Source organism: Nerophis ophidion, linkage group LG08 (genome assembly GCF_033978795.1).
Source record: "Nerophis ophidion isolate RoL-2023_Sa linkage group LG08, RoL_Noph_v1.0, whole genome shotgun sequence".
NCBI lineage: Eukaryota > Metazoa > Chordata > Actinopteri > Syngnathiformes > Syngnathidae > Nerophis > Nerophis ophidion.
This window is the reverse complement of record NC_084618.1, coordinates 35997187-36285544: the sequence shown is the minus strand read 5'-3', so window position 1 is coordinate 36285544 and position 288358 is coordinate 35997187. Positions and strand designations below refer to the sequence as shown.

Genomic DNA, 288358 nt, shown 5'->3' with positions numbered 1-288358 from the left:
CTCCAGCTGCTCTACTGTCCTTTGGCGCTTCCGGACATCTTCACTAGGGATGTGCCGATCAATCAGTATCGACCGATTGCCATAAAAAAGTAAGTGGTCGCCATTGCCGATAAATGTCTTTTAATGCCAATCCCCTCTGACTGACAGAGTGTTTATTTTTAGTCCCCTGGCTGACAAGATAGCAATTAATCATGTATCTCCATACAAAGTGCGGAGCCGCTCACCTAAGATAATATTAATCACCGCCATTACGGAAAATAAACTACATTTCTTAGTATCTTAAGTGTCATTACTGTCATTACTACTATTATCACTGGAGGACCAGACTGACATGTTACACACCGAGAGCATGCTAATAGCTAATCTTATCAATCAATCAATCAATCAATCAATCAATCAATGTTTATTTATGTAGCCCTAAATCACAAGTGTCTCAAAGGGCTGAACACGCCACAACGACATCCATGGTATGGAACCCTCATAAGGGCAAAGAAAAACTCATCCCAGTGGGACGTCGATGTGAATAACTATGAGAAACCTTGGAGAGGACCGCATATGTGGGCAACCCCCCCCCCATAGGGGAGACCGAAAGCAATAGACGTCGTGTGGGTCTAACATGATATTGTGAAAGTCCAGTCCATAGTGGATCTAGCATAATAGTGAGATTCCAGTCCATAGTGGGGCCAGCACCTAACCGCTAAGGTAGCTTTAAACAAAACCAACAAATAAGTACTTATTAGAGTTATTAACTAAAAAATGTTGGATCTAGAGCAGAGTTGTCAAACTGGTTTTCATTGAGGGCCACATGGTAGTTATGGCTATTTGCTCAATAGCTTCAGTTTCTTATTCAATTTCGTTTTCGCTATCTGCCTCCATACTCCAACCATCCGTTTCAATACATGCGTAATCTGTTGAATCGCTTAAGCCGCTGAAATCCGAGTCTGAATCCGAGGTAATGTCGCTATATCTTGCTGTGCTATCCACCATGTTGTTTGTATTGGCATCACTGGATGACGTCACATGATGACGTCACAGGAAAATGGACGGTGGCTTCACAGATAGCGAAAATCAGGCACTTTAAAGCCTTTTTTCGGGATATTCCATGATGGGTAAAATTTTGAAAAAAACTTCGAAAAATAAAATAAGCCACTGGGAACTGATTTTTATTGGTTTTAACCCTTCTGAAATTGTGATAATGTTCCCCTTTAAGCAGTTTCCACTGTCTTCAACTTTTTAACGCTCCAGTCTTCACCGACCTTGTGCAGCGACGTTCTCTCCACCAGTTGGAAAGGGGAGGGGTCAACTCGGATGTCATCGATCTCCCCCGGCTGACAAGATAGCAGTTAATCATGTATCTCCATACAAAGTGCGGAGCCGCTCACCTAAGATAATAATAATAATCACCCCCATTACGGAAAATAAACTACATTTCTTAGTAGCTTAAGTGTCATTACTGTCATTACTACTATTATCACTGGAGGACCAGACTGACATGTTACACACCGAAAGCAAACAGGAGCAGGCTTGCTAATAGCTAAGCTTATCAATCAATCAATCAATCAATGTTTATTTATGTAGCCCTAAATCACAAGTGTCTCAACGGGCTGCACACGCCACAACGACATCCATGGTATGGAGCCCTCATAAGGGCGAAGAAAAACTCATCCCAGTGGGACGGCGATGTGAATAACTATGAGAAAACTTGGAGAGGACCGCATTTGTGGGCAACCCCCCCACGAGATACGTATAAAAAAAAACGTTTTTCCCCATGTCCCTTTAGGGGCTCCATATTTTCCATACATGTTTTCGTCTCAATAAAAATACTTAACTTTACAGCAAACTACCCATCTAATTGATACTATCTATTGATACTTGAAACTATCTCGAGCGCATGAGAAACTTGTGCGTGAGAACGAGATAGTTTCTCGTGCGCACGAGATACATATCTAAAATATGATTTCCCCCCCCTGTCCCTTTAGGGCAGGGGTCTCAAACATGAGGCCCGCGGGCCAATTGCGACCCACGAGACGTTATTATGCCGTATAAACAACTTTAACATTGTTACAAATATGTGCCACACTGTCAACCCACACCAAACAAGAATGACAAACACATTTCGGGAGAACATCCGCATCGTAACACAACATAAACACAACAGACAATTACCCAGAATCCCATGCAGCCCTGATTATTCCGGACTACAATATACACACCCCCGTTACCACCAACCCTCCACCTCCCCGCCCTCCCTACTTGCGTCGGTGGAGGTGTTGTATATTGTAGCCCGGGAGAGTCAGGGCTGCAAGGTGTTTTGGGTATTTGTTCTCTTGTGTTTAAGTTAAGGGAGCGGTATAGCTCGGTTGGTAGAGTGGCTGTGCCAGCAACTTGAGGGTTGCAGGTTCGATTCCCGCTTCCGCCATCCTAGTCACTGCCGTTGTGTCCTTGGGCAAGACACTTTACCCACCTGCTCCCAGTGCCACCCACACTGGTTTAAATGTAACTTAGATATTGGGTTTCACTATGTAAAGCGCTTTGAGTCACTAGAGAAAAGCGCTATATAAATATAATTCACTTCACTTAAGTTAGTGTGCGGAAATTCTCCCAAAAAGGGTGTGTCATTCTTGTTTGGTGTCAGTTCACAGTGTGGCGCATATTTGTAACAGTGTTAAAGTTGTTTATACGGCCACCCTCAGTGTGACCCGTAAGGCTGTTGACCAAGTACGTTTTGCAGCCACTGACGTAGTTCTGCACAAGTCTCATACAACATGTTACAGAGCCGGCACATTGTTTGTGTGATGTAGAAGCGTGCGCGATGACATGTAGTAGAGCAGTAGTCCTCGTATAGGGGATGCGCAAACTCCTGGAGGAACTTGAAGGTATGCCAAGGGCCAGGTAAGATTTATGATAAAATTATTATCAAAAATAGCAGCAATTCATAAATTCTTTATAAATATATTATTGAATAATACTCCAATTAAATATGAATGTAAGTTCATAAACTGTGAAAAAATAACACAACAATCCAACATTCAGTGTTGACAGCTAGACTTTTTGTGGACATGTTCCATAAATATTGATGTTAAAGATTTATTTTTTTGTGAAGAAATGTTTAGAATTAAGTTCATGAATCCAGATGGATCTCTATTACAATCCCCAAAGAGGGCACTTTAAGTTGATGATTACTTCTATGTGTAGAAATCTTAATTTAAAATTGAATCACTTCATCTTTTTCCAAATAGTTCAAGAAAGACCACTACAAATTAGCAAAATCTTGCACTTTTATACTATTTAATAAATCAGAAACTGATGACATAGTGCTGTATTTTACTTCTTTATCTCTATTTTCAACAAAAAATGCTTTGATCTGATTAGGGGGTACTTGAATTAAAAAAATGTTCACAGGGGTTACATCACCGAAAAAAGGTTGAGAACCACTGTTGTAGAGGACGTTACAGGCAGTGCAGTCACAGCAACCCTTAATAATGTCGGCCGGGTGAAAATTGGGACAAATTCGGGAGAATGGTTGCACCGGTAGATTGTCGGAATGTGCACTGAAATTCAGGAGTCTCCCGGAAAAATCGTGAGGATTGGCAAGTATGTTGCTAGGGCGGGAAATCCATTCATAGAAGGTGAATTCATCAAAAAGTGCACGTTAGATTTTTTAAGAAATCTTTTCTTGCGGCCCAGCCTCACCCAGTTTCTGCATTCAGTGACCCCCAAGGTAAATTGAGTTTGAGACCCCTGCTTTAGGGGCTCCGTAGGAAAGTATGATAATGTACTGTATTATTTGTTGCAATATTGGATGCTATTAAAGTTTAAAAGGTATGCAATTTCAAGCAGTACATATATTTTTTATGTCAAAATAAAAAAAAACAACATTATATTTGGTGAGAAAATATTAAGTACATTATTGAAACAGGCTTCACGGTGGAAGAGGGGTTAGTGCGTCTGCCTCACAATACGAAGTTCCTGCAGTCCTGGGTTCAAATCCAGGCTCGGGATCTTTCTGTGTGGAGTTTGCATGTTCTCCCCGTGAATGCGTGGGTTCCCTCCGGGTACTCCGGCTTCCTCCCACCTCCAAAGACACGCACCTGGGGATAGGTTGATTGGCAACACTAAATGGTCCCTAGTGTGTGAATGTGAGTGTGAATGTTGTCTGTCTATCTGTGTTGGCCTTGCGATGAAGTGGCGACTTGTCCAGGGTGTACCCCGCCTTCCGCCCGATTGTAGCTGAGATAGGCGCCAGCGCCCCCCGCGACCCCTAAAAAGGGAATAAGCGGTAGAAAATGGATGGATGGATGGATTATTGAAACATATCATTTCCAGGTGTTTGTGGGCCAGATAAAATGATGTCTCCGGCCAGATCTGGCCACAAGGCCTTGAGTTTGACCCCCGTGGTCTAGACCAGAGGTTCTCAACTTTTTTTCAGTAATGTACCCTCTGTGAACATTTTTTTAATTCAGTACCCCCTATTCAGAGCAAAGCATTTTTGGTTGAAAAAAATGAATAAAGAAGTACAAACCCCGTTTCCATATGAGTTGGGAAATTGTGTTAGAAGTAAGTATATACGGAATACAATGATTTGCAAATCATTTTCAACCCATATTCAGTTGAATGCACTACGAAGATATTTGATGTTCAAACTCATAAACTTTATTTTTTTTTTGCAAATAATAATTAACTTAGAATTTCATGACTGCAACACGTGGCAAAGTTGTTGGGGAAGGGCATGTTCACCACTGTGTTACATCACTTTTTCTTTTAACAACACTCAATAAATGTTGGGGAACTGAGGAAACTAATTGTTGAAGCTTTGAAAGTGGAATTATTTCCCATTCTTGTTTTATGTAGATCTTTAGTCATTCAACAGTCCGGGGTCTACGCTGTCGTATTTTACGCTTCATAATGCGCCACACATTTTCGATGGGAGACAGGTCTGGACTGCAGGCGAGCCAGGAAAGTACCCGCACTCTTTTACTACGAAGCCACGCTGTTGTAATACGTGGCTTGGTATTGTCTTGCTGAAAAAAAACAGGGGCGCCATGATAACGTTGCTTGGATGACAACATATGTTGCTCCAAAGCCTGTATGGACCATTCAGCATTAATGGTGCCTTCACAGATGTGTAAGTTACCCATGCCTTGGGCACTAATACACCCCCATACCATCACAGATGCTGGCTTTCGAACTTTGCGCCTATAACAATCCGGATGGTTATTTTCCTCTTTGTTCCAGGGGACACCACGTCCACAGTTTCCAAATATAATTTGAAATGTTGACTCGTCAGACCACAGAACACCTTTCCATTTGCACTACTGCATCTTAGGTAAGCTCGGGCCCAACCAAGCCGGCGGCGTTTCAGGATATTGTGGATAAATGGGTTTGGCTTTGCATAGTAGAGTTTTAACTTGCACTTACAGATGTAGCGACCAACTGTAGCTACCAACGGTGGTTTTATGAAGTCTTCCTGAGCCCATGTGGTGATATCCTTTACACACTGATGTCGGTTTTTGATGCAGTACCGCCTGAGGGATCAAAGGTCCATAATATCATCGCTTACGTGCAGTGATTTCTCCAGATTCTCTGAACCTTTTGATGATTTTGCAATAGCTTGTTGAGAAATGTTGTTCTAAAACTGTTTGACAATTTGCTTACAAAGTGGTGACCCTCGCTCCATCCTTGTTTGTGAATTACTTAGCATTTCTTGGAAGCTGCTTTTATACCCAACTGTGGCACCCACCTGTTCCCAATTAGCCTGCACACCTGTGGGATGTTCCAAATAAGTGTTTGATGAGCATTTCTCAACGTTATCAGTATTTATTGCCACCTTTCCCAACTTCTTTGTCACGTGTTGCTTGCATTAAATTCTAAAGTTAATGATTATTTGCAAAAAAAAAATGTTTATCAGTTTGAACATCAAATATGTTGTCTTTGTAGCATATTCAACTGAATATGGGTTGAAAATGATTTGCAAATCATTGTATTCCGTTTATATTTACATCTAACACAATTACCCAACTCATACGGAAACAGGGTTTGTAAAATACAGCACTATGTCATCAGTTTCTGCAGATGTATGAAATTGTTTAACAGTGCTCATTTGTAGCGGTCTTTCTTGAACTATTTGGAAAAAAGCTATAAAAATAACTAAAAACCTCTTGAAAAATAAACAAGTGATTCAATTATAATTAAATATTTCTACACATCAACTTTCAAAGTGCCCTCTTTGGGGATTGTAACAGAGATCAATCTGGATTCATTAACTTAATTCTAAACATTTCTTCACAAAAAAATAAATCTTTAACATTAATATTTATGGAACATGTCCACAAAAAATCTAGCTGTCAACACTGAATATTGCATTGTTGCATTTCTTTTCACAGTTTATGAACTTACATTCACATTTTGTTGAAGTATTATTCAATAAATATATTCAAAAATGATTTTTGATTTGTTGCTATTTTTATAATATTTAAAAAAAATCTCACGTACCCCTTGGCATGCCTTCAAGTACCCCCAGGGGTACGCGTACCCCCATTTGAGAACCACTGGTCTAGACAGAGGATAATATAACAACTGGGGAGGGTGGATTGATCCATAAATTGGTGGTATGAGTATATAATCGATGTTATAGTGATTAGATTGATATTTTTATTTTCTCAAAATCATTGTTTATTGTGCAGGGAATAAATCCCTGGACTTTGAACTTTAAAGGCAAAAATTGGTTTTTTTGCATGTGTTTAGTTATTGTGTGCTATTGACTTTGTTTAGCTCTAACAATTGTATGTAAAAAAAAAAAGATAATAAGTAACTAGTTAAAATAATGATGTTGATATTAAAAAACTGTCAATAGCACACACCTTAAATAAATATATTTTTTTACAGTTAATACATATGATCGGTATTGGTGTCCGCGGATTTCACTGATGGATGATCGGTATCAGAATTGGCATCATATAACACTGATTGGAACGCTGTTTCTGCACTTTTGCCAACCTTGTCGCCCTCCTGTTCCCCGCTGAGTGTGGGCGATGGAATATCCTTCCTCTGGTCGGGACCCTGAATACAACACAGCTGGTCACAAAGGGTTGTAATTGGGGATTAAATAACCAAAGTGATTCCCGGGCGTGGCCACCGCTGCTGCTCACTGCTCCCCTCCCCTCCCCTCTCAGGGAGTGAACAAGGGGATGGGTCAAATGCAGAAGACAAATTTCACCACACCTACTGTGTGTGTGAAAATCATTGGTACTTTAAAGGCCTACTGAAATGAGATTTTCTTATTCAAACGGGGATAGCAGGTCCATTCTATGTGTCATACTTGATCATTTCGCGATATTGCCATATTTTTGCTGAAAGGATTTAGTAAAGAACACCCACAAAAATGTTCGCAACTTTCGGTGTTAAGAGAAAAGCCCTGCTTCTACCGGAAGTCGCAGACGATGACGTCACACGTGTGGGGGCTCCTCACATATTCACATTGATTTTAATGGAAGCCTCCAACAAAAAGTGCTATTCGGACCGAGAAAACGACAATTTCCCCATTAATTTGAGCGAGGATGAAAGATTTGTGTTTGAGGATATTGATAGCAACAGACTAGAAAAAAAAAAAAACATGATTGCATTGGGACAGATTCTAATGTTTTTAGACACATTTCCCAGGATAATTCTGGGAAATCCCTTATCTTTCTATTGTGTTGCTAGTGTTTTAGTGAGTTTAATAGTACCTGATAGTTGGAGGTGTTTGTCCACGGGTGTCTTGACGCGCAGTGTCTCAGGGGAGTCGACGGCAGTTATGGACGGCACAAGCTCAGCTTTTCTCCGGTAAGAAGCGACTTTTTAACCACAATTTTCTCACCGAAACCTGCCGGTTGACAAATGATCGGGATCCATGTTCGCTTGACCGCGCTGTTATCCATCGTAAAGTTTCACCTCCAGGAATTTTAAACAAGGAATAACCGTGTGTTTGTGTGGCTAAAGGCTAGAGCTTCCCAACTCCATCGTTCTACTTTGACTTCTCCAATATTAATTGAACAAATTGCAAAAGATTCAGCAACACAGATGTCCAAAATACTGTGTAATTATGCCGTTAAAGCAGACGACTTTTAGCTGTGTGTGTGCGCAGCGCTCATACTTCCTAAAAACCTGTGACGTCTTGCGTACACGTCATCATTACACAACGTTTTCAAGACGAAACTCCCGGGAAATTTAAAATTGTAATTTAGTAAACTAAAAAGGCCGTATTGGCATGTGTTGCAATGTTAATATTTCATCATTGATATATAAACTATCAGACTGCGTGGTGGGTAGTAGTGGGTTTCAGTAGGCCTTTAACTTTAAACTAGCTCTTTGGGTACAGGACGAAACCTGCTGATCACCTGCACTAGGTGGCGTCTCTCGGGCGACAACCACCAATCGCAGAGCGCCAGCAGCTCCACGCGGTCGATGCTTCCCAGCAGGATCATAGAGTCTGTGCCCAGGGGTGATAACGCTCAGTCAGCGGACACTTCATTAGGTACCTTACCGCAGAGAGCTAATCATCGAGCAACTTTTGACCTTTGGAGGCAACCAGAGGGATGGTTTCCAGCGAGGACGAGTCGAGCAAGAGTTGGACTTCCCTGTAGGTGGACTGGTAGGAGATGGACTTCACCTCCCTCACCATGATGTCCTCCACAAAGATTTTGTACAGGCTGTGCAACACATAACACTCCTGTCCTCATGACTGATTTTCAGTCTTCTACTATATACACACCTGACGTGACGGAAGCCGAGCTCGGGCAGGTATGGCAGCTTCTTGACCTGAATGATGGAGTCGTAGAGCGAGGGCTGCAGGCCCTGAGCCACCATGTTGGCCAGGATCACCGCCACCATCATGGGCAGCACGTGGGAGATCTGACCCGTCAGCTCGAAGCAGATCACAGCCGTGGACACCGTGTGGGTCACTGCCCCGCTCAAAGCCGCCGCCCCTGCCAGGGTGAATGGGCGGGGTTACAGGAGTGAAGGAGGTGCGGTGGGCGACAGCGAGAGAGTTTCTGGGTCAGTGACTCAGGTGAGGCCGCCATGTGCTGTCGGAGACAGCTCAGGGAAAGGAGGTGTTGACAAGTGAAGGGAGAAAAAAGACCATTGAGAGGTGGAGGACACAGGAAATGGACAGCTGAGGAGGATGTGGTGGAAGGGGGGGGGGGAAGGGGGAAATGGTACAGACTGACCAATGACAGCGTAACCTCCAGGGATGATGCGGTAAAGGATGCCGTCAAAGACGATGCCTTGAGGAAAGATGGCGGCCATGACCTCCCCCACCAGGCGGCCAAAGGCGGCCCCTGCGGAGAAAGAGAAAGTGATTAAGCCCCGCCCATCGGAAGTTGCGCAGTGAGCGCTCACCCAGGATGAAGACGGGCATGAAGGCTCCGGACGGGACGGGCATGGCCGTCGCCACCGCCGACATCCAAAACTGCAGTAGCAGAACATATTTATTGACAAAAAAAAGGAAATTTGTGAAGATACAGACACAGAAAATATGGAACCGTGGGAATATGTGGATATTAATGGAATCTTAGAAATACCGTATTTCCTTGAATAGCCGCCGGGGCACTAATTAACTTAAGACCTCTTCTCACTCCTGCGCTTGTTCAAGGCATGCGGTAAAAGTAAGCAGGCGCTAATAATTTAAAAACCTCTTCTCACCCCTGCTTACATGCAGTTAAAAATTGAATGTGATGAAAAAAAATAAAAAATTTAAAAATTCTTCTGCGGCCCGGTGGTTGGGGACCAATGCTCTACAACATGTCATTGGGCCCACTTTTGCACCATGCTATCTATGTGCCGGTAGGACTCATGCATTTCACTGTTTCTCATACTAGATTGCAATGCATACTTGGTCATAAACAACTTAAGCTGTACATCAAGCAAGAATGGGAAATAATTCCGCCTGATAAACTTCAAAAATTGATCTCCTCAGTTCCCAAACGTTTACTGAGTATTGTTAAAAGGAAAGGCCATGTAACACAGTGTTAAAAATGCCCGTTACAAATTTTTTTCAATTTGTTGCTGCCATTAAATTTTAAGTTACTGATTATTTGCACACAAAAAAATACGTTTCTCAGTTTGAACATGAAATATCTTGTCTTTGCAGTCCATTCAATTGAATACAAGTTGAAAAGGATTAGCCAATCATCTTATTCTGTTTTTATTTACGAATTACGCAACGTGCCAACTTCACTGGTTTTGTGTTTTGTAGTTGAGCGTCCAAAAATAGGGCAGAATAAGGATAATGATGAATGTGGCTTATAATTCATTTTCATGCTGCAGGTTACACCCCCCTGACCCACCCCCTGCCTCCATAGTAAACAGATCTCATCTAAGATGGTGAGTTGCTAAGCAACAGTGGAGACCTTAAGGCTCTTTTCACCAATCATTGTCTCACAAACTGAGGTGTCTGTGCGTGTGTGTGTGTGTGTGTGCGTGTGTGTGTGTGTGTGTGTGTGTGTGTGTGTGTGTGTGTGTGTGTGTGTGTGTGTGTGTGTGTGTGTGTGTGTGTGCGCATGTGTGTGTGTGAAGAAAAGAAGAAGAAGAATGACCACATGGTGTCACGCACCTTCATGAGGAAGAAGAGCAGCAAGACGACGAAGACGCTGACGTCGGGGTGAAGCCACGCCCTGGACAGGCCAACGCCGGCTGGTGGGGACGTGGAGATCTTAGTCCAAGTGAAGTTGTCAAATAGAGAGTTGATGCAATCCCTGGGCATCAGCTGGGAGGAGAGGGCCACGGAGAGGGGCATTGAGGATGGATTTGAACTTTGACCTTCAGCACACAAAGTATCATCATTCAGTCGACATGTGAACTTGGACGAGACGAATGAAGAGGAAGATGACCCCCATCATTAATTCACCAATCAATAGTCCATCCATCCATCCATCCATTTTCTACTGCTTGTCCCGTTCGGGGTTGCTGGCTCCACTTTGAATGGGACTCTCGCTACTATTTGGATCCACTTTGGACTTGATTCTCACGGTTACGTTAGATCCACTATGGATTGGACTTTCACAATATCATGTTAGATCTGCTCGACATCCATTACTTTCGGTTCCCCTGGGGGTGTTGGTTGCCCACATATGTGGTCCTCTCCAAAGTTTCTCATAGTCATCATGGTCGACGTCCATGATGACTATGTGAGTTTTTCCTTGCCCTTATGTGAGCCCGACCGAGGATGTTGTTGTGGTTTGTGCAGCCCTTTGAGGCACTTGTGATTTAGGGCTTATATAGATACACATTGATTGATTGATTGATTAATTGATTAATTGATTGATTGATTGATTGATTGATTGGTTAATTGATTGATTGATTGATTGATTGATTGATTGATTGATTGATTGATTGATTGATTGATTGATTGATTGATTGATTGATTGATTGATTGATTGATTGATTGATTGATTGATTGATTAAATTGTATAACAGTGCAAAATATTGCTCATTTGTAGTGGTCTTTCTTGAACTATTTGGAAAAAAATATATATAAATAACTAAAAACTTGTTGAGTAATAAGCAAGTGATTCAATCATATATAAAGATTTCTATACTATATTGGATCCACTTTGGACTTGATTCTCACGGTTACGTTAGATCCACTATGGATTGGACTTTCACAATATCATGTTAGATCCGCTCGACATTCATTGCTTTCGGTCCCCTAGGGTGGGTTGCCCACATATGTGGTCCTCTCCAAGGTTTCTCATAGTCATCATGGTCGACGTCCCACTGGGGTGAGTTTTTCCTTGCCCTTACGTGGGCCCTACCGAGGATGTTGATGTGGTTTGTGCAGCCCTTTGAGGCACTTGTGATTTAGGGCTATATAGATAAACATTGATTGATTGATTGATTGGTTGATTTATTGATTAAATTGTATAACAGTGCAAAATGTTGCTCATTTGTAGTGGTCTCTCTTGAACTATTTGGAAAAAAAGATATACAAATAACTAGAAACTTGTTGAGTAATAAACAAGTGATTCAATTATATATAAATATTTCTATACTATGTTGGATCCACTTTGGACTTGATTCTCACGGTTACGTTAGATCCACTATGGATTGGACTTTCACAATATCATGTTAGATCCGCTCGACATTCATTGCTTTCGGTCCCCTAGGGCGGGTTGCCCACATATGTGGTCCTCTCCAAGGTTTCTCGTAGTCATCATGGTCGACGTCCCACTGGGGTGAGTTTTTCTTTGCCCTTATGTGGGCCCTACCGAGGATGTCGTTGTGGTTTGTGCAGCCCTTTGAGGCACTTGTGATTTAGGGCTATATAAATAAACAGTGATTGATTGATACACCCTGGACAAGTCGCCACCTCATCGCAGGGCCAACACAGATAGACAGACAACATTCACACTCCTAGAACCGTTACTGTTGATGCACACTTGCTGGGAATGACGAACACCTTTCTTACTTGTTTCCTTTTCTTTGCTTCACTACTTTCCATCCGCCATTTTTGAGGCTATTCCTCTTTCGTAATTAACTTTTGTAATGCACAAGTGCGTTAATACTTTTCCCTGGATTGCCTCATTGCTCCGCTTACATGTTCCTAAATTGATTAATAGCTGCGTTTTTGTGTATTTCGTGCTATATCGCAATAAAACAAATATGTCTCCACTACTCTCGTTTCTGCATGTCGGTACCCTAAAGCAGTAGTTCTCAACCCTTTTTCAGTGATATACCCACTGTGAGCATTTTTTAAATTCAAGTACCCCTTAATCAGAGCAAAGCATTTTTGGTTGTAAAAAAGAGATAAATAAGTAAAATACAGCACTATGTCATCAGTTTCTGATTTATTAAATTGTATAACAGTGCCAAATATTGCTCATTAGTAGTGGTATTTCTTGAACTTATTTGGAAAAAAAGATTAAAAAATATCTAAAAACTTGTTGAAAAATAAACAAGTGATTCAATTAGATATAAAGATTTCTACACATCATTAACTTAAAGCGCCCTTTTTGGGGATTGTAATAGAGATCCATCTGGATTCAAGAACTTAATTCTAAATATTTCTTTACAAAAAAAGAAATCTTTTGCATCAATATTTATGGAACATGTCCACAAAAAATCTGGCTGTCAACAATGAATATTGCATTGTTGCATTTCTTTTCACAGTTTGTGAACTTACATTCATATTTTGTTGAAGTATTATTCAATAAATATATTTATTAAGGATTTTTGAATTGTTGCTATTTTTAGAATATTTTTGAAAAAATCTCACGTACCCCTTGGCATACCTTCAAGTACCCTCATTTGAGAACCACTGCAATAAGGTAAACGTCCGTCACACAATCCGGCTCTAAATCGTGTCAGTGAGTTTTGCAGCGTCGTAAAGGTACAGTATGGCCTCTGACCTCTCCGGCCATGAACTGTCCGAACCCGGCGGGAAAAGTCAGCGTGGCGATCAGCAGGGTGACCCCGGCAGGAAAGACCAGACGGCTAGGAGGGAGACAGAGAGCAGGACCAGGAGTGACGCCGTCGCACACTCACGCACACACTCACTGTTTGCTGAGGAAACGTGTGGCGGTGTTTTGCCGTCTCATCAGCTGCACCACCTGTCTGTTGAGGTAGACGAAGAACGCTCCCAGGAACCCGCAGGTGATGCTGCACAAACGAGGTCACAGACGGGGCAGGGTTAATGGCGGCGCCAGATGCGACTGATACTGCTGGCACTTCTCTCACCCAATGACGGCAAAAGCAGGAAGCTCCTGGAGGTCAAAGGGGAAATCCAGTCTGAAGTTTGTCCTGAAGAGAGCAGTGATGGTGCCTGGAAGGCAAAAAGTGCGAGAGAACCTGAAGACAACCATCTTTAAAAAACTTTTGAGGAAGACTGCAGATGATGGTCGAAACATGCCAAGGTTAACATTGCATGGAATACACTTCACAAACTTGCACAAATATAGGAAACACTGTTTTGTTTTTGCCGAGTTTATTTCAAGCACTCAGTCATTTTAACTTGTTACCAACATTTTACATTTCGGATAAGTTTATGCTTTTAAAGTTGTTTGGTCAGAAATAACATGTTTTTAAGTCATAAGCTCTTGCTTCAAGCAAGAAAGAAACAGTAATAACCGGCTGCAAATCCGATTGTAGCTAGTGGCCTAGTGGTTAAAGTGTCCGCCCTGAGAACGGTAGGTTGTGAGTTCAAATCCCGGCCGAGTCATACCAAAGACTATAAAAATGGGACCCGTTACCGCCCTGCTTGGCACTCAGCATTAAGGGTTGAAATTGGGGGTTAAATCACCATAAATGATTCTGCTGCTGCGCACTGCTCCCCTCACCTCCCAGGGGATGATCAAGGGTAATGGGTCAAATAATTTTGCCACATCTAGTATGTGTGGGACAATCATTGGTACTTTAACTTTACCTTTTTTAAGATAGGCTCAAGCACCCCCGCGACCTCGAAAGGGATAAGCAGTAGAAAATGGATGGATGGATGTAACGCTAACTTCACCCGTTGAGGAGCGGTATAATGCAATGAGCTGCCCTGCTGTGCACATCTAGTTAAGCTGCTTCTACACAAAGGCCATGTCTACACTAAGTCGTTTAACCCCTTAAAGGCCTACTGAAACCCACTACTACCCACCACACAGTCTGATAGTTTATATATCAATGATGAAATATTAAAATCCACTCCACTCGGATTTTATGGATTTTTTTTTTTCTTTTTTTTTTTACTGTTAAGAGTGGATCGTGAGATCTACAGGCGGATCGGTGCGGCGTCCTCAGTAATGCGGACGTTGTACCGATCCGTTGTGGTGAAGAAGGAGCTGAGCCGGAAGGCAAAGCTCTCAAATTACCGGTCGATCTACGTTCCCATCCTCACTTATGGTCATGAGCTTTGGGTCATGACCGAAAGGATAAGATCACGGGTACAAGCGGCCGAAATGAGTTTCCTCCGCCGTTTGGCGGGGCTCTCCCTTAGAGATAGGGTGAGAAGCTCTGCCATCCGGGAGGAGCTCAAAGTAAAGCCGCTGCTCCTTCACATCGAGAGGAGCCAGATGAGGTGGTTCGGGCATCTGGTCAGGATGCCACCCGAACGCCTCCCTAGGGAGGTGTTTAGGGCACGTCCAACCGGTAGGAGGCCACGGGGAAGACCCAGGACACGTTGGGAAGACTGTGTCTATCGGCTGGCCTGGGAACGCCTCGGGATCCCCCGGGAAGAGCTAGACGAAGTGGCTGGGGAAAGGGAAGTCTGGGTTTCCCTGCTTAGGCTGTCGCCCCCGCAACCCGACCTCGGATAAGCGGAAGAAGATGGATGGATGGATGGATGGATGGAAATATTAAAATTGCAACACATGCCAATACAGCCTTTTTAGTTTACTAAATTGCAATTTTAATTTTCCCGGGAGTTTTTTCTTGAAAACGTCACATGATTATGACGTGTACGCTTGACGTCAGGGGCTGTTATGAAATATGAGCGCTGCGCACACACACAGCTAAAAGTCGTCTGCTTTAACCGCATAATTACACAGTATTTTGGAGATCTGTGTTGCTGAATCCTTCGCAAACTTGAGAAGTCAAAGTAGAAAGATGGAGCTGGGAAATTTTAGCCTTTAGCCACACAAACACACAGTGATTCCTTGTTCAAAATTCACGGAGGTGAAACTTTACTATGGATCACAGCGAACATGGATCCCAACCAAATGTCATTCAAATGTGGTAAAAAGTCTCTTCTTACCGGAGATCAGCTGAGCTTGTGCCACCCATAAAGCTGCCGTCGACTTCCCTGAGACACTGCGCGTCAAGACACCCGTGGACACACACCTCCGACTATCAGGTACTGTTAAACTCACTAAAACACTAGCAACACAATAGAAAGATAAGGGATTTCCCATAATTATCCTAGTAAATGTGTCTAAAAACATCCCAATGCAATCGCGTTTTTTTTTAACTTTTTTTTTTTTTTTGTAGTCTGTCGCTATCAATATCCTCAAACACGAATCTTTCATCCTCGCTCAAATTAATGGGGAAATTGTCGTTTCTCGGTCCGAGTAGTTGTTTTTGTTGGAGGCTCCCATTAAAAACAACGTGAAGATGTGAGGAGCCATCAACATGTGACGTCATCGTCTGCGACTTCCGGTAAAGGCAGGGCTTTTCTCTTAGCACCAAAAGTTGCGAACTTTATGCTGGATGTTTTCTACTAAATCCTTTCAGCAAAAATATGGCAATATCGCGAAATGATCAAGTATGACACATATAATGGACCTACTATCCCCGTTTGAATAACAAAATCTCTTTTCAGTAGGCCTTTAAATGAATAATTATTTAGTCTAAGCCCCGTTTCAGCCACACTAAACTATTGTTTAAGGTCCCCCTCCTCGGAATATTTTTTGCATGGGTAAGTGCGCCGTGTATTTCTTGAATCTCCGGCTCGTAGCTTTTGATGGACTCATTGATCGTTTACAAACTTAATTTCTTAGAGGAAGTGACTCCAGAAAGACCGCGCACCACACAGGAAGTGATACCAGAAAGAACGCGCCACAGCCAGCTTCATAATGAAGCGGTTTGGTAACTCGGAGCTAACCACTGGAAATATGGAGGTGAGTCATCCAGACATGTTGTGTTTCTCCTTCTTCTACATAGATAGATAGATAGATAGTACTTTATTTATTCCGTCAGGATAGTTCCTTCAGGAAAATTACAATTTTCAGCACAATCCCATTCAAGATCAGACAAAGATTACATTACATCTGTACATTACATGTACAGATACTTGTGGAAATCACACATGACGCTTACATAGGTCTGGTGATAATGTTCCCCTTTAAGAGAAAGCGATTGCAGCTATTTGCGATACAACACTTCTCAGGCGGCAAGAAAACTTTCCAATGTCAGCTGTGATTCTACTTTGTCCATTTGTCGAAGGAGAGTCAACGAGAATTCCTCCCAAAACAAAACCTGGGTTTCTTGAATTATTTTAATGATAACTTTCATGGAGCTGGTGAGTCAACGACTGACCTGTCAATGAGAATTGTAATTGGGAGGATAGCGGGAGGTGTTGCTGTGCTCTGGCACAAAAAGCATGATGCAGTTATTAGTGTTATTAGGCTCGAAGTTGATTGGTGTATTGCTGTTCAGTATGAGTCCAACAATAGGGAATTTATTGTTCTTAATGTGTACACTCCGTATGAATGGAAAGATAATGAGGATGACTACATGTTTAAAATTGCTTTTATTAATTATTTTTATACAGGATAATCACTGCACGTGTATTTATGTGGTCGGTTACTGGAATGCTGACATTTCCGATGTTAGCTCTTTATTTGCAAGACACCTTATACAGTTTTGTGATGAAAATGCACTAACCTTATCTAGTCAATGGTTGTTGCCCGCTGATAGCTATTCCTATATTAGTGCAGCCTGGCAGAGGTGGGTAGATTACCCAGAAACTGTACTCAAGTAAGAGTACTGTTACTTTATAGATGTATTACTCAAGTAAAAGTAAGGAGTAGTCACCCAAATATTTACTTGAGTAAAAGTAAAAAGTATGTTGTGAAAAAACTACTCGAGTACTGAGTAACTGATGAATAACCGGTTCGTTTAATGATGATGGCAACAAGTAATGCACAAAAAATAGAAATAGCAATGAACAAATTCAGAGCCAGGAATATCTCTTAAGCATCTAAAACAATAATGTATATTAAATAATATTATTTCGGTTTTACATTAAATTGAAAAAAAAATTGAAAATGGATTTTACCTTTGCAACCTCATTATACTATTGGCTAAGTTTTATATTCATAAATGTAAGTTTGTCAATACCCGACCGTGTTTTTGTGCCTTTAAAAAATATTTAGAACTCTACATTAAACCACTCTCTACCTCTAACAACCAAAAAGCTGTGAAAACGATGATGCTGTGTTCCAAATTTAAGTTATATACTGAGATTGAGTGAGCCTATGGCTTTGCATTTTGTTTATTTTGTATATATATATATTTTGCATTCTATTTTAGTTACCATTATTTTCAACTGTTTGTAAATGTTGAAATTTATAAAAAAAAGGTTTATTTAAAAAAAAAGTGTGCAGTTAATCATGTGGCCGCTTGGCTCTGTTTGATTGGTGAAACGGAGTCAAACGTCACCAGTGACTCCATTTGATTGGTGAAACAGAGTCAAACGTCACCAGTGACTGCATTTGATTGGTGAAACGCAGGCATGTGATAGATCCTACTTTGAAGGTATGTCTGACAAAACAAAACAAACAGCGTGCATTAACAGATCGATAAAAATCAGTAGCGAGCTGAATGTAGATAAATGGAGCGGAGTAATAGTGTTTCTTCTCTATAAATATATTCAAGTAAAAGTAAAAGTATGTTGCATTAAAATTTACTCAAGTAGATGTAAAGGAGTATACGTAACGCGTTACTACCCACCTCTGAAGCCTGGCATACAACATCATGGCTTGACCACGGTGTCAGTACGGCTAACGCACACGCCACTATACGTTTTATGGAGATTGTGTTTGAGGTCTCTATGAGCGACAATATTCCATTTATATTAGATATTAAGTTGGACAGTCTCCCTGAGTTGACCCAGGAGGTTAATAGCCTAAGCTCCAAACTAGATTGGTCTAAACTCACAGATGAGGAAGTGCTGTTTTACTATTATTATTATCATTATTATAATAATAATGGTAACCGCAGGATTAGGTCTCTGCTTTTTGCAGATGATGTGGTCCTGATGGCTTCATCTGACCGGGATCTTCAGCTCTCGCTGGATCGGTTCGCAGCCGAGTGTGAAGCGACCGGAATGAGAATCAGCACCTCCAAGTCCGAGTTCATGGTTCTCGCCCGGAAAAGGGTGGCGTGCCATCTCCGGGTTGGGGAGGAGACCCTGCCCCAAGTGAAGGAGTTCAAGTACCTAGGAGTCTTGTTCACGAGTGAGGGAAGAGCGGATCGTGAGATCGACAGGCGGATCGGTGCGGCTTCTTCAGTAATGCGGACGTTGTACCGATCCGTTGTGGTGAAGAAGGAGCTGAGCCGGAAGGCAAAGCTCTCAATTTACCGGTCGATCTACGTTCCCATCCTCACCTATGGTCATGAGCTTTGGGTCATGACCGAAAGGATAAGATCACGGGTACAATCGGCCGAAATGAGTTTCCTCCGCCGTGTGGCGGGGCTCTCCCTTAGAGATAGGGTGAGAAGCTCTGCCATCCGGGAGGAGCTCAAAGTAAAGCCGCTGCTCCTTCACATCGAGAGGAGCCAGATGAGGTGGTTCGGGCATCTGGTCAGGATGCCACCCGAACGCCTCCCTAGGGAGGTGTTTAGGGCACGTCCAACCGGTAGGAGGCCACGGGGAAGACCCAGGACACGTTGGGAAGACTATGTCTCCCGGCTGGCCTGGGAGCGCCTCGGGATCCCCCGGGAAGAGCTAGACGAAGTGGCTGGGGAGAGGGAAGTCTGGGTTTCCCTGCTTAGGCTGTTTCCCCCGCGACCCGACCTCGGATAAGCGGAAGATGATGGATGGATGGAATTATTATTAGTATTATTATTATTATCATTATTATTATTATCATTATTATATGGACAACACCTCCCACCGACTACACTCGGACCTTGCAGAGAGAATGAGCACGTTCAGTGGATGGCTCAGACTCCCAAAATGTAACACGGAACAACACAGGAGATCCTTCATACCCACAGCCATCAGACTGTATAATGCCTATGTTCCTTGACTGCACTTAAATGTAGAATATATGTAGCATATATTTATATTATTCATATATTATATATATAATGTATTATATATAATATATTATTTATTATTATCATTGTTTATTGTGAGCGAACTGTGGTGCTGAATTTCCCCCAGGGATCAATAAAGTACTTTCTATTCTATTGTTTTACAGGAGAACTGATGCTCTTTTAAATAATATGTCTCTTCCACTTGATGCAATTTTTTGTACTAATCTTAACTGTAATGATATTAATCATAGGAAATCCCTTTGTGCTATGTATCAATTAATCAATCAATCAATCAATGTTTACTTATATAGCCCTAAATCACTAGTGTCTCAAAGGGCTGCACAAACCACAACACAAACCACTACGACATCCTCAGTAGGCCCACATAAGGGCAAGGAAAACTCACACCCAGTGAGACGTCGGTGACAATGAGGACTATGAGAACCTTGTAGAGGACGAAAGTAATGGATGTCGATATGACTATACTGTCAAAATCCTGTGTGAAGCTAGCAGTTCTTATGTTACATGCACCAACAGGAAATCCAGTGGGAAGCCAGGCTGGTACAAACATGTTCGAGTGCATTACACTGCGGCTGAGGAAGCTTTCAGTGAATGGGTTCTGGCTGGAAGACCTAGACTAGGTCCGGTACTAAATCGTAAGAAGCTAACACATTCGAGGTACAAATCTGCCATTTGATTTGTCATTCGAAATGAGCACGCTATGAGAGCTGACTCATTAGCTGAGAAACCCCTTAATCGCAATATCATTGGATTCTGGAAAGAAGTGAAAACTTTGAACTGAAGCGGGATGCCGCTGCCATGCACAATTGAGGGTGTAGCAGGAGCTGATAACATAGCTGAGAAATGGAGGCAGCACTATTCTGCACTTTTTAATTGTGTTAAAAGTGAGCCCTTTGATATAGGCAGCATCCACAACTGTGAGGCTGTTGGAGTCACTGTAAGTGAGGAGCTGCAAGCAATATCCCAGCTAGCTGATTATAAAGCCAGTGGACCTGATAATATAACTGCAGAACACCTGAAATGTGTGAGCCCCAGAGTAGCAGTCCTGCTTTCCATCTGTCTCACGGGCTGCTGCCTGACTCCATGATGGCTGTCACTCTGGTGCCGGTCATCAAGGACAAGACAGGTAAGGTGGGAAGCATGAAAATTAACAGGCTTATTGCACTTGCAAGCGTACTTTCTTAAGTTATAGAGATAATTTTATTAGACCGTTTAACCGTTTTTCTTACCACTGCTGACAATCAGTTTGGTTTTAAAACCAAGCATGGTACTGACCTTTGTATCTATGCATTGAAAGAAGTGATTGATATGCATAAAGGTAAGAACTCCTCAGTTTTAGTTGGCTACATTGACGCGTCGAATGCCTTTGATAGCGTCAACCATCAGAAACTGTTTTTGAAACTAAAAGAGAGGGGCGTGCCTGATAGTATCATCAGAATTCTGTCATATTGGTATGCTAATCAGAGCATGCAGATCAGATGGGGTGATAAATGCTCAGCAACATTTAAGGTTGGGAACGGGGTACGCCAGGGGGGAATTCTCTCCCCTGCCCTCTTCAATCTGTATATGAAGGACCTATCTGTCCAGCTCAATACCTGTAGAACAGGATGTGTACTCGGTAATACTGTGGTTAATCATCTGATGTATGCGGATGATTGCCATCCTGTCTCCTAGCATTGCTGGCTTTCAACAGCTGCTGAATATATGTACAGATTATGGTTTAAAATATGATGAGAAATATAATGCAAAAAAGAGTGTCATCATGATATGTAGAACAAGAGAAGACAAGGATCTCTCTTTTCCTTCATTCTATCTGTCAGGACAGGTGCTGAGTGTGTGTCATAAAAGTAAGTATCTGGGGCACATCATTACTGATCTATTGGGTGATGATGATGACCTATACCAGTGGTCGGCAACCTGTACCACTCAAAGAGCCATTTCGACCCGTTTCACAAAATAAAGAAAATAATGGGAGCCACAAGACTCTTGAAATTTATAATGAAATAACACTGTATACAGAGGTTTTTTTTTTGCTTTGTGCTATGAATAAACCAGGGGTCTCAGACATGCGGCCCGCAATTAAATATGAAGATTTTATGTTAATGCGGCCAGGGACTTTTTTATGAATGTCCCTTATTAGCATCAGGCATACAATTCCTCCCGATTGGTCCGGGAGACTTGCGGGTTACAGAGTGACTATTCCCTCGGACGTCTGCTAAGTAACACCCAATCAACAAAAATAAGGGCGCGCTACGATGGCACTGTCTTTAGTGCCCTCCACGAATTGTACAAACAGCTTACCAGTCAGGTCACGTGTTGTATGTGGCGTCTACAGACGCACATATGCGATTGCAAGGCATTCTTGTTCAACAGCCATACAGGTCATACTGAGGGTGCCAGTTTAAACAACTTTAACACTGTTACAAATATGCGCCTCCCTAGGGAGGTGTTTAGGGCACGTCCAACCGGTAGGAGGCCACGGGGAAGACCCAGGACACGTTGGGAAGACTATGTCTCCCGGCTGGCCTGGGAACGCCTCGGGATCCCCCGGGAAGAGCTAGACGAAGTGGCTGGGGAGAGGGAAGTCTGGGTTTCCCTGCTTAGGCTGTTGCCCCCGCGACCCGACCTCGGATAAGCGGAAGATGATGGATGGATGGATGGACAAATATGCGCCACACTGTTAACCCACACCAAACAAGGATGACAAACACATTTTGGGAAAACATCCGCACTGTAACACAACATAAACACAACATAACAATTACCCAGAATCCCATGCAACCCTAACTCTTCCAGGCTAAATTATACACTCCGCTACCACCAACACCCCCGCACCTCCTGCGTCGGATGAGATGGGTGGGGTTGGGGGGTTGGGGTTTGGTGCTAGCGGGGTGTATAATGTCCATTAAAGATTAATTTATGATGGCTCAGGTGTGATTCACTACAATAGGGCCACACAGCACACTGAATTCCAGTTAATTAAAATACCAAAACACTGGATATTGTTCAGATAAGTTACATTTAAGAACTTGCACACAAAGCTACACTGGAGGTGACTATGACGTGCGCATTTTACGCGCATGCGTATTAGGTCGCGTTGTGCCGGCTGACAGAGGGGGGTGGGGTCTTAAACACCATTGTGTGTGTGTGGACAAAGATAAGGTTAGGCGGGATTTACCCTGGACAACCTTAGCTGGTTAGTGTAGAAGGGGCCTAAGCCGGGATATACAGAGTATATCCCAACTAACCTTATCCACACACACACACACACACACACACACACACGCACACGCACACGCACGCGCGCACACGCACGCACACACACACACACACACACACACAATGCCATCGTTTAAGACCCCCTCAACCCTACCTGCACTGGCGCAATGCGAACTAGTACGTGTGTGTGGAAAATGTCAGTCGCACATTTATATTACGTCATATTACCTATGACCTGGAAGTGTGTCCTTACCCTGTGTTTCAATGTAGCCTATTGCCACATTTCTCTTAACAGTAAACCTTGCTTGCCTCACTATCAGCAGCTGTTAGACTGGCCCTGTTGTAGTAAATCATACCTAAGCCATCATACATGAATCATATCTTTAATAGACGTGTGTGAAAGTAAACAATGGGATAAAGAACATTTTACAACAATAATCGAGGGATGTAGATATCTGATCAGGAAACTCCTCACTCTTTTGCCTTCACCTTCATTGTCCCTTCTTGCAATCCTGTCTGTGCTTGTAGGGTTAAATTGACGGTCGTACTTAACGGCCACAACTACTTTATGGCATCACATTAATAATGGAGTACAAAACTAGACGTTGAGTAATCGCTCAACATACATCACGGACAAAAACTGATTTGCCGGTTCAAATGCATTCACTGTTTTCCGTAGTCTTGCCTCGTCCACGGCAGCCCGCATTCTCGTTGGCACCCCTTCAACAAATGGACAAAGTTTTTCGCTAAGTAGAATCACAGCTGACATGGACATTAGGTTAAAGTTATAATTACTTAAGTTAAAATACCAATGATTGTCACACTTCATTTCACCACACTAGGTGTGGTGAAATATGTCCTCTGCATTTGACCCATCCCCTTGGTTACCCCCCTGGGAGGTGAGGGGAGCAGTGGGCAGCAGCGGTGCCACGCCCGGGAATCATTTTTGGTGATTCAACCCCCAATTCCAACTCTTGATGCTGAGTGCCAAGCAGGGAGGTAATGGGTCCCATTTTTATAGTCTTTGGTACGACTCGCCAGGGGTTTGAACTCTCGACCTACCGATCTCAGGGCGGAGACTCTAACCACTAGGCCACAAAAATGCTCTTGCCGGTTCTCTGGCACAACACACATTGACAAACACATCCCACCAGGCCGGCGTTCTTCCAGGGCTTATCCAAAGCCGTCGCTCAAAATTGCCATGTTGCAGTCTGACATGTGTTGTATCCGATATAGCTGCAATCGCGCGTTTCCTTCTCCTGAGGTATTAATGTGGGATTTCCACAAGCACCTGTACATGTAGAAGAAGGAGAAACACGGTCATGTCTGGATGACTCGCCTCCATCTTCCCATTGGTTACCTCTGAGTTACGAAACTGCTTGTTATGAAGCTGGCTGTGGGTCGTTCTTTCTTACGTCACTTCCTGTGTGGAGCGCGGTCTTTCTGATGTCACTTCCTCTCCGAACTCAGTTTGTAAACAATCAATGAGTCCGCACAAAGCTAAGAGCTGGAGATTCAAGAAATACACGGCACACTTACCCGTGTAAAAAATTATCCAAGGAGGGGAATCTTAAACAATGTTTAATTGGGCTGACACAGGGCTTAGGCTCAATAATTATTTGTTTAAGGAGTTATCAGGCTTAATGTAGACTGGCCCGAGAAAAAAGTGAACTTATTTTTCCACTCTACTGGTACTTTAAGCGCCTGGAATGAAAAAGTTTAATATTACATAGAGGCAGTCAGTGCTTGACTGCTTGTTTCCCACAGGACACAACGTCGAGCGCAACAAAGGTATCCAAAGCTTGCTGTTGAAGAACAGACTGGAGAGGCAGCTGATGGTGACCTTCAATCGCTCGACTGTCGAGAGCCTGCTGACGTACTGCATAACAGTGTGGTACGCCAGCTGCACTGAAGCAGACAAAAAGGCGATTCAGGGGGTCATAAAGTCTGCACAAAAAAATATTCGGCTACTCCCTCCCCTCCCTGAAGGATTTACAAAACTCCCGCTGCCTCAACAGAGCAAAAAGGATCACCAAGAACAGCACACACCCTGGCTTCCACCTGTTCGACATGCTACCATCGGGTAGTCGCTACAGGTGCATCAGAACCAGAACAAACAGGCTCAGAAACAGCTTCTTTCCCAGAGCTGTCACCATCTTGAACTCTAACTTATAATAAATAATTCACCCCGATACAATATCCTACCCTAATACCCTACTGTGCAACATTACCCTTCGAGTGCAATACATCCGACACTGATTGTTATTTATTACTCCAGTACTCTTGTCTTGTTCTGTATATTGTACAGCATTTTGTATCGTATTTTGTATATTGTACAGGATTGCTTGTTATTTTTAATGGATAGTAGTCTGTTTATTTCAATTCTTAGTTTTATGTTTATTACATCTTGTGTAATTTATTTTTATCCCATATTTGTTCCCACAACCGCACCTGATGTTGGAGTCCTTAATCTCGTTATATGCAAATATAATGACAATAAAGTCCACTCTATTCATTCTATTCTACTCAAAAACGGTACTGTTTGAGTTGAACCAGGATTACCAGCAAACTTTGGTTGGAGTCTATAAAATTACTGAATTCAGTACCCATCATAATCAAAACACAAGATAAAGTCGCTAGATATGTGGGTAATTGCTGTTTTTTTAAAAGGAGAATTTGGAGGGATCCAAAAACCTGCTGGTTACTGATTCGTCCTGCTCTGTTTTCTTATTCTCTGGCAGAACAGGTGCGTATTTGTAAAGGGGCACACGGTTCTTAACTTAATGTATTGGACATGATTTTTGTAACAGTCAAGTTTGTTTATGATAACTACATGTTTGTTTTGGATGTTGAACAATTCTGGACACAACTAAATCTGCATTAGAAACTACTGTAGATGTTGACTGACCAGAATCTTTGTTGAAGACAGATAAAACTCTGAATATGAAGGCACTGAATGTGGCGGCAAAATATCCCCTCCAATAGTTTCTGACGGCAAAGTAGGTGGATGTGACCTCGATGCTGAAGAGCACACCTGCCAGTGGAAAAACAAAAGAAGCGTTAGTTTATAGCAACGAGACAAAAATGGACACAAGCAATGGTCCAGGAGACGGAGAAAGAGGACACCTCCAAGCGGCGTTCCGAAACAGCAGCCCACTCCTACAGCGCAGCCCACTGTCAAGATGTCGGCGTAACAGTTCGGGTTCTATTGATGCGAAAGGAGGAGTAGGTGAAGAGCACGAGGAGGTGCATGAGAGGAGGAGAAGGAGCTCACCTGGTAGATGTCAGAAAAGAAGGACATGAACCTGCAGAGCACGGCGGCACAGATACTGGCGATGTGCACAAACGGACCCTCTTTGCCAACCGGCATGCCGCTGCCCAGCGTGGCCGTCAGACCAATCACCTTAGCCATGAAGGCCCTTAGGGTCAGATACTCCTTCAGGACCACACCTCTCAAGATGGTCTTCAGCTCTGGGATGCCTGAACCTGAAGGCGAGCTTTCAATAACGGCTAAGCTCTTCCAGAAGATCCATTCAGGCTAGTGAAATGAAGAGGTACGCACCGACAGCTTGAGGAGCGATTAGCTGACAGAAGACGGAGGAGAAGAGGATGAGGACCATCGGGTAGGATACCCAGGCCACAAACTGCATGGGAACGTTGTCGCTCAGCTGGTTGTGGATCCACTTGTAGACTGAGGGAGCAAACAGGAACAACTACAGAGCACAGAGTCAAGTTGATAGCACGTTTAGCTTCAGCTAGCTGTTTGTGTGGTCTTACCTTGCAGACTCTTGGCGCTGGTGTAGTCCATGGTCCAGCTCACTAGTGCCATGGTGGTGCCGAGAAGGATCAAGAAGATCCAGTCTTCTCCAACCCGGTTCACCAGGAATTTCTGCACATTCACGACGCAATCTAGCGACATCACGAGAGAGAAACCGACATTTAAGTGGCAAAGTCTCCGTGGATGCTTTCTTCTTAAGGCTTACCTCTACACTTGGAGTAGGTGCGTCTGTTCTTTACTGAGGAACGTAGTTTAGACTCGGAACTGGGACCCTCGGCAGCGTCCGCCAGCACGCCGGACTGCTGCCGCTTCTTCTGCCAATTCTGCTGGAAGCTGCGTCGGTGGCCCTGGAAGCCATTTTGACTCCCGCTGCTATACCCCTCCAGATGGGCCCTAGGGTGGTGGCCATGCTTTTTGATATGTTGCTCCGTCAGCAGCCGCCTGAACTCCCGCTCGTCGGGACCTCTTTGTTGCTCCTGGTACTCGCCATAGAGCTGACAAGCAGCAAAGCAAGACAACGACTCAGTCCACAAACTGGCAGAGACCGGCTGCTTTTAAAGTAGACATGACCACGTGACCACTCTACATTTATCAGCACTTGACATCTGGGGAAGACATACAACTCCAACATTGAGATGTCTGGCCATATTTTGTGGTAAGTGCAAGGAAATGTAACTTAAGACAGAAGTGTATTTGCTGATTGTCCCATGTTTCCATCCATCCATTTTCTATCGCTTATTCCCTTTTTGGGTTCTCGGAGGGCGCTGGTGCCTATCTCAGCTACAATCGAGCGTAAGGCGACGTACACCCTGGACAAGTTGCCACCTCATCACAGGGCCAACACAGACAGACGGACAACATTCACACTCACATTCACACACTAGGGCCAATTTAGCGTTGCCAATCAACCTATCCCCAGGTGCATGTCTTTGGAAGTGGGAGGAAGCCGGAGTACCCGGAGGGAACCCACACAGTCACGAGGAGGACATGCAAACTCCACACTAAAAGTTCCCGAGTCCGGGATTGAACCCAGGACTACTCAGGATCTTCGTATTGTGAGGCAGACGCACTAACCTCTCTTCCACCGTGCTGCCCTTTCCTAATTTTACACCTTACAAATAAACAAACAGTGCAGAACTTTATGGTAGGCTTATTGCAACGGAGAAAGACACAATGCATATAGTAGGAAGGGGATTCATATGGCCCAATTTATCGCAGTTTACCTGAGACATAAATCGTGACATATTGAGGAATCACTATCCACTTTCGCTGCTAGGTGGCATTAGAGTGTTGAATATTTTAAAATGTGTTTTGTGGCAATTCCAACTTTCAATGCTGCGCCAGTTGCTATGTAAAGTAGCGCTTTCCATCATTTTCAGCAGAATGCATTACAAAATGATTAACCTCCCTCTTCCTCTCACGGAAAATCCACCCAGCAATGGAGCCATATGATTTCCTTCCCTGCTGTACGTAGATGATCGATCTCAAAGATGCTTACAAACTGGATGTGTAACTTTTGTTAAAAGAAAGCTGCGCTTTTTTCGTAATTTCACCCATTAGCCACAATCCGTATTTGACACAAGAGCACATATATTTTCCTTGTTTGTGCATTCAAAATGGTCCAAAACTGCTACTCAGAGGCGGCTAACAATACTGGGTATTCTGCCTATAAGGCACTCTAAAAACATCCCAAATGGTTGTGTGAAGAGTTCATGCTGCAAGTATATAAGCGATGTAGTAAGATGCACATTCATAATAACATCTCATATTTATAGTATTATGTATTTGTGTTTACAGTATTCCCCTTGAGCTGGTAAATTCCGAATAATCCTCACTCCTCAAATTTTGTTGGATGTTGTTAGATCTTATACTGTATTCCATTAGTTGAGACCCATCTAGTATGAAGTTGTTACGGTTTGGCTTTGGTACCACAGCTCTCTACAATACATGATTTACAACCTAGCATGAACTTTTCTTGACTCAAAGGAGCAGCTCAAGCGTTGTTTTCTTTATTTTACAAATCCTGTTTCCATATGAGTTGGGAAATTGTGTTAGATGGAAAATATAAACGGAATACAATGATTTGCAAATCCTTTTTACCCCATATTCAATTGAATGCAGTACAAAGACAAGATATTTGATGTTCAAACTCATAGACTTTATTTTTTTTCGGCCAATAATAACTAACTCAGAATGTCATGGCTGCAACACGTGCCAAAGTAGTTGGGTAAGGGCATGTTCACCACTGTGTTTTTACGAAGTCACGCTGTTGTAACACATGCTGAATGTGGCTTGGCATTGTCTTGCTGAAATAAGCAGGCACTTAGATGGCAGCATATGTTGTTCCAAAACCTGTACGTACCTTTCAGCATTAATGGTGCCTTCACAGATGTGTAAGTTACCCATGCCTTGGGCACTAATGCACCCCCGTACCATCACAGATGCTGGCTTTTGAACTTTGCGTCAATAACAGTCTGGATGGTTCGCTTCCCCTTTGGTCCTTATGACACAATGTCGAATATTTCCAAAAACAATTTCGGATGTGGACTCAATTGCTCTTTGAGAAACGTTGTTCCTAAACTGTATGACTATTTGCTCCCGCAGTTTTGGACAAAGGGGTGTACTTCGCCCCATCCTTTCTTGTGAAAGACTGAGCATTTTTTGGGAAGCTGTATTTATACCCAATCATGGCACCCACCTGTTCCCAATTAGCCTGCACACATGTGGGATGTTCCAAAGAAGTGTTTGATGAGCATTCCTCAACATTATTTTTTTCTATCAACATTTTTCTCTCTGGCACTCGCCGAGGGTGAACGCTCCCCTTTCCTCTCCCTTATCTCTCCTGCTTGCTTCTTTGTTTTGTCTTGTCCTAACTTTCTTGTTGCCTCTTTTTGCACTGCATTCCAAATCTAAACATTGGAACTATTTAACTGGCCTCAATTGACAAGATCTTGGGTTTGGGGGAACCTGCTGTCGTGACGAAGCGGTTGTTGCTGGACACACGACGGACTCTTGGGAGAAGAAGGAGGGCCGCTTGCCTGGCGACCCTTTTCTGTGGAGGACGTGAAGATATCCACCTATTCGGAATTATGACAACAGTACATCTGCTGATTGGAGTAAGCGTTGCTCTGGTTTGTCGACAAATTGGAAGTTGCTGGCAGTCTTCAAAGTACCCCAAAGCTGCCACAAATGATTGGAGGATGCGGGAAGAACTGTGGATTACATCAGACTGTCTACCCCGCAGTTTTTGAGGACCAGCCATAGACAATTTAGAGTGAAAAGCAAATTTTATTTTCACTCACATACAAAATCCTTCTAACTGGGATTGTTTCCCTGGCTTCGAGACTCTCCCGAAGGACAGCGCAGCGACACAACAAACTCCCTTCTTGTCTCTCATGGACACACACCTGTTGTTGTTGACTTTGGACGAGACGGAGCGCCCTTGACGCAAATCCCGTAGGGGTGATGAATGGATGGTCAGCGCCTGAGAGCTGCGGCCTACCACCATGACCTTGAACTACCTTCCCGCTGTTGCTAGATATCTCGAGATGTATGTTGTAATATGTGTATGTGCTTTGCTATGGAGGTTTTTTCCCACTCCGAACTGGGCCCCCTTAGGAGCCCAGTCTGGATTGCATTTTTTTACTCATCCATCCCCAGCGTTGACCTTTTTCCCATCTTTTACGGGGCGCCTTATGGCGACCCATCAGCGTTCTTGTTCTGTAACCCTGTACACTGTTTGTTTGTCTAATCTTGAACAGCTTTGTGCTGAAAACAAAGTTTTGTTGTACTTGTTGCAATGACAATAAAGACCTATCATATCCTATCCTATTATCAGTATTTATTGCCACCTTTATCGACTTCTTTGTCACGTGTTGTTGGCATCAAATTCTAAAGTTAATGATTATTTGCATCAAATATGTTGTCTTTGTAGCATATTCAACTGAATATGGGTTACAAATTATTTGCAAATCATTGTATTCCGTTTATATTTACATCTAACACAATTTCCCAACTCATATGGAAACGGGGTTTGTATTTCGTGGTGGGTTGCAACCAATGTTATTAGCAGTTTAAGCCAGCTAGTAACTGACTACTTGCTAGGAGTTGGAAGCGCGGTGTGAACAAGTCAAGTTAACAATGTCGCTTTAGCTTGGCTGATATTCATGTCACAGCATGGAAATGGATCGACCTCAAGATGCAGCAGACAAGAGACAGATAGTGAGTAAAAATAATATTCTTTAATATAACCAAAGAAAGCGCACTTACGAGGGAAAAAAAATCTAAATTCTTTGTGGTCGCTGAGCGGGGACGGGAGTCACTGCGAGGTCACCACAAGGTTGGATTGTGCTGTCACGATGTGGAAGCAGCTTCAGCAAAGTGACCGCATAAGGATTGTTAGGGAGAATTCCCCTACAAAGCCCAGTTTTTCCTTATGTCATATCATTGTATGGATAAAAAAACTATTTACCTCTTGAAAGACTAAAGAGCTGTCGAAGACCCCAGTGAAACAATTGTAGACACAAGAATGGAATGGACTGTAATGGCTGGCGTGGCTCGTTTGGTACAGTGACTATGCCAGCAACTTGAGAGTTAGCGGTTCGATCCCCGCTTCCGCCATCCTAGTTACTGCCGTTGTGTCCTTGGGCAAGACAACCTTTACCCACCTGCTCCCAGTATCCACCCACACTGGTTTAAATGTAACTTAGATAATGGGTTTCACTATGTAAAGCGCCTTGAATCACTAGAGAAAAGCGCTTTATAAATATAATTAATTCACTTCACACACAATCCGTTCGAATATCAGTGACATCCCATTCGTGCAATAACTTGTAATGAAATGTAAGAAGCACAAGATAACAGTCGATCGTCCTCGCTATAGAGCTCCAAGGGAGGAATTTAAAGGCCTACTGAAACCCTCTACTACCGACCACGCAGTCTGATAGTTTATATATCAATGATGAAATATTAACATTGCAACACATGCCAATATGGCCGGTTTAGTTTACTAAATTGCAATGTTAAATTTCCCGCAAAGTTTCTTGTTAAAAACGTCGCGGAATGATGATGCGTGCGCTTGACTTCACAGACTGTAGAGTACATATTAGCGCAGCACCATTTGCGGCTAAAAGTCGTCTCTTTTCATTGCGCAAGTTAACAGTATTGTGGACATCTGTGTTGCTGAATCTTTTGCAATTTGTTCAATTAATAATGGAAAAGTCAAAGTAGAAAGATGGAGGTGGGAAGCTTTAGCCTTTGGCCACACAAACACATGGTGATTCCTTGTTTAAAATTCCCGGAGGTGAAGCTTTACTATGGATCAGAGCGGTCAAGCCAACATGGTTCCCGACCAGTTGTCAACCGGCAGGTTTTGGTGAGAAAATTGTGGTAAAAAGTCGCCTCTTACCGGAGATCAGCTGAGCTTGCGCCGTCCATGCACCTGCCGTCTAATTCCCTCAGAGACTGGCCTCAAGACACCCGTGGACACACCCCTCCGACTGTAAGGTACTATTTAATCTCATTAAAACACTAGCAACACAATAGAAAGATAAGGGATTTCCCAGAATGATCCTAGTAAATGTGTCTAAAAACATCTGAATACGTCCCAATGCAATCGCCTTTATTTTTTATTTTTATTTATTTTTCTAGTCCTTCGCTATCAATATCATCATCCACAAATCTTTCATCCTCGCTCAAATTAATGGGGAAATTGTCATTTTCTTGATCCGAATAGCTCTTGCTGCTGGAGGCTCCCACTATAAACAATGTGAGGACGTGAGGAGCCCTCACCCTTGTGACGTCATCGTCTGCGACTTCGGGTAAAGGCAAGGCTTTTTTTATCAGCACCAAAAGTTGCGAACTTTATCGTCGATGCTCTCTACTAAATCCTTTTAGCAAAAATATGGCAATATCGCGAAATGATCAAGTATGACACACAGAATGGACCTGCTATCCCCGTTAAAATAAGAAAATCTCATTTCAGTAGGCCTTTAATGATGGTCAATGATGTGATTGGAGCACAGTCAGCAAGAACAGCATTAGTTATTAGTTTATAGTTATACTTTGTAGTTATATCGTTATATCTAGTCTGAAAGAAATACACATATTATGTGCACCTCCTCCCCCTGCAGCATATTGATCGTGATCCAGCCAACGTCTTCCTCGTCTTTCCTTCCTCGACTTGATGAAAGTGAAGCGGGGGCTAAATTTAGTCGGGGTGTGATCCAATATTGCTGGCGAACCTTTACCGGCCTCATCGTGTTTCATCTTCTCCCCCGTCCACTACTGCCGTGCGGCTTGCAAATTGACCTCAGGACAGCTGCGCGGTCATGGAGTGCCACGACTTGGCTTTAGATGATGTCTCAATGGTGACCCATCTACATGTGTCTGCTAATCCAGATGTTGTCAGAGACCTGACATAGCATCTTACTCACATGACTATGTGAGGGCCATTAGGACATGACCCACAATTCATTGCAGCAAGTCTGAAGAGGAAACAAGGTGCAGCTGGAGGAGGCCACAGAAGGAAACAACTAGACTGTGTGTGCGTGTGTCATGTGGATATGTAAGACCTTAAGATGGGCCGGAGTACACACACACACACACGCACGCACGCACGCACGCACGCACGCACACACACACACACACACACACACACACACACACACACACACACACACACACATTAAATATGACGTGATCCTCAGAATCATTTGAAAAGGTTTCCCTTTAGGGGACCTTTTTTTTTGTCCCCATACCATCAGAGGTCCCCTAAAGGTGAATGTGTAAACAGAGCGATGTCCCCATTAAGTAGGCATTGCCCGAACACACACACACACACACACACACACACACACGCACGCACGCACGCACGCACACACACACACACACACACATATTCTGGTAATCATTTGGAAATGGGACCAAGATTTTTGATCATCAGTTGTGGGGACCACCCTTTCTGCAGGTTGTGGAGGCATAACAAAACAAGGTAAAATGGCCACTGCCCAGTTAGCTCATAGAGGTCTTTAAATCTCCGGATTGATGAAGTAATGTGCTGATCATTCTTACTGGGGACCCTGGGGAAAAATAATGAATATGGTTCATGGGGACCAAATTTAAATACTTTTTCATAATTCACACAAATTTGTACATGACTACTGAGGACCATTAAAAAAAAAAAAGTTCACATTAAATATGACATGATCCTCAGAATCATTTAAAAAGGTTTCCCTTTAGGGCAGTGGTTCTCAAATGGGGGTACGCGTACCCCTGGGGGTACTTGAAGGTATGCCAAGGGGTACGTGAGTTTTTTTTTTGAATAGTCTAAAAATTGCAACAATTCAAAAATCCTTTATAAATATATTTATTGAGCAATACTTCAACAAAATATGAATGTAAGTTCATAAACTGTGGAAAGAAATGCAACAATGCAATATTCAGTGTTGACAGCTAGATTTTTTGTGGACATGTTCCATAAATATTGATGTTACAGATTTATTTTTTTGTGAAGAAATATTTAGAATTAAGTTGATGAATCCAGATGGATCTCTATTACAATCCCCAAAGAGGGCAATTTAAGTTGATGATTACTTCTATGTGTAGAAATATTTATTTATAATTGAATCATTTGTTTATTTTTCAAGAAGTTTTTACTTATTTTTATATCTTATTTTCCAAATACTTCAAGAAAGACCACTACAAATGAACAATATTTTGCACTGTTATACAATTTAATAAATCAAAAACTGATGACATAGTGCTGTATTTTACTTCTTTATCTCTTTTTTTCAACCAAAAATGCTTTGCTCTGATTAGGGGGTACTTGAATTAAGAAAATGTTCACAGGGGGTACATCACTGAAAAAAGGTTGCGAACCACTGCTTTAGACGACCTGTTTTTTTTTTTTTGTCCCCATACCGTCAGAGGTCCCCTAAAGGTGACTGTGTAAACAGAGCGATGTCCCGATTAAGTAGGCATTGCCAGAACACACACTCACACACACACACACACACACACACACACACACACGCACACACACACACACACATGCACAGAGCAACAAGTCAAACAGGCTCAATATTTTTGCAAGCGCAGGAGTGCCGTGCAAGTGTGACATGCAGCTTTTGCTCAACTATATACAAAGGATGGTTTCCAACATGGCGCCACATCTTGGCAACAATGGCAAGAACAACAACACTGACCAGCGTTGGTTTGTATCTCAGACCCTTCCAGTCGGATGCATCTGCAGCCATTGAAACGCCGTCACTGAGTCTAAAATAAACCTCAGCACTGACCGCCTCAATGTGACCGGACACACGCACGCACACACACTGAGTGGGTAATACATCTGAATGCTGTCATCTTGTTCCAGTAGTTGATCGTGGCTCCGCCCACTGTCACAATATTAGCTGGACATTTTTTTTCTTTTTTTTCCGGCTTCTAAACAGAACTGTCACCCATACTGCCTTGCTCAAGAGAGCCGTCACCTTTTTGGCTGACTCACCGGACTTCACTCAATCAATCCCAGCATGTGGTGGAACCGGCCTGAGGTGATACTGCTGCCTCGGGTGTGTCGTGACTCAAAAGGTCACATGACCACGCGGCCAAACAATCAGCAGTCGACTCGGTCTTCAGCTGATGAGGGGGGGTGTGGCCAAGCACAGTGACAATACATGCCGGTGTGAGGACAGACAACGATGTTTGACACCTGAGTGGGCGCACAGGTAAGATGGCGAGCTCTTGTTCACCCCTATTAATGTGTCATTATTATGTCTTCTTCCACACTCTACCTCACCTGATGATTAAGCACAGCAAGGTCATGTTTTCCCGGATAACTGATGGACTAGGATGGACTGAGACAATTCAAGTTATTTGCTTCAGATATTGGTCATTATGTTTTTTTTTCTGCCCTAAAATGGCACCCGGGCCTCACTTTGGACACCCTCGTTTGAGCAACATCGCGGGACGAGGGACATAATGCTTGACTTTGTTGTGTCTCGCTGCTTTCAACGAGGGGTTTAGTTTCGTCGTGCGTGTGCTTTCATGTGTGTCGCACGCCTCGACTCTTGTTGTGTAAGCTCATACACTCATGAATGTGAGAGAAGGCGGCAGGCAAACTGGTTCCGTCACATCCATTGAGGAAACTAGTAAGGAAGAAATGTGTCAGTATTTATGTCAACATAAATGCATCGTGGTAAATACAGTGGGGCAAAAGAGTATTTAGTCAGCCACCGATTGTGCAAGTTCTCCCACTTAAAATAATGACAGAGGTCTGTAATTTTCATCATAGGTACACTTCAACTGTGAGAGACAGAATGTGAAAAAAAAATCCAGGAATTCACATTGTAGGAATTTTAAAGAATTTATTGGTAAATTGTGGTGGAAAATAAGTATTTGGTCAACCAAATACTTGGAAGGAGCTTTTGACTTAAAATCTCACGATACATGGCCCCATTCATTCTTTCCTTAACACGGATCAATAGTCCTGTCCCCCTTAGCAGAAAAACAGCCCCAAAGCATGATGTTTCCGCCCCCATGCTTCACAGTAGGTATGGTGTTCTCAGGATGCAACTCAGTATTCTTCTTCCTCCAAACACGACGACTTGAGTTTATACCAAAATGGATACATGGATGATACAACAGAGGATTGGGAGAATGTCATGTGGTCAGATGAAACCAACATAGAACTTTTTGGTATAAACTCAACTCGTCGTATTTGGAGGAAGAAGAATACTGAGTTGCATCCCAAGAACACCATATCTACTGTGAAGCATGGAGGTGGAAACATCATGCTTTGGGGCTGTTTTTCTGCTAAGGGGACAGGACGATTGATCCGTGTTAAGGAAAGAATGAATGGGGCCGTGTATTGTGAGATTTTGAGCCCAAACCTCCTTCCATCAGTGAGAGCTTTGAATGGTTGACCAAATACTTATTTTCCACCATCATTTACAAATGAATTATTTAGAATTCCTACAATGTGAATTCCTGGATTTTTTTCACATTCTGTCTCTCACAGTTGAAGTGTACCTATGATGAAAATTACAGACCTCTGTCATCATTTTAAGTGGGAGAACTTGTACAATTGGTGGCTGACTAAATGCTTTTTTGCCCCACTTTACATTGCAGGAGGCAAGGCTAAAGGTTTAACAAATGCCTGTAAAAGATTACATTAACAAACTTTCTTGTGTCGTAATGTTAGAGTGAGGCATGTTGTGTTGTCCCAGGGCACTGATTAGGGTTAGAAAGGAACCATTGAACATTTCCTTTTTGCGATGATTCTCCACTTTTCTATCCTTTGCAGACTCCCCTGTTACGCTCGGCTTTTGAACTAGTATGAGACATGAAGAATATTTTAATTTGTATTCATTTTTGAGTCCTGTACCTTTTTTTTATTTTTGTACACGTCTTCCCTTTAAATTGAAAACGTTTGTTGTAGGCACGCACAACACTAAAAACCTTTAGCACACCTGTATGTGCAATTAAAATATGGGACACAATGAAGTCAGTAAATCAAACAATGTACTATTACGAGACCATTCAAAAATGGTACAAGCGTATGATAAAATAATGCTGAACGTCAGTGCTTATTTATAACACGTAACATATTCTATATTTATCTTATCAATAGACCAGGGGTCTCAAACTCAATTTACCTGGGGGCCACTGGATGCAGAGTCTGGATGAGGCTGGGCCGCAAGAAAAGATTTCTTAAAAAATGTTTTGCATACTCCTCAGCATTAATGTTATTTACGCAATGTGTGTCGTTCAGCTTTTCCTCACTACAGCAACACGGCGGTCGGCGGATAATATTTTGAGTGCAAAAAAGTGACGGCCCCGGGAGTGCTTTCCGGCATCATATAGAAATATATGTAGTGTTCATCGTGTGAGGCAATGCAAATTATACAATAAAGAAATCAAATAATGGTTTGAATTGGTCCAGGTTATCGAGGATTGTTATTACTGACGGACAGGTGTCGCGGTGTGACTGTAGCTAGGCACGTAAAAAAAAACCTTCCTCTCCATGGCAACGTCTCTGTTACTTTCATTCATTTGCTGCTTTTCCACTAATGCAGGGGTAGGCAACCCAGAACGATGAAAGAGCCATTTTCGACCTAAATAACACAACGCTGTCAAGCGCCATTCATATAAAATTGCAGGCCGCACTAACATTAAACTTTCATATTAAGGTGGGGGCTGCAACATAACGTCTCGTGGGCCGCGTGTTTAAAACCCTTGCAATAGACAATATTTATTAGTTTTACTCCGGTCTTTGCTAATTACTTTTTAAGATAGTACTATCATATATTTTATACCCCTATTACCAGACATTTTTTTTGTCTAATTTATTCCTTATTCATTTAATAATTAATTAATTAGTTCTTATTTACTGAGGAAGCTATCCACAAACTATATCAGGGATTCTCAAACTGTGGTACGGGGTCTCCATCTGGTATGCCAAAGGCTCATTTGATCAAAGTACAGTGTTTAATTAATATATTCAAACACAATGTTACTGTTCAATCTGAGTGTAATGTTGTAGTGGCCAAAAATTTTAAATATAATTGTTAATTGAAACATCTGCTTTGTTTTAATGAATACTTACTGTAAGCCTACTATGCTACTGTATTTAATGGTTGTACTAGGAGAGCCAAGTTTTTTAACAAGTACTAAAACTAGTTTGAAACAGGAAGTGAACAAACTATACAAAAAAACTATGGTAAAAACAATCAGTAATCAGTAATCAGTGTAAAAAGCAAATAAGAAAATGTAAATAATACAATGTAAATAATCTTTATTCTTACAGAAAAATTCTGGTGAATGAGCTGACAGTTTTTTCAACTGTGAAAGTGCATTACTGTAAATAGAAAAACAAATTTTCACAGAAAAATTGCAGCAGCTGGGCTGCCAGTTATTTTATTGATTTATTTTTTTCACGATAAAATGTATTGACGTTTTAAGCGCATTATTGTAAATGCCAAAATAATACCACTTTTATTTTACAGCAGCCTCAAATTCTGGCACTTAAGATCCCAGTTTTGTACTGTAAAATGTATGGTGTTTTTTTTTTTTTTACAATGCATTACTGTAAATTGAAAAATGGTACTAGTTTTTTTTTACAGTAAAATGCTGGCAACTCGACTGTCATTTTTTTGTCTCCATAAAATCTACAGACTTTGCTTTGACATTGCATTAATGTAAAAGGAGAAATTGTACTACTTTTATTTTTATGGTAAAATTCTGGCGACTGAGCTGCCAGTATTTTTCCGTGGAATCTACTGACTTTTTTTTTTTTACAGTACATGGAAAACGGCTAGTATTAGGATTAAATCAGACTTGCTTCTTACTATTCCATTTCAGACGTGTTGAACAGTGTAGCTGTCAACACGATGTACTTGAATGTGACCTTGTTATGCATGTTCCAAAAAAATCTTACCATTTATTATCTTTTGACTTTTTTTTTACTCCTTTTGTTCAGCACTTTTGTCATTAGCTGCTGTTTTAAATACTTTTACTACTGCTTTTTGCTGTTTAGTCTTGTTTAGTAATCTAAGTCACTGACATTGTTAATGTTATTTATTTATCTCGCACATTCAACAATAACCCCAGTTGTCCAAAGTGCTGTACAAACATTAAAAAAATGTGTAGTGTAGAAGGGTAGAACAGGGTCCCGGAAAAATTAATTGTAACTTAAAACAAATTATGAAAACAATACCATATGAAATTTATAAAATGAAAAGTATAAATACAGCCTTCAAACATATTAAAAATATATCCTGCTGAACTTGATGTTAAGGCCATGGGATTTTATTTTTTGACAATTGTTAACATGTCTTGTCGTCCACTCCAGCATGGCCAACAACTCAACAAATTCCAGTGACACATGTGCAACTGGCGACAACCTGTGCAGTAAGACCCCCTCTTCATCATCATCATCTGCTTTGCCTTTCTCTGTGTAATGAGCGCCACGTGCACCAGTATGTTGTATGCACCAGTATGCCACTCAGCGGCGCCTTAAAGGGGAACTGCACACCAGTATGCCACTCAGCGGCGCCTTAAAGGGGAACTGCAAATTAAAATCAAAATAAAAATTGTTGCCAATCACTCACAATCATTATGAGAGACCAGATAATGTATGTATTTTTTGGAAAAAATTCTAAATCGTAAATAAATGTAAATAAAAGTGTTGCGATCCGTTACTAGGATCTTCACATGTTATTGTTTATTTTTCCATCTGTGTTTTCATTCTCCGTCCGACCCATTTATTTCCCGTTTAGTCCATCACCATGGTTACCTATTAGTTTCAGCTGCTACTCCCGGTCCCTGCACACCTGTCTCTGTTAATCACCTTCCCTTTATAAGCCAGCCTTTTCTGTTTATTCTTTCTGGGACTCTAGCTTGCTTTCACGCAACGTTACGACTGTATGTACTTTCTCGCTAGCTCATATGCTAAGCCACCTGCTATTCTTAGCTCTCATGCTAATTCTATTTGTTTTACATTTTGTGCCTTCGCGCCAAGTGTTAGTCTGTTTGTACTTAATAGCTCACACGCTAGCATCTTTTGTTTGCCTTTTGCGTAGCTTCAGTGTTTTTTTTGTTTCATAGCTCCTTTTGTTATTCAAATAAATAGTTAAACCTTACCTTTGCTGTGATATCGTTCGACGCATCCGCGAGGGAATCAACCCGGCAGCATCATGCCACAGAGGCGTAACAAAAAGTCTGCCTACACCAGAGTCAATGGGAAGTCCTTTTTTCCTCCCATAAAAATAACCACCCAAAAAGCGCCAACAATACTCCATTTACATTTCGTGACTTGAATATTAACCAAGTATTGGTGATATTGTTATTATAAGCCCTAACACAGACAAACTATCCATAGTGGCGCCGTGATCAAAGACAATTTTAACTAGTTATTTCTAGTTATTTCATGAATAATGTCTAGTAGAAGGATGAGGACATAATCTGACAAGTATGTCGACTTTGACATCCAAGACCCAGAAATGGCGAGAAAGACTTTTTTCACTGCTTGGTTTCACCCCACCCCAATTTTTTTTTTAATTCATTCTTCATCTAAATAGGAATATATCAACATTATAGCAGTCGGCATCACAATGAATTATACAGTAAGTGACACTTGCTGGCTCTCAAAAAGTCTTCAGTGAGTAAAAATCAGTGAGGTTGTAGGAAAAAGCTAATTTTTTGATGCATTTTTGAAATCAATGTGCTGTGTATGCTTAAAATTAGCAAAATACATAAATATTAAATGTTATTATGAAATGTAACCGTTACTACATTACATATATGTAAATAAAACCTCGATGGAAGTGTTTGGATGTTTCTTTGAGCGCTTTGTATGCAAAATATAGCAACTTCTATACGCTCTATTGTAAGCATATTTTAAATTAAAATTTTTATTATTTAGAATGCATTAAAAAAAAGTAAAAACATATATTTTCTTGTCTAGGATTGTGAATTACAAAAAACGTGCAGTTTCCCTTTAAGAGCCGCGCTGAACTATGAGTTGACAGCATTTTAGCTCATTGCCTAACACTCCTCGACCTAACTCTCAATCAGAGTTGTATATGTGGTCGCTTTCATCCTGGGTAGTGCTATATCAGGCCTTGGCAATTATTTTGTCTCGGGGGCCACATTCAGAGAAAAAAAATGTGTCTGGGGGGACAGTATATTTATTTCTAGGAACACTAATACAAAACCTTGCAATAATGTCTGTTTGAATGCTAAAACGTTATGACAGACCGCCTTGAAAAAACGTAATGGAATTTTACATTTTTCTATGAATGATAAAACACTGAATATTGACAAAATATGAATGTCACACCCCCTTTCGATCGACACATTTTACAATCAAGTGAAACGCAACAAAAATGCAACAAACATTGAAATATGAACGCGACGCATACTTGCCAACCCTCCGGGATTTTCCGGGAGACTCCCAAAATTCAGGGCCTCTCCCGAAATTCAGGCGGAGCTGGAGGCCACGCCCCTTCCAGCTCCATGCGGACCTGAGCGAGGACAGTATGTTTTCACGTCCACTTTCCCACAATATAAACAGCGTGTCTGCCCAATGACGTTATAACTGTAGAATGATCGAGGGCGATTTCTTGGTTTCTTATGTGGGCTTATTGTTAGGCAGTTTAATTAACAACCTCCCAGCACGGTAACAACACACAACAACAGCAGTCAATGTTTTCGTCTACCGTAAAGCAGTTTGTCTGCCGTAAAGAGCAATGTTGTGACACCCTTAAACAGGACAATACTGCCATCTACTGTACATGCATATGGTTAGAAAAATAGTGACAAAGAATAGAACAAGGAAGGACGATTCAACCCTTAACTCAACAATGAGTAGATGAGTGTTATGTGTGTGTATATGTGTAAATAAGTGAACACTGAAATTCAAGTATTTATTTTATTCCTACAGTGTATATATATATATATATATATATATATATATATATATATATATATATATATATACACAGTGACAGAGAATAGAACAAGGATGGACAATTCAACCCTTAACTCAACAATGAGTAGATGAGTGTTATATGTGTAAATAAGTGAACACTGAAATTCCAGTATTTATTTTATTCATACAGTATATGTATGTGTATATATATATATATATATATATATATATATATATATATATATATATATATATATATATATATATATAAATATATATATATATATGAAATACTTGACTTGGTGGATTGTAGCTGTAAATATACTCCTCCCCTCTTAACGTATTCAAGAAAATACGGTATATCACGTTGTCCCAACGATTTTGCCATTTTTTTCCCCTCGTGCACTAATTGACTGAAAGGGCGTGTACGTGATGACATCGATTGGAAAATGCATTTTTAGACAATATGATTTTCCTGCGCGGCTAGGAGACCCTGAGAGTAAGAAGTGGTAGAAAATGGATTGATGGATGGGCTAGAAAGGACAGATTAAAAATAATATTAATGATAAAAAAATAATAATAAATGAAACTTTTTTATTTTTTTAATCAGGCGTACCCGCGGGCCGGATTTTGGATGCTGGCGGGCCGTATCTGGCCCCCAGGCCGTAGTTTGGGAACCCCTGACGTAGAGTTTCAAAAACGCATATCCTATGTTAAAACCATCTCCATCCACACAAGTGTGGTTTCGAAACTGTCTCTGTCACACAAAGGCAGACACCTGCTGTCATGCACATTTTGTACAATCAGAAGCCTGACTTTGAGGCATAACTACATTAATATAAAGTTTATTTTGATATACTAAACGTACAATGACATGTACGTTATCTTTAAAACCAGCCTGCATGTACACAAGAGCCCTGCGAACATTATCTATGTTTTTGTTTCGAGTGTGTAAAGCAGGGGTCACCAACCATTTTGAAACCAAGACCTACTTCTTGGGTAGTGATTAATGCGAAGGGCTACCAGTTTGATACACACTTAAATAAATTGCCAGAAATGGCCAATTTGCTCAATTTACCTTTAATAAATACATGTATATATATATTAAAAAAAATGGGTATTTCTGTCTGTCATTCTGTCATACATTTTTTTTCCTTTTACGGAAGGTTTTTTGTAGAGAATAAATGATGAAAAAAACACTTAATTGAACGGTTTAACAGAGGAGAAAACACGAAAAAAATGAAAATCAAATTTTGAAACATAGTTTATCTTCAATTTCGACTCTTTAAAATTCAAAATTCATCTGAAAAAAATGAAGAGAAAAACTAGCTAATTTGAATCTTTTTTAAAAAATGTAAAAAAGAATTTATGGAAAATCATTTGTCATTTTTCCTGATTAGGATTAATTTTTGAATTTTGATGACATGTTTTAAATAGGTTAAAATCCAATCTGCTCTTTAGTTATAACATAAAACAAATTGGACCAAGCTATATTTCTAACAAAGACAAATCATTATTTTGTCTAGATTTTCCAGAACCAAAAATTTTAAAAGACATTCTACAGATTTTCTAGATTTGCCAAAATCATTTTTTTTTTAATTTTAATCATAATAAGTTTGAAGAAATATTTCACAAATATTCTTTGTCAAAAAAACATCAGCTAAAATGAAGAATTAAATTAAAATGTATTTATTATTCTTTACAATAAAAAAAAAAAAACTTGAATATTGATTTAAATTGTCAGGAAAGAAGAGGAAGGAATTTAATAGGTAAAAAGGTACAGTATATGTGTTTGAAAATCCTAAAATAATTTTTAAGGTTGTATTTTTTCTCAAAAATGTTCTTTCTGAAAGTTATAAGAAGCAAAGTAAAAAAAAAGGAAATCATTTAAACAAGTGAAGACCAAGTTTTTAAAACTTTTTATTGGATTTTCAAATTCTATTTGAGTTTGGTCTCTCTTAGAATTAAAAATGTCGAGCAAAGCGAGACCAGCTTGCTAGTAAATAAATACAATTTAAAAAATAGAGGCAGCTCACTGGTAAGTGCTGCTATTTAAGCTATTTTAGAACAGACCAGCGGGTTACTTATCTGGTCCTTACGGGCTACCTGGTGCCCGCGGGCACCACGTTGGTGACCCCTGCTTTAAAGCTTGCATGCACGCCTGTGCTGCTGAAACCCAAAACTCAAAGAAATATTCTGTAACATGGTGAGATATTACATGTGCAATGAAGTGTACATTATTTCTAAGATCAGCACACACTTTGATTGATTGATTGATTGAGCATTTATTGACATCTTAAAGAATTGAATCCATGTAATGCTTTAAAAAGGTGAAAGGATGGCAAAAAAAAAAAAAAAAAAGCCAAAAGGCTTGTTTCCATTGTGGTCCATTAAATATTCATCACATTTGATACATTCAATAATAAAAGATGTATCACATGTAACATGTATATAAAAAATACATTAAAAATGGATAAATACATGTCAGGTGATTTGAAAAACAAAATATACAAAAAATGGGGGTGTGGGGGTATATACACTATGTACACTAAGGAAACCCTTTTGCATGTTTAAGTGCCTCTATAATGAACGCGGTCATGCATGTGCCGCTGCAAAACTGTTGTGAAATTATAAAGCTTTAATAATCGATACAGTTATATATTACAGTTGCTCGGTTGCATTTTACGTGCCCGGCTCCATCTACGCAAATGGAACCAAGACACACAAGTTAACTTAATGACCTGTCGTAGATAATGTTGCACCTTTCTTGTGACACACACCAAAAAAACTTGCTTGTCAAAGTTGTCTCATCAGGTGGAGGTTCGTATACAAAACTGCTGAATGTCACGATAGTGCTGGCATAGTGATGTAAAGCCCATTTTGATGTGTCTTTTTTATTATTGTTGAGTGAAAATAGCAGCATATTTACGTTCAAACATTTAGTAAGTCCTTATATATGGTGTATAGTTTGGGTGTCAAACTCTGGCCTGCGGGCCAAATTTGGCCCACCATATAATTTATTTTGGCCCTTGAGACAATATTAAATTAACATTAGAGCTGGCCCGCCGGTATTGTACAGCGGCGGTGCATTCACCGCTAATTCTAATACTTGCCAACCCTCGCAATTTTCCCAGGAGACTCCCGAATATCTCCCAATTTCCACTCAGACAACAATATCGGCGGCGTGCTTTAAAGGTCCTGCTTTTAGCGTCCTCTACAACCTGTTATCATGTCCGCTTTTCCGCCATACAATCAGCGTGCCGGCCCAGTCACGTAATATATGCGGATTCTACACACACACACACAAGTGAATGCAAGCCATACTTGGTCAACAGTCATACAGGTAACACTGAGGGTGGCCTTATAAACAACGTTAACACGGTTACAAATATGCACCACACTGTGAACCCACACCAAACAAGAATGACAAACACATTTCGGGAGAACATCCGCACTGTAACACAACATCAACACAACAGAACAAATACCCAGAAACCCTTGCAGCACTAACTCTTCTGGGACACTACAATATACACCCCCGCTACCAACAAACCTCGATTTCACATGTCACTATATGTTCAATTTTCAATGCAGAACTTGTTTGGGTCCCTATTAAAAGGTTAAGTTGTTCAACTTTGGCCCGCGGCTTTGTTCAGTTTAGAATTTTGGCCCACTCTTTATTTGAGTTTGACACCCCTGGTGTATAGTAAGCAGGGCAGTGTTGTTTAGCTTTAGAGATGACAGGGCACAACAGTGACGTCATCACAAGTCTCTTTGTGCCGTGCACACACATACGCTAAACCAGGGTCGGCAATCCAAAACGTTGAAAAAGCCATATCGGACTAAAAATACAAAAAACAAATCTGTCTGGACCCGCAAAAAATAAAAAGCTGTGTATAAGTCTTAAAATGAAGGCAATGCATGACGTAAGTGTCTATATTAGCTATAATAGCCTACTCTCAAAATGACTATGTGTCGCAGGCTGAAGCAAATCTTCGTTGACAGAAATTTTGAAATGTAATATTCATTCTACACATTTTTACATTAGAAACCATTAGTAAATCAGACTACTAAGAAGGTGAGATAACTCCTGGAAATTACTGGCTTTTAATGGCCAAAGGTATAGATGTGTGTGTCCAAGTTAAAGGAATTGACAGGCTGTCTTCTTTAAATAGATTTATTACCATCTTTGGCAAACTGAGTAATGTTTGCTGTGGTCTGGAACAACATGGCACACAAACAACTATCTGAAATGCAGTCAATATTACACACGGATAATATGTCATGAGACATGCAAAACTAAATTATATACAAAGATGACAAAAGTAAAGGATATTAAATGAGCTCAAAAAACATCTACACATGAGGCATAATGATGCAATATGTACATACAGCTAACCTAAATAGCATGTTAGCATTGATTAGCTTGCATTCATGCACTGACCAAATATGCCTTATTAGCACTCCAACAAGTCAATAACAACAACAAAATGCACCTTTGTGTGTTCATGCACAGCAAAAAATATTTGGTGGACAAAATGAGACAAGGAAGGAGTGAAAGATTTTATATGTAAACAAACTGTTGCGTCACATTCCACACTATGGAAAGTTCAAGAACCGCCGAAATGAGTAGGACAAAACGATGTTCAACAAATACTCTCATCAGTGAAGCATACACACAATCATAATAAACAGTGGGCTTTCTAACAATTGGGAATGTTTGGGTCATGTTTGTCCTGAAACAAAAAACATACCAAAACAAAAAATATATATATTTTTCCATTTTCAATCCGTTTTAAAAAATGTTCCTGGGAGCCACCAGGGCTGCAATAAATTTTAATTTTCATGAAGGAACTCTCCTGACGGAATAAATAAAGTACTATCTAATCTAATAAAGAGTCGCGCTAAGTGGAGAGTTTTGGAAATCTCCACTTTGGCCAGAGTTTGCAAAAGTATGCATTTTTAAGGACATAAGTATGCGTTTTCATGTGGACAAGAGGCCTGAACGCAAAGATAAGTATGCGTTTATTAAGTATCTGTGATTGAGTGGACGTGGCCATAGTTCCAACAAGCTGCGTCAACACTACCGTCCACCCCTCCCTTGTGTTGGTAACCCTGCTGGTGTTGTGTCGATGTCTGCAAACCAGCGATAGCTGCGACCCACCGCCTCAAACGCAAATATTTCACCTATTTTCCTTAAACAAAATACCCATCGAAACCAACAGCTCCCTAATGTAGACGTTGTTCCTCCACAAGTAGTCATTTTAAATGATATTACATTGAAATATCTTTTACATTTACCTTTTTTTGTTTTAATCACCGTTCAAACAGGAATATACATTTTGTAGCAATTACAACGTGATGTGGTTAACATTGTATATTAACAGACAGTTAACTGTTGAGTCCTAGAATCCATCCATCCATCCATCCATTTTCTACCGCTTATTCCCTTTCGGGGTCACGGGGGGCGCTGGCGCCTATCCCAGCTACAATCGGGCGGAAGGCAGGGTACACCCTGGACAAGTCGCCACCTCATCGCAGGGCCAACACAGATAGACAGACAACATTCACACTCACATTCACACATTAGGGCCAATTTAATGTTGCCAATCAACCTATCCCCAGGTGCATGTCTTTGGAAGTGGGAGGAAGCCGGAGTACCCGGAGGGAACCCACGCATTCACGGGGAGAACATGCAAACTCCACACAGAAAGATCCCGAGCCTGGATTTGAACCCAGGACTACAGGAACTTCGTATTGTGAGGCAGATGCACTAATCCCTCTGCCACCGTGAAGCCCGTCCTAGAATCCCTCCACACATAATACAACTTTGCTGTTTTTGCTCCGTCCTCTGCTGATTTTGTTTGGGTTTTTTAAAGGCGCAAAAGAGCGTGCTGACACACCTGCGCTATTGACACCAAGCTCTCCGACCAGCTCCACCTGGTTGACTCCCACCAGCTGGGCAGCGTGTTCTTGCCGCTGCACAACCTTAATAAAGCTCCCTTGATTTAATTTTGTCCTATGTTCAATCTATCCAATATCCGGTGAGGTGTCGGGGCGTTATTTGGTGGTTAAATATGCCTGTCAACATGTGCTTTTTCTAGACAATTAACTACTAAACTAGAAAAACACTCATAGAGTGCGAACCTGCGCCAAGACATCTCTGATGAACAGCATATACCATAAGCCAACAGAGGTCAGCAGAAGACCACAGATCAGATCATCTGTTTCCTCTGCAAAATAAGAATAAATAACACTTTTATTGTGGTCATTTTTAGCATTATTTTACATTGAAGAAAACAAACCAAAACAAAATCGTTATAAACCTTGATTAACCTAAAATGCATGGACGGTTGTTTGTCCAAGCCAGGCCTGGACAAATGATTTGATTTTGTCCTATGTTCAATCTATCCAATATCCGGTGAGGTGTTGGGGCTTTATGTGGTGGTTAAATATGCCTGTCAACATGTGCTTTTTCTACACCATTAATTACTAAATTACAAAAACACTCAGAGAGTGCAAACCTGCGCCAAGGCATCCCTGATAAACAGCATATACCATCAGCCAACAGAGGTCAGCAGAAGACCACAAATCAGATCATCTGTTTCCTCTGCACAATAAGAATAAATGACACTTTTATTGTGGTCATTTTTAGCATTATTTTACATTGAAGAAAACAAACCAAAACAAAATCGTTATAAACCTTGATTAACCTAAAATGCATACATGGTTGTTTGTCCAAGCCAGGCCTGGGCAATTATTTTGACTCAGGGGCCCAAATTTTGAGAAAATAATGTGTCCGGGGGCCGGTATATCTATTTTTAGGACACAACCTCACAATAATGTCTGATTGAGTGCTAAAAACAATATTGACGGAATGGAATTTGAAATATTTTTACTGATTGAGACACCCAGAATGTACATGAAAATAAAAAATGTGGGATTACGGTAACTATGCACGATAAAAGACCGACTATTGACAACATATGAACGTCACACCCCCTCTCGGTCGACATATTTTACAATCAAGCAAAACGCAACAAAAATGAAACAAACTAAGCGAAATAGGAACGCTAAGGGTAAAAAATATACCCACCTCCGCTCTGATATATCTGATGTATCACTAAACTTTAGAACTTTGTTGTAAAGATCTCCTTCCGTGTCTGTCCATGACACACGGTGGCAAAAATTACCTCCAACAATAAGTGCTTTGACAAGCTCATTTAGGAATAATAAAAACTACAAAAGCACTTGTTCCAGGACCTATTTCAGACATTTTCTGAAAATGTGATCAAAGAAATGCACCTGGGGAAAGGTTGATTAGCAACACTAAATGGTCCTTAGTGTGTGAATGTGAGTGTGAATGTTGTCTGTCTATCTGTGTTGGCCCTGTGATGACGTGGCAACTTCTCCAGGGTGTACCCTGCCTTCCGCCCGAATGCAGCTGACATAGGTGCCAGCATCCCCCACAACCCCAAAAGGGACAAGCGGTAGAAAATGCATGGATGATCAAAATGTGTTCCTACTATGCTGCTAAGTAACATACACACCCTGGCATTTTGGGAGGAAAAAACAGCAATTCAACAATGGCAGCGTTATTTGATATCCAAGGTGGCATTTAGAAAGGTATTTATGTTGCTAACTCACAGACAAACAAAGTAAACAAATACATAACCTCATTTAAGAAGGTATAATTGAACTTCTAGAAAAACTTGTTCTATGCCACTCCTTCTTTGTCTCATTTTGTCCACCAAACTTTTTATGCTGTGCGTGGATACACAAAGTGCTAATCCGGCATATTTTGTCACTGCATGACTGCAAGGTAATCGATGCTAACATGCTATTTTGGCTATCTGTATGTACATATTGCATCATAATGTCTCGTTTGTAGGTATATTTAAGATGATTTTATGTATTTAATTTACATTTGCATGTTTCATTACATATTTTCTGTAAGTAATATTGACTGCATTTCTGATAGTTGTTTGAGTCCCGTTATAATCCACAGCAAACGTTACCCAGATTGTAAAAAAATCCATCACAAGAAGACAGCCTGCCGTTTCCTTTAACTTGGACAAATACATCTTTACCATGCTAAGACAGCAATTTCCAGGAGTTATCTCAGCCTCTGAGGAGCCTCGTTTTTACTAATGTTTTCCAATGTTGTAGAAAATATGTAATATAAATATTGAAATAGTCAACGCAGATTGGTGTCAGCCTGAGTCATTTTGATAGTAGGCTAATATAGACACTTACATCATGTGTTGCCTTCTTTATAACGCTTATATGAGGCTTTTATTTTTTTGCGGCTCCAGACACTTTTAACATTTTGGGTTCCGGACCCCTGGTTTAGTTAGTTGTTTAGAGTTCAGGGCTGTGTTTCGATCAGTACACTTCCACACTGACACCTGGCTTTCTGAGTGTGTAAGTGCATTCACATTGGCAAGTACAGCAAAATGCAGTACCTGGATTATGTTGTACTCAAGAGAGGAACTAACTGGAGGGTTTGCAAACCACACTTATAAAGGAGAGAAGGAAAATAAGTGTGCAATGGCATATTGGATTTAGGACAGCACCATGCTGTTATGTTTGTTGCTGTCTGGAACTAAGTATGGACAGCACGGTGATACAGGGGTTAGTGCATGTGCCTCATTTACAAATGTCCTGAGTTCAATCCCAGGTGTGCAAAGTGAAACACAGCATTGACCACTAGGGGGCGTGTAAACCCTCCAAACTGAAAACTTGCTCTCCTCTTGCAGTCGTCCGGACTGAACAGCAGGCGGTGATTATTGTACCGACGTTGCTTCTCTTGTTCACGCTGATCACAGTGCTGTTCATGATTGTGCACTCCTACCTCTCCCGTAACCGGACCAGAACCACAGTCCCGGCCCGCTACAGCAGCTCGGTGCGCAGACCAGAACGCCGCCTGCAGGGCATTGATGGTGAGTCTAACAACAGGCCTGCTTCTTCCTCACTTACACACCTTTAAGTGCTTAAGTGCAGTGTACAGCAAAATGTGTGTATAATGCAGCCCGGAAGAGTTAGGGCTGCATGGGATTCTGGGTATTTGTTCTGCTGTGTTTATGTTGTGTTACAGTTCGGATGTTCTCCCTAAATGTGTTTGTCATTCTTGTTTGGTGTGGATTCACATTGTGGCGCATATTAGTAAGAGTGTTAAAGTTGTTTCTATCACAACCCTCAGTGTAACCTGTATGGCTGTTGAACAAGTATGCCTTGTTGTCGCTTGAGCATTGAGTCAGCAGCCGCACACTAGATGTGGCCGGCTGGCACTCAGATTGCATAGTATTAACGCGGACGCGACGACATGGTCAAGAGGACGTTTAAGGCATTGCCATCACGGCACGTCCTCAATATTGTTGTCCGGGTGAAAATCTGAGAATTTTATCCTGGAGATATTTCTGTGAGAGGCACTGAAATCCGGAAAAATGGGGGGGTCGGCAATTATGCAGCTGAGCCACATCAGAGTGATCCAAGAGCCGCATGCGGCTCCGGAGCCGTGGGTTGCCGACCCCTGCACTAGACAGATGAGCAGTAGTAAATTGCAAAGGAATTTTTCCTACACTATGTGATGTCAACGTGGCATTATGCCGAACTTTGATCTGATGGTTCGCCACACATTTTCAACATTTGTAATTTGGCTCCTCAAATTCAGATCTCGAGAGCATTTTGTTCAAATGATGATTAGGACACCTTGAAGTTCCAGACGGGTCAGTACCTATCCGTGGTTGGGTAAAGCCTGGCTAAAGACAACTGCTCCTGACTATCAGCTATCAAGGGGATGGCGTGGCGCGGTTGGGAGAGTGGCCAAGCCAGCAACTTGAGTTTCCCTGGTTCGATCCCCACCTCCTACCAACTTTGTCACGTCCATTGTGTCCTTGAGCAAGACACTTCACCCTTGCTCCTGATGGGTCGTGTTTAGGGCCTTGCATGGCAGCTCCCGCCATCAGTGTGTGAATGGGTGGATGTGGAAATAGTGTCAAAGCGCTTTGAGTACCTTGAAGGTAGAAAAGCGCTATACAAGTACAACCCATTTACCATTTATCAAACTGTCATTACTTGACGTTACATGATCGGCTCCTTCCAAACTGATATGGGACTTTTCGGTCGGGAACAGATTCATGACAAGACATCAATATTGACACCAATATCATCACCTTGTGGAAGAAATTAATAACAGTCGCAACTTCTTTCCACATGCTTCAATCTTCTTGAATTTTTTGATGGTGGGTCTTGGCATTGAGAACTTGCTGGACAAGAATGCGAGGATCCATTCAATGCTGCTTACAGCTTTAACTCCATTTGAGACTCTTTTCGTGACTCGTGGTCATAACCATTCTCTCTCTCTCTCTAGCGCCCCCTGGTATTGATCCACTGGAGCATGAGGAGCTTCCCATGGCAGTCCATAAAGCCCAGCAGCGCTCCCGTAAAGCAGTACCACAGGTGACCACAGGGGGGCGTATTGGTTCCTTCCAGCAGGTCACCGTGCTGCCCCAGACGCTGTACATCAAAACCAATGAGATGGTGGGTATCTACAAGGCCCGCATGGACAACAGGAACGTGGTGCTGAGGGCGCTCAAAGGTGGGTTTCAACGGAACGTTCTAGTACGAACACAAAGCCTGACATTCCAAGCCTGGCCTCTTTCGCAGACACGGCAAACAGCGACGAGAGGCAACGCTTTCTGGATTTTGCCTCCTTTGTGTCAGGGCTCGGGCGTCACCCCTTCATCCCCGCTCTTTTGGGGGTCATTACCGCCTCTTCGCCCCCTGTGATGGTGATGGAGGAACTGCGCCACCGAGACCTGCTGGGCTTCCTGTGGAGATGCAGACGGGTCAACTATACACTCATGACAGTGTCAACACTGGCCACTTCATTAGGTACACCGTCGAATGAGATCAATGTGTTTATAATTGTACGCTACGTTTTAAAGCTTATTAGAAAGAGCTCTTGTTGCCTTTTTTTCATATTGGATCTCATGAGATTTTTCAGGTGTACCCAATTTTGTGTCCAGTGATCAGACAAAGTATTCCTACAATGAAACGTGCACTAACAGAAAAATGTGTTTTCCCTCTCAAAGGGTGAGTCGGCATGTGACATGACGGAGAGGACAGTCTTCACCATGGCAACACAAGTGGCTTCTGCTCTGGTTGGTTCACATATTTGATTTACTAACAAGCAGTGGTGGGCCGTCAGGGCCAGCTAGGCCTTCTCTGCCGGCCTAACATAACCAGAAATCATGATCATAATCAAACATAAAATTATTTTTTAATTTACTTTCCCTAAATATCTACAACGTTTGTAAACATATTCATATTCTCTTCATGCCATAATATGCTCCTTCAAATACTGTTGTTTTTAGGTTACAGTTTGTATCCAATTAGAATTCAGCTAGCTTGTTTTCAGGTTCAAACACTGATGACATCTATTAAACAGACAAGAAGCAAGGAATCATGCAGAGACAGTTACATTTGGCTCAATGAGGAGAGACGTATTGGGCTGTACACTTTGTTACAGTTCCAACCTATGCTCTAAGGCACAACCCACGTGCTCCACAATTAATTTGGGCGGTCCCTGGTTACATCACTGAAGCTGCTTTTGAAGGAAGGGGGGGTAATTTCAGCAGCCCCAGTTAGACACAATATATGATTATTCAGAAATGGAAATGTGCTGACACTCGTGATATCGCCCTGCCTCTGCTCTGTCTGCGTCACGGTACTCGATGTTCTGGACACAAACACTGATACGTGACGCCTCGCAATCCAAGATTGGAAGTTATCCCTTTGCACATATAGAAAAGTACAACTTAAGCACAATTGATAATAACTATATCAACAGCCTTTATGCATAAAACTCACCAGTAAAATAACCACAAAGATATAGTGTTTGTCTTACACCTAGTAATTCGCTGTGGACAGACAAGCAATGCAGGTTTAGCGAGTGGCGTGCGCTCCCGCGAAGGAAATACATTTTTGGCAGGCAATCACATTTTGGTAGAATGGTTTGCTCGCCACTTTCACATGAATCAAACGACATTGATGGTACCACTGGCGTATGTCAGATGGGTCCTACAAATTGTAAGTTCAAATATTTTATTTCCTTTTTTTTCGTGTTTCATTTGCTTAATGCAATTCTTCTCATTTTGACTGTACCACGTAAGATATGTTTTAATTGCTGATGCAAATTTCCATCCATCCATCCATCCATCCATCCATCCGCTTATTCCCTTTGGGGTCGCGGGGGGGGCGATGGTGCCTATCTCAGCTACACACGCACACACACACACACACACACATATATATATATATATATATGTGTGTACACACACACACATTTAAATCTGTCCTGTCCAGACACTAAGGCAAATCATATTGTTAATGTAGATGCCCATATCTGCTGTACTGATTTACGTTACAAAAAAGAAGTGTGGGATACTTCTCGTGTTGCCTTATTTGTATTCGACTTCATTAAAATTTGGGGTCTAATTTTATTGAACAAGACCAGTTTTATTTCAAGTCATATAGAAAGTTATCAGGGCTGTTTATATATTTTATGGAGTTAGTTAATTATAGAACGTCATTTAAAAATAATTGATTTTTGAATTGATAAACGTTTTGAATCGAGAATTGATTCGTGATCGAGTCATTACCCCACAAGAATCGAATCAAACTGAATCGTCTGGTGCCCAAAGATTCACAGCCCGGTAGTCTATCCAGCGAGATAGCAGTAAATCCTAATTTGACAGACGTCATCAAAGCTCATATTTAAACATTCATCCAGAGCGCCAGCATTTACATCAAGGATGCAGTGGTGGCATACAGGTAAAAATAGAGGGAATCTATATGTGGCAGCATAGGAGAAAGTTATGTACTAGTTACTTTTGCATCTCATTGCCCTAAACTGTGGTGCATTCAAGGACCCTTAATTAAAGTTAGAAACATCTCCAGGTTTGAAAGAAATAGGGAGATGTAATTCCCACGAGGGGCAGAACGGTGGTACAGGGTTTAGTGCATGTGCCTCACAATACGAAGGTCCTGAGTAGTCCTGGGTTCAATCCCGGCCTCGGGATCTTTCTGTGTGGAGTTTGCATGTTCTCCCCGTGACTGCGTGGGTTCCCCCTGGGTACTCCGGCTTCCTCCTACCTCCAAAGACATGCACCTGGGGATAGGTTGATTGGCAACACTAAATGGTCCCTAGTGTGTGAATGTGAGTGTGAATGTTTTCTGTCTAACTGTGTTGGCCCTGCGATGAGGTGGCGGAAGGGACAAGCGGTAGAAAATAGATGGATGGAATTCCCACAAGATGTACTAATAATAATGACAATAATATAACAATATTAATAACGATGTATTATTGTGGTTTGTGTTATTATGTTACTAATCTCTACTTTATACTCAGAAGTAGAGAATAAATGTATAGTTGTATTGCAGTAAATAATGACAGGTTATCTGATTATCTAAATTCCTATTATGGTACATTTAAATTGAATTGATTGGCACCTTTTTGAAAAAAACAAAAAAAAAAACACTTTTTTTCTCTTTTCTTTTAAAACAAAACCAAATTATTTAGGGGGGTTTGTGTAGATATGCTCCAGATATGTTAATCACATTTTTAAAAAGTCAAAAACTTAATTAGAGTTTTTACACGTCTTTTAAAAGTCGGATTTCAACCAAATCCATGCATTAATTTGTATTAGTGCATGCAGAGGGGTTAGTGTGTCTGACTCACAATACGAAGGTCCTGAGTAGTCCTGGGTTCAACCCCAGGCTCGGGATCTTTCTGTGTGGAGTTTGCATGTTCTCCCCGTGAATGTGTGGTTTCCCTCTGGTTACTCCGGCTTCCTCCCATTTCCAAAGACATGCACCTGGGGATAGGTTGATTGGCAACACTAAGTGGTCCCTAGTGTGTGAATGTGAGTGTGAATGTTGTCTGTCTATCTGTGTTGGCCCTGGGATGAGGTAGCGACTTGTCCAGGGTGTACCCCGCCTTCCGCACGATTGTAGCTGAGATAGGCACCAGCGCCCCCCACGACCCCAAAGGGAATAAGCGTTAGAAAATGGATGGATGGATGGCATGTAAACATAACAAGTGTGTGTGTTTGGGGGGGTGGCGACGTTGAGATGGGGAGAAGTCTTGTGTAAGGGGGGCCTTATTTATTTTAAAGATTCACATCCTTAATATTTTTTTTGTTTTTTGGTAAACATGCTACTCATCCATCTAACACTAATTTAGGAGTATCTGCACGGTCAGCGATGCGTTCATGGCAACGTGGCAGCGCGAAGCGTGCTGGTGGGCGGCGACCTGACGGCCAAGCTGTGGGGTTTAGGCTCCGCCTACCACCGGCAAGCCCAGGTTAATGTGGGCGGGGCCACGGAGCTGATGAAGTGGCAGTCGCCGGAAGTGTTGACGCGTAGAGCGTTCATTGCCAGCAGCGACGTGTGAGTGACTTTACTCGTCCTTATAAAGTGCAACATAGACATGTGTTGATGTTGAAACTTTGTCTTTTAGGTGGTCCTTTGGGACGCTGCTCTATGAAATGGTCACGTTAGGTAAGAGACACCTACTGTTTGAGCATGTTCACCATATCATTTGTTGGAACTCAACATAGATTTACGTTTATATTTTTTCAACTCTAATATACATATTGAACCACTCAAAATGTGTCTTACCCATCTCAACATGATTTAATTTTTCCTACAAGATTCCTAAACCAAAGATTAACAATAGGACTGAAAGTAGCCGGAGGGAGTTCTTAGCATAAAACTAGCAAATACATGAATTATAGCAAATGGCATATATGCTAACACAGGGGTCACTAACGCGATACCCGCGGGCACCAGATGAGTAGCCCGCTGGCCTGTTCTAAAAATAGCTCAAATAGCAGCACTTACCAGTGAGCTGCCTCTATTTTCTAAAATTGTATTTATTTACTAGCAAGCTGGTTTCACTTTGCTCGACGTTTTTAATTTTAAGAGAGACCAAACTCAAATAGAATTTGAAAATCCAGGATAATATTTTAAAGACTTGGTCTTCACTTGTTTGAATAAATTCATGTATTTTTTTTAGTTTTCTTCTTATAACTTTCAGAAAGACAATTTTAGAGAAAAAATACAACCTTAAAAATGATTTTAAGATTTTAAAACACACATACCTGTTTACCTTTTAAATTCCTTCCTTTTCTTTCCTCACAATTTAAATCAATTTTCAAGTAAATGTATTATTTTTTATTGTAAAGAATAATACAATTTTAATTTAATTATTAATTTTAGCTTCTGTTTTTTTGCCGAAGAATATTTGTGAAATATTATTATGATTAAAATTAAAAAAAAAATATTCTGGCAAATCTAGAAAATCTGTAGAATCAAATTTAAATCTTATTTCAAAGTCTTTTGAATTGCTTTTAAAATGTTTGTTCTGGAAATCTGAAAAAATAATGATTTGTCTTTGATAGAAATATAGATTAGTCCAATTTTTTTATATATTCTAACAAAGTGCAGATTGGATTTTCCATCTATCCATCCATCCATTTTCTACCGCTTATTTCCTTTTGGGGGTCGCGGGGGGGCGCTGGCGCCTTATCTCGGCTACAATCGGGCGGAAGGCTGGGTTACACCCTGGACAAGTCACCACCTCATCACAGGGCCAACACAAATAGACAACATTCACACTCACATTCACACACTAGGGCCAATTTAGTGTTGCCAATCAACCTATCCTCAGGTGCATGTCTTTTGGAAGTGGGGAGGAAGCCGGAGTACCCGGAGGGAACCCCGCGCATTCACGGGGAGAACATGCAAACTCCACACGGAAAGATCCCGAGGCTGGGATTGAACCCAGGACTGCAGGACCTTCGTATTGTGAGGCAGACGCACTAACCCCTCTTCTTCCCCCGTGAAGCCTGGATTGGGATTTTAACCTATTTAAAAACATGTCATCAAAATTTTAAAATTAATCTTAATCAGGAAAAATTACTAATGATGTTCTATCTATTCTTTTTTGATTTTTTTTCAAAAAGATTCAAATTAGATAGTTCTTCTCTTCTTTTTTTTTTGGTTGAATTTTGAATTTTAAAGAGTCGAAATTGAAGATAAACTATGTTTCAAAATTAAATTTTCATTTTTTTCCCCTGTTTTCTCCTCTTTTAAAATTAAGTGTTTTTTTCATAATTTATTCTCTACAAAAAACCTTCCGTAAAAGGAAAAAACAAATGTACGACGGGAATGACAGATAGAAATACCCATTTTTTTTTATATATATAGATTTATTATTAAAGGTAAATTGAGCAAATTGGCTATTTCTGGTAATTTATTTAAGTGTGTATCAAACTGGTAGCCCTTCGCATTAATCAGTACCCAAGAAGTAGCTCTTGGTTTCAAAAAGGTTGGTGACCCCTGTGCTAACACAAAGCACACTGAATAAACAAATTAAATTAAAATAACATTTTGGTAACAGGACTGGGCTTAAAGACTTTTGAACCCCGCAGTCAAAGGTACAGTACGGGTAGGGCTGGGCGATATGGCCTTTTTTTAATATCTTGATGTTTTTAGGCCATATCGCGATACACGACATATATCTCGATATTTTGCCTTGGCCTTGAATGAACACTTGATACATATAATCACAGCAGTATGATGATTCTATGTGTCTACATTAAAACATTCTTGTTCATACTACATTAATATATGCTCATTTTAAACTTTCATGCAGAGAAGGAAATCACAACTAAGTCAATTGACCAAAACTGTATTTATTAAACAGTTATTAAGCAATGGCACAAACATTCATATTCATTTCCAAAACAGAAAGTGCAAGATTGTCAGAGACATTTTAAGTGTCAAAAAAATGAGCTGCATAATAGGAAATCAAATAGTGTCAGTCCTTCGCTATGTGGTAGGTTACTACGGACCTTATTAAATTCTGTTGTTGACTATTTTTTTCATACGGTGTTGATCTGGAAATGATTGCCTCTGCGTTTTGATGGTGTGGGCATGTGACAACGAACAGAAGTGTTTGACATGCAGAGTAAGCACTCTTCATTCTCTAGCAGGTGACTTTTCAAATGATGCTACATATTAGCAGTAATGCTATTTTTTGTACCAACGCTTTTGGCCAACAATTGACAAATTACGGTTGTCTGTTCGACATATTCCCACTTGAAGCCAAACCACCGCGCTGCTGTTTTTCTTGGGAATTAATTCTTCCTTCATTCGCACATTCTTTCTCTCGTATTCCCACTCGCACGGCTCTGCTAGCATCACAGCTAACGTCACCCATGCTGCTACCTCTCCGATCCGCGAGGGCATATACATATGTGACGTATGACTTGACAGTATGTGACGTGTGTATGAAGGTGCGCTTGTCTGTGAGAAGGAGACACAAGAAAGAGCGAGAAGAGCCTGTAATGTAATGCCAGCAGCTAAAGGCAACTGCGTGAGAATCTATACTCGAATATCATGATATAGTCATTTTCTATATCGCACTGAGACAAACCGGCGATATATCGTGTATATCGATATATCGCCCAGCCCTATGTACTGGTAAATTGTTTGATAGAAATACGTATAGGTACCTTTTCCATTTGCACCAAATTGGTATCAATTACCAGTACTTTGGAATTGATACTGATACTCTGTTAACGGTTAATTGTTTAATAACGAAATCCCAATTGTATTGTAGCATTTTAAAATGGTTGACTGTGATAGGTGTGCTGTCCAGTTGTTTTATCTTGTTTTCTTATTACATTTCTGAGTCTCATTTGCAAGTATTATATGCATACAGTTGCAATTCCAAGACATTAGATGGCAGTAGTGTATAGACTCATTGCGTAGCTAAAAAGTAGCATTTGCCATTTAGCTGATTGTGCAAGTCTTGTCTTTAGTTGAGTCCTATGAAGTTTTTATACTGTAAGTATTATACTTATTACACACTTGATGTTTGATTGTAAGGTACATCTTGGTTGTTGTTTTCATTACCGAAAGAGGTGTTTAAATCGCCATGTTTAAATTGCTAATGCTAATGAGTAGCATGTATATGGAAAAGCTAACATAAATTAGCATTAAGCCAGCGCATTTTGGAAGGTAGTGCTTAACTGCAATTTTGAGAATTTTCGAACGTGCGTATTCGCATTGTCGGCATTGAAAATTGCAAGATTGACTAAAAGCAGTTTGGCTGAGTCTCCTCTGAGTGCTGATTGAGTGCTTGTTTCCCTGCCAAGTGTTTGAGTGTTTAGTCTGCAACCGGACATGACATCATGAGCAACAAAGGTATTGAAATATAGCACCGTTTGATTTTCTGTCAATTGATAACTGGTAGAAGCAACATAATTTGATCGATGCCGATAAAAGTACCAATACCTATCCTGATATAGAATGTACAGAACAGTGTGAAATTACTTTTGTCCTGGCCATGACTTCCAAAGCATTTAAAGATGCAACTTCCTGTCCAACATGTGACTTGTGGAGTATCCCACACTATTCAGAGAATCTATTACAGTAACCTGACCGAGTAGAAACCCCAGGGACACGACTTAAGTATGAATTTTGACTAAGTTGTTTTTTTAAAGAAAATATATACGGACTAGAGATGAATATTTCTGATTTAAATCAGGGGTGTCAAACACATTTTCATTGAGGGCTCCATCGCAGTAGTGGCTGCACTCAGATGGCCAATTGTAACAGTGGATATATATATGAATGATCCATCCATCCATTTTCAACCGCTTGTCCCTTTTGGGGTGGCGGGGGGTCGCTGGAGCCTATCTCAGATGCATTCGGGCGGAAGGCGGGATACACCCTGGACAAGTCGTCACCTCATCGCAGGACAATGATATTACCCAATTGCCTATCCATTTCATTGTGTTTTCTACAAACCCCGTTTCCATATGAGTTGGGAAATTGTGTTAGATGTAAATATAAACAAAAAACAATGATTTGCAAATAATTTTCAACCCATATTCAGTTGAATATGCTACAAAGACAACATATTTGATGTTCAAACTCATAAACATTTTTTTGCAAATAATCATTAACTTTAGAATTTGATGCCAGCAACAAATGACAAAGAAGTTGGGAAATGTGGCAATAAATACTGATAAAGTTGAGGAATGCTCATCAACCACTTATTTGGAAAATCCCACAGGTGTGCAGGCTAATTGGGAACAGGTGGGTGCCATGATTGGGTATAAAAGCAGCTTCCATGAAATGCTAAGTAATTCACAAACAAGGATGGGGTGAGGGTCACCAATTTGTAAACAAATCGTCAAACAGTTTTAGAACATCATTTCTCAACAAGCTATTGCAAGGAATTTAGGGATTTTACCATCTACGGTCTGTAAAATCATCAAAAAGTTCAGAGAATCTGGGGAATTCACTGCACGTAAGCGATGATATTACGGACTTTTGATCCCTCAGGCGGTATTGCATCAAAAACCGACATCAGGAACACTTCATAAAACCTCTGTCAGTAACCATCTGTAAGTGCAAGTTAAACCTCTACTAAGCAAAGCCAAACCAATTTATCATCAACAACAAGGAACGCCGCTGGCTTCGCTGGGCCTGAGTTCACCTAAGATGGACTGATACAAAGTGGAAAGGTGTTCTGTGGTCTGACGAGTCCACATTTCAAATTATATTTGGAAACAGAGGACATGGTGTCCTCCAGAACAAAGAGGAGCAAAGTTCAAAAGGCAGCATCTGTGATGGTATGGGGGTGTATTAGTACCAAAGACCTGGGTAACTTACACATCTGTGAAGGCACCATTAATGCTGAAAGGTCCATACAGGTTTTGGAGCAACATATGTTGTCATCCAAGCAACGTTATCATGGACGCCCTTGCTTATTTTAGCAATACAATGCCAAGCCAGGGGCGTCGCCAGACATATTTCACTGGGGCACGTGCCCCACTGTTGATCTGCAGTGCCCCAGTAAAAATTTCACCAATAAAAAAAAAATCGCTTCAGAGTTTTAAGTCTACATAATATAGACAGCAGTGCACATACTACTTAGTATGGTAATTGATTGCTACTGTATTCACTCCACGAAACAGTGAGCACATGGCTACTTAATATGGTAATTTATTCACGTATGGATCGAGACTTTGGTTGAGAGAGAGAGAGGGAGAGGATACGAATCACTGCTGAGGTAGGTAACGTTAGCCAACAACAATTTGTTAATAACATTATTTTGATTTTGATTTGACTCAAACTGTAACTCCTAGATGGATATCAGAATGTTGTTCGCCCCGCAGCAGAGAAGAAGCGAGGAATGAGAGATGTAACTGAAGTCCTAGCTAGCTAGGCAACATCATTGTCTTAAGTTGATGCTAAGTTAGCTAACGTTCTTCCTTGTATCAAGACAAACATATTCATTTGCTGTACGAACTGTCGGGGGAATTTCCAATGAACATGAAACATAATGTTGGTTATTGTCTGCTGGTTCTGCATCAATGATGATTTGGAGTAAGCATGTGTGAGTTGAGTGCTTCTCAAATGCTTTATCTTCAGGAAGAAAAACATTTTTCCATATCATCAAGCCGTGAGCCAAATTTTTAAATCATTCAATCAATCAATCAATGTTTATTTATATAGCCCTAAATCACAAATGTCTCAAAGGACTGTACAAACCATTACGACTACGACATCCTCGGAAGAACCCACAAAAGGGCAAGGAAAACTCACACCCAGTGTTTATTTCACAGAAAAATAGCACAATAGACTTATCTTGTTAATCGATGTGACATCGACTAAAATAATCTTGTTTTGTCACTAGAAAAATGGCTACAGCTAAAGCATCTGGTTTTGTTTCCAGAAAAAATAGTAACATTTCTATATTTGTTTTCAGAAAAATGGCTGAAAATATCGTGTTTTGTTGCCCCATTTAGATTTTTAAAAAATACATTTCCATGTCTGTCCTGAGTCCTCCTCCAACTTGTTAGTCAGTTTGCCTTTTGCTAAAATCCTCACTAATAGTGACTAGAAAAATGGCTAAAAATATCTGGTTTTGTTGCCACAATTTTATTTTTTTCTCCCTAAACTTTTTTTTTTCATGCACACATCTGACCGCGACTCACTGAAAATGACACACAATCCACTTTTATGTCACGACCCAGCAGTTGGGAACCACTGGTCAACTGTATAACAGTTACTGTAATATTTCCATGTCTGTCCAGAGTGATTGACCACTTTGCAAAAATGAAAACGAGACGTCACAGTTTACTTCTCAGAAAATGATTCCCTGAACAGACACACAACAGTTGTTCATTTATTATACTACTGTGGCTTTATTGTTTTGTGTATATTTTATAGTTTTGTGTATGTGAATGTGAGTGTGAATGTTCTCTGTCTATCTGTGTTGGCCCTGCGATGAGGTGGCGACTTGTCCAGGGTGTACCCCGCCTTCCGCCCGATTGTAGCTGAGATAGGCGCCAGCGCCCCCCGCGACCCCGAAAGGGAATAAGCGGTAGAAAATGGATGGATGGATGTATCTGAAATAGTATTAGCCACATTGCCATAAATGGAAATTAAATAATGTAAAACAACCCAGAGATGTAGGGGTGCTTTATTTTTTGTTTTACTTTTGTAGATGTTAATTTTGCAGATGATTACTGCAATAAATATTTCAAAAAGATTCATTGCTCTTCCTTTTTGCTTTTACCAGTAGCAGTTTAGAAGTCTGGAGTGCACAAGTAGGTCAAATGCATTAGTTAATTTCAGGTGGTTAATCAAAGATCCATACAACATAATCTGATATGATTTCATAGTTTAAAGCACTATTTATGTATTTTTTATGATAAATAAGTGCTAAAAATGTTGTTGCTTGCGCGCTTTGCACGCTGACATGAATTATTTGGGCCCCAGGTGTGCCCCAGTACAGTATTAGGTCTAGTGACGCCGCTGTGCCAAGCCACGTGTTACAACAGCGTGGCTTCGGTAAAAAAAGTGTGCGGGTACTTTCCTGGCCCGCCTGCAGTCCAGACATGTCTCCCATCGAAAATGTATGGCGCATTATGAAGCCTAAAATACGACAGCTCGCCCCATCCTTGTTTGTGAATTACTTAGCATTTCATGGAAGCTGCTTTTTATACCCAATCATGGCACCCCACCTGTTCCCAATTAGCCTGCACACCTGTGGTAATGTTCCATAATAAGTGTTTGATGAGAATTTCTCAACTTATCAGTATTTATTGCCACCTTTTCCCAACTTCTTTGTCACGTGTTGCTGGCATCAAATTCTAAAGTTAATGATTATTTGCAAAAAAAAAATGTTTATCAGTTTGAACATCAAATATGTTGTCTTTGTAGCATATCCATCTGAATATGGGTTGAAAATTATTTGCAAATCATTGTTTTTTGTTTATATTTACATCTAACACAATTTCCCAACTCATATAGAAACGGGGTTTGTACGTACAAATTGATGAATAACTTGCTTTAAAATAATGAGTCAGGGCGACAAGAAGATATTTAAGTATTTGAATACATGTGTGCTGCATGATTAGATAATATTAAAGTTAAAAGACATTCAATTGCATGCATTACAAGCAATTTTTGAATATGAATATAAGTAAGAAAGATAACTTAGACTTAGACTTAGACATAGACTTGAAAAATATGTATTGTCCCTGAGGCGCCAATTATGCAGCAATAGTAATACAAAACAAGGTACAAATACATAAAATACATATACAACATACAAACCGTCATGAAAGCATTGAGCTAAAAACTGAGCTTGTTTAAGAAGCTCATTTATAAAGTCAACAGCTGAGGGAACAAAGGATCTTGTGTATCTGTTGTTTTTGGCCTTCCCATTACTAGGGGTGTATCTGCACCCCGAGGGCAAGAGTCTAAACTCTGAGAAGAGAGGGTGCTGATGGTTGACCAGAATGACCTTTGCCTTCTGAATGACTCTGGCCTGATAAATCTGGTTCAGGAGGTTCAAGGTAGTGCCTATATGGTATTTTGGCACACCCTTGGTTTTACCAACTACATAGTCTGTTTTTATTGTTCACACTGAGGTTACCAAACAGGAAGTGATAAAATAAGTTAAAATAGACTTGATACAAGATGAATAGAACATCCTCATCTGTGTCCCATCAGCCAGAAAGCCCCTCAGTTTCTTCAAGAAAAACAGCCTGTGATTGACCTTCTTGCAAATACGGTCAGTGTTGGTGTCAAAAGTTAATTTATTGTCCAAAATTGTACCTAGATACCACCTAGATGAAGTGCTTAATTGACACACATTATTCCCAGGTTTTTGCGGGCTACATAAAACAATGTGGCGGTCTAGATCTGGCGCCTGGGCCTTGAATTTTACCCCTGTGATTTAAATGATTAGAGTTAATAGTAGTCTTTCTTTAGACAGAGGGGGACAGGCAAGAAGTGTGCAAGGTGGTTTAAATTCCTATTTTAAATTATAATCATTAAATATGCAATTAGGTCATTGTGGCTCTTCTGGACTTTTTACAATTTGTTGGACTGTGTCTATTCATGGGGTCAAAGGTCACTGATGTTGGACCCGCTCTAACTCCTCAAAGCAAGCTTTTGTGCAAAGTGCTCCACAAATTAGACAACTGAAGAAGACAGAAAAATTCAGGGACAATTAAGGATTTAAAGGCCTACTGAAAACCCTACTACTACCCACCACGCAGTCTGATAGTTTATATATCAATGATGAAGAATTAAACATTGCAAACACATGGCAATACGGCCGTTTAGTTTACTAAATTGCAATTTTAAATTTCCCGGGAGTTTCTTCTTGAAAACGTCGCGTGATGATGAAATGTACGCGTGACGTCACGGGCTGTTATGAAATATGAGCGCTGCGCACACACACAGCTAAAAGTCGTCTGCTTTAACGGCATAATTACACAGTATTTTTGGAGATCTGTGTTGCTGAATCTTTTGCGATTTGTTCAATTAATAATGGAGAAGTCAAAGTAAAAAGATGGAGTTGGGAAGCTTTAGCCTTTAGCCACACAAACACACAGTGATTAATTGTTTAAAATTCTCGGAGGTGAAGCTTTACTATGGATCAGAGCGGTCAAGCGAACATGGATCCCGACCACTTGTCAACCGGCAGGTTTCGGTGAGAAAATTGCGTTAAAAAGTCGCCTCTTACCGGAGATCTGTGGAGTTTGTATCTGCTGTCAACTTCCCTCAGACACTGGCCTCAAGACACCCGTGGACACCACCCCTCCGACTATCAGGTACTATTTAATCTCACTAAAACACTAGCAACATAATAGAAAGATAAACGATTTCCCAGAATTATCCTAGTAAATGTGTCTAAAAACATCTGAATCCGTTCCAATGCAATCGCCTTTTTTATTTTTAAACTTTTTTTTTTTTTTTAATTTTTCTAGTCCCTCGCTATCAATATCATTATCCACAAATCTTTCATCCTTGCTCAAATTAATGCTGCTGGAGGCTCCCATTAAAAACAATGTGAGGACTTGAAGAGCCCTCACCCTTGCGACTTCCTGTACAGGCAAGGCTTTTTTATCAGCACCAAAAGTTGCAAACTTTATCGTGGGTGTTCTCTACTAAATCCTTTCAGCAAAAATATGGCAATATCACGAAATGATCAAGTATGACACATAGAATGGACCTGCTATCCCCGTTTAAATAAGAAAATCTCATTTCAGTAGGCCTTTAAGTCTCACCTCACATTCATTTCAATTCAAATGCTGTGCTGTGGCTCCACCTAGCGGTGGCCTGATGGCAGCATTTCCCGGTAAAGCGCTTCTCCAAGTAAAACATGAAGTGGTTCTGGTTCTGAGCTGAAGTAAACAAAAGTTTATGCCTTCAGGTGATCCACCGTTTGCCGAGCTGCCGACTACAGAGCTCCTGCAGCAGCTCCAGAGAGGGAGACGCCTCAAACGTCCGCCCAGCTGCTCCGGCTCGCTGTAAGTATCCGCAACACGCTGACAACATGGCCGCAGGACAGCATAACGAGTGGACGCGCTCGGCCCACAGCTTCGCCATCATCACGTCGTGCTGCCATTGGAGCCCCCAGCGGCGCGTCTCCGTGGCGACACTCGTCGAGAAGCTCCAGGCGGGGCAGAGGTCGGCCAACGGGAGGACGGTCATCCGAGTGTCCGAGCCCCTGGACACGGGGAAGTACCTGCGGGAGGCCGGATACGGCGAGGCCTACAACTACGCTGTGCTGTGATCGTCTGACAGTTTTAGACACTTTTATACTTGTACATAGTGTGGATAGAAGAGGAAGATCTCATAGCAGACTTTGACTGTATATGAAATCCTAAATATATTTATTTATCATTAACTGTAGAAAATGGCAAAATGTCACGGGAGGTCGAGGAGCTTCGGGAATGAAAGCGTCACACTTTTTGTTTAGGTTCTTTTTTTAGCCCTACGCACCCTCCGCCCCCTGCTACCTCGCCCCCGTACACATTCCTCACATTCCCCCCGCCACTTTGGGGAGAATGCTTCCAGGCTGACGTATCCGGTCTGTGGGTGGCTGAGGAAGTGATGAAACCGCTTGTAGACAGAAGCCCCGCCCCTATTTGTGGCCTTCAGAAACGTTTGCTATCAGCACGCAGCACCTCTGCAGTCGGATGGGCTTAACGGCCGCATAATTCTCCAGAAGCCGGAAACCAGAATGCTTCTCGAGAAACGCCGAACTGTCATTTTTTTTGGCACTTTGACTCATGTGGCCGAGGGACCTGGGACAATGACGCACTCTTAATGACAAAAGCACACCTCCGCCAAGGCAGCACATTGATTACCTCGCTCATAAACACTTTATAACGGGACTGTCTGTGTAAGGAGATTTTCTGTACAATAGATTGGATTGTCTGCCAGAGAATAAAAAGACATAGCATGTGATAATGTAAAACATTTAACTTGTTTTTAAACATATTTGTTTTGCTTTTTATGTTTTTTGCTCCCACCGTGTCCATAAAAAGTACATGCACACGCGTCACGGACAATTATGCAAACTAGACGATGACGCTATCTAACGCACTGCCGTAAATACTGTGGGAATCACAGGTGTTCCGGTCCACTTGCGTTGTGGTGGAACATGTCATATTTATGGGTTTTTTTTTTTTGGTTCCTGCTGACCATTGGGGATGTTGTCCCTCCATAGGAGAAATACAGAGTATGACAAAGTAAGGGAAAACCAAAACTTGCTGAGCTGTCGGCGACTTCCTGCATGACAAAGACGTCCGACGTTACGTCGTCCAGAAATTCCGCGAGTGCGTCCACTCTGGAGACGTCAAAGGAAGTGACATTTCCTCCCCTCCCTCCTTTTTGTCTTTGTGTCCCTTCACCGCTCGCCGCGCAGGCTGGCGAGTCAAGAAATTTCCACTTTCTTCCTAGGTTGCATCATATGGAAGCCGGGGGGCACAAGGCCATGACATCACCCCGGGGGTGGCGGCGGGGAGATTATTCACTGTATTTTCTGCTTCACTCAACTTTACTTTTATTTGGGATTTACTGGATCTAAAAACTAAGAATGTCGATTTTTTTTTTTGTCAGACAAGGGGAGGGTCATGAGGGTGTCTGTGTGAGTGTGTGTGTGTGTGTGTTGGGGGCTGGGCGTAGAGCTTGAATGGCGACGGTGGCTGATGACTCAGGTGATGTGTCATAGTCTAACGCTATAAAGGGGAACTTTCACTCAAACACTCAAACACACACTTACTGTACACACACCACACACACACTGGACCACACATTGGAGCTGGACACCTTTGTTTACCACAACATGAGACGTAAGTTTATGCTTTTATTGCGATGGATTCCTTCAGCGGCTGTGCGTGTGTGTAATAGGATGTTAGAATGAATGAAAAGATGGAAGGGGGCGGGGGGGTCTGGGTTGGGGATGGGTGGGGGGGGCGTTGATGATGTGATGTTACAGCAGACACACACCCTTGTTGTGTCACACTGCCTGACTATGTTTTTAGCAATGTTAGCATGTAAGATTCTAACTTTACAATACCGAAGTTGTGCCGTCGGGGGTCAGAGGTCATGGGTTAAAACCCGCGACTCAGGTGGGAACCCCGTACTCTTTCATTGTCGTCAGTACTCAACAGGTTCTTCGGCGTCGCTCCGCTATGCATTCGGAGAATGGGAGTTGTGTTTGCAGGGACTGCTGACCCACACCTCTGAAGGCCCAGGACTCAAGAGTCACATGGGGGTGTAGGCGGGGCTTAGAGGAGGTAGACATACTAACAACATGTGTGGGCGGGTTCTGTCAGAAGAGGGCCAACATGATTCACGCTTTGGCCCGCTACCTTTTCTTCCTGGCGCCTGACAGCAACACACCCCTTTTTGACGTGAATGTGACAGTGTGTGTGTGTGTGCGTGTGTTACTAGCAGACAGTGATGTCATCACGTCACATCATCAGTAATGGACTCTGAGCACACTCATGAATACATTAATTAGTAGGTCACCGAGTGTAAGCCTTTCCAAGGTCTAGACAAGAGATCTTTGTGATGTCATCCAAGATCTTAAAGTGTTGTAACGCGTCCAGTAACCTATGAAGTACACGTTATAGTACATGTACAGTGTGTTCTACTGTACGCGTGTATCTCGTCTTCAAACAGGAAGTAGTGTTTTTTTTTAAAGGCCTACTGAAATGAGATTTTCTTATTTAAAGAGGGATAGCAGGTCCATTCTATGTGTCATACTTGATCATTTTGCGATATTGCCATATTTTTGCTGAAAGGGTTTAGTAGAGAACATCCACGATAAAGTTCGCAACTTTCGGTGCTAAGAGAAAAGCCCTGACTTTACCAGAAGTCGCAGACGATGACGTCACATGTTTGATGGCTCCTCACATATTCACATTGTTTTTAATGGGAGCCTCCAACAAAAAGTGCTATTCGGACCGAGAAAACAACAATTTCCCCATTAATTTGAGCGAGGATATTGATAGCGACGGACTACAAAAAAAAAAAAAAAACGCGATTACATTGGGACGAATTCCGATGTTTTTAGACACATTGTCTAGGTTAATTCTGGGAAATCCCTTATCTTCCTATTGTGTTGCTAGTGTTTTAGTGAGTTTAACATTACCTGATAGTCGGAAGGGTGTCTCCACGAGTGTCTTGACGCCAATGTCAAGACGAAATTCCCGGGAAATTTAGAATTGTAATTTAGTAAACTAAAAAGGCCGTATTGGCATGTGTTGCAATGTTAATATTTCATCATTGATAGATAAACTATCAGACTGCGTGGTGGGTAGTAGTGGGTTTCAGTAGGACTTTAAATGTGTATTTATAAATTTAAACAATTATAAACAGTAAGTCAAACAACAATATAAAACATTATCAAACATTATGAAAACAGTACAAAACAGCGCCAGGGGGCTGTGAATTCCAAATAACAAAAATAGAATACAAACAAATATATATATATATATATATAATAAACAAAGTGCAAAGCCATATAGGCTCATTCAGATTCATTAAATAAATTACATTTGGAACACAGCATCATCGTTTTCACAGTTTTTTTTGTTGTTAGAGGTAGAGAGCGTTTTAATGTAAAGTTCAAAGTCTTTTTTAAAGGCACAAAAGATAGGACGGGTATTGAGAAACTTCCATCCATCCATCCATCTTCTTCCGCTTATCCGAGGTCGGGTCACGGGGGCAGCAGCCTAAGCAGGGAAGCCCAGACTTCCCTCTCCCCAGCCACTTCGTCTAGCTCTTCCCGGGGGTCCCGAGGCGTTCCCAGGCCAGCCGGGAGACATGGTCTTCCCAACGTGTCCTGGGTCTTCCCCGTGGCCTCCTACCGGTTGGACGTGCCCTAAACACCTCCCTCGGGAGGCGTTCGGGTGGCATCCTGACCAGATGCCCGAACCACCTCATCTGGCTCCTCTCGAAACTTACATTTATGAATATAAAATTTAGCCAATAGAATAATGAGGTTGCAAAGGTAGAATTCCTTTTCAAATTTTGGTTCATACAGTGTAAACCCAAAAATCACATCTTCGTAACAAAGCACAAATTTGTCATGAATGTTGTCCAGGATGAAGCGACAGAAGCCCTGCCATAGTGATCGAATGTTTGAAGTAGTGTGTTGTTGTTAGTAGTCACACTTTCGTTGTGACGTAATCAAGTTGTTGTTGTTTTTTAAGACTACTAGCAAACTTGCGTGCACTTTTACTAATTGTCTGAACCGCGCCGCTATTGGGCAAGAGGCGGGGCTTCGCTAGACTTCCGAGCAGTTGATTGGTCGATGTCAGGTCAGGAAGTGTTCGGTTGCAGCGCAGACTATCCGAAGTCAAATGAAAACAAAATAATTCGAAATTATACGTGTGTCGGTCCAGTGTTCTCAAAGCAGGTTGTCGCACTCGTTAAGGTTTTACAGTTCAGCCCTGGTTAAGTTCTAGTTTATTTTGACTCAGCTTGGCACTGAAAGCTAAACCCACATGTTTGAACTTCAGGACCACTTCCTGTGTTGGCTGCCCATCAGGTAAAAATCCAGCAGCAGAAATGTGGAAAGTCCAATGTTTGTGTGCAGCGCTGACTCAGCAAAGACGAGCCGTTTGTGTGTGCGTGCGTGGGCGTGTGTGTGTGTGCGCGCGTGTGTGTGTGTGTGACCTGTTTCAGGCATCAGTCACTTTGCTTTTTGAGACTTTTTTTTCATTTAGGTTACCGTATTTCCTTGATTTGCCACCGGGGCGCTAATTAATTTAAAACCTCACTCCTGCGCTTACCAAAGGCATGCGGTAAAAGTAAGCATGCGCCAATTGTTTTAAAACCTCTTCTAACTCGAGTGTGATGTAAGCTTGGACCTTAAATCCTACTGAACAGCTCTTAATCTTCTTCCCTTTATGCAAATTCAAATTACCGGTATTGACCCCGCCTTCCACCAGATTGTAGCTGAAATAGGCGCAAGAACCCCCCGCGACCCCAAAAGGGAATAAGCGGTAGGTAATGGATAGATGGATGGAAATCAGCCTCGTCCATTTTGAAAATGATGACAGGGGAAGTGTCACTCGTGACGTCACGAGTTTGACCAGGCGGTAATATTAAGCATGCGCTAATTATTTTGGGAAGCGAGTTGGACCCGGCAGTAATTCAAAGCAGGCGCATACTATATGTCCTGCGACAATTCAAGGAAATACAGTAATTACTATTGATTTACAGGGCCCCCCAGGCTATGTTGGTTTCAGATCAAGGGGTGTCATTGTGGTTTGTGAAGCCATTTGAGGCACTTGTGAGTAAGGGCTGTAAAATTTTAACTGATTCACAATTTTGAACAAGATTAAAACGTCGATACTACTCTCTTCGTGGCACAGTGGGAGGGTGGCCATGCGCAACCCGAGGGTCCCTGGTTCAATCCCCACCTAGTACCAACCTCGTCACGTCCGTTGTGTCCATGGGCAAGACACTTCACCCTTGCTCCTGATGGGTGCTGGTTAGCGCCTTGCATGGCAGCTCCCTCCATCAGTGTGTGAATGTGTGTGTGAATGGGTAAATGTGGAAGCAGTGTCAAAGCGCTTTGAGTACCTTGAAGGTAGAAAAGCGCTATACAAGTACAACCCATTTATCATTTATTTATCTCTTTCAAGATGAACACTAACACTTTGCGGCTACAGGGGCAGGCAACCCAAAACGTTGAATGAGCCAAAAATCCAAAAAAAACACCTGTCTGAAGCCGCAAAAGAATGAAAAGCCGTACCTAAGTGTTATAATGAAGGCAACACATGACATAAATGTCTATATTAGCTATAATAGCCTACTATCAAAATGACTGTGTCACAGGCACATGTCGCAAATCTTGGTTGACAGATATGTTGAAATGTAATATTTATTCTACACATTTTCACAACATTAGAAACCATAGGTAAAGCAAAGGCTACTCAGAAGGTGAGATAAGTCCTGGAAATTACTGGCTTTTAATGGCCAAAGGTATCGATGTGTGTGTCCAAGTTAAAGGAAATGATAGGCTGTCTTCTTGTAATAGATTTATTACAATCTATGGCAATCTGGGTAATGTTTGCTGTGGTCTGGAACGACATGGCACACAAACATGGATCCTGTTCTGTCTCCCTGTAACGTTTGTCTGATCTTGAATGGCATTGGGCTGAAAATTTTAAATTTCCTGAAGGAATAAATAAAGTACTATCTAATCTAATCAAATCCAAACAACTATCTGAAATGCAGATAATGTGTCATGACACATGCAAAACTAAATTGGATACAAAGAGAATAAAAGTAAAGGATATTAAATGAGCTCAAGGATACTTAAAAATAAGGTGTAAAACTCCAAAGACATGCACCTGGGGATAGGTTGATTGGCAACACTAAATGGTCCCTAGTGTGTGAATGTGAATGTTGTCTGTCTATCTGTGTTGGCCCTGCGATGAGGTGGCGACTTGTCCAGAGTGTAAACCACCTTCTGCCCGAATGCAGCTGAGATAGGCTCCCGCGACCCCGAAAGGGACAAGCGGTAGAAAATGGATGGATGGATGTACGTACAGCTAGCCTACTTAGCATGTTAACATATATTGGCTTACAGTCATGCACTGACCAAATATGCCTGATTAGCACTCCAACAAGTCAATAATATCAACAAAGCTCACATTTGTGCATTCACGCACAGCGTGAAACTTTTGGTGAGACAAACAATCCTTTTTTAAAAATGCTCCAGGGAGCCACTAAAGAGGCACTAAATAGCTGCATGCTGTTCGAGAGTTGCTGACCCCCGGCCTTTGGGAATATTCGGAGGAATTTGTTAATATAGTTAATTTCCATTTTTTATGATATGTCATCTTTTCAGAATTATGTTTACATTTTCAATTATTTGTATCGATTGCATGTCTCACAATACGAAGGTAGTCCTGAGTTCAATCCCGGGCTCGGGATCTTTCTGTGTGGAGTTTGCATGTTCTACCTGTGACTGCGTGGGTTCCCTCCGGGTACTCCGGCTTCCTCCCATTTCCAAAGACATGCACCTGGGGATAGGTTGATTGGCAACACTAAATTGACCCTCGTGTGTGAATGTGAGTGTGAATGTTGTCTGTCTATCTGTGTTGGCCCTGTGATAAGGTGGCGACTTGTCCAGGGTGTACCCCGCCTTCCGCTCGAATGCAGCTGAAATAGGCTCCAGCACCTCTGCGACCCCAAATGAGACAAGTGGTTGAAAATGGATGGATTTATTTAGTATTCCTTAATACTTAAAGTATCCAAAGTGGGTCTTGAACATGACATCGCATGTTCAAGACGGCCACGCCCCCTCTTGTGACCAGCCTCTGTCTTTTGTTGACTTTGATGAACATCCACAAAGCCACGTCTTATCGTCACGTTTCATTTTTGAACCACAATCATCTGCCGAGATGCTGAAAGCGACTTCTTTTTCGCTCTCCTCCTCAGCGACCCGTGACTCCGCCTACAATCTTCTGTCCTTGCTGCTTCTGGTAGGGCTGCTGCGGCCTTCGTGGTGTCGGCCCGCCCACAACGTCGTCCTGTGCAACGTGCTCAGGTCCGCCGTTCCTCATTTGGACCAGCTGGTGAAGTCATCCGGTCACTTCCACGACCTGGTGAGCCCCGTCATCGCCACACATTTTTCTCCATGAGAGACGCGTAAAAGCTAATTTTTATTGCTTTGTCTCCATAGTCAGGCGAATTTTTGGTGGACTTGCTGGAGGACAGACTGGAAAGTCTTCCCGTCATTCAAACCACTGCTGCTCAGCTGCACCTACTGAAGGTAACGTCTCAGCAGTTCTGACCATAAACGTCAAGAATCGCCTCTCAGTGTGCCCGCCGTCTGTGCCCGCAGGTCAACGAGTCTCTCTCCCTGCTCTACGTGCACACCCTGACCTTTAAAGCGCACGTAGACTGGCTGAAGAAGTTTCAAGAAGATGTCAGTTTGCCCACCGAGGCTGCGGGAGGCGCCAGCGCTCAGCTGCTGCAGCTGGCCAACCTCATCAAGGTGTCCCTGCACCAGGTGAGACCATGATTGTAGCTCGACATATTTAGACTTAGACTTCCTTTATTGTCATTCAAATTTGAACTTTACAGTACATACAGGAAGAACATTTTGTTGCATTAGCTTGTGTTCGTGGAGGATAAAAGACCAATAAGGTGCAGATAAAAATAAATAGATTTACTGTACAGATAAATATGTTGCACTTTTGCATGCGCATCCATGTTTACGGATGTATGTTATATTGTTTTTATATTCCATCAAGTTAATCCGTTTTTGGGGGGAATTAAAGGCCTACTGAAATGAGATTGTCTTATTTAAAGGGGGATAGCAGGTCCATTCTATGTGTCATACTTGATCATTTCGCGATATTGCCATATTTTTGCTGAAAGGATTTAGTAGAGAACATCCACGATAAAGTTCGCAACTTTCGATGCTAAGATAAATCCCCTGCCTTTACCGGAAGTCGCAGACGATGACGTCACATGTTTGATGGCTCCTCACATATTCACATTGTTTTTAATGGGAGCCTCCAACAAAAAGTGTTATTCAGACCGAGAAAACTTCAATTTCCCCATTCATTTGAGCGAGGATGAAAGATTCGTGTTTGAGGATATTGATAACGATGGACTAGGAAAAAAAACAAAAAAACGCGATTGCATTGGGACGGATTCCGATGTTTTTAGACACATTTACTCGGTTAATTCTAGGAAATCCCTTATCTTTCTATTGTGTTGCTAGTGTTTTAGTGAGTTAAATATTACCTGATCGTCGGAAGGTGTCTTGACGCGCAGTGTCTCAGGGGAGTCGACGGCAGCTCTGGACGGCACAAGCTCAGATTTTCTCTGGTAAGAACTGACTTTTTAACCACAATTTTCTCACCGAAACCTGCTGGTTGACATGTGGTCGGAATCCATGTTGGCTTGACCGCGCTCTGATCCATAGGAAAGTTTCACCTCCAGGAATTTTAAACAAGGAATCACCGTGTGTTTGTGTGGCTAAAGGCTAAAGCTTCCCAACTCCATCTTTCTACTGTGACTTCTCCAATAGTAATTGAACAAATTGCAAAAGATTCAGCAACACAGATGTCCAAAAAACTGTGTAATTATGCCGTTAAAGCAGACGACATTTAGCTGTGTGTGTGCGCAGCGCTCATACTTCCTAAAAACCCGTGACGTCTTGCGTACACGTCATCATTACACAACGTTTGGAAGACGAAACTCCCGGGAAATTTAAAATTGTAATTTAGTAAACTAAACCGGCCGTATTGGCATGTGTTGCAATGTTAATATTTCATCATTGATATATAAACTATCAGACTGCGTGGTGGGTAGTAGTGGGTTTCAGTAGGCCTTTAAAGGGATAATTATGATGCGTTCAAGAGTCTTATGGCCTGAGGAAAGAAGCTGTTACAGTACCTGGAGGTTCTGCTACGGAGGTTGCGTAACCTCTTTCCAGAGTCCAGCCATGAAAACAGTCTTTGATGGGGGTAGGGGTAGTCTCTAGAGATTTTCTGAGCCCTGGTCAGGCGGCGGCTTTTTGCGATGTATGACAAATTGAAATGGAATAAGAGATATTTAAAGAAACATGAACACTGTCTTCAGGTGAAAGAGCCCGTTCCTCAGCCAATGCGTCCCCCTTCCTTCCCGGCCGTCTCCGCGGCATTCGAGGCGCTCCGATACTCAGTGGAGGTGTCTCAGAACTTGAAGGTCTTCTGCAGCTGGTCAAAACGAGTCGTTCGCCATGTCCAGAAAGTATCTCGCTGTCCTCGAAGATGAGCCGTCTGGGCGACGGTCGAGCACGGAAGCTTCACGCCGGAAACCACTGCTTGCACGTGTGACCTCAAAGTCCCGGCATCTCAACTTTCACTTTTGGACACAGCCCCTGTGAGGACACGTGCACTGTCTTCTCCTATTATCACTCATTTTTATCAATTCACACTCAGCGTCAACACAACCGAGAAAAGAAAGTGTACTTGAACTCACTCCCAGAAAAGCAGTTAGAGAAACAAGGGCTGTTTTCTAAATAGCGCACTTAGACTTACTGTGTACTTCATTCCTAAGGGCTTGATTTTCGGCGGTGTAGGGCTGTCTCCATCCGTCGTGCACTTATCTGAAATGACCATCGCAATATTTACACACTTACTCCCTGGCCTTTTGAGTGCAACATTCAGGTACTGGCAGTGTACTGCATTTGGTCGCACTTGTGCCCTCCAAATGCTGGAATAATAGAGAGCAACTTCCTGGTTTACACTGAAGTCCCTCACCTCAGACAACCAACAGAATGTATGTTTTAATAAGGAAACTATGTTATTTGTATACAGTCGTTACGCAAAGTTGTTTGCAATGACGGTGCCTGGAACAATTGTGATATTTTTATACTGAAGTTTATTTATGGCGACGCAGAGATGCCGGCATCTCACGTCTGATATTTAATAATTTTATACTATGTATTATTTATGTTTTTTTCATGGATTTAATAAATTTGTTACATATTTATTTGTTTGTTTAATTTTACATGTTAATAAAGGACTGAGATTTCAAACTTTTTCCGACAATCATTGAACGCACCACAGTTTTATTGATCATTCTTGCAAGACACAACTTTACCTTACCTAAACAAAATAGTACTAAAAATTGTGTATCTTTTCACAGGACAACTAAAGGAATTACAGGGCCAACACAGATAGACAGACAACATTCACACCCACATTCACACACTAGGGGCCATTTAGTGTTGCCAAGCAACCTATCCCCAGGTGCATGTCTTTGGAGGGGGGAGGAAGTTTTAAGATAGTAATTTCCAGGAGTTATATAACCTTTTGAGACTCTTACTTAATGTGTTGCTTTCATTTTAACACATAAGGCTTTTAACTTTTTGCGGCTCAAGACAGATTTGCTTTTTGTATTTTTGGTCCAATATGGGTCTTTCAACATGTTGGGTTGCCGACCGCTGCCCTAAAGGAATATCTCTACCCCCTGACCTGTGCTATTGAAATCATTTTTTAAAAAAGTTGCAAGGGAATTAGGTTGTAGTAACAAAAAATGATGGACAGGTGGCAGTAGCAGTTCACCAGCACTGCGGTAGAACACCGTCCCCTTTTGACCACTGCCCCAATCATAAATGTGTCTCCGAATAACAGTTGAACATAATCTAGCATTAAAATGTTTGTCTTTATTTAGTCCAAATATTTTGAAGATGCAATCGAGCCGTCGTTGGAAGGATCCATGAAGCGTAGCAGGAGCGCGAGCGTGTATTAAGAGCTAAAGTGTCCCCTCTTATATGAGCTTGCATGATGTCAACATGTTGGCATGCGGCCTCTGACCCGACACGTCACGCCCTAACACACTCGCCGTCCCTGAAAAGCCCGCCGGCCCCCCTGGGAGTCTTGGAGTGAAGTTTGCACTCTCGCAGCAGCTGACCGAGGAACGAGCGGCGACAAAACGGCACAAGATACCTTGTTGACAGAGGAGAGCCACACTTATTTCATGCACATTCACACACCATTAGGAATTCAGCATTCTCTGTAAGGGACAAGCAGTTTGCAGCCTTAGTTCTCATTAAGCATAATAACTGTTGTGCTGTGGACAGAATATGCTAGAGCTCCTGGAAAGCTGTGATTTGTTGGGGTTTGTCCAAATAAATAAGTTCAGTCTTCTCAATTGTGGTTCATTCGGTGTTCATGCTCATCTTCTTATGTTTCATGGGCACAACAGAAGTAGGCCACTGTGGTTTTTAAAGGGGAACATTATCACCAGACCTATGTAAGCGTCAATATATACCTTGATGTTGCAGAAAAAAGACCATATGTTTTTTTAACCGATTTCCGAACTCTAAAAGGGTGAATTCGGCGATTTAAACGCCTTTCAATTGTTCGCTGTCGGAGTGATGACCTTTCACCCGTGACGTTACAATGGTAAGCAATCCACCATTTTCTCAAACACATTACACACACAAGTCAAATTAGCTCTGTTATTTTCCGTTTTTTCGACTGTTTTCCATACCTTGGAGACATCATGCCTCGTCGGTGTGTTGTCGGAGGGTGTAACAACACGATCAGGGACGGATTCTACTTGTCTTACGTGGAGTGTGCATCGATTAACACGGCATGCTAATCGATGCTAACATGGCAGAAATGGCAAGAATGTGTGGATATCCTGCGACACTTAAAGCAGATGCATTTCCAACAATAAAGTCAACGAAATCACAAATGTGAGTTTTGTTGATGTTATTGACTTATGTGCTAATCAGACATATTTGGTCATGGCATGACTGCCAGCTAATCGATGCTTACATGCTATTTAGGCTAGCTGTATGTACTATATTTGCATCCAGCCTTTCCCTCCACCCACATTTAATGCCAAACAAAGACTTACCAATCGACGGATTTAATTTTCTCCAGTGATCAAAAGATGCAATCTTTGCTTAGAAGGAGATCGCCGAATAGCTTCAATAGCTATTCGCTCAATAGCTTCAGTTTCTTCTTCATTTTCGTTTTCGCTATCTGCCTCCACACTCCAACCATCCGTTTCAACACATGCGTAATCTGTTGAATCGCTTAAGCCGCTGAAATCCGTGTCTGAATCCGAGCTAATGTTGCTATATCTTGCTGTTCTATCCGCCATGTTGTTTGTATTGGTGTCACTATGTGACATCACAGGAAAATGGACGGGTGGATTTACAGATAGCGAAAATCAGGAACTTTAATGCCTTTTTTCGGGATATTCCAGGATGGGTAAAATTCTGAAAAAAACTTCAAAAAATAAAATAAGCCACTGGGAACTTATTTTTATTGGTTTTAACCCTTCTGAAATTGTGATAATGTTCCCCTTTAAAGAGAAGAACCTATTGAACTTGTTGTGTTCTCACCTTGCGGATGGACAGGAAGCCGCAGGTAAGATGAGTCTTTATTCCAGTTCATCCATCCATCCATTTCCTACCTCTTGTCCCTTTTGGGGTCTATCTCAGCTGCATTCGGACGGAAGGTGGGTTACACCTTGGACAAGTCGCCACTTCATCACACGGCCAACACAGACAACATTCACACTCACATTCACACACTAGGGCCCTTATAGTGTTGCCAATCAACCTATCCCCAGATGCATGTCTTTGGAGGTGCTGCAAGCCCAGCCGTCACGTCCGCTAGAAGAGCGCCGGGACACGCCCCTGCTCGCTCTTTCTGCATCGCGGCCACACGTCTGCACGCCTGCAGGCGTTCACCAATCAGAGCACCTGGGACTGATGAGGGCAGACACCATAAAGACCAGCGGACCCGAATATCCAGTGCCGGAACGTAATTCACTCTTCGTAGTAAGCATCCCGTCTCTGGCTTCCCTCTGCGTACTTGCTCTCTCTGTGCTTTCCCTGTGCCCGTGTCTTATGTCCTCTGTGCTCCCCATAGTGTTCCCTCTATTGCCCGTAATCGAGCCGTGTGCCTCGACTTCCCACCGGATTTTGGACTGCTTTTTTCGATTCTCGACCCCCACTTGGACCTGGACCTCGTCGCCTTTCTCCAGCCCCCACCTCTCGCTTGCCCACGGACTGCCTTCTCGCCTTACCCCTTCGGTCTGACGACAGATTCATCCAACACGCGCATACAACAAACTCTGGTAACATTTACATTGTCATTCTACACATGGTCTTGCACCATTCACATAGAGTAGCATACACACCCCAACTATTCATCAATATCAATAAACCTATTGAACTTATCCCTGCTGTGGTGTCGTCTCCTTCCCCCGCCGTACGCAACCGTATTTCGGAGTTTGAAAAAACGTTTGGAGCTGTTGACTTAAGGCTTTGGCTGCAAGTTTAGCCTACAAAATGAAAATAGGACATTTGTAATAACAGGAAACACACAAACATAAGTTGTCAATATGTCACAATTCTACATTTGCCATAAAATGTCCTATAGTTTACATTAGGGAGACAGGATGATGGCTCGGAATCGGTACTTCATAGGCGGCGACCGGATTCTGTCGCTATTATTAGGTATCAATTCACGTAAAATCAAAACAGTGCCTTATTTTAACACCTATTATTGTTTGTGACGTCACGTCCAGAAAGACCCGCACAAACATTTGGCAAGGAAACAATCACTCAAGCAGCACTCACAGTGGACTCAGCCAAACTGCCTCAAGGTAATGTTGCAATTTTCATTCACAACAGAGCAAGTATCCCCGATCGAAAACGCTCGAACATGCAGCAAGGCTCCACTTTTCCAAAATGTTCTAGCTTAATGCTCATTTCTATGGATTTAAGGCATGCTACTGATTCATTTTAATTTTAAAATATTACAAGGCGATTTCCACACCTTCAAATTTTGTGATCGTAAGATGTACGTTACGATCAAACAGCTGGTGTGTAACGAGTAGAATGCTTACAGTATAAACACATTGCGGGGCTCAACATGAGACTAGACAGGCACATTCAACAAGACTACTTGCCAACACTTTGTAGTGAGGTAAATTATTATATACAATTTTCTTATATGAATGGGAAGTATCATGTATTTGTGTTTAGTCACAGAATCATATAGAGCAGGGGTTCTTTACCTGGGTTCAATCGAACCCTAGAGATTCGATGAGTTGGCTTGAGGGGTTCAGCGGAGCCTCCGTCGCGGAGGTCAAGACACACCCAACTCATTGTGTAAATAAAAACTTCTCCCTATCGGCGTATTATGGATACCCTCAAACAATGTTTCCTCTAATTTTCCATATGGGTGAGCAAACGCAAAAACTCCTTGAGCATTCAGTGGAGCACATGTGAGCACACCTGTCCCAAACCTGACTAATTAACAAATTAAATGTTTTATTACAAAACTCAAATGCCACCTGTCATTTCCATAAGATTATTTTCTGATATAAGTGTTTTGGCCCACTTGCAATGACAATAACAAAAAATATAGTTTTTCATGAGCTGTGTACTGGTATTGTATGTCCGGGTGAAAAACAAAGAAAAGGAACAGACTTTGCTGTGATATAAATAAATTATTTTATTTGATCATTTAATATTTAAAATGATATGAGAGTGGCACTTGCACTTGCACAGCAGAAGTCACACTGATTTGCAGGTGTGTGATTTTTTGTGAGTTCATGCACTGTGTTTTGTTCTTGGTTTTGTTCTTTGTTTTGTTCGTGCACGGTTAATTTTGTGCTCCAGTAAAAAAAACATATAACTTTGCCTTGAATTTGAAATTTTGTATTTTTATTTTTTCACTAAAGAAGGATTGGTGAAAGTGCATATGAAACTGGTGGGGTTCTGTACCTCCAACAGGGTTAAGAAACTACTGCTTTAGAGGATTATTCTACTAAGGTCAAATGTGCACATGTCCAGCACGAGCGTTCCAGAGAGTGGGCTTTTGCCCCCAGGACATTGAGGAACTTCAAGGATAGCAGTAGTTGGATTTTAGGTGCGATAATGAAAACTTTGGCAACATCTGGTAAGAAACCCCCACATGTAGAAGTAGAGGATAGATGTCATAGGTCACCCGACTAAAACTGATCAGAGGAATAATGTCAAGGAAAGCTTGAACCGGCCAGACTGGCCGTCTAAAAGGCTAGAGTTACAAAGAGTGGGAGTTTTCGGCAAGGGGTATTTAGTCACTGTGGTCCGAGAGGACATCAGAAGAGATTGGGCCCATTCTTTCTCCTGGAAACTGCAGTTCCTATCTATGGCTCGCTGAATCAAATAAAGCTTTTTGTTCGACGTTTTTTTTTGGCGTTTTCTTGGCCAATCACCCATCACACGACTCATTTGTATACTCTAGCCTTTAAATAGACTCCCTTTTTAGAACAGTTGATCTGCCGTTTCTTTTCTTTTTCTCCTATATCCCACTCTCCCTTGTCGAGGGGGTCCGGTCCGATCTGTTGGCCATGTACTGCTTGCCTGTGTATCGGCTGGGGACATCTCTGCGCTGCTGATCCGCCTCCGCATGGGATGGTTTCCTGCTGGCTCCGCTGTGAACGGGACTCTCGCTGCTGTGTTGGATACGCTTTGGATCCATTATGGATTGAACTTTCACAGTATCATGCTAGACCCGCTCGACATCCTTTGCTTTCGTCCTCTCCAAGGGTCTCATAGTCATCATTGTCACCGATGTCCCACTGGGTGTGAGTTTTCCTTGCCCTTATGTGGGTCTACCGAGGATGTCGTAGTGGTTTGTGTTGTGGTTTGTGCAGCCCTTTGAGACACTAGTGATTTAGGGCTATATAAGTAAACATTGATTGATGAAATATACCTATGCATTACTGCCATTTAACATCTGAGAATGGCAATTGCAAGCAAAGTCTACCATTTAATATTTGCAAATGGACTTATAAGTATAATAAACAACTGGACCACACAGTTATTATAATCAGCTCATTTTTATATGTTAAATTAAAAAATGACATTTTATCATCAAACAATTAAGATTTATTAACAATGGCACCAAAAATTGTACCGGGAAAAGCATATCGGTTTAAATGTGAAAAGGTACCAACCCCCAGTGATGGCACACACGGATTTACATCCACATAAGGATGGTTAACAGGGGGTGAAAGAGAGTGTGTTCAGTGTGTGTGTGTGTGTGTGTGTGTGTGTGGGGGTGAGGAGAGATCATGTTGGCTAAAGTTGCAGCCTCCATCCTGCCGCTCACACACATTTTGCTCTTTGGCTGCAGAGAAGCTGGACTGACTGCCTGACTTTTGTGGTTCTGCTTTGAATAGTTCTTGTGATTTGTTTTCCTTAGTGGTTTTTGTGGTTCTGCTATCCAGCACGCCTGCAGGTGCTGAAGAGAAGACGCATTTTGGGAGGTTTTCTGACTAAAGAAAGTCGACAACGCGAGATGACGGTAAGAAGACTCAGAATTTTACCACAGAGACGCTTTTAGTTTTAGAAGCCTTTTTGTTAACAATTCTCAGCTTTTTGATGGTATGGATCTGACAATGTCAATGAATCAAGGTGAAAAAGTTCAATAGAAACTAATTGATACGCAACAAGGCTTTTTTACTTTGTGAGCGTGCTAAAAATACACTTTGTTGATTGTGCATGCTAATCCAATCCAATTTATTTGTGTAGCACATTTAAACAACAGAAATGTTTCCAAAGTGCTGCACAACGATATTAAAAACAATATTCAAATATTAACCTTAGCTCCACCAATGACTGAAAAAAACACAAATAAATAAATATAAAACCAATATAAAACCAATATGAAAGTAAATACGATTAAAAACGATTTGAAAGGGTGACAATGACTTGTGCGCTTAAAAACGTGACACGTTGACACACACTAAATATGTTGGACATTCTGATGGTTCTTCCTTTCCTCGTTAACGTCGCCAGCTCGGAGCGCGAGCTTTCACTCTCCGCAAATACCATCTGGACGTTTATGATGTGCCAATGAATGTTGTTACATCACCTTACGTAAGAAGTGTCCATAATAAACACACTCTAGGAGGGAGACATTTTTAAAGTTTGTTTCCTGGATTAGAGCCAGGCCCAACACAAACACACACATACACAGACAAACACAGACACACAGACACACACACACACACATTTATGTAACCTGAGCTTCTCGCAGATAGAACATACACAACTTGATGCTATCAATAAAACCTGAATAAGTTCACAAAGTCAGTAACCTCATTTCTGTTTTTTCACCACTAATATCAACAGCGAGGTCAAAGGTCATGGGTTATTTGTCCAAGGTCAAAGGTGACACATGGTTTGTTTGTGTGGGTCACCGTTCAACTTCCCCGTGTGCATGAAAGTGTGAACTAATGGTGGACATGAGGAACCCTTTTTGGATGACGGCAGTCACTTTGATGACTCATCAAAATCCACATTTATTGCATCACTTGTGTACTCACACTTTTTTGAGTGAGCTAACGCGGAGTATGTTGCTTGCAAAACAGTCAAAAGGGTGAGTGCGCAGTGACGGACACTTGTCATTCTCAGTAGTCGTCATCTTGGCTCTGTAGTAGAAGGGGGAAGGATTTAACCCGAGTGGTTGCAGTTCACAATTAAAAAGGAGAGAAGAAGTGGACGTCGTTTCTGTTAAGTGTGGAACGCAAGTACACTATCAGGTTTGGGACAGCAGTGCACTACACGGTCAGATTTTGCACACTTAGCAAGTGCATATAATTCATAAGTAAGATAATCGTTTATTTTTTGAGCATTTTCTACAAAATTTTTGCCCTAAATTAAGCATTTTCAAGCATAAAATAGCTAAATGAACAAAAAATATCAATAATAGTATGATATTGACCACTAGATCAGTGGTTCTCAAATGGGGGTACGTGTACCCCTGGGGGTACTTGAAGGTATGCCAAGGGGTACGTGAGATTTTTTTAAAATATTGTAAAAATAGCAACAATTCAAAAATCCTTTGTAAATATATTTATTGAATAGTACTTTAACAAAATATGAATGTAAGTTCATAAACTGTGAAAAAAAAGGCAAAAATGCAATATTCAGTGTTGACAGCTAGATTTGTTGTACACATGTTCCATGAATATTGATGTTAAAGATTTCTTTTTTTGTAAAGAAATATTTAGAATTAAGTTCATGAATCCAGATGGATCTCTATTACAATCCCCACAGAGGGCACTTTAAGTTGATGATTACTTCTATGTGTAGAAATCTTTATTTATAATTGAATCACTTGTTTATTTTTCAACAAGTTTTTAGTTATTTTTGTATCCTTTTTTCCAAACAGTTGAAGAAAGACCACTACAAATGAGCAATATTTTGCACTGTTATACAATTTAATAAATCAGAAACTGATGACATAGTGCTGTATTTTACTTCTATATCTCTTTTTTTCAACCAAAAATGCTTTGCTCTGATTAGGGGGTACTTGAATTAAAAAACTGTTCACAGGGGGTACATCACTGAAAAAAGGTTGAGAACCACTGCACTAGATAACCAATCAGATCACATGGTTCATTATTGTGGCCATTGATTGGCTAAGCCTCGGTCAGCATTACTTTTGTTACATTCGTGTCACATTGCTGCGATGGTGGTGATGTCCTTAGGATGCGGAGAAGGACAGGAAACACCAGCGTGCAGGTAATATTAGTTTGGGCGGTATAGCTCGGTTGGTAGAGCGGCCGTGTCAGCAACTTGAGAGTTCCAGGTTCAATCCCCGCTTCCGCCATCCTAGTCATTGCCGTTGTGTCCTTGGGCAAGACACTTTACCCACCTGCTCCCAGTGCCATCCACACTGGTTTAAACGTAACTTAGATATTGGGTTTCACTATGTAAAGAGCTTTGAGTCACTAGAGAAAAGCGCTATATAAATATACTACACATTCACATTATTCTATAAAAAGGCAAAAACATTTTTTTTTAAATGTGTCGGTCTGGGAGTTTAGTAAGCCACAAAGAAAAAACTTAGCTTAAAGGGGAAGTGCACTATTTGGGGAATTTTGCCTATCGTTCACAAGTATTACGAAAGACATGATGACAGATGGATTTTTTTAATGCACTGTAAATATTAAATAAATGTAAATAAAAGTCTGCTTACAGTGCCACTATTCCACTCATAAAATCCAATAAATAACCATTCTGAAAGCATCAGCGATACTCAATTTACATTTTGTGACTTGAATATTACCCAAGTAGGAGTAATACTGTTATTATAAACGCTAACGCAGACGAACTATCTATAGCGGCGGTGTTTGTCCCTATATTTTCTTAGGGACACATTGGTCTCCTTGAACCTGGTAGGTTTATTGCAGATCATAAATCATGCATCTCACCTGAAAAATAGATCATTGAGAATATAATCCGACAAGTTGGGACACTCCGACAGCCGTTTCAGACCCGGACGACACAAAAAGCGCTTGTCCTAATGACACTGATCACTCAACGGAAAACAGGTGAGATCATTTAGTGTCTACGGCCACGAAAAGTAAACAAAAGGAAAAAGGGTAGGCAACAGAAACAGACTTAAACGTAGGAAAACAGCTCCGGAACATAAATCAAGACCTGACTCGGCAACAGATCATGACAACTATATGGTATTAAAAGAGTGTAAAGTTGACTGAAGGGTGACATCTTATGTGTACAAGTCTCTCATATTTAGAAGGCCGTAAACATGTTTTGCTCCAGCTTTGAAAATATTTGATTTATAAATACTAATTCCTACTTTGCTGAAATTAATTTACGGGTCCAGAGCCAATTAACAGCGATAAACAAGGGTTTTCTCTAATGCAGGGGTCCCCAAACTACGGCCTGCCAGTGTCCAAAATCCGGCCTGCAGGAAGACCCAAGTAAATTAATTCATTTTATTTATTTATTTTTATTATTATTTTTTTTTAAATCTGTCCTTTGTAATCCATTTTCTACCGCTTGTTACTCTTGGTGTCTCCGAACCGCTCAGGCAAATCATATTGTCTAAAAATGCTTTTCCCCATCGATAACGCAAGTGCACGCTCTTTAAGACAATTAGTGCGCAGGAATATACAGTGGGGCAAAAAAGTATTTAGTCAGCCACCGATTGTGCAAGTTCTCCCACTTAAAATAATGACAGAGGTCTGTAATTTTCATCATAGGTACACTTCAACTGTGAGAGACAGAATGTGAAAAAAAATCCAGGAATTCACATGGTAGGAATTTTAAAGAATTTATGTGTAAATTATGGTGGAAAATACGTTTTTGGTCAACCATTCAAAGCTCTCACTGATGGAAGGAGGTTTTGGCTCAAAATCTCACGATACATGGCCCCATTCATTCTTTCCTTGACACGGATCAATCGTCCTGTCCCCTTAGCACAAAAAACAGCCCCAAAGCATGATGTTTCCACCCCCATGCTTCACAGTAGGTGTGGTGTTCTTGGGGTGCAACTCAGTATTCTTCTTCCTCCAAACACGACGAGTTGAGTTTGAACCAAAATGGATACATGGATGATACAGCAGAGGATTGGGACAATGTCATGTGGTCAGATGAAACCAAAATAGAACTTTTTGGTATAAACTCAACTCGTCGTGTTTGGAGGAAGAAGAATACTGAGTTGCATCACAAGAACACCATACCTACTGTGAAGTATGGGGGTGGAAACATCATGCTTTGGGGCTGTTTTTCTGCTAAGGGGACAGGACGATTTATCCGTGTTAAGGAAAGAATGAATGGGGCCATGTATCCTGAGATTTTGAGCCAAAACCTCCTTCCATCAGTGAGAGCTTTGAATGGTTGACCAAATACTTATTTTCCACCATAATTTACAAATAAATTCTTTAAAATTCCTACAATGTGAATTCCTGGATTTTTTGTTCACATTCTGTCTCTCACAGTTGAAGTGTACCTATGATGAAACTTACAGACCTCTGTCATTTTTTTAAGTGGGAGAACTTGCACAATCGGTGGCTGACTAAATACTTTTTTGCCCAACTGTACATGTATACATACATCCATCCATCCATTTTTCTACCGCTTGTCCATTACGCTGCCCCGGAATATATACACAGCCTGGCCCCCGGCCAATTTGTTTTAACCCAATTATGGCCCCTGAGTCAAAAAGTTTGGGGAACCCTGCTCTAATGAGTTGGGCACAGCAGTGCACTACACTGTCAAAGATTGTACACTTAGCGGTATAGCTCGGTTGGTAGAGCGGCCGTGTCAGCAACTTGAGGGTTGCAGGTTCGATCCCCGCTTCCGCCATCCTAGTCACTGCCGTTGTGTCCTTGGGCAAGACACTTTACCCACCTGCTCCCAGTGCCACCCACACTGGTTTAAATGTAACTTAGATATTGGGTTTCACTATGTAAAGCGCTTTGAGTTATTAGAGAATAAGCGCTATATAAATATAATCCACTTCACTTCTAAGTACTACTTCTTGAAGTGTACTAACAAAAATACTCTGATTGAGCCACAGCAATTGTTGTGTTGTTATTGTGGTTATTGTGGTTACCATGGTTACCAGACAAACATGAGTATATTATTTGATCTGGATTGCCTTATCTGTGTGTGTGTGTGTGTGTGTGTGTGTGTGTGTGTGTGTGTGTGTGTGTGTGTGTGTGTGTGTGTGTGTGTGTGTGTGTGTGTGTGCGCGCGTGTGTGTGTGTGTGTGTAGGCAGCCAACAGGCTCCTGGAGGACATGTGTCACCTGAGCGCTCAGTCTCTAAACAGACTAGACACGGCGAAGCACTTCAAGGTGGTCAAGCTTCTAGGTCAAGGGTCGTACGGGAAAGTCATGCTGGCCGTGCACAACAAAAGCGGTGAGTGACCTTGTCCCCCCCCATTCCTCAGTCGTGGTACCAACACATCCACCTCCTTGTGTCCCCCCTCAGGTACTCCCATGGCTCTGAAGTTCTTCCCTCGCAAGTCCACCCCCCTGCCGTCCTTCCTGAGGGAGTACAACCTCTCCTTGTGCTTCTGCACGCACCCGTCTCTGAGCCGCGCCGTGGGCATCGCCTACTTCACGCCCTCGCACTACGTCTTCGCCCAGCAGGCCAGCCTCTTTGGCGACCTCTTTGACATAATCGTGCCCGAGGTATAGGAATGCAGCCGCTTGCCTTTTTCTGCTCCAGTCCAAAAGTACACTGCTGCTAGAATTTTAATTTTCCTGAAGGAATCAATAAAGTACTATCTATCTATCTATCTATCTATCTATCTATCTATCTATCTATCTATCTATCTATCTATCTATCTATCTATCTATCTATCTATCTATCTGTCTATCTAAAGCGCTGCCGCCATGTTGTGTCCTCCAGGTGGGGCTGGAGGAGGACTGCACCCAGCGGGTGGTGTCGCAGCTGTGTGGCGCCCTGTCCCACCTGCACTCGTTGGGTTTTGTCCACAGAGACGTCAAACCTGAAAACGTCTTCCTGTGTGACTCCGCCTGTCGATGGGTCAAGCTGGGCGACTTCGGGATGGTGTGTTCACTGCTTAGCGTGCGGTGATTGTTTTTGGCATCCACCTAATCTATGATCTCCGCAGGTGAAGTCCAAAGGCAGCAAGGTACCAGAGGTGTGGTATTGCTCCCCATACTGCACCCCTGAAGCTGAGGTGGCCCGCGGAAACGTGGACAGCTGGAACGACCGAAAGCCAGACAACAGAGTCCAGGTGAAGACAGACGAGGAGAAGAACCGGCGCCCACGGGTTTTGTCTTCAGTGGAGCCCAGCACGGACACCTGGGCCTTGGGCATCCTGACCTACGCTGTGCTGACCGGCACCCACCCTTGGGCTCAGACCTGCAGCGACTGCAGCTCCTACCTCAAATACCTCCAGTGGTTCAATGCTGCCAAGAGCCCTAAAGACGACCTGGACGTGTGGACGGAGCCACCGCACCCGGACGCGGATTCACCGAAGGCGGACACCGGTGGGGAAGATAGTCCCCTCTTGGCGCCCCAGTTTGCTTGCTTCACCCCTTTGGCCCATGCTTTCTTCCATTTGCTCCTCGACCCCAGCCCAGAGACTCGCGGGCGACCCGAGGACGCGCTGGCGTACCTGGGAGGGGCGTGGTTACGGGAGGGGGAGCGCACTCGGCTGGACGAGGAGAGGAGGAAGAGCAGAGGGAAAGGAGCCATGAAGAACGTGAAGGAGACGGAGGGGAGAGGACAGAGATGAAGTCACTGGTTACTTGCTCAGAGGTGCTAATGCTAATTAACCTGTAGACTGTAGCAAAGCTTTGCATTGAACACTGCAGCAACGATACCTCCGCCAAAGTTTCGACGTGTGAAATGATGAGGATGAAAATGGATTAGATCTGGATCCATTCTTGAAATCCCGACCTAGGTTGCTGACGGCTGCCAGCTAACCGTCCATGCATTGGCGCCGATCCTGTAAGTGCTTCGGGGCCCCAGCACCCACGGACATTGCCGAGCAACCAAGTGGGATTGATGGCAAATTCTTTCTCCCCACATGCTCAGAAAAATAGATTTACCGCCCGTCCGAGCACCAAGTGGCAGAAATGTAGATCGGCGCCTATGCGTCCATGTTGTTGATTAGAAAAGTGTTGACGGGAAGTCCCACGGCCTCCTTGCACACATGATGCAACAGGTGAGGTTCTGTAGAGTTGTGCTGCTGGAAGGCCACCACGTCCTTGTCTGTGTCTATATTTGGATGTTTTAGGGCTGCTGGCAACTTTTCCTGGCCAGCGTATTCAGCCGAACACACGTCTGACTTCCCTGACCTCCTCACCTTTGGCAGCTGGCTAGTTAGCATTCAGCTTGAGCGGCACTTTAGCACTGACACTTAAAATAGGAAAAACGTTCTTAAAGAGTTTTTTTTAAATCTTCTAGATCTGTAGTCCTCAAACTTTTTCACCAATACTTGGCTCTCTAAGTACCACCATCAAAATACATTAGCGCAGTAGGCCTAAATATTCATTAAAAACATGGCAGAAGTATATTTAATATTTTGGCCACTGTAAAGTTACACACAGTTTGATAGTAAGAGTGTGTTTTAATTATGTGATTCTTTATATTTTGGTAAAACACACACACACACACTTGGGTATTTCACAGGATTCCTTAATATTTTTATTGGATAGTAGTCTGTTTATTTCAATTGTTAGTTTTTTTCCTTTATTACCTCTTGTGTTATTTATTTTACCCCATATTTGTTCCCACTACCGCACTTTAAGTTGGAGTCTTTAATCTCATTATATGCAAATATAATGAAAATAAAGTCCATTCTAATCTATTCTATTCTATACTTAAACCATTGTGGGTGGCCCTGGGGGCAGTTGGGTGAAGTGTCTTGCCCAAGTACACAACAGCATTGACGGAAATGGCGGAAGCCGGGATTGAACCTAGAACCCTCAAGTTGCTGGCACAGCTGCTCTACAAAGCAAGCCACACCGTCTCAAAAATAAATGCACAGTTGTTTAGTTCAGTCTTTATTTGAAGGGACAATGCACAGAAACATAAAGCTCAAAGACAGATATGTTCTATACCAGATTATAGCTAAATAGCTCATTTCCATTTGCAGTCCCTGACTACCTAAAGTAAAGGGATACAAAAATCATGCAATAAAAGTATAAGAATAAAATCATATTATAGCATGTAATCAAATTAAGAAAAGCCATAAAATGCCCTTTCATTGACACATACTTAATATACAATACAACCACACCTCATTTACATCCTCACACAAAGACAATACATGCTCTTGTTCACATCTTTCATCATTTGTAAAAACAACCATGATTTTAACAGACGCACCTCAAAGTTTACAACAAAATGCTCCCATGGATAAATATAACTTGTTGTAAGCTCGATATGACATCTTTCAGCAGAGGCTCGCAGGTTTGAACCCTCTGCGTATCCTGACCCACTTGACCAAATTCTAGTGTGGACTACCTCCAAACTCAATGGAGTTTGACCTTTGTTTTGTGCTCCTATCGTAACCATAACCTGCCAAACCGTGACTTTTATTTTGGAAGGAGTTCTTCAGGAAGTGCTGTTGTTTTGTGGGACGTACTCACTAAAATGCAAATAAAAACCAATAAAAATGACGCTAACAAGTATTGCAAACTATATTGTCTTCCTCACCTCTTCATCAAAGGTTTTCTACAGAATGTTGGAGGCCTTCTCTCAGCTTGCTTTGAACATCAGCTCCCTGCCATGTTGCAAGTGGAAGAACGTGGTCATGAATTAGCAGGCTGGTTAATGGCTGACACTTCAAAGCTCAGCAGGAAAGCTGATCCCATTCCACGGCCGGCACGTTAGTCGTCTCCTGACGTCTCGGCTGAGAAGTTGCATGGAGGAGACACTTATGGGAGTCATACCAAGCATTCAGCATTTGGACTTCTTCTCGGGGCTAAAACCACTCAGCATGAGCTGTGCACAGGTGACAATGTGAACTTCCTGACCTAAAAATATTTCAATACATCAAGCAATAATTGACAGCATCTATTGAGCAAAGGATTCTAATTTGGTTGTTATCAAAAGATTAAAAAAACCCTGTGATGGTTTTAATGTTTTAATAGGAACAAATTATTATCACATTTAGGGCAGAAATAAAGCCTACAGAAATGTAAATATGTGTTTTCTTTTCTAATCTTAGGATAGGATAGGATAGGATAGGATAGATATTTATTGTCATTGCACAAGTACAACAAAATTTCATTTTCGGCACAGTCCCGCTAAGAGCAGACAAACGTTACAGGGGGGGACAAGACGAGACCGCCAACGGATCAGCCACTTACGGCGCTCCTTAAAAAGGTGAGAAAAGGGTGACATTGGGAGAGGGGTGTCATGCCTGTGAATCTGGTTTTATGTTTGATCATGTTTTGTTTTGTTTTGTTTTCGGGACTCATGTTACGTTTTGTACTTCCTGGTTTGCTTTTGTTACCATGTCAACCCATTAGTTTCCACCTGGTCCCTCTAGTCACGCCCCGATCCTCAGCCTCTCACACCTGTTACTAATTACCACAGCCAGTATTTAAGGATTTTACTTTCTGTCCATCAGTCTGGGAACTTTGCTTGCCTTCATGCATTCATGCACACACGCTACCCTTGCTGCATCTCCTTTATGCCCTCGTCCATAGATCTATGTCATGTAAGTTGTTGTATATAGTTCATAGTTTAATGCTTTTGTGCTAAGTCCTTTTGTTTATGTCCATAGTTCATTCATGCCATCGTGCAAGTGTTTTTGTTTTTCTGTTTGTATTTTCGTAGCCAAGTTTTGTACCTCCTTGTGAGCGCCCTTAGTTTGTTTATTTTTTATTATAGTGTTTAAATAAACAAATATGTACTTACACTCTCGTCTGGCTCGTGCCAATCATCCTTTACGTGGAAGAAGCAAAAAAAAACCAAGTCCTTGTGTGACAAGGGTGGGGAGCAAAAAAATATCAGTCTAAGGCTAGACCCTCAGGAGGGGTCCAGACTGAGTCCAAGGAAAAAAACCTCCATAGCAAAGCACATATACATATTACAACATACATCTGGAGATATTTAGCAACAGAGGGAAGGTAGTTCAAGGTCATGGTGGTAAGCTGCGGCTCTCAGGCGCTGACCATCCATTCATCACCCCTATGGGATTTGCGTCGAGGGCGTTGGGTTGGGGGGGAATATTTTTTTGTGGATGTGTGTGTGTGTAAGCCCGCAGTGTGTCTCTGTTCCGCTGCCTTGATGTATTGTGCAGTCGCTAGTCCAAAGTCAACAACAACAGGTGTGTGTCCATGAAAGATAAAAAGGGAGTTTGTTGTGTCTTCGCTGCGCTGTCCTTCGGGAGAGTCTCGAAGCCAGGGAAACAATCCAAGTAAGAATTATTTTGACTGGTCCTCAAAACTGCGGGGTAAACAGTCTGATGTAATCCACAGTTCTTCCCACATCCTCCAATTATTTGTGGCAGCTTTGGGGTACTTTGAAGACTGCCAGCAACTTTCAATTTGTCGACAAACCAGTGCAACGCTTACGCCAATCAGCAGATGTCCTGTTGTCATAATTCCGAATAGGTGGATATCTTCACGTCCTCGACACAAAAGGGTCGCCAGGCAGGCGGCACTCCTTCTTCTCCCAAGAGTCCGTCGTGTGTCCAGCAACAACCGCTTCGTCACGACAGCAGGTTCCCCCAAACCCAAGATCTTGTCAATTTTGTTCCTGACCTAAAAATGTATCAATAAATCAAGTAATAATTGACAGCATCTATTGAGCAAAGGATTCCAATTTGGTTGTCATCAAAAGATTTAAAAAACCCTGTGATGGTTTTAATGTTTTAATAGGAACAAACTATTATCACATTTAGGGCAGAAATAAAGCATACAGAAATGTAAATATGTGTTTTCTTTTATAATCTTGAAGTAATTCACAAAACTATATTCCACTGACACATGCAAGTTAATGCAAGCATTTTAACAACAATGCAAGACCTCATTGGAGAACTTGCAGTAGACGTATGTGTCACAGCTAGAAGCTGATTGCATTTAGTTGAGTGTACTTTTGCTAAAAAGAAAAAATAAGATATATATTAAAAAAGATACATAAAAAACAACTTTCTACAAAGCTTAATGTGCACATTGTACCACTCGGCAGCCATGTTGTTATATGTTCCAAAGCATGGTAGTGGCACACACTAATTTAATCCTCTGGTTTCTTTTTTTTCATAGTACTTAACTTTATTTGTGTGTGTGTGTGTGTGTGTGTGTGTTTGGGTGTGTGTATTTATACATTTATATTCTTTTCTTTTTTCCCTTTTAATTATTGATATTAACCTTATTGAAATGTGTCTTGCGGGGTCGGGTGGGCCTGCGGCAGGTTCCCTGGTTACGGCCTGGCGGGCTGATCCTTGGGTGGTCTAGCGGTCGGGGGTGATTGGGGGTGCCTGGGTGGGGATTTGGGGTGGGGTTGGGGCTGCGGGCGGCTGCCTTGGGTCGGGTGGGGGGCTGTCCTTCTCGTAGGTCTTTGGGCTGGGGCCGGCCCATGCCGTTCTGGCCTCGGTTCTCCTTGGGCTTCCTCTTTCCCCTGGGGGGCAGGGAGGGGTCTGTCCTGGGTCGCCTTGCGCTGGGTGTGCGGGCCCGCCTGGTGCCGGGTTGGGGGGGCTGCTTTACCCCCTTGTTGGCGCCCCGGCAGTACTGCCCAACTGCCCTGCGAAAGTCCCTCTCCTTTGTATTTCTCTGCCCTTGTTTTTTTATATATTTTTTTTATTTCTAATCATCTATTTTACTTATTTATTTACTCTGTTAAATTCTAAGTGTGTATATATGGGTGTGCATGTATAAATATATACATATATATATATATATATATATATATATATATATATATATATATATATATATATATATATATATATATATATATATGGTAAAATCTGTGTGTATGTACATATGTACGTATATAGGTGTCGCTGCCCCAGTGTGCATTACTGATCGCAGCCCTGGATCTGCTGAGGTGCCATGGCATGCCGGCGGTGGGCCCGTGGCTGGGCCCTTATGGCCTTTAGCTGGATGGGATGCCTGGTGGGTTTTGAGCGGGGGGGGGGGTCCTGGACGTGCGGGATTGGTTGCGGCGTTTGGTGGCGCTGGGCACTGTTAGTGAGCAGGCCTCTTGTTTGTTTCTTTTTCTTTTTTTCTTTTTTTTTTTATTAGTTGCAGGTCGTTTCCTCCCCTAACCGGGGCGACTGCGTACTGTTCGCCTCTCAGTGGCGTTCCTCAGCGCTGTCTGCGGCTCTATGGAGCTGTGGCGCTGGGTGTTGTTGGCAGAGCGTTGGAGTGTTTGGTTGTGGCCGGAGTAGATGTCTGATGGCTCGATTGGCTGGGCTGTGAATGAGCTGGGGTTGGTGGGTTGGCGGTCTCGGTGGTAGCTGGGTGTGTGCGTTGTTGTGGTTTGTGGGGGTCAGTCGCTCTTTTGTTTCGGATTCGGCGGCCACGGATGTTTGTACTGCGAAGGGGCTGTCGTGCTACCGGCGATTAGCATTGCTGTGTTGGGTTAGAGTGGTCGGGGGACTGTGATTGGTGTCTGTGCGCTTGTGGAGTTGTGGGGACTGGATGGCGTTGGCTTGCTGGCTGGTTTGGGTACTAACATGTAGACGGGATGCGTTGACTTATACCCCCGCAGGGGGGCTTCGTTCCCTGGCCGAAACTCGTATGGGCACATTGCTGTGTGGATGGCCGGAAGGCGGTGTTCACGCTGGGCATGGGGGCTGTGCAGTTTTTCTGCGCTCGGTTGATGGTATGGACTCTGCAGAGTTGAGTTGGGGCAGGTGCTGGCTTTGTTTGGCAGGGGGTGGGCATCATGTTAAAGTGGTCTGATGCGCTGGCGGGGTCTGTGGCAAGGGGCGGCCTCCTGACCGTAGTTCCTGGTTGTCGCCTGCGTGGACTGGGTTGGGGGTTGATATATCCTACTTTTAGCACACACACACACACACACACACACACACGCACACACACACACACACACACACACACACACACACACACACACACACACACACACACACACACACATAAAACTTTGAGGGATTGTCCTGCTGGGAGACATGGCGGGGGATGAGGATGCCTCCTATGGAGCTCCAGTCCTCCTGTTTTCTCCCCTGCTCGTCCATCCCTCAATCTTAGCTGCATATTAGACACTTAAGGTTTGGGGGCCTTGGCAAGGTTGGAACCCACCATGACCTTGATGCCCCCCAATTTTAATTGCATTATTAGTTTCCACAAGCATACATATCTCACTCATGTACACACACATCAATAGGGACTGGAAGTCGGCTGTAACGGCTGACCTCCTTATTTTAACAACACAGTAGACACTCTGTGGGCCTTGTACACATGCATGTGGGGGTTGGGGTTCAGGAGTACGGCCCGGGTTTTCGGGACTGCGGTCTGGTGGCCTGCCATTCCCAGGCAGAGACCTCGCTGAGGGTGCAAGGCTTTTATTAATTTATTATTTTTTATTTGTATTTGTGTTTATTTATTATGTCCTCATATTTGTTTATTTTTGAGTGGTGTCGCGCAGGTTTCGCTTCCTGTTGGGTGGGGTCCATGGCTGTGTGGTCCAACCTCATTGGTGACTTGACACAGTGGCAACGCGGCCCCTTTGTCTGGTGTGGGTGCTGTGTCTCGGGTGTTTGGGCGGTGGTGTGTTTGTGCGGGTTAGGGTTGGGGGGGCGGAGTCTTTTGGCCGAGGAGGTGTTGATGTCTCTTGTTTGCATGTTGGCGTTTGGGCTGACTGGCGAGCTGGTGCTGACTGGTCTCCATGTTCTTGTTGGCGTGTGGTTACCGGTCTTGGTTTTTCGATCGCTTTGATTTGATCGAGTGCTGCTGACTGCACGGGAGTATTGCAGCTGCCGTTTGTTTGTGGTGTGGGCGCCCGTGGCTGCTGGGACCGATGCGGGGGGCAGTGGTTGATGATGTGATTAGTGGCAATGCGTGCGTGTGGTGGTTGTCGGGGCTGGCGACATTCTCGTTAATTGTCGTGTTGGTTGGCTTGTCAGGTGTGGGCCCGGGCCTGCCCTTGCGTTCTGCCACGCCGCCCTTCACGCCTGGTGTCGTGCTCTCGTCTGGGGCGGGCTTGTTGGGGGTTGTCCCTGAAAGGCGGGGATGCGCGAGGCTTGAGGGTAGTGATTGGCTGGTACTCAGTGGGCAGTTGGTGCCGGGGCTTGATCGCTGTCCCGCCAGCCTGTGTATGGATTTGTTGGAGTGTATAAATGTGTATGTGTGTGGGTGTGGATGGATGGATGTAGGTATGTAAATGTGTGTATGTATGTATGTAGGTATGTGAGTGCATGTATGGGTATATGTATGTATATATACAGTCATGGTCAAAAGTTTACATACACTTGTAAAGAACATAATTTCATGACTGTCTTGAGTTTCCAATAATTTCTACAACTCTGATTTTTTTCCTGATAGAGTAATTGGAGCACATACTTGTTTGTCACAAAAAATATTCATGAAGTTTGGGTCTTTTATGAATTTATAATGAATCTACTGGAAATATGACCAAATCTGCTGGGTCAAAAGTAAACATACAGCAATTTTAGTATTTGGTTACATGTCCCTTGGCAAGTTTCACTGCAATAAGGTGCTTCTGGTAGCCATCCACAAGCTTCTGGCTAGCTTCTAGTTGAATATTTGACCACTCTTCCTGACAAAATCGGTGCAGTTCAGCTAAATTTGTTGGTTTTCTGACATGGACTTGTTTCTTCAGCATTGTCCACATGTTCTCAATGGTGATTTAAGTCAGGATTTTGGGAAGGCCATTATAAAGCCTTAATTCTAGCCTGATTTAGCCATTCCTTTACCTCTTTTGACGTGTGTTAGGGGTCATTGTCCTGTTGGAACACCCAACTGCACCCAAGACCCAACCTCTGGGCTGATGATTTCAGGTTGTCATCAAGAATTTGGAGGTAACCTTCCTTTTTCATTGTCCCATTTACTCTCTGTAAAGCACCATTTTCATTGGGGGCAAAACAGGCCCAGACCATAATATATAACCACCACCATGCTTGATGGTAGGCATGGTGTTCCAGAGATTAAAGGCCTCACCTTTTCTCCTCCAAACATATTGCTGGGTAACGTGGCCAGCTACATTTTTGTTTCATCTGACTACAGAACTTTCCTCCAGAAGGTCCTATCTTTCCATGTGATCAGCAGCAAACTTTAGACAAGCCTTAAGGTGTCGCTTGCTCGCTTAAGGTGTCGCTTCTGGAGCCAGGGTTTCGTTCTTGCATGGTAGCCTCTCAGTCTATGGCGATGCAAAACACGCTTGATTGTGGACACTGACATCTGTGTTCCAGCAGCTTGTAATTCATTGCAGACCTGCTTTTTGGAAGTCCTCAGTTGACTTATGATCATCATGACCAATTTTATATCAGCAACAGGTGATAGCATGTGTTTTTTTTCTGATCGTGGCAATGACAAAACTGTGCCATGCACTTTATACTTACAAACAATTGTCTGCACAGTTGCTCTTGGGACTTTAAGCTGCTTTGAAATGGCTCCAAGTGACTGTCCTGACTAGTTCAAGTCAATGATTATTTTTTTCAGGTCTGTGCTGAGTTCCTTTGACTTTCCCATTGTCGCGTTTGTAACCAAGTCTAATGACTTCATCACATGAGCCCTATTTAAATGGGCTCAGAGAAGTCAACAAGGGTCGTCAATCATAATCACTCACATGAAGTTAAGAGGCCAATTCATGAAACTGATTTGATTTGATTGTAACTTTTATAGATCACCAAAATTGATAATATATGTTGCTGTATGTATACTTTTGACCCAGCAGATTTGGTCACATTTTCAGTAGACCCATAATAAATTCATAAAAGAACCACATTTCATGAATGTTTTTTGTAACAAACAAGTATTTGCTCCAATCACTCGATCATAAAAAAGTAAGAGTTTTGGGAAACTGATTGATTGATTGATTGATTGATTGATTGATTGATTGATTGATTTAAACTTTTATTACTAGATTGTTCAGTTCAGTACATATTCCGTACAATAGACCACTAAATGGTAACACCCGAATAAGTTTTTCAACTTGTCCACGTTAATCAATTCATGGTACAAATATATACTATCAGCATAATACAGTCATCACAAAAGTTAATCATCATAGTATATACATTGAATTATTTACATTATTTACAATTTGGGGTGTGGGATGAGGAGCTTTGGTTGATATCAGTACTTCAGTCATCAACAATTGCATCAACAGAGAAATGGACATTGAAACAGTGTAGGTCTTACTTAGTAGGATATGTACAGCAAGCAGAGAACATAGTGAGTTTAGATAGCATAAGAACAAGTATACATTAGAAATACATTTGATTATTTACATTAGGTTATTTACAATCCGGGGAAATGGGATGTGAATGGAGGAGGGTATTAGTAAAGGGTAGAAGACAGCCATGGCATTATGTTTGTCACAGCGTGGATTCGAACCCGTTTTCCTCCTGCATCTGTTTGTCACAGTTCCTCCTCTGGCTGCTCGCTCACACACGCCCCCGCCCACGCTGAGCGCAGCATACCCACGCAGCAACAAGCCTGCACCCACTCACCAATCTGCTAGCCTGGAATTGATGAGGGTGGGCTAGATAAAGGTCCAGTGGACCCAAGGATTGACGCGGGAACTTAGTTACCTCTCTGTGTACCGTAGGCCTGATGTTTGCTCACCTTTGTTGTGTTTCCCTCCGTGATTTTGACATCCGTGTTGCTCTCTCGCAGAGTATTCTCCTCTCGAGATCGTCTTTTCTTCCCCCCTGTGTTTTTGGACTGCCTTCCTCGATTCCTGACCCTCGCCTGATCACCGATCTAACCTCTTCTCTCCTGCCCTGGATGTTCATCTCTGCCTGCCTCTCGGACTGCCTTGTTCCTTCACTCTCTACAACACTTTGTAACAAACTTCAGTTAATCTACACACATAGTAACACACTTATGCACTTGGGTTTGACACACTCCATTTCCTTGGGTTATCTTATTAGTTTATTATTGTTTATTATATATATATATATATATATATATATATATATATATATATATATATATATATATATATAATAAATTATTGAACATTACTGCCACCTGGTGTCAGTATGCCGTCATCTCCCCTTTAGTAAACATAACAATGTTCTTTACAAGTGTATATAAACTTTTGACCACGACTGTATATATGTATGTATGTAAATATATATATATATATATATATATATATATATATATATATATATATATATATATCCATTTTCTACTGCTTATTCCCTTTTGGGGTCGCGGGGGGCGCTGGCCCCTATCTCAGCTACAGTCGGGCGGAAGGAGGGGTATATATTTTAGGGGTGTTGGAAAAAATTGATTCTAATTTGAATCGCGATTCTCACGTTGTGCGTTTGAGAATTTATTCTTTTTTTTTTTTATTGATTTTCCAAAAAAACATTTTTTTATCAATCCAACAAAACAATACACAGCAAAACCATAACAATGCAATCCAATTCCAAAACCAAACCTGACCCTGCAACACTAAGAACTGCAATAAACAGAGCAATTGAGAGGAGACACAAACACGATACAGAACAAACCAAAAGTAGTGAAACAAAAATGAATATTATCAACAACAGTATCAATATTAGTTATAATTTCAGCATAGCAGTGATTAAAAATCCCTCATTGACATTATCGCTAGATATTTATAAACATAAAAAAAAAAACTATAGTGTCACAGTGGCTTGCACTTGCATCGCATCTCGTAAGCTTGACAACACACTGTGTCCAATGTTTTCACGAAGATAAAATAGGTCATATTTTTGGTTCGTTTAATAGTTATTTCAATCAGTTGATAAAACATTGTCCTTTACAATTATAAAAGCTTTAAAAAAAACAAATCTACTACTCTGCTTGCATGTAAGCAGACTGGGGTAGATCCTGCTGAAATCCTATATATTGAATGAATAAAGAATCGTTTTGAATCGAAAAAATATCGTTTTTGAATCGAGAATCGCGTTGAATCGAAAAAATAGATTCATAATCGAGTCGCGATTATAGGGGAACCAAAAGCAATGGATGTCGAACGGGTCTAACATGATACTGTGAAAGTTCAATCCACAGTGAATCCAACACAACCATGAGAGTCCAGTCCAAAGTGGATCCAACAGAGCAGAGAGAGTCCCGTCCATAGTGGAGCCAGCAAGAAACCATCCCAAGCGGAGGCGGATCAGCAGCGCAGAGATGTCCCAGCCGATACACAGGCGAGCGGTCCATCCTGGGTCCCGACTCAGGACAGCCAGCACCTCATCCATGGCCACCGGACCGGACCCCCTCCAGTGGGACAGAGGAGAAAAAGAAAAGAAACGGCAGATCAACTGGTCTATACAAATAAGGCAACACGAAAAGTATCCCACACTTCTCTTTTTTTTAAATAAATTTGTACAGACGATAAGGGCATTTACATTAACAATATGATTTGCCTGAGAAGCTGGACAGGACAAACAAACAAACAACAACAAAAAAGAAATGTTTCTTGTTTTTTGTTGTTGTTGTTGCCGTCGCCCCCCCCCCCTCCCTCCTGTTTTGTGTGATGTTTTGTGGGCCTTTGCATTGCCAATAGTTCAATGTATACTAAAAATTAAAAACCCTGAATAAATCGTATATTAAAAAAAATATTGTGAAGTAAATGACGCTGCAGAAAGTGGGGGCGTGAGCTCACCAAAAACCGGAAACGGAAGCTTTCGTGAGCGCGTCGTCACCTCGAAGATCTCTGCCTGGTTTCAGGGTTAGTAGCATCATTTTGCTTATATTGTGCACGCTTTCGTTAGTTTCATACGCGCCAGATGAGCAAGACTAGACGACTTTTATTAAAATCTAGCTGTCGTCTCGTGTCCCAAATGGAGCATTAAGACGAATGTCGCGGGTTGACAGCGACGCTTCTGCGCCGCCATGTTGGCTCCTCTCTACCGCTCTCCGAGGTTCTGAAAGACGGCGACAAACATTGTAGATTTTTTCTTTGTGAGAATTTAAGTCCTGCATTAATGTCTTTCTCACCGTGGAAATGATTTAGTCTGTGGTGGCTTACTCGACTAGCAGTTAGCTTAGCGTCGGAGGCTACCCGAAGCTAGTTACGATTGTACAACCAAGGTTTACTTTAGGGGTCTCAGACACGCGGACCGTGGGCCAATTGCGGCCCGCGAGATGTTAATTTGCGGCCCCCACCCATACTTGCCAACCCTCCCGGATATTCCGGGAGACTCCCGAACTTCAGTGCCTCTCCCGAAAACCACCCGGGACAAATTTTCTCCCGAAAATCTCCCGAAATTCAGAGAGAGCTGAAGGCCACGCCCACTCCAGCTCCATGAGAACCTTACTCAATGTTGTGACCCTCTTAAACAGGACAATACTGCCATCTACTGTACATAGAATAGATTGTCTGTTCTGGAGCCCACAGTAAAGAGACGTAACTTCACGTTGCCTGGTTATTGACTCCAACCCAATATATTACACCTTCGACGAGCAAAATGAAGAAATACGCTTGCAAGTTCCAGAACGATTGGAAACAAGGATTTCAGTTTATCCAGGAGAGTTCGAAGGGGAAGAAGTATGTTGCCTGTACATTTTGTAGAACAGACTTCTCCATTGAACACAGCAAATGGATATACTCAGCCATGAACGGTCAGCGAAGCACAAAGCGTCCGCAGCGCAGCATCGTTCACAACCCAGTATTATTGCCCATCTTGCAAAATGGAGACCCGGTGGTGTATCTTATGCTGAGACAAAGATGGCTATGCTGATAGCTGGAAGCAACATCCCAGTCTCATTTGCGGATGTCTACAACAAATCCGTGAAGGATGTTCCCGGATTCGGAAATTGCTCGCCAATACGCAAATGGCAGAACAAAGGTTATTCAAATAGTGAAAGGTAAGTGTTGTTGATGTTTTTTAGTAACAAGCAAGCACAGTACAATTAGTAGAACAACTGTGTTTTTATTACTGTGTATTTGATAGGTGCAATCTGAAATTCAGGTATTTCTTTTATTTATATATATCATTAAATAAATATATATATCTAGAATTCACCTAAAGTCAAGTATTTCATATATATATGTATATATATATATATATATATATATATATGTATATATATATATATATATATATATATATATATATATATACATATTATGGAATATGTCTATGAAATACTCGAGTTGATGAATTATACGCCACCCCCCACCACCTCCCGAAATCGGAGATCTCAAGGTTGGCAAGTATGACCCCACCTTAATATGAAAGTTTAATGTTAGTGTGGCCCGCAAGTATTATATGAATGGCGCTTGACAGCGTTGCGTTATTTGGGTCCAAAATGGCTCTTTCAACATTCTGGGTTGCCTACCCCTGCGTTAGTGGAAAAACGGCAAATGAGTGAAAGCAACAGATAAGTTGCAATGGAGATGAGGGGTTTTTTTTACTTGCCTGGCTGCAGTCACACCTCGACACCTGTCCGTCAGTAATAACAGTCCCCGAGAACCTGGACAGATTCAAATCGTTATGTTGTTTTTTTATTGTGTAATTTGCATTGCCTCACACGATAAACACCCATCCATTTTCTGTCACGGGGGGCACTGGTGCCTATCTCAGCTACAATCGGGCACTTCATATATTTTTATATGACGCTGTAGGGAGGAAAAGCGGAACGACACACATTGCGGAATTAACATTATTCTCCTTGCGTCGGCTAAATACTAATATATTTACTTATTTGCCCAGAGAAAGTTGCGGTGCATAAGGGATACAATTTGAAACGTCATTATACAACTACACATGCCTAAGAGTATGCAAAGATTTTTATTTAAGAAATAATTTCTTGCGGCCCAGCCTCACCCGGACTCTGCATCCAGTGGCCCCCAGGTAAATTGAGTTTGAGACCCCTGGTTTACTGGAATGTTCTAGAATATTTCCCAGCCACTGTCACTGATTCTACTGTTTGTGTTGACTCCTTGCAGCCTTCAGGAGGAGGGCAGAGCAGCGCCATGAGCCATTAGCTGCTCTCACTCGTGCCTCATAGATTTAGGTATGTGTTGTGGCTACACCACGTATGCCTACATACTGTACGTATACTAACAGTGTATGTGTGCTAACGCCGCCTACTCAGACTGTGGACTCCTGGTTCTCCATCAGCAGACATCATGACATCCTCAATGCTTCGCAGACAACTGAAGAACCTGGTCCAGAACTATTCTGAGGCAGAGGTTAAGGTAGAACAGCCTCCTCTGGTATATTTCCTCAGCGGAAAACCTTGTTTTATGTGATACAGTAAATGTTCCGTTGCAGGTTCGAGAAGCCACCTCCAACGACCCTTGGGGGCCTTCCAGCTCGCAGATGGCCGACATCTCTGACCTGACCTACAATGTGGTGGCCTGCAATGAGATCATGACCATGCTGTGGAAACGTTTGAAGGACGACAAGAACTGGAGGCACATCCACAAGGTAATATGAGACTAATTGTCACAACATTTATGTTTTCTAGCACTTTCTCTACTTTGTCAATTCCAGTCGCTGACCCTGCTGGAGTACTTGCTGAAGACTGGAGACGACCGCGTGCTCCTGAAAATGAAGGACAACGTCTACATCGTCAAAGCCCTTACAGAGTATCGCTTTGTGGAGAAAGATGGCAAAGATCAGGTAGATGCAACTTCCTTTTTATGGATGGGGCTTTGTGGGTTCCATATAGGGCTGGGCAATATTGTTTTTTATCAATATCGCGATATTTTTATGCCATATTGCGATATACGATATATATTACGATATTTTGCCTTGGCTTTGAATGAACACTTGATGCATTTAATCACAGCGGTATGATGATTCTATGTGTCTACATTAAAACATTCTTCTTCATACTGCATTAATATATGCTACTTTTAAACGTTCATGCAGAGAGGGAAATCACAACTAAGTCAATTGACCAAAACTGTATTTATTAAATACTCTTCAATCTCTCACAGGTGACTTTTTAAATGAAAGAACAAATTAATAGTGCTGCTACTTTTTTGTAGTAACACTTCTGCTGCATACTTTGCATATTGCTGTTGTCTGCTGAATATCTTCCCACTTGAAGCCAAACCACCACCAGATGATGGATCCCTTGCTCTTTATTTTGGGCATTAATTGTTCTTCCTCCATTTGTGATCAGTTTCGCACCTTCTCTCTCTTGTATTGTCACAAGCTCCGCTCCGCTCTGCTTGCACGACCTGCCTCAGCTAACGTTAGCCATGCTGCTACTTCTTTGCTCGGCGAGAGCATATGACGCTAGACGCGCGACAGTATGTGACGCAGGGGCGGTTTTAGGCGTGCTTATATGAGGGGGCAGTCAGAAATGTGAAGGGGGCATCATGTATACACATCATGCTCCAGCACTTTTTTTCCTGTGCTTATAGTAACGATGCTTTCTTCATTGAAATGGGTCTTTAGCTATGTGTCCAACCCCAACCTGGAGTAGTGGATTGCACTTTGTTAGCCCTCTACCTTCAGACCTGTCCAACTTGGGTGTCCCACCTGAAGACCAAGCTCCTGCTGGTATAGCTCTTACAGTCACTGAGGCACGCAAACCCCCTGACCACAATAAGGTGGCAATCCCTCAGGGGGGGAAACATTAACAGCGCTGCCATATTTTCGACAGGGGAAACAGAAGCAGGTGTCTCGCACCACAGAATACTCTAGCCATGGTCGTGTGCGGTACCAGGCAGGATTGAATGATCTTAATGTTGTACCAAATGCACGCTTTGGGTAGCCACCCAGTATTGGCTGAGGTGGTGCGTTGCCATTTAAGTCACTGGGTAGCTGAGCAGGCTGCTTTGGGGGAGCGCTTGTTGGGGGGACGGAGGGAGCTGGTCAGGAGAAACAGTGCTTGCTGGTGCTAAAGGTGCAGTATTGCTAGCTGCTGTCCCTGATGTACCAGCAGTAGCATCATTGCTACTACTACTACATGCAGGAGCAGGAATAGTCTTTTTAAATGCTCTGAAAAATGGATGCATTACAGAGCATTAACTTTCTCTTTGTGAGCTGCTGGAAGCTGGAGCAGAAAATAAGTAAGCTTGAACAACAACAGAAAAAACCTGCTGTGATTACATGAAGAAAAACAACAACAGTACAGGACTACAGCCTGGGGCGGGGCTTTACGTAGGGGTCTGTCAGACAGAGGTCACTTGTCTTCAGTTTGTCACATGCAGTGGACGTGGGCCAGGGGCGTCGCCAGACAGATTTCACTGGGGCAAGTGCCCCACTGTTGATCTGCAGTACCCCAGTAAAAAATTCACCAATAAAAAACAACGCTCCAGAGTTTTAAGTCTACATAACATAGACAACAGCGCACATACTACTTAGTATGGTAATTGATTGCTACTGTATTCACTCCACGAAACAATGAGCACATGGCTAATTAATATGGTAATTTATTCACGTGTGGATGAGACTTCGGTTGAGAGAGAGAGGGGGGGGGAGGGATGAGAATCACTGCTGAGGTAGGTAACGTTAGCCAACAACAATTTGTTAATTACCTTATTTTGATTTTGATTTGACTCAAACTGTAACTCCTAGATGGATTTAAGAAAGTTATTCGCCCGCAGCAGAGAAGAAGCGGCAGGAATGAGAGATGTAAGTGAAGTCCAAGCTAGCTAGGCAACATCATTGTCTTAAGTTGATGCTAAGTTAGCTAACGTTATTCTTTGTATCAAGACAACATATTAATTTGCTGTACGAGCTGTCGGGGGAATTTCCAATGAACATGAAACATAATGTTGGTTATTGTCTGCTGCTTCTGCATCAATAATGATTTGGAGTAAGCATGTGTGAGTTGAGTGCTTCTCAAATGGTTTATCTTCAGGAAGAAAAACATTTTTCCATATCATCAATTCGTGAGCCAAATTTTTAAATCATTCAAGTTTATTTCACAGAAAAATAGCACAGTAGACTTGTCTTGTTAATCGGTGTGACTTTGACTAAAATAATCTTTTTGTCACCAGAAAAATGGCTACAGCTAAAGCATCTGGTTTTGTTCCCAGAAAAAATAGTAACATTTCTGTATTTGTTTTCAGAAAGATGGCTGAAAATATCGGCTTTTGTTGCCCGGGTTAGATTTAAAAAATATATATTTCCATGTCTGTCCTGAGTCCTCCACCTACTTGTTAGTCGGTTTGCCTTTTGCTAAAATACTCACTAATAGTCACTAGAAAAATAGCTAAAAATATCTGGTTTTGTTGCCACAATTTGATTTTTTTCTCCCTAAACTTTTTTTTTTCCATGCACACATGTGACTGCGACTCACTGAAAATGACACACAACCCACTTTTATGTCACGACCCAGCAGTTGGGAACCACTGGTCAACTGTATAACAGTTACTGTAATATTTCCATGTCTGTCCAGAGTGATTGACCACTTTGCAAAAATGAAAACGAGACGTTACAGTTTACTTCTCAGAAAATGATTCCCTGAACAGACACACAACAGTTGTTCATTTATTCTACTACTGTGGCTTTATTGTTTTGTGTATATTTTATAGTTTTGTTTATCTAAAATAGGATTAGCCACGTTGCCATGATTGGAAATTAAATAATATAAAAGAACCCAGAGATGCAGGGGTGCTTTATTTTTTGTTTTACTTTTGTAGATGTTAAATTTGCAGATGATTACTGCAATATATATTTCAAAAAGATTCATTGCTCTTCCTTTTTGCTTTTACCAGTAGCAGTTTAGAAGTCTGGAGTAAAAAAAAGTGCACAAGTAGGTCAAAGGCATTAGTTAATTTCAGGTGTTTAATCAAAGATCCATACAACATCATCTGATATGGTTTCATAGTTTAAAGCACTATTTATGTATTTTTTATGATAAATAAGAGCTAAAAATGTTTTTGCTTGCGCGCTTTGCACACTTACATGAATTATTTGTGCCCCAGGTGTGCCCCAGTACAGTATTAGGTCTAGTGACGCCTCTGGCTCAGAGCCTCCGCTGTCACTGCTCTCGTCAAGTTGTAAAAAAAAAAAAAAAAGGAACTCCATAGCACCGAAAGTCCGCGACGATAAACGTGTTTATGACAGATAAGACTACACAAATACACCCATCCTAACAAGTATATGATAAATGTAGACAACTTTTCCTTTTCTTTTACTTTCATACTGCAACAGTGATTGGATGTTTACTGAGGGCTGAGGGGTGTGTGCGGGTGTGTGTCTGCTGCGCAGCCCGTGGAATGTTGAATACACGCACAGCGGAGGGAGGGATGGGAGGGAAGCCGACACTACTATATCGTGTGTGTCCCTTTTTCGGGGAATTTTTCCGCTAGTGCAGATAATTTTGTCAACTTGTAATGTAGTAATTTTGTGAGTTTATTAAAATTTGCTTTCTCAAATTTTGATTTCAGGGGGCAAGACATTTATTTAAGGGGGCTCTGCCCCCTCTTGCCCCTGCCATGATGTGACGTATGTAAGAAGGCGGACTTGTTTTACGTCTTTGTGAGAAGGAGAGACGAGAAGGAGTGAGAAACCCCAGTAATGTAATGCCCGCAGCTAAAGGCAACTGTGTGAGAACATATAATCGAATATTACGATATAGTCATTCTCAATATCGAAAGAGACAAACCTACGATATATCGTTTATATCAGGGGTCGCCAACCTTTACCACTCAAAGAGCCATTTTGACCTGTTTCACAAAATAAAGAAAATAATGGGAGCCTCAAGACTCTTGAAATTTATAATAAAATAACACTGTATACAGAATTTTTTTTTGCTTTGTACTATGTATAAACCAGGGGTCTCAGACACGCAGCCCGCAGTTAAATATGAAGATTTGATGTTAGTGCGGTCAGTGAGTTTTATATGAATGCCCCTATTAGCATCACGCATGCAATTCCTCCCGATTTGTCCGGGAGACTCGCGGGTTACAGAGTGACTATTCCCTCGGGCGTCTGCTGAGGAATACCCAATCAACAAAAGTAAGGGCGGGCTACGATGACAATGTCTTTAGTGCCCTCCTCTATCCATCCATCCATCTTCTTCCGCTTATCCGAGGTCGGGTCGCGGGGGCAGAAGCCTAAGCAGGGAAGCCCAGACTTCCCTCTCCCCAGCCACTTCGTCTAGCTCTTCCCGGGGGATCCCGAGGTGTTCCCAGGCCAGCCGGGAGACATACCAGATGCCCAAATTGTACAAATAGCTTACCAGTCAGGTCACGTAATGTATGTGGCTTCTGCAGACGCACGTATGCGACTGCAAGGCATTGTTGTTCAACAACCATACAGGTCACACTGAGGGTGCCAGTTTAAACAACTTTAACACAGTTACAAATATGCGCCACACTGTGAACCTACACCAAACAAGAATGACAAACACATTTCAGGAAAACATCCGCACTGTAACACAACATAAACACAACATAATAAATACCCAGAATCCCATGCAACCCTGACTCTTCCAGGCTAAATTATACACCCCGCAAAAAATAGTCAACAACAGAAGAAGATAATGTCTGCAGTAACCTACCACATAGCGAAGAACATGCACAATTTGATTTCCTATTATGCAGCTAATTTGTATTTTACAGTTTTTGAAATATCTTGTGTGACATCATGCAAAAAAGTGCACTTTATTTGTTTTAAAATATTGTAGTGGCGTTCTGTACAAAAAGTCATCATAGTGATATCATGCCCAAAAGTGCACTAATAGCTTGTTGTAAAATGACTCTGACAATCTTGCACTTTCTGTTTTGAAATTACATGAACGTTCCACTGCTTAATAACGTGCCACTGAATGATTGATTGATACTTTTATTAGTATATTGCAAAGTTCAGTACATATTCCGTACAATTGACCACTAAATGGTAACACCCGAATAAGTTTTTCAACTTGTTTAAGTCAGGGTCCACGTTAATCAATTCGTTGTAAATGCTGCTTAATAACTGCTTAATAAATACAGTTTTGGTAAATTGACTTAGTTGTGAGTTCCCTCTCTGCATGAAAGTTAAAATATAGCATATACTAATGCAAGAATGTTTTAATGTAGACACATAGAATCATCATACTGGTGTGATTATATGCATCAAGCGTTCATTCAAGGCTAAGGCAAAATATCGAGATATATATTTTGTATTGTGACTGACATGGCCTAAAAATATCGAGATATTAATAAAAAGCCCAGCCCTACTTTTGCACGTAGCAGCATAGCTAGCTTTCATTTACTATTTTTACTCATTGTCTGTGTGTGTGTGCGTGTGTGCGTGCGTGCGTGTCAGGGTTCAAATGTGAGAGAGAAGGCCAAGGTGGTTCTTGTTCTCATGGAGGATGATGAGAAACTAAAAGAAGAACGAGACTTTGCTGTCAAGACCAGAGAGAAGACCTCTAAAGGTGCTGCAGGTAAGACTTTAGTTAAAAGTAACACAAGATTAATATCTTTGCTCGATTGTTACTGTCTGACAGATTAACTAACTGACTAACATTGACGTGACAGCTTCATCGTCAGACAGCGTCAAGGATCCTAACTACAAGCCGTGTTATGTTGCCGGATCCTCGGGTCTTCCATCCCTAGACAACATTCCCTCAGTGGCCGACCTGACTGCTTCCTTCGCCGCCCGCAAGGAGGAACGCATCAAACAGGAAGTGCAAAAGAAAGAGACTGAGAGGAGGGTGAGCTGTGGTGCAAAGTACTAATGGGAAGAAGTCAACATGAAGTAAATGTTCAGCGTGTGCTTCACTTCTCCAGGCAAAATTGTCCGAAGATGAGCTCAAGTGGGAGGATGCAGGAAAAGAAGAAGGTGATGTCCAAGACGCCTGGGGGGGAAACAAGAAGGAGGAGGCCACTGATCCTTGGGGCGCAGTTTCCAGACCCGACGCATCCGAAGCTGGTTCTGCTAAAACTGATAAGAATTCTTTTGACTTTTCATCAAAGAATGGAGACGCTCCTAAGAACAAGCCAGACCCATTTACCGCTTCACCCGAAAGAGGCGATCCTTTTGTGGCCCAAAATGCCTCTACTCCAAAAAAAATGTCACCAAATGACGAAGAAGATATAATGGCTACTCCTGAAAATGAAACGCATCCATTTAGTTCATCTAACAGCGACCCATTCAACGCCCCTAAAGATGACCCATTCAACGCCCTTAAAGACGACCCATTCAACGCCCCCAAGGACGACCCCTTCAAGGCCCCCAAGGACGACCCCTTCAACGCCCCCAAAGACGACCCCTTCAACGCCCCCAAAGACGACCCCTTCAACGCCCCCAAAGACGACCCCTTCAACGCCCCCAAGGACGACCCCTTCAACGCCCCCAAGGACGACCCCTTCAACGCCCCCAAAGACGACCCCTTCAACGCCCCCAAAGGCGACCCCTTCAACGCCCCCAAAGACGACCCCTTCAACGCCCCCAAGGACGACCCCTTCAACGCCCCTAAGGACGACCCCATCAACGTCCCCAAAGACGACCCTTTCAACGCCCCCAAAGAGGACACCTTCCACGCCCCTAAAGACGACCCCTTCCACGCCCCTAAGGACGACCCCTTCAACGCCCCTAAAGACGACCCCTTCAACGCCCCTGAAGACGACCCTTTCAACACCCCTAAGGATGACCCCTTCAACACCCCTAAGGACGACCCCTTCAACGCCCCTAAAGACGAACCCTTCAACGCCCCTAAAGACGACCCTTTCGGTGCTCTCAAAGACGACCCCTTCGACTCCCCCAAAGATGACCACTTCAGCGCCCCTAAAGACGACCCTTTTAATGCTCCCAAAGATGATCCACTCAAATCCCCTGGAGATGACCCGTTCAACGCCCCCAAAGACGACCCGTTTAGTGCCCCTAAAAACGACCCATTTAGTGCCCCTAAAAACGGCGACAAGTTTAGTGCTCTAACAGACGACTCATTTAGTAGCCCAAAAGATGACCAGTTTAACACCCAGAAAAACAACGACCCCAAAGCTGACCCTTTCAGCGCCCCTAAAGATGGTGACCCATTTAGCACACCTAAAGAAAAATCCCCCTCAAAAGAAGATGTTTTGTCAGCAACTTGTGCAGATCCTGAAAAAATGCCCCCCTGTAAGGACGAGCCTTTTACTGCCCCCGCTAAAGAGCACCCCTTTGCAGTCCAGTCCGATGCATCGTCAGACCCCTTCATTACCCCCCCACTGAGCTCGCCCCAAGGCGGGGGAGACATGTGGGGCGCCCCCCCATGCTCTGCACCCACACCTGGCTCAGATCCTTGGGGGACTGGACCAAGCGCTTCTTCACCTGTTGATGGTGGCGATCCGTTCGGGGATGGTGCTACCAAAGCAGACAATGACCCATGGGGGTGCGCAGGTAAGGAAGTTAATCGTGTTCCAGAATGTTCTCTAGTCTTTTGCCCCGTTTACACTGCACACCAAATCTGTTTGTTTTTTGCCCTTAAGTAACACAGTTCTGATTTTTTTCTGCCGGTCTAAATGCTCCAAAGTGCTTCAAATCTGATCTTTTGCCATCAGATTCAGGCCTCATCAGATTGGAATCTGTTCTTTTCAAATGTGACTGCAGTCTAAACGCAATCCAACTTGTATGTGAACTGAATCAGATTTTTTTCGTCAGCTTTGGACAAGCTATGTCACACGTTTGCGCCAGTAAGACTGCAGATGCCAGCGTAAATGGATATTTCATCACATCTGCATTCGTTTTTTATTTAGAACGACCAAATTTCCTATGCATCACTTGTGAACACTGCACATGTAATATATGAATATATATTTTGATTCCGAAGAAATAGCGATTTTTGAAAGACCGAATTTGACGCTATGGCGCATTTGCTTACATGTGAGTTGAAAAATTAAGGTCACGTAGATCCATACTGATGTCCCTGTTTCCTCTATTTAACAGCCATAAAAAAGATTACAACCCTCCCAAATATATTACACTATATACATCCATTTATACATCATATTAATTACATTTACTTTCAAGTAAAAACACTCGATTTTAAGGTGTTGCGACTTTTATTTTATTTCGTAGTACAAAACACAAAACCAGTGAAGGTGGCACGTTGTGTGAATCGTAAATAAAAAAGGAATACAATGATTTGCAAATCCTTTTTAACTTATATTCAATTGAATAGACTGCAAAGACTATATATTTAATGTTCGAACTGAGAAACTTTTTTTTTTTTTTTGCAAATGATCATTAACTTAGAATTTAATGGCAGCAACACATTGCAAAAAAGTTGGCACAAGGGGATTTTTACCACTGTGTTACATCGCCTTTCCTTTTTTCCTTTTAACAGCACTCAGTAAACATTTGATAACTGAGGAGACAAATTTTGAAGCTTCTCAGGTGGAATTATTTCCCATTCTTGCTTGATGTACAGCTTAAGTTGTTCATCAGTCCGGGGTCTCCGTTGTCAGGTTTTACGCTTCATAATGCGCCACACATTTTCTATGAGAGACAGGTCTGGACCACAGGCAGGCCAGTCTAGTACCTACACTGTTTTACTTTGAAACCATGCTGTTGTAACACATAAAGAATGTGGCTTGGCATTGTCTTGCTAAAATAAGTAGGGGCGTCCATTGAAAAGACGTTGCTTAGATGTCAATATATGTTGCTCCAAAACCTGTATGTACCTTTCAGCATTAATGGTGCCTTTACAGATATGTAAGTTACCCATGCCTTGGGCACTAATACACCCCCATACCATCACAGATGCTGGCTTTTGAACTTTGCGCCTATACCAGTCCGAATGGTTCTTTTCCTCTTTGGTCCGGAGGACACGACGTCCACAATTCCCAAAAACAATTTGAAATGGGGACTCGTCACACCAAAGAACCCTTCTCCACTTTGCATCAGTCCATCCTAGATGAGCTCGGGCCCAGCGAAGCTGGCAGCGTTTCTGGGTGTTGTTGATAAATGGTTTTCTTTTTGCATAGAAGAGTTTTAACTTGCACTTACAGATGTAGCGACAAACCGTAGTTACTGACAGTGGTTTTCTGAAGTGTTCCTTAGCCCACGTGGTGATATCCTTTACACACTGATGTAGGTTTTTGATGCAGTACCGCCTGAGGGGTCGAAGGTCCGTAATATCATTGCTTACCTGCATTGATTTCTCCAGATTCTCTGGATCTTTTGATGATATTATGGACCGTAGATGGGGAAATCCCTAAATTCTTTGCAATAGCTCGTTGAGAAATGTTCTTAAACTGTTGGACAATTTGCTCACGCATTCGTTCACAAATTGGTGAACCTCGCCCATCCTTGTTTGTGAATGATTGAGCATTTCATGGAAGCTGTTTTTATACCCAATCATGGCACCCACCTGTTCCCAATTAGCCTGTTCACCTGTGGGATGTTTTGAATAAGTATTTTATGAGCATTCTTCAACTTTATCAGTCTTTTTTGCCACTTGTGCCAGCTTTTTTGTAACATGTTGCAGGCATACATTTCTAAATCAGCTAATATTTGCAAAAAATAAAATGTTCACGATTTGGAATGTTAAGTATCTTGAAAAGGATTTGCAAATCATTGTATTCTGTTTTTATTTACAATTTACACAACGTGGCAATTTCACAGGTTTTGGGTTTTGTAGTAGCGACTTCCTTAGTTTTCACTTTATCCAAGTGCGCATGCAAATGACGTCAAAGCCACATTGAGGCCTGTGCTCGTTTACACTGGAGTCTGATAAAAATCACATTTTACTTGCAGAGTAAACAGCTTGAAAAAAAACGGATCTCAAAAAATTCAGATTTGGGCCATTTTGGCCCAAATCTGAATTTGACAATCTGACAACATAGTCATTGTGGTCTGACACAATCTGACAACATAGTCATTGTGGTCTGACACATCCTCCTCCCTGTGAAGGTTCCGATGACGCTTGGGGGGCGTCTTCCCCCCCAACAAACGACCCATTTGGAGACGGCGCCTGTAAAGCCAAAGGAGGTGCAGGTAAACATGGTGACTATTGTCTTGTCTACTGTCTGTCCTCCAGAACACTGACCTTCACTTCTAGAACATTCTCTTGTCTGCTTCCTTCAGCCTTGTCAGCTCTCTGTTAACTAACTAGCTTAATAACTCGCAGACTAACTGACCAACCCGCTGCTTTGCTCTCTTTTCCTTTTTCAAGAAAAAACCTTCTAGAGTCCAATGGAGCTTTGTTTGCTGCGCCACAGGAGGTGTTCACAAAGACTGTTTTTTTTTGGGGGGGGGGGGGGTTTGAATCTGTGTGGGGGGTGTGGCTGCTTGGCTCGGACCGCCTGCTTTGTTGTCCCGCTCCTAGCATGACACGCCCCCAAATAGGAATGATGAGTGATAGTCTCCATGGTTACAATCATGTGACAGGCAGAGAGGAGCAGAGACAGTGTGACTCATGAATATTAATCAGTGGTGTGTATGACAGTGTTTATTGTGTTTGTTAGTGTAACGTGTGTGTAGATGTTAGCAATAGCATTAGCGTTGTCTTGGCTCTTCTCTGCTGGCACCAAGATACCAGAGCTGGTGGTTTGACTTGTGTTTACATTTTGTCCTAGCCCCCTGCTTGTCACCACGTTAATGACCGAGTGTGTGTGCGTGTGCGTGTGCGTGTGCGTGTGCGCTTATGTAAATAGTGCTGATCACAGATGAACCTTACAATCATTATTTGTTGATTTGTAGCGTGATTATTTATTGATGCCATGATGCAGCAAAATTCAGGTAGATGTTTGTTGTGGTTGTTGTAGTGACGATGCAGAAGATGAAATGATTGCAAATCAACTCGGCAACCAAAGGTGTCTTTATCATCCGTCTTTGTTGCTAACATGCTAACATTCTCCTCCATTGGGTGAATCATTTGTAATAAATACCCAACCAATCATCTTTGAATAAACGGTCATTCAAATATACAATTAGGACCCATCATGAAAGAAATTCGCTTGTTAACCTGGTCAAACTACACTATACATACAAATAAGGAATGAAATGACAAGAGACTTAATAATTTGCATGTGAAATAATAATTATGAGTGCACTACAATGAAGGATGCAATAAGAAATATGTTGGCTGAGGCAAAAAATAATAATTTGAATGGTCTCCTTATTTTTTTTTTTACTGTGACCACAAGAGGGGGACAAATACACACTCGCGAGAAATAATTAAAGTGTGATGGTCACTGAGTTGGTTGTGTTACCTGATTTATTTTTGTATTGTTTAATGACAGAGTCATGAAAATAGTGTGTGTGAGACATGCTTGCATGTACATGATTAGTATTGGTTGTTTCTGATGTAAATAGTGAAATACTGTATATTTCTGTATATTATCAGGTGAATATTTATTGTTGGAGCAAAGTTCAGCATTTTGTGGCTCTAAAAGAAGCGATGCGGATAAATAAAGGATAAGTCAACCACGACTTTATTGAAAATATTGCAGTATTTCCATCCTGCATTCATCATGTTTATTATTCAAATAAAAAACAGCAGCACAAATTTCACAATTAGGTTTTTGTGGGTCAATCAAACTACAAGACTGGCTGGCCCAGAGGTGTCAAAATAATAATTTATTCAGGTAGTTATTTGTCCATGGCACATACGCTTGTGAGTTTTTATGGATAGTGTGGTAGACAAAAAGTGAGCAAAAAACATGAAAAGCAAAATGTTTAGAAATACCAATTAACTTTTTTATGTCGCCTCTTTTTGTGTTTTTTGATGTCACTGGCAAAACAGTCAAATGTGTGAGCTGTGTTGGGCGGTGGGTTGGATTTAATTAGGACATGAGTCTTAAAGATGAAGATGACAGCTGACGTTGTATTGGTCTAAAGTGACGAGCTGTCTTAACTGGGCTCTCATCCATTCCTAAAGCCTCCAGATGTCAGACGGTTCAAACACGCCAGCTCGTTCTCTAAAGCCTGATTGAAGATGCGAGTCCACCATGAGACCTCCTTGTCCTGTATTAATCGCTATAGGAGAACAGGTCAGGGGTCAGGCGTGTGAGAGAAAGAGGACGGGCGTGGTCCGGGATGGAAGGGGTTTGGGAAAGTGACAGATGGACTTGTGAGGATTAGAAGCAAAGCTGCTGCGTTTGTGATGTGAGAAAGAAGGACGGAGAGAAATTGGAAGACATCATCGTCTGGACTGAAGACCACATCTGTCCTTTCAGGTAAGTCCATCTTTTCACATTCTTGTCAATGATGAACGACCATGTGTCCAACTTGACTGGACACAGTCTTTTCATACCAGCAATTTTGATGATTGTCAGATTGAAATGTTTCATTTAAAGAGTGAAGATTATTTTCTGTAATGAGGTGAAAGTTATTCATTAATCAGCACGTGACATTTCATTTTTGGCTCAAACGTCTTCGTCTTAAGGTGTCAAACATAAGCTTTGCTGTTTTATCGTCTCAAATATGTATGCACTTTTATTGGCTTACATCGCCAACCAGTGGTCTGGCATGCACATTACCATTAGGGTGTAACATACAGTATTTGCAATCTTATTTTCCCGATGGAACATTTGGAATGGTGCAGAGGAATACTGAATTGCCACATTAAGTAAGGAGCAGTAGGTGTACATACTAGTACTTAGTTGTACTTCTACAAGAAAAGTATATTTTTTATCAGCAAGTACTGCAATTCTACGAGAAAAGTTATAATTCTATAAAAAAATAAGGAAGAATTGTTTTAATGTGTAAATACTGCAATAGAACGGAATGCAAGTATTCCTCCTGAGAAAAAATGATTTTGTTTTTAATGCATAAATACTGCAATTGTAAGAGAAAAAAAGTTGTACTTCTCTTGAGATAAATATTTTCTTTATTAAGGCTATGAAGCTTCGGGCACCACATACTTTGATTTGATTATTGGTGGTAACGATTCGATTCAGAATTGATTCTCGGTTTGAAAACATTATTGATTCAAAATTAATATTTTTTTTATAACATTTGAGTGCTGGTTCTATAATTAAAGTCAACTACAAATAAGGCAACTGGAGAAGTATGCAGCTCTTCCTTCTTCTAAAACAGAACTGCCAAGCAGATATGGGCATCTACTTCTACAATATGATTTGCCTTAGTGGCTAGACTAGACAGATAAAAAAAAGGTTAAAATTGATTGATTTTTTTTGTTTTTTTTATCGATTAAGAATCCCTGCAACAAGGAATTACGATTCATTCAAAAATCTTTTTTTTTTTCATTCCTAGTCTCTATGCGGTCATACTGTCAAAAATACTGAAAAAAGTTACACTTCTACGAGAAAAAGTTATTACTTTTATGCGCAAATACCATAATTTCATGAGAAAAAAGATGTCTCTTGAGACAAAATTAAAGTTATTCTTCACAAATACTGTAATTTACCAAAAAAGTTGTCTTTGAGAGGAAAACAAGTTTTATATTTGCAAATACTGCAATTTTACAAGAAAAAAAAAGTTGTACTTCTACAAGAAAGAGATATTTTTTTATGTGAAAATACTAAAAATTAAACGAGAATTTGTTTACTTCCAAGGTTTCACTGTGCAAATACTGCAATTTTAGGTGGAAAAAGTACTACAAGAGAAAAGGCAATCATTTTTATCAAGAAATAATGCAATTTTTACGGTCAAAAATGTTCACTACAAAAAAAAATTGCAGCGTTTTTGCATTAAAAAAATACTTTTTCAAAGTACATATGTGCAAATACTGCAATTTCACATCAGTCATTTTTTATGTGCTAATGTTGCAATATTACAAGAAAAAAAGTTGTTTGCTTGAGATTTTTTTTTATGTGCAAACACTGCAGTTTTACAAGAAAAAATGTTGTCTTTCGGTTGAATTGTAAGAAAAAAAATGTTTTATGAAAAGTTTTTATAAGCAAATAACTGCAAAAAAATATATATCTACAAGAAAAAGTTATTGTTTTGAAGTGCAAATACTGTCATTTTATGAGAAAACAGTTCTAGTATGAAAGCAGTAATTGATTTTATGTGCCAATACTGCAATTTTACAAAAAAAAGTTGTACCATGAAAAAAGTAATTGTTTTTATTGGCAAACTGCATTTTTCCAAGAATAAAGGTTATACAAACAAGTGGGAAAGTAAATGTTTAGAATAGCAAATACTGAACTTTTACGAGAAAAAAAATGGTATTACAAAAATAGTTTTTATGTTTAAATACTGCAAAAAAGTTCTACTTCACATAAAAAGTATTTGTTTTTCAGTATATGCAATAATGAAATCATAAAAAGAAAAACATTGTACCTCAAAGACAAAAAAATATTTTTATGGGAAAATACTGCAATTTTATTAGAAATAAATTATGCTAAGACATGAAAAGGTATTGTTGACGTGAGCCAATTCTGCAAGTTTACTATGAAAAATTGCAGTATAGATTTTATGTGCAGTACTGAAAATAAAAAACGAAAAAAGTTGCACTTTTAAGACAAAACGTTTTATTAGGGAAATCATTGATAAAGTAAAAAAATCACTTCGATGAGAAAAAGACATCTTTTTATCTGCAAACACTTAAATTTTACGAGGAAAGGAGTAGCCATGTCATGAACAAAATCTGGATTTTACAAGAAATTATTGGAATTTTACAATATATAAATGTCATAAAATTGTACAAAAAGAGCCAATTTAAAACACATAATCTATTTATTAGTGTGTGTCGTCTTTGTTTAGGATTACACAAAACTCACTAGACGCGTGTTGGACTCTACCTTCTACCTGCTTGGTCATTTGACTTCATGATGTTTGTGTTCCTGGTTCAGGTGGTGGTCCTCACACGGAGACAGACCGGGTGAGATTAAAACGGATTACTAGGTACAGAGGTGGTTTTGAGACTCAATCCGCCGGCGAGGAAGTACAGTAGCAGGCGGGTCTTGTGCTGATTAATTGCGGCGAGCGGAGGATAAGACTTAGACGTTTATCTTCATCCCTGGGAAGACACGGTGGTCACAGATGTGAGCGTCAGGATGGGATAGTTTGTGCGTTCCATGAGGCCAGAATGTGCCGAAAGACCAGAGCGAAGCTGGGCCGCTTTCTTCCCGCCTTCAACCTCCGGCCCGCACATCTGGATCTTTGAGTGATTAAATCTTCATCTTCCTCCTCGCTGCCTGACCCCTCGACCTCCGCTCATCCACTGTTCTCCAAGCCACGCCCCCTCCATCCATCGTTACACACATCCTCTTTTTTTACTTCCCCTCTGACCTTTGCTCCACTTCTCAAACATTCCTAATCCCCTTTCCTCGCTCTTCTACTCTTCACGCTTGCATCCCTCACCATGTCAGCCAAGTCATCAACACGTCTCTCCTCCCCGCTCTGATTTTTTTGCCCACGGTAGCACGAAGCCTACCGCCCCCCGCCACCGTCACCCTGACTCCTCTGAGCCTCATCCAGGACCGCCGCCCGGGCCGCCATGTTAGAGAACATGTCCAGACGCAACCGGTCGCTGCTGTCGTTGTCACTGACCTCACTGGCGCTCACCTTGTCCGTGTCGGCCTTCTGCACGTCCTATTGGTGCGAGGGGACCCACAAGGTGGTCAAGCCGCTCTGCCTGTCGCCCGTCAAGATGAAGAACTGCGGTCAGAACAACAGCCAGCCCTACACCACAGGTGAGCGCGGAACAGGAAGTAACCAAGGGTTACTGGTGCGCGGGCCACCACGACAAACAAAGAAGACGAAACAAATCGTCAACGATTACGACGATTCATCACTTGATTCCTATAATCCGGCTTTGTTGCTAATCTCAGAACTCTCTGCTATCTGGATTTATCTATGCTAATCCTGTTTGTTTACATGTGCCAAACACTCCTATAGCAAGGGGTCCTAACCTTTCACCAAATCTAATAATAGCAAGCAATCATTTAAAATTATTAATAAAGTCAATTAATTATTCGGCAGTTTCTATCATTTTAATAGCTAAAATTGTAATAAATATCAGCATTCTACTGCTTAAAAATAAGAATTTTTTTTTTTGCCAAAGCCTAAAGATTAGCATCATGCTAGCAAACTGCTTCCTAGTTGATGGAGGATGATGAACATTCTTGATGAAGGACAGTCTTATAGGCTACTTTCGCTACAGAAGTCGTGCCAAAGCTACATGACATCATAACATAATTTGCATAATTAGTAGAACAGAAAGGGGCAGCACGGAGGGTCCCTGGTTCAATCCCCAACTAGTACCAACCTCGTCATATATGGGAAGGTGTGGCGCAGCGGGAAAGTGGCCGTGCGCAACCCGAGGGTCCCTGGTTCAATCCCCACCTAGTACCAACCTCGTCATATATGGGACGGTGTGGCGCAGTGGGAAAGTGGCTGTGCACAACCCGAGGGTCCCTGGTTCAATCCCCACCTAGTACCAACCTTGTCTAATATGGGACGGCGTGGCGCAGTGGAAAAGTGGCCGTGCGCAACCCGAGGGTCCCTGGTTCAATCCCCACTTAGTTCCAACCTCGTCACGTCCGTTGTGTCCTGAGCAAGACACTTCACCCTTGCTCCTGATGGTTGCTGGTTAGCGCCTTGCATGGCAGCTCCCTCCATCAGTGTGTGAATGGGTAAATGTGGAAGTAGTGTCAAAGCGCTTTGAGTATACATTGAAGGTAAAAAAGCGCTATACAAGTACAACCTATTTATTATTTATTTAGTGCATCTGCCTCACAATACGAAAGTCCTGAGTAGTCCTGGGTTCAATCCCGGGCTGGGGATTTTTCTGTGTGGAGTTTGCATGTTCTCCCCGTGAATGCGTGGGTTCCCTCCGGGTACTCCGGCTTCTTCCCACCTCCAAAGACATGCACCTGGGGATAGGTTGATTGGCAACACTAAATTGGCCTTAGTGTGTGAATGTGAGTGTGAATGTTGTCTGTCTATCTGTGTTGGTCCAGGGTGTACACCGCCTTCCGCCCGATTGTAGCTGAGATAGGCACCAGCGCCCCCCGCAACCCTAAAGGGAATAAGCGTAAGAAAATGGATGGATGGAGTAGAACAGAAAGTTCCATGCCTCCACATCAGGGAGGACCTTTTTGTGATACTAGGTGGCTACATATTAGTGTCACTACTTCAAGCGTCCTGCCTTTTTTCGTCCATTGTTCTGCGTCTTTTCATCTCAGAGGCACCCACGCCGGATCCCAGGAACCCACCCTCCAATGTGACGCTGACCCCCAGGCAGAAGGAGGAGTTGGCCATCATCAGGAGGAAGCAGCTGGCCAACGCCGTCCACTACATCTGGGAGACAGGAGAGGACAAGTACATGCTGCGCTACTTCCATACCGGCTTTTGGCTCTCCTGTGAGAAGCACAACGAAGGTGAGGGACGATGACTGCGGTTTTCTGGAGGTTGCTATAATATGTACTGTGATGTGTTGGATCTTTCAGGTGAAGACCAGGAAGAAAAGTGTCGCAGTTTCATCGAGCTGACGCCAGGAGAGACTCAGGGTGAGTGTGAAGTGAATTTTATTTATATAGTGCTTTTTCTCTAGCGACTCAAAGCGCTTTAAAGGCCTACTGAAATTATATTTTCTTATTTGAACGGGGATAGCAGGTCCGTTCTATGTGTCATACTTCATCATTTCGCGATATTGCCATATTTTTGCTGAAAGGATTTAGTAGAGAACATTGATGATAAAGTTTGCAACTTTTGGACGATAATATAAAAGCCTTGCCTTTACCGGAAGTAGCAGACGATGTGCGCGTGACGTCACTGGTTGTAGGGCTCCTTACATTCTCACATTGTTTACAATGTGAGCCACCAGCAGTAAGAGCAATTCGGACAGAGAAAGCGACAATTTCCCCATTAATTTGACCGAGGATGAAAGATTCGTGGATGATGATATTGATAGTGAAGGACTAGAAAAAAAAAAGAAAAAAAAAACAGGCGAGGGCAAGTGAAAGCGATTCAGATGTTTTTAGACACATTTACTAGGATAATTCTGGAAAATCCCTTATCTGCTATTGTGTTGCTAGTGTTTTAGTGAGTTAAATAGTACCTGAAGTCGGAGGGGTGTGGCCACGGGTGTCTTGACGCCAGAGTCTCTGAGGGAAGTAACGCAGCTGCATGGACGGCGCAAGCTCCGCTGATCTCCGCTGATCTCCGATAAGAGGCGACTTTATACCACAATTTTCTCACCGAAAACTGCCTTTAGACATGTAGTCGGGATCCATGTTCGCTTGACCGCTCTGATCCATAGTAAAGCTTCACCTCCGGGAATTTTAAACAAGGAAACACTGACTGTGTTTGTGTGGCTAAAGGCTAAAGCTTCCCACCTCCATCTTTCTACTTTGACTTCTCCAATATTAATTGAACAAATTGCAAAAGATCCAGCAACACAGATGTCCAGAATACTGTGTAATTATGCGATTAAAGCAGACTACTTATAGCTTGGATCGGGCTGGAAAATAATGTCCGCTACAACCCGAAACGTCAAACGCACGCGTCATTGTACCGCAACGTTTTCAACACGACACTTTGTAGGAAATTTAAAATTGCAATTTAGTAAACTAAAATGGCCGTATTGGCATGTGTTGCAATGTTAATATTTCATCATTGATGTATAAACTATCAGACTGCGTGGTGGGTAGTAGTGGGTTTCAGTAGGCCTTTAAATAGTGAAACCCATTATGTACATCTTTAAGTTACATATAAACCAGTGTGGTGGCACTGGGAGCAGGTGGGTAGAGTGTCTTGCCGAAGGACAAAACGGCAGTGACTAGAATGGCGGAAGCGGGAATCGGACCTGGAACCCTCAAGTTGCTGGCATGGCCGCTCTCCTAACTGAGCTACGCCACCCCAGTGGTCACGTCCAACAGGCACCAGCCATGCCGAGTCGCATTGACGTCCTTCCACTCTGACTCCGCCCGCAGGCGTCCTGTGGCTTTCGGTCATCAGCGAGTTCATGTACATCGGCCTGCTGGCCATGGGCTTCCTGCTCATGTGGGTGGAGGCCATTTGCCTGTGTGCCAAGAGGGAGATGAACGCCCTCAAGATCAATGCCTATGCCGCCATGTGCACCGTGCTGTCAGGTGACCCACGACTCCGTCTCCCATGAAGGCGGCTGAGGACCCCTAACCCGCGGCGGTGTGTGTTTGCAGGCCTGATGGGCATGATGGCCCACATGATGTACACCACCGTCTTTCAGATGACCGTCAGCATCGGCCCCAAAGACTGGAGACCTCAGACGTGGGACTACAGCTGGTCATTCGCGTAAGTCCACTCCACCTCCACTGAAGAAATGTTCCAATCAGTCCAATAACCCCCCCCCCCCCCGCCCCCTCTGTATTCCCCACAGCATGGCGTGGCTGTCGTTTAGCTGCTGCATGGCGGCCGCCGTGGCCACGCTCAACTCTTACACCAAGACACTCATTGAGATGAAGCACCGGGCTCGCATGCGGCTGGAGGAGGCCCGCGCCACCGCCCGCGCTCCTTCCTACGAAGAGGTGGTTCGAGCGGGTGGTGGGGTCTACTCCGTCAGCCAGCTGATCCAGCTGGGCCAGCAGGGGGCACTCATGGACCCCCTTTGGCCACGGGGAGTGGGCCCGGCTGTCGGGCCACTGGCCTGCAGTGCAGGCGGGGCACTGCTCGTTGGTGGCGGAGGGATCGGAGTCGGCGGAATGGGAGCCATCGCAATAGGATCAGGGGGATCATTTGGGGAGCAGCCTGCGGGGGACCCTCGTGGCTTAGTTGTGGTGGAAGGGTGCGGTATCGACGGCTGCGAAGACTGCGAGAGAGAGCTGGATGACATGGACTACGCTATGCAGGAGGAGAGACAGGATTCGCTTTGCTAGCACTTCTTCCGACACCTGCTGGCTTGGGGTGATACCATGGCTCTCACAAGCTACCTGCTTAGTAACAAACTCTCTAGTCACACCGGAGCAAACAAGTGTGCTGCTTTGTAGCAAACACGCTAGCTTATTTGTAAGAAGCACGCAAGCTGATTTGTTGCAAAAAATGTTAGCTGCTTTGTTGCACGCTCAGGTGAGACTTTTAGCAGCATTCAAGCAACAAGAACAGGTGAGTTCTCTCTACCGGAACAGGTTTTGGGGATTTTTGGGTTAAGGATTTGGGAAGCAGTGACTCACTTATGGGGGCTTCACGGTGGGAGAGGGGTTAGTGCGTCTGCCTCACAATACGAAGGTCCTGCAGTCCTGGGTTCAATCCCAGGCTAGGGATCTTTCTGTGTGGAGTTTGCATGTTCTCCCCGTGAATGCGTGGGTTCCCTCCGGGTACTCCGGCTTCCTCCCATTTCCAAAGACATGCACCTGGGGATAGGTTGATTGGCAACACTAAATTGGCCCTAGTGTGTGAATGAGAGTGTGAATGTTGTCTGTCTATCTGTGTTGGCCCTGCGATGAGGTGGCAACTTGTCGAGGGTGTACTCCGCCTTCCGCCCGATTGTAGCTGAGATAGGCGCCAGCGCCCCCCGCGACCCCAAAAGGGAATAAGCGGTAGAAAATGGATGGATGGATGACTCACTTATGTTGTATGGATGATTTTTTTTTTAAGTGTATTTATGGATTGAAGTATTTAATATTGCCCCCAAATCCTAACTAATCTGCTGTGTGAACAACGTGTGGACTTTTGTTGAGAGTATTTTGCTATGCTGGAGGATTAAAGGGCTATTGTGTGAGAGTTTGCACATTGTGGACAGTGCATTGAATTGATCTATATGCACAAGCTGGTGTACATTTTGTGAACATATATCAGGGATTAAAGAGCAGGACATTAAATAATAAAACATGTTTCTTTAAAGAGCAAACATGCAGTATTCCCTTGTGTAACTTCAGGATTTGTCCAAGTTGCAGCATTTAATGAAAGAATGAAAGCTTTGGACCTGAGACAGATGCTCTGCTCAAGCTTATTGGAATAATCTGCACGCAGGCTGTGATTGAGAGACATACAAGGTCACCGTGTGCTATGTGGCCACTAATTACAAGTAGAAGGTAGAATTATACAACACTTTACAAACATAAAGAAACGAAGGGTTAACGTGGTCCACTAGAAAGATGTGAAATAAAAATGCAGATAAGACAAAATGTATCTATTTTGCGTTAGCGAAAGAAAGAAAAACAAATGTCGCCATCTAGAGGCACACGCCTCTCACCCTCAGATGAAAGAATGTGTATTCTTACTCATGGTTGAACGACTGCATATTCCTACAATTGGTAAAAGAATGCAAATTCCTACCCATGGTTAAAAAAAGAGTGGAATGGATGAAAGACTGTATATTCCTACCCATGGTTAAAATATTGCTTTTTCTACGGATGGCTGAAAGCGTGGGAATTCTTACCCATGGATGAAAGAGTGTTTTCCTACGGATGGTAGAAAGCGTTTACTCATGGTTAAAAAGGTGTGCTGGATGGAAGAGTGCATATTCCTACTCATGGTTGAAAGACTGTACTTCCTACAGATGGTTGAAAGTGTATGAATTTTTACCCATGGATGAAAGAGTGCGTTTTCCTACATATTGGTTGAAAGAATGTGAATTCTTACCCATGGTTCAAAGACTGGGCTTCACAGTGGCAGAGGGCTTAGTGTGTCTGCCTCACAATACAAAGGTCCTGCAGTCCTGGGTTTAATCCGAGGGTCGGGATCTTTCTGTGTAGAGTTTGCATGTTCTCCCCGTGAATGCGTGGGTTCCCTCCGGGTACTCCGGCTTCCTCCCACTTCCAAAGACATGCACCTGGGGATAGGTTGATTGGCAACCCTAAATGGTCCCTAGTGTGTGAATGTGAGTGTGAATGTTGTCTGTCTATCTGTGTTGGCCCTGCGATGAGGTGGAAACTTGTCCAGGGTGTACTCCGCCTTCCGCCCGATTGTAGCTGAGATAGGCGCCAGCGCCCCCCCCCCCCCCCAAGACCCCAAAAGGGAATAAGCGGTAGAAAATGGATGGATGGATGGGTTCAAAGACTGCATATTTCTTTGTATGTTTTTTTTGATTGATTGATACTTTTATTAGTAGATTGCACAGTTCAGTACATATTTCGCACAATTGACCACTAAATGGTAACACCCGAATAAGTTTTTCAACTTGTTTAAGTCGGGGTCCACGTTAATCAATTCATGGTAGGTTGAAAGATTGCGAGTTCCTACCCATGGTTGAAAGCCTGCTTATCCTACCAATGGTTAAAAGAGTGTGAATTGTTACCCATTGTTTAAAGGCCTACTGAAACCCACTACTACCGACCACGCAGTCTGATAGTTAAAAAATCAATGATGAAATCTTAACATTGCAACACATGCCAATACGGCTGGTTTAGTTTACTAAATTACAATTTGAAATTTCCCGCGGAGTTTCCTGTTGAAAACGTCGCGGAATGATGACGCGTGCTTGTGACGTTATTGGTTGGAGGGGACATATTAGCCCAGCACCACTTACGGCTAAAAGTCGTCTCTTTTCATCGCGCAATTACACAGTATTTTGGACATCTGTGTTGCTGAATCTTTTGCAATTTGTTCAATTAATAATGGAGAAGTCAAATAAGAATGCTGTTGGTGGAAAGCGGTAGATTGCAGCTGCCTTTAGCACCGAAACACAGCCAGTGTTTCTTTGTTTGTTGTGAAGCTTTAGCACAGAGCGGTCAAGCGAACATGTTTCTTTACATCAACAAGCAAGTTTTTGGATGTGAAAATTGTGATATTAAGTCGGCTCTTACCGGAAACTTGAGTGGATTACGTGACCTCATCCTGCAACTCAAAAAGGCTGCTGTGATCTTGGGTCCTCGGCTTTTTTAGAGACACTTGCGTTCACCGCAGCCATCCGACTTTCAGGTATGACTTTAGAATCTCACTAAAATACTATTAACACAATTAGCAGATAAGGGATTTTCCAGAATTATCCTAGTAAATGTGTCTAATTACATCTGAAACTCTCCCACTGGAGCCCTCGCCTTATCTTTTTTTTTTTTTAATGCTCCGCTCTCACTTTTCTCATCCACAAATCTTTCATCCTCGCTCAAATTAATGGGGAAATAGTTGCTTTCTCGGTCCGAATGGCTCTTACTGCTGGTGGCTCACATTATAAACAATGTGAGGATGTGAGGAGCCCTCACACCAGTGACGTCACGCGCACATCGTCTGCAACTTCCGGTACAGGCAAGGCTTTTTTATTAGCGACCAAAAGATGCGAACTTTATCGTCGATGTTCTCTACTAAATCCTTTCAGCAAAAATATGGCAATATCGCGAAATGATCAAATATGACACATAGAATGGACCTGCTATCCCCGTTTGAATAAGAAAATCTCATTTCAGTAGGCCTTTAAAGACTGCATAATCCTCAGGATGGATGAAATAGAGCATATTCCTACTCTTGGTTGAAGGACTGCATTTTCCTACGGATGGTTGAAATAATGCAAATTCCTACCCATGGTTAAAAGACTGCTTTCCCTATGGATGATTGAAAGAGTGTGCATTCTTACCCATTGTTTAAAGACTGGATATTCCTCTGTATAGATGAAAGAGTGCATTTTCCTACTCTTGGTTGAAAGACTGTGTATTCTGACCGATGGTTGAAAGAGTCCATGGATGAAAGAGTGCGTTCTCCTACACATGGTTGAAAGAGTGCAAATTCCTACCCACAGTTTAAAGAGTGTGATGGATGAAAGAGTGCATATTCCTACCCACGGTTGAAAGACTGCTTATCCTACGGATGGTTGAAAGAGAGTGAATTCTTACCCTTGCATAAAAGAGAGTTTTCCTACGGATGGTAGAAAGAATGTGAATTCTTATCCATGGTTAAAAAATTGTGATGAAAAAAAATGCATATTCCTTCTCATGGTTGAAAGACTGCATATTCCTACGGATAGTTGAAAGAGTGTGAATTCTTCCTCATGGATGAAAGAGTGCGTTTTCCTACGCATGGATGAAAGAATGCATATTCCTAAGAATGGTTTAAATAATGCAAATTCCTACCCATGGTTAAAAGAATGCTTTTCTTAAGGATGAATTAAAGAGTGTGAATTCTTACCCATGGTTTGAAGACAGCATATTCCTCAGTGTGGATGAAAGAGTTTATATTCCTACTCATTGTTGAAAGACTGCATATTCCTATGTATGGTTGAAATAATGCAAATTCCTACCCATGATTAAAAGATTGCTTTCCCTCCGGATGATTGAAAGAGTGTGCATTCTTACCCATGGTTTAAACACTGCATATTCCTCTTTAAGGATGAAATAGTGGATATTCCTACTAAAGGTTGAAAGACTGCATACGAATGGTTGAAATAATGAAAATTCCTACCCATGGTTAAAAGACTGCTCTTCCTACGTATGGTTGAAAGAGTGTGAATTCTTACCCATGGATGAAAGAGTGTGTTTTCTTACACATGGTTAAAATAGTCCATATTCCTACAAATGGTTAAAATAATGCAAATTCCTACCCATGGTTAAATGAACGCTTTTCCTACGGATGATTGAAAGATTGTGAATTCTTACCCAATGTTTAAAGACTGCATATCCCTCAGTGTGGATAAAAGAGTGCATATTCCTACCCATGGTTAAAATACTGATTTCCCTCCTGATGATTAAAAGAGTGTGCATTCTTACCCATGGTTTAAAAAAACTGCTTTTCCTACGGATGATTGAAAGAGTGCAAATTCTTACCCATGGTTTAAAGACTGCATAGTCCTCTTTATGGATGAAAGAGTGCATATTCCTACGGATGGTTGAAATAATGCAAATTCCTACCCATGGTTAAAAGACTGCTTTTCCTACGAATGATTGAAAGAGTGCGCATTCTTACCCATGGTTTAAAGCAGGGGTAGGGAACCTATGGCTCTAGAGCCAGATGTGGCTCTTTTGATGACTACATATGGCTCTCAGATAATTATATTTACATAGCGCTTTTCTCTAGTGACTCAAAGCGCTTTACAAAGTGACACCCAATATCTAAGTTACATTAAACCAGTGTGGGTGGCACTGGGGGCAGGTGTGTAAAGTGTCTTGCCCAAAGACACAACGGCAGTGACTAGGATGGCGGAAGCGGGAATCGAACCTGGAACCCTCAGGTTGCTAGCACGGGCACTCTCCTAACCGAGCTATGCCGAGTAACCATGTAATACTCCTTCCATATCAGTAGGTGGCAGTCGGTAGCTAATTGCTTTGTAGATGTGGGAAACAGCGGAGGTAAAAAGTTGTCTAATGCTTAAACCAGGGGTAGGGAACCTATGGCTCTAGAGCCAGATGACTGCGCTTGGCTCTCAGATAAATCTTAGCTGACATTGCTTAACACGATAAGTAATGAATAATCCCGCTGGTAATCACAGTTTGAAAAATAACGTTCAAATTATAAAACATTCTCATGCATTTTAATCCAACCATCCGTTTTCTACCGCACCTGTTCACGATGTCGCATTAATGGTAAGAAGTATTATATTTATTATTGGTTAACTTTCAGAATAACAATGTTGTTAAAGAGACTTATTATACTCTACAAATGTTGGTCATACTTAAAAATGCACGAATTTAGTTGTATTCAGTGTTGAAAAATGTTATATGGCTCCTACGGAAATACATTTTGAAATATTTGGCTTTCATGGCTCTCTCAGCCAAAAAGGTTCCCGACCCCTGGTTTAAAGACTGCATATTCCTCTTTATGGATGAAAGAGTGCATATTCCTACTCAAGGTTGAAAGACTGCATACGAATGGTTGAAGTAATGCAAATTCCTACCCATGGTTAAAAGATTGCTTTTCCTACGGATGATTGAAAGAGTGTGAATTAGAGATGCGCGGACAGGCAATTATATCATCCGCAACCGCATCACTAAAGTCGTCATCCACCCGCCGTTCTCCCGAACCAACATTTCATCAGAACTGCAACCGCCCGTTGAAATACATCAGAGGTCGGCCACCTTTACCACTCAAAGAGCTATTTGAACCCGTTTCGCAGAGTAAAGAAGACAATGGGAGCCGCTAACGTTCCCGCGAATGTCCAATGGTGTTCATCCTGATGACAAGAATAAGGGCGTGCTGTGAAGCCATTGCCTTTGACACCTTCAACATGTACAAACCAATTGTTAATCCAGCAACATGTTGTATGCAGCTTCCGCAATCACACGTACAAGATTGAAAGGAATACTGGGTGATACAGAGTACAGTGATGGTTGTGATATAAACAATTTTAACACTCTTACTAATATGCGCCACGGTGTGAAGCCACACTAAACAAGAATGACAAACACATTTCGGGAGAACATCCTCACAGTAACACAACATAAACACAACACAACAAATACCCAGAATCCTTTGCATCCATGATACTTCCTGAATATATTTTACACCCCCGCGCCCCGAACATCGCCCACCTTACCGACGCACGGAGGGGGATGGGGGGTGGCAGGGTTTGCTGCTAGCGGGGTGTATAAAATAGTCAGGAAGTGTCATGGGTGCAAAGGATTCTGGGTATTTGTTGTGTTGCGTTTATGTTGTGTTACTGTGAGGATGTTCTCCCGAAATGTGTTTGTCATTCTTGATTGGTGTGGCTTCACAGCGTGGCGCATATTACTAAGAGTGTTAAAATTGTTTATATCACAACCATTAGTGTACTCTGTGTCACCTAGTATGCCTTGCAGTCGTGTGTGTGTGTGTGTCTGCACTTTTGGTCATTCCCGGTGTTCCTGCGGCTCGTGCAGCACACAACATGTTGCTGGACTGACAAGCAGATCGTACATGCTGTAGAAGGCGACAAAGCAAATGGCTTCATAGCACGCCTTAATACTTATTATTTGGGTGACTGCCGGCAGTCATTCTAGAGAATATTTGCGTCTCCTATTGTCTACCTCGCTTTGTGACACGGATCCTAAATGGCTCTTTGAATGGTAAAGGTCACCGATCCCTGAACCATGTATATCAAATATTTCCGAATGGTTCAACCACCACCCACCCGAATCTAATTGAAATCAATTTTTTCGTCATGTCACCCGCCCGACCCGCGGTTTATCCGCGGACTCCGCGGATGAGACCGCAAACCGCGCATCTCTAGTGTGAATTCTTCCCAATGGTTTAAAGACTGCATATTCCTTTGTGTGGTTGAAAGAATGCATATTCTTACACGCTGTTTTCCGCATTGAATCTTTCTATTTGCAGTAAAAGTTACGCACATTTCACCCTGCTGATGTGACTTTCAAGTGACACAATGTTTGTTTGTTTGTTTTTTTAACAGGGCTAAAAGATTAACGCAAACACAGTTCGAGTAAGTGTTGCACAATTAGCGACATGGTTTATGCTTTTAATCCAGCTGGCATTAGCAGGGCTGGGCAACTGAACAAGTCAATGAATATGAGTACCCGTGAGTCCCGATTTAGTAAGAAAAATTAGTTATTAGTTTTATTTATTTTTTTAGATATGTACCTTATCAGCATATTGGCCTTAAAGCTTTATTTTTTTTACACATTTTAAAATATGAAAATGCCTACTGCGCCCACCCCTTTGATGGTGTACCTAATGTTGTGGGTAGTTGACTGTATAGTACTTGGTGTTGCATACTGAAAAATCAAATTAAACAAGGTTCACTTTGCCAATTTTTTTATTGTGTAAAAACAATCCAATATGCTAATAAGTTATATCTTAAGAAAAAAAATCAACCTTCATTTCTTTGTGTTATTATTTGCATCAAATTGTCAATCATCAAATGATTCCTGAGCGCGGCCACCGGTGCTGCTCACTGCTCCCCTTACCTTCCAGGGGGTGAACACGGGGATGGGTCAATTGCAGAGGATAATTTAACCACACCTAGTGTGTGTGTGACTATCGTTGGGACTTTAACTTCGATTTTTCAATTTTGCAGGCTTTTGTTTTAAAACGGTATTTTTTTTATTTTTATGTTCACTGGGTGCTGCACATCGGACATCCATAATATGGGATGATTTACGACAGCCTTTATTGACAATATTTCCATAGAATTGATGGGGTGCGGGTCTGGGTGGGGCGTGTTGTGCAAAATGACAAAAACACTTTTAGCGACACAAAGGTAGCAAATAAGGTTTGGCTGAGGAGACACGACTACACACTTGTTGGTCACGCAACCGTGCTAGAGACAAACTCATTGTCATGACACAAAACAGGAAGTGGAACTAGTGCACATGCGCACTCTCTGCCGAGCTGCTGCCAGACGTCTCACGTGAACGCGAGTAGATTCTTCGCCATTGGAAGGTGCCGTCAGAGGTCAGACAAAGTTGGGGGGGGCTACTGCGGGGGCTGGTACTGGATTAAGCGAAGGGCCTCGTCATTCTCCAACACCCCCTTGATGAACTCGCCCTCCGCCACGCGGTCTGCAAACCCAAACAAGCCCGTTAAGTCGCCCGTGTTTTTGTATACTGTTGCTGCAAGACCAGAGGATTGCAGTTACCACTTATATCCTGAGTGGGCAACAGTGAGCAGGTGCTTTAAATCACTAAGAGCTCATGCTTAGACAGTTAGCATCTTTACAGGATATTTTCATCTATTTAATCATGTCACCATGACTTTTAAAACATGTTTATACTCCAAAAACAAAACAAAAAAGAGATTTGAATGTTCTTCTCTCTCACCGTTATCTCCTTTGTCGAAGTACTTCCACAATTTATCCGCCCTCTTCTCTGCAGTGTTTTCGTCAGACGGCAGTTTGGACAATTCATCCTTGGGAATCAGCTTGAAGATCGCCTGCAAGCAGAAATAGTCGTCATAGAAGCTGAAGTAAGAATACTAGGTAGTAAAAGAAGCAGTAGTACAATAGCTTAGCGCGTAAGGTAGGGATGGGCAATATCGCAAATTTGGGTATCGATACCGATCCGATACCGGCCAGTATCGCCGATACCGGAAGTGTCGTCATCTGATGGGGGAGGGGACTTCGGGGTATCGATACTTTCCGAAAACAAATTTGTACTTTTGCCTTTATTAATTGATTATGATAATAATACAACACAGGACAACGATTTAAGTCAAAAAATAAAATATTTATTACAAAAGTAACATCAATAGCAATAAAGTAATGCAAATAAGGTGCAAACAACTACTGAACCTGGCTTGTCGCCTCAAAACACACAACCACTTAAGGTAAATAACAAAACTCTAGTTATAGAACAATGTTGTAAAAATGAACACAAAACAAAAGAACTGAGAAATTAAAATAAAAAAGTAATAATATCAATTACAATAAAGTAAATAGTGCAAATGAGGTGCAAACAACTACTGAACGTGGCTAGTCGCCTCACAACACACAAGAACTTAAGTAAAAAAGAAAACACTAGTTATTAAACAGTTGTAAAAATGAACACAAAACAAAAGAACTGAGAAATTCTTATCGTTATTTTAGTGCAATAAAATACAGTTTACAACCAATACATTAAGTCGCACTGGAAACGCACGCGTGTGTGTGTGCGTGTCCGAGTGAACCTCGGAGCGAATAATACTGATGTGTGTGCGCGAACGCACCAAGCGTCATGTTAATTGTATTTATTTTATTTTATTTTGGGTTGAAGATGAATTTTTAAAGTGTTTTTAAATCTTGTTCGAGACCCATCACTAGGTAGGAGGGTGGAGTGGTGAGGAGCGCTGCGCTCACATTTTTTTTTAAATCGGAATGATTCGCTTAATTTGGTGAAGTATCGATACCATCACGCCAGTATCGATACGATACCGATACTCACCAAGTATCTATACTATCGATACTTGGTATCAATACGCCCAGCCCTAGCGTAAGGAAGGGAGTCGAAGGAGGATTGTCAAAAGGGTGATGTAACAGTTTTAATGATATTCAGCAACTGACAATTACCACGGGACAGTACTCTACATCCGTGCCTTTCTCGAGTCTGTGCACAACAAGAGATGCGTTCCCTTCAAACTCGTCCGACCGGAACTCTCTAACCATAACTCAAGTTCCGTGGGTGAACTATAGAAACCCACGACCTGGGAACGCCTCGGGATCCCCCGGGAAGAGCTGGACGACGTGACTGGGGAAAGTAAAGTCTGGGCTTCCCTGCTTAGGCTGCTGCCCCCGCGACCTAACCTTGGATAAGCGGAAGAAGATGGATGGATAGCACTACAAAAGTACTAATTAAAGGCAAGCACGGAAAATCGTTGTAATAATAGTAATAGTAATATGAGCGCTAAACACAGTACTACTAGTAGGATAAGTAATAGAAGTGATAGTATGAGTAGTATTAATGATAAAAACACAAAGTACTACTAGAATTAGTGGCAGCGGGGGCCGTCTACGGAGCAGACGCCAGCGGTGTGATCGGAAACGCGGATGTCGAGCGGGGCTAAAAACAAAGCAGAAGGCTAATCCCCACAGAACACCACTTCCCTCCACCCTGAAGACGGATTTAAATAAGGGATGCGAGACTACTGGTCTGGGTAAGGAGTCAGTTAAATTAGAACAAGTTTTTTCTGCTTTGAGTGTTTCAGAGTTGGACATGTGTTTTACTGAGGTGGCTAACTATGATGCGTGCAGTTTATCAAAGCAACAAACAAACAATCGGAAAATCCCCGTTACTGAGGAGGCTAACCATGATGCGTGCAGTTTATCAAAGCAACAATCAAACAATCGGAACATTCCCGTCGTATCAATTCCTAGATATGGTCGTAATTATACTGAATGCACTGGGCATAATAAACACAACATTATTAATATTGCTACTACGGATAATTTGATCAAAAATTCCCTAAAACAGCCCACTACCTATAATATAGATTTTTTAAACATAAGATCATTGTCTCCCAAAACGTTGTTAGTTAATGATATCATCAGAGACAACAATCTTAACGTCATCGGTCTCAGTGAAACCTGGCTTAAACCAAACGACTTTTTTGCGCTAAATGAGGCATGTCCTCCTAACTTTACACATGCGCATATTGCCCGTCCGCTTAAAAGGGGTGGGGGGGTCGCACTAATATACAACGAAAACTTTAACCTTAGTCCTAACATAAATAATAAATATAAATCGTTTGAGGTGCTTACTATGAGGTCTGTCACACCGCTGCCTCTACACCTGGCTGTTATCTACCGCCCCCCAGGGCCCTGTTCGGACTTTATCAATGAATTCTCAGAGTTCGTTGCTGATCTAGTGACACACGCCGATAATATAATCATAATGGGGGACTTTAATATCCATATGAATACCCCATCGGACCCACCGTGCGTAGCGCTCCAGACTATAATTGATAGCTGTGGTCTCACACAAATAATAAATGAACCCACGCATCGCAACGGTAATACGATAGACCTAGTGCTTGTCAAGGGTATCACCGCTTCCAAAGTTACGATACTCCCGTATACTAAAGTATTGTCCGATCATTACCTTATAAAATTCGAGGTTCAGACGCATGTTCGTCAAACTAATAATAATAATAACTGCTATAGCAGCCGCAACATTAATACGGCCACAACGACAGCTCTTGCTGACCTACTGCCCTCGGTAATGGCACCATTCCCAAAGTATGTGGGCTCTATTGATAACCTCACTAACAACTTTAACGACGCCCTGCGCGAAACCATTGATAACATAGCACCGCTAAAGTTAAAAAAGGCTCCAAAAAAGCGCACCCCGTGGTTTACAGAAGAAACTAGAGCTCAGAAATTATTATGCAGAAAGCTGGAACGCAAATGGCGCACGACTAAACTTGAGGTGCACCATCAAGCATTTAGTGATGGTTTAATAACTTATAAACGCATGCTTACCTTAGCTAAAGCTAATTATTACTCAAATCTCATCCACCGCAATAAAAACGATCCTAAATTTTTGTTTAGTACGGTAGCATCGCTAACCCAACAAGGGACTCCTTCCAGTAGCTCCACCCACTCAGCTGATGACTTTATGCAATTCTTTAGTAAGAAAATTGAAGTCATTAGAAAGGAGATTAAAGACAATGCGTCCCAGCTACAACGGGGTTCTATTAACACTGACACGATTGTATATACGGTGGATACTGCCCTCCAAAATAGTTTCTCTCGTTTTGAGGAAATAACATTAGAGGAATTGTTACAACGTGTAAATGGAATAAAACAAACAACATGTTTACTTGACCCTCTTCCAGGGAAACTGATCAAGGAGCTCTTTGTATTATTAGGTCCATCAGTGCTAAATATTATAAACTTATCACTTTCCTCGGGCACTGTTCCCCTAGCATTCAAAAAAGCGGTTATTCATCCTCTTCTTAAAAGACCTAACCTCGATCCTGACCTCATGGTAAACTACCGACCGGTGTCTCACCTTCCCTTTATTTCAAAAATCCTCGAAAAAATTGTTGCGGAGCAGTTAAATGAACACTTAGCGTCTAACAATCTATGTGAAACCTTTCAATCCGGTTTCAGGGCAAATCACTCGACGGAGACAGCCCTCGCAAAAATGACTAATGATCTATTGCTAACGATGGATTCTGATGCGTCATCTATGTTGCTGCTCCTCGATCTTAGCGCTGCTTTCGATACCGTCGATCATAATATTTTATTAGAACGTATCAAAACACGAATTGGTATGTCAGACTTAGCCCTGTCTTGGTTTAACTCTTATCTTACTGATAGGATGCAGTGTGTCTCCCATAACAATGTGACCTCGGACTACGTTAAGGTAACGTGTGGAGTTCCCCAGGGTTCGGTCCTTGGCCCTGCACTCTTCAGCATCTACATGCTGCCGCTAGGTGACATCATACGCAAATACGGTGTTAGCTTTCACTGTTATGCTGATGACACCCAACTCTACATGCCCCTAAAGCTGACCAACACGCCGGATTGTAGTCAGCTGGAGGCGTGTCTTAATGAAATTAAACAATGGATGTCCGCTAACTTTTTGCAACTCAACGCCAAAAAAACGGAAATGCTGATTATCGGTCCTGCTAGACACCGAACTCTATTTAATAATACAACTCTAACATTTGACAACCAAACAATTAAACAAGGCGACACGGTAAAGAATCTGGGTATTATCTTCGACCCAACTCTCTCCTTTGAGGCACACATTAAAAGCGTTACTAAAACGGCCTTCTTTCATCTCCGTAATATCGCTAAAATTCGCTCCATTCTGTCCACTAAAGACGCTGAGATCATTATCCATGCGTTTGTTACGTCTCGCCTCGACTACTGTAACGTATTATTTTCGGGTCTCCCCATGTCTAGCATTAAAAGATTACAGTTGGTACAAAATGCGGCTGCTAGACTTTTGACAAGAACAAGAAAGTTTGATCACATTACGCCTGTACTGGCTCACCTGCACTGGCTTCCTGTGCACTTAAGATGTGACTTTAAGGTTTTACTACTTACGTATAAAATACTACACGGTCTAGCTCCATCCTATCTTGCCGATTGTATTGTACCATATGTCCCGGCAAGAAATCTGCGTTCAAAGGACTCCGGCTTGTTAGTGATTCCCAAAGCCCAAAAAAAGTCTGCGGGCTATAGAGCGTTTTCCGTTCGGGCTCCAGTACTCTGGAATGGCCTCCCGGTAACAGTTCGAGATGCCACCTCAGTAGAAGCATTTAAGTCTCACCTTAAAACTCATTTGTATACTGTAGCCTTTAAATAGACTCCCTTTTTAGACCAGTTGATCTGCTGTTTCTTTTCTTTTTCTTCTATGTCCCACTCTCCCCTGTGGAGGGGGTCCGGTCCGATCCGGTGGCCATGTACTGCTTGCCTGTGTATCGGCTGGGGACATCTCTGCGCTGCTGATCCGCCTCGACATCTCTGCGCTGCTGATCCGCCTCCGCTTGGGATGGTTTCCTGCTGGCTCCGCTGTGAACGGGACTCTCGCTGCTGAGTTGGACCCGCTTTGGACTGGACTCTCGCGACTATGTTGGATCCATTGTGGATTGAACTTTCACAGTATCATGTTAGACCCGCTCGACATCCGTTGCTTTCCTCCTCTCTAAGGTTCTCATAATCATTATTGTCACAGACGTCCCACTGGATCATTATTGTCACCGATGTCCCACTGGGTGTGAGTTTTCCTTGCCCTTATGTGGGCCTACCGAGGATGTCGTGGTGGTTTGTGCAGCCCTTTGAGACACTAGTGATTTAGGGCTATATAAGTAAACATTGATTGATTGATTGATAGAATAAGTAATGGCAGTAGTGTTACAGTATTAGCACAAAACACTATACTGCTAGTGAAATAAGTAATGTATTCATAGTAATTGAAGAAACAATAGCAGTAGTATTAGTGATAGAAGCACATAACATAGTACTACTAAAAGAAGAGATATTAATTGTGGTCTTGATTGTAAGGAGCGTTTTAGTCTGACTAGAAGATAAGAAATAGCAAAGCAATAATGAAAGTCATGATGATGCTTTTGTGTATGTGTCATTGTATAGAATATACTAGTATACAATATAGACACAAATAATATAACCATAAACTTGTATTACAAATAAAACTTTTATACATTTAGACTAGTATAAAATATAGACTATTATGAATATAAACTAGTACAAAATATAGACTATTATAAATGTAGACCAGTATTAAATAGACTCTTATGAATATAAACTACCGTATTTTTCGGACTATAAGTCACAGTTTTTTTCATAGTTTGGACAGGGGTGCGACTTATACTCAGGAGCGACTTATGTGTGAAATTGTTAACACATTACTGTAAAATATCAAATAATATTATTTAGCTCATTCACGTAAGAGACTACACGTATAAGATTTCATGGAATTTAGCAATTAGGAGTGACAGATTGTTTGGTAAACGTATAGCATGTTCTATATGTTATAGTTATTTGAATGACTCTTACCATAATATGTTATGTTAACATAGCAGGCACCTTTTCAGTTGGTTATTTATGCGTCATATAACGTACACTTATTCAGCCTGTTGTTCACTATTCTTTATTTATTTTCAAATTGCCTTTCAAATGTCTATTTTTGGTGTTGGGTTTTATCAAATAAATTTCCCCAAAAAATGCGACTTATACTCCAATGCGACTTATATATGTTTTTTCCCTTCTTTATTATGCATTTTCGGCAGGTGCGACTTATACTCCGAAAAATACGGTAATATAAAATAGATTATTATAAATGTAGACTAGTATAAAATATAGACTTATGAATATGAACTAGTATAAAATAGACTATTATACATTTAGGCTTGTATATAATATAGACTAGTATAAAATAAAGACTAGTATAATATAGCCATAAGCTTGTATTAAAAATAAACACTATTATACATTTAGACTAGTATAAAATATAGGATAGTATAAAACATAGACTATTATGAATAAAAAACTAGTAAACAATAGACTATTATAAATGTAGACTAGTATGAAATATAGACTATTATTAATATAAACTAGCATAAAGTAGACTATTATAAATTTAGGCTGGTATACAATATAGACCAGTATAAAATAGACCATTATACATTTCATTAAGACATGCCTCCAGCTGACTACAATCCAAAGTGTATAAAATATAGACTGGCATAATATAGCCATAAACCTGTATTAAAAATAAACACTATTATTCAATTAGTCTAGTATCAAATATAGGCTAGTATAAAATATAGACTATTATGAATATAAAGTAGTAAAAAATAGACTATTATAAATGTACACTAGTACAAAATATAGGCTATTATGAATATAAACTAGTACAAAATATAGACTATTATGAATATAAACTAGTATACAATACACTATTATAAATTTACACTAGTATACAATATAGAGTAGTATAAAATAGACTATTGTAATTTGAGACTAGTATAAAATATAGGCTAGTATAAAATATAGACTATTATGAATATAAAGTAGTAAAAAATAGACTATTATAAATGTACACTAGTACAAAATATAGACTATTATGAATATAAACTAGTACAAAATATAGACTATTATGAATACAAACTAGTACAAAATATAGACTATTATGAATATAAACTTGTATACAATACACTATTATAAATTTACACTAGTATACAATATTGAGTAGTATAAAATAGACTATTGTAATTTGAGACTAGTATAAAATATAGGCTAGTATAAAATATAGATTATTATGAATATAAACTAGTAAAAATAGACTATTATAAATGTAAACTAGTACAAAATATAGACTATTATGAATATAAACTAGTACAAAATATAGATTATTATGAATACAAACTAGTACAAAATATAGACTATTATGAATATAAACTGGTATACAATACACAATTATAAATTTACACTAGTATACAATATAGAGTAGTATAAAATAGACTATTGTAATTTGAGACTAGTATTAAATATATGCTAGTATAAAATATAGACTATTATAAATGTAGACTAGTATAAAATAAAAACACGTATAGAATACAGACTATTATGAATACAGACTAGTAAATAGATAAGCATAGATTACTATAAAACTGCGTACACTGTCAGCAAATGCCACAGAGGAGATTACCAGATGAGCTCTTCGAGCTTTGTTCTGTGCTTACATCAACTTCCATCCCCTGAATTAAAGTACGGCGACTAAAAATAGCAATCATTGACTAACGAAGCAAGCGGCACTATGATATCATGACTTTAACCGAGACTTCAGCAGAGAGGGGATGAGTACGCGCTGACTTGAAAACACGCAGAGCAGGAAAACGGTGACGACGGCTGTCCCAAGTCACAATTAAATTTGGACCACCACAGAAAAATTTAGTCTTTTCGCGGGACTCTAGCTCACAAACATCTTATAATGGGACTGCCTGTGTGTCATCCCAACACAGTGGAGTAGGTGACATCATAGGACTGGGGTCACCAACGCGGTGCCCGCGGGCACCAGGTAGCCCGTAAGAACCAGATTAGTCGCCCGCTGGCCTGCCCTAAAAATAGCTCAAATAGCAGCACTTACCAGTGAGCTGCCTCTATTTTTCAAATTGTATTTATTTACTAGCGAGCTGATCTCGCTTTGCTCGACATTTTTTATTCTAAGAGAGACAAAACTCAAATAGAATTTGAAAATCCAAGAAAATATTTTAAAGACTCGGTCTTCACTTGTTTAAATAAATTCTTTTTTTTTTTTTTTACTTTGCTTCTTATAACTTTCAGAAAGACAATTTTAGACAAAAAATACAACCTTAAATATTATTTTAGGATTTTTAAACACATATACCATTTTACCTTTTAAATTCCTTCCTCTTCTTTCCTGACAATTTAAATCAATGTTCAAGTATTTTTTTTTCCATTGTAAAGAATAATAAATACATTTTTATTTAATTCTTCATTTTAGCTTCTGTTTTTTCGACAAAAAATATTTGTGAAATATTTCTTCAAACTTATTCTGACTAAAATTTAAAAAAAATTATTCTGGCAAATCTAGAAAATCTGTAGAATCAAATTTTTATTCTGGAAAATCTAGAAGAAATAATGATTTGCTTTTGTTAGAGATATAGCTGGGTCCAATTTGTTATATATTCTAACAAAGTGCAGATTGGATTTTAACCTATTTAAAACATGTCATCAAAATTCTAAAATTCATCTTAATCAGGAAAAATTACTTATGATGTTCCATAAATTCTTTTTTTAATTTTTTCAAAAAGATTAAAATTAGCTAGTTTTTATCTTCATATTTTTCGGTTGAATTTTGAATTTTAAAGAGTCCAAATTGAAGACAAACTATGTTTCAAAATTAAATTTTCATTTTTTTCGTGTTTTCTCCTCTTTTAAATCATTCAATTAAGTGTTTTTTTCATCATTTATTCTCTACAAAATACCTTCCGTAAAAGGAATAAAAATGTAAGACGGAATGACAGACAGAAATATTGATTTTTATGTGTATACATATATATATATATATATATATGTATTTCTGGCAATTTCTTTAAGTGTGTATCAAACTGGTAGCCCTCCGCATTAATCAGTACCCAAGAAGTAACTGTTAGTTTCAAAAAGGTTGGTGACCCCTGTCATAGGATGTCGTAGTGGTTTGTGTTGTGGTTTGTGCAGCCCTTTGAGACACTAGTGATTTAGGGCTATATAAGTAAACATTGATTGATTGATTGATTGAGCTCTGTTTCCTCAAACGACACATCAGTTTGTCAAATGTTGCTAATGTTAGCGTGCCAGCTCCTTCATGTGTTCAATCTGTGGGCTCCATTAGAAAAATGTGACAGTCTGACCCGGAAAGCCTTGCTGATTTACCACTTAGCTTAATGTGTTTATCAGCAGCAATTAAAGTCTAATCCCTACTTTCCATCGCGTTCCTCACGTCCTAAAAACTAATTGAGTAGCGAAGCCACGCTCACCGTGCAAATTTCCTTGACCTCGGACTTGGTGATGTATCCGTTCTTGTCCACATCGAAGAGCGAGAAAGCCCACTCCAGCTTCCTGGTGGTCTTCCCGGTGGAGGTCATGTGCAGGGCGATGATGTACTCCTTGAAGTCCAGCGTGCCGTCGTCGTTGGTGTCGAAGGAGCGGAAGACGTGCTGCGCGTATGTGTTGGCATCGCTCTCCGGGAAGAACTTGGAGTAGATGCTCTGGAACTCCTCCTTGCTGATGCGTCCGGTGGGACACTGCCTCTTGAAGTTTTCATACCACTGGGCGATCTCGGTCTCGGAGAACTTGGTGTTGAGTTTCAGGTCCTCCAGGATCTCCTTGGACACGGCGCTGCTTTTCGAGTTGCCCATCACTGCTGCTGGGTTACCACGACGATGCTTATGACCTTCTCTGCCGGACGGTAGACTCTTCCAGAAGAACGCTCCTGGTGTGGGCCCTTAGCTCAGCCCTGGAAGAAGCAAAGCTTATTAAGTCAATTATGCCTGGTGAGTGTCCACAAGGTCGAAAACGCTCGTCGGTCGTCTCCTGATTGACGAGAAGAAGAAGAGATAAGTTCCGGAAACACATTTAATGCTCCGTTTTTTTCCTACCTGTGTGAGAGCAGCAGATCCGTGCGGGACCAGCGGGAATGTCTTGTCTGATGGCAGCACAGGGAATCAGCCTCCACCTGCCGGGATAAGTCAATTAAACCTTTGTCACCCTGAGGCGGAGCCACGGGAAGCGTCCACGTGAGAGAGGCCCACACACACATACATGTTTATCATATTGTTCGCTAATCTCATTTCAATTTCTAATTTTAAAACCTTTCACTTGATTACAACCTCATTTTAGAGGTCAAATGTTTTGGTGAGAGTTTTACCTCATAAATAGCCAAAACTTGAAATGACGAGCTTATTTGGGTCTATAACGCAGTGGTTCTCAAATGGGGGTACGCGTACCCCTGGGGGTACTTGAAGGTATGCCAAGGGGTACGTGAGATTTTTTTTTAATATTCTAAAAATAGCAACAATTCAAAAATCAGTCATAAGTATAATTATCGACTAATACTTCAACAAAATATGAATGTAAGTTCATAAACTGTGAAAAGAAATGCAACAATGCAATATTCAGTGTTGACAGCTAGATTTTTTGTGGACATGTTCCATAAATATTGATGTTAAAGACTTCTTTTTTTGTGAAGAAATGTTTAGGTTTAAGTTCATGAATCCAGATGGATCTCTATTACAATCCCCAAAGAGGGCACTAGAAGTTGATTATTACTTCTATGTGCAGAAATCTTTATTTATAATTGAATCACTTTTTTATTTTTCAACAAGTTTTTAGTTATTTTTATATCCATCCATCCATCCATTTCCTGCCGCTTATTCCCTTTTGGGGTCGCGGGGGGCGCTGGCGCCTATTTCAGCTACAATCAGGTGGAAGGCGGCGTACACCCTGGAAAAGTCGCCACTATATCTTTTTTTCCAAATAGTTTCAAAGACTATGCACAGAGGAAAGAATAATTTCCTTCAAGGAGGATTTGAGGAAACAAACTTGGGACAATGTATACAATGAAGATGATGTAGATGATGCATATGGGAATTTTTTCAACACCTTTCTAACACTCTATGATAAACATTGTCCTTGGAAAGAACTCAGTAAGAGCAAAAGAAAAACAACCAACCATGGTTGACAAAAGGACTGAGAAATGCTTGTCACAAAAAAAAACACATTATATCAAATATTTATAACACAGAGATCCATAGAGGCAGAAAATAAGTATAAGAAATATAAAAACAAGCTAATTGTTATACTACAAACATCTAAGAGGGAGTACTACAGTCAATTATTAAACAAGAACAGAAACAACATGAGAGCAACATGGGGCATCCTAAATAGCATCATCAAAAACGGTGCTAAGAAAGATTACCCCCGTACTTTCTAGATGGAAATACAAAAAATTACAATATGAACTAAATAGTTGAACGTTTTAATGATTACTTTGTTAATATCGGGAAAAATCTGAAACAAAGAATTCCAAATGCAGATGATGTGTCAGTTGAGAACTTGAGTGAGCTGATAGACAGAAATCCCAATTCCATGTTTCTTAAGAATGTGACAAAAGAAGAAGTAATCAAAATTGTAAATCCAAGACCTCAACCGACTGTCATGGAATAGATATGGTAACGATAAAAAGTTTATAAAAGAAATTTCAGAACCTCTTACATATATCAGTAATGTATCATTTCTAACCGGCAAATTCCCTGACAAAATGAAAATTGCAAAAGTTGTACCATTTTATAAGAATAGAAACATACACCTGTTCACTAACTACAGACCAGTTTCATTACTTCCACAATTCTCCAAAATCATGGAAAAACTATTCAATAGCTGATTAGATAAATGTATCAACAAAAGTGGGAAGCTTGTGGAGAACCAATTGTGATTCAGAGCAAATATCTCAACATCAATAGCATTAATCAAAATAACAGAGGAAATTACCAATGCAATAGACGGTAAAGAATGTGCAGCCGCAGTATTCATAGATTTAACAAAAGCATTTGACACAATTAATCATGATATTTTAATACAAAAAGTAGAATGATATGGCATCAGAGGTTTGGTATTGAACTGGGTAAGAAGCTATTTAACCAACAGGAAGCAATATGTGAAGATGGGTGAAAATATGTCAACAAGGCTAAATATATCTTGTGGTGTACCCCAGGGATCAATATTAGGACCAATATTGTTTAATCTTTATATAAACGACATTTGTAAAGTTACAAAGGACTTGAAGTTAGTTTTATTTGCAGACGACTTTCTGTTCAGGAGAGAACACACAGAAGATAATACAAATAATAACGGAAGAAATGAACACATTAAAAAAATGGTTTGATAAAAACACACTATCTTTGAATCTCAGTAAAACTAAAATAATGCTATTTGGTAACAGTAGAAAATAGCATCAGACACGAATACAAATAGACGGAGTAGATATTGAAAGGGTAAAAGAAACCAGATTTTTGGGAGTAATAATAGATGATAAAATTAACTGGAAATCTCATATACAAAACATACAACATAAGGTGGCAAAAAAAATTCAATAATGAATAAAGCAAAATACGTCTTGGGCCAAAAATTACTTTATACTGCTCGCTAGTGTTACCATATCTGAGTTATTGTGCAGAAATATGGGGAAACAACTACAAATTTGCGCTACATTTGTTAACTGTGTTAAAAAAAAGATCAGTTAGAATAATATATAATGTTGAATATAGAGAACATACAAACCCCTTTATTTATTGAGTCAAAAATATTAAAGTTCGGTGATTTGATAAAATTGCAAACAGCTAAAATGATGTACAAAGCAAATTATAACCTGATACCAAAGAATGTACAACAATTCTTCTCAACTAAAGAGGAGAAATATAACCTAAGGGAAAATCTAATTTAAAACATTTGTATGCACGTACAACACTTAAAACCTTTAGCACAGGGGTGTCAAACTCAAATACAGAGTGGGCCAAAATTTAAAACCGAACAAAGCCGCGCGCCGAGGTTGAACAAATTAACCTTTTAATAGGGACCCAAACAAGTTTTGCATTGAATATTGAACAAGCAAAGCTTATATAACTTTATAGTGACATGCAAAATCGAGTTTCAAATAATAATAATAATAAAAAAATATAAATGGCATATGAAATAAAATTTAAATAAAAATTGAATGCCTCTTTTCGGCGGTGGGGTTGATGTGAACGGGGTTTGGTGATAGCGGGGGGTCTGTATTGTAGCGTCCCGGGAGAGTTAGTGCTGCAAGGCGTTCTGGGTATTGGTTCTGTTGTGTTTATGTTGTGTTACGGTGCGGATGTTCTCCCGGAATGTGTCATTCTTGTTTGGTGTGGGTTCACAGTGTGGCGCATATTTGTAACAGTGTTAAAGTTATTTATACGGCCACCCTCAGTGTGACCTGTCTGGCTGTTGACCAAGTATGCTTTGCATTCACTTGTGTGTGTGTATAAGCCGCATATATTATGTGACTGGGCCGGCACGCTGTTTGTATAGAGGAAAAGCGGACGTGGAGACAGGTTGTAGAGAACGCCAAAGGCAGTGCCTTCAAAGCCCACCACAAATATTGTTGTCCGGGATGAAATTCGGGAGGGGCACTGAACTTCGGGAGTCCCCCGGGAAAATCGAGAGGGTTGGCACGTAAGAGTGTTAGCGGTGAATGCAGTGTTACAGCGGCGGGCCAGCTCTGATGTTAATTTGATATTGCCTCAAGGGCCAAGTGAAATTACACGGCGGGCCAAATTTGGCCCGCGGGCCAGAGTTTGACACCCATGCTGTAGCATATCAGTATGTGGAATTAAATTACGGAATGGATTAAGTAAAGAAGTTAAACATTGTACTGATATGATCCAGTTTAAGAGGCTGTTCAAATTAATAGTGCTTACAAAGTACAAAGAAGAATAATTATGAGAAACACTTTCTACCTTATTGAAAATAAGATATTCTTCATCTCTGTATGTTAATAATGACTGAAGTAATTAATTATATATTACAAAACGTTTGTATTACTCATTCACGGATGTAATTTTACTATAAAAAAGGTCAGTAAATGAATGTATATATTTGTAAACGCTCTGACGTGGGAAAGGGGTAGGATTGAATAAGCTTTGCTTCTTCCTACTCCTTTTCGGACATGATGTAATGTGAAATGATATGAAATTGTCTGATGTATTATGCTGTAAGTATGTTCATGTTCGAAATAAACTAAGAAAGAAGAAGAAAGACCACTACAAATGAGCAATATTTTGCACTGTTACACAATTTAATAAATCAGAAACTGATGACATAGTGCTGTATTTTACTTTTTTATCTATTTTTTTCAACCAAAAATGCTTTGCTCTGGTTAGGGGGTACTTCAATTAAAAAAAAAAAATGTTCACAGGGGGTACATCACTGAAAAAAGGATGAGAACCACTGCTTTAACGGACTTCTTAACTCACTACGCTTGTACCTCAAATCAACATCTCCCATTAAAATGAATTAAAATGACACGCCCTCCCAAAAAAAAAACCCCACAAACATTTGAACATGTAACTTGCCTTTTAAAAAGCAAAACAAACTTTTGGATAAGAAAAAAACAAATACGGCACAACACTACACACTACAGGAGTTTCCTCAAGTCATTTAATAATAATGTACATCATCTAACAGGTAGGGCAGGGGTGTCAAACTCATTTTATTTCGGGTGGCACATGGAGAAAAATCTCTACTACCAATTGGGCCGGACTGGTAAAATCACGGCACGATAACTTAAAAATAAAGACAACTTCAGATGGTTTTCTTTGTTTAAAAATAGAACAAGCACATTCTGAGAATGTACAAATCATAATGTTGTTGGTTTTCTTTTACGCTTACATGATGCGGTTAGGCCCTGCGATGAGGTGGCGACTTGTCCAGGGTGTACCCTGCCTTCCGCCCGATTGTAGCTGAGATAGGCGCCAGCGCCCCCCGCGACCCCAAAGGGAATAAGCGGTAGAAAATGGATGGATGGATGGATGATGCGGTTAATAGTATTCTATCTTTATTTGTCGTTATTTATACTTCCTGAATACATTATGTGATAATGTTCATCAGTCAACTCATTGGTTTACATTTTCAATCCATCACGATAAAAAAAAATCTAAATCAAATTACAGGATGTTTTGTAGTTTGCTCCTTTTTTTTAATCTTAGCTACAACGATACAAATAATTGCTATTGCGACATTAAGTGGACACATTTAGAACAGCAGTTTCTTTCATTCAAAAATTTCGGCTCATCTTTATACTTAGCAAACTCAACCCTAATACGGCCCGTGGGATGTACATTTGACAACTTCGTTGTAGAGTGTACTTCTGTGTTATCTCCTTCCAGCTGCTTCTCCATCAAACACACCATCAGCAGCTTCTTAATAGTTTTGTGGATAATTGTCTGCCATTTAGATATTATTTTAACATCCTTGGCTGGTGTTTGACGCATTCTACTTCAGTATGGTGCAGAGAAGCAGTGATACGCTTAAGTTGCTTCGGTTTATTCTTTCTTTCTTTAGTTTATTTCGAAAATAAACACACAACATAACGCATCACACAATTTCATATCATTCACTTTACATCATGTCTGAGTAGGAAGAACCAAATTATCATTATTTATTTATTTGAATGTCAATTTATTGTGTTCATTCAATGAATACCATCCTCTGATTCTTCTAACCACTTTCCTTCACACTCACTTTCTTTACTTATAATAAAGTTATGTTGATCTCTGCTCGGTGATTCTCAAAGTGTGGTACATCTAGTGGTACGGAAAATAATCCCTTATTTAAATGGTATAATGATGTGACGCAAGCCAGTGTTACTGTTCAAACTGTGTGTAATTTTACAGTGGGCAAACATTTTAAATATACTTGTTGAATAAAACTTTTGCCTTGTTTTTAATGCTTACTTAGGCCTACTGGCTACTGTATTTTAATGCTGGTCATTATGGTGGTACTTGCAGAGCCAATTGTTTTATGAAGTGATACTTGACAAAAAAAAGTTGGAGAACCACTGTTCTCAATATAATCTAATGCCAGCGAATAAGACCAGATGTTTTGGTCGGATCTTTCGGGGTTCACTGTGACTTTTTTCACCAACTACCACCCCATTTGGGATAGTCACATGACAACCACTCCAAAATGTTGCCTATATCGTGGAACCTGTCCTTAAGATTATTTTGAGATAAGAGCTGTCGCTCAGCTAGTTGTTATGCTTTATGTTGCACACAATATTTCTGATAGCTAGAGCAAAAGTTCTCAAACTTTTCAGCAAGTTCCACCTCAGAAAATATTGGTTCTGCAAGTACCACCATAATGACCAACATTGAAATACAGTAGCGTAGTAGGCCTGAGTATTCATTAAAACAAGGCAGAGGTATATTTAATATTTTTGGCCAATATGACCTTACATGCACTTTCAACAGTAACAGTGTTTGAATATTTTATTAAGTGATTCTTTGGTGTTCTACAGTTTGTACTTCAAGTAAAAGGATGGGGTACTTGATTGTTGAACGACTTCCTATGGGTTAAAATGTTTAAGTTTGGGTTATATATTTGATTGTGTATGATAGTTGACTTTTAGTATTATGGGATGTATGAGGACAGTGGCCTAAGAAGAAATGGCCGCTGTAATCCACCGTAAAAATATACCTAATGGAGTGATGCGGTACCCTTTGACCTTCCTGCAGGCAAGGACTTAGCCTTCTAAATCCGGCAGGTGAGAGCAAGTAGCTTAACATGGCGGCTGGCTGCTGATCAGCGCCATCTGCGCTCCACGCGACAACGGACTTCCCGCCCGGTGCATGACGGGAAAACTTGTCGCTGACAAAAAGCTCCCCGGCGTCACCTTCAGCTTTAAAACTCCTCAGGAAGGGAATCCTCTGGTTGGAGAGCGAGGCGGCCAAGGTGGTGAGCTGAGGCGACTTAAAGAGGATTTGGCAGCGGAACAAAACAAAGGAGCGAATGGAAAATCTGCCTCCCTCACCTCGACCCATTGGGCAGGAGTCTTGTCACGTCTCCAAGACCAGACTTTGAGAAAGCTATTTTGGAAAAGCAACGTTCAATCTAATTGAAATCAAGTCCAATCAGGCACACGAAACACGCCATCCGTGATCCATAACAGACGCAGATATTTGCGTACAAAAAGGCTTTTATTTTGCCACCGTAAAAAACAAAAGTGTCGCAGTAGAAATATGTGACCATCAATAAGTAGGAGACAAACACTTGACTGAAACGGAAGCCCCTCCTGTCAGCGGGGGCTCCTGTAGGAGAGGATCTTGCGGCTGAGGTTGCGAGCCAGGCGGTCCACGGCGCTGTTGATGTGTCCCAGCTCCTTTTTGGACGTCAGGCCCTCCATGTTGCCGCTGTACCACAGCGCCCAGCCCCACAGCGACATCAGCACCAGGAGTGCACCTTTATACACACGCACGCACGCACACACATTACCATCATGCGTGTATGTCGACAGGTCTTGACTGATTGATTGATTGAGAAGTTTATTATTAAGGGAATGTCAAAAAAACTGTCAGATAGGTCTATCTTAAAGAATTGAATCCATGTAATGCTTTAAAAAGGCAAATTGATGGCACAAAAAGCCAAAAGGCTTGTTTCCATTGTGGTCACATTTGATACATTCAATAATAAAATATAGATAACCTGTAACATGTATGTAAACAATTACGTTAAAAATTGATAAACTATATACATATACACAGTATACATGTCAGGTTACTTGAAAAACAATACATACAAAAAATGGGCGGGGGGAAAGGAGGCGGTATATACACTATATACCATAATTTTCAGACTATAAATTGCAGTTTTTTTCATAGTTTGGCCAGGGGTGCGACTTACACTCAGGAGCGACTTATGTGTGAAATTATTAACACATTACCGTAAAATATCAAATAATATTATTTAGGTCATTCACATACGAGACTAGACATATAAGATTTCATCGGATTTATCGATTAGGAGTGACAGATTGTTTGGTAAACGTATAGCATGTTCTATATGTTATAGTTATTTGAATGACTCTTACGTTAACATACCAGGCATGTGCTCCGTTGGTTATTTATGCGTCATATAACATACTCTTATTCAGCCTGTTCACTATTCTTTATTTTAAATTGCCTTTCAAGTTTCTATTCTTGGTGTTGGGTTTTATCAAATAAATTTCCCCCAAAAATGCGACCTATACTCCAGTGCGACTTATACATTTTTTTCGCTTCTTTATTACTGTATTTTCCGCGCTATAAGCCGTACCTTCAATGAATGGCATATTTAAAAACTTTGTTCACCTATAAGCCGCGCCTACGCTGCGCTATAGGGAATGTCAAAAAAACAGTCCGATAGGTCAGTCAAACTTTAATAATATAGTACATACAAACCAGTGTGCAAATGTGCAATCACAACAATAGTAACACTCAAAATATTGCAGAGCAATAGCAACATCAATAACTCAACGTTACTCGAACGTTAATGTCACAGCACACAAAATAAACATTTAAAACTCACTTTCTGAAGTTATTCCTCATCCATAAATCCCTCGAATTCTTCGTCTTCGTTGTCTGAATTAAAAAGTTGGGCGAATACGGCATCCTCCACTTACGCACCATTGATTAATTTATGTTCAATTCTCTTGCTGCTGCTCTATTTCTGTGTTCTTCCGCGTGACTGATCGCCTTGAGTTTAAACTGCATTGTACCCGTGTCTCTTAGTAGAAGCCATTTTGTGGTCGTCTTTACAGAAACACACAAATTAAATTCATCGTATTAGCCGCGCGCTTTTTCTTCTACGGGGGGAGGGTGCTAACCTTGGCGGTTGTGTACCGTAGAAGAAGAAGCGCTTCCTCTTCTACGGGGAAAAAAGATGGCGGCTGTTTACCGTAGTTGCGAGACCTAAACTTTATGAAAATAAATATTTACATTAATCCATATATAAGGCGCACCGGGTTATAAACTGCACTGTCAGCTTTTGAGAAAACTTGTGGTTTTTAGGTGCGGCTTATAGCGCGTAAAATACGGTATGCATTTTCGGCAGGTGCGACTTATACTTCGGAGTGACTTATACTCCGAAAAATACAGTACATGGACAACATGACAATGACAACATACCAGTATAGACGAGCAGATCTCCAAAATCTCGGCCTTTGATTTCCAGAGGGGCAAAGACCCCCAGCAACATGGCGGTGCCCCCCAGGACGTCCAAGAAGACAGCGAAGGCCAGAGCAAACTTGCAGTGGGACAGACCTCCACACAGCCCCATTATGACCGCTAGATAGGGGAGGGAGTTCCCTGAGAAAAACACAATTCATTTATAAAAATCAGATTAATCCCATTTTGATTTTTAAATGGTAAATGGGTTATACTTGTATAGCGCTTTCCTACCTTCAAGGTACTCAAAGCGCTGTGACACTATTTCCACATTCACCCATACACACACATTCACACACTGATGGCGAGAGCTGCCATGCAAGGCCCTAACCACGAACCATCAGGAGCAAGGGTGAAGTGTCTTGCTCAAGGACACAACAGGCGTGACGAGGTTGGTAGAAGGTGGGAATTGAAGCAAGAACCCTCAGGTTGCTGGCACGGCCACTCTCCCAACTGCGCCACGCCGTCAACAATCCCGTTCAATCTCAGTAAATTATTTGCCACCATGATTCAAATTATTTTCGCACAAATGCAATTACATTGTCAGAATGACATATGAGCAAACACAGTTTTAATGTTTTACTTAAATGTACAATACAGGCAAAAAGTTTGGACACACCTTCTCATTCAATGTGTTTTCTTTATTTTCATGATTATTTACATTGTAGATTGTCACTGAAGGCATCAAAACTATGAATGAATGAACATGCGGAGTTGTGTACAAAACAAAAAACGGTGAAATAACTGAAAACCTGTTTTATATTGTAGTTTCTTCAAAATAGCCACCATTTGCTCTGATTACTGTTTTGCACACTCTTTGCATTCTCTAAATGAGCTTCAACAGGTAGTCATCTGAAAGGGTTTTCACTTCACAGGTGTCATAGTTTTGATCCCTTCAATGGCAATCTACAATGTAAATACCGTAATTTCCGGACTATAAGCCGCACCAGCTAAATTTAGGGGAAAATACAGATTGCTCCATATGTAAGCCGTACCTGACTATAAGCCGCAGGCGTTTTGATGTGTAATTACCGCAATATATAGGGGTTCCTGCTACCACGGAGGGGATTGTCAGGACAGAGATGACTGTTTGGGAACGCAAACATTTATTAACAATAAATCTTTCAATCCTTCAATCAAACTTTCACATCTTTGACATAGCGAACAGCATTTGTGCAGAGTACAAATAATACAACGGTGCAAAGTAATACAAACTCCTCGCCTGTAACACGGCAGTTTATGTTACCTCTAAAATCTTCAATATTCATTTCTTTGGCGGTTGTTTGGGCTTTCAGTCGGCTCTGCACGGTGGAAACACCCCGGCCGTCTGCTCTCTGTGTGTTCACCCAGTCCTCAAGAAAGTTTTCAAGTTCCGGCCATCTGCTTTTATTACCTCTGAAGGATTTTTTTGTCTTTTTGCATTGAATCAGTTCTTCATGCTGCCGTCTCCAACGTGTCACCATTGATTCATTGATGTCAAGGGTACGTGCAGCAGCTCTATTTCCTTCTTTGACAGCCAAATCGATTGCCTTTAACTTAAAAGCAGCATCATATAAACTTATCCGTTTGTTTTCCATATTGAAGGCGTTTGCATGAACACTTCCTTCGCGCAAACTGTCGCTGACGCTCTCCTACTCTTTGTTTTGCTCTCGTTACCTGGCGCTGTCACGCCAAATACCCCCCCCAATTTCTAATTAATACAGACGTTTTGTCAACGCTATATTATAAAAATATAACGCTATATTATAAAAATACAGACGTTTTGTTAACGCTATATTATGAAAAATGAAAAATAGATTATAAAAACCGAGAGTATAGAGCTGGTCCACAGTTCCACGACCAGGACGAAAACCACACTGTTCCTCCTGAATCCGAGGTTCGACTATCCGACGTAGCCTCCTCTCCAGTACACCTGAATAAACCTTACCGGGAAGGCTGAGGAGTGTGATCCCACGATAGTTGGAACACACCCTCCGGTCCCCCTTCTTAAAGAGAGGAACACCCACCCCGGTCTGCCAATCCAGAGGTACCGCCCCCGATATCCACGCAATGCTGCAAAGTCTTGTCAACCAAGACAGCCCCACAGCATCCAGAGCCTTAAGGAACTCCGGGCGGATCTCGTCCACCCCTGGGGCCTTGCCACCGAGGAGCTTTTTAACTACTTCAGCGACCTCAGCCCCAGAAATAGGAGAGTCCACCACAGATTCCCCAGGCACTGCTTCCTCATAGGAAGATGTGTTGGTGGGATTGAGGAGGTCTTCGAAGTATTCCTTCCACCTATCCACAACATCCGCAGTTGAGGTCAGCAGAACACCATCCGCACCATACACGGTGTTGATAGTGCACTGCTTCCCCTTCCTGAGGCGGCGTATGGTGGTCCAGAATCACTTCGAAGCCGTCCGGAAGTCGTTTTCCATGGCTTCCCCGAACTCCTCCCATGTCCGAGTTTTTGCCTCCGCGACCGCTGAAGCTGCACACCGCTTGGCCTGTCGGTACCTGTCCACTGCCTCCGGAGTCCTATGAGCCAAAAGGACCCGATAGGACTCCTTCTTCAGCTTGACGGCATCCCTCACCGCTGGTGTCCACCAAGGGGTTTTAGGATTGCCGCCCCGACAGGCACCAACTACCTTGCGGCCACAGCTCCGATCTGCCGCCTCGACAATAGTAACTGTGGACCAGCTCTATACTCTCGGCAGGGTTCTTGAGGGTGCATGGGAGTTTGCCCAACCAGTCTACATGTGCTTTGTGGACTTGGAGAAGGCATTCGACCGTGTCCCTCGGGAAGTCCTGTGGGGAGTGCTCAGAGAGTATGGGGTATCGGACTGTCTTATTGTGGCGGTCCGTTCCCTGTACGATCAGTGCCAGAGCTTGGTCCGCATTGCCGGCAGTAAGTCGAACACATTTCCAGTGAGGGTTGGACTCCGCCAAGGCTGTCCTTTGTCACCGATTCTGTTCATAACTTTTATGGACAGAATTTCTAGGCGCAGTCAAGGCGCTGAGGGGTTTCGGTTTGGTAACCGCAGGATTAGGTCTCTGCTTTTTGCAGATGATGTGGTCCTGATGGCTTCATCTGACCGGGATCTTCAGCTCTCGCTGGATCGGTTCGCAGCCGAGTGTGAAGCGACCGGGATGAGAATCAGCACCTAAAAGTCCGAGCCCATGGTTCTCGCCCGGAAAAGGGTGGAATGCCATCTCCGGGTTGGGGAGGAGACCCTGCCCCAAGTGGAGGAGTTCAAATACCTAGGAGTCTTGTTCACGAGTGAGGGAAGAGTGGATCGTGAGATCGACAGGCGGATCGGTGCGGCGTCTTCAGTAATGCGGACGTTGTACCGATCCGTTGTGGTGAAGAAGGAGCTGAGCCGGAAGGCAAAGCTCTCAATTTACTGGTCGATCTACGTTTCGATCCTCACCTATGGTCATGAGCTTTGGGTCATGACCGAAAGGATAAGATCACGGGTGCAAGTGGCCGAAATGAGTTTCCTCCGCCGTGTGGCGGGGCTCTCCCTTAGAGATAGGGTGAGAAGCTCTGCCATCCGGGAGGGACTCAAAGTAAAGCCGCTGCTCCTTCACATCGAGAGGAGCCAGATGAGGTGGTTCGGGCATCTGGTCAGGATGCCACCCGAACGCCTCCCTAGGGAGGTGTTTATGGCACGTCCAACCGGTAGGAGGCCACAGGGAAGACCCAGGACACGTTGGGAAGACTACGTCTCCCGGCTGGCCTGGGAACGCCTCGGGATCCCCCGGGAAGAACTAGACGAAGTGGCTGGGGAGAGGGAATTCTGGGTTTCCCTGCTTAGGCTGTTGCCCCCGCGACCCGACCTCGGATAAGCGGAAGATGATGGATGGATGGATGGATTATAAAAACAATTTACAAACACAAGCTATGTGATGACGCATTTACTTCCGGGGTCACGTTTCCTCTTACGTCATCCCATAGCTTGTGTTTGTAAATTGTTTTTTATTGTTTTATTTTTTTATAACATAGCGTCTGTATTAATCATGACCACGGAAGTAAATGGTAGGGAATGTTTTTGTAGGGGGGAAGAAATTTGGCGTGACAGAGCCAGATGTCTGCCTTGGTCTCGCGCATCCTCGGTAGTGCGCGCCCCTGGTTACCGTAAACCGCACCGTTTTTGTTGGATTCATTGTAAATAAGTTATCTCATTCTATTCAAATATGATTGTTTTGTGCATTGAGGAGACAAGTAGAAAGGAAACGTGGTGTTAAATTGAACTTAGGTTGACCTACCCACTTAAAGGAGGAATTTGCAGATGGGCCAGAGCAATGCAGGAAGTTGCTAATCCTTTTATTGCTATGTATTTGCCTGTGTTTAGTTATCAGCGCAGGGGTTAGGTATCCCACACAGGTGTAAATCCCCCTCCTCGAACGCAGCTGTGTGTGTGTGCTTGTACTGAAAGGGCTTCCCTAAATTAATTAAAAAGACGAGGAGACGGGAGAAAGTTTCAGAGTAAATCGGGAGCCTGTAACTGACAACTGGCTCCAGTTTCTCTCCTCGTACGAGAAAAGCAATCACTGGTTTGTCTTCTATTCTCCATTTTTGTGTCTTTATAATGTCATGATATTTGACCCTGACAGTTTTATAAGCCGCAGGGACCAGAACGAGGGAAAAAAGTAGCGGCTTATAGTCCGGAAAACGCATTGAAATAAGGTGTGTCCGAACTTTTGGCCTGTACTGTACGTCATTTTTTTTCCCTCAAACTTGACCTGATCACTGACCCATAGAGCACAATTAATAGCGTGATTAATCAGCGTTCACGCGTGATTAATGCAATCTTTCTGTAGCTTTGACAGCCCTAATATACATTGAGTGATATACGACCATACTCTAAAAAAAACATGAAATTATACATACAATAGTGTTGTCATTTTTTTATCAAATTAATTACACTGGTGCCTTTAGAATATCATAAATAATCCCAGTTTTGTTAAGGACGGAAGTTTGAGGAATTTGAGTACAAAAGTAATTTAAAAAAATACATGAATCCAAAATCAAAATGGGCAGCACGGTAGTAGAGGGGGTTAGTGCATCTGCCTCACAATAAGAAGGTCCTGAGTAGTCCTGAATTCAATCCCGGGCTCGGGATCTTTCTGTGTGGAGTTTGCATGTCCTCCCCCTGACTGCTTGAGTTCCCGGGTACTCCGGCTTCCTCCCACTTCCAAAGACATGCACCTAATGGCTCTAGTGTGAATGTGAGTGTGAATGTTGTCTGTCTATCTGTGTGTAACTCTTTGGGGGCCTTGCGATTAAGTGGCGACTTGTCCAGGGTGTACTCCGCCTTCCGTCCGAATGCACCTGAGCCCCCGCAACCCCAAAGGGGACAAGCGGTAGGAAATGGATGGATAGATGAATCCAAAATGTTTTAAGCCCTTTAAAAACTGTTTGTCCTGTTTGGCTTTAAAAATAATTGTAATCGAATATCCCCAAAAAGCTCTCTATCCATCCATTTACTACCGCTTATTCCCTTTGGGGTCGCGGGGGCTCAGCTGCATTCGGACGGAAGGCGGAGTACACCCTGGACAAGTCGCCACCTAATCGCAGGGCCCCCAAAGACTTAATTCAATATATATATTTTTAAACTTTGACAGCTGTAAAGTACATTAAATGCCCGAAAAAAAATGGAAGTATCTAAATTATCTCATACGCAACAAAACATGAAAGCATACATACGTTTTATTGTCTATAAAAAAGCATTTATATGTGTTTTAAATGATAAAAGGCCTCAAGCAACTTCTGAAGCACCTCCAAAACCCTGAAATCTAGACTCCAAACATCCCAGAACAAGCTAGTCCGGTTACTTCTAGACCTCCACCCCAGATCACACCTCACTCCAACCCACTTCTCCAAAGTGGGCTGGCTCAGGGTGGAGGACAGAGTAAAACAACTTGCAATGAGCCTAGTCTATAAAATCCGCTACACCTCCCTGATACCAAAGTACATGTCAAACTACTTCCTTACGTAAATGACCGCCATAACCACAACACCAGGGGGAGCTCCACAAACCACGTTAAACCCAGATTCCGGTCTAACAAAGGTCTTAAACTCATTCTCTTTCCATGCCACATCTATGTGGAATGCACTCCCAACAGGTGTAAAAGTAAGTGCATCTCTATCCTCCTTCAAAACCGCTCTAAAACAACACTTCCAGGCAACTTCAACCCTTTACTAATACCCTCTTCCATTCACATCCCATCTCCCCGGATTATAAAAAACCTAATGTAAATAATCAAATGTACTTCTAATGTATATACTTGTTCTTATGCTATCTGAACTCACTATGTTCTCTGCTTGCTGTACATATCCTACCAAGTAAGACGTACACCAGGGGTCACCAACCTTTTTGAAACCAAGAGCTACTTCTTGGGTGCTGATTAATGCGAAAGGCTACCAGTTTGATACACACTTAAATAAATTGCCAAAAATAGCCAATTTGCTCAATTTACCTTTCATTAAAAAAAATTATAATAATTTTATATATATATTATATATACATATAAAAATGGGTATTTCTGTCTGTCATTCCGTTGTACATTTTTTTTCCTTTTACGTAAGTTTTTTTGTAGAGAATAAATGATGAAAAAAACACTTAATTGAACGGTTTAAAAGAGGAGAAAACACAAAAAAAATTCAAATTAAATTTTGAAACAGTTTATCTTCAATTACGACTCTTTAAAATTCAAAATTCGACCAAAAAAAAGAAGAGAAAAATTAGCTAATTTGAATCTTTTTGATAAAATTAAAAAAATTTTGTGGAACATCCTTAGTAATTTTTTCCGGATTAAGATTAATTTTAGAATTTTGATGACATGTTTTAAATAGGTTAAAATCCAATCTGCACTTTGTTATAATATATAACAAATTGGACCAACCTGTATTTCTAACAAAGACAAATCATTATTTCTTCTAGATTTTCCAGAACAAAAATTTTAAAAGAAATTCAAAAGACTTTGAAATAAGATCTAAATTTGATTCTAAAGATTTTTTAGATTTGCCAGAATTTTTTTATTTATTTTAATCATAATAAGTTTGAAGAAATATTTCACAAATATTCTTCATCGAAAAACAGAAGCTAAAATGAAGAATTAAATTAAAATATATTTATTATTATTTACAATAAAAAATAATAATTTACTTGAACATTGATTTAAATTGTCAGGAAAGAAGAGGAAGGAATTTAAAAAGTAAAAAGGTATGTGTTTAAAAATCCTAAAATCATTTTTAAGGTTGTATTTTTTCTCTAAAATTGTCTTTCTGAAAGTTATAAGAAGCAAAGTAAAAAAATTAATGAATTTATTCAAACAAGTGAAGACCAAGTCTTTAAAATATTTTCTTGGATTTTCAAATTCTATTTCAGTTTTGTCTCTTTTAAAATTAAAAATGTCGAGCAAAGCGAGACCAGCTTGCTAGTAAATAAATACAATTTAAAAAATAGAGGCAGCTCACTATAAAGTGCTGCTACTTGAGCTATTTTTAGAACAGGCCAGCAGGCTACTCATCTGGTCCTTACGGGCTACCTGGTGCCCGCGAGCACCACGTTGGTGACCCCTGACCCACACTGTTTCATTTCTCTGTTGATGCAGATTTTAATGACTGAAGTACTGATATCAACCAAAGCTCCTCATCCCACCGCCCGGATTGTAAATAATGTAAATAATTCAATGTATATACAATAATGATTAACTTGTGTGATGACTGAAAACGGAAATGCTGATTATCGGTCCTGCTAGACACCAACCTCTATTTAATAATACAACTGTAACATTTGACAACCAAACAATTAAACAAGGCGACACGGTAAAGAATCTGGGTATTATCTTCGACCCAACTCTCTCCTTTGAGTCACACATTAAAAGCGTTACTAAAACGGCCTTCTTTCATCTCCGTAATATCGCTAAAATTCGCTCCATTTTGTCCACTAAAGACGCTGAGATCATTATCCATGCGTTTGTTACGTCTCGCCTCGACTACTGTAACGTATTATTTTCGGGTCTCCCCATGTCTAGCATTAAAAGATTACAGTTGGTACAAAATGCGGCTGCTAGACTTTTGACAAGAACAAGAAAGTTTGATCATATTACGCCTGTACTGGCTCACCTGCACTGGCTTCCTGTGCATTTAAGATGTGACTTTAAGGTTTTACTTCTAACATATAAAATACTACACGGTCTAGCTCCATCCTATCTTGCAGATTGTATTGTACCATATGTCCCGGCAAGAAATCTGCGTTCAAAGGATTCCGGCTTATTAGTGATTCCTAAAGCCCAAAAAAAGTCTGCGGGCTATAGAGCGTTTTCCGTTCGGACTCCAGCTTCTACGAGATGCTACCTCAGTAGAAGCATTTAAGTCTCACCTTAAAACTCATTTGTATACTCTAGCCTTTAAATAGACCTCCTTTTTAGACCAGTTGCTCTGCCGCTTCTTTTCTTTTTCTCCTATGTCACCCCCTCCCTTGTGGAGGGGGTCCGGTCCGATGCCCATGGATAAAGTACTAAAAGTACTGGCTGTCCAGAGTCGGGGCCCAGGATGGTTCGCTCGCCTATGTATCGGTTGGGGACATCTCTACGATGCTGATCCCACTCCGCTTGGGATTGTTTCCTGTGGACGGGACTCTCGCTGCTGTCTTGGATCCGCTTTGAACTGAACTCTCGCGGCTGTGTTGGAGCCACTATGGATTGAACTTTCACAGTATCATGTTAGACCCACTCGACATCCATTGCTTTTGGTTCCCTAGAGGGGGGGTGTTGCCCACATATGAGGTCCTCTCCAAGGTTCTCATAGTCATCATTGTCACTGGCGTCCCACTGGGTGTGAGTTCTCCTTGCCCACTGGGTGTGAGTTTTCCTTGCCCTTATGTGGGTTATTCCGAGGATGTCGTAGTCGTAGTGGTTTGTACAGTCCTTTGAGACATTTGTGATTTAGGGCTATATAAATAATGAATAAACATTGATTGATTGACTGTATTATGCTGATTGTATATATTTGTACCATGAATTGATTAACCTGGACCCCGACTTAAACAAGTTGGAAAAACTTATTCGGGTGTTACCATTTAGTGGTCAATTGTAGGGAATATGTACTGTACTGTGAAGTGAAGTGAAGTGAATTATATTTATATAGCGCTTTTCTCTAGTGACTCAAAGCGCTTTACATAGTGAAACCCAATATCTAAGTTACATTTAAACCAGTGTGGGTGGCACTGGGAGCAGGTGGGTAAAGTGTCTTGCCCAAGCACACAACGGCAGTGACTAGGATGGCGGAAGCGGGAATCGAACCTGCAACCCTCAAGTTGCTGGCACGGCCACTCTACCAATCGAGCTATACCGCCCCACTGTGCAGTCTACTAATAAAAGTATGTATCAATCAATCAATCAATCAAGAATGCACGTTGACATAACCAAAGTTTGGACTTTAAAAAAGCGTTGACTTCCTCTGTATGTGGGTAAAAAGTGACTTACTTGCTGTTGTTGTTGTTTCGTCAACGCCACAAATCAGTCCTCTAAAGTTTTTCCCACTTTTTTCTCATCGCCTTTTTTATTTCACCTCTGTATTTGTCGTTCACGCTCACCTCACTGATCCGCCCAGACGTGACGTGTTTCCGGTGGTTCAAACATGTGCGCGCTTACTTGCCGGCGTGGCCTTTAACCAGCACTCAGCTCCTTCCGGTAGAAGCTGGGCTGTGGTGCGCAGGCGCGAAGCGGCCAGCACCTGTTCGCGGCGGTCTTATAATCAGGTAATTGTGCTGCGTTGGCCGGGCTGTGTTACAAGAATATTAACGTCAGCGAAGGACAACTTTCATTTGCGTTATTAAAGCGTCTTTAGCGCAATGAATCCCGCCAGCAGCACAGATGACGCAAACAAGCCAGGTAACAAAAAAATAGATCAATTTAATGGGAGACTTTTAAACCGCTCCTCAGACGAAACGGCGTCATTAGCAATTAGCAATAACGCTACCGCCTCACTAATCACTAGTAGTGACACATTTATGGATTGTTTATCACTTAATCAATTACAAAACATACCCTAAATGATATTGGTAGACTGTATATTTATAGCTGATTTAGTTAGTCGTTTTTGCTCTAGGATGGCGGATCGTGTAAAAAAGATTTTGCCGATATCATGGCAGTATTGATGCCTGGTCGATACCAAATCGATGCGTTCCCAATAATATCTATATTCATGTTTTTGGTGTTGTTTCCACGCACATATTTACCGTACATTTACTGTAGTTTCAATTGTATTGAGCATGAATTGATTAACGTAGACCCCGACTTAAACAAGTTGAAAACCCTATTCGGGTGTTACCATTTAGTGGTCAATTGTACGGAATATGTTAAAGTACCAATGATACTAGATGTGGCAAAATTATTCTCTGCATTTGACGCATCACCTTTGAGGTGAAGGGAGCAGTATGCAGCAGCGGTGGCGCGCCCGGGAATAATTTTTGGTGATTTAACCCCCAATTGCAACCTTTTGAAACTGAGTGCCAAGCAGGAAGGCAATAGGTCCCAATTTTATAGTCTTTGGTATGACTCGTCCAGGGTTTGAACTCACAACCTACCGATCTCAGGGCGGACACTCTAACCACTAGGCCACTTAGTAGTATATATGTACTGTACTGTGCAATCTAATAATAAAAGTTTCAATCAATTTCAATCAAAAAACAGGTTCTCGGACACAGGAAGTCAAAACGCCAATTAAATTGAATAAGAGCCATTACTAATTGTACTGTTCCATTATTTACATAATTTAATTTTAAATGACAACAGTTAATATTTAGATAATGTCTGCTTGATTCACAATGTATTATTTTGTTGAAATAGTGCATCAATAATGCGGACATTGTATTGGTCCATTGTGGTGAAGAAGGAGCTGAGCCGGAAGGCAAAGGTCTCAATTTACCGGTCGATCTACGTTCCCATCCTCACCTATCTATGGTCATGAGCTTTGGGTACAAGCGGCTGAAATGAGTTTCCTCCACCGTGTGGCGGGGCTCTCCCTTAGAGATAGGGTGAGAAGCTCTGTCACCCGGGAGGAACTCAAAGTAAAGCCGCTGATCCTCCACACCGAGAGAAGCCAGATGAGGTGGTTCGGGCATCTGGTCAGGATGCCACCCGAACGCCTCCCTCGGGAGGTGTTTAGGGCACGTCCAACCAGTAGGAGGCCACGGGGGGACACGTTGGGAAGATTATGTCTCACGGCTGGCCTGGGAACGCCTCGGGATCCCCCAGGAGGACCTGGACAAAGTGGTTGGGGAGAGGGAAGTCTGGGCTTCCCTGCTTAGGCTGCTGCCCCTGCGACCTGACCTCTGATAAGCGGAAGAAGATGGATGGATGGATGGAAATTGTGCATCAATAATATTAGACTTAAACTTATTTTTATTGTCATTCAAATTTGAACTTTACAGTACAGACAAGAACAAAATTTATTTGCATTAGCTTGTTGTAGTGCAGGATAAAAGAGCAATAAGGTGCAGATATAAATACATAGATTACTGTACAGGTAAATATATTGCAATTTTGAATATGCATCCACTTTTTTGGATGCATGTTATATTGTCTTTTTATTCTAGCGAATTAAACCGTTTTTTAGGGGGAATTGAGGGAAATACTTTCATGCGTCCAAGAGCCTGATGGGAAGAAGCTGTTACGGAACCTGGAGGTTCTGCTGCGGAGGCTGCAGACCCTTAATATATCATTTATATTAAATTACTACTCTTTTATCAGTAAAGCCAAACTCAAGACCTACCGTTTTAATTTGGCGTATATTTAATATTCTTATTCAGCTCATAATTTCATTATTTTTTTACTTCCTTGATTATCTAGTATTTATTTGCTTTCATACTACGTCAGTGTATTTATTTGTATATTTTTTTTACCTACATATTTATGTAATATTGATACATTTTATAAATTATATCGCATCATATTTATTTTTTTCATTTAATCTTATCCTCCTATCTTTGAGTTATTTCCAGCGTTTCCTCAGCGGGAGCCTTCTGCACTGGGGGCTCTGATGTCCCGCGGCTGCGAAGGTCTCTGGCTCATCGGTTTCTCGCTGGGTTGCGGCCCGTCATCATGCAGCTCCTGGTGCACCTGGCTCCCTAAGATAATGTTTTCTCACCTGGTTCCTCCGTAATCAGCCACATATGTTTTACACGGCTTTTATAATGTGTGTACGTGTCATGGAGGGAAACAGGGGTGTTTTTTGGGGGTGGGGCAACTGGCAGTTTGAGCCTGGAATTATTTGTTTATTAAAAGTTTTTAAATGTAAAGCACTTTGTGCCAAATTTTATACGTATGAAAAGCGCTATAAAAATAAAATGTGTTTGATATAATTGGTTTAGAAATAAGTGTGTTTATATATACAGTACAGGCCAAAAGTTTGGACACACCTTCTCTTCATTCAATGCATTTTCTTTATTTTCATGACTATTTACATTGTAGATTGTCACTGAAGGCATCAACATTATGAATGAACACATGTGGAGTTATATACATAACAAAAAAAGGTAAAATAACTGAAAACATGTCTTGTATTCTACAAACCCCGTTTCTATATGAGTTGGGAAATTGTTTTAGATGGAAATATAAACCAAATACAATGATTTGCAAATCCTTTTCAACTCATATTCAGTTGAATATCCTACAAAGATGTTCAAATGTATCAGATATTTGATGTTCAAATTGAAAAAAAAAAAAAAAAATCAAATAATCATTAACTTAAAAATTTGATGCTAGCAACACGTGACAAATAAGTTGGGAAAGGTGGCAATAAAGTTAAGTTAAAGTACCAATGATTGTCACACACACTAGGTGTGGTGAAAATTGTCCTCTGCATTTGACCCATCCCCTCAATCACCCCCTGGGAAGTGAGGGGAGCAGTGGGCAGCAGCGGTGCCGCACCCCGGAATCATTTATGGTGATTTAAACCCCAATTCCAACCCTTGATGCTGAGTGCCAAGCAGGGAGGCAATGAGTCCCATTTTTTTTTATAGTCTTTGCTATGACTCGACCAGGGTTTGAACTCCCAACCTACCGATCTCAGGGCGGACACTCTAACCACTCGGCCACTGAGTAGGTAAATACTGATAAAGTTGAGGAATGCTCATCAAACACTTATTTGGAACATCCCACTGGTGTGCAGGCTAATTGGGAACAGATGGGTGCCATGATTGGGTATAAAAACAGCTTCCCAAAAAATGCTCAGTCTTTCACAAGAAAGGATGGGGAGATGTATACCACTTTGTCCACAACTGCGTGAGCAAATGGTCAAAGAGTTTAAGAATAACGTTTCTCAAAGTGCAATTGCAAGAAATTTAGGGATTTCAACATTTTTTGTAAGGGGCGCTGGAAGCCGGCAGACCCGTCAGCGATCCTGTTCTGTCTCCCTGTAATGTTTGTCTAATCTTGAATGGGATTGTGCTGAAAATTGTAATTTTCCTGACGGAATAAATAAAGTACTATCTAATCTAATCTATCTAATCTGCGGTCCATAACATCATCAAAAGGTTCAGAAAATCTGGAGAAATCACTCCACGTAAGCGGCATGGCTGTAAACCAACATTGAATAACCGTGACCTTCGACCCCTCAGACGGCACTGTATTAAAAACCGACATCAATCTCTAAAGGATATCCCCACATGGGCTCAGGAACACTTCAGCACACCACTGTCACTAAATACAGTTTGTCACTACATCTGTAAGTGCAAGTTAAAGCTCTACTATGCAAAACAAAAGCCATTTATCAGCAACATCCAGAAACGCCGCCGGTTTCTCTTGGCCCGAGATCATCTAAGATGGACTGATGCAAAGTGGAAAAGTATTGTTTTTGGAAATATTCGACATCATGTCATCCGGACCAAAGGGGAAGCGAACCATCCAGACTGTTATTGACGCAAAGTTCAAAAGCCAGCCTCTGTGATGGTATGGGGGTGCATTAGTCTCCAAGGCATGATTATCTTACACATCTGGGAAGGCACCATTAATGCTGAAAGGTAAATACAGGTTTTGGTACAACATATGCTGCCATCTAAGCGCCGTCTTTTTCATGGACGTCCCTGCTTATTTCAGCAAGACAATGCCAAGCCACATTCAGCACCTGTTACAACAGCGTGGCTTCGTAAAAAAAGTGCGGGTACTTTCCTGGCCCGCCTGCAGTCCAGACCTGTCTCCCATCGAAAATGTGTGGCGCATTATGAAGCGTAAAATACGACAGCGGAGACCCCGGACTGTTGAACGACTGAAGCTCTACATAAAACAATGGGAAATAATTCCACTTTCAAAGCTTCAACAATTAGTTTGCTCAGTTACGAAACGTTTATTGAGTGTTGTTAAAAGAAAAGGTAATGTAACACAGTGGTGAACATGCCCTTTCCCAGCTACTTTGGCACGTGTTGCAGCCATGAAATTCTAAGTTTATTTTCAGAAAAAAAATTAAGTTTATGAGTTTGAACATCAAATATCTTGTCTTTGTAGTGCATTCAATTGAATATGGGTTGAAAAGGATTTGCAAATCATTGTATTCCGTTTATATTTACATCTAACACAATTTCACAACTCATATGAAAACGGGGTTTGTAGTTTCTTCAAAATAGCCACTGCTCTGATTACTGCTTTGCACACTCTTGGCACCTGTGAAGGGAAAACCATTTCAGGTGACTACCTCTTGAAGGTCATCGAGAGAATGCCAAAAGTGCAAAAAAGTAATCAGAGTAAAGGTTGGCTATTTTGAAGAAACTAGAATACAAAACAAAATTTCAGTTATTTCACTTTTTTTTGTTAAGTACATAACTCCACATGTTTATTCATAGTTTTGATGCCTTCAGTGACAATTTACAATGTAAAAAGTCATAAAAATAAAGAAAACACATTGAATTAGGTGTGTCCAAACTTTTGGCCTGTACTGTATGTATACACATTTTTTAGATGTAAATCATTTCCATCCATCCATCCATTTTCTACCACTTATTCCCTTTCGGGGTCGTGGGGTAAATCATTTCATTTAATGAAAATATTTTATATAATATTGGCCCTGTATTCATTGTTTTTTGGTTGATAATACTCGTTTTAGACTGTGGCATGTTAAATCGCTGACGATGAAGATTGCTCTTTTCCAATAATAATCATTATCATGCTCACAGTTATGTTCATTATTGTGCTCACATCATACTGAGAGCAGTTTCTAATATTTGGTGAGAAGCAGCTGTACAAGCACAATAATAAACATTTTTCAGTGAGTACCTGTCAATCAAAAGTTAGCATTGTTAATATTATAATTAGATAGTCTTTTTTAATGATGTCTTTTTGTGTCCGTGCACTACACACCTCCTGCAGAAGGAGAAGGTTTGTACCTGGGATCCTACGAGGTTTCTTTCCCCCCGACGGAGAGCATGGAGAGGCCCACCTCCTACCACTATGGTCAACAGATGATGGACGGTACGCCTGTCAATCATGCTGACAGCTGGCTTATTACTGCCGCATTATTGATGGCTTACAGCATCTCATGTTGTTTATCATACTGACAATGGACACAATTAAATCACAACTACTCCATCCCTGCTCATGTTCTTTCTCGCAGAGTCCGCCATGCAGGAGCCTTCCCCATCGCAGTACAGCCCCTTCATCCTGGTCTCCAACCTGCGAGCGCACCTCTACGTGGCGCTGGAGAAGAACGCCTGGCTGCTGAAGCGTGTTGAAGAGCTGGAAGAAGAGCGCAACTTCCTGCGCTGCCAGCTAGATCGTTTCATTGTCAGCATGTGGAGTCATGAGGGTGAGTCAGTGGGGCGGGGATTTGTGCTTCTGATTCTGATACTGATCATCCATGAGTGAGATCAGCTGATAACAATACCAGTCATATGTATTAACTACATTTTTCAATGTATTTATAGCAGTGGTTCTGAACCTTGTTGGAGGTACCGAACCCCAACAGTTTCATATACGCATTCACCGAACCCTTTAGTGAAAAATATTTTTTTTTTATATTCAAGATAAAGTTATATGTTTTTGGTAACACTTTATTATGGGGAATATAATCTAAGTAACAAAGACTTAATTTAGAATTATTTGGACACTCAGGGTACATATTCTAAGTAACAAAGTCTTAATTTAGAGTTATTTGGACACTAGGGTACATATTCTAAGTAACAAATACTTAATTTAAAGTCATTTGGACATTAAGGGAACATATTCTAAGTAACAAAGACTTAATTTAGAGTTATTAGGACACTAGGGGAATATATTCAAAGTAACAAATACTTAATTTAGAGGTTTTTGGACACTAGGGTACATATTCTAAGTAACAACAACTCAATTTAAAGTTATTTGGACACTAGAGGAACATATTCTAAGTAACGAAGACTTAATTTAGAGTTAATTGGAAACCAAGGGAACATATTCTAAGTAATAAATACTTAATTTCGAATTATTTGGACACTAGGGTACATATTTTAAGTAACAACAACTCAATTTAGAGTTATTTGGACACTAGGGGAACATATTCTAAGTAACAAAGACTTAATTTAGAGTTATTTGGTTAGGGTTAGGGTCAGGGTTACGGTTATAATAAGGCCATGCCGAATAAAGCATTAATAAGTACTTAATAATGACTAGCTAAGAGCCAATATGTTACTAATTTGCATGTTAATAAGCAACTAATTAATGCTGAATATGTTCCCCGTACTGAAGTGTGACAATGTTTTTTTTTTACTGGTGCACAAAATAAACCGTGCATGAACATCACCTTGTTCAAACAACAAAACCAAGACAGTGCATAAACTCACAACAAATTACACACCTGCAAATCAGTCAGCTGTTGCCGGATCCGTAAAACGCAGATAGGGAGAAGTTTGTATTTACACAATGAGTTGGGTGTGTTTGGACCTCCGCCAAACCCCTGAGGCCGACTCACCGAACCCCTAGGGTTCCATCGAACCCAGGTTAAGAACCACTGATTTATAGAGAGTACTATTGACAGTTGAACAACATCAACACAATATTTAAAATAGTTCCTTATGGTATTGTATTACATACAATTGTTTCCGCAAATTAAAATCAATGGTACACAATAATTTAAAAAAAGGATAAACTCCTACTATCGACCACAGTCTTTCCTCATCACATTGCACTTCAAATATTGCGGCTTTACTATATTGCAGATTTTTGGGTCTATTTTTTTCCAAGCATTTTTCACAATGTTTTCGTCCTAAATTAAGCAATTTCAGGCATAACAATGGCTAAATATAAAAATATTAATACTACTACAAGGTTGGCCATTGTAGGACATCTAAGCCAATCAGAGCGTGTTGTTCAGTATCCTGTCCACTGATTGGCTCAGCTTGAGGCAGCATTACTATATTGGATTACAAAGCATGTAAAGGTATCTAGAGGGTTCACATGATGTTGAAAAAAACATTTAGAAGGTCACAAAGAGGTTTTTTATCCTTTAACTATAAAGATATTTTATTTATAATTAATGATATCCACTTGCCAAAAATACTTTTATCTGGAAACAATTAACAGCATTAATCAAGGGAGAACTATACTCATTAGGAGGGTTCCAATCGGGATTTTATGCTGCCAATTCTGATACCGATTATCCATAAGTGAGATTGGCTGCTACCAATCCAGATCAAATGTATTAACTGTAACTTTTTATATTTATTTATAGTGACTGCTATTGATAGTTGGACAATATAAAACAATATTTAGACTAGTTCTTTATTGTCTTTTATTACATACAATTGTTTAGGCAAAACAAAATAATAGTACACAATAACTAAACAAAAGGAGAAATTACTCTATATTACTTATTTAAAATAATTCGTTTTTTGCCCTGAAAGTCCTCTTGTATCCAGGAAATTATTCCCCGAGTTAGGACAGTAACTAAAACGACGACAAAATTATTGGGAAAACAACAGTATCATTATAATTACTTTGGTATTGATCATATACTGATAATGCAGTGCATCCAGAAAGTATTCACAGTGCTTCACTTTTTTCACGAATTGTTATGTTACAGCCTTATTGTTGGGTTGCAATCACGTGACCTAGAGGCACTTCCAGGTGTCAAACGATGGTATACAGCCTCATTAGGCTACTGATGATTTACTTTCCTCAGTGCAGATTTGGGCGTATTTTAAAAAAATTGAGAAGCGATGGAGTGGATTTACACACTTTTAAGCAAAATAATTTTTGAAAGATTTAAACCATATATCATCACCAAGAGGTTACTGCTACCTCACTTCACTTGACACTTACGGTATTTACAGAAGATTGCAGGCACATCATATGTTTACATTTGGAGCGGTCCACAAATGAAACATTAATCCATGAAAGACGAAGTTGGACTTATTTGTGCATCGGTTAAAACGTGTTTGATTGACAAAACGACTGCTCTGCTGCTGTGATCGTGACGCGAATGAGAAAAAGGAAACGTTTGTTTGCAGTTGATTTCCTGCTGCAAATATTAGTGTCATCTACAATTCATGTCTGCAGTTGTTTTTTTTGGTGTAAAGTTCCTATTTTGTTTCATTATATACCTATAGATGTTCCTGTTGTTCAAAAATGTTTGCTAGCAACATCAAGATTCAGTATATGCTTTAGAGCAGTGGTTCTCAAACTTTTTTCAGTGATGTACCCCCTGTGAACAATTTTTTAATTCAAGTACCCCCTAATCAGAGCAAAGCATTTATGGTTGAAAAAAAGAGATATAGAAGTAAAATACAGCACTATGTCATCAGTTTCAGATTTATTAAATTGTATAACAGTGCAAAATATAGCTAATTTTTAGTGGTCTTTCTTGAACTATTTGGAAAAAAAGATATAAAAATAACTAAAAAACTTGTTGAAAAATAAACAAGTGATTCAATTATAAATAAAGATTTCTACACATAGAAGTAATCATCAACTTAAGTGACCTCTTTGGGGATTGTAATAGAGATCCATCTGGATTCATGAACTTAATTCTAAACATTTCTTCACAAAAAAAGAAATCTTTAACATCAATATTTATGGAACATGTCCACAAAAAATCTAGCTGTCAACACTGAATATTGCATTGTTTCATTTCTTTTCACAGTTTATGAACTTATTCATATTTTGTTGAAGTATTATTCAATAAATATATTTATAAAGGATGTTGGTATTTTCAGAATATTTTTTAAAAATCTCACGTACCCCTTTGGATACCTTCAAGTACCCCCAGGGGTTCACGGACCCCCTTTTGAGAACCACTGCTTTAGAGCCTACCAGAGGTTTATTCATGTAGTTTATTAATACTATTAAGGATATTTTCTTGATGCTTACAAATAGTCCCAACAACGCTAAAATGAGGTCAGCTTTGTCGAAAAAGCACCTGGTTTCCTGCACAACAACAACTAAGCTTTTAATTTCTGTAATGAAAATGGACAACAAAAATATGGTGAATTGGACCAACAATTACAATATTTATTACTAGGAGTTAAGATGATATTAGTTTATTTGCACAAGCAGGACTTTGTAATTATATTTAGGCACAGCAACCACAAAAGAACACAAACTAATGTGATCTATTGTCCTTTCTTTACGTTTAGTTCTGCTATCAAACACTACTTATATAGTAGAGCATAAACTTGACTGCATCACAGAAAGTTTTTTCAAACAAATCAAATGTTCAACCAAACATTTTACAAAGTGATCGTGCATGGTCCAATTGTATTTTACAGGATGGTGAAAATTATATTTTTTGAGTCATTTCCTTCAACGTAGTTTTGTTTTTTCCCTGACTTTATTACCTTTAAGAAACCACTTCTTTAGAGACTTTATGAAAGCTCTTTCCTGTCTCTCTATTTGAAGGACTGGAACACCCAAGAACTTGTTGACCATCATGTAAATTAAGCTTTGGAGCAGAAACACAGATGTGACGTCATATACAATAAAGCAATTCTAAGATTAAATGAATTAATTTTTGTCCTCAAAGTTCTACAGACAATACCCCATAATGACAATGTGAAATGTACTTATTTTAAACATTTGCAAATGTATTAAAATAAAAGTTGTATTTTTATTCACATCCTTTTCTCAATACTTGCTTGATGGTTGGTAGCAATTACAGCCTTAAGTCTTTTTAAATATGATGCCACAAGCTTGGCAAACCTATTTTAGAGCAGTTTCGCCCTCTTTGCAGCACTTCTCAAGCTCTATCAGATTGGATGGGAAGGGTTGTCTTTCATCCAGGATGTCTCTGTACCTAGTAACCTAGTAAAAAAGGCCTGTCGTGTAAGAGGGAAATGTTTGGTGACGACAATTTTAAGGGCTCACACATACACCCCAGTAAACTCTATGACAAAATGATTCTGCATACATTGCACTATGATATTTATGTATATGAATGAATCTGAATTAAAACAAAACCACAAGTCATACAATATTCTAATTGTAATAATTTCAATAACCCTCCTGACCTCTTCTTTAACAATTGTTTGGTCTATCCACACCATGGTTTGTTCTTTACGTGATTCTTCCTCGTCTGAAATTAAGTCAGCATGACTCAGGAGCAAACTCCAGCAGGCTTAGGATGTCCCCCAAAATGCACAAATCCAGACACCAAAAATGAGTTCATAAGAATGCCAGTAGTAGGAGCAGTAGAGCAGTGGCCCAGGATACTAAAAACTTTTTTCTCAGAATGGTGAGAATGAAACGATTTAGGGTGGCTAAAATTGTCTGTACCAGTCTTATAAATCGGTACGACTTTTGGTTATTTTCATTTTATCTGGGAATTTGCCTGTTTGAAATGATAGGTTGCTGATATATGTGGAAGGTTCTGAACTCTCTTTAAAGGCCTACTGAAATGATATTTTCTTATTTAAACGGGGATAGCAGGGGCCCTGCGATGAGGTGGCGACTTGTCCAGGGTGTACCCCGCCTTCCGCCCGATTTTAGCTTAGATAGTCGCCAGCGCCCCCCGAGACTCCAAAAGGAAATAAGCGGTAGAAAATGGATGGATGGATAGCAGGTCCATTCTACGTGTCATACTTGATCATTTCGCGATATTGCCATATTTTTGCTGAAAGGATTTAGTAGAGAACATCCACGATAAAGTTTGCAACTTTCGGTGCTAAGAGAAAAGCCCTGCCTCTCCCGGAAGACGCAGACAATGACGTGACATGTTTGATGGCTCCTCACATATTCACATTGTTTTTAATGGGAGCCTCCAACAAAAAGAGCCATTCTGACCGAGAAAACGACAATTTCCCCATTAATTTGAGCGAGGATGAAAGATTTGTGTTTGAGGACATGTATACGAATGACTAAAAAAAAAAAAACGCGATTGCATTGGGACGGATTCCGATGTTTTTAGACACATTTACTAGGGTAATTCTGGGAAATCCCTTATCTTTCTATTGTGTTGCTAGTTTTTTTGTGAGTTTAATAGTACCTGAGAGTCGGAAGGGTGTCTCCACGGGTGTCTTGACGCGCAGTGTCTCAGGGGAGTCGACGGCAGCTATGGACGGCAGAAGCTCAGCTTTTCTCCGGTAACAACTGACTTTTTAACCACAATTTTCTCACCGAAACCTGCTGGTTGACATGTGGTCGGGATCCATGTTCTCTTGACAGCGCTCTGATCCATAGGAAAGTTTCACTTCCAGGAATTTTAAACAAGGAATCACCGTGTGTTTGTGTGGCTAAAGGCTAAAGCTTCCCAACTCCATCTTTCTACTGTGAATTCTCCAATATTAATTTAACAAATTGCAAAGGATTCAGCAACACAGATGTCCAAAAAACTGTATAAGTATGCCGTTAAAGCAGACGACATTTAGCTGTGTGTGTGCTAGAGATGCGCGGTTTGCGGTCAATGCGTCCCAGCTACAACGGGGTTCTATTAACACTGATACGATGGTATATACGGCGGATACTGCCCTCCAAAATAGTTTCTCTCGTTTTGAGGAAATAACATTAGAGGAATTGTTACAACGTGTAAATGGAATAAAACAGACAACATGCTTACTTGACCCTCTTCCTGGGAAACTGATCAAGGAGCTCTTTGTATTATTAGGTCCATCAGTGCTAAATATTATAAACTTATCACTCTCCTCGGGCACTGTTCCCCTAGCATTCAAAAAAGCGGTTATTCATCCTCTTCTTAAAAGACCTAACCTTGATCCTGACCTCATGGTAAACTACCGACCGGTGTCTCACCTTCCCTTTATTTCAAAAATCCTCAAAAAAATTGTTGCGGAGCAGTTAAATGAACACTTAGCGTCTAACAATCTGTGAAACCTTTCAATCGGGTTTCAGGGCAAATCACTCTACGGAGACAGCCCTCGCTAAAATTACTAATGATCTATTGCTAACGATGGATTCTGATGCGTCATCTATGTTGCTGCTCCTCGATCTTAGCGCTGCTTTCGATACCGTCGATCATAATATTTTATTAGAACGTATCAAAACACGAATTGGTATGTCAGACTTAGCCCTGTCTTGGTTTAACTCTTATCTTACTGATAGGATGCAGTGTGTCTCCCATAACAATGTGACCTCGGACTACGTTAAGGTAACGTGTGGAGTTCCCCAGGGTTCGGTCCTTGGCCCTGCACTCTTCAGCATCTACATGCTGCCGCTAGGTGACATCATACGCAAATACGGTGTTAGCTTTCACTGTTATGCTGATGACACCCAACTCTACATGCCCCTAAAGCTGACCAACACGCCGGATTGTAGTCAGCTGGAGGCGTGTCTTAATGAAATTAAACAATGGATGTCCGCTAACTTTTTGCAACTCAACGCCAAAAAAACGGAAATGCTGATTATCGGTCCTGCTAGACACCGAACTCTATTTAATAATACAACTCTAACATTTGACAACCAAACAATTAAACAAGGCGACACGGTAAAGAATCTGGGTATTATCTTCGACCCAACTCTCTCCTTTGAGGCACACATTAAAAGCGTTACTAAAACGGCCTTCTTTCATCTCCGTAATATCGCTAAAATCGCTCCATTCTGTCCACTAAAGACGCTGAGATCATTATCCATGCGTTTGTTACGTCTCGCCTCGACCACTGTAACGTATTATTTTCGGGTCTCCCCATGTCTAGCATTAAAAGATTACAGTTGGTACAAAATGCGGCTGCTAGACTTTTGACAAGAACAAGAAAGTTTGATCACATTACGCCTGTACTGGCTCACCTGCACTGGCTTCCTGTGCACTTAAGATGTGACTTTAAGGTTTTACTACTTACGTATAAAATACTACACGGTCTAGCTCCATCCTATCTTGCCGATTGTATTGTACCATATGTCCCGGCAAGAAATCTGCGTTCAAAGGACTCCGGCTTGTTAGTGATTCCCAAAGCCCAAAAAAAGTCTGCGGGCTATAGAGCGTTTTCCGTTCGGGCTCCAGTACTCTGGAATGCCCTCCCGGTAACAGTTCGAGATGCCACCTCAGTAGAAGCATTTAAGTCTCACCTTAAAACGCATTTGTATACTCTAGCCTTTAAATAGACTCCCTTTTTAGACCAGTTGATCTGCCGTTTCTTTTCTTTTTCTCCTATGTCCCACTCTCCCTTGTGGAGGGGGTCCGGCCCGATCCGGTGGCCATGTACTGCTTGCCTGTGTATCGGCTGGGGACATCTCTGCGCTGCTGATCCGCCTCCGCTTGGGATGGTTTCCTGCTGGCTCCGCTGTGAACGGGACTCTCGCTGCTGTGTTGGATCCGCTTTGGACTGGACTCTCGCGACTGTGTTGGATCCATTGTGGATTGAACTTTCACAGTATCATGTTAGACCCGCTCGACATCCATTCCTCTCCTCCTCTCTAAGGTTCTCATAGTCATTATTGTCACCGACGTCCCACTGGGTCATTATTGTCACCGATGTCCCACTGGGTGTGAGTTTTCCTTGCCCTTATGTGGGCCTACCGAGGATGTCGTGGTGGTTTGTGCAGCCCTTTGAGACACTAGTGATTTAGGGCTATATAAGTAAACATTGATTTATTGATTGATCCCCGGAGTCCGGGGATAAACCGCGGGTCGGGCGGGTGACATGACGAACAAATAGATTTTAATTAGATTCGAGCGGGTGGCGGTTGAATCATTCGCAAATATTTGATACACATGGCTCAGGGATCGGTATCCTTTACCATTCAAAGAGCCATTTAGGACTTGTGTCACCAAGCGAAGCAGACAATAGGAGACGCAATAATTCTCTAGACTGACTGCCGTCAGTCACCCAGTTAATAAGTATTAGGGCGTGCTACGAAGCTATTGGCTTTGTCGCCTTTTACAGCATGTACGATCTGCTTGTCAGTCCAGCAACATGTTGTGTGTGGCTTCCACATAAACATGCACACGACTGCAAGGCATACTGGGTGACACAGAGTACACTAATGGTTGTGATATAAACAATTTTAACAGTCTTAGTAATATGCGCCACGCTGTGAAGCCACACCAAACAAGAATGACAAACACATTTTGGGAGAACGTCCTCCCAGTAACACGACATAAACGCAACACAACAAAAAACCAGAATCCTTTGCATCCATGACACTTCCTGACTATTTTATACACCCCGCCCGTGCGTCGGTAAGGTGGGCGGTGTTGGGGGGGGTGTAAAATATATTCAGGAATTGTCACGGATGCAAAGGATTATGGGTATTTGTTGTGTTGCGTTTATGTTGTGTTACTGTGAGGATGTTCTCCCGAAATGTGTTTGTCATTCTTGTTTGGTGTGGCTTCACAATGTGGCACATATTAAAGTGTTAAAGTTGTTTATATCACAACCATCAGTGTACTCTGTATCACCCAGTATGCCTTTCAATCTTGTACGTGTGATTGGGGTAGCTGCATACAACATGTTGCTGGACAAACAATCGGTTTGTACATGTTGTTGAAGTTATCAAAGGTAATGGTTTCATAGCACGCCCTTATTCTTGTCACCAGGATGAACACCATTGTAAATTCACGAGAAAGTTTGCGGTTCCCATTGTCTTCTTTACTCTGTGAAACGGGTTTAAATAGCTCTTTGAGTGGTAAAGGTGGCCGACCTCTGATGTATTTCAACGGGCGGGTGGCGGGCTATTGCGGTTCTGATAAAATGTTGGTTCGGGTGGATGACAACTTTGGTGATGCGGATGATATAATTGCCTATCCACGCATCTCTAGTGTGTGCGCAGCGCTCATACTTCCTAAAAACCCGTGACGTCTTGCGTACATGTCATCATTACGCGACGTTTCGAAGACGAAACTCCCGGGAAATTTAAAATTGTAATTAAGTAAACTAAAAAGGCCGTATTGGCATGTGTTGCAATGTTAATATTTCATCATTGATATATAAACTATCAGACTGCGTGGTGGGTAGTAGTGGGTTTCAGTAGGCCTTTAATAACCTTTTTTTTTTTTTCGTTTCCATATCAATTCCGATACAATCAATTGGGGTTTTGATTTTACATTTTTTCAAAATATTATTTCCTCTCTTGTCACACCTTCGAGGAACATACAGTTGCAATTTCGGTTTATAGTATCATTCAACTCCTACACTGAGTCGGGATCTGGAATCTTTTTCTACAGATTTGGTCCAATGTTCACAAAGTACTTACTGAAGCGTTCAACTACTTTGTTAATATTGCCATTTTCTACATTTCCATCTGAGAAGTATTCATACATAGATATGAACTCAGGCTATAAATTGTGTCAATAAAGTCATCTATGGGCTTTGGTTTGTTAGGGTTCAAGAGGTCACTGTTGAAGTCAACGCATCATTTTTTGACTGAGTGAAAGTTGCCTTAATCCAGTTCTCAAACGTATCAATGTTTGACTTCGATAATCTATATATTTATATACAACTGATCAGTACATTTTTACTTTTTTCATAACATATTTCAATAAATATACATTCTAAGATATTATCAATAGCTAATCACATATTTCTTACTATCCATACATCCATCTTCTTCTGCTTATCCGAGGTCGGGTCGCGGGGGCAGCAGCCTAAGCAGGGATGGCCAGACTTTCCTCTCCCCAGCCACTTCGTCCAGCTCCTCCCGGGGGATACCGAGGCCTTCCCAGGCCAGCCGGGAGACATAGTCTTCCCAACGTGTCCTGGGTCTTCCACGTGGCCTCCTACCTGTTGGACGTGCTCATAACACCTCCCTTGAGAGGCGTTCGGGTGGCTTCCTGACCAGATGCCCGTACCACCTCATCCGGCTCCTGTAGATGTGGAGGACCAGCGGCTTTACTTTGAGCTACCCCCGGATGGCAGAGCTTCTCACCCTGTCTCTAAGGGAGAGCCGCGCCACCCGGTGGAGGAAACTCATTTCGGACGCTTGTACCCGTGATCTTGTCCTTTCGGTCATAACCCAAAGCTCATGACCATAAGTGAGGATGGGAACGTAGATCGACCGGTAAATTGAGAGCTTTGCCTTTCAGCTCAGTTCCTTCTTCACCACAACGGATCAATACAGCGTCCGCATTACTGAATACGCCGCACCGATCCGCCTGTCACGATCCACTCTTCCCTCACTCGTGAACAAGACTCCTAGGTACTTGAACTCCTCCACTTGAGGCTGGGTCTCCTCCCCAACCAGGAGATGGCACTCCACCCTTTTCCAGGCGAGAACCATGGACTCGTACTTGGACGTGCTGATTCTCATCCCAGTCGCTTCACACTCGGCTGTGAACCGACCCAGTGTGAGCTAAAGATCCTGGCCAGATGAAGCCATCGCCATCAAGACCACATCATCTGCAAAAAGCAGAGCCCTAATCCTGCAGCCACCAAACCGGATCCCCTCAACGCCTTGATTGCACCTAGAAATTCTGTCCATAAAAGTTATGAACAGAGTTGGTGACAAAAGACAGCCTTGGCGGAGTCCAACCCCCACTGGAAACGTGTCCGACTTACTGCCGGCAATGCGGACCAAGCTCTGACACTGATCATACAGGGAGCGGACCACCACAATCAGACAGTCCGATACCCCATACTCTCTGAGCATTCCCCACAGGACTTCCCAAAGGGACGCGGTCGAATGCCTTCTCCAAGTCCACAAAGCACATGTAGACTGGTTGAGCAAACTCCCATGCACCCTCAAGGGCACTGACGAGAGTATATAGCTGGTACACAGTTCCACGACCGGGACGAAAACCACACTGTTACTCCTGGATCAGAGGTTTGACTTTCTTACTACTTTATAGTTTAAATTTAGTTTTAAGTTCTTTATTACATACACACCTACTCCCCCTCCATTCTTGTTGGTTCTGTTAATATAATTTATTTCATATTCTTCCAGATCAAAATAAATTTCTTTTTTAGCATACATCCATGTTTCTGAGATAGCAATACATTTGAAAGGTTTGTTGAATTGTTCCAAAAAATGCTTCACGTTGTTGTAGTTTGCATACAAACTTCTGCTATTTAAATAGATAATTGCCAGATTGTTGTCCCTTTTAATGTTTACATTATATTGTTCAATTATTCCTATTGTAATCTATGCTGCTGAAGATTTTTAGTTCCATACGTTCCTGTTCAACAATTGTGTTGCTCTCTGAATGTCTGTAAATGGAGATGAATGTGCACCTGAGTGAAGATCATTTTGTTTGGTAATTCTTTGGAGCGTTGTAATTTTGTAGTCAATGTTTGTTTTACATTATACTCCATTATCGTTGTTGTAGTTGCTGGGAGTTCTGATATTCGCCCAGATCCTTGATGTCTTTAACTACTAGGACTCTTGCTTGAGGACCTCTATTTAGCTTTATGTAGGTTTGCAGTTAGAGCTCCAAGTTCCTTGGATTTTTCTCTGATTCCTGAAGTCGCGTGCTTTCTTGGCGATTTCAGCATTGCGTTTCGTGAGGTGCTCTTTCATGTACACATTTGTGCCCTTCAGCTTTTTTCCCTGTGTCATCAATGCTATTTTGGATTTCCTGTTTGCGAGCTTAACAATGGTGACTGGTGTGATGTGGTTCCCTCTTCCATTCAATGAAATGCACGCATCAATGGTGTTAATAGCCACATCAATTCCCTTTGATTGCAGAAAGTTGACCAATTGTTGCTCTGTAGAAGCAACTGCTCTTGCATAGGATCGAGAGTTGATGCGTAGCTCTGCAATAATGATGTCATTCTGTCCTGTAAACTGATTCATTTCCTCTCTGAAGTTTTCCAAAACAGTGATATTGCCCAGATTGGTGATATCTTATAGTGTGGCATTGGGCTGTTGTCTCAATGCAGCCATCTCCCTGAAGTTATTCAAATCAGTTGTATTTTGTTGCATGGCATGCAACTGTTGGTGCACTGCTATCTCCATTTTAATGTTCTTCACAACACTGTTGCCCCAATAGCTGTCGTCTTGCTGCTTAGCATTTGACTCTTGGCGCAATGTTCCATTCTCCTCTTTCAGCTTCTCCACCTTATTGATTGATTGATTGATACTTTTATTAGTAGATTGCACAGTACAGTACATATTCCGTACAATTGACCACTAAATGGTAACACCCGAATAAGTTTTTCAACTTGTTTAAGTCGGGGTCCACGTTAATCAATTTTGTTTTAATGCATTGTTTTCTTCAGAAAAAATCTTAATTTCTTCTCCGAACTTTGTAAATTCCATTATATCTTTACGATGTTCTTTCCTGTCTTTGATAATCTGTGGTTGGATATCTGCAACATCTTTTTGTACACAGACTATCATCAATCAATCAATGTTTATTTATATAGCCCTAAATCACAAGTGTCTCAAAGGGCTGCACAAACCAGAACGACATCCTCAGTACAGAGCCCACATAAGGGCAAGGAAAAACTCACACCCAGTGCGACGTCGGTGACAGTGACAATGATGACCATGAGAAACCTTGGAGAGGACCGCATATGTGGGCAGATTCTTAACCGAGTCGCCTTGTTTAATTGCTTGGTTGTAAAATGTTAAAGTTGTATTATTAAATAGAGGTCGGTGTCTAGCAGGACCGATAATCATTAAGACAAGTTGCCAGCTGATTACAATCCGGTGTGTTGGTCAGCTTTAGGGGCATTTACAGTTGGGTGTCATCAGCATAACAGTGAAAGCTAACACCATATTTGCGTATGATGTCACCGAGCGGCAGCATGTAGATGCTAAAGAGTGCAGGGCCAAGAACCGAACCCTGGGGAACTCCACACATTACCTTAACATAGTCCAAGGTCACATTGTTATGGGAGACGCACAGCATCTTGTCAGTAGGATAAGAGTGAAACCATGACAGGGCTAAGTCTGACATACCAATTCGTGTTTTGATACGCTCTAATAAAATATTATGATGGGCGGTATCGAAAGCAGCGCTAAGATCGAGGAGCAGCAACATAGATGACGCATCAGAATTCATTGTTAGCAATAGATCATTAGTCATTTTTGCGAGGGCTGTCTCCGTAGAATGATTTACCCTGAAACCGGATTGAAAGGTTTCACATAGATTGTTAGACGCTAGGTGTATATTTAGCTGCTCTGCAACAATTTTCAATTATCCGTTCCTGTAGAGTGTCAACATTGCTTTGTGTCTTATTTTTTATTGTTTTGTAGAGTTCCTTCCTACTAACTCTTAAGTCCGATTCCACCCCTGATAAAAGTGTACTGCCCCGTTGACGGCCTCTTGTCGTGCTCATGGTTGCCCAATGTACACATATTAAGTATATATTGTATATATTCGCATATATGTTGTATTTTATATTGCTATATTTAGTACATTTATACCTGCATTGTAACTTATCTACTGTGTTGAACAATTTCCCTTATGGGAATTATATTTATCTCGCGCTTTTCTCAAGTGACTCAAAGCGCTTTACATAGTGACACCCAATATCTAAGTTACATTTAAACCAGTGTGTGTGGCACTGGGAGCAGGTGGGTAAAGTGTCTTGCCCAAGGACACAACGGCAGTAACTAGGATGGCACACGCGGGAATCGAACCTGCAACTCTCAAGTTGCTGGCACGGCCACTCTACCAACCGAGCTATGCAGTCCCACAATGGATTATTAAAGTTTTGATTTTTTTTCTCTTTTACTTATTTTGCACCAGCCAGAGCTGTCAGCCTTTCTTGTAAATCACTTGTGTGTCAGAAGTATTTAAAATATGTCCAACTCCTTTGGTTTTCTTGCTTAGCTTTGGGTTGCTAGGCAACGGCTTTGACCTAGCATTAGCTAGTTAGCCCCCGGCTTGGCTGCACTTTCGGTTCTTCTCTGCCTCCCGCTTGGCAGAGTTGAAATCGAATATGTTAGCAAGCTGTTCTGTTGCTGTGATTACAATCAGTAGTCGAGAAATTACAGTTTTTTGGTCAAAACCGTAGTGTCGGGAGCAGAGCTCTTCTAGTTTACGTCCTCCCTTGGAAACGAGAACGCATCGTCAAGAAAAACGGGAACATTGAAGGTGGCAATGAATGGGGTAGAGGGACCTACACTGATATTCTTTCAGGGGGCCCAGAATTCCTAGCAACGTCCCTGATTTGTCATAATGGAGGTGATTGATATCAGCTTCTGGTAATGGCTACACACTTTGTATGGAGACAGATGTTAGCTGCTTGTCAGCCAGAATATTAAAATTAAAATGTGTCAGCCAGAGGGGATTGGTGTTTATCATCGTTAATGGCGATCACTTACTTATTAATTGGTCACTGATCGATTGGCACATCTCCAGTGACATGTCCTTAGCGGTCATGGGTCGTTCGTTTCCAGACTTGTGCGGTGATGCTCAGCGTGGTGTAAAGGTCCAGCCTGCCAGCCCTCCCAGCCCACACTCTTCCATGACTACCAGGTCCGGAATGACCCTAAAGCGCCTGCAGGGACACGGATGTCGCACCCGCCACGGAGCCGCTGTCCCTGGTGAGGAAAGTCCTAAAAACAAAAACAAGTTTGAAGTTTAACTTGTGATATTCTCATCCCTCCAGCCACAGTCAAACAGGAGTTTCACCTGGAGGAAGACAACTACTATACTGACCAAGAGTACCTGGAAGAGGAGGAGGAGGAAGAGGCAGACTCCTCGGTGGAGGCGGGGTCGAAGAAAAAAGGCAAAGGACGCACGGGGGAGCCCAGGATGAAGATGAGGAGGATCTTCCGCATCACCCACGGCCGGGAGAGACAGCGAGGTGAGTCATGTGATCACAACTTCACCACTTAAACCGACCGAACCTCTGCCACCTCTCCTAGTCAAAGACCCAGACGGTGTTTTGATCCGCTACAAGAAGATCCTGACCACATACCAGCGCGTCAGGAGCATGTCCAGAGCCTTTCAAATTCACGGAGTTGACCGAAACACCATGGCCTCCACTTCCCCAATCGCTGAGGTCCTGCTGGTGGCGCCAGAGAAGGTCCGAATTGCTTAATTTGTCTCTAGGAACACTCCCATTTGTGTTCTTTTATTTTAACTTATAGTTTAGCTCAGCTGAGTTTGGCTTATTATCTCATGTGCCTGTGAGCACCCTCTCAAATACGTAAGCTTTTGTATTCTCCATGTTTGGTTCTGTTGCACAGATGGAAGATGTGGGCGAGTTTGAGGCATCAAAGGAGAAGCTGCTGGATTACGCCAGACGCTGCTACAAAATCATGGACGAGCAGACGCATGCTAAAGTCCAGACTATGAAGAAGACTCACAAGCTGCTGCCCATCTCCTATCGCTTCAGAAACTGAGCTTTTTTGATTAATGTCTATAAAGTTTATATTTTGTTCTCCAATTTATATTTGTTTTGACATAATATGGCATTTTGTTGTTTGTAACTTCAGCAGTTGTTGAACTTAATTTATTCATTTGCGTCTGGTGACCTAATTTTTTTGTACTTTGATAAATAATTTATTTTCTGAATTTGTTGAGGTTTGCACAATATTTTTGGGGGGAATAAATGCATCAAATATGATGTGTTAAAGTTGGTCTTTGATTTGGAATATTAAAAATGCATGCATAAAGATGAATGTTTTTGCGTTGTTTATCCTGAACACTGATACAGCACTAATAGACTCCAGCGCCCTTTAGTGGATTAGTATAGTATTACACTTACACTTGGACTTCCTTATATTGTCATTCAAATTTGAACTCTACAGCAGTGGTCCCCAAACTTTTTGTAGCTGGGGGGAGGGTTTAATGAAAAAGGGAGGTTTTTTGGGTTATTGCACTAATTGTAAGTGTATCTTGTGTTTTTTATGTTGATTTAATTAAAAATTAATTAAAAAATATTTTGCGGCCCGGTGTCAAGCGAAATAAGTGCCCAAGCGTGTCGGGGAATATATTTAGCACCTTAAGTGCGAAATATATGCCCACCCTATTGTATACAGTGTGTATGGGACGGCTTGCCAAATAATTGCCTCAGTGAGAGTGCATACGAGGTATACTCAGTTAAACTTGGATTTTCTGATACTGTTAGCTAAAAGAAAAACCGTAACCCTAACTAACCAAATCTTCATAGTCTCGCTATATCACTACTTGAATGGTCTCTCTCGCTACACACGTAAAACTGTCCGGCGCACTGAACTGCGCAGGTGCGCGCATGCGCACACCCCCCCTGAGCACTTATTTCGCTGGGCACAAATTTGGTGTGACACAGCCCGGTGGTTGGGGACCACTGCTCTACAGTACAGATCAGAACGAAATTTCGTTGCATTAGCTCGTTGTAGTGCAGGATAAAAGGGTAATAGGGTGCAGATATAAATGAATAGATTACAGTTTTGCATTTGCATCCACGTTTAAGGATGTATGTTATATTGTCTTTATATTCCAGCAAGCGAACGCTTGGAAAAGTTATTCCGAAATAACCACATAATGTCTTTAATTAATGCAAAGAGGGCCGTCAATCAATACAGCTACTTTATTTACTATTATAAAGCCCCTGCGATGAGGTGGCGTCTTGTCCAGGGTGTACGCCGCCTTCTGCCCGATTGTAGCTGAGATAGGCACCAGCAACCCCAAAGGGAATAAGCGGTAGGAAATGGATGGATGGAATATAAAGCCCGAATAAATTCCTTATGGGTGCACTGCATGCATTTTTAAAAACACTTTAAAGTATCACTAAGTGCGGAACTTGATTCCTTCCTCATGTTTTTGTTTTATGATATATTACATGTATGACACATGCTCTTTTCTTTGACAAGTAGTTACTTACGATTATCCGCGATTAGTTCGGTCGGATTGTACAATTAAAATAATATGCATGGTTTTTGGCGTATGTCGTTATTTAAATGAATCAACTACATTCAAATTATGAATTATACCTTGGATACAAGTAAAGTCAACTAATAAAATCGATGCTGTAGTTCCTCTCCCGGAAAGCACTGTGACGTTAGGGTTAGTAAACATTCCTTTCAACCTTTGACCTATCAGAATTGTCCAATCCGAACTGGAGTTGAGCTGGAAGTTGTAAAACCAGGCCTCCGTTAATGACAGCCTGTTCCAGCCAATAGGGACGCAGATGAGGCCTCCCGCCACCAATGAGAGCCTAAGTAGGCGGGACTTCTGTCCAGCAGGGCATCGAAGGAGGAGGTGTTCCTGGTAGCCATCTTGGATGTGCGGGCTGATTGTTTGCGGGAAGAATTGACAGTTTTGAGAGAAATAGTCTTTTCACTGCACCGTCGAAGATTAACCAGAGTGGGAAGACCGAGGGGGAAATAGTACCCAGGACACGTACAGGTAAACAGCTTCCAGACCCAGTAATGTAGTGCATCTCTGCTTGGCAAGAATTCTGTCCAACATCCAATAGCGACGCCACTGGAAACTGCAGCTTCCTCACTGACATTCGTCTCCTCTCTGCTTTCCTCATTGAACAAATGCTAGTTGCTAAGGAACGCTCGAGCGGGAACTTTTGGTTTAATTCACGTCGATTAGCTGCTACTGTTTGTAAATAATCGCCCTATCCCTTGCTGTAGCATAGTTGGCTAGCTCGCTTTGCTGCAACTAAGTTAGCACAACTGCTTCGCCGCCTTTCTGTCATTTCGAGCGCACAAAGTGACAGCTCGGCCCAATGACAGCCCTTTACATGCATTATTGAAACCGAACCATCGTGCTTTGTTTGCTGCTGCACCTCTTTAATGTAACAAAACACACATTACATACCATATTCAGCTTTTGATGCAGCACAGCTGCGAAGTAAAGGTGAAAGAGTGAACATGTTGCCTTACCAAAAGAAAAAATCAACAAGCCATTCTGACTGTGCTCTTAATTTGTTTCAACTGCAGTGAAAGAAGGTATGAAGACATCATCTTAGTCATCATCTTAGTCATCAGTGGCTGGCATGGCTGATAAAAGGAAACTACAAGGTAAGCCATGCACCGCTACATTATTGTTGTTGCATCAAGGTTTCAACAAGGCCAACAACACTACAAAATCTGGCCTAAGCTAACCTGACCTTTTTTTTTGTCTGCGTAACTGCAAACTACTTTGACATGTTTTTTAGTGTGTGGATAAAAATAATCTTTTTGACTTGTGCAGTCTGATGTGGGCCAAAAGTTTTCTTCAAGAACAAACAGCATTTCATCCCAGATTTTCTCTGGATGTGTAACGTCTCCGCTGTGGAAGGTGTCCATGCTCCATGCGGTCTGTCAATACCCACCGGCGGCGTCTTGTAATGCGCACGGACTTCACTTGACATGCTGAAAAGACTACAGCTTTGCCTTGCAAAACGACTACCTTTTTTATATTTCTATTCGTAGCAATGCAACAGCAAGCAGCAAGAATGCCTCTGGCGAGCTATGCACATGCACGTTCAACTCCCGCTAACCACTCACCTGCTTCTCCCACCCCAGTGTCAGGTTTGAATTCACAAAGACCCTCAAAATAGCTGTCACAGGCTTTTCCTGTACCACAATTTGTTGATTTTTGTCCTCCGAAGCAAGCATTTCCTCATCAATTGTGTGAATAGGGTAGAATAACATCTGAAAAACTGACCAATTGGCTTCAGGTCTGTCCCTGCCCATCAGGACGTTTTGAGGTGTTCAATATGCGGAGTTAAAGGCCTACTGAAATTAGATTTTGTTATTTAAACGGGGATAGCAGTTCCATTCTATCTGTCATACTTGATCATTATCCAATATTGCTATATTTTTGCTGAAAGGATTTAGTAGAGAACGTCCACGATAAATTTCGCAACTTTCGGTGCTAAGAGAAAAATGCCCTGCCTCTACCGGAAGTCGCAGACGATGACGTCACCCGTGTGATGGCTCCTCTCATATTTACATTGTTTTTAATGGGAGCCTCCAACAAAAAGTGCTATTCGGACCAAGAAAACGACAATTTCCCCATTAATTTGAGCGAGGATGAAAGATTTGTGTTTGAGGATATTGATAGCAACGGACTAGAAAAAAAAACGCGATTGGGACGGATTCTGATGTTTTTAGACACATTTAATAGGATAATTCTGGGAAATTCCTTATCTTTCTATTGTGTTGCTAGTGTTTTAGTGAGGTAAATAGTACCTGATAGTCGGAAGGGTGTCTCCACGGGTGTGTTGACGCGCAGTGTCTCAGGGGAGTCGACGGCAGCTATGGACGGCACAAGCTTAGCTTTTCTCCGGTAAGACGCAACTTTTTAACCACAATTTTCTCACCGAAACCTGCTGGTTGACATTCCGTCTTGATTCATGTTCGCTGATCCATAGGAAAGTTTCACCTCCATGAATTTTAAACAAGGAATCACCGTGTGTTTGTGTGGCTAAAGGCTAAAGCTTCCCAACTCCATCTTTCTACTGTGACTTCTCCAATATTAATTGAACAAATTGCAAAAGATTCAGCAACACAGATCTCCAACATACTGTATAATTATGCCGTTAAAGCAGATGACTTTTAGCTGTGTTTGTGTGTGTAGCGCTCACATTTCCTAAAAACCCGTGACGTCATTACAGGACGTTTCGAAGACGAAACTCCCGGGAAATTTAAAATTGTAATTTAGTAAACTAAAAAGGCCGTATTGGCATGTGTTGCAATGTTAATATTTTATCATTGATATATAAACTATCAGACTGCGTGGTCGGTAGTAGTGGGTTTCAGTAGGCCTTTAGGGCTGCTACTATTAACCGATTAATGCGATTAGAAAAAGCTTCCAATTATATTTTGTTGTTTCGATTATTTGCTTAATGAGTGTATCTAATAAAAATAGATCAAATTTAGACCGCACAGAGTGGTCGGAACTTTAAAAAAGCGGAAGTAGTTTCTGCACGGCCACTGCAAAAGCGCGCACATGAGAGCGCTGGTGTGTGGCGGCGAATGGCAGATATCTTTTAATGTTTATTATCGCACACATTTGAAAGTGCAATTTTGCTGGTAAAGTGTCTTTATTAAAACAAATTAATGAAGGTTTTGACAATTTGTGTATTTCAACAATTTTCTCTAAAATTATTGTATTATTTAGTGTTTTGTCCGATTACTTTGATTTATTTCTTAATGACTAAAATAATCAATAACCGCAGCCCTACATGGAGTATTTTATTCAAACAATACATTGGATGTTTTATTTTGTTTCTGTGCATGACTTCCTGTCCCGCACGGGCAGATATTTGCTGCATTGACTTGCTGTGCCTCGGCGTCTGCCAAAAATAGAAACTCTGTGTATGTGGCAGAGGGCCGGTGCACTTTGAGTAGAATTGAAACGTATCGGCTGTGCCACAATGAGCAGACATTACGCATGCAGTGGGAATCCAGTAAAATTCTAAGTGTTTTCCCACAGGACTGTAATCTATTGATGGCATGAGGGCATTGCGGGACTCATTGCTTGTTAAGAAGAGCGATGCATGCTTCAGAAGTGTCGAAAAAGACCAGAAACAGTTGCTACATTTGTGTAGATTGTCTTCTTCAAAAAGTGTACAGCAGTAGTTCATCACCCTTTTAATGAAAAGTGGCAACCAAAATAGGTCCTCAATACGCGTGCAATAAAATATGAGAATGTATTTCTTGAATAATTGGATGACTACAGCGACCCCGAGAGGGACAAGTGCTGGAAAATGGATGGATAGTTTTTCAGCTAATAAAAAATTTAGAATACTGTAAAATTGGAAAAATTATCAAAAACTTTAATAATCTCAACTACCAGTTTACGCTTTAATCAAAAAATCAACTGCAAAATTGAGTCTCATTGTTTTTATTTAACTCGCAGCAACTGGGAATCAAATTTAATTGGTTGCTTAAGAGAGCTGTTCAGAAGACTCAACTCTTTCACGAGTGCCACATCTCTACTAAGGATGTACGATAACAGAAATTTGAACCGATGATTTACAGACCGATATTTAGGCAAGATTTTGTGAGAATTAATAACAAGTCACACTTTTGCCCAAAATGAATGCATTATAACCAAAATATACAAAGATAAGGGTAATATCAACTGATATTTGTTTACTTAAGTAACTGTAATTTGAGTACAAATATACTTCCTTTTTTAATTCTGACCAATACAGACAATTAAAATAGTTGCATAGAGCAAAACCATTTAGAATTTATTGATATTTCAACTTGTCAATTGTTTCATTGTAAATATGAATCCATAAAATAAATTTAAAAAACAGTCTGTCTAACACAACATAACTAAATGAGGCCAATAGAATGAAGCCAATAAGATTCTGCATTGCGGTCAGCAACAACACCGAAACAAGTAGTCACATTTCTTGTGGATTGACAAAAATAAAATGAATTTAATTGTATTTTTACCTGCCGGAAATAAAATAGTGCAACCAGTGCCTGCCCCTGAGAAAGGCAACATTCAATTGTTGAACATAAAGAAATCAAGGTTCAAATAGTAAAGTTAATTTTTCCAATAAGAAAACATGAAAGGTACACTAACTAAAGCATGTGCCTTGAGATCAACCATGAAGTTAAACATCAACAATTACTCATTTTATCATCAAGTTCTTTCACTCTAAGGCAGTGGTTCTTAACCTTGTTGGAGGTACAGAACCCCACCAATTTCATATGCGACTTCACCGATCCCTTTTTTAGTAAAAAATTAAATGTTTGTGTTGAATTAAAAAGAAAAAAAAAAAAAGTTATGTTTTTTTTTTTACTGGTGCACAAAATTAACCGTGCATGAACATCACCTTGTTCAAAGAACAACACAAACACACTGCATGAACTCACAACAAATTATACACCTGCAAATCAGATGAAAAATTAGAGGGAAAATTGTTTGGGGGTGTCCATAATACGCCGATAGGGAGAAGTTTTTATTTACATGATGAGTTTGGTGTGTCTTGACGTCAGCGGCGGAGGCTCCGCCGAACCCCTGAGGCCGACTCACGTAACCCCTAGGGTTCGATCGAACCCAGGTTAAAAACCACTGCTCTAAGGTTTCTTTTTTCAAACTGTTGCTTCTTGTCAAACGCTTTCTCATCATCCATCCATCCATTTTCTAACGCTTGTCCCTTTCGCAGTCCTTCGGATTTACGCTTGCTGCGGTCGCCGCTATTAACCCTAGGTCTTGGCCTAGCAGTGCAGGCAACTTCATAATTTATTAGTGAATTAATTTAAATGTGACTTATCAGATTTTATGGTGTTGAAGCTCGCCTTTAACCCTCCTCGTTTAATTTCTGCAGAACATTTTTTGCAAATAAGCCAAAGAAAGCCCACACTGGTTACCGCTGCGACATATTGCTTTTTTCTGTCTACGTAACTGGCCGCGCAGAAGGGTTCATGAAATGAGAAATATGCGACCATAACCTAGGGGCAGGGTTGAGGAGATAGGCGTCAACAAAAGCTACAACAGTTAGACCTATGACAAACACAGAGATGATAAGCCTTTATTACCGGCTGATTTATTGGTTGATTTTTCATTATTGATGTGACGTCATAATTACGACTATCAGTCGATATTGCGCATCCCTAATCTCTACCAGCCAAAGACCCAATACCTAGTGAAAATGGTACTATTACTAGGAGAGAATCACTGATCTATCGGGTTCTGTAACCCACCAAATGTAGCAACAGCACTAATTCATCCCTTCTGCTCCATCTTCATATTCTCTGGCAGAGCAGGTGTGTTAAGAAGCAGGATTGAGATGTCATTTTGTTGACAGAGTTATAATGACAAGCTACATTAGAGTTATAATGACAAGCTACATTAACAGACAGCCCCATTATAATGTGTTAATGAGCGAGGGCCAAATATTTTTATGGCAGCAAAAATGTATTTGTGGTGCCCCATTACTTATAAGTAAATATACAGGAACACTTTGATCCACAAATAACCTTTATAGCAGCGTCATTGCCTTGAAGTCAACTTGCTCCAAACTTTTGTTCGCTCTGCTCGCTTCTGATGAGCCGGCAGGTGAAGATGAAGCAGCAGCTTGGATGCAGAAGAGTGTGTCTCTCACGTGCGTCCGCTTCATCTCCGTCTGCTCTTGTCCTTGTCCAGGTGAAATAGATCGATGTCTGAAGAAAGTAGCGGAAGGAGTGGAGCAATTTGAAGACATTTGGCAGAAGGTAAGAACATTCGTCATAATCAATATCACCAGCACGTTCGAGTTCAGTACTAGGTTTAAAAACACATTTACTAACATTTTTGAAGTAATACTTATTTATTTGACCACCAAGCACAATGACGAGTATGTATGTATTTGTGTGTATATATGCTCTCAAAGGTGAACTTAGAAAACGGGTCTACTGAGCATGTTGCGTCATATAAGAGTTTGACCCGTTTGGTCGTGTGTACAGCTTCACAATGCAGCCAACGCCAACCAGAAGGAAAAGTATGAAGCCGACCTCAAGAAGGAGATTAAAAAGCTGCAGGTGAGTTCCAGAAGCCTAAAAAACACAATAAACATGGCATGTGTGTTAGCCAATCAGCATGCTGGGACCTGAAGCATTAAATTTGAAGTTAACCTTCCATGATGGCTCTGTCTTTTCCTCCGTCTCAGCGTCTTAGAGACCAGATCAAGACGTGGGTGGCGTCCAACGAGATCAAAGACAAACGGCAGCTGGTGGAAAACCGCAAACTCATAGAAACTGTGAGTCGGAATAGTCGTCATGGGTCCGGCTTGTAAAGCAAGATAATGTTTAGTCGTTTGATAAAATTTGATGTGGACGCGTCTTAAGCTGTAGGAAACATCAACTATCTACAGGTAGTACTTGTTAAGTCAAACACAGAGAATTTTTTTTTTTTCTGAAATACTAATTAATGTCAAAGATACGACATATACTGTGCATCAAATCAATAATTAATGAGTAGAAGTGAAGCACAAAACTCTAGCGCAGGTTTTAAGACATTTAAAGATTAAACTCAAGAAGCTCAAACCATAAACAATCTCTTAAACTCATTACTCATTCTTGTTGGTGTGGTGCCCACAGCAAATGGAGCGTTTCAAGATTGTGGAAAGAGAGACGAAGACCAAAGCGTACTCCAAAGAGGGTCTAGGTCTGGCACAGAAGGTGGACCCGGCCCAGCGGGAGAAGGAGGAAGTCGGCATGTGGTTAACGGTCAGTCTTTGGTTCAGCTGCCTATCTTACTGGAGGTCTGCGTCCGTAATGGAAGTTCAGACACTCACCTGGACTGTTTTTGATTTCATCTTCATCCTGTTCTCCCACAGAACACGATAGACACGCTGAACATGCAGGTGGACCAATTTGAGAGCGAGGTGGAGTCTCTTTCTGTCCAGACGAAAAAAAAGAAAGGAGACAAGGAGGTGAGTCTCTTCTCTCAGCCATGTGTTTTGTAGGCTTACAACTCACAAACCCTTTATCGCTACTCTATAGTAACATTTGGGGTGCACACATGCACGTGTATATGGCTAACAAACAAGGGAGACGAACACACACATGTACGCATGCGGCGTAGTTTACTGTAATGCAATTGCTCCTCCCCAGTTATCGTTTTATAAAGGTTCATTAAAGAAAGAAATTGCATTATTTGCACGTTTTTCTGAAGAATATTCAGTTAGCAAACTTTTCTCCATTTAAATCAGGGGTCTTAAACATGCGCCCCACAGGTCCATAGTTTGTGGCCCTCTACTTTACTTTAGTGTAATTGCAGCCTGTGTACCCTGCACGGCTAAAAGTTACATACGGTATATTATCACTGTTTTGTATCCCACTACAATAACGGTGCAGGCACAGCAAACACACATTTGGCAACACATGAGCAGCAACCTATAAGCGAGCTGAAGTGTCTCCGACCATCTCACAGTATCCATCCATCTTTTTTCTACCGCGCGTCCCTGTCAGAGTTGCGGGGTGGCTAGAGCCCATCCCAGCTGAATTCAGGCAGAAGGCGGAGTACACCCTGGACAAGTCGCCACCTCATTGCAGGGCCAACACAGATAGACAACACTCACATTCACACATTCGGGGCAATTTGATGTTTCCAGTCAACCTATCCCCAGGTGCATGTCTTTTGAGGTGGGAGGAAGCCGGGGTACCCGGAGGGAACCCACGCAGTCACGGGGAGAACATGCAAACTCAGCACAGTGTCAAAATATTAAATGTTTACAGTTAATTTTACAGTTATGACACAAAGGGGCTGTTTGCAACTTGCTCACAGTTATATTTTTCAAATCAATATTACAACACCATCGGCTATCCCATGTTACCATTAGTGGTTTACCAGAACTTGTGTGTTAAAACTGTCTATATTTTTAACAATTGCTAAGCTTGGGGAATAACACCAATTTTTACCACCCCGAACAAATTGCGTATGGCGGTCGCTCACCCTATCTCTTCAACACTTACGTAAAAGCAGCACATGCACACATACAAATGTAGTCCAAGTGAAGCAAAATAATTTGCAGTCATGTTGGTGTAATGACAGAATGTAAAAACCCTGTTTCCATGAGTTGGGAAATTGTGTTAGACGTAAATGTAAACGGAATACAATGATTTGCAAATCCTTTTCAACCCATATTCAATTGAATGCACTACAAAGACAAGATATTTGATGTTCAAACTCATAACCTTTTTTTTTTTTGCAAATAATTACTAACTTAGAATTTCATGGCTGCAACACGTACCAACATAGTTGTTAAAGGGCATGTTCACCACTGTGTTACATCACCTTTTCTTTTAACAACACTCAATTACGTTTGGGATTTGACGAAACTAATTGTTGAAGCTTTGAAAGTGGAATTCTTTCCCGTTCTTGTTTTATGTAGAGCGTCAGTCGTTCAACAGTCCGGGGTCTCCGCTGTCGTATTTTACGCTTCATAATGCGCCACACATTTTCGATGGGAGACAGGTCTGGACTGCAGGCGGGCCAGGAAAGTACCCGCACTCTGTTTTAACCCTTGGTGAATGTGGCTTGGCATTGTCTTGCTGAAATAAGCGGGGGCGTCCATGAAAAGGTCGGCGCTTAGATGGAAGCATTTGTGTTCCAAAACATGTATGTACCTTTCAGCATAAATGGTGCCTTCACAGATGTTGTGTAAGTTACCCATGCCTTGGGCACTAATGCACCCCCATACCATCACAGATGCTGTCTTTTGAACTTTGCCTCGATAACAGTCTGGATGGTTCACTTCCTCTTTGGTCCGGATGACACGATGTGGAATATTTCCAAAAACAATTTGAAATGGGGACTCGTCAGACCACAGAACACTTTTCCACTTTGCATCAGTCCATTTAGATGATCTCGGGCCCAGAGAAGCCGGCGGCGTTTCTGGATGTTGTTGATAAATGGCTTTCGCTTTGCATAGTACAGCTTTAACTTGCACTAACAGATGTAGCGACAAACTGTATTTAGTGACAGTGGTTTTCTAAAGTGTTCCTGAGCCCATGTGGTGATATCCTTTAGATATTGATGTCTGTTTTTGATACAGTGGCGTCTGAGGGTTCGAAGGTCACGGTCATTCAATGTTGGTTTCCTGCCATGCCGCTTACGTGGAGTGATTTCTCCAGATTCTTTGAACCTTTTGATGATATTATGGACCGTAGATTTTGAAATCCCTACATTTCTTGCAATTGCACTTTGAGAAACGTTCTTAAACTGTTTGACTAGTTGCTCACGCAGTCGTGGACAAAGGGGTGTACCTCGCCCCATCCTTTCTTGTGAAAGACTGAGCATTTTTTGGGAAGCTGTCTTTATACCCAATCATGGCACCCACCTGTTGTAGATGGTAAAATCCCTAAATTCTTTACAATATCTCGTTGAGAAATGTTGCTCTAAAACTGTTCGACAATTTGCTTACAAAGCCTCACCCCATCCTTTTATGAATTATTTAGCATTTCATGGAAGCTGCATTTATACCCAATCATGGCACCCAATTGTTCCCAATTAGCCTGCACACCTGTGGGATGTTCCATATAAGTGTTTGATGAGCATTCCTCAACTTTATCAGTATTTATTGCCACCTTTCCCAACTTCTTTGTCACGTGTTGCTGGCATCAAATTCTAAAGTTGATTATTTGCAAAAAAAAATAAAATGTTTATCAGTTTGAACATCAAATATGTTGTCTTTGTAGCATATTCAACTGAATATGGGTTGAAAATTATTTGCAAATCCTTATACTCCGTTTATATTTACATCTAACACAATTTCCCAACTGATATGGAAATGGGGTTTGTATATTTAATGATAGCTGACACTAACTATCCTAATCACTTTAATTAGCTTACCAACCCAAAGCTAATTTGTGTGCATACGTACGTAGTTATGTCATTACACCCTAGAAGCCGTTAGAGGGCAGTCAGTATATAACGCTTAAAATACATTAGAAATTTAGCGCCCGATGTAAATGTTGCAAACAGCCCCTTTAAAGGGGAACTGCCCTTTTTTGGGAATTTTGTGTATCGTTCACAATCATTATTAAAGACATGACGACGGATGTATTTGTATTTTAATGCATTCTAACTCGTAAATAAAAGTCTGCTTATAGCTCATAACCCCCCCTCAAAAAACATCCAAAGAGCACCAACAATACTCCATTTACATTTTGTGACTTGAAGTTTAACCAAGTATTAGTGACATTGTTATCATAAGCGCTAACGCACAAACTATTTTCGCAGCGCTGTTACAACTACCGAGTGGGAAGCTGCTTCCTCAGTTCCTTTGCTCGTGAAAGTTTGTTGTAGATCATAAATCATGCTTCTCACCTGGATAGTAAAAGTACGAGGATGTTATCCGACATGTTGGTACACTTTGACAGCCAATTCAGAACTGGAAATCGTGAGAACAATACAATAAGACGCTAAGTTTCACGCCTCTTTTTTTGCGATGATTATCAGTCATTTTTCCTCTAAAACGGTAGTAAAACAAGATTCTATCAGTCGGCATCCTAATGACAGCAGACCTTGCACAGTAAGTGATATTTATTATGTTTGTTGGCTCTCATGAAGTCTGCATTGAGTAATTATCAGGGACGCAGTGAGGGGGAGGGGAGCGAACGTTGTGATGCGTTTTTGAAAATAATGCACCGCGTACTCTTAAAGTGATAAAAATGTGTAAATATTTAATGTGATTATAAATGTGCCCTTTACTACAATCCATATATACTTACGGCATGTAAATAAAACCTTAATAGAGGGGTTTGGATGTTTTTTAAGAGCTTTTATAGGCAGACTAGAGCGACTCTGTGGGCTCCATTGTCGGCAGACTTTTGATCGCATTTATTTAATATTTAGAATTTATTTAAAAAAAAATACTTACGTGTTCTTGTCTTACATAAGGATTAAGAATGATAGGCAAAATTTCCAAAAATGTGCAGTTCCCCTTTAAGGTGCACCATAGTCAAGATCACTGTAGCTACTGGTACAAACCCCATTTCCATATACTGTAAGTGGGGAAATTGTGTTAGATGTAAATATAAACGGAATACAATGATTTGCAAATCCTTTTCAACCCATATTCAATTGAATGCACTACAAAGACAAGATATTTGATGTTCAAACCCATAAACTTTTATTTTTTTTTTGCAAATAATAATTAACTTACAATTTCATGGCTGCAACACGTGTCAAAGTAGTTGGGAAAGGGCATGTTCACCACTGTGTTACATCACCTTTTCTTTTATCAACACTCAATTAACGTCTGGGAACTGAGGAAACTAATTGTTGAAGCTTTGAAAGTGGAATTCTTTCCCTTTCTTGTTTTATGTAGAGCTTTAGTCGTTCAACAGTCCGGGGTCTCCGCTGTCGTATTTTACGCTTCATAATGCGCTACACATTTTCGATGGGAGACAGGTCTGGACTGCAGGCGGGCCAGGAAAGTACCCACACTCTTTTTTTACGAAGCCACGCTGTTGTAACACTTGTCTTGCTGAAATAAGCAGGGGCGTTCATGCTAACGTTGCTTGGATGACAACATATGTTGCTCCAAAATCTGTATGGACCTTTCAGCATTTTTGGTGCCTTCACAGATGTGGAAGTTACCCATGCCTTGGGCACTAATACACCCCCATACCATTACAGATGCTGGCTTTTGAACTTTGCGCTTATAACAATCCGAATGATTATTTTCCTCTTTGTTCTGGAGGACACCACATCCTCTGTTTCCAAATATAATTTGAAATATGGACTCGTCAGACCACAGAACACCTTTCCACTTTGCATCAGTCCATCTTAGGTGAGCTCGGGCCCAGCCAAGCTGGCGGCGTTTCAGGGTATTGTTGATAAATGGGTTTGGCTTTGCATAGTAGAGTTTTAACTTGCACTTACAGATGTAGCGACCAACTGTAGTTACTGACAGTGGTTTTATGAAGTGTTCCTGAGCCCATGTGGTGATATCATTCACGCACTGATGTCGGTTTTTGATGCAGTACCGCCTGGGTGATCAAAAGTCCATAATATCATCGCTTATGTGCAGTGATTTCTTCAGATTCTCTGAAATTTTTGGTGATTTTACAGACCGTAGATGGTAAAATCCCTAAATTCCTTGCAATAGCTCGTTGAGAAATGTTGTTCTAAAACTATTCGACAATTTGTTTACAAAGTGGTGACCTTCACCCCATCCTTGTTTGTGAATTACTTATCATTTCAGGGAAGCTGCTTTTATACCCAATCATGGCACCCAACTGTTCCCAATTAGCCTGCACACCTGTGCGATTTTCCAAATACAGTGGGGCAAAAAAGTATTTAGTCAGCCACCGATTGTGCAAGTTCTCCCACGTAAAATGATGACAGAGGTCTGTAATTTTCATTATAGGTACACTTCAACCATGAGGGACAGAATGTGGAAAAAAAAAATCCAGGAATTCACATTGTAGGAATTTTAAAGATTTTATTTGTAAATTATGGTGGAAAATAAGTATTTGGTCAACCATTCAAAGCTCTCACTGATGGAAGGAGGTTTTGGCTCAAAATCTCACGATACATGGCCCCATCCATTCTTTCCTTAACACGGATCAATCGTCCTGTCCCCTTAGCAGAAAAACAGCCCCAAAGCATGATGTTTACAACCCCCATGCTTCACAGTTGGTGTGGTGTTCTTGGGATGCAACTCAGTATTCTTCTTCCTCCAAACACAACAAGTTGAGTTAATACCAAAAAGTTATATTTTGGTTTCATCTGACCACATGACATTCTCCCAATCCTCTGCTGTATCATCCATGTATCCATTTTGGTATAAACTCAACTTGTCGTGTTTGGACGAAGAAGAATACTGAGTTGCATCCCAAGAACACCACACCTACTGTGAAGCATGGGGGTGGAAACACAATGCTTTGGGGCTGTTTTTCTGCTAAGGGGACAGGACAATTGATCCGTGTTAAGGAAAGAATGAATGTATCGTGAGATTTTGAACCAAAACCTTCTTCCATTAGTGAGAGTTTTGAATGGTTGACCAAATACTTCTTTTCCACCATAATTTACAAATAAATTATTTAAAATTCCTACAATGTGAATTCCTGGATTTTTTTTCTTCACATTCTGTCTCTCACAGTTGAAGTGTACCTATGATGAAAATTACAGACCTCTGTCCTCATTTTAAGTGGGAGAACTTGCACAATCGGTGGATGACTAAATTACTTTTTGCCCCACTATAAGTGTTTGATGATTGTTCCTAAACGTTATCACTATTTATTGCCACTTTTCCCAACTTCTTTGTCACATGTTTCTGGCATCAAATTCTAAAGTTAATGATTATTTGCACAAAAAAAAAATCTTTATCAGTTTGAACATTAAATATGTTGTCTTTGTAGCATATTCAACTGAATACGGGTTGACAATGATTTACAAATCATTGCATTCCGTTTATATTTACATTTAACACAATTTCCCAACTCATAGGGAAACAGGGTTTGTAGAAGTAGTTAAAACATTTAATCACATGGTTAAAATGTTTTTTTATAGTGAATACTTTGTGCTGCCCAGCCTTAGGGTGGTGTAGCTTAGTTGGTAGAGCGGCCGTGCCAGCAACTTGAGTGTTGCAGGTTTGATCCCCGCTTCCGCCATCCTAGTCACTGCAGTTGTGTCCTTGGTCAAGACACTTTACCCACCTGCTCCCAGTGCCACCCACACTGGTTTAAATGTCAAAATTAGATATTGGGTTTCACTGAGCTGCCACCTTATCGTGGTAGAGGAGTTTGCGTGTCCCAATGATCCTAGGAGCTATGTTGTCCGGGGGCTTTATGCCCCCTGGTAGGGTCTCCCAAGGCAAACAGGTTCTAGGTGAGGGATCAGACAAAGAGCAGCTCGAAGACCTCTATGAAGAAGAAAAAACATGGACCCAGATTTCCCTCGCCCGGACGCGGGTCACCGGGGTCTCCCTCTGGAGCCAGGCCCAGAGGTGGGGCACGATGGCGAGCGCCTGGTGGCCGGGCCTGTTCCCATGTGGCCCGGCCGGGCACATCCCGAAGAGGCAAATGGGTGGTGAGCCCCTCCAATGGGCTCACCACCCATAGCAGGGGCCATAGAGGTCGGGTGCAATGTGAGCTGGGCGGCAGCCGTAGGCAGGGCACTTGGCGGTCCGATCTTCGGCTACAGAAGCTAGCTCTTGGGACGTGGAACGTCACCTCACTGGGGGGGAAAGAGCCTGAGCTAGTGTGCGAAGTCGCGAAGGTCAGGCCGGATATAGTCGGACTCACTTCGACGCACAGCAAGGGCTTTGGAACCACTTCTCTCGAGAGGGACTGGTCTCTCTTCCACTCTGGCGTTGCCGGCAGTGAGAGGCGACGGGCTGGGGTGGCAATTCTTGTTTCCCCCCGGCTCAAAGCCTGCACGTTGGAGTTTAACCCGGTGGACGAAAGGGTAGCCTCCCTCTGCCTTCGGGTGGGAGGACGGGTCCTGACTGTTGTTTGTGCTTACGCACCAAACGGCAGTTCAGAGTACTTACCCTTTTTGGGAGCACTCGAGGGAGTACTGGAAAGTGCTCCCCCAGGTGATTCCCTTGTCCTCCTGGGGGACTTCAACGCTCACGTTGGCAACGACAGTGAAACCTGGAGTGGCGTGATTGGGAAGAATGGTCGCCCGGATCTGAACCCGAGTGGTGTTTTGTTATTGGACTTTTGTGCTCGTCACAGTTTGTCCATAACAAACACCATGTTCAAACATAAGGGTGTCCATATGTGCACTTGGCACCAGGACACCCTAGGCCGCGGTTCCATGATTGACATTGTAGTTGTGTCATCGGATTTGCGGCCTTATGTTTTGGACACTCGGGTGAAGAGAGGGTCGGAGCTTTCTACCGATCACCACCTGGTGGTGAGTTGGCTGCGATGGTGGGGGAGGATGCCGGACAGACCTGGGAGGCCCAAACGCATTGTGAGGGTCTGCTGGGAACGTCTGGCAGAGTCCCCTGTCAGAGAAAGTTTCAATTCCCACCTCCGGAAGAACTTTGAACATGTCACGAGGGAGGTGCTAGACATTGAGTCCGAGTGGACCATGTTCCGCACCTCCTATTGTCGAGGCGGCTGATCGGAGCTGTGGCCGCAAGGTAGTTAGTGCTTGTCGGGGCAGCAATCCTAAAACCCCTTGGTGGACACCAGCGGTGGGGGATGCCGTCAAGCTGAAGAAGGAGTCCTATCGGGTCCTTTTGGCTCATAGGACTCCGGAGGCAGTGGACAGGTACCGACAGGCCAAGCGGTGTGCAGCTTCAGCGGTCGCGCAGGCAAAAACTCGGACATGGGAGGAGTTCGGGGAAGCCATGGAAAACGACTTCCGAACGGCTTCGAAGCGATTCTGGACCACCGTCCGCCGCCTCAGGAAGGGGAAGCAGTGCACTATCAACACCGTGTATGGTGCGGATGGTGTTCTGCTGACCTCAACTGCGGATGTTGTGGATAGGTGGAAGGAATACTTCGAAGACCTCCTTAATCCCACCAACACGTCTTCCTATGAGGAAGCAGTGCCTGGGGAATCTGTGGTGGACTCTCCTATTTCTGGGGCTGAGGTCGCTGAGGTAGTTAAAAAGCTCCTCGGTGGCAAGGCCCCAGGGGTGGATGAGCTCATTAAGGCTCTGGATGCTGTGGGGCTGTCTTGGTTGACAAGACTCTGCAGCATCGCGTGGACATCGGGGGCGGTACCTCTGGATTGGCAGACCGGGGTGGTGGTTCCTCTCTTTAAGAAGGGGGACCGGAGGGTGTGTTCCAACTATCGTGGGATCACACTCCTCAGCCTTCCCGGTAAGGTTTATTCAGGTGTACTGGAGAGGAGGCTACGCCGGATAGTCGAACCTCGGATTCAGGAGGAACAGTGTGGTTTTCGTCCTGGTCGTGGAACTGTGGACCAGCTCTATACTCTCGGCAGGGTTCTTGAGGGTGCATGGGAGTTTGCCCAACCAGTCTACATGTGCTTTGTGGACTTGGAGAAGGCATTCGACCGTGTCCCTCGGGAAGTCCTGTAGGGAGTGCTCAGAGAGTATGGGGTATCGGACTGTCTTATTGTGGCGGTCCGCTCCCTGTACGATCAGTGCCAGAGCTTGGTCCGCATTGCCAGCAGTAAGTCGAACACATTTCCAGTGAGGGTTGGACTCCGCCAAGGCTGTCCTTTGTCACCGATTCTGTTCATAACTTTTATGGACAGAATTTCTAGGCGCAGCCAAGGCGTTGAGGGGTTCCGGTTTGGTGACCGCAGGATTAGGTCTCTGCTTTTTGCAGATGATGTGGTCCCGATGGCTTCATCCGACCGGGATCTTCAGCTCTCACTGGATCAGTTCGCAGCCGAGTGTGAAGCGACCGGAATGAGAATCAGCACCTCCAAGTCCGAGTCCATGGTTCTCGCCCGGAAAAGGGTGGAATGCCATCTCCGGGTTGGGGAGGAGACCCTTCCCCAAGTGGAGGAGTTCAAGTACCTAGGAGTCTTGTTCACGAGTGGGGGAAGAGTGGATCGTGAGATCGACAGGCGGATCGGTGCGGCGTCTTCAGTAATGCGGACGTTGTATCGATCCGTTGTGGTGAAGAAGGAGCTGAGCCGAAAGGCGAAGCTCTCAATTTACCGGTCGATCTACGTTCCCATCCTCACCTATGGTCATGAGCTTTGGGTCATGACCGAAAGGATAAGATCACGGGTACAACAGGCCGAAATGAGTTTCCTCCGCCGTGTGGCGGGGCTCTCCCTTAGAGATAGGGTGAGAAACTCTGCCATCCGAGAGGAACTCAAAGTAAAGCCGCTGCTCCTCCACATCGAGAGGAGCCAGATGAGGTGGTTCGGGCATCTGGTCAGGATGCCACCCGAACGCCTCCCTAGGGAGGTGTTTAGGGCACGTCCAACCGGTAGGAGGCCACGGGGAAGACCAAGGACACGTTGGGATGACTATGTCTCCCGGCTGGCCTGGGAACGCCTCGGGATCCCCCGGGAAGAGCTAGACGAAGTGGCTGGGGAGAGGGAAGTCTGGGTTTCCCTGCTTAGGCTGTTGCCCCCGCGACCCGACCTCGGATAAGCGGAAGAAGATGGATGTGTAAAGCGCTTTGATTCACTAGAGAAAAAGCGCTATATAGATATTTGAGGTGTGGGGAAAATCGATTCGAATACGAATCAAATACGTTATGCGATTCAGAATCGATTCTCATTTTTTTAAAATCGATTTTATATTTTTTATTTTAAAAAAGATAATTTGTGATTATTTATTTATTATTATTATTTTTTTATTAATCCAACAAACCACTACACAGCAAAACCATAACAATGCAGTCCAATTCCAAAACCAAACCTGACCCAGCAACACTCAGAACTGCAATAAACAGAGCAATTGAGAGGAGACAGAAACACGACACAGAACAAACCAAAAGTAGTGAAACAAAAATGAATATTATCAACAACAGTATCAATATTAGTTATAATTTCAGCATAGCAGTGATTAAAAATCCCTCATTGACATTGTCATTAGACATTTATAAAAATAAAAAAAAAGAACAATAGTGTCACAGTGGCTTACACTTGCATCACATCTCATAATCTTGACAACACAGTGTCCAATATTTTCACAAAGATAAAATAAGTCATATTTTTGGTTCGTTTAATACTTTAAACAAATTTACATTATTGCAATCAGTTGATAAAACATTGTCCTTTACAATTTTATAAAAGCTTTTTTTTTTTAAAACTCTATATACTACTCTGCTTGCATGTCAGCAGACTGGGGTAGATCCTGCTGAAATCCTATGTATTGAATAAATACAGAATCGTTTTGAATCGGAAAAATATCGTTTTTGAATCGAGAATCAAATCGATATATTATCGAATCGTGACCCCAAGAATTGATATTGAATCGAATCGTGGGACACCAAAGATTCGCAGCCCTAATAAATATAATTCACTTCACTTAATTTCACTTACCCAGACTCCACCTCCAGCAGTGCCCAGTCTAATTGCAGTTGAGACCCCTGATTTAAACGTATGACTTGCTACTAGGACTGCATTATTTTGGCCATTTAGAATTTTTTGCTCTGAAAACTTGATTTACAATTTCCTTTTTTTGGTAAAAACTAAAAAAGACAACTGTGGGAAACACGCTATCTGGGCTGGTGGTGGTGGATCTTTTCTTGCTTAGCAAATACTTGGGCTTTCATGCATGCCTGCTTAGTAATTTCTCTCTTTCATCTTTAATACTGTACATACTTCTTTTAATCACTAAATGTAGCGACAATGTTGCATAACTGGCAACACAGATCACTTCTGCTATGTCTAGTTCTCTGGGTGTTGAGAAGTGGAGTTACGATACATACCGCAACAGTACCATTATAATTTGTTTACGAGGAATGGCGAACCAAACCACATTTGTGAGGGGGTAAATTTAATTTGTGGCCACAAATAAATTGATATGTTTATGCGCTGTATGTTTATTAACAGCACTCTTCAGCACTCTTGCAGGAAGGTGCAGCTGACATGATATAGAGGAAAATAGATTAAACAATTGTCTTTTTTTTAACATTGCCATACTTAAAAATTCCAATTTAAAATGTAACCAGTCATGCTCCCATAGTTGCTGCGATAATTATTTTTAATTGAATCACAACCTTCCAAAGATGTAATGTAATTTCCTGGGATCTTTCAAACTCTAGCAGTCAGCAAAAGTGGTCTTCCTTCGCTGTGTTGGTGAACGAAGTGTTGATGTTTAATAAATGAGACAGTCCACACAAACGTTCTTTTATTTAGTGCCACACTCTGCAGTTAAGCATGGTGCTCAGTCAGCATTCAATGTATGAAGTCTTGAGTGGACATGTACGTGGACCCTGATGGAACACAATAATAATGGCTTCTGGTCAAGGAACAACATGCTGCCATTGTTTATTAATGACTTCACATGAGTTGAGTCCATGTGACCACATCAGTCAAAGTTCTTTCTTGAACCTGTTGGGACCCCACAACCCTATTGAACTCACCCTAATTAATGAAATGAGAAGCATGTATGATAGAGCGGATGATTACATATTGAATAAACATCGAACTGGTTTGATGTGATCACTTTAGCCATAAAGGTCTTAGCATGTAACAACCTCTTTGTCCTATGTGATGTTTTTAAACTTTGTCTTATTTTGATTTTACACTCTCTCCTGTTAATTGAAATTGAACATAAATGACACATGGTTCTGATGGGTCGCTCCATTCCACAAACATGTGATTAATATCTGCATCATGCAGTTGTCAAGTTGGCTTTATTTAAAACTATTACATGAACATCGCACCTCACATTTTTCCTCCTCTTCTTCTTTTTGTCCTGCCTCACCCGGCTGGTTCTGGTGCTCGGCGTTCCACAGAAGCAAGACCGTATCGAGGAGTTGAAGAAGTTCATTGAGAAGCATCGGCACCATATTCGTATGCTGGAGACCATACTGAGGATGCTGGACAACGACTCTGTGCAGGTGGATGCCATCAGGAAGATCAAGGTTGGTTTGAGGCACCACCGGGAACTGTTGATATGTTTTAAATGTCACACTTCCACAAGTACACTTCAATAAGTACACGGTGTACTTCATTCCTGAGTGCGCAACTTGTGATAGTGTATTGCTGTCTAGAATCTAAAGCAGTGTTGGGGTTTCAACGTAATGCCATCCTGTAATGTCTAATAAAAAGCCTATAGATAAACGTTATCCATATATCTAAAGACAAATATTGTTTTTTTTTATTCTTTAATAATATCAACTTGTCAGCTTTTTGCCATTACATGATGCCTTTATCTCTATTTTTACATTTTGATAGAGGAAGGTATTTTTAAATTTATTTTTTTAAGTTATGTAGATGCTGTATGGGGACAGACCCATTAAGAGTTTGAGCAAAAATATGTCTTTTAGGAATTAACTATGCACAATAAAACATTAACAAAATGCTGTGTCAAATGAATGTTTTTTTAAAGTAATACCTTTTGTGACATTAAAAAAACATGGTGTTTACTTTTTAATATAAATATAAAACACAAAGCAGTTTGGCTAATGGCAATGAAGTCGAATATTCAAACGTTGTTCTTTTAAAACGCCTCCTTGTGGTTCAGTACAACAGTTTGGCCAACAACAGAAAAAACAGAAGTGACACGTCTCTCATCAAATACACAATCTTCACTGCCATAGTTCAGTTCAACTGAGATGACAAAACATTTGAGCTAGTATTGATGTTATTTGAACACTGATATATTACGGTTTGCAGTTAAAACACAAGTTACCATCCCAGTCAACAAACTAAAGACTTAATAAAAAAAGTTGTGACAACGTTCACGACACATCACCTGATACATGTTTCCTCACTTCATTAACTCTGTCACAGCAGCTGAAGGATGCAGTATTGAGAAAATAAGAACAACATCAGTTTTTCTCCTTCACTGTATACTTTTAGTGTGGGGACAGGTGTGTCTGTCTTCAATTTTGTCCACACCTGTCGCCATTTGACAGCAGTACGCTCTTAAAAGCACGCCGGGAAACAAGGGAAAAATGACGTTAAACCAAGCGCTTGGCTCCATTTACTCCACATGTAAAGTTTGTGTAGTTAGTCCGCCATGATTATTAGGCCAAACGACGCTAGTGCGCATGCGACTGACTTTGTGTTGCCTAAAATGCATTAATAAATGACGTTTTTTTAGTAATTAAAAAATTTGACTGTATGACTAACCGTCTGGAATTGTATCGCAAATTATCATTGTACCGTTTATTGTTACATCCTTAGTCCATTAAAAAGTCAAGGGCGGTCACGGCATTGTCTTGCAGCAGATGCTGGTCAATTTTTTAGGACATTACCGCAAATGACAAGTGCGGTCGCGGCACGTGCCGTGGTTGCTGTGGTTAAATTCAAGCCCTGTGCAGACGCTAACATTTGGATCGCTCATTAAAATATCAGCCTTTTACCCTATATCTCAATAGTAATATACCTCAGCCAGGAGGTTATGCAATTGTTGCTATCAGTTAGTTTGCAAAAGAATTCGGAATGCTATCAGCGGATTTTTGTCTAACTTTGAGGAAATCTCCAAAATGGAATAAAGAAGTCATCACGTTTTGAAGCTGATCAAAACTTTTTATACTGTTTTACCTTATGTTTACATCACACGCTTTAATGTCTATGTGTATGCTCTGCTAGGATTGCGTGATGATGGCCAAAATACTGTAATAATCCCAATATGATCAATATTGACATCACGATTATTCATATCTTAGGTTAATTATAATGTTTCCCACAGGTCAGCAAGTTACTTGCGGTCCTGAGGGTGGTGGGCTGGAGGGATACATGTGAATGTGATGTCATGTAATTTGGAATTAAATAGTTTTATATTCAGATACAAAACTTTGTGTTTTTCTTAAATAGCATTAATATTCCCTCTTTTTCTCATTACATGAGGCGTTTAGCTCTATATATCCCTTTTTGATGTTTTTTTGGGTGCAAAAAAAAAAAAAAACCACATTGTGTGAGTAGCCCGAGTGTTATCAATTGAACACCTCTGCTTGACCTAAACATTGTTTATAATGTGAAACAACCATCCATCCATTTTCTATCGCTTGTCCCCTTTGGGGTCGCAGGGGGTCGCTGGCGCATATCTCAACTGCATTCGGGCGGTAGGTGGGTTACACCCTGGAGAAGTCGCCACCTCATCACAGATAATGTGAAACATTTATATTAAATGTCACAATACAAAACTATTGCGTTATTTAGTGTAATGATTTTACTCACGTGGAAGAATTATTCAATGCACAATTACATTTTCACAATCCCTGGATTCATACTCTTGCACAGATGCAGTGGGTGCATGATTTCACAATGGGGAGAACATTGATTGATTGATTTATTGATTGATTGATACTTTTATTAGTAGATTGCACAGCTCAGTACATATTCCGTACAATTGACCACTAAATGGTAGCACCTGAATAAGTTTTTCAACTTGTTTAAGTCGGGGTCCACGTTAATCAATTCTTGGTATTGGCATCTTGGCAGTGTTTTCACTTGAGGGAAAAGTGTCTCCAGACTTTATTCAGCACGATTGCCAGCCTTTTGTCCTGCTATTGTGACTCCAAAGAGACAAGCAGAACAGCAGTGTTGTGCAAGCGTCCACACTTGTTGCCATCTAATAACAGCGTTGCTATCTTTAACGCACGCTGAAGACTCCACAGAAGTGAAACAAAGTAAATCAAGGGGATTACAGCATTTATTTATTATACATACACTCAAATCTCGAGTAGATCCGGCCCTTAGTGTGAGTACAAAAGTGCGTCTCATCCTCTTCATCAGGTATCATTTTGCAGTATGTTTTATCCGCATCTTCTTTGCCGTGCTAGGATGACGTGGAGTACTATCTAGACTCGTCACAGGATCCAGACTTTGAGGAGAACGAGTTTCTGTACGACGATCTTGACCTGGAGGACATTCGTAAGGAGGCGTTCCATGTCGTTTATGTAGCTCACAGGACGTCCCCGCCCCTGATGTGCTTTCTCCGTGTGTCCTCTTTCAGCACCGTCACTGGTTGCTACCTCCCCACCGGGCAATTCTCAGTTGGAGGACGAGCTCTTCCAGCACTCTAGCAGCACGCCCACCTCCACCACCTCATCCTCGCCCATCCCCCCCTCGCCCGCGACTTGCACTACAGTGAGTGAAGCTTTTTATCTCGTTGTCATTGAGATTCGCTGTGTACGAAGTTTGAACTTGCTTTGTAACCTTTGTTTTCATAGACCACACCTTTTGTGTATATACTGCATAACTTATTTTTATTTTATCAGGAGAACTCGGAAGACGACAAGAAGCGAGGGCGCTCAACAGACAGTGAAGTTGGTCAGGTGAGTTCAGTGAGCGTCAATCACTTGATTGACCAATCAGGGCGTAGCGAGTCACTGCATTTTCTGGATTTTGTCGACACAACCATCAAGACAAGTCTTCTTCCCCTTTCAGTCTCCTGTGAAGAACGGCAACCCCTCTTCGTCGTCATCCTCTTCATCGTCGTCGTGCTCCTCTTCCTCTTCGTCATCTGTCTCGGGACTGATGTCTTCTTCGTTGGTCTCCATGGCAGCGATGGCTACTGGGGGAAACGGCTCAGGGGGGCTCCTCTCCAACATGACGGCCGGCAGCTACAGCAACGCCACCCAGCAGCAGTCCCAGGCTGCGCATCAGCAACAGTCCAAAACTTGTGTTAGCTCCTCCTCCTTAGTGCCCGCTACCAATCCTGGCAGCTCAATCAATAGCTACCCTGCCCCCTCCGCCTTGTCTCCTCCCAACAACAGCACACTGGGGTTCTTTTCGTCTAACTCTCAACTTCCGGTACCTTCACGGCCCACACCCACTTCTAACAGCCTCGGACTGGGCCTAGGTCTGTCACTAGGGAAAGGCAGCATGTCCGGTTCTACCAGCCCGATGTCTGCGGGTCTCGGCCTGTCAGGGATGCCGGCGTCCCTAAGCAGTATGGCGAGCCTACTGTCCAACTCCACCCCGGCACCCTACGCTCAGGCAGCCGCATCGGGCGCAGTGGGCTCCAACCTACTCAGCTCTCTGGGCAGCATCAGCACACCAAGCACCAGCGGATTGGGGAGTTCTGTTGGCTCCGGAAGCATGACAGTCGGCGGGCCGACATCCTCCACAAGTGGTCTACTGGGTTCGATGTCAAGCTCGGGTATTCTGAGTTTGGTTTCCAGCCATTCGGCAGTTCAAGGGTCCGCGTTGGCGGCACAGAACACGTCAAGTTTAACGCCAGTAGGCGGCGTGGGTGTGATCGGGAGTAATGGGGGCAGCGTCAGACCGCCTAGCAGACAGAAGCAGAACGGATCCAGCAGTAAGTGTTTCAATCATATGTTTACTAATACAATCATATATTACTACTACTTTGCAATAACTAAATAAATGTTTATGTTGCAGGTTACAGCGCTGTGGTAGCAGACAGTGCAACAGACTCCTCCCCCGTCAGTGCCAGCCAATCACAAAGCTGCCAATCTCTGTCTTTGACCTCAACAGCAAACCAGCTGTGAGTGAGGGACATTGGTGTTTACATTCACGCTTATTTCGCTTTTGTCGTCAACTCAGACTCACCCGCTCATGCTTTGTCCCTCCTAGGAAGGACACTGGTCCCTGTTTACTGAGCTCCTTGACGTTGTCTTCCAGCTCGCTGTCTCCGGCTTCCTACAGCGAGGCCAAGATGGTGACCAGCCTTGGCGGTCTGCTCAACGGACCGCTGTCCTACTCGACATCCTCTGACAGCATCAAGGTGAGAATGCCATCCTTTTAAGGAGACTCACTACAATCCACGGTCTCCTCCTCAGTCTTGTGACATCACAACTGATCTGTCCTCTTTTGTACCCACATCAGCCCCAGGAGCCTCTCAGCAGTCTGAAGTCCATGGCCGAGCGAGCAGCGCTCAGCTCAGGGATGGACGGAGACATGCCCCCTCTGCACCTTGCCTCGGGTAACACACACACATCAAGTAGCACGTTGGGTCAGGGTAGACATAGAAGAAGTTGAATGAAAACAAAATGAGACACTTATGAACAAAACTTGATAACGACATATCTCTGCAGATATTTTTCCCAGCACGACGGCATCTTCGGGCCCCCCCTCTGCCTCACAGTCCTCCCTGTCGGAGGTCAACATCCCGCCCTCGCTGGGCGTGTGCCCTCTGGGGCCGGCGCCCCTGTCCAAAGAGCATCTCTACCAGCAAGCCATGGAGGAGGCCGTGTGGACGCACATGCCCCACCCGTCTGACTCGGAGAGGATCAGGTGTGACACGGCACATTGTTATAAAATGATTAAATGTACTGGCAATGCATTCGTAAAATCTGGTTTTATGGTACAAGTCAGAGCTCCCACGTGGTGCACAAAGTAAGAGGCAGGGACGAAATTTATAATATGGCTTGTGTGAAGGGAGCGTTGTTTGAACAGATTAGATGGGAAACAAATTTTTTGTACGAAATAACATTTACAGAATAAAATAATTACCTTGTAGTCCAATTAATTTCATTAGGTCTTCAGAGAATTATGCAATTTGTTATTCTTATAGCCAGACCTGTGTTTATTTGTTACGTGACGACCTCTGAGTAGGGCCACAGTTGTTGCCGAAACCGTCAGGTACAGAAATAAACACACGGGTCTGGCTATAAGAATAACAAAATTGCATAACTTACCTTGGGTTCTCAAAGCTTTCATTATGATTTAGTTTCATGTTTACCTTGTAAGTCCTTGCTGGGGTTTGCAACTGGGAATTCTTTCTTTCTTTTTCTTTCTTTCTTTCTTAGTTTATTTCGAACATGAACACATTTACAACACAATACATCAGACAATTCATATCACCTCACATCACATCATGTCCGAAAAGGAGTAGGAAGAAGCAAAGCTTATTTTAATTGACTGATTTGTGCATCTATTCTGTAATCAAAAGCAGTCCAGCCTTTGGCTAGCAAGACTCAGGACTAGGGAACGTGCCAAGGAGCTGCTAAAGTCACCTTTTTGGAAACACTTGGCCTACCTGGTGAAATAATCAGACAAAGACAAGCGGATAGTGCGAAAGGAAGGTGGCGCAAAGGTTCAGTAGAGATGGGGAACGGGGCTACAAACTGGAACTATTTATGCTGCGATTCAGCCGATAAGATACTTTATTTAAAAAAAAAAAATCTTTCACACCTTATAAACTGGTATTGTTGCATTTTACTCAAAGGAAATCTTGTTAGTTATTTATTGGCAAATTAACTGCGGGCACTTAATGCTGTTTGCATTTAACATTACATTTTCTGCTACCGGCTGAGCGAGGCACCAAACCGTGTTTATGGCATACCTTTAAACCCATAGTTTATACACTAGATGTTTGTCGGGGTTAAGTTCCAAACCCATGTGAATTATTGATGTTGCCAAAAGAAGCCCATCCCCCACAAATTGCTTGTATTCCTTTACGTCGCTTCTTCCCGGAAGTGAAAAACTCTGGTGGGCAGCCAAGATGGCTGTTGTGCAGCAAGCAGTGCACAAACTATCTGAGTACACAAGGGGCTTAGATCTTCATGCTAAAATCAGATGCAAACAAAAAAAAAAATCTTAACTATAAAATGGAATAGATACCCATACTTCATCATAACAAAATTTGTCGAGTAATATGAAGTATTATGCGTTGATGGAATTCCCAGATATGTCGAACTATCTTGTGCGCCGACGTCATTCTACATGACAAAACGAATGAAAACTTGGAAAAGCATGGAGGTCGACATACTATTTATAGTCACACTTGAAAATGGGAGGGCGTGCAATATTTTCGTCTTCCTACCGACATGAGAGAAAATATTTGAGAAGCACTGCTTGGCCCTGTGATGAGGTGGCGTCTTCTCCAGGGTGTAACCCGGCTTCTGCCCGAATGCAGCAGAGAGAGGCTCCAGCAGCCCCAAAAGGGACAAGCGGTAGAAAATGGATGGATAGATGCTCTAAACTGGGTGGCGCAACATCCCCGCCCCACAAAAAACAACCATCGCGCCTCTTTTACATTGACAAACAATGCAGTCGGTGCCAAAAATGTGACATCGAGTTAGCAAATGAAGCGCACTAAGGTATATGTATGAATAAGATGAAAAAAGTCTGTTTAATTACGGCTTACTATTAAAACCTATTCCTTCAATCAAATGTGCAAATATATATAAGGAGTGTATCTGTCCGTATGTATGTATGAATTTCTGATACATGTACTGTATCTATTAGGGATGTAACGGTAATCAGTACAATGATAAACAGCTGTAAAATTCCACAATGGTTAGTACTACCTTTTAAAATTTTTAATTACAGAAAAAACTTAACTTACTAGTGCATTTTAGGCAGCACTACTTACTTCCTGGAAACAAAGTCACAGTAGCGCTGGCGCATTCGCGCTAGCGTCGTTTGGCCTGAAAATCATGCCGGACAAACTATATGGACTTTGCTCCGGTGATTCGCTTCATTTCTGTGGAGTCTCGCCGTGTGTTGAAACACACATTGCTGTTTTTAGATGGAGACGGGTGTGGACAATATTGGAGACGGACACATCTGTCCCACACTAAAAGTATACAGCGAAGGAGAAAACTATTTGAGGTTGCTTTCATTCCCTCAGTACAGCATCCATCAGATGGCACTGAGTTAATGAGTCGAGACAACATGCTGCAGTCGATGTGTGAACATTGCGAAAACTTGTTTATAAAGTCTGTAGTTTGTTTTCTGGGATGCTCACTCATCCTTTATTTAACAGCAATCTGTATTGGTGTTCAAATAACATAAATAGTACCTATAATGTTTTGTGAAGATTATGTATTCGATGTGAGAGGTATCACTCTGTTTTTTTTTTGTTGGCCAAACTGTTGCACTGAACCACTAGGAGGTGTTGTTGGAGAAGAACAAAGATTGTTTATTAGATTTCATCTTCATTAGCCAAACTGCTTATAGTTTTATGATTATTTTAAAAAAGTAAACACCATGTTTTGTTTTACATTGCTTGTCTTTTTTTCATGTCAAAAATGTATTACTTTAAAAACATTTATGTGACACAGCATTTTGTTAGTGTGTTATTGAGTATAGTTAATTCCTTTACGACATATTTCTACTCAAACGTTTAATGGATCTGTCCCGATACAGCACGTACATATAAATGTAAATGACTTTTTTTTTTTAAATACCTCCCTCTATCAAAATGTAAAAATAGATTGATATTGACATTGATAATATTATTAGAAAAAAGAAAGCAAATACTTGTCTTTAGATATATGGATAACGTTGATTTGTATCCTTTTCATTCGACATTACAAATTGCATGATGTTATTGCCTTCACACCTTACCCCAACACTGCTTTACCTAACAATCCGTAATCATGTTCTCAAAATTGATAACAATAATCAGAGCTATTGTTTTGACCGTAATTGGAAGCCCTGCGTTTAAGACTCGATCTCATACATGAACACTATTTTTATCTACCGGTATATGGACAACAAGTGTAGTTACAACTTATGGCCATGTTGGTGCCATTTTCAAAATACTTACATTGGTTTTAATTTTTGAATCTCTTGTGTCCATAAAGTGCTATCTTGCACAATTTTCACATTTATTTTAGTCATTATTTTCCGTCATAGTGATTTGTTTATAATGCTTATGCTGATTTAATATGCTCATTCAATTTCATCACACAGCCAACATGTTGCCATTCTCACAAACACACATACGCTACTGTCATGAGTGAACCAGCTCCTCTGTTGTGCACATGTAGATACATAACATGTAGGTACATAAACTGTAGATATGTAGACACGCACACAGCTGCTTAGCTCATAGGCACCAATCTCCATTTCTGCCAGTGGGCAGTAAATCTGACGCTACTTTTCTGAGCATGCACGGTTTTTGCTTGGTGGTGAGAAATAATTTGCCATCAATCCCACGTGGGTGCTCAGCATTGGATCGGCGCCTATGGCTTGGCTTGATGGCAAATATTAGCAGAGTTAAGATCACTCAATCATAGCGTCAACTGATGCAAGTTAAATGACTGAATTTTGTAACAAATTGCTACAATTTGTGTTTTGTCTTTAACAATCTGTGTTTTACCTGCTACATGGCTTATCTGTGTACATTTATCCATAGTTTTGTTTTCAGTACTTACTAATAATTATATTTTTCTTAAAGCCCAGACAAGGAGTGGGAACCATAAACTTTCTGTTCTATTCTGACCTAATCCTTGATTATGGCAGACCATATGCAATATGGAAAATTGTATATTGTTCTTTGAATGCAACAAGAAAAGACGAATGTGTTTCATGCCTTTTAATTTATATTTTAGCCTTCTAAAATTATTCTTTAAGTGCAATAAGAAACATATGTTTGATGTAATGTAAGTATTCTGTTAAAATAAAGCCAATATTGAAATGTTTTGTAGTTCAGGCGGTTTAGCTCGGTTGGTAGAACGGCCGTGCCAGCAACTTGAGGGTTCCAGGTTCGATCCCCGCTTCCGCCATCGTAGTCACTGCCGTTGTGTCCTTGGGCAAGACACTTTACCCACCTGCTCCCAGTGCCACCCAAACTGGTTTAAATGTAACTTAGATATTGGGTTTCACTATGTAAAGCGCTTTGAGTCACTAGAGAAAAGTGCTATATAAATATAATTCACTTCACTTCCCTTAATTTGGAAAATTATCAATACACATTTTGGTACCGGTACCAAATTATTGGTATCGGGACAACCCTAATATCTACACACATTTTAATGTCTTCAGAGTGTGAAAGGTTGTTTTGTTATAACTAAAATAGGGACATTTGTCGAGGCTAGGACCAATTATTCATTGATTCTTATATGGAAATTTGCTTTACAATACAAACTTTTCGGTTTACGAATCATGTTGAAGAACTAATTAAATCACTAAATCGAGGTTCCACTGTATAAATGACAGCCTCCTATTATGCTTCATTGGCATGGTTTGACACTTCTTTCGTCCTGTTAGGGTGGAATGAATTGGCAAGCGCACACACACAGCCTTAATTAAAGTTTGCATTGTAGGCAGCCCACAAGGGAACAACGACCATTTAAGAGTAAATGCACAGGCTGAGAAATATTATCACCATTGCTTGACGTTTTTTTCCCCTGTTGTCCAAACAGGCAGTACCTCATGAGGAACCCCTGCCCCACTCTGCCTTTCCACCACCAGATGCCGCCACCGCACTCGGACACCGTGGAGTTCTACCAGAGGCTTTCCACGGAAACGCTATTCTTTATTTTCTACTACCTGGAGGTAAGCGGGGCCTGAGCACTGATGATGATGATGATGATGAAGATATACTGTTAAAGTCCAAACCTGTGTCCTCAGGGCACCAAGGCTCAGTACTTGGCGGCCAAAGCCCTAAAGAAGCAGTCATGGAGGTTCCACACCAAATACATGATGTGGTTCCAGAGGCACGAAGAGCCCAAAACCATCACGGACGAGTTTGAACAGGTAAGCTTGTCTCGTCCGAGCGCACCTGCACAAACATCTGGACTGTCCAAAGTTCTAAAGTGTGCTTTTTCTTGTCTCCTCCTTTAGGGAACCTACATCTATTTTGACTATGAGAAGTGGGGCCAGCGCAAGAAGGAAGGCTTCACCTTTGAGTACCGCTACTTGGAGGACCGTGACCTTCAGTGACGGCTCGCTGGTGACGAGGAAGGAGCAGACGAGCAGGTTCCACATTGTCCTCTTGACATTGAGCAGGTTCTACATTGTCCTCTTGACATTGAGCAGGTTCTACATTGTCCTCTTGACATTCCTGGATTGGCCAAAGAGGATGCTCTGACCCTGTCTTTGTTTGGACCCCTATCACACTTCGTCACATCACACAATCCCTCAAGTTTAGAAGCCCAATTCTGCTTTTGACCCAGAACACCAAAGATGATTCGCTGTCAAAAGAACGCAGTTTTTAAACTAGCTTCATCACCAGTGCAGGACAATGGTTTGACTTCCTGTTCTGGTTCTGCTCCAACAAGGGCTTGTCTCGCCACCAGGCTGCATGCACCTACCAGGACCGTGTCCTGTTACGGTCGCCACGGAGACGTCACAATGTTTTTTTTGTGGCCTGCCAACATCTGAATGTTTTTGGAGCTACTGTACTTGAGAAGAATGTACGTCCTCTTGGCCATGAAGACACTTTAACGGACGTTCTTGTCGAAATGTGCAGTTGTGTCCTTTCGTGTTCTCGTCAGGTGCAAACAAACAAGCGTGACGCCGCTTGGCTTTTCACCGCCTGCCGTCCTCTCTGACGCCACCTCGAAGTTTCCTTCACGTCTCAGGAAGTGTTTGATGGTTCTTTGTAGAAACCTCCAGCGTGGCCCTTTTCATTTCACTAAAGGCTTTTTTAAAACCACAACTTTAATCCTCCAATGTTTGGAGCAGCAGCTGGACGAGAGACCATCTTTATATTTTATATTTTCTATTTTGTTAGAGTGTATATTTTTTTGGTTTTAACCTCGCAGCAAACAGAGGAAGCGTCTTCTTTTATGGAACGCCTGACTGACTTTTTAACCTTTTGTTGACGTTTGTGACGCGGCAGGAAAAAGAGGTCAGCGTCAGCCTCTTCTCCTGCCTTCCTTTCTTTTTGTTGCTGGGACAGCATGGAAAAAAATAATCATGACACAGCCACCAATAAAGGATTGTAAAATATGAATAAAATAACTACTTTTCACAAAACCGCTTTTGTTTTCTGCTTTCATACATGTAATGTCAACAACGAAGCGCAGTTTGCCCTCCATTACAACAGGGGGCAGCACATTGACACTAACGTCACTAATGTCAAACCTTGTGTGTGAAATGTTGTTTACCATTCACAATCCTCACGTGAGACAAAACATGTTTTTCTTTTTTCATGCATTCTAAGTTGGAAATAAACCTTAACAAAAGTCAGCAAACATTGAAGGTAATGGACGTCACCCTATTCCGCCTTAAAAGTGCATTTTGAAACATTCAAAAGCCTCCAAACTTTGACATTCATGATACGAGTATATATGTAATGTAGTAACAAGAACATTAGCAATGGAACATTTCTGTATTTTGGTTACTTTAAGTCTACAGTGGTGTATTCATCTTTATAGATGCATCACAGTTTAGGCTATTCAACAATAACACCCATTGCGGACTTTATGAGAGCCAACGACCATTCCTTGGGAACAAACAATGATCCAGAGCCTTGTATTTTTGAGCGTGAATATACAGAGAATGAGCTACAAGTTTTTGAAGCTGAGTGGTAAAAAAGATCCAGCATGAAGAACTTTTGCTAAGAGCTGAATACAAAAAATACAAGCTACAAACATAAAACATTAAAATCACTTACTGTACAATGTCGCTCGCATTGGGGTGCTGTCTGATGGGATGTTTGTATCTTGTTCAGATAAAGAATTAATCAAAATCCTCACACATGTTATATCAAAAAAAGTGGGTGCAAACTAGCGTCTTTTCGTGTCTTTTTCACCATCTCTAGGTCTAAGTTGAATGTCAAAGTTGACCAACTACTCTGTTTATGGCCACATCCTTCTACCATGTAAGTGAGAGGCAGAAATTTATAGCACAATCAGAGGCGATGTAGCAGCTCGTCGGCTCAATATGTCAACAGTTGCATAAGATAGTTCCCTCTCTGGGATTATAGCACCACCTGCCACGCCACCTGTGTATCTCATGCATCTCACAGATCTGATGCCTCTCACGCCTCCCAAGGATCTGGTGCCTTTCACGACTCCCTTGCATCTAATATTTCTAACGTCTCCCACACATCTGATGCCTCTCACGGCTGCCATGCATCTGATTGATGCCTCTCTCACTTCCCATGCATCCGATGCCTCTCATGCCTCCCACACATCTGATGCCTTTCATGACTTCCTCCCATCTGATGCCTCTCACACCTCCCTCGCATCTAATATCTCTCACACCTTCCACACATCTGATGCCTCTCACGTCTCCCTCGCATCTAATATCTCTCACATCTCCCACACATCTGATGGCTTTCACGACTCCCTCCCATCTAATATAGCTCATGCCTCCCACACATTTGATGCCTCTCACATTTCCCATGCATCCAATGTCTGTCACACATCTGATGACTCTGACGCTTCCCACGCATTTTATGTCTCTCACGCCTCCCACACATCTGATGCCTTTCACGACTCCCTCCCATCTAATATCTCTCATGTCTCCCACACATCTGATACCTCTCAGGCCTCCCTCACTTCTGATGCCTCTTACGCCTCCTTTGCATCTGATGCCTCTCACGCCTCCTTTGCATCTCGTATCTCTCACGCCTCCCTCACATCTGGTGCCTCTTACGCCTCCCACGCATCGGATGCCTCTCACGCCTCCCTTGCATCTAATATCTCCCACGTCTCCCACACATCTGATGCCTCTCCCACCTCCCACGCATCTGATGCCTCTCACGCCTCCCTCACATCTGATGCCTCTTACGCCTCCTTTGCATCTGATGCCTCTTACGCCTCCTTTGCATCTCGTATCTCTCATGCCTCCCACACATCTGGTGCCTCTTACGCCTCCCACGCATCGGATGCCTCTCACGCCTCCCTTGCATCTAATATCTCCCACGTCTCCCACACATCTGATGCCTCTCACACCTCCCACACATCTGATGCCTCTCACGCCTCCCTCACATCTGATGCCTCTTACGCCTCCTTTGCATCTCGTATCTCTCACGCCTCCCTCACATCTGGTGCCTCTTACGCCTCCCACGCATCGGATGCCTCTCACGCCTCCCTTGCATCTAATATCTCCCACGTCTCCCACACATCTGATGCCTCTCCCACCTCCCACGCATCTGATGCCTCTCACGCCTCCCTCACATCTGATACCTCTTACGCCTCCTTTGCATCTCGTATCTCTCACGCCTCCCTCACATCTGATGCCTCTTACGCCTCCTTTGCATTTCGTATCCCTCACGCCTCCCACACATCTGGTGCCTCTTACGCCTCCCACGCATCGGATGCCTCTCACGCCTCCCTTGCATCTAATATCTCCCACGTCTCCCACACATCTGATGCCTCTCACACCTCCCACACATCTGATGCCTCTCACACCTCCCACGCATCTGATGCCTCTCACGCCTCCCTCACATTTGATGCCTCTCATGCCTCCCTCACATCTGACGCCTCCCACACATCTGATGCCTCTCAGGCCTCCCTCGCATCTAATATCTCTCACGCCTCCCACACATCTGGTGCCTCTCACGCCTCCCATGCATCTGATGCTTCCCATGCATCTGATGCTTTTCAGCCCTCCCTCGCATCTAATATCTCTGACGCCTCCCACACATCCGATGCCTCTCACACCTCCCTCGCATCTAATATCTCTCACGCCAGCCACACATCTGGTGCTTCTTACGCCTCCCATGTATCTGATGCCTCTCACGCCTCCCTCGCATCTAATATCTCTCACGTCTCCCACACATATGATGCTCTCATGCATCTGATGCCTTTCGCGACTCCCTTGCATCCAATATCTCTCACGCCTCCTATACATCTGATGCCTTTCACACCTCCCACGCATTTGATGCCACTCATGTCTCCTTTACTTTTGATGCCTCTCACGCCTCCCTCACATCTGATGCTTCTTACGCTTCCTTTGCATCTCGTATCTCTTACGCCTCCCACACATCTGGTGCCTCTTACGCCTCCCACGCATCAGATGCCTCTCACGCCTCCCTTGAATCTAATACCTCCCATGTCTCCCACACATCTGATGCCTCTCACACCTCCCACGCATCTGATGCCTCTCACGCCTCCCTCACATTTGATGCCTCTCATGCCTCCCTCACATCAGACGCCTCCCACACATCTGATGCCTCTCAGGCCTCCAATGCATCTGATACTTCTCACGCCTTCTATACATCTGATGCCTCTCACGCCTCCCTTGCATCTAATATCCCTCACGCCTCCCACACATCTGGTGCCTCTCACGCCTCCCATGCATCTGATGCTTCCCATGCATCTGATGCTTTTCAGCCCTCCCTCGCATCTAATATCTCTGACGCCTCCCACACATCTGATGACTCTCACACCTCCCTCGCATCTAATATCTCTCACGCCAGCCACACATCTGGTGCCTCTTACGCCTCCCATGCATCCAATGCCTCTCACGCCTCCTTCGCATATAATATCTCTCACGTTTCCCACACAAATGATGCCTCTCATGCATCTGATGCCTTTCGCGACTCCCTTGCATCCAATATCTCTCACGCCTCCTATACATCTGATGCCTTTCACACCTCCCACGCATTTGATGCCACTCATATCTCCTTTACTTTTGATGCCTCTCACGCCTCCCTCACATCTGATGCCTCTTACGCTTCCTTTGCATCTCGTATCTCTCACGCCTCCCACACATCTGGTGCCTCTTACGCCTCCCACTCATCGGATGCCTCTCACGCCTCCCTTGCATCTAATATCTCCCACGTCTCCCACACATCTGATGCCTCTCACACCTCCCACGCATCTGATGCCTCTCATGCCTCCCTCACATCTGATGCCTCTTACGCCTCCTTTGCATCTCGTATCTCTCACGCCTCCCTCACATCTGGTGCCTCTTACGCCTCCCACGCATTGGATGCCTCTCACGCCTCCCTTGCATCTAATATCTCCCACGTTTCCCACACATCTGATGCCTCTCCCACCTCCCACGCATCTGATGCCTCTCACGCCTCCCTCACATCTGATGCCTCTTACGCCTCCTTTGCATCTCATATCTCTCACGCCTCCCTCACATCTGATGCCTCTTACGCCTCCTTTGCGTCTCGTATCTCTCACGCCTCCCTCACATCTGGTGCCTCTTACGCCTCCCACGCATCGGATGCCTCTTACGCCTCCTTTGCATCTCATATCTCTCACACCTCCCTCACATCTGATGCCTCTTAAGCCTCCTTTGCATCTCGTGTTTCTCACGCCTCCCACACATCTGGTGCCTCTTACGCCTCCCAAGCATCGGATGCCTCTCACGCCTCCCTCACATCTGATGCCTCTTACGCCTCCTTTGCATCTCGTATCTCTCACGCCTCCCTCACATCTGGTGCCTCTTACGCCTCCCACGCATTGGATGCCTCTCACGCCTCCCTTGCATCTAATATCTCCCACGTCTCCCACACATCTGATGCCTCTCCCACCTCCCACGCATCTGATGCCTCTCACGCCTCCCTCACATCTGATGCCTCTTACGCCTCCTTTGCATCTCATATCTCTCACGCCTCCCTCACATCTGATGCCTCTTACGCCTCCTTTGCGTCTCGTATCTCTCACGCCTCCCTCACATCTGGTGCCTCTTACGCCTCCCACGCATCGGATGCCTCTTACGCCTCCTTTGCATCTCATATCTCTCACGCCTCCCTCACATCTGATGCCTCTTAAGCCTCCTTTGCATCTCGTGTTTCTCACGCCTCCCACACATCTGGTGCCTCTTACGCCTCCCAAGCATCGGATGCCTCTCACGCCTCCCTTCCATCTAATATCTCCCACGTCTCCCCCACATCTGATGCCTCTCCCACCTCCCACGCATCTGATGCCTCTCACGCCTCCCTCACATCTGATGCCTCTTACGCCTCCTTTGCATTTCGTATCTCTCGCGCCTCCCACACATCTGGTGCCTCTTACGCCTCCCACGCATCGGATGCCTCTCACGCCTCCTTTGGATCTAATATCTCCCACGTCTCCCACACATCTGATGCCTCTCACACCTCCCACGCATCTGATGCCTCTCACGCCTCCCTCACATTTGATGCCTCTCATGCCTCCCTCACATCTGATGCCTCTCAGGCCTCCTATGCATCTGATACTTCTCATGCCTCCTATACATCTGATGCCTCTCGCGCCTCCCTCGCATCTAATATCTCTCACGCCTCCCACACATCTGGTGCCTCTCACGCCTCCCACACATCCGATGCCTCTCACACCTCCCTCGCATCTAATATCTCTCACGCCAGCCACACATCTGGTGCTTCTTACGCCTCCCATGCATCTGATGCCTCTCACGCCTCCCTCGCATCTAATATCTCTCATGTCTCCCACACATATGATGCTCTCATGCCTCCTATGCATCTGATGCCTTTCGCGACTCCCTTGCATCCAATATCTCTCACGCCTCCTATACATCTGATGCCTTTCACACCTCCCACGCATTTGATGCCACTCATGTCTCCTTTACTTTTGATGCCTCTCACGCCTCCCTCACATCTGATGCTTCTTACGCTTCCTTTGCATCTCGTATCTCTTACGCCTCCCACACATCTGGTGCCTCTTACGCCTCCCACGCATCAGATGCCTCTCACGCCTCCCTTGAATCTAATACCTCCCATGTCTCCCACACATCTGATGCCTCTCACACCTCCCACGCATCTGATGCCTCTCACGCCTCCCTCACATTTGATGCCTCTCATGCCTCCCTCACATCTGACGCCTCCCACACATCTGATGCCTCTCAGGCCTCCAATGCATCTGATACTTCTCACGCCTTCTATACATCTGATGCCTCCCACGCCTCCCTTGCATCTAATATCTCTCACGCCTCCCACACATCTGGTGCCTCTCACGCCTCCCATGCATCTGATGCTTCCCATGCATCTGATGCTTTTCAGCCCTCCCTCGCATCTAATATCTCTGACGCCTCCCACACATCTGATGACTCTCACACCTCCCTCGCATCTAATATCTCTCACGCCAGCCACACATCTGGTGCTTCTTACGCCTCCCATGCATCCAATGCCTCTCACGCCTCCTTCGCATATAATATCTCTCACGTATCCCACACAAATGATGCATCTGATGCCTTTCGCGACTCCCTTGCAGCCAATATCTCTCACGCCTCCTAGACATCTGATGCCTTTCACACCTCCCACGCATTTGATGCCACTCATATCTCCTTTACTTTTGATGCCTCTCACGCCTCCCTCACATCTGTTGCCTCTTACGCTTCCTTTGCATCTCGTATCTCTTACGCCTCCCACACATCTGGTGCCTCTTACGCCTCCCACGCATCGGATGCCTCTCACGCCTCCCTTGCATCTAATATATCCCACACCTCCCACATATCTGATGCCTCTCACATCTCCTTCACATTTGATGCCTCTCATACCTTCCTCACATCTGACACCTCCCACACATCTGATGCCTCTCAGGCCTCCTCTGCATTTGATGCCTCTCACGCCTCCCTCGCATCTAATATCTCTCACGCCTCCCACACATCTGATGCCTCTCACGCCTCCCACACATCTGATGCCTCTTACGCCTCCCACGCATCGGATGCCTCTCACGCGTCCCTTGCATCTAATATATCCCACGCCTCCCACATATCTGATGCCTCTCACATCTCCTTCACATTTGATGCCTCTCATGCCTTCCTCACATCTGACACCTCCCACACATCTGATGCCTCTCAGGCCTCCTCTGCATCTGATGCCTCTCACGCCTCCCTCGCATCTAATATCTCTCACGCCTCCCACACATCTGATGCCTCTCACGCCTCCTATGCATCTGATGCCTCTCATGCCTCCCTCGCATCTTATATCTCTCACGTCTCCCACACATCTGATGCCTCTTACGTCTCCCACGCATCTGATGCCTCTCACGCCTCCCATGCATCTGATGCCTCTCACGCCTCCCACACATCTGATGCCTCTCACGCCTCCTATGCATCTGATGCCTCTCATGCCTCCCTCGCATCTAATATCTCTCACGTCTCCCACACATCTGATGCCTTCCACGCCTCCCATGCATCTGATGCCTCTCACGCCTTCATCGCATCTAATATCCCTCAAGCCTCCCACACATCTGATGCCTCCCATGCATCTGATGCCTCTCACGCCTCCCTCGCATCTAATATCCCTCACGCTTCCCATGCATCTGACGACTTTCACGCCTCCCTCGCATCTAATATCTCTCACGCCTCCCTCACATCTGATGCCTCTCACGCTTCCCATGCATCTCATCCCTCTTCCTCCCGTTCCTCTCATGCACATGTGACTTAGCAGCCTCCAAGCAGCTCCCGCCTGACGTAGCACTCTGGAGAACAATAAAGCTTTAATGAAGCTTTAGCGTGGAGCTAGCGGGGGAGACTCATTAGCGCTGAGTTCCACTTACAGACCTGCTGGACTTAAACACCTTTCATCCTAAGCAGCTCATATTTTTTTCATGAAGTCTGCTTTTTGTCGTTTGGTAGGCAGAGGTCGTGTGAAGTCTTCATGAAATATGGACGCGCGACTTTGTGCTGAAGTACATTTCTATTTGCTGACGCCGTACAACTATTGAGTGATGATGTCATCGCCGGTTAAGTCCCACGGCTCTCATGACGAACGCTGATGTGTTTACATTGTGTTGTTTTGCTCATGCTGTTACGCAACGAAACAAAAATGGCGGATCCTGTTCGGGCGGTATTGAAGTGAAGCGATGTTCTTCATCACACCTGCGATTCTGTTTTTTTGTTGTTTTTTTAAAGTCCTCAGGGAACACTAGACCTCAACATGCCCTGCACCCCCACCCTCACCTCCACCTTCCCCCACACACTCTCACCCCGAGTCAACCACGGGGGCTGTAGCGAGGGGCCAGCGGGGGGGGGCTTCATACGAAAAGGAATGAGGCACCATATGGTGTTGTTTTGCTCTTTGGAACAGTTGCTGCTGGCTTGATTTAGCAACACATTTGAAGTAACAGAACACACACACACGTACACTTTTGGTCTGACCTGGAGTGGGTTTATTTTAGCTTGCTGCCATTGTTTCCTGCAGAATGACACATCTTCTTCCACCTGTGTCTCCTCAGGCAGACGCACATTGACCTCGGCCAGTGCTGCGCTTCCCCACGCACGTCTCCTACCCCGCCGTTCCCGAGGCCGCCTTGACTCATCCCGTCTACTGACTGGACCGAGGTCTGGCAGTTCCACCTGGGGGGGAGCGACGCCAAACGTGCCCCCTCACCCCTGCCCTGCAGAAAGTGACGTCATGACCCAACAGGGAGGCCAAAACATGTCAATGTAAAGAAGCCCTGCGTGGAGACGACCGCAGCTTGACCTTTGGCAGCGTTCTCATCCCGGGCATCTTCCATTGTCCCTGAAGCAGCGTTGCCATGGCGTCACAGAATCCTTGATGTCATTGGTGAGTCCTTGCGGCCATCAATGACTAATGAAGACGATAGAAAACCGAATTGGTTTTGAATGATATTTTATTCACACTGCCATTGATCAAAGTATAGATCTCTTGTTTTCTGAAGAACCTGCCGAATTCCTTTTGGAATTCGTCAGAACTTCCTGGCGTCTTCGTCAGCTGATTGGTCGTCCTTAATTGTCGCTAGTTCTCCTCCATGCTTGCAATAGACCTTTTTTGAGCCAAGGCACATTTTTTTGCATTAAAAAAAATTATGGAGGCACACCATCAGCAGAAAAGGTTAGAAAATGTAAACTCCAACAGGTTGTCATGCCTTATTTTCTGTCTTGCGCTGTTAATTTGGTGACCTTTTTGATTGATTGATTGATTGAAACTTTTATTAGTAGATTGCACAGTACAGTACATATAGTGGGGCAAAAAAGTATTTAGTCAGCCACCGATTGTGCAAGTTCTCCCACTTAAAATGATGACAGAGGTATGTAATTTTCATCATAGGTACACTTCAACTGTGAGAGACCGAATGTGGAAAAAAAATCCCGGAATTTTTAAGAATTTATATGTAAATTATGGTGGGAAAAAAGTATTTGGTCAACCATTCAAAGCTCTCACTGATGGAAGGAGGTTTTGGCTCAAAATCTCACGATACATGGCCCCATTCATTCTTTCCTTAACACGGATCAATCGTCCTGTCCCCTTAGCAGAAAAACAGCCCCAAAGCATAATGTTTCCACCCCCATGCTTCACAGTTAGTATGGTGTTCTTGGGATCCAACTCAGTATTCTTCTTCCTCCAAACACGACGAGTTGAGTTTATACCAAAAAGTTATATTTTGGTTTCATCTGACCACATGACATTCTCCCAATCCTCTGCTGTATCATCCATGTATCCATTTTGGTATAAACTCAACTCGTCATGTTTGGAGGAAGAAGAATACTGAGTTGCATCCGAAGAACACCACACCTACTGTGAAGCATGGTGGTGGAAACATCATGCTTTGGGGCTTTTTTTCTGCTAAGGAGACAGGACGATTGATCCGTGTTAAGGAACGAATGAATGAGGCCATGTATCGTGAGATTTTGAGTCAAAACCTCCTTCCATCAGTGGGAGCTTTGAATGGTTGACCAAATACTTATTTTCCACCATAATTTACAAATAAATTCATTAAAATTCCTACAATGAGAATTCCTGGATTTTTTTTCACATTCTGTCTCTCACAGTTGAAGTGTACCTATGATGAAAATTACAGACCTCTGTCATCATTTTAAGTGGGAGAACTTGCACAATCGGTGGCTGACTAAATACTTTTTGGCCCCACTGTATTCCTTACAATTGACCACTAAATGGTAACACCCGAATAAGTTTTTCAACTTGTTTAAGTCGGGGTCCACGTTAACCAATTCACCCTTCCTTTTTTGTTGGTGTTCTCCTGTGGCAGCGTCACACCTTCCTTTGAGCGCTATTGCCCGCACCTGCTTTGTTTTCGCAATCAAGACTATTTAAGTTCTGCGTACGCTATTCTTCTTTGTGGGGACATTGTTGATTGTCATGTCATGTACGGATGTACTTCGTGGACGCCGTCACCGCTCCACACGCTGTAAGGTTATGCTGTCGTCCAGCATTCTGTTTTTGTTCACTTTGTAGCCAGTTTAGTTTTACTTTCTTATGCCTCATTACCTTTTCCTAGCGGGAATTGCCTTTTGTTCATATTTGGTTTAAGCGTTACATACCAAAAAAGGTTGAAAAACACTGCACTGGACCAGTGGTTCCCAAACTTTTCTCAGTGATGTACCCCCTGTGAACATTTTTTTAATTCAAGTATCAAGTACCCCCTAATCAGAGCAAAGCATTTTTGGTTGAAAAAAAGAGATAAAGAAGTAAAATACAGCACTATCTCATCAGTTACTGATTTATTAAATTGTATAACAGTGCAAAATATTGCTCATTTGTAGTGGTCTTTCTTGAACTATTTGGAAAAAAAGATATAAAAATAACAAAAAACTTCTTGAAAAATAAACAAGTGATTCAATTATAAATAAAGATTTCTACACATAGAAGTAATCATCAACTTAAAGTGCCCTCTTTGGGGATTGTAATAGAGATCCATCTGGATTCATGAACTTTATTCTAAAAAAATGTTCACAAAAAATAAATCTTTAATATCAATATTTATGGAAAATGTCCACAAAAAAATCTAGCTGTCAACACTGAATATTGCATTGTTTCATTTCTTTTCACATTTTATGAACTTACATTCATATTTTGTTGAAGTATTATTCAATAAATATATTTATAAAGGATTGTTGCTATTTTTAGAATATTTAAAATAAAAATCTCACGTACCCCTTGGCATACCTTCAAGTACCCCCATTTGAGAACCACTGCACTAGACAACAGCACATTATTATAATATTGATTTGTAAGAAATATTTTTTGGACCAATTAGGTGAAGTTGCATAATTTCCCACGGCACACCAGACAATATCTCACGGCACACTAGTGTGCCACGGCACAGTGGTTGAAAAACACTGCAGTACACATCCCACATGTTCACTAGTTCAGTTGCTTTTTGCTGCTCAAATCTTTGTTGCCGTAACAACCGGGATGGAGATGTTCTCGTTAATATTCAGAGGGCAACAAAATGCATTATGCCTAAAATCGAACATTGGCACGGGAAAAAAGGAAAACGCTCACCGCTGGAAAAAGTGGCTCATTAATATTGCCGTGGTTTACTGGTAATGTAGAGACTCGCTTCTCTCATAATATACATGTAGTCGTTCACTACTCTGATAGTATAGTAGTTGATCAGGAATTGATTAATGTGGACCCAGACTTCAACAAGTTGAAAAACTTATTGGGATGTTACCATTTAGTGGTCAATTGTACGGAATATGTACTGTGCTGTGCAATCTACTAATAAAAGTATCAATCAATCAATCAATTGCTGATAATGCAGTGGTTTGCTTTACTAAAATATTGTAGTGGTTTATTGATAACGAGTGGTTCACTTCTCTGATAATACAGTAGTTCGCTGATAATGCAGTGGTTTGCTTTTCTGATAATGTAGTGCAGGGGTCACCAACGCGGTGCCCGCGGGCACCAGGTAGCACGCAAGGACCAGATGAGTCGCCCGCTGGCCTGTTCTAAAAATAGCTCAAATAGCAGCTGTGGAGCGGCGGGTCCGACAGAGAGGCAGGGCATGCTGGAGCCCGGCCCAAGATGGCGGCGAGGAGGCGGGGATGGCGAGCGAGTGTTGAGGCGGGGCGTGCCGGGAGCGATGCCACAAACAAGATCAGGTGTGTGGATCGCGCACCTGTACACGATTAACGTATCACCTCTCGCTGTATAAAAGGGGAGAAGGAGGAGAGACAGGGCTGGTGATGGTGCGGAGCGAGAAAAACACATACAACGACAGAGACGCAGACAAGAAGACGCGGACTGAAGTACGTGATGCTGAAAAACAGACGGCGGAGCGAGCAGCAGCGGGAGACGGGCCACGCAGCGGAAGAGCGACCCAACCGCAGACAAGCTTGTGTGGGAAAATAAAGCAAGTCAAACCTGCTCGAAGTCATGTCCTTCCTTGGTGGTCCATGGAACCCGCAAGACGACGGCGTGAGTCCGTCACAGCAGCACTTACCAGTGAGCTGCCTCTATTTTTTTAAATTGTATTTATTTAGTAGCAAGCTGGTCTCGCCTTGCTCAACATTTTTAATTCTAAGAAAGACAAAACTCAAATAGAATTTGAAAATCCAAGAAAATATTTTAAAGACTTGATCTTCACTTGTGTAAAAAATTCATTTATTTTTTTTTACTTTGCTTCTTATAACTTTCAGAAAGACAATTTTAGAGAAAAAATACAACTTTAAAAAATATTTTAGGATTTTTAAACACATATACCTTTTTACCTTTAAATTCCTTCCTCTTCGTTCCTGACAATTTAAATCAATGTTCAAGTATTTTTTTTTTATTGTAAAGAATAAATTAATTTTGATTTAATTCTTCATTTTAGCTTCTGTTTTTTCGACGAAAAATATTTGTGAAATATTTATTCAAACTTCTTATGATTAAAATAAAAAAAAATATTTTTGCAAATCTAGAAAATCTGCAGAATCAAATTTAAATCTTATTTCAAGGTCTTTTGAATTTCTTTTAAAATGTTTGTTCTGGAAAATCTAGAAAAAATAATGATTTGTCTTTGTTAGAAATATAGCTTGGTCCAATTTGTTATATATTCTAACAAAGTGCAGATTGGATTTTAACCTATTTAAAACATGTCATCAAAAATATTTATTTGTTGTGAAAAATCATTAAGATGATCTGTATTTCCACAAAGATAAATATCATTAAATATTATTAATAACAGAGTTAAAGGTAAATTGAGCAAATTGGCTATTTCTGGCAATTTATTTAAGTGTGTATCACACTGGTAGTTCTTCGCATTAATCAGTACCCAAAGAAGTAGCTCTTGGTTTCAAAAAGGTTGGTGACCCCTGTTGTAGTGGTTCACTGATAAGTGGTTTGCTTCTCTGATAATATCTTAGTTTGCAGATGATGTGGTGGTTAGCTTCACTGTTTTAATAGTGGTTCACTGATAACATTGTGGTTTGATTTACTTATACTATAGTGGTTCATCCATCCATCTTCTTCTGCTTATCTGAGGTCGGGTCGCGGGGGCAGCAGCCTAAGCAGAGAAGCCCAGACTTCCTTCTCCCCAGCCACTTCGTCCAGCTCCTCCCGGGGGATCCCGAGGCGTTCCCCGGCCAGCCGGGAGAGATAGTCTTCCCAACGTGTCCTGGGTCTTCCTCCTGGCCTCCTACCGGTCAGACGTGCCCGAAACACCTCCCTAGGGAGATGTTCACGTGGCATCCTGACCAGATTCCCGAACCACCTCATCTGGCTCCTCTCACTGTGTATAGTTGTTCACTTCCTTGTTAATATGGTAGTGCACTGATTTAGTGGTGATTTGCGTCACTGATATAGTGTTTCACTTCTCTGATGACAAAGTAGTTCACTGATGATGTAGTGATTCGCTTCACTGATTTTAAAAGGGTTAAATGAAAATGTAGTGATTTATTTTTTGATAGTATTGTAGTTTGCTGAAAATGCAGTGGTTTGCTTCACTAATATTATAGTGGTTTACTGATAACGAGTGGTTAATTTCTCTGATAATATAGTAGTTCACGGATAATGTAGTGGCTCGCTTAATTGATAGTGTAGTGGGTCACAGAGTATGTAATGGTTTGCTTTGCCGAAAATGTAGTAGTTTGCTCATAATTTAATGGCTCGATTCACTGATGATAGTGTTTCACTGGTAATGTAGTGATTTACATCTCTGAGAATATAATAGTTTGCTGACAATGTTGGGGTTAATTTTCCTGAATTACCTGGGTTCACATGTAATGAAGTAGTTATTAAACAATGTAGTGGTTAACTTCTCAGATGATATAATAGTTTGTTGATAATTTAGTGGTTCAATGATAATGTTGTGGTTTGCTTTACTTATATCATAGTGGTTCACTTCTTTATTAATATGGTATAACACTGATTTAGTGGTGATTCGCGTCACTGATGTAGTGTTTCACTTCTTTGATAAAGTAGTTCACTGTTTTTAAAGGGTTCAATAAAAATGTTGTGGTTTCTTTTTTGATAGTATAGTTGTTTGTATAAATAATGCAGTGGCTTGCTTCTCTGAAAACGTAGTAGTTTTCACCCAATATAGTGGCTCGTTTCACTGATAATATAGTGTTTCACTGGTATTGTAGTGGTTAAGTTATCTGATAATATAGCAGTTTGCTGATAATATAGCGGTTCACTGATAATGTTGTGGTTCGCTCTACTTATAGTGGTTCACTTCTTTATTAATATGGTAGAACACCGATTTAGTGTTGATTTGTGTCACTGATATAGTGTTTCACTGCTCTGATAACAAAGTAGTTCACTGATGATGTAGTGATTCGCTTCAATGATTTTAAAGGGGTTCAATGAAAATCTAGTGGGGGTTTTTTGATCGTATAGCAGTTTGCTGATAGTGCAGTGGTTTGCTTCTCTGAAAACATAGTAGTTTGCTCATAATATAGTGGCTCCCTTCACTGATTATATAGTGTTTCACTGGAAATGTAGTGATACATCTCAGATAATATAAAAATTTGCTGGTAATGACAATAATAATAATGATAATTTCCCCAAATTATAGCGGTTCACTTGTAATGAAGTGGTTATCAAACAATGCAGTGGTTTGCTTAACTGATATTATAGTGGTTCGCTTTGCTTATATTAGAGTGGTTCACTTATAGTGCACCAATTTAATGGCGGATAACGTCACAGATATAGCATTTCACTTCTCTGTTAATGCAGTGGTTCACTTCACTGACAACATAGTGGGTCACTGATAATGTGGTGGTTCGCTTCTCTGATGATATAATAGTTTGGTTATTGTATTGAGGCTCACTAATAACATAGTGTTTCACTGATTAATGTACTTACTTTGCTGTTAATGTACTGGTTCATTGACAGTGTAGGAATTAATTTCACTGAATTATAGTGGTTCACCTATAATGAAGTGATTCTCTAGCAACGTAGTGGTTCGCTTCACTGCTATTACAGTGGTTTACGGATAATGTAGAGGTTCACCTCTCTGATATTCATGTCAATAATACTATTGTGTTTCACACAGTTTGCTTCTGTGCTAACATAGTAGTTTGCTGATAATGTAGTGCTTCGCTGACAGTGTATGTGTTAATTTCACTTAACTGGTTGGTGGTTCACTTGTGATGCAGTAGTTAGCTGACAATTAAGTCGTTTGTGGTTTAATTCGCTAAATGATAATGTCGTGGTAAACGTAGCGCGTACAAAGTCAGGTTGGATAGCCCCTAAATGTGCAACTGAATATAAAGAAGTAAAATGCTCATTCAAGCTGCATGTTGGCACAGGGGAACCTTTGTGATGTTAAAACTGGATAAGATGATGAGGCTGGTTTTGTACGTTGTGAGCTGGAGCATATACTAGGGCAGGGGTCGGCAATAGCAATGTACGATATCAGACTGCCGATATTATCGACCGATAAATGCTTTAAAATGTAATATCGGAAATTATCGGTTTCAAAAAGTAAAATTTATTACTAAAACGCCACTTTACGGAGTGGTAAACGGATATAGGGAAAAATACAGAGCACCAATAAACCTTACATCCACTGGCTTTGCGTGCCGGCCCAATCACATAATACAGTACCTACGGCTTTTCACGCACACATCAAGTGAATGCAAGCATACTTGGTCAACAGCCATACAGATCACACTGAGGGTGGCCGTATAAACAACTTTAACACTATTACAAATATGCGCCACACTGTGAACCCACACCAAACAAGAATGACAAACACATTTCGGGAGAACATCCGCACCGTAACGCAACATAAACACAACAGAACAAATACCCGGTCGCCCTTGCAGCACTAACTCTTCCAGGACGCTACAATATACACCCCCTGGGAGAACATCCGCACCGTGACAAAACATAAACACAACAGAACAAATACCCAGAACCCCCTGCAGCCCTAAGTCTTCCGGGACGCTACAATATAAACCCACCTCTACCCCTTACACCCCCCCCACCTCAACCCAACCCCCTGACCCCGCCCACCTCAACCTCCTCGTGTTCTCTCAGAGAGAGCATGTCCCAAATTCCAAGCTGCTGTTTTGAGGCATGTTAAAAAAAATAATGCACTTTGTGACTTCAATATTAAATATGGCAGTGCCATGTTTGCCTTTTTTCTCTTAACTTGGGTTTATTTATTTTTGGAAAACCTTGATACATTGTTTAATGCATCCAGCGGGGCATCACAACAAAATTAGGCATAATAATGTGTTAATTCCACGACTGTATATATCGGTATCGGTTGATATCGTTATTGGTAATAAAGAGTTGGACGATATTGGAATGTCGGATATCGGCGAAAAAGCCATTATCAGACATCTCTAGTCGGCAACCTAACATGTTGAAAGAGCCATATTGCACCAAAAATAAAAAAAAATCTGTCTGGAGTCGCAAAAATGTTAAATCCTTAGATAAGTGATATAATGAAGGCAACACATGATGTGTCTATATTAGCTAAAGTAGCCTACTATCAAAATGACTGTGCGTCGCAAGCAGAAGCAAATCTCAGTTGACAGAAATGTTTAAATGTAATATTTATTCTACACATTTGCACAACATTGGAAAACATTACTAAAATGGAGGCTGTTTAGAGGGTGAGATAACTCCTGGAAATTACTGCCTTTTTTAATGGCCACAGGTAAAGATGTGTGTGTTCAAGTTGAAGGAAACGGAAACTACAAATAAAATGGCCTCAACTATACCTCAAATACTATGCATAATGATGCATTTTGTACATACAGCTAGCATAAATAGCATGTTAGCATTGATTAGCATTCCACACAAGGCAATAAAATCAACAAAGCTCACTTTTGTGGATTTACGCACAACATAAAACGTTTGATGGACAAACAGAGACAAAGAAGGAGCCGCTTGTGGCTCGGAAGACGCGCGTTTCCAACCCCCGTCCTAGGCGGACTGATTTGCATCTTTGACTACAAACACAATGCCAAGCTCAAAAAGCAAAGCCATAGAGCACTGCTTCTCAAAGTGTGGTATGCGTCCCATGGGCTCCATGTAAGGGTACTCCAAAGAATCACTTCATCAAATACTCAATGTCTATGTTTTAGTTTTTTTCCTTTGCATTTGTCTGTCTCCTCTGTGTGTTTAGTATTTCCTGTCCTTAGTTCCTGTTTAGTGCTCTTATTTTGTCAGCTTCCTGTCCTGTTCCGAGTGTTGTGTTCCTCCTCAGCTGCGGCTGATTGGCACCTGGCCACACCGCTGCCAATCAGCCTGCTCCTATTTGTACCTGTTTTGTCTTGTGTCAGTTGCTGGATCATTGTATTGTATTTTATTGTATTGGCGTTTGCACATATCACTCTTGTCGCGCTACCTGTCGTGTTGTTTGTTACAGCTACTACCTGTCATGCTACATTTTGTCCTGGTCGTCGTAGCGGTAAGCTGTATCTGTTAGCATTAGTTAGTTCCAGTTTTTCTGTTTGCTATCCTGTAGCTTCCATACTAAAGTTCCTTTTTGTTTTCTAGCTTCCAGTGCTAGCTCCCTTAGTTTGTTATTCCGCCCACGTGCGTGCTTTTTGTTTGTTGTTGTTTAGTTTTAATTAAATCATGTTTTCATATTCTACGCCTGCCTCCTTCTCTGCATCTTGGGGTTCATCAACAAATACCCCTGACAGAATGATCCAGCAACTGACACAAGACAAAGCAGGTACAAATAGGAGCAGGCTGATTGGCAACAGGTGTGGCCAAGTGCCTATCAGCCGCAGCTGAGGAGGAACACAACACTCGGAACAGGACAGGAAGCTGACAAAATAAGAGCACTAGACAAGAACTAAGGACAGGAAATACTAAACACACAGAGGAGACAGACAAATGCAGAGGAAAAAACTAAAACATAGACAAACTGTGAGGGGAAAGCCTGACAAAAAGTGTTACTGTTCAAACTGTGGCCATTTCTTTAAAAAAATATACTTGTTAAATAAAACGTCTGCCTTGTTTCTAATGAATAGGGACGGCGTGGCGCAGTGGAAGAGTGGCCGTGCTCAACTTGAGGGTCCCTGGTTCAAATCCCGCCTAGTACCAACCTCGTCACGTCCGTTGTGTCCTGAGCAAGACATTTCACCCTTGCTCCTGATGGGTGTTGGTTGGCGCCTTGCATGGCAGCTCCCTCCATCAGTGTGTGAATGTGTGTGTGAATGGGTAAATGTGGAAGTAGTGTCAAAGCGCTTTGAGTACCTTGAAGGTAGAAAAGCGCTATACAAGTACAACCCATTTATCCTTTATTTATTTAATAGTTAGGTCTACTACGCTGATTTATATTAACGTTGGTCAAATTAGTGGTACTTAGAGAGCCAAGTATTTTCTGAGGTGGTCATTTGTGAGAGAAGTTTGAGGACCTAGAGGCATTATAATCATCATAATAGATTTGTGTCCTGGGCATGATGTTAAAGTGCATTCGGCAGTGGAGGCTCCACTTTGGGGTCTTGGGGCACTAGGAGGTTAACCCCTTTACTACTGTTGCACCAGGTGGGCCTTGGCAAAGGCTTAGTACCTGACTGGCCCCCTCGCCAGGGATACGGTGAAGACCTCAACGGCGGCACAGGTGGAAGACGGTAGATTTAAGAACTACTACAACGGGTCCCCAGTCGTCTTGGACTCCATGCCACGGGACCCTGACCCGATTCTGTCAAGGATGGTGTGATGACTAACTGTGCACCAGTCTACCCAATTTAAAAAGTAACGCACAGGCATCCTCCATAAAGGGATACACCTCTACCAGGAAGATCGTCATAGTCGTTCGAGTGTCTGCAGATGATGAATCATGATAAATATTACAAGTCAAAGAGGCAGCAAGCTTTGCTGAGTTCCCCCAAAGACAGTTCAAAAAGCTTCATTAAGTCGTTAGATGCAAAGGTGGCAGTTGTCATGGCGATTGGTGACAGTGACAGTCCCCATCTTTCTCCTGCAATCCATCACACAGCAGGCAGGCCTTTAATTAATTAGACAATAATTATTGCAGGTGAGATTTTAATACATCACCAACAGATCTCTTAATGACTAATCCAGCATAATGTGAGCACTATTTGGCTGTCTTTAAAGACAAAACTGAATACAATTAAGTACTTTATATCATGTTCGACTAAAAACTGAAATCCATCCATCCATCCATTTCCTACCGCTTATTCCCTTCGGGGTTGCGGGTGGCGCTGAAGCCTGTCTCAGGTACAATCAGGCAGAAGGCGTTGTACACCCTGGACAAGTCGCCACCTCATCGCAGGGCCAACACAGATAGACAGACCACATTCACACTCACATTAACACACTAGGGCCAATTTAGTGTTGCCAATCAACCCATCCCCAGGTGCATGTCTTTGGGAGGAAGCCGGAGTACCTGGAGAGAACCCACGCAGTCACGGGGAGAACATGCAAACTCCACACAGAAAGATCCCGAGCGCAGGATCGAACCCAGGGCCTCTGTACTGTGAGGCATACGCACTAACCCCTCCTCTACCATGCTGCCCTAAAAAACAAAAACTGAAATGAGAAATGTTTTCTCTCTCAACATTCACAAGATGATGGTAAACAACAAAAAACTAATGGAAATAAGCATTTTATCATACAAATGTGTAAAGTACAGTACAACAACCTTTTAGCAGTGTATGTACCATGTCGCTAGCAGTGCTAACAGCTAGCTGCTATTAGTGATAAAAACACTTGTTACACTGGTATTGGACGAATGATGTACAAAGAAGTGGATGTTTAAAATTACACTTCGACTTATACTATTAAAGGCCTACTGAAACCCACTACTACCCACCACGCAGTCTGATGGTTTATATATCAATGATGAAATATTAACATTGCAACACATGCCAATACGGGGTTGTTAGTTTACTAAATTACAATTTTAAATTTCCCGGGAGTTTCTTCTTGAAAACGTTGCGTAATGATGACGTGTACGCGTGACGTCACGGACTGTTAGGAAATATGAGCGCTGCACACACACACAGCTAAAAGTCGTCTGCTTTAACCGCATAATTACACAGTATTTTGGAGATCTGTGTTGCTGAATCTTTTGCAATTTGTTCAATTAATATTGAAAAAGTCAAAGTAGAAAGATGGAGTTGGGAAGCTTTAGCCTCTAGCCACACAAACACACGGTGATTCCTTGTTTAAAATTCCCGGAGGTGAAACTTTACTATGGATCACAGCGAACATGGATCCTGACCGAATGTCAACCTGCAGGTTTCGGTGAGAAAATTAAGGTAAAAAGTCGCTTCTTACCGGAGATCAGCTGAGCTTGCGCCGTCCATAAAGCTGCCGTCGACTTCCCTGAGACAGTGGCGTCAAGACACCCGTGGACACACCCCTCCGACTATCAGGTACTATTAAACTCACTAAAACACTAGCAGCACAATAGAAAGATAAGGGATTTCCCAGAATTATCCTAGTAAATGTGTCTAAAAACATCTGAATCCGTACCAATGCAATCGCGTTTTTTTTCTTTTTTCCTAGTCCGTCGCTATCAATATCCTCAAACACGAATCTTTCATTCTCGCTCAAATTAATGGGGAAATTGTCGTTTCCTCGGTCCAAATAGCTCTTTTTGTTGGAGGCTCCCATTAAAAACAATGTGAGGATGTGAGGAGCCCTCAACGGGTGATGTCATCGTCTGCGACTTCCGGTAAAGGCAAGGCTTTTTTATTAGCGACCAAAAGTTGTGAACTTTATCGTGGATGTTCTCTACTAAATCCTTTCAGCAAAAATATGGCAATATCGCGAAATGATCAAGTATGACACATAGAATGGACCTGCTATCCCCGTTTAAATAAGAAAATCTCATTTCAGTAGGTCTTTTAAGATATGTTTTATTGTCAACGTTTGCTAAAAGTACACAAAGTGTTTTGGTGCATTAATATTTACGAGAAAGCGGCACCGGAACGACGTCTTATCCAATCAGCTGGCAGCTCGAGGTTTGCTGGCCGCTGATTGGCTGGCTGGCCTGGCTTGAAGACGGCTGCTCGTCGTTCCTCGGTGGCGGTCAGAGAGGAAACGACGCCCGGCAGGAGCGTCACACCGAGCCCGCTCAGGTCCGCCAACACGTCTCGGACCGCCCGAATCGGCTCCTTTTTTTTAATTTTCCGTTCTTTGTCTTCATTTAGTTCTTTATTTTTTTGAGGCTTTTTGTACCGGGGCTAGAGGCACGTGCGTGGCGCCACTGCGGCTGTGAAGTGTCACGTGATCCACCTTTATTGAACCACGAGTCACACGCCGCAAGGCCACAGGTGCGTTTTTCTCTCTTTTTATTTTTTTGCTTGATTGACCGCTGTCACTCGCGCCTGCGTGAAGTGTCAGCGCGTGGGAGCCCGCAGCCGAGTTTAGTGTAGCATAGCATGTGTTTGATGTTGTGGGGGGTAGGAGGGGGGGGGGGGGGCTATGGTGCTGATGCTGAGGATGGTGCAGTGTTGGCGCCACACGAGCACGCTCTTCCGTGCACAGCTACGCCTCGGCACAATGCAACCTCCCCCCATCGTGTCTCCGCGCCGTAGTGTGCGCATGCACGTACACACCAAACGGCTCCGTGAACGCATCATCAACTGTGAGGTGGTCGCAGTGCACACGTCCACCTGCCTGCATGATGGCGTGCACATGAACGCATCACGGGACATGATGATGTCACAGGTTTACACACACATGTGCCGTTCAATGAAGCCGCGACCACACACACATGATGTCATTATGTGTTGGTGTAATATCATTTTTATTGTTTATTCCACACAAATCAAGAGCACAGAGTTGCAGCTGCGGCGTCATAGCGTGGCTTGAAGATCATAGCACTTACCAAACGACCTCTGATGTCAGCAACTTACCGTATTTTTCGGACTATAAATCACAGATTTTTTCATAGTTTGGCCAGGGGTGCGACTTATACTCAGGAGCGACTTATGTGAGAAATTATTAACACATTATCGTAAAATATCAAATAATATTATTTAGCTCATTTACGTAAGAGACTAGAATTATAAGATTTCATGGGATTTAGCGATTAGGAGTGACAGATTGGTAAACGTATAGCATGTTCTATATGTTATAGTTATTTGAATGACTCTTACCATAATATGTTACATTAACATAGCAGACACCTTATCAGTTGGTTATTTATGCATCATATAACGTACACTTATTCAGCCTGTTCACTATTATTTATTTATTTTAAATTACCTTTCAAATGTCTATTCTTGGTGTTGGGTTTTATCAAATACATTTCCCCCAAAAATGCGACTTATACTCCAGTGCTACTTATATATGTTTTTTTCCTTCTTTATTATGCATTTTTGCCAGGTGCGACTTATACTCCGAAAAATATGGTACTGTACTCCTGGGGATTGCTATGATATGCTGTGATGTATTGTTTACCGTGGGGGTGGCAGCATCTCTCATGTTGTCATCTAAAATGACGTCAGCAAAAAAATTCATTCATGAGAGCTGTCAGTGCTTCACTTCCTCTTTGTCATGAAGCAACAGGAGGCAGTAATTACTATATGGATCCTTTTAACTCGTCTTTTTTTGGCAAAAAAGCTTATTTTATTTTGGTAGTAAACTATTTGGCCCCTACTTATATTTTGGTAGTCATCCTTTTGTAGTTACTTCGGGATGGCAATTAAGATTCTCAATTTTAATTCCGATTTTTGGAGTTACGTTTCGATTCAGAATCGATTCTCGGTTCAAAAAAACGGTTCTTCCAATATTTTATTTGGTTTAATAATTAGAATAGAACCTTTTCAATAAAGGTTTCAAAAACTTGTCTTGGGTACTGATGTTTTGACGTATATGCGCAGCGAGTAAGCGTAGAGTTGGTCTGAAAAAAATATTTTTTAAACTGATTCTTAAAAAAAAAAAAAAGTAAAGTTAAAGTGCCTTTATTTTTTTTTTTTATTGATTCTTGAAAATAATGAATCATTTTAGAATCAAAATAAATAAGAATTACAATTTTCATGTGACTCGATTTTATTTTGGTCATCCCAAGGAGTCACCCTTTTATTTTGATGGTAAAGCTTTTTGGTAAAGTCACTTTTCTTTTTTATTTTGGTAGTGACTCCTTGTGTTTTGGTAATCAGTGTCCCTTGATTTTTTTATTTTGGTAATCACCCTTTTACTGTAGTTAACATCTTTGGTAGTCAGTCTTTTATCCATCCATCCATTTCCTACCGCTTGTCCCGTTCGGGGTCGCTGGAGTGCTGGAGCCTATCTCAGCTGCGTTTTGGTGGTTAACCTTTTTAGTAGTCATCCTTTTATTTTGGTATCGACCCTTGTATTTTAGTAGTCAGTTTCCATTATTTTATTTAGGTAATCAACCTTATATTTTGGTTGTCGGCCTTCTGTTATTTTGATGACAATTCTTTTATCCTGGTATAGTGAACCTTTTATTTTGATGGTCATTCTTTTACTTTGTTAGGCACTCATTTTTTGCTGGTCACTCCTTAATCTTGGTAGTCATTTTTTTAAAGTCACCCTCCTATTATTTTTGTAATCGCCCTTTTAACTTGGTAGTCATCTCTTTAAATTTTGTTTATTTTGGTAGTCAACTTCTGAGGTAGTCACCTCACCCGTTTTTTGTACAACCCATTTTTCCAGTAGTCAGTCTCCCTGTTTGTAATCAACCTTTTAATTTGGTTGTCACCTTTTTATTTTGATGGTAATTTTTTTTATCGTGGTATGGTGTACCCCGCCTTCCACCCGAATGCAGCTGAGATAGGCTCCAGCACCCCCTGCCACCCTGAAAGGGACAAGCGGTAGAAAATGGATGTATGGATGGGTATTTAACATTGATTTCAATGGTTATCCTTTTATTTTGGTAGTCACACTTTTTTTCAGATGACTCTTTAATCTTGGTTACCATCTTATTTAGTGGTCGCCCTCCTTTTAATTTGTTAATCATCCTTGGCAACACTAAATTGGCCCTAGTGTGTGAATGTGAGTGTGAATGTTGTCTGTCTATCTGTGTTTGCCCTGCGATGAGGTGGCGACTCGTCCAAGGTGTACACCGCCTTCCTCCCGATTGTAGCTGAGATAGGCGCCAGCGCCCCCCGCGAGCCCAAAAGAGAATAAGCGGTAGAAATGGATGGATGGATCCTTTACTTTTACTAGTCTCCCTTTTATTTTGAAAGTCATACTAAAGGCGGCATCTTTCACCCTTTAATTTTTTTATAGTTGTCCTTCACACTTGTTTTATTTTGTTTGTCCCTCTTCCTGTATTTGGGTAGTCATGATGTGCGAGGAGCCCAGGCTTTGCTGATGATGATGATGATGATGATGATGATGATGATGATGATGATGATGAATGGTCCCACTTGGAAGCGCCTCCTTGTGGCAGGCATGCACCCACGGTTGAGTCGAGTCAACGAGCGCACGCCCCCTCTGTGTGGGTGGGTCAAGTGCATTGTGGGAAATGCTGGGAACACCTGAGTCAAGTAGCTGGCAGCGTCAGTCTCAGGGGGCTGCGTTCTCATTGGCTATCAGTGTTAAGTGCGGACATAAAATTATTTTTATTCTCAATTAAGTTTGTTGTGGTTACATCACAACGGTTATCTTGACAACCACACCAGCCATCATCAGGACGGCATACCTTTCATCGTCCACTGCGTCTAAATGTTTTTGTCAAGTTCTTTCCATCCTGGAAGTCCACCAATCAATACGCTGCACAGTGTTGCTGGTGGAGGCAGGCGGGTCTAAAAGTGTTCCTGACTATAATAGGGCGCGAGGGAGGTGTGGCCTTCAGCCAGCAAATGTTGGGTAGTGACAGAATGGCAGAACGGTTTCTTTTGAGATGTGAAGGAATAATTATCACCTCCAGCCGACCGGGAACCTCGCGATAGAAGTTCCCACGGGCTGTCACAGAGGAAAGGAAACGTGTGAGACGTGTTGAAGCGTTTCACAGCGTCTCAGGGAGACATACGGCGTGATGGACAACAGTCACATGACAACACACACACACAACATCCTGCTGATGTGATGGCGTCACCTCAAGAAGAGCACAAGTCCAAACCACTTGATAACACGAGAGACGACGTTCTTGTCTTTGGGACAGGATGCTAAGTGAGGACACGTCCTAAAGTGGGACATTTGGACCACCACCAAGGAGTGACAACCCCTTGTGGACCACATCCAACTAGAGTGAAGAGTCCAAGACAAATTAAGTGATGCAGGGATCAGGTTGTTTTTCTCCACATTTGTTTATTAAAAATGTTCAGATGAATCTAAATATATACAAAAATCTGATATATATATATATATATATATATATATATATATATATATATATATATATATATTTATATATATATATATATATATATATACCAGGAAAGCACAGCCTATTTATTAGTCTGATTAAATCAACGCCCCTCCGACTCCGTCGACATAAGCTGTTGTTGACATAAGCTGTTGTCGACATAAGCCATTGTCGACATAACCAAAACTAAACATTCCCTGCGCTTTGCTTGTGACTTCGGCCAGAAATTGTACTCGCTTTCTGTGATGAGGTGGCGACTTGTCCAGGGTGTATTCCGCCTATACCGCCCAAATACAGCTGAGATAGGCTCCAGCGACCCCGAAAGGGACAAGCTTTCATACGTGCACAAATCTCTCTTCCAGTGGCTAAAAATCTAAAAAGTTGCTATTAGTTGCTGTGGTACAAGCCTGGTTAAAGTTAAAGTACCACTGATGGTCACACACACCAGGTGTGGTGAAATTACCCTATGCATTTGACCCATTCCCTTGTTCAATCAATCAATTTTATTTATAAAAATCAGTGTCTCAAAGGGCTGCACAAGCCACAACGACATCCGTGGTTCAGCGCCCACATGAGTCCACGGAAAAACTCACAACCCAGTGGGACGTCGATGAGAATGACTATGAGAAACCATGGAGAGGACCGTAAATGTGGGTAAACCCCTCCCACCCCCCACACCCCTCTCTAGAGGAGACCGGATGCAATGGACGTCGAGTGGGTCTGACATATTATTAAAAAAGTCCAGCCCATAGTGACTCTAACATAATAGTGAGAGTCCAGTCCATAGTGGATCCAACATAATGGTGAGAGTCCAGTCCATAGTGGGGCCAGCAGGAGACCATCCCGAGCGGAGACGGATCAGCAGCGCAGCAATGTCCCCAACCGATGCACAGGCGAGCGGTCCACCCTGGGTCCGGACTCTGGACAGCCAGCACTTCATCCATGGCCACCGGACCTGTGTCTATTTAAAAAAGAAAGGCGTTTAATTCGCCAAAGTTCACCCATTTAGAGTTCGGAAATCGGTTAAAAAAATATATGGTCTTTTTTCTGCAACATCAAGGTATATATTGATGCTTACATAGGTCTGGTGATAATGTTCCCCTTTAATGAATTCACCTCCTTTGAATGGCTTTCCCGCCCTAGTAACATACTTGTCAATTTTCGCGATCTTTCTAGGAAATACCCGAATATCAGTACCCCTCTCGGACAACAATATTATGGGTGTGCCGTGATAGCACTGCCTTTAGCGTCCTCTACAACCTGCCGTCTCGTCCGCTTTTCCACCATACAATTGTGCCAGCCCAATCACACATTGTATGAGACTTCTCTAAACCCACGGAAGCGACTGCAAGACATACTTGGTCAACAGCCATACAGGTCACACTGAGGGTGGCCGTACAAACAACTTCATCACTGTTACAAATATGCGCCACACTGTGAACCCACACCAAACAAGATTGACAAACACATTTTGGGAGAAGCCCTGCGATGAGATGGCGACTTGTCCAGGTTGTAGCTGAGCTTGGCACCAGCGCCCCCGTGACCCCAAAGGGAATAAGCGGTAGATAATGGATGGATGGATGGATTTTGGAAGAACATCCGCACCGTAACACAACTTACTCAGTGGCCTAGTGGTTAGAGGGTCCGCCCTGAGATCGGTAGGTTGTGAGTTCATACCAAAGACTATAAAAATGGTACCCAATACCTCCCTGCTTGGCACTCAGCATCAAGGGTTGGAATTGGGGGTTAAATCACAAAAAATTATTCCTGGGCGCGGCGCTGCTGCTGCCCATTGCACCCCATTGCTCTCCTCACCTCCCAGGGGGTGATCAAGGGGATGGGTCAAATGCAGAGGACAAATTTCACCACACCTAGTGTGTGTGTGTGTGTGTGTGTGTGTGTGTGTGTGTGTGTGTGTGTGTGTGTATAACAATCATTGGTACTTTAACTTTAACGTAACATAAACGCAAACACAACAGAACAAATACCCAGAATCCAATACAGCCCTAACTCTTCCCGGTTACAATTGGTGGGCGGGGTTTTATATTGTAACCGGTAGAGTTAGGGCTGTATGGAATTCTGGGTTTCTGTTGTGTTTATGTTGTGTTACTGTGCGGATGTTCTCTCAAAATGTGTTTGTCATTCTTGTTTGGTGTGGGTTCACAGTGTGGCACATATTTGTAACAGTGTTAAAGTTGTTTATACGGCCACCCTCAGTGTGACCTGTGTGGCGGTTGATCAAGTATGTCTTGCAGTCGCTTACTACATCTACAGAAGCCAAATACAGCATGTGGCTGGGCTGGCACGCTGTTTGTACAGGTTGTTGAGGATGCTAAAGGCAGTGCCTCCACGGTGCCTCCTTAGTTTTGTTGTTTGAATGAGAATCGGGAGAATGATTACCCCTGGAGGGGCACTGAAAATTGGAAGTCTCCCGGTAAAATTGAGGGTATACAGGTATGACGCTGTAAAGCGCCATTCATATAAAACTCGCGGGCCGCACCAACATTACATTTTCACATCAAGATGCGGGCCGCAAAATAACGTCTCGCAGGCTGCAATTGCCCCGCGGGCTGCGTGTTTGAGACCCCTGATTTATATCGTCTGTGTCATGCAACTCTATTAACAGTACTACAACACGTGTCGACAAAAACTCACCGTTTCTCCTAGAAATGGACCCTTTGGGGGTCAAAATGTAATGTCGAGATGGAATGAAATGAAATTTTATTGTCATTGCACTTAAAATAAAATTCAATTTTCGGTACAAACCCGTTCAAGATCAGACATACATCATCCAGGGTATACAGAACAGAAACATTAATGGGTCGCCATGTGGGCGACGCCCCGTAAAAGGTGGGATAAGGTAAATGCGCGGGTGCGGGGAAGGATGAGTAAAAAAAAGTCGATCCCAGACTAAACTCTTATGGGGGTTGTTCAGTTTGGCACCAGGAAAAACAGTCTAGCTACGAGATACGTAAAGGGAGGGAGCGTGGCCGCCTTCGTCAAGAGCCAGAGAGAAAATGCATAAGCACTTTACCATTTATGTCATTATCAAGCTCAGCTGTGCTTTTTAGTCTTGAGAAGAAATTGTGAGCGTGACCGTGACTTGGGCTACATGGACAGTTGTCAACATAAGCGGGTCACAATTCAACTGTTTTTTGGCTAAAATAAATAGCTGCTAGTTGCCCTAGATCAGGAGTCGGGAACCTTTTAGGCTGAGAGAGCCATACAAGCCAAATATTTTAAAAAGTATTTCCGTGAGAGCCATACAACTTTATTTATTTTTTTTTTTAACAGTGAATACAACTATATGCGTGCATTTTTAAGAAAGACCAACATTTTTAGAGTATAATAAGTCTCTTATTCTTTTTGATAACATTGTTATTCTGAGGCTAGCCAAAAATAAATAAAATACTTCTTACCATTAATGCGACTTCTTGAACAGGTGCGGTAGAAACCGGATGGATGGATGAAAATGCATGAGAATGTTTTATATTTTGAACGTCATTTTTGATACCGTGATTACCAGCGGATTTATTCATTACTTATCGTGTTAAGCAATGTCAGCTAAAATTTATCTGAGAGCCAGGTGCAGTCATCAAAAGAGCCACATCTGGCTCTAGAGCCATAGGTTCTCTACCCCTGCCCTAGATCTTGCCCCAAGTGGAGGAGTTCAAGTTCCTCAGAGTCTTGTTCACAAGTGAGGGAAGAGTGGATCTTGAGATCGACAGGCAGAGCGGCGCGGTGTCTTCAGTAATGCAGACACTGTATCGATCCGTTGTGGTGAAGAAGAAGCTGAGCCGGAGGGTAAAGCTCTCAATTTACCAGTCGATCTACGTTCTCATCCTCATGGTCATGAGCTTTGGGTTATGACCGAAAGGGGCCGAAATGAGCTTCTTCTGCCGGGTGGCGGGGCTCTCCCTTAGAGATATGGTGAGAAGCTTTGCCATCCGAGAGGAGCTCAAACTAAAGCCGCTGATCGATAGGAGCCAGATGAGGTGGTTTGGGTCAGGATGCCACCCAAACGCCTCCCTAGGCAGGTGTTTCGGGCAAGTCTGACCGGTAGGAGGCCACGGGGAAGACCCAGGACACGTTGGGAAGACTCTGTCTCCCGGCTGGCTTGGGAACGCCTTGGTATGCCCCGGGAGGAGCTGGACGAAATGACTGGGGAGAGGGAAGTCTGGGCATCCCTGCTTAGGCTGCTGCCCCCGTGAACTGACCTTGTATAAGTGGAAGAAGATGGATGGATGGATAGTTGCCCAGCTGAGATCAAAACATGGTCAAAAGTATTGGGACAAACCCGGAAAGTAAAGTGTCGATCCTGTGTAGCAGGGAGACTTTGGAGTGTCTCAGAACATTTTTGTAAGGTCATAGGTCATCTGTTGTGGTTCTTCCACACCAAACTCATCCAAACACGCTCGTCTCTCTGGATAAGACAAAGCACGTTGGGGTTGTGTTGTCGATACGATGATGGCTCAGCCTGCTCAATACCATTTTTTTTTATTCTCATGAGAGCTAATGGAGGACTCCACATAACCCCCAGCCCCCACCCCCATGCCTCCACGCCCACACACTCATGTTGAAAAGCGAGGCCGCATTGATGGATTTGTGTTCCTAAAGCGTTTGGTGACCTTTTAACGCCACAGTTCACAGCGCCACCGCAAACACACGGCGGCGGCCGCGCGCCCTAATGCGCGCTGGCGCATTTCCTAGCACGCTTCACAGGAAGAGGGAAGGCTTTGAGAGGCAAGATGGAGGACGCCAGCGGACTCATGATGCAACCTCAGCTGACGGGTTATAGAGGCGATCCAACGCGATGCGGGCAACAACAGGAAAAGCATTGCCTCTTGTCAGTGCTGCAGTCCTACAGCCACGCTTCAGCCCCCGCAACACCAGGCAGTGTGTGTGTGTGTGTGTGTGTGTGTGTGTGTGTGTGTGTGTGTGTGTGTGTGTGTGTGTGTGTGTGTGTGTGCTGCACTAACCCACTCGCCATGAGGGAAGTTTGAAGCTCATGTGTTCCTGGGAGCGTGAATACTGCATATATATTGAATGTGTGCGTATATTCCAACGTTCAACTGAAGTAATTAACGGTTGTCACTGCAATGCAATGTTGGAGGCAAGCAATAAATGCTGCCGTCCAACGGGAGCTGACAATACTCTTGATAGATGAGCCTAGCTGGAGGAGTTACCATGGCAACCTGAGCTGGGACCGTGGGCACACAATAAGGTTGACGCACAATCGGACAGAGGGAAGCTAACTGGGATTTGATGCGTGTGATATTTGTGTCATGTTGTGTCGTCGCAGCGCTTTGAAGGCACGGGGACTTCAGGCCCAACTGTTGTGCCGCCTGAACGGGCTTCTGTCGGAAACAACGAACTCGTTGCGATGGTAACAATGTTGATATGTTGTTTGTTATGTTGCTTTTTGGCGTCTGTTCCTCTCAGACGTCAGCAAGCTGTTGAGGTTTTACCGTGATCCAGGAAATAGTCCCTGCAGACCACTCAAAACGTTTCCCTAAATACCCTGAGTAATGAATGAATCAATGACTGAGACACACACTCACCTGTGGCCTTCCTTGCCTTCCGCCTCCTGTCAGTCTGTGTGTGCATGAAGACATTGTGTCTGTCCACATAGAACCAAAAGAGTACAAACTTTTACCATGACTTTTATATACAGTATTACTGTTTACCTTTTATGTCAACAATCTAAATAGCCTTGTTGTAATTACCTTGTATACATTACAGCATGCCATTTGTAGATTATTTTTTTTAGTCTTTATTACTTTCTGTTCCCAGTGTGCAGGACCCCCTTCTTCAATGCTGCCCTGTGCACATGCCAGAATCCGACCTTTATGACGCTGGCTACTCTTGTCATTGCAAATATCAAAATAACACTGACATTTGTTCTACTAAGGTTTTTAGGTGATTCTTTTTGTTATTGCCCCGCGCTACCCCCCCAAAAAACATCCAAACAATAATATATTGATGCGGTATTGTCAGATATGATATAATTGATACATATTGGTATTGACATTGTAGCAGGACTCATACCTGGGTTCTTCTGGATCACAGAGAGCGTTTTACAATCTTTTAATCTTTGTCTTACACAAAACATTCAAGGCTTTTCAGCCCGTACTTGCAGTCTCTCAAAGACTTTTCTCTTTTTGGCTTTCCAGCCAGCTCCTCTTTCCCGTGTCTTCCGTCTCCCTCCTCTTGGCAAGGTTTCCCGCGCTGCTAATAAAGGAACTGGTGATTAGATAACTCGTTCCAGCTGAGATTATCCACTCACCTGTCAGCTGCTTCATGACCGATCTCTGCACACACCCCACCCGCAGGGAATGCGCGGACCACGCCCCTTGCCACAGACATTTGCCAGGATTATGTAAACGTGTGCCCCTCGACAAGTAAAAATTGATAAAGAAAGATTATGTTGAAAGTGATGATGTAAAGTTAACTATAGAGTTTAAAGTGGATTATTGTAAAAAATTAGGGGTGTGAATCTTTGGCCACGAAACGATTAGATCCAATTCGGATTCCTGTGAAGTGAAGTGAATTATATTTATATAGCGCTTTTCTCTAGTGACTCAAAGCGCTTTACATAGTGAAAGCAAATATCTAAGTTACATTTAAACCAGTGTGGGTGGCACTAGGAGCAGGTGGGCAAAGTGCCTTGTCCAAAGACACAACGGCAGTGACTAGAATGGCGGAAGCGGGAATCGCACCTGCAACCCTCAAGTTGCTGGCACGGCCACTCTACCAACCGAGCTATGCTGCCCCTGAGGTGACGCTTCGATTCAGACTCAATTCCCGATTCAAACCGATTCTCACAATGTATTATTTAATATAATAATTAGAATTCAATCAATCAATCAATCAATGTTTACTTATATAGTCCTAGATCACTAGTGTCTCAAAGGGCTGCACAAACCACTACGACATCCTCGGTAGGCCCACATAAGGGCAAGGAAAACTCACACCCAGTGGGACATCGGTGACAATAATGACCCAGTGGGACGTCGGTGACAATGATGACTATGAGAACCTTGGAGAGGAGGAAAGCAATGGATGTCGAGCGGGTCTAACATGATACTGTGAAAGTTCAATCCATAATGGATCCAACACAGTCGTGAGAGTTCAGTCCAAAGCGGATCCAACACAGCAGCGAGAGTCCCGTTCATAGCGGAGCCAGCAGGAAACCATCCCAAGCGGAGGTGGATCAGCAGCGCAGAGATGTCCCCAGCCAATACACAGGCAAGCAGTACATGGCCACCGGATCGGACCGGACCCCCTCCACAAGGGAGAGTGGGACATAGAAGAAAAAGAAAAGAAACGGCAGATCAACTGGTCTAAAAAGGGAGTCTATTTAAAGGCTAGAGTATACAAATGAGTTTTAAGGTGAGACTTAAATGCTTCTACTGAGGTGGCATCTCGAACTGTTACCGGGAGGGCATTCCAGAGTACTGGAGCCCGAACGGAAAACGCTCTATAGCCCGCAGACTTTTTTTGGGCTTTGGGAATCACTAATAAGCCGGAGTCCTTTGAACGCAGATTTCTTGCCGGGACATATGGTACAATACAATCGGCAAGATAGGATGGAGCTAGACCGTGTAGTATTTTATACGTAAGTAGTAAAACCTTAAAGTCACATCTTAAGTGCACAGGAAGCCAGTGCAGGTGAGCCAGTACAGGCGTAATGTGATCAAACTTTCTTGTTCTTGTCAAAAGTCTAGCAGCCGCATTTTGTACCAACTGTAATCTTTTAATGCTAGACATGGGGAGACCCGAAAATAATATGTTACAGTAATCGAGGCGAGACGTAACAGACGCATGGATAATGATCTCAGCGTCTTTAGTGGACAGAATGGAGCGAATTTTAGCGATATTACGGAGATGAAAGAAGGCCGTTTTAGTAACGCTTTTAATGTGTGCCTCAAAGGAGAGAGTTGGGTCGAAGATAATACCCAGATTCTTTACCGTGTCGCCTTGTTTAATTATTTGGTTGTCAAATGTTAGAGTTGTATTATTAAATAGAGTTCGGTGTCTAGCAGGACCGATAATCAGCATTTCCGTTTTTTTGGCGTTGAGTTGCAAAAAGTTAGCGGACATACATTGTTTAATTTCATTAAGACACGCCTCCAGCTGACTATAATCCGGCGTGTTGGTCAGCTTTAGGGGCATATAGAGTTGGGTGTCATCAGCATAACAGTGAAAGCTAACACCGTATTTGCGTATGATGTCACCTAGCGGCAGCATGTAGATGCTGAAGAGTGCAGGGCCAAGGACCGAACCCTGGGGAACTCCACACGTTACCTTTACGTAGTCCGAGGTCACATTGTTATGGGAGACACACTGCATCCTATCAGTAAGATAAGAGTTAAACCAAGACAGGGCTAAGTCTGACATACCAATTCGTGTTTTGATACGTTCTAATAAAATATTATGATCGACAGTATCGAAAGCAGCGCTAAGATCGAGGAGCAGCAACATAGATGACGCATCAGAATCCATCGTTAGCAATAGATCATTAGTCATTTTTGCGAGGGCTGTCTCCGTGGAGTGATTTGCCCTGAAACCGGATTGAAAGGTTTCACATAGATTGTTGGACGCTAAGTGTTCATTTAACTGCTCCGCAACAATTTTTTCGAGGATTTTTTAAATAAAGGGAAGGTGAGACACCGGTCGGTAGTTTACCATGAGGTCAGGATCGAGGTTAGGTCTTTCAAGAAGAGGATGAATAACCGCTTTTTTGAATGCTAGGGGAACAGTGCCCAAGGAAAGTGATAAGTTTATAATATTTAGCACTGATGGACCTAATAATACAAAGAGCTCCTTGATCAGTTTCCCAGGAAGAGGGTCAAGTAAACATGTCGTATCAGTGTTAATAGAACCCAGTTGTAGCTGGGACGCATTGTCTTTAATCTCCTTTCTAATGACTTCAATTTTCTTACTAAAGAATTGCATAAAGTCATCAGCTGAGTGGGTTGAGCTACTGGAAGGGGTCCCTTGTTGGGTTAGGGATGCTACCGTACTAAACAAAAATTTAGGATCGTTTTTATTACGGTGGATGAGATTTGAGTAATATTTAGCTTTAGCTAAGGTAAGCATGCGTTTATAAATTATTAAACTATCACTCCATGCTTGATGGTGCACCTCAAGTTTAGTCGTGCGCCATTTGCGTTCCAGCTTTCTACATAATCATTTCTGAGCTCTAGTTTCTTCTGTAAACCATGGGGTGAACTTTTTTGGAGCCTTTTTTAACTTTAGCGGTGCTACGTTATCAATGGTTTCGCGCAGGGCGTCGTTAAAGTTGTTAGTGAGGTTATCAATAGAGCCCACATATTTTGTGAATGGTGCCATTACCGAGGGAAGTAGGTCAGCAAGAGTTGTCGTTGTGGCCGTATTAATGTTGCGGCTGCTATAGCAGTTATTATTATTATTAGTTTGACGTACATGCGTCTGAACCTCAAATTTTATAAGGTAATGATCGGACAATACTTAAGTATGCGGGAGTATCGTAACTTTGGAAACGGTGATACCCCTGACAAGCACTAGGTCTATCGTATTACCGTTGCGATGCGTGGGTTCATTTATTATTTGTGTGAGACCACAGCTATAAATTATAGTCTGGAGCGCTACGCACGGTGGGTCCGATGGGGTATTCATATGGATATTAAAGTCTCCCATTATGATTATATTATCGGCGTGTGTCACTAGATCAGCAACGAACTCTGAGAATTCATTGATAAAGTCCGAATAGAGCCCTGGGGGGCGGTAGATAACACCCAGATGTAGAGGCAGCGGTGTGACAGACCTCATAGTAAGCACCTCAAACGATTTATATTTATTATTTATGTTAGGACTAAGGTTAAAGTTTTCGTTGTATATTAGTGCGACCCCTCCACCCCTTTTAAGCGGACGGGCAATATGCGGATGTGTAAAGTTAGGAGGACATGCCTCATTTCGCGCAAAAAAAGTCGTTTGGTTTAAGCCAGGTTTTGCTGAGACCGATGACGTTAAGATTGTTGTCTCTGATAATATCATTAACTAACAACGTTTTGGGAGACAATGATCTTATGTTTAAAAAACCTATATTATAGGTAGTGGGCTGTTTTAGGGAATTTTTGATCAAATTATCCGTAGTAGCAATATTAATAATGTTGTGTTTATTATGCCCAGTGCATTTAGTATAATTACGACCATATCTAAGAATTGATACGACGGGAATTTTCCGATTGTTTGATTGTTGCTTTGATAAACTGCACGCATCATGGTTAGCCACCTCAGTCACGGGGATTTTCCGATTGTTTGTTTGTTGCTTTGATAAACTGCACACATCATAGTTAGCCACCTCAGTAACGGGGATTTTCCGATTGTTTGTTTGTTGCTTTGATAAACTGCACACATCATAGTTAGCCACCTCAGTAAAACACATGTCCAACTCTGAAACACTCAAAGCAGAAAAAACTTGTTCTAATTTAACTGACTCCTTACCCAGACCAGTAGTCTCGCCGATAATATAATCATAATGGGGGACTTTAATATCCATATGAATACCCCATCGGACCCACCGTGCATAGCGCTCCAGACTATAATTGATAGCTGTGGTCTCACACAAATAATAAATGAACCCACGCATCGCAACGGTAATACGATAGACCTAGTGCTTGTCAGGGGTATCACTGTTTCCAAAGTTACGATACTCCCGTATACTAAAGTATTGTCCGATCATAACCTTATAAAATTTGAGGTTCAGACGCATGTTCGTCAAACTAATAATAATAATAACTGCTATAGCAGCCGCAACATTGATACGGCCACAATGACAACTCTTGCTGACCTACTGCCCTCGGTAATGGCACCATTCACAAAGTATGTGGGCTCTATTGATAACCTCACTAACAACTTTAACGACGCCCTGCGCGAAACCATTGAGAACATAGCACCGCTAAAGTTAAAAAAGGATCCAAAAAAGCGTACCCCGTGGTTTACAGAAGAAACTAGAGCTCAGAAAATTATTATGTAGAAAGCTGGAACGCAAATGGCGCACGACTAAACTTGAGGTGCACCATCAAGCATGGAGTGATGGTTTAATAACTTATAAACGCATGCTTACCTTAGCTAAAGCTAAATATTACTCAAATCTCATCCACCATAATAAAAACGTTCCTAAATTTTTGTTTAGTACGGTAGCATCACTAACCCAACAAGGGACTCCTTCCAGTAGCTCCACCCACTCAGCTGATGACTTTATGCAATTCTTTAGTAAGAAAATTGAAGTCATTAGAAAGGAGATTAAAGACAATGCGTCCCAGCTACAACTGGGTTCTATTAACACTGACACGATTGTATATACGGCGGATACTGCCCTCCAAAAAAGTTTCTCTTGTTTTGGGGAAATAACATTAGAGGAATTGTTACAACGTGTAAATGGAATAAAACAAACAACATGATTACTTGACCCACTTCCTGGGAAACTGATCAAGGAGCTCTTTGTATTATTAGGTCCATCAGTGCTAAATATTATAAACTTATCACTTTCCTCAGGCACTGTTCCCCTAGCATTCAAAAAAGCGGTTATTCATCCTCTTCTTAAAAGACCTAACCTCGATCCTGACCTCATGGTAAACTACCGACCGGTGTCTAAACTTCCCTTTATTTAAAAAATCCTCGAAAAAATTGTTGCAGAGCAGTTAAATGAACACTTAGCGTCTAACAATCTATGTGAAACCTTTCAATCCGGTTTCAGGGCAAATCACTCCACGGAGAAAGCCCTCGCAAAAATGACTAATGATCTATTGCTAACGATGGATTCTGATGCGTCATCTATGTTGCTGCTCCTCGATCTTAGCGCTGCTTTCGATACCGTCGATCATAATATTTTATTAGAACGTATCAAAACACGAATTGGTATGTCAGACTTAGCCCTGTCTTGGTTTAACTCTTATCTTACTGATAGGATGCAGTGCGTCTCCCATAACAATGTGACCTCGGACTACGTTAAAGTAACGTGTGGAGTTCCCCAGGGTTCGGTCCTTAGCCCTGCACTCTTCAGCATCTACATGCTGCCGCTAGGTGACATCATACGCAAATACGGTATTAGCTTTCACTGTTATGCCGATGACACCCAACTCTACATGCCCCTAAAGCTGACCAACACGCCGGATTGTAGTCAGCTGGAGGCGTGTCTTAATGAAATTAAACAATGGATGTCCGCTAACTTTTTGCAACTCAACGCCAAAAAAATGTAAATGCTGATTATCGGTCCTGCTAGACACCGACCTCTATTTAATGATACAACTCTAACATTTGACAACCAAACAATTAAACAAGGCGACACGGTAAAGAATCTGGGTGTTATCTTTGACCCAACTCTCTCCTTTGAGTCACACATTAAAAGCGTTACTAAAACGGCCTTCTTTCATCTCCGTAATATCGCTAAAATTTGCTCCATTTTGTCCACTAAAAACGCTGAGATCATTATCCATGCGTTTGTTACGTCTCGTCTCGATTACTGTAACGTATTATTTTCGGGTCTCCCCATGTCTAGCATTAAAAGATTACAGTTGGTACAAAATGCGGCTGCTAGACTTTTGACAAGAACAAGAAAGTTTGATCACATTACGCCTGTACTGGCTCACCTGCACTGGCTTCCTTTGCACTTAAGATGTGACTTTAAGGTTTTACTACTTACGTATAAAATACTACACGGTCTAGCTCCATCCTATCTTGCCGATTGTATTGTACCATATGTCCCGGCAAGAAATCTGCGTTCAAAGGACTCAGGCTTATTAGTGATTTCCAAAGCCCAAAAAAAGTCTGTGGGCTATAGAGCGTTTTTATTTCGGGCTCCAGTACTCTGGAAAGCCCTCCCGGTAAAAGTTCGAGATGCCACCTCAGTAGAAGCATTTAAGTCTCACCTTAAAACTCATTTGTATACTCTAGCCTTTAAATAGACTCCCTTTTTAGACCAGTTGATCTGCCGTTTCTTTTCTTTTTCTCCTATGTCCCACTCTCCCTTGTGGAGAGGGTCTGGTCCGATCCGGTGGCCATGTACTGCTCGCCTGTGTATCGGCTGGGGACATCTCTGCGCTGCTGATCCGCCTCCGCTTGGGATGGTTTCCTGCTGGCTCCGCTGTGAACGGGACTCTCGCTACTGTGTTGGATCCGCTTTGGACTGGACTCTTGCGACTGTGTTGGATCCATTATGGATTGAACTCTCACAGTATCATGTTAGACCCGCTCGACATCCATTGCTTTCCTCCTCTCCAAGGTTCTCATAGTCATCATTGTCAACGACGTCCCACTGGGTGTGAGTTTTCCTTGCCCTTATGTGGGCCTACCGAGGATGTCGTAGTGGTTTGTGCAGCCCTTTGAGACACTAGTGATTTAGGGCTATATAAGTAAACATTGATTGATTGATTGATCTTCCATTTAAATCCGGCTTCAGGAAGGAGGGAAGTTGTGTTCTGTGGGGATTTGCCTTCTGGTTTGTTTTTAGCCCCGCTCGGCATCCGCGTTTCCGATCACACCGCTGGCGTCTGCTCCGTAGACGGCCCCCGCTGCTACTATACTCCCCTGCTTCACAGGCCGCTGGATGTAGCCGCCGAATTATTCCCATGCTAGTTAGTTCGTCTAGCAAGCACGCGTCTATCAGTCCAAAACGGCCCGATATGTCCACGTCCAGAAGTGTCTGGCGGTCGTACGTGATCACGGAGTGACCACGATGTGAGCCAGCCATAGAGTTTGTAGAATTGTCCGGTATTTCTGCCAAATGTTCCATATTTAGCAGGAGCTCCTCGAGGTCGCAGCCCTTCCGGGCGCCGCCATCTTGTTAATTAAACGTTTTCAAAACCAGTCGCAGGTTAGAAAATCTCCTACCCTTTGCATGGAGATGGCCTTAAACATTTTAATAATATTATAAAAATCGATATGTTTTTTTCTCTTAAATAGATTTTTGATAATTATGAATCCATCCATCCATCTTTTTTTTAGCCGTGTGTTCCTTACAGGGGCACGGGGGGGGCTGGAGCCTATCTCAGCGGCATTTGGGCGGTAGACGGGGTACACCCTGGACAAGTTGAATCGATAAATAATAATCGTGATGAATAAGAATTCCTATTCAGATGGGGATACATTTTTTGTGCACCCCAGGAGTATAAATAGATCTGTTAAAAAATATTAATTAATATTAACTAGAGTATGAAATAGATCATGGTAAAAATTATGAATAAAAGTTCAATAGAGTGTAGCATATAAGATTTATTATTATTAGTACTATAGAAACATTTATTCAAATTATTATTACTGTAATATAATACATTTTAATAATGGCTCCAAAGACTTTAACTATGAGTATATTGTACTACTATTCGTATGCACTATTTAACATACCAATAATAATTAGTATTGTCTATGAGCTAGTAGCTTCCATTGTACCATACCACCATCATTTGTATCACTGTGTACCTTTTTGCTACTATAAGGTATTCTTCTGGCCTCTTAAAGACCAATATCGTACTTTTGAGAAAATATTCTTTAAAACGTGTCCGTATCTGTTTTGTACCAATATTTTTGACAGCGTACGGTGGTGGATATTAATAAAATATGAAATGGTGAGATTTGAAACAAGGTGGTAAGGGCTGGGTGACATCACTGCTCAGAAACTGTATATCACAAATACTTTCAAATCCTTAAAGCAGTAATTTTTCAACCTTCATAAAATATTTTTTATAATTTTTGGGGTGAGACATAGACTTACAACTAGTTGAATGACACCTCTGTCATGGCTTGAGTGGGTTGGTTTCACTTTTCCTGGCACTTACAATTTTGTCTAGGGTGGTAGGAACCCTGCCACATAAAATACTGCAAATGTGCTGACCTGTTTTACAGCAGAAGTCATTTCTCCTTTCACCATTCATTAAAAAGACACATTTTTTGCAAACGCCTGTGTGATGGCAGAAAACAAAAAGAAGTAGAAGAATGCTTTGTGCAAACACTGCTATCATGGCGGTAGTTCCAAAACAAACAACGAAACGAAACTTTTTGTCTCAGGAGAAAAAAATAAAAAAGAAGCTAACTCTGAATAAAGGACCGTCACTGGCGTGAGCTCAAAAATGAGGAGGGATATCAGACCGGTGCTCATACTTGCCAACCCTCCCGAATTTTCCGGGAGACTCCCGAATTTCAGTGCCTCTCCCGAAAATCTCCTGGGACAACCATTCTCCCGAATTTCTCCCGATTTTCAGCCGGACCTGAGTGAAGAGAGCCTGTCGTCACATCCACTTTTCCTCGATATAAACAGAGTGCCGGCCCAGTCACGTTATAACATCTACGGCTTTTGGAGAGTGCACAACTGCACACACAACAAGAAGGAGACTATTATATATGTCTCCCTTATCCATAGGTTTGTCTATAACCCATAAAGTAGGCAGGCACGGAGCTATTTGTCAGCGTGTGTTTATTCCAGCTCGCACGTTAATACACTGACACACAACATCCGGATTCCCATCATGCATTGCTTCAAAACTACGGCAAGTAGTAATGTCCAAAAACATAACAGAGACGAAGCAGAGGGACGAAGAAAAGACAGTCATGGCGGCGACGAGTAAGAAGTTGATGAAGGCACTCTTGTGCGTGCCACACGGCAATGCATCATCAGGGAAGGTGTTCAGCATGGTTAAAATAAGATAGTGACAGAGAATAGAATGAGGATGGACAATTCACGACACCATCACCAAAGTATGAAAATGTGCTCCAAAAAACACACTTTAATTTTTTTTGTAAGTAAGCTATTTTTTTTTTTTTTTTTTTTACAAAGTTGCATTATTTTATTATGTACTTGAGCATTGAGGTAGTGCTGAACTATCCCTCCATCCATTTCCTACCGCTTGTCCCTTTTGTGGAGTGGAGCCTGCGGCTTATTTTGACTCAACACGGTGAACCTTACCTGGTCCGGACACGGAAAAGATTGACAGATTGAAGACAGATTATTCATAGATGCTGCCCATACCTATGCTCCTTCAAAGGCTGTGCTACTGGATGCAAAACATTGCACTTTCAAATCCAACAATAAGTAGAGGAGTGTTATGCGTGTTTATATGTGTAAATAAATGAACACTGAAATTCAAGTACTGCGATTAGGTGGCGACTTGTCCAGGGTGTACCCCGCCTTCCGCCCGATTTCAGCTGAGATAGGCACCAGCGCCCCCCGCGACCCCAAAGGGAATAAGCGGTAGAAATGGTTTGGATGAAATTTAAGTATTTCTTTTATACATATATATATATATATATAATATATATATATATATATGTGTGTATATATATATATATGTGTGTGTATATATATATATATATATATATATATATATATATATATATATATATATATATATATATATATATATATATATATATGTATATGTATGTATGTATATATATATGTATATATATATATATGTATATATATATGTATATATATGTATGTATATATATATGTATATATATATATATGTATGTATATATATATGTATATATATATATATATATATATATGTATATATATATATGTATATATATATATATATATATATATATACATATATATATATATATATATACATATATATATATATATATATACATATATATTTATGTATATATATGTATATATATATGTATATATATTTATGTATATATGTATATATATATGTATATATATGTTTGTATATATATGTATATATATGTTTGTATATATATGTATATATATATATATATATATTGTTGGATTTGGTTGTCTTTTTATTACCTTGTCAGATTTTAGAACAGCTAAAGTGTGAGCCTTTTACATAGACCTTGAATTTGGAATGTTGGAATGAAGACATAACTATCTGTTATCTCAACTGTCCGAGGTAGGGAGAAGAAGAAGAGGGGCGGGTGAGAGTGAGTGAGGAGGGAGAAACTGCCATTTTAGGATTAGATCAATTTGGACCGTGCTTTTGAAATGTTGTATCTAGATTGATCTCCCAAAGCGCTTTGGTTATAAAATATCAAAATGAGCAACCTCTGTCTCTGATTGATTTAAAACCAGCTTATGTGTCATAAAAGAACCTGGGGGCGTTGACCGAAGGAAGAACGGGTCAGAACATCGATAGTGGTTTAGTAGAAGATCTATAAGATATATACATACATATATGTATATATAGAAGATATATACATACATATATATATACATATATATATATATATATATATATATATATATATATATATATATATACACAGATATATATATGTGTGTATATATATATATATATATGTATATATATATATATATATATATATATATATATATACTGTACATACATACATACATACATATATATATGTGTATATATTCCACGGTGTACCCCCCCTTCCGCCCGATTGTAGCTGAGATAGGCGCCAGCGCCCCCCGCGACCCCAAAAGGGAATAAGCGGTAGAAATGGATGGATGGATATATATATATATATATATATATATATATATATATATATATATATATATATATATGTATATATATATATGTATATATATATATATATATGTATATATATATATATATATATATATATATATATATATATATATACACATATATATATATACATATTTACACATATATACACATATATATATATATATATATATATATATATATATATATATATATATATATATACATATTTACACATATATACACATAAGAAATACTTGGAAGTTCAGTGAATTCTAGGAATAAATGTACCCCCCCAAATGCTGCCTTGGCTCTGTTCCTGCTAAACTAGTAAGTGACCTTCGAGGATCAAATCAAAATAATAATGCTAATGTTAGCTATCGGAAATTTGCGTGGTAGCAACAAATAGCCATCGGCTTGTTAGTTTCACATTACTTTCGACCTAATACATTCTTGGTAGTAGCGTCATGTTCGTAGCGCAACCCAAGGGGCGGGTGTGGGAGGCACCAGGTGCTGAGCACAAATAATTATGAATATTTTTTCCAACATCCCCTTGAGAATATGCCTGCCAGGCCCTCAAACACACTCACACACAGACCCCTTGTTCTTGTGCACTCCAAATCTAACATTTTTGCGTGTTTGGTAACGCAACATTATATTCCATCCATCCATCCATCTTTTTCCGCTTACCCGAGGTCGGGTCGCGGGGGCAGCAGCCCAAGCAGGGAAGCCCAGACTTCCCTCTCCCCAGTCACTTTGTCTAGTTCTTCCCGGGGGATCCCGAGGCGTTCCCAGGACAACCGTGAGACATCGTTTTCCCAACGTGTCCTGGGTCTTCCCCGTGGCTTCCTACTGGTTAGACATGTCCTGAACACCTCCCTAGGGAGGCGTTCGGGTGGCATCCTGACCAGATGCTCGAACCACCTCATCTGGCTCCTCTCGATGTCGAGGAGCAGCGGCTTTACTTTGAGTTCCTCTCGGATGACAGAGCTTCTCAGCCTATCTCTAAGGGAGAGCCCTGCCACCCGTCGGAGGAAACTCAATTCGGTCGCTTGTAGCCGTGATCTTATCCTTTCGGTAATGACCCAAAGCTCATGACCATAGGTCTCCCGTCCAAAGGCAAAACCTCGTAACTCACGTCTAGCTGATTTTGAGAAAACAAAGGAAAACCAATCCATCTTGATGCTGTCTTACAAAGATCTACAAAGTCATCAAACGTACAGATGTATTCTTGAGCTTTCATTTTCTTGCCGATTGAGCCATAAATTGAATCTGCTCTCATGAACGTGTGCCCTTTCTCCAGATATTTTATCACAATCTCGGGTGGGCCCCATTCTGCGTTTGCACATTGGGCAAGAGCCGTGTACAGGGTCCAGTTTTTATTTTGACCTCCACAGTTATCTGCCCAAAAGAGTATGCAAGGGGAAGAAGCAAGAACAATACATTTAAGGAAGGTGCTTGCAACGTCCTGGGCCAATCTTCCAAATATCCCCTCGTGCCATAATATCACATAATCAGGTTGACCGTAGGCCCCCATCCGTGCAAATGTCTCATTAAAGACAATAAGGCGACTGACAAAGAAGCTCCGATTGGTCCCTTGAGATACTAGGTTTTTCTGTTGTATCTACGCGTTTATGTGGTAGTTGTTAGGTCCTGCCATGCGCGTAACAGCTTACTTACGGAACAAATTACAATATCGTATACACTAATGTAAAGCATATCAACTAGGAACTCCAAAATTATTATCAGCTCAGTTTTGACCAAAATTGAGTTACTGGGTTTTGCCTTTGGACGGGAGAGGTGAGGATGGGAACGTAGATTTACCGGTAAATTGAGAGCTTTGCCTTCCGGCTCAGCTCCTTCTTCACCACAACGCAACGTTATATTATTTATTTTTAATATTTTTTCAATTTTTTTCTGATTTCTTGTTTAATTATATATACTGTTGCCAACTTTGGAGACCCATATGTGTGTAATTAATGAAGCATACTGTTAAAACCATGAATCTACCATGAATTGATTAACGTGGACCCCGACTTAAACAAGTTGAAAAACTTTTTCGGGTGTTACCATTTAGTGGTCAATTGTACGGAATATGTACTGAACTGTGCAATCTACTAATAAAAGTTTCAATCAATCAATCAAAAAAACAACAACAAATAAGTGTGTGCTTTTCTTTCTTACAGCGTGACACCTGTTAAACATTGAAGAACCGGAGGGAGTTTCAAGAACTTCAGTGCGGCTGGAAGCCCCGCTTCCTCACCTCCTTGTGAACCAAAAGTGGAGCCAAAGTGTCAAGAAAAGAAGCCATCTTGTTCGTTGTGCATCATGAAGAAAGTGTTCAGCGTAGTTGACGAGCAGCAACATCTTTATCACGCTTTGAAGCTTCTCGACATGACAAACTGGTGATTTGATGGATTAGCACGTGCTAATCCCAACGCTGCTACCCGAGCACACTGTTGGCGTCCATCCTCCTTCCTGCGTTTCTTCCACCGGACGCCAAATGCGTGACCAGCCCTTTATCCAACGCCAGCGACCTCGTGACGTTTGTACTCGCTCCAGGATGCAGCGCGCGGTGTCGATGAAGCCATAGAGAGCGGCAGCCATAACACCTCCCACTCCCCGAGGAGCATCCATGCTTCACGCCTGCTCAGCCTGGACCTGACCCGTCTGAGCTGACGGATGAGTCCGGACACTTTCATGTCTGTTGTGTGGGCGGAACCACGCTGCCCCGCTCGAACCGGGCCCAAGCCCTCCTTCGTTCTTTACTGCTGGCTGGAGTTGAATTCCGAGCAGAGACACTCGCACAAGGGCATCCTACGCACATAGGTCCCGCCCCCTTTTCTCCTCGCCACTCACTCGTTTGCCTTGACGTTCGTCCGGCTGCCAGCGAAACCGCCAAAACTTCACCTGTCCTCTCTCGGACTTTTGTGGCCAAATCGTGAATGTGAGGACTCAAAAGAAGTCTCTTGCCAAACGTCCATTGGCTGAGATCGTTTACAAGACGCCAAAACCCTCCGTGTGACTTCAAGGAGAAGTGCCAAACAACGTTTACATGCAAGCTTCGATGTTTACAACGTCTTCTCTCCATCTCTTCCCTGCTCAGATTAAGGGTTTACACCTTCTTTTCTTACATGTCCAGCAAATCAAACTTGATGTTTGAACGTCCACGCATCGCCTAGCAACACCTCCGTTTACAGACCGTTTACATTCAGGCGACGGATGAAACCTTTTCTACGATAGCTGCAACAGACCTTGTCATTAAACAATGAAAGCTACAATTCCTCGAGGGATGTTTTGCTTGTCTCTGCTGCTTTTCACCTGCCTTGCTGTTGCCACGGTAACCGCCGATAACGATGTCAGGAACCCGTCGAGCAGCGCCGGATCCCCCCTCGCCGGCAAGCACGCCACCCTGTTCCTGCTCACAGGGTACAAGCCGCCGCCCTCCAAGGGAGCGCCCAAGAGGGCAGAGGTGGAGGACGCCGATGACCCGCCGCTGATGGCCGAGCTGCCCCCCAAGCCGCTCCCGCAGACCATGTTGCCGAGGAACGTGACGGCGGAGGCCTTGAAGCCGCCTCTGGGTGCGGCCCAGGTGGCCCCGCCTCCCAGGCAGCTGGTGGACGTAGACGTGTGCAGGTAACGCGCACGTGACGCATCACTCCATCTCATGTTTGTCTAAAGAGACTCTTCACTTGTGTGGGATGATGCTCCCTCCGGATGCTGCCGGGAGCTCGCTGCACTGAGAGGCGTCTTGCTGTTGCCTAGCAACCGCTCCATCGACTCAGCATCAGTGAAAATTCACTTCATTATGGACTAGCTTGTAATACACTTTTTTTTTTTTTTACTTCTTTCTAGTTTGCGCCACCAGAACGTACTGTATGCCCTCCTGCTTATTAAACCGTTGGGAGGTGCTAAAGAGCATTCACAGACACTAAAAGTCCAATACATTGGTACCTCAACATTAAGTGTTTTGAGATAAGAGCTGTCTCGGCTAACTGTTATGCTTTAAGTTTAAGGTTGTAGTAGCAAATGCCACAGTGAACCCAGTAAGAGCCAACCAAAACCCCTGGTCTTACTCACAAGCATTAGCTTATCCCTCCGTTTTCTGACTATGGTAAGGAAGAAATTGAGTGTGAAGGACAGAGCTGAGAACAACAAATGGATGATATTCATTGATTTAAAGAAAAATAAACACATCACAAACAAGTTTGAACATGTTGTCAACTTGGCAAAGCATCTTGAACGTACTGTATCACTGCTAGCCTGCACCACACTAAGGCAGAATGAGTCTAATGCCAGACAAGAATGTTGAAATATCCAAACAGCAGACATTTATCCATAAAATTAAATTGAAAAGCTGCTGATGGTGTATTTGACGGCGAAGCAGCTCAAAGGAGATATCTGAAAAGTCCCCTCTCCAAGGTAAATTATTCAAGTAAATTACTTAATAAATCAGTTTACTTCTGTACTTATTATTGTTAATCTGCACTAACTACTTCCACAAATTTCAACCGATTCAAACCATTCCTATATCAAAATAGTCAACATATTAAGAACATGCGAGCCATTGTGTTTTTTTTAAATCCCACAGGTTCCGTAATTCCCACTGACAATGAATGGACAATTCTGTTCCACGTTTCTAAACCACTTGAAACCTGTCCAATATAAAAAACAACAACAAAAACAAACAATTCATTCAGCATTTTCAAACCAAAAATTTTCCACATACTCAACAAAATGTATTTGTTTCCTAAAATCCAATAAAAAATGCAATCAAAACATTTGTCATCATCTAACTGTTTATTCCACATTCCAAAAAATTGCCCTCATCACGCATTTCCCGGCCAAATGTTTTCAATGAGATAAATGGCATACTTCCACATTTCTGAACCGTTTTAAACAATTCCCACTTTTCTCAAAATTGCAGATTTCCCCCATTGATTTTGAAAATGCACACTGCTTTCTAACCATTCCAACATTAAAATGTTCATTAAGTTTTAAACATCTATTTTCACATGTTTCAAGGAATTGCAATCATTTGAATTCACCCAAATTCTTCTCAAATTTTACTTAATTGGACTATGTTCCACCTGCTTTGTTCTTCAGGGGTTACTATGATGTGATGGGTCACTTGGACCCCACCTTCAACTGCTCCAAAGGCAGCTACATTTACTGCTGCGGGACCTGCCAGTACAGATTCTGCTGCGAGCACCAGCGCAGCAGACTGGACCAGGACTCGTGCACAAACTACAAGTCCCCCGACTGGGCCGAACCCCTGGTTCCCGTCATCGTGCCCGTGGGCAACAAGCCCGACCCGGACTTTGAAACTCTTCAGCAGCAGAACAGCAGGTCAGTGCGGCGGCGGAACTGACATGGTCTGGTCCTGCTTTATTAGACTTTCTTGCGCTTCCTGTGCAGTACGGCCTACGTCATTGGCGGCGTCATCTCCTTCACGCTGGTGGTGGCAGTCGTGGTCCGGATTGCCTTTAGTAAGGTGGCCCGGCGACCTCGCAACAGAGACATCAACATGCCCAGGTGAGATGCTCCTTTAAAGGCTTTTAACCCAAAGTAGGCCAAGTAATGGCAAATAGGCTGGATATAAAGCTTTGTGCTTAAATTTAACTCATTGCTAACTCCTCAGTAAGGAAAGAAGCACTTTTTTTTTAGTTTTGCCTATCGTTCTCAATCATTATGAGAGACATAAAGATGGATGTTTTTTTTTTTGCATTCCATATATAAAATAAATGCAACTTAAAGGCCTACTGAAACCCACTACTACCCACCACGCAGTCTGATAGTTTATATATCAATGATGAAATATTAACATTGCAACACATGCCAATACGGCCTTTTTAGTTTACTAAATTGCAATTTTAAATTTCCCGGAGTTTCGTCTTGAAAACGTTGTATAATGATGACGTGTACGCAAGATGTCACGGGTTTTTAGGAAGTATGAACACTGCACACACACACAGCTAAAATTCGTCTGCTTTAACGGCATAATTACACAGTATTTTGGAGATCTGTGTTGCTAAATCTTTTGCAATTTATTCCATTAATATTGGAGAAGTCAAAATAGAAAGACGGAGTTGGGAAGCTTTAGCCTTTAGCCACACAAACACACGGTGATTCCTTGTTTAAAATTCCTGGAGGTGAAACTTTACTATGGATCAACGAACATGAATCACGACCGAATGTCAACCAGCAGGTTTCGGTGAGAAAATTGTGGTTAAAAAGTCGCGTCTTACCGGAGAAAAGCTGAGCTTGTGCCGTCCATTGTTGCCGTCGACTCCCCTGAGACATTGGCGTCAAGACACCCGTGGACACACCCCTCCAACTATCAGGTAATATTAAACTCACTAAAACACTAGCAACACAATAGAAAGATAAGGGATTTACCAGAATTATCCTAGTAAATGTGTCTAAAAACATCGGAATCCGTCCCAATGCAATCACGTTTTTTTTTTACTTGTTTTTTTTCCTTTTTTTTTCAAGTCCGTCGCAATCAATATCCTCAAACACAAATCTTTCATCCCCGCTCAAATTAATGGGGAAATTGTCGTTTTCTCGGTCCGAATAGCACTTTTTGTTGGAGGCTCCCATTAAAATCAATGTGAATATGTGAGGAGCCCCCACACTTGTGACGTCATCGTCTGCGACTTCCGGTATAGGCAGGGCTTTTCTCTTAGCACCGAAAGTTGCGAACTTTATCGTGGATGTTCTCTACTAAATCCTTTCAGCAAAAATATGGCAATATCGCGAAATGATCAAGTATGACACACAGAATGGACCTGCTATCCCCGTTTGAATAAGAAAATCTCATTTCAGTAGGCCTTTAAAAGTCCGCTTACAAAGGAGCCTATAGGAGCTGAGCAATTATACCTACAAAGCACTTAAAAAAAAACATCCAAACATCTCCGTCAAGGTTGTATATGTCATAATGGGCACATTTTAAATTTCATATAATATTTACGTATTTTGCAGCACGGTGAAACAGGGGTTTGTGCATGTGCCTCACAATTCAAAGGTCCTGAGTTCGATCCCGGCCTCGGGATCTTTCTGTGTGGAGTTTGCATGTTTCTCCCCGTGACTGCGTGGGTTCTCTCCAAGTACTCCGGCTTCCTGCCATCTCCAAAAATGTGCACCTGCGGATGGGTTGATTGGCAACACTAAATTGGCCCAAGTGTGTGAATGTGAGTGTGAATGTTGTCCGTCTATCTGTGTTGGACCTGCGATGAGGTGGCGACTTGTCCAGGGTGTACCCCGCCTTGTGTACCCTGCCATCCTAGTCACGTTCGTTGTGTCCTTGGGCAAGACACTTCACCCTTGCTCCTGATGGGTCCTGGTAAGCGCCTTGCCTTGCATGGCAGCTCCCGCCATCAGTGTGTGAATGTGTGTGTGAACGGGCAAATGTGGAAATACTGTCAAAGCGCTTTGGGCTCCTTAAAAAGGGGTAGAAAAGCGCTATACAAGTACAACCCATTTACCATTTACCATTTGTGCCCGGGTGTCCAGGGTGTACACCGCCTTCCGCCCGAATGTAGCTGAGATAGGCTCCAGCACCCTCCATGACCCCCAAAGGAACAAGCGGTAGAAAATGGATGGATGGATTTATGTATTTTGCTCATTTTAAGCATACACGGCGCATTAATTTCAAAAACGCGTCACAACGTTCACTTTTTTCAACATCACTGATTATTACTCACTGCAGATTTTATGAGAGCCAACAAACATAATAAAACATCACTTACTGTACAAGGTCTGCAGTCATCAGGAAGACAACTGCTGGGATATATTGGCATTTAGGTGAAGAATGGTTACGCTCAAACAAATGGTTATGGTTAAAGAGTAAGTTAATAGTAAACATGCATACATTACAATATGATGCAGCACATTTTTTTCAGTTTCTCATTACAGCATGTCCAAAAAGGAACGATAAAGTCTAACTAAGGCCTGCTCAGTGGCCTTGTGGTTAGATTGTACGCCCTGAGATCGGTAGGTTGTGTGTTCAAACCCCGGCCGAGTCATACCATCAATTACAAAAATGGGACCCATTACCTCCCTGCTTGACACTCAGCATCAAGGGTTGGAATTGGGGGTTAAATCACCAAGATGATTCCTGAGCGCGACCACCACTGCTACTCACTGCTCCCCTCAGATCCCAGGGGGTGCAACAAGGGGATGGGTCAAATCCAGAGGGTAATTTCACCACACCTAGTGTGTGTGTGACTATCAGTGGTACTTTTTTTTTTTACTTTTACTTTTTTTTAAACTTTTTTTCTTTAAATTAATAATAAATATTAATAATATATCTTAAATTAAAGTGCAAATTAAAACACAACTATACCACTTTGATCAAATGTTTGCTCTTAAGAAACCTCTCTGACATTTCCTTCCAGACTTCTGTCTTTTTTAGATTGTCATTACTGCCGCTAGTGGTGGAAAGGTGTATTACAAATTAGTACACTTAGAGACAAATTATTCTAGGAGCCCTACGGTTAAAAAACACTGGTTTAGATAATATGTATAGAATATGCTTTGGTGTACAATTTTTGTAAATTTTCATCAACAGTCCCGTTTTATGATTGTGGAGGCGTTCTCTTTAGATTCCTAATGTATCCAAATTAACTTGAAATTGTCAACTGTTTATATTAATGTCTTGTAAGGGCGGTATAGCTCGGTTGATAGAGTGGCCGTGCCAGCAACTTGAGGGTTGCAGGTTCGATCCCCGCTTCTGCCATCCTAGTCATTGCCGTTGTGTCCTTGGGCAAGACAGTTTACCCACCTGCTCCCAGTGCCACCCACACTGGTTTAAATGTAACTTAGATATTGGGTTTCACAATGTAAAGCGCTATGAGTCACTAGAGAAAAGTGCTGTACAAATATAATTCACTTCACTTCACTAGATGAACGCCATTGCTATTTTTTTTCCAGATACAGTCAAAATAAACTTAATAAACTGAATAGATTCACCTGGTCACGACAATAAGTACACCTGTCCATTCTCTAATCAATACAGACAATGCATAAAAATGCTGTCTTTAACAGCATTTATGTCACTGCATGTCACACGTCTGTGCTGTGTGCATCCAACTATTAGATAACCAATTAGTAACGTCACAATGGTGCCATGTATATGTTTCATTTACTTTTTATTAATAGCTGTATGTAGAAGTGTCTGGTTGTATCCGCTGCTTTATTGTCTTTAATGTCCTTTGTCTTCTTTGATGATTCCGTCTTACATACATGTAAGAGGGATGTGTACTATGGCTATGAGTTGTTGTTGTTTTTTTCCCTTGGCCTCAGTCTGGACCCCCTCTCCAGGGCCCAGGCTTAGACCGATTTTTTATATTTTTTATATTTTTTATTTTATTTTAATCTTCTATTTTTTCTCCCATTCTCCCCCAATTGTTTACCTGTATCTCACCTTTTTTGTAAGGGGCGCTGGAAGCCGACAAACCCGTCAGCGATCCTGTTCTGTCTCCCTGTAATGTTTGTCTTATCTTGAATGGGATTGTGCTGAACATTTAAATTTTCCTGAAGGAACTCTCCTGAAGGAATAAATAAAGTACTATCTAATCCATCTAATCTAACCTAATCTAAGTCTTTTCCCATCTGAGTTATTTTATAGAAATTAAGACAGGTGGGGCATAAGACGAGAAGGAATAACATACAAGGCGCCAGGCAGCAGCCATAACATTGTCACATCTTGAAGCAGACTGGGAGAGGATCTCCTACCATCTGGCTGATAGCTTTACCTAATGTCCAAATAAGAATGTCCACCTTGCTGTGACATCACAAAGTACCCAGACCGCAAAACATCAAAACTGCGTGCAAGGTCACGCCCAAATGCAATAACCGTATGATATTTTATGAGTATATAACATTGAAACAACATGGAAAGCAGAACAGAAAAGACAAACATCACCCTAAGTTCTCTTTAAGAATGATTTCATTGCAGCGTATTCAAAAAGTCTCCAGTAGCAGCAGAGAAGTTTGCCTGGGTGTCTGAATACCTGCTGAACATAGCAACAAAATCACAAAAGTATAGAAAACATTTACGTTGTCATGTAGCTATTCCTGCATATGACTTCCTCAAATGGCTCTGGTTTTTCATATGCTGGTCCATCTTGTGTGCCAGGTCGCTGGTGGACATCTTGCGCCACCAGTCGAGTCCCGTGCAGCATGGCGAGAGAAACAACAGCGCCATGCTGACCACCTCTGACGGACGCACTTCCAAAAACAGCTACACGCCCATACTGCAGAGCAAAGACAACCGAAGTGAGTGTCCATGAATATGTTTATTTTTTGAATATTTATGAGGCAAGTAACTTCAAATAAGTATTCCTGTAATCCACAACTGGACTCTTCCTGTTATCTGACGTTTCGTCTTTTATCCAAAAGGCTTTGTCAGTTGTGAACTTTAAGAGTGGAGTCTTCCAATTCATGTCTCTGGTGTGGGTGGTCACAACAGGGTTTTTGTTGTTGTTGTGGTTGTTGTTGCACAGCAGGTCGTTCACCTGATTGGTGGCAAAACAGCAAACGAGTGGCCTCTCTTGCCGTGGAATGAGAAAATCAAACAAATAACTGCACTTTTTATTAATTTTTATTTTGCCTATTGTTCACGATTATTATGAGAGACAGGAACACATGTCTTTTTTTTAATTAGTATTTTAAAGATGATGAAAAATGCTTGGAAGATGCAGCTAATATCAGCATTGAGTCTTCAAAGCCCTCTAAAACAACTTCAAAACCCTCTAACAATATCTTATATACACACTGCAAGTCTATATACAATGTAGTAAAAGACACATTCATAACATTATGTAATCTTCAATATTTATCATATTTTGATCAATTTAATAATTTCCGGGAGTGACTTCTTCCGCGTATTGATTTCTGTTTCCATAACAGCGCATGTCCGACTTCCAATGTGTTCCTACTTCCAGTTACAAAACCCTTGTTAGTCTTCTGATCATGGCAGACTTGGTAAAAAATAACGAAGAAGACTATTTTTTTGACGAATGAGTTGACAACCTTATCTTTTTGAAGCTGAGTGAATGAAGGATAAACTACTGCTTCTAGAAGCGAGCACAAGGAAGAGTGAGACGGAGCAGACAGAAACCGAGAGAGTAAGTAATTAAGTAAGTACACTTTATTTATAAAGCGCTTTTCACAGATAAAATCACAAAGCGCTGTACTAAACATAGGTGAAGTAAAACAACAATTCAATTGAAACAACATTTTAAAAAGGATACAAAGTGGATTAATATTGATAGTTAAAAGGTGCATTACCTAAAAGCTATTCTAAAAATACAAACCCCATTTCCATATGAGTTGGGAAATTGTGTTAGATGTAAATATAAACGGAATACAATGATTTGCAAATCATTTTCAACCCATATTCAGTTGAATATGCTACAAAGACAAAATATTTGATGTTCAAACTGATAAACTTTTTTTTTGCAAATAATCATTTACTTTAGAATTGATACCAGTAACGCATGACAAAGAAGTTGGGAAGGTGGGGCAATAAATACTGATAAAGTTTAGGAATGTTCATCAAACACTTATTTGGAACATCCCACAGGTGTGCAGGCTAATTGGGAACAGGTGGTTGCCATGATTGGGTATAAAAACAGCTTCCCAAAAAATGCTCAGTCTTTCACAAAAAAGGATGGGGCGAGGTACACCCCTTTGTCTACAACTGCGTGAGCAAATAGTCAAACAGTTTAAGAACAACGTTACTCAAAGTGCAATTGCAAGAAATTTAGGGATTTCAACATCCACGGTCCATAAGATCATCAAAAGGTTCAGAGCATCTGGAGAAATAACTCCATGTAAGCGGCATGGCGGGAAACCAACATTGAATAACTGCGATCTTCGATCCCTCAGACGGCACTGTATCAAAAACCGACATCAATCTCTAAAGGATATCACCACATGGGCTCAGGAACACTTCAAAAAACCACTGTCACTAAATACAGTTTGTCGCTACATCTGTAAGTGCAAGTTAAAGCTCTACTTTGGAAAGCAAAATCCATTTATCAACAAACTCCAGAAACGCCGCCGGCTTCTCATTATCTAAGAAGGACTGATGCAAAGTGGAAAAGTGTTCTGTGGTCTGACGAGACCACATTTCAAATTGTTTTTGGAAATATTCGACATCGTGTCATCCGGACCAAAGAGGAAGCGAACCATCCAGATTGTTATCGACGCAAAGTTCAAAAGCCAGAATCTGTGATGGTATGGGGGTTCATTAGTGCCCAAAGCATGGATAACTTACATATCTGTGAAGGCACCATTATTGCTGAAAGGTACATACAGGTTTTGGAACAACATATTCTGCCATGAAAGTGCCGTCTTTTTCATGGACGCCCCCGCTTATTTCAGCAAGTCAATGCCAAGCCACATTCAGCACGTGTTACAACAGCGTGGCTTCGTAAAAAAAGAGTGCGGGTACTTTCCTGGCCCGCCTACAGTCCAGACCTGTCTCCCATTGAAAATGTGTGGCGCATTATGAAGCGTAAAATACGACAGCGGAGACCCCGGACTGTTGAACGACTGAAGCTCTACATAAAACAAGAATGGGAAAGAATTCCACTTTCAAAGCTTCAACAATTAGTTTCCTCAATTCTCAAACGTTTATTGAGTGTTGTTGAAATAAAAGGTGTTGTAACACAGTGGTGAACATGCCCTTTCCCAACTACTTTGGCACGTGTTGCAGCCGTGAAATTCTAAGTTAATTATTGTTTGCAAAAAAACTGAAATTTGATGACTTTTAACATCAAATATCTTGTCTTTGTAGTGCATTCAACTAAATATGGGTTGAAAAGGATTTGCAAATCATTTCATTCAGTTTATATTTACATCTAACACAATTTCCCAACTTATATGGAAACAGGGTTTGTACTTTACAAATACTGTAATATGATTGTCAATGTTTTTCAGTCCTTACAGATTGGTGTCTTATCACATTGTGTAGTGCATTAAAAACTCTGTGGTGTTTCGTGTTGAGGTAGAAGCTAGCATATCTTTTGCTGCAGTTGGCATTTACGACGAATACCGAAGCACGCCTATGTGTTAGTACGCTAGAAAGAGAGTTCCTCAGTGTTCGCTCTTACAATAACAATGTCGCTACAGTTTGGTTATTTTACAGATCAAGGAAAGTAAATGAAGTAGTGTTGATGGTTTTTGAAGGCATTTTTAAAGTGATCTAGAGGTAGAATTGATTGCTCCCATTAGCTGCATTGTTTGTGATGTGCATTTGTGGTCTTGTCATCCTCGTCCGGACAGAAGGATGACACGGCAGTGCGGCTGGATCAAAAGAGACGTCGGAGACGCTTTACTGAACCAAAAGTTTCTTTATTAAAAGTGAGCGTCATACGGGACTGCAGAATCCTGGAGGAGGTCAGGTTAAGAAAATGAGGCACTCCCAACTTAGAGAAGCCAAACCATCAGTTGTTATATTCCTCCTTCATGTCTTTGGATGTTTGCTAAGTCAGGACAGCACACCCTGACCATAAATGGAGATGTTTGTGTGTAAGTGTGTGGAAAACAACTGCTTTAAGTCATAACTTAAACATTGACATTGAGCTAGACATGTTGTCTCTTCCCAAGGATAGGGCTATCACTTTTGCATTACAAAGTCTCAATTAGGGCCTCTTTCCTACGAGTAGTGATCCAATCCACCTGTGAATATCAAATTAAGGGGCCTTATCTTATAATGTGCTCAAACTGAAATACCACTATTTAATTCAACTTGGTGGTCTGCATTCTCCAAGATAAATATAAGCATTCACCATATGCATAACATAACATGAGTTAACTAATTCACTTCAATAGTTACCTAGAACAAGACAAATTTTACATGTTAGAAAGCGAAAAAAACAAAACAACTTTTTGTCTTCTTGTCTGGTCCAAAAAAAGTCCAGTTCCCCTTTAACTGGAGTGTCAAACTCATTGTCATTGAGGACCAGGTCGCCCTCAGAGGGCCACTTGTAACAGTGAATAATATTTTGATATAGACATAAAGTTAAAAGTTAAAGTACCAATGATTGTCAAACACACACAAGGTGTGGTGAAATGTGTCCTCTGCATTTGACCCATCCCCTTGATCACCCCCTGGGAGGTGAGGGGAGCAGTGGGCAGCAGCGGTGCCGCACCCGGGAATAATTTCTGGTGATTTAACCCCCAATTCCAACCCTTGATGCTGAGTGCCAAGCAGGGAGGCAATGGGTCCCATTTTTATAGTCTTTGGTATGACTCGGCCGGGGTTTGAACACACGACCTACCGATCTCAGGGCGGACGCTCTAACCACAAGGCCACTGAGTAAGCCATATATGTATATTAATAAAAAATATCTATTACTATACATCTTCTTTACGAGCACTGTAAAAAAATCAGTAGATTTTACAGTAAAAAACTGACAGTTCAATTGCCAATTTGTTTTACAGCATGTACGGTAAATGGAAACAAACAAACAGTAGCACGTTTTTTATTGTAAATCTACTGTTGTTTTTACGGTGTAAATGGAAAAAGTATACCTTTTTTTTTTTTACAGTAACATTTTTGCACCTGGGCTACCAGTTTTTAACCATAAAGATCATTTTTAGTGTACAATTTAATGGATAGCTTGCTTCTTAAAATCATGGCTCAAGACGATATTTAAGTATTTATTTCTATTTTACCACCCAAAGCATTTTTGGAATGTATGATTATTAACTATATAAAATTGCATACAGTAAATGTATCATTTTTTTTCTGCCAAAATGAAAAGCGGATTACTTTTAGTGGGAAAGATGCATAGTAATTCCAAGCTTTCGCGGGCCACATATGTGGCAGGCCAGATTTGGCCTCTGGTCCTTAAGTTGGGCACCTGTGGTTTACAACAATGTTCTGACATCGCTAATCCAAAGATTGTCTCATTCCATGGGAAGAGTTACCGCTAATGGCCTATTGCTATGCAGGACAGTCCTAACAACAACCCTGTGATGACCACCCCATGCGGACACACCCACCAGACAAATAACCTTGTAGAATTATTACTCCTCCGCTAAACAATGTCCTGAAAATGATTGAAAGCTTTGCCGCTTGCTTGTCGAGACGTCTGTGTGTCGACGCGACACGCCAGCGACATGTTTGCTTGCGTCTTCTGTTGTGTCGCCACTAGTCTGTCTTGTCAGTGTGACGACAAGCTCGCTGGTTTGAGCCCACCTGGCATCGGTGGCACAGGTGGACAGTAGGACAAAGAAGGCTCACTCCAGGAGGGATTGTGTGTCTGCGTTCTTCTTGTCTTTGGAGTGCTTGTCCCATCAGTTTGTCAGCTCTGCTCTCTTTGCAGCTGGAAACTTGCTCCACCATTTTAACCGGCAGGGCTCTGCTTCCAGTCCCAAACACTCTGCTACCATCGGTAAGCGTCCTAGGCCGTGCCGGTGGCGACATGCCGCCTGGCAGGACGTTGGCGGGCCCTCCTCCTCATGTCTGTCTTGTTGTCCCGCGCCACCGTCAGCACATTTTTGTGCGGCGGCCGGCGCCCGTTTGCTCGACAGCGGTTGTCTGGTTCGCCCTCTGCTTAATGCCAGTCTGCACCCCCTCTGACACCCCCCCACTCACTCCATCACAGTCTGTTTCCAGATGTGCCCCCATCCTCCTCCTACTTCTCCTCCTCCTCACCTTCCCACATGTAACGCTGACGTGCCCGTGTGCTTCAAGCCGACGCTCAGCATTAACAAGGGCTGACTCTGTTTCCCAGGCAACAGAAAAGCAATGCAAGCACACGTTTATTGCTCATGACTGTCTTCATACAGGACAACATGGACATGTTCATACGTTGGCGTGGAAATACTGTACAGCCAACAAAGCATATCAAGAACATAAGCTGCAAAGTCATTGACTCACCTTCGCTGTGAGACCATGTACTTACTTTTAATTAATTAAATCACACTTTCAGTTCATTGCCGTTTTCTGTAAACAATCGTAGTCATCCGGACTTGATTAAAGAAGCAAATTTGTTCCGCTAAGGAGTTCACTCAGAAATCTATGGCTGGGTCTTAGTTGTGCACTTTCGTAGTTGGTGCATATAAATGCGTGCACACTGGGCATTAACGCAAAAAGCAGTTCATCAAAACGGTAAGTGCCACCTTCCCTGTGTTGCAGAAGGAAAGGGGTTAACTGAAGTAGTTGCAATTCACCACTAAAAAGGAAAGAATAAGTTGAATGTTGCGTTCGTCATATCCGGCAAATGGATTTTGGACAGCACTACACTGTCAAAATTTGCACACTCGATAGTGTCTCAAATAGAATACATCCATCTGGGGTGGATTATTAAAGACAATTCTCTATGTAAACGATATGAATTTCAACAGAATCGGTGACAAAGGGCAGCCTTGGCTGAGTCCAACGCTCACTGGAAATGTGTCCAACTTACTGCCGGCAATGCGGACCAAGCTCTGACACTGATCATACAGGGAACGGACCGCCACAATCAGACAATCCGATACCCCATACTCTCTGAGCACTCCCCACAGGACTTCCCGGGGTACAGGGTCGAATGCCTTCTTTAAGTCCACAAAGAACATGTAGACTGGTTGGGCAAACTCCCATGCACCCTCAAGGGACCCTGCCGAGAGTATAGAGCTGGTCCACCATTCCACGACCAGGAGGAAACCACACTGTTCCTCCTGAATCCGAGGTTCGACTATTCGGCGTAGCCTCCTCTCCAGTACACCTGAATAGACCTTACTGGGAAGGCTGAGGAGTGTAGTGCCCTTTGTCACCGATTCTGTTCATATTATTTATGGCCAGAATTTCTAGGCGCAGTCAAAGTGTTGAGGGGATCCAGTTTGGTTTAGCTCTCACTGGATCGGTTCGCAGCTGAGTGTGAAGCGACAGGGATGAGAATCAGTTCCTCCAAGTCTGAGTCCATGGTTCTCGCCCGAAAAGGGTAGAGTCCCACCTCGGGGTTGGGGAAGAGATCTTGCCCCATGTGGAGGAGTTCAAGTACCTGGGAGTCTTGTTTACGAGTGGGAGAAGAGTGTATCGTGAGATTGACAGGCGGATCGGTGCAGTGTTTTCAGTAATGCGGACGCTGTATTGATCCGTTGTGGTGATAAAGGAACTGAACTGGAAGTCAAAGCTCTCAATTTACCAGTCGATCTACGTTCCCATCCTCACCTATGGTCATGAGCTTTGGGTTATGACCAAAAGGACAAGATCATGGGTACAAGCGGGCGGAATGAGTTTCCTCCGCCGGGTGGCGGGACTCTCCCTTAGAGATAGGGTAAGAAGCTCTGTCATCCGGGGGGAGCTCAAAGTAAAACCGCTGCTCCTCCACATTGAGAGGAGCCAGATGAGGTGGTTCGGGCATCTGGTCAGGATGCCACCCGAGCGCCTCCCTACGGAGGTGTTTAGGGCACATACGACCAGTAGGAGGCCACGGAGAAGACCTAGAACACGTTGGGAAGACTATGTCTCCCGGGTTACCTGGGAACGCCTCGGGATCCCCCGGGAGGAGCTGAATGAAGTGGCTGGGGAGAGGGAAGTCTGCCCCCGCGACCAGACCCCGGATAAGCGGAAGAAAATGGATCGATGGTATAAATATTATAGATATAACTTTAAATACTATCATTATGTAATGATAAAGCATATTAATGACACATTTTACTGCAGCTTTGACAAATTTGTAGCGTGTCAAATTTGACTGCGACAAGCGAAGGAACCCCACGTTCTCAGAGTAAAGGAAAGCCACTTAAAATCTGTAATCCTCACCTCCAAAGCAGCAAATACAGTAATTTTCTTACAAGTGTCATCCCTATAGAGGACGAGGAGTAACTAAACATGCTACACTGGACACCAAAAAGTTGCCCCTTGCAAACGGTCTTGTCAATTTTTAACAACCATGACTTATCCGGACTGGGGAAACCTAAAGCCCACATATGTTTAGCACGCTCATTGGTGGTGATCAGAATGAAATTCTTAGCATAAACTGAGCGCTTCCGATCCTGAGCCGCTGAGGAGGCTCCGCCAGGTTCCCGCTCCAAAGCCCGGGCCGGGGTGACCTCCCTTTGTGGCTACCCTCCTGTCTGATTATAATTGTAATCAAAAATGTAATCATTCAAGTATCTTAAAACATTTCGGTGTCAGTATTGGCACTGGTCTGACCCTGTAATTACTTGGTATTTGACCAAGACCACAATTTCTCAGATCGCCTAAAACTAATGTCCAAACAACAGCAGGATAAATGCTTATTATATTTGAACAGAAGGGTAGACAGATCCATGTTACAACAGAAGGTAACCAAACAATACCAGTCAATTAGCGAGAAGACTGATAATATTTTTGAGAAAATTATACAACCGGATATGACACTCTATGTTACAGCATACTTTAGTTGCCTAATTAGGGGGTTCCGTTATCATTGATATGCCAAATAATATATTGTGATATATATCATTTTCGCCAATGGTTTTAATATATATCACACTATAGATTTAAGACCATGTTGCCTATCCCTATCCGTCCGTACACTTAAACAAGTATACTGCATATCGTTTGTAAGTGCATCCATTTCGAAACTGCAGTGCCCTCCATTTTGTGTAAACACACTTATGCACTTGAAAGAAGTGTTGTGCACTTACCCTAGTTTGCACAGTGTACTTGTTGTAGTCAATGTAAAAAAAAAATATATATAAATAATTCTGTTCACGTCACATGAGCGCTAAGCTAGCATTGCTTTTTGTCCCTGCTCAATGTGTGTGTGTGTGTGTGTGTGTGTGTGTGTGTGTGTGTGTGTGTGTGTGTGTGTGTGTGTGTGTGTGTGTGTGTGTGTGTGCGCGTGTGTGCGTGCGTGCGTGTGTGTGCGTGTGAGAGAGGGAGAGACACTTAACGGCAGCATCATGGGCTCTCATTGGCCATTAGTGTCAAAGAGCAGCATGTCCAGCTGTAATCTTAACAAGATCGCAATACAAAATTGTCAGCAGATATCGATTTCTTCTGGCTGCCAGACGGAAAATTACCCTTAACACCGTTACGCAATTCTTAATAGTCACTTGTGTCATTTTGATCAAGTCATTGACTAAGTGTGCTAAGATTTATTTTTAATGTTGTATAGCCCCGCCACTGACAATGCACCTACCTGAGTGTGTGTGTGTGTGTGTGTGTGTGTGTGTGTAGTGCGTGATGTAATGAATATAAGTATACATGTTGCAAAACAGCACCCCTCCCTCACACTGCTGATCTTACATAAGCAATCATTTTAGTATGTATCGATCCACACGCTGCATTAATGCGACTGCACACGTCTGCATAGTGTGGTTGCCACGGAGCTGCCAGGAGACATTTCCTGTTCATCACTCTGTCAATCTTGTCTGTATCTTTAGAGCGTGGGGCCCGCATGAACAACACCCCCCAGCTCTCGTCCGGCCCCAAGCTGATAGCAAGCAGCAGCAAAGGTGGCGGCGGTGCCGGCATCATGGGCGGGGGGATGAGGCACAACAGCAGCCATGCTTCCTTCTCGCACTCCTTCCACAACTTGGCCCAGCTGCCGCCGTCCTACGAGGCCGCCATGAAGCCCGAAATCAGCCGCTACAGTTCGCTGAAGAGGCTGGGTGAGTCGGGGTGGGAAATATGACATATTTTTACATGTTTATGAGGACGGAGGATGTGTCATCCTGTGGATGAAAAGATGGGCGGAGGAGTCAGCTGGGTGTAGGAAGAGGCAAGAAGGGGGAGGGGCTGGATGGGCCTTGACAGGAAACATCTCTCACCCACTGATTGCTGAGGACTGCAGGTGGGGGCAGGGGCCAGTGATAAATGTGTGTGCGTGTAACAGTGTTGAGGTGAAAGCCAACAGTCCGCATGAGGCTTGTTATATAAATATATTTGCCTTTGAACGAGCTTGTCTCGCTTCCTGTCTACCAAACCATCCACAATTCGTTTGAAGGTTTGGACGTGTAACCCCACTGTGTCCCCAGTGTGTTGGGGGGAGGAGCCATGCAACATCATCACATGCTGTGTCTCAGTTGGCGCACCTCCGTACTTACACCTCGCATTTCGAGTGCATAAGTACTCTTATGCTGACAAGTACGGTGAAGCCAGTAAGGCCTTCTCTTCTGACCAAACATAACCAGAAATCATGATCATAATTAATGATACAATAATTGTTTTATTTACTTTCCCTAAATATCTAAAAGTATTTATATTCTCTTCATTTCATATTAAGCTCCTTCCTACCAGTGCTGTTTTTTTAGCTTATGTTGCCATGCTGTACCAAATCTGCCCGAGGCCTTCAGAATCAACAATGCGGGCATCCGTGCACTGTAAGTGAATGGGGACATACAGTTGATAGACAGTTGCAATAGCCAATCAGATCACGAGTTGTTGTCAGTAAAGGCCTTCTAGCTGGCCTCACGTTGAATGTCACATTTACGTGTCCTGTGATTGGATACTCACCGGGACCGTTAGCGGATGAGTTTGAGAACACATAGAGTTGAAAGAAAGTTGCGATAGCCAATCAGATCACAAGTTATTGACAGTAGCCTATCTAGGTAATCTCTTGTTAACAGGACTGTGATTGGATACTCACTTGTCATTCCAAAGTGAGTGTCCATTCACAAGTTTCAATTTAGCAGCAAGCAGAGAAGGAGAACAAAACGTTGATCAGGTGGCAGATATATATTTGCTAGGCCATTTTCAAGAAGGATATTTAAAGAGAAACTTCATCTTGTGAGACCATGTCGACCAACCCCGGAAGCTAGCTCAGCTGTTCTGGCAATGAAATGGGGAAATGCTCGCCTCTTCCTCTTGAATAAGCCGGCGACGAGGTGTACCACTGGCTTATACGGCGTCGAATAGCTGCTACAAATTGTGAGTTCAAATATATATTTTTTTCACTTTTAATATGTTTTTTGCAATTTTAATTTTGACAGTACCACATAAGATATGTTTTATATGCTAATGTGTTTTAATTGATTTTTAAATGCGCCAGAAAATAACTCGTTTTGTACACTGTTAATGCGAATCAATGCCCAGTAGGGCGTAAATGTGTTCATGTATAGTATTTCTCCAGCAATGGTCATGCGGGGACATAAATTATGGTATTTTGAGAGGTAATCATTAAAGTCGGACATCACTGAAGGCCTAGGTGGGAAACGCACGGCCCGCCACTCGATTTGAGTGAAGCAGGAAACCTTGATAGACAGTCTTTTTACACTTGGCTTTTTGCTACAATTTTGCCATGAAAGAGTGTGTTCTTAATCATATTTGTGTATGCGTGTAATACAACCTGTGTGGGCTAACTAAGAGTTGTGTGTGTGTACAAAAAAATGTGTGTGTCTATAATCAGATTCATGTGAAGCAATAAACCTGATAGGCTGTCTTTTTACACGATACTTTTGCGTCACTTTTGCCGTGTAGGAGTTGCGTGTCCATAGCAATCTGAACTTGTAAAAAGACTAGCCTGTCAGCAACTTCACCTTTCGTTTCCCTACATTCACCACCAGACGGTGCCTTGCACCTACTCGTACTAGTGTTGGACTTTCCATGACTTTCTGTAAATACAAATTCCTGTTTCAGCAGTCACTTAGTTGTCAGAAGTATTTTGTACTCAAATAAGTTGTCAGTAATGTTACGACATAAAGCAGCTGAAACTCAACTCGTCGTGTTTGGAGGAAGAAGAATACTGAGTTGCATCCCAAGAACCCCATACCTACTGAGAAGCATGGGGGTGGAAACATCATGCTTTGGAGCTGTTTTCCTGCTAAGGGGACAGGACGATTGATCCGTGTTAAGGAAAGAATGAATGGGGCCATGTATCGTGAGATTTTGAGCCAAAACCTCCTTCCATAAGTGAGAGCTTTGAATGGTTGACCAAATACTTATTTTTCACCATAATTTACAAATAAATTATTTAAAATTCCTACAATGTGAATTCCTGGATTTTTTTTCCACATTCTGTCTTTCACAGTTGAAGTGTACCTATGATGAAAATTACAGACCTCTGTCATTATTTTAAGTGTGAGAACTTGTACAATCGGTGGCTGACTAAATACTTTTTTGCCCCACTGTATATCTTCAAAATGAAAGCATAATATATATCAGGTCTTCCCAATCTTTATTGAGACAAGGCACATATCCTACATTAGAAAAATCTCATAGCAAAAAATACTTTTTCTGTTATATGAACGGCAACATACATTAATTATGTGTCTTCTGCCATCTAGTGGAAGAGCTTTGAATTGTGCCTGTCATAGATGAACAAATATACATTAATTGTGTGAAGTTTGCATGTTCTCACCGTGACTGCATGGGTTCCCTCCGCGTACTCCGGCTTCCTCCCACCTCCAAAGACATGCACCTGGGGATAGGTTGATTGGCAACACTAAATTGGCCCTAGTGTGTGAATGAGAGTGTGAATGTTGTCTGTCTACCTGTGTTGGCCCTGTGAGGATGTGGCGACTTGTCCAGGGTGTACCCCGACAGCAGCTGAGAGACTCCAGCACCCCCCGTGACCCTAAAAGGGACAAGTGGTAGAAAATGGATGGATGGATGTTCTAATTTTGATATTTTAGACTAGTTAATTGACTGATGGCTGTGTTATTGTTCCAACCACTGTGTTGCACTGATGTAAAAGGCAGTTGTTGTAAATAACTTATTGTTTTTCCCCTCAGAAAAAGAGCTGGATGAATATTCTGGCTATTATTCTGCCAAGCGTCGCTCCAACAACGCTCCGCCCTCCTTCCACTCCTCCCAGCACCACCTACCTTGGGGGGGTGACTACACGCTGGGCTCCAGGGGCACGCTGCCGCTCAACGGCTCGCGGCCTCGCCTCCACATGCCGCCCTCCACGCCCAACCCGTACCCGCTGCCTGTGCAGACACACTACACAGGCTCCAGCTTTGACCGGCCGCCGCGCCGTGTCCGCTCGCAGGACCAGCTGCTGGCGCTCGGTGAGGGCAACACCTCCTGCCTGTCCAAAAACCAGCAGCACCTGTACTACAAGGCCATGATTGGCGGGAGCAGGAACTCCACCTCTCAGACACTCCGCAGGTGAGAAGGACGCTTTGTCACTAAACATAAAGGCCTACTGAAATTAGATTTTCTTATTCAAACGGGGATAGCAGGTCCATTCTATGTGTCATACTTGATCATTTCGCGATATTGCCATATTTTTGCTGAAAGGATTTAGTACAGAACATCTACGATAAAGTTTGCAACTTTCAGTGCTAAGAGAAAAGCCCTGCCTCTACCGGAAGTCACAGACGATGACGTCACATGTTGATGGCTCCTCACATATTCACATTGTTTTTAATGGGAGCCTCCAACAAAAAGAGCTATTCGGACCGAGAAAACAACAATTTCCCCATTAATTTGAGCGAGGATGAAAGATTCGTGTTTAAGAATATTGATAGCGACGGACTAGGAAAAAAAAAAAGTAAATAAAAAAACGCGATTGCATTGGGACGGATTTCGATGTTTTTAGACACATTTAATAGGATAATTCTGGGAAATCATTCATCTTTCTATTGTGTTGCTAGTGTTTTAGTGAGTTTAATAGTACCTGATAGTCAGAAGGGTTTCTCCACGGGTGTCTTGACGCGCAGTGTCTCAGGGGAGTCAAGAGCAGCTATGGACGACACAAGCTTAGCTTTTCTCCGGTAAGAAGCGACTTTTTCACCACAATTTTCTCACCGAAAACTGCCGGTTGACATCCCGTCTTGATTCATGTTCGCTTGACCGCGCTCTGGTCCATAGTAAATTTTCTCCTCCAGGAATTTTAAACAAGGAATCACCGTGTTTGTGTGGCTAAAGGCTAAAGCTTCCCAACTCCATCTTTCTATTGTGACTTCTCCAATATTAATTGAACCAATTGCAAAAGATCCAGCAACACAGATCTCCAAAATACTGTGTAATTATGCTGTTTAAGCAGACGACTTTTAGCTGTGTGTGTGTGCAGCGCTCACACTTCCTAAAAACCTGTGACGTCTTGCGTACACGTCATCATTACACGACGTTTCCAGGACAAAACCCCCGGGAAATTTAAAATTGTAATTTAGTAAACTAAAAAGGCCGTATTGGCATGTGTTGCAATGTTAATATTTCTTCATTGATATATAAACTATCAGACTGCGTGGTGGGTAGTAGTGGGTTTCAGTAGGCCTTTAAGTCCATCATGCGAACAATGTGTCTTTCCAGATCCCACGAGCGGCTACTGGTGTCTCCCGATCACCTGGATGAGCGGCTGATGGCGATGGGCTTGATGGCGGGAGCGGAGAGAGGCAGCATGGTGCCCACGATGGGTCGCCTGAGCCACCACCAGAAGGCCCAGTCGCAGCAGAACATCTGCGTCACGCCTTCCATGGACCGCCACCATATGATCAAGATGAACTCCCACCCGACGTCCGGCCACGAGCACGAGCGCAATGTGGCCGTGCACAGCGGCTGGGACGGCGGAGCGGGCTCTATGGGGGGCCACCCCAACACCCGCCGCATGGCTTTTGCCAACAAGCGTCAGAACACCATCGAGCAGCTCCACTTCATCCCTGGCGGTGGAGGGGGAGTCCACGCCCTCCGGACTGGGAGTAAGAACGAAGTAACCGTGTGAGACGACGAGTACGGAAGACGAAGGGCAGAGAGAACGGCCCCCACCCCGCTATTCAAAGAAACCAACTCTTCAGTTTTGTCCGCCATGTTGTAAAAACTCCAAAGTTCCTTTTCGGATGTTTGGTGGCGTAGAAGTACAACGACACCAGCGCCAGAACCCCACAACCACGTCCTGTTAACTTCTTGTACTCGTTAGCGACACAGCTGCATCCTATCGCTGCTTAGTGATTCATTGCTAGCTGGCGTGATAGCTGACGTCTGAAGAAGCATTTAAAGGCCCACATCCTGCAAAAACCTACTGGAGAACTTTGTAGTTTGGAACATTACCCCTGACCTCATCTAAACCTCAGCAACGCCACCAATGGGACTGTGCACACCGCCCCCCTGTGGATGCCTGCGACATCACGTGTGTGCGTGTGAGTGTGCGAGGGGGACACACTAAGGGCTATAACCAAGTAATGACGTTTGTGTGTCTGTGCAGCGTCTGCGTCTCGTTTGTGGAGGCATGCTTGTTCTTTACTTCCTGTCTGAGGAGAAGGGACTCAACTTGCTTTCAATTTTTTCTTAACCTTTTTTTGTGTGTGACTTCCAATACACTCAACATACATGTGCACGTGCGTGTATGTGTGTTTATTATGAGGCCACCAAGAGGCCTCCATTTCAATAAATTCACATGACACTTATAACTTTTAATTCATGTTTTCATGAAAGAGCTGATGCAATCAAATGAAGTGATGATGTCATAGCCGGCGATGATGATGTCACAGTGTGTGTGTGTGTGTGTGTGTGTGTGGTCCATAGTCCATGGTCATATCAATTTTTAACGACCATCCATTCATTGACAGCTGAACGCAAAAGACTGGACAAGAAGAGCCCCAAAAGAGAAAAACACTAAAAATCAAATGTTTCATGCATGTATGTTCGTGAGTCATACTTTATTTTGTAAGCTACTCTGCATACCTCAAACTGTAAGATACTTTTATTTACTCCCTATAATGTTTTGTCTCTCCAGGATGAAGGCCTCACTAACTTGTTTGTAAAAACCATCATGTTAGACAATGATAACTACAAATAAATCATTTTAAAGCGTCTTTGTCTATGCTTCGGACTAAAACTAGATATACCAGTTGTTCTCAACCTTTTTTCAGGGATGTACCCTCTGTGAACATTTTCTTTAATTCAGGTACCCCCCAATCAGAGCAAAGCATTTTTAGTTGAAAAAAAGAGATACCGTATTTCCTTGAATTGCCGCAGGGCATATAGTATGTGCCTGCTGTGAATTACTGCTGGGTCAAACTCGCTTCGCGAAATAATTAGCGCATGCTTAGTATTACCGCCGGGTCATACTCGTGATGTCACAAGTGACACTTCCCCTGTCATAATTTTCAAAATGGAGAACGCTGATTTCATTACCGTTAATTTGAAATTGCATAAAGGGAAGAAGATTAAGAGCTATTTAGTAGGATTTAAGGTCCAAGTTTACATCACACTCAAATTTTTACTGCATGCCATTGGTAAGTGCCGGAGTGAGAAGAGGTTTTAAATTAATTAGCGACCCGGCGGCAATTCAAGGAAATACGGTAAGTAAAATACAGCACTATGTCATCAGTTTCTGATTTATTAAATGGTATAACAGTGTAAAATATTGCTCATTTGGAGTGGTCTTTCTTGAACTATTTGAAAAAATATATATAAAAATAAAAAACTTGTTGAAAAATAAACAAGTGATTCAATTATAAATAAAGATTTCTACACATAGATGTAATCATCAACTTCAAGTGCCCTCTTTGGGGATTGTAATAGAGATCCATCTGGATTCATGAACTTAATTCTAAGCATTTCTTCACACAAAAAAAGAAATCTTCAACATCATTATTTATGGAACATGTTCACAAGACAATCTAGCTGTCAACACTTAATATTGCATTGTTGCATTTCTTTTCAGTTTATGAACTTACATTCATATTTTGTTCAATTAATATATAAAGGATTTTTTGAATTGTTGCTATTTTTAAGATATTTTAAATAAATTTCATGTACCGCTTGGCTTACCTTCAAGTACCCCCAGGGGTACGCATACCCCCATTTGAGAACCACTGCCGTATACAATATTAAGTTGTATAAAATACATGTATTTAATTAACCATACACAGAATGCAATGTAATGCATAATATCAGTTATCTTATTATGTCTCACGTACAGTTGATATGCAGCAGAGCAGTGGTTCTTAAATGGGGGTACCCGTACCCCTGGGGGTACTTGAAGGTATGCCAAGGG

General features: G+C 42.0%; 10 protein-coding genes across 28 annotated transcripts in view; 7 read left to right on the top strand and 3 right to left on the bottom strand.

The window, feature by feature from the left end:
* The window catches only part of LOC133557720 (chloride channel protein 1-like), a 42713-nt gene extending 7404 nt beyond the window's left edge, over positions 1 to 35309 (bottom strand). Inside the window, exons 1-17 of the mRNA XM_061908438.1 lie at positions 34942 to 35309; positions 26943 to 27231; positions 26737 to 26868; positions 26522 to 26650; positions 26234 to 26445; positions 26086 to 26164; positions 25868 to 25993; positions 13714 to 13798; positions 13534 to 13635; positions 13386 to 13470; positions 10592 to 10744; positions 9379 to 9448; positions 9207 to 9317; positions 8750 to 8963; positions 8554 to 8687; positions 8376 to 8467; positions 6997 to 7059 (exon numbers count right to left, since the gene is read on the bottom strand). Of these exons, the coding sequence (XP_061764422.1) occupies positions 6997 to 7059; positions 8376 to 8467; positions 8554 to 8687; positions 8750 to 8963; positions 9207 to 9317; positions 9379 to 9448; positions 10592 to 10744; positions 13386 to 13470; positions 13534 to 13635; positions 13714 to 13798; positions 25868 to 25993; positions 26086 to 26164; positions 26234 to 26445; positions 26522 to 26650; positions 26737 to 26868; positions 26943 to 27231; positions 34942 to 34992 (2127 nt within the window). The 5' untranslated portion in view covers positions 34993 to 35309. The remainder of the gene's footprint in view (positions 1 to 6996; positions 7060 to 8375; positions 8468 to 8553; positions 8688 to 8749; positions 8964 to 9206; positions 9318 to 9378; positions 9449 to 10591; positions 10745 to 13385; positions 13471 to 13533; positions 13636 to 13713; positions 13799 to 25867; positions 25994 to 26085; positions 26165 to 26233; positions 26446 to 26521; positions 26651 to 26736; positions 26869 to 26942; positions 27232 to 34941) is intronic.
* Positions 35254 to 68044, top strand: styk1a (serine/threonine/tyrosine kinase 1a). 5 transcript variants are annotated; one of them, XM_061908439.1, is made up of 10 exons: positions 35261 to 35463; positions 39588 to 39646; positions 50927 to 51109; positions 52540 to 52767; positions 52836 to 53017; positions 53264 to 53332; positions 56416 to 56621; positions 56692 to 56732; positions 66988 to 67084; positions 67155 to 68044. In XM_061908439.1, exons 1-10 carry the CDS (start codon positions 35378 to 35380, stop codon positions 67348 to 67350), a joined length of 1347 nt encoding a protein of 448 aa, XP_061764423.1. In that variant the 5' UTR covers positions 35261 to 35377; the 3' UTR covers positions 67351 to 68044. The 5 variants fall into 5 exon arrangements, with proteins under 5 accessions (XP_061764425.1, XP_061764423.1, XP_061764427.1 ...); XM_061908443.1 differs by having other exon boundaries at positions 35321 to 35463; positions 51042 to 51109; XM_061908440.1 differs by lacking the exon at positions 35261 to 35463 and adding an exon at positions 47793 to 50847 and having other exon boundaries at positions 39591 to 39646.
* A 113-nt stretch (positions 68045 to 68157) lies between these two features.
* On the top strand, positions 68158 to 77628 carry LOC133557722 (uncharacterized). Its single transcript, XM_061908444.1, has 5 exons — positions 68158 to 68914; positions 74529 to 74695; positions 74773 to 74862; positions 74935 to 75102; positions 76686 to 77628. The coding sequence occupies exons 1-5, from the start codon at positions 68908 to 68910 to the stop codon at positions 76857 to 76859; spliced, it is 606 nt and encodes a 201-aa protein (XP_061764428.1). The 5' UTR covers positions 68158 to 68907; the 3' UTR covers positions 76860 to 77628.
* A 6013-nt stretch (positions 77629 to 83641) lies between these two features.
* Positions 83642 to 92549, top strand: si:ch211-171h4.3 (serine/threonine-protein kinase SBK1). Of its 2 annotated transcripts, XM_061908436.1 has the most exons (6): positions 83642 to 83914; positions 87289 to 87344; positions 89144 to 89288; positions 89361 to 89563; positions 89784 to 89945; positions 90010 to 92549. In XM_061908436.1, the coding sequence occupies exons 3-6, from the start codon at positions 89168 to 89170 to the stop codon at positions 90637 to 90639; spliced, it is 1116 nt and encodes a 371-aa protein (XP_061764420.1). In that variant the 5' UTR covers positions 83642 to 83914; positions 87289 to 87344; positions 89144 to 89167; the 3' UTR covers positions 90640 to 92549. The 2 variants fall into 2 exon arrangements, with proteins under 2 accessions (XP_061764420.1, XP_061764419.1); XM_061908435.1 differs by lacking the exon at positions 87289 to 87344.
* Positions 92550 to 102650: 10101 nt separating this feature from the next.
* LOC133557718 (uncharacterized) lies at positions 102651 to 127668 on the top strand. The gene is made up of 15 exons (XM_061908434.1): positions 102651 to 102722; positions 104818 to 104850; positions 104946 to 105013; positions 105095 to 105197; positions 105274 to 105429; positions 105496 to 105624; positions 111220 to 111340; positions 111435 to 111610; positions 111687 to 113277; positions 115792 to 115875; positions 122979 to 123173; positions 123243 to 123302; positions 124728 to 124886; positions 124956 to 125067; positions 125153 to 127668. Exons 4-15 carry the CDS (start codon positions 105129 to 105131, stop codon positions 125646 to 125648), a joined length of 3348 nt encoding a protein of 1115 aa, XP_061764418.1. The 5' UTR covers positions 102651 to 102722; positions 104818 to 104850; positions 104946 to 105013; positions 105095 to 105128; the 3' UTR covers positions 125649 to 127668.
* A 5698-nt stretch (positions 127669 to 133366) lies between these two features.
* On the bottom strand, positions 133367 to 144757 carry LOC133557715 (visinin-like). 2 transcript variants are annotated; one of them, XM_061908431.1, is made up of 4 exons: positions 144676 to 144757; positions 144055 to 144533; positions 134388 to 134499; positions 133367 to 134129 (listed from the first exon to the last, which is right to left on the bottom strand). In XM_061908431.1, exons 2-4 carry the CDS (start codon positions 144433 to 144435, stop codon positions 134044 to 134046), a joined length of 579 nt encoding a protein of 192 aa, XP_061764415.1. In that variant the 5' UTR covers positions 144436 to 144533; positions 144676 to 144757; the 3' UTR covers positions 133367 to 134043. The 2 variants fall into 2 exon arrangements, with proteins under 2 accessions (XP_061764415.1, XP_061764414.1); XM_061908430.1 differs by having other exon boundaries at positions 144055 to 144610; positions 144676 to 144730.
* Positions 144671 to 185697, top strand: ccdc106b (coiled-coil domain containing 106b). 3 transcript variants are annotated; one of them, XM_061908428.1, is made up of 7 exons: positions 144671 to 144813; positions 169147 to 169248; positions 169391 to 169582; positions 184474 to 184620; positions 184686 to 184883; positions 184945 to 185105; positions 185269 to 185697. In XM_061908428.1, exons 2-7 carry the CDS (start codon positions 169203 to 169205, stop codon positions 185422 to 185424), a joined length of 900 nt encoding a protein of 299 aa, XP_061764412.1. In that variant the 5' UTR covers positions 144671 to 144813; positions 169147 to 169202; the 3' UTR covers positions 185425 to 185697. The 3 variants fall into 3 exon arrangements, with proteins under 3 accessions (XP_061764412.1, XP_061764413.1, XP_061764411.1); XM_061908429.1 differs by lacking the exon at positions 144671 to 144813 and adding an exon at positions 163392 to 163544; XM_061908427.1 differs by lacking the exon at positions 144671 to 144813 and adding an exon at positions 163539 to 163677.
* On the bottom strand, positions 151773 to 163513 carry tmem238a (transmembrane protein 238a). 2 transcript variants are annotated; one of them, XM_061908433.1, is made up of 3 exons: positions 163380 to 163513; positions 153757 to 153936; positions 151773 to 152053 (listed from the first exon to the last, which is right to left on the bottom strand). In XM_061908433.1, exons 2-3 carry the CDS (start codon positions 153905 to 153907, stop codon positions 151890 to 151892), a joined length of 315 nt encoding a protein of 104 aa, XP_061764417.1. In that variant the 5' UTR covers positions 153908 to 153936; positions 163380 to 163513; the 3' UTR covers positions 151773 to 151889. The 2 variants fall into 2 exon arrangements, with proteins under 2 accessions (XP_061764417.1, XP_061764416.1); XM_061908432.1 differs by having other exon boundaries at positions 163270 to 163433.
* A 1538-nt stretch (positions 185698 to 187235) lies between the features above and the next one.
* LOC133557713 (CCR4-NOT transcription complex subunit 3-like) lies at positions 187236 to 218647 on the top strand. Of its 5 annotated transcripts, none has more exons than XM_061908423.1 (21): positions 187236 to 187411; positions 187957 to 188037; positions 188210 to 188314; positions 188431 to 188529; positions 193112 to 193179; positions 193411 to 193485; positions 193614 to 193703; positions 194044 to 194172; positions 194283 to 194378; positions 206815 to 206940; positions 209809 to 209899; positions 209982 to 210115; positions 210247 to 210303; positions 210416 to 211289; positions 211373 to 211478; positions 211568 to 211718; positions 211820 to 211916; positions 212029 to 212227; positions 217090 to 217222; positions 217298 to 217423; positions 217511 to 218647. In XM_061908423.1, the coding sequence occupies exons 3-21, from the start codon at positions 188272 to 188274 to the stop codon at positions 217607 to 217609; spliced, it is 2793 nt and encodes a 930-aa protein (XP_061764407.1). In that variant the 5' UTR covers positions 187236 to 187411; positions 187957 to 188037; positions 188210 to 188271; the 3' UTR covers positions 217610 to 218647. The 5 variants fall into 5 exon arrangements, with proteins under 5 accessions (XP_061764407.1, XP_061764405.1, XP_061764406.1 ...); XM_061908421.1 differs by having other exon boundaries at positions 206812 to 206940; XM_061908422.1 differs by having other exon boundaries at positions 188210 to 188342; positions 206812 to 206940.
* Positions 218648 to 225992: 7345 nt separating this feature from the next.
* On the top strand, positions 225993 to 287123 carry LOC133557711 (protein shisa-6-like). Of its 6 annotated transcripts, XM_061908417.1 has the most exons (10): positions 225993 to 226637; positions 226753 to 227084; positions 263666 to 265115; positions 266586 to 266828; positions 266898 to 267014; positions 271621 to 271760; positions 276824 to 276892; positions 280860 to 281087; positions 284148 to 284526; positions 285673 to 287123. In XM_061908417.1, exons 3-10 carry the CDS (start codon positions 264748 to 264750, stop codon positions 286079 to 286081), a joined length of 1953 nt encoding a protein of 650 aa, XP_061764401.1. In that variant the 5' UTR covers positions 225993 to 226637; positions 226753 to 227084; positions 263666 to 264747; the 3' UTR covers positions 286082 to 287123. The 6 variants fall into 6 exon arrangements, with proteins under 6 accessions (XP_061764401.1, XP_061764400.1, XP_061764404.1 ...); XM_061908416.1 differs by lacking the exon at positions 225993 to 226637 and having other exon boundaries at positions 226664 to 227084; XM_061908415.1 differs by lacking the exons at positions 225993 to 226637; positions 226753 to 227084 and adding an exon at positions 239718 to 239983.
* Positions 287124 to 288358: the final 1235 nt, after the last annotated feature.

Bases quoted from the DNA above. Each gene is read 5' to 3' on its own strand.
- tmem238a (XM_061908433.1), bottom strand. From the start codon at position 153,907: ATGGGGCTGTGTGGAGGTCTGTCCCACTGCAAGTTTGCTCTGGCCTTC. The intron at 152,054-153,756 runs GTATGTTGTCAT...GTGTGTATAAAG, and splicing joins AGATCTGCTCGTCTATACTG to GTGCACTCCTGGTGCTGATG.
- LOC133557713 (XM_061908421.1), top strand. From the start codon at position 188,272: ATGTGTAACGTCTCCGCTGTGGAAGGTGTCCATGCTCCATGCG. The intron at 188,530-193,111 runs GTTTGAATTCAC...GTCCTTGTCCAG, and splicing joins TTCTCCCACCCCAGTGTCAG to GTGAAATAGATCGATGTCTG. The intron at 210,304-210,415 runs GTGAGTTCAGTG...TTCCCCTTTCAG, and splicing joins CAGACAGTGAAGTTGGTCAG to TCTCCTGTGAAGAACGGCAA.
- ccdc106b (XM_061908427.1), top strand. From the start codon at position 163,638: ATGAATCCCGCCAGCAGCACAGATGACGCAAACAAGCCAG. The intron at 169,583-184,473 runs GTGAGTCAGTGG...GTTCGTTTCCAG, and splicing joins CAGCATGTGGAGTCATGAGG to ACTTGTGCGGTGATGCTCAG. The intron at 184,884-184,944 runs GTGAGTCATGTG...CACCTCTCCTAG, and splicing joins CGGCCGGGAGAGACAGCGAG to TCAAAGACCCAGACGGTGTT.
- LOC133557722 (XM_061908444.1), top strand. The intron at 74,863-74,934 runs GTAACGTCTCAG...CTGTGCCCGCAG, and splicing joins CTCAGCTGCACCTACTGAAG to GTCAACGAGTCTCTCTCCCT. The intron at 75,103-76,685 runs GTGAGACCATGA...CACTGTCTTCAG, and splicing joins TCAAGGTGTCCCTGCACCAG to GTGAAAGAGCCCGTTCCTCA.
- LOC133557711 (XM_061908417.1), top strand. From the start codon at position 264,748: ATGAAAGCTACAATTCCTCGAGGGATGTTTTGCTTGTCTCTGCTGCTT. The intron at 276,893-280,859 runs GTAAGCGTCCTA...CTGTATCTTTAG, and splicing joins CAAACACTCTGCTACCATCG to AGCGTGGGGCCCGCATGAAC. The intron at 281,088-284,147 runs GTGAGTCGGGGT...TTTTCCCCTCAG, and splicing joins CAGTTCGCTGAAGAGGCTGG to AAAAAGAGCTGGATGAATAT.
- si:ch211-171h4.3 (XM_061908435.1), top strand. The intron at 89,289-89,360 runs GTGAGTGACCTT...GTCCCCCCTCAG, and splicing joins GGCCGTGCACAACAAAAGCG to GTACTCCCATGGCTCTGAAG. The intron at 89,564-89,783 runs GTATAGGAATGC...TGTGTCCTCCAG, and splicing joins TTGACATAATCGTGCCCGAG to GTGGGGCTGGAGGAGGACTG.
- LOC133557718 (XM_061908434.1), top strand. From the start codon at position 105,129: ATGACATCCTCAATGCTTCGCAGACAACTGAAGAACCTGGTCCAGAAC. The intron at 105,198-105,273 runs GTAGAACAGCCT...GTTCCGTTGCAG, and splicing joins ATTCTGAGGCAGAGGTTAAG to GTTCGAGAAGCCACCTCCAA. The intron at 123,174-123,242 runs GTGAGGGACGAT...TGGATCTTTCAG, and splicing joins CTGTGAGAAGCACAACGAAG to GTGAAGACCAGGAAGAAAAG.
- styk1a (XM_061908439.1), top strand. From the start codon at position 35,378: ATGAGGGGGGGTGTGGCCAAGCACAGTGACAATACATGCCGGTGTGAG. The intron at 52,768-52,835 runs GTGGGTTTCAAC...CCTCTTTCGCAG, and splicing joins GGTGCTGAGGGCGCTCAAAG to ACACGGCAAACAGCGACGAG. The intron at 67,085-67,154 runs GTAAGTATCCGC...CTCGGCCCACAG, and splicing joins CCCAGCTGCTCCGGCTCGCT to CTTCGCCATCATCACGTCGT.
- LOC133557715 (XM_061908431.1), bottom strand. From the start codon at position 144,435: ATGGGCAACTCGAAAAGCAGCGCCGTGTCCAAGGAGATCCTGGAGGAC. The intron at 134,500-144,054 runs GTGAGCGTGGCT...TTCTGCTTGCAG, and splicing joins AGGTCAAGGAAATTTGCACG to GCGATCTTCAAGCTGATTCC. The intron at 134,130-134,387 runs GTGAGAGAGAAG...TTGGGTTTGCAG, and splicing joins CTTCGACAAAGGAGATAACG to ACCGCGTGGCGGAGGGCGAG.